Source organism: Pelodiscus sinensis, chromosome 31 (assembly GCF_052426305.1).
Source record: "Pelodiscus sinensis isolate ZL-2025 chromosome 31, ASM5242630v1, whole genome shotgun sequence".
Classification (NCBI taxonomy): domain Eukaryota; kingdom Metazoa; phylum Chordata; order Testudines; family Trionychidae; genus Pelodiscus; species Pelodiscus sinensis.
In genome coordinates this window covers 10,614,523-10,870,045 of record NC_143082.1, presented here as the reverse complement: position 1 = coordinate 10,870,045, position 255,523 = coordinate 10,614,523, and the positions used below count along the sequence as shown (strand labels likewise).

General features: G+C 45.4%; 4 protein-coding genes across 5 annotated transcripts; 3 read left to right on the top strand and 1 right to left on the bottom strand.

The window, feature by feature from the left end:
• The first annotated feature begins 27,502 nt into the window (after nucleotides 1–27,502).
• TMDD1 (transmembrane and death domain 1) lies at nucleotides 27,503–29,138 on the top strand. Of its 2 annotated transcripts, none has more exons than XM_089774732.1 (2): nucleotides 27,503–27,541; nucleotides 28,167–29,138. In XM_089774732.1, exon 2 carries the CDS (start codon nucleotides 28,181–28,183, stop codon nucleotides 29,066–29,068), a length of 888 nt encoding a protein of 295 aa, XP_089630858.1. In that variant the 5' UTR covers nucleotides 27,503–27,541; nucleotides 28,167–28,180; the 3' UTR covers nucleotides 29,069–29,138. The 2 variants fall into 2 exon arrangements, with proteins under 2 accessions (XP_089630858.1, XP_025044540.3); XM_025188755.3 differs by lacking the exon at nucleotides 27,503–27,541 and adding an exon at nucleotides 27,565–27,620.
• A 17,369-nt stretch (nucleotides 29,139–46,507) lies between these two features.
• Nucleotides 46,508–178,845, bottom strand: SCN8A (sodium voltage-gated channel alpha subunit 8). Its single transcript, XM_089774586.1, has 27 exons — nucleotides 178,713–178,845; nucleotides 148,923–149,252; nucleotides 126,160–126,278; nucleotides 122,181–122,270; nucleotides 121,825–121,953; nucleotides 118,161–118,252; nucleotides 105,751–105,972; nucleotides 104,259–104,322; nucleotides 102,716–102,857; nucleotides 101,739–101,945; nucleotides 100,777–101,064; nucleotides 99,060–99,419; nucleotides 94,678–94,813; nucleotides 90,887–91,125; nucleotides 88,466–88,639; nucleotides 83,291–83,647; nucleotides 77,658–78,128; nucleotides 75,501–75,618; nucleotides 74,250–74,404; nucleotides 72,573–72,746; nucleotides 65,477–65,599; nucleotides 58,915–59,199; nucleotides 58,330–58,383; nucleotides 55,462–55,599; nucleotides 52,907–53,011; nucleotides 51,476–51,746; nucleotides 46,508–49,765 (listed from the first exon to the last, which is right to left on the bottom strand). Exons 2-27 carry the CDS (start codon nucleotides 149,196–149,198, stop codon nucleotides 48,618–48,620), a joined length of 5,937 nt encoding a protein of 1,978 aa, XP_089630712.1. The 5' UTR covers nucleotides 149,199–149,252; nucleotides 178,713–178,845; the 3' UTR covers nucleotides 46,508–48,617.
• A 48,941-nt stretch (nucleotides 178,846–227,786) lies between these two features.
• Nucleotides 227,787–233,819, top strand: LOC102453766 (thiol S-methyltransferase TMT1A-like). The gene is made up of 2 exons (XM_006131157.5): nucleotides 227,787–228,438; nucleotides 232,538–233,819. The coding sequence occupies exons 1-2, from the start codon at nucleotides 227,944–227,946 to the stop codon at nucleotides 232,772–232,774; spliced, it is 732 nt and encodes a 243-aa protein (XP_006131219.3). The 5' UTR covers nucleotides 227,787–227,943; the 3' UTR covers nucleotides 232,775–233,819.
• A 16,141-nt stretch (nucleotides 233,820–249,960) lies between these two features.
• Nucleotides 249,961–252,912, top strand: LOC102453529 (thiol S-methyltransferase TMT1A-like). Its single transcript, XM_006131156.5, has 2 exons — nucleotides 249,961–250,590; nucleotides 251,848–252,912. The coding sequence occupies exons 1-2, from the start codon at nucleotides 250,087–250,089 to the stop codon at nucleotides 252,082–252,084; spliced, it is 741 nt and encodes a 246-aa protein (XP_006131218.1). The 5' UTR covers nucleotides 249,961–250,086; the 3' UTR covers nucleotides 252,085–252,912.
• The last annotated feature ends 2,611 nt before the right edge of the window (nucleotides 252,913–255,523 follow it).

Sequence of the window (255,523 nt, the reverse complement as noted above, 5' to 3'; positions counted from 1 at the left end):
CCGCAGCCAATGGGAGCTGCAGTCGCCGGTGTCTGCAGAGGCACAGGTAAATACAGGGGTGGCAGCCCGTTAGGGGTTAGTTTATTGCCCACCCCAGCTTTAAGCCAAAATAAGAGGCTTGCACCAGTTTAACTAAATCATTTTAAAAAAAGCAAACCAGAAGTGAAACCAGTGCCATGTTGGTCTCAGCGCATTTCTTAACTGCCTGATCCTCCAGGTTGTGTCATTCCCATGCCATGTTGCTGGACATCAGGGCCTTTGTTTGCAGACCCCCACCAAACAGGAGCAGAGAGTAACAGCAGGTGGGAAGAGCTAAATATCTCCTGTGTCTTCCTGACGCTGGTTTTAATGCCGCTGAGACTCACATGTAACGGGGGCTCAGTCTGCTCCAGCAGAGGCTTTTTCCTTCTGTCACTGTCCTTCCGTCTAGCAAAGAGAGCCATTTTCTAGTTAGCTGTGGGGAGAGGCAGGGCAGTGCAGCTGTGACGCCTGGGAATCACACCCCTGGCCTAGTGCCATTGCTGCCAATCCAGAACCAAGAGCCTGATTCCCAACCCCTCTGAAGCCAACAGAAGGGCACGTTAGGATTCTTCTTCGGCAGGGACATTTGCGTCACCTCAGCCCCTGACTGGTTGGCTGAGCTGCATTTATACAGCCTGTGAAAACAAGCCAAGTACTTGGTGTACAAAACGCCTCCTCGGAACTGCCTTGTTCCCTTTTTCAGAACGCGCCAGCCCTGTGGCTCAGGCTTGTCTTGGGCACCGCAGCAATACCTAACAGCAAGAGCAGTGCTGGGCAAAATACGGCCCGCGAGCCGCATCCAGCCTGCCAAGCCACCGGGATCCGGAGCCCCAGGCAGGCTCCCCCACAGCCCCGTGCGCCGGGCAGAAACGCAGCTGCAGGGCTCCGTTTCTGTTTTGAAACTGGAGGGGAGGGGGGAAGTTTTCGGCGCCGCCCCATCCCCAGCACATTCCCATTGGCCGGTTTCTGGCAGAAACCAGCCCGTGGGAGCTGCTTGTTGGAGTGACAGGTAGCTAAGAAGAATCATGCCCCCTCTCCTGGGCTCAGTTATTCATAAAGAACATGGCCAGGCAGGTTGGCTGGCGGGGAAACATTTTAAGCTCTGCAGGCAGGCTGGTTTGGCCACAGCCTGCTTCTGGCACCCCAGCCCTTCCCTGCCCCAACTCTCTGCCCCTCCCACTCAACATACCCAAGCCTTCTGTTCCCCTCTTACATCCATACCCCCCCCAGATCTGGCACCCCAATCTCCTGCCCCAGATCACAATCCCCTCCTACCCTAGGTCACATCCCAAACCCCTGCACCCCAGTCCCCTGCCCTAAGTCACAACCGCCTGCTTCATCCCAACTCCCTCCCAGACTCCAGTCTCTCTCCTGCACCCCAATCCCTTAGCCCAAGCTCCCTTCTGCACCCAACCTCCATCTCAGACCCCTCATCTCCATTAATATCAGGGAAGAGTGCGGCCTCAACCACTTTCCAAAATCTTGGAGTGCTCCCTCCCTCCCCCCGTCAACAATGATTGCCCACCCCTGAGCTAGAGCCAAAAGGCCAGGGGCCACTGAAGGTCTAATGCTGAGATCTGGCTGTTTTGGGCAGGGAAGAGGCACAGAACAGGGTGAGGTGGGTTAGCCAGGGCACTGGGAGCTTCTCTGGCCCTGAATGTTGGTTACTCCCATCCCTGCATGTGCAGGAGGGTGGCGCTAAGGTGGATTTAAGCCACTTCCCTCTATTCAAAGGGCTTTCAGGAGCAAGTGCAGCCTCCGAGATGAGTTACAGCAACCTCTGGTCTGCTCTGATTTACACTGTGTTTCCCATGGCCCCCTTTGGGCCGGGAGAAGCAGAGGCTATCTGCAGTGAAGGCCAATTTCTCCTGCTCTCTTAATTAGATCCTTTTGCTCTACTGCAGGGAGGCATTTGGGAGGAGCTAGGCAGGGGACTGGTTGCTCCCTCCCCGGCTCTGGGTTCATCACCCCCAACCTCTTCTCACACCAAATAATGCCCGTGCGCCAGGTGCCACAAATGGATGCCTCGTCTTTCTTTCTCAAGGCATGTTCTTAACAGATAGTTTTTGGGAGGGAACAGACATCTTGGCTCCAGGATGGCAGCCGTGCCCGCCAAAGGTTCGTCAGTGTCGCAGTCGATAGAAGCGATGTCTTGAGCCAGGAATTCTGACTGCACAGAAAGTGTGCGTGCAGCTTTCCCCCCTTCACCCTACAGAGAACTGGGATTTTGCCCTAGTGCCCTGAATATGCCACATCCCTGCACCAGGCTCTGCCCCATACAGGCTACATCTAGACTGGCATGATTTTCCGCACATGCTTTTAACGGAAAAGTTTTTCCGTTAAAAGCATTTGCGGAAAAGAGTGTCTAGATTGGCACGGGCACTTTTGCGCAAAAGTACTTTTTGCGGAAAAGCATCCCTGCCAATCTAGACGTGGTTTTGCGCAAGAAAGCCCCGATCGGCATTTTCGCCATCGGGGCTTTTTTGTGCAAAACGGTTCTCAGTTGTCTACACTGGCTCTCTTGCGCAAAAGTATTTGCGCAAGAGGGCTTTTTCCCAAACGGGAGAATCATTGTATTTGCACAAGAACACTGACGATCATACATTACATCATCAGTGTTCTTGCGCAAATTCAAGTGGCCAGTGTAGACAGCTGGCAAGTTTTTCCGCATTTGCGGAAAAATTACCAGTCTAGACGCAGCCACAGTGTTGTGAAACCTTCCCATTCTGGCATGGCTGTGGCGCTGCCCCCAAAGGAAGCCTTTTCAAAAGGGGCATCTGCTTTGTAAAGGCTTACTTTGGAGCTCCGCCAGACCCCACGCTCTCTGCCTGCGAGGGACCAGAGCAAGTAGCGGACCAGCAGCTATGTGCTCAGGAAGCCAGTGTTCCTTGGCTTTGGGCAGATTTACCGTAGAACCAAACCAACCCTGCAAAACCACCCAGGGCCCAATTCAAAGCTTCTTGAGTCAGTGGAAAATCCCTGTGCACTGTAATGAGAGGTGGATCGGAGCTTTGAAAGAGGAGAGCAAACGGGGCGGTGGTGGCTCTATTTGTCCTTTTTTGTGCAGCTTTCTGCTGCCTTTTGCTTGTTGCAAGCCTGGCCACTTGATACATGTCCTTGTCTCTGGCAAGGAAGGTGAGCAGCGTTGGACTGAATTGTTCTCACAACTCTCATTCCTTCCTTCCTTTTCCTCCCCCCGGCTTCCTCAGATCGTTACAATTCACTTTCTTGTAGGGTCTTTGGACCCGTTCCTTTTCGAGGCATCTGCTTCCCGGGGATAAGGCTCTAGAGAGCCCTTGGAACTGTTAATAATGTAGAACTGATGCTCCCTCTTTCTCTAACAGCTGCTAACCATTGAGAAAGCCTGAAGTGATTTCATAATTTAGGAGACAAAGTAAATAAGCTCTTCTCTGTTATCTCTGAGGGCATAGTACAGGGATGGGGAACCTAAGGTCTGGGGACCAGATGTGGCCCCTGGCTTGCCTGGATCCAGACCCTGGAGCGGGGAGCCCACTGGTGCTCCTGCCTCTGCTGTGACCCCATAGACAGGAGCACACAGAATCTACTAACTTGCCTCCGCCCCCCAGGTTGCCAGGGGTGTGGTGCACGAGGGGAATGTGGGGAGTGTCTCTCTGCATCTCAGTCGGGGCCACATCAGTGAAGGAGTTTTGTTTTGTTTTTTGTTTTGCTTTTCACTTGTGTTTGGCCCGCGACTGATTTTTCTGTGGATCTCAACCCAAAAAAGGGTTCCCTACCCTGGTTTAGTATAAAGCCCTGGGAGAGACCCAGGGTCACTTTTCAAACAGGGCTCAGCTTGTGCTTTTTTTGCTTTTTCTAAGATTCTTCATTTGGCCTTTCAAAGTCACGGAAAACCAAAGCCAGACAGTGCCCAGAGAGAGCTGTGTCCAGGTACGTCCTGGACAGCACTCTGCTGGAATGTGGCATTGCCACTCAAACCAAGAAATAGGCCCTGAAATAGCTGATCTTGACTCTTCTTGCATTCTGTATTAGCCCCATTTGTCAGGAACCAGACCATATTCCCTGTGGTTGGGAATTCCCCCGGGGCTGTTGCCCTGCCAGACCCTGTCATATATGTTGGCAGTTTGGAAATGATCCTAGACACCATCGATGTCCAGTGGTCAAACAGCTGTTCCAAGAAAAAGAAAAGGGGTAGTGAGACATACATGCAGTCGGCTACAGGATTCAACCCTCTAAAATTTTAATCATTTAATGCTGGTGTCTGGCTCCAGCCATCCTCTTATCCTTGTTCTGATTTTCCATTGAGAATGAAGAACACTTAGAACTGGCTGGCTTGAGAAGAGGGTTTCTGGTTGGTCTGTCTTCCCATAATTAGTAATGCATGCCAATGACTACAGCAAAGTGGGGAGAGGAGTTGACTCACAATGGAACCCTGAAGAGGGAGAAGATTGAACAAGTGCAGGGAGTCTTTAAAGTATTTAATTTATCAAGTTTGATTGATTGTGTAGGACCAGTTTGCAAAACTTGGCCACAAAATTTTGGTGATCCATTAACACACTCAGCCACTCAAAGGCTGTGTCTACATTGGCACCCCTTTCCAGAAAAGGGATGCTAATGTAGACTTTGGAATAGGCAAATCCGCGGGGGATTTAAATATCCCCCGTGGCATTTGCATTAACATGGCTGTCGCTTTTTTCCGGCTTGGGGAAAAGCCGGAGAAAAGCGCCAGTCTAGACGTTATTCTCCGGAAAATAAAGCCTTTTCCGGAGGATTTCTTATTCCTACTTGAATAACGTCTAGAAAGTAGGAACAAGGAAACTTGAAAGTAGGAATAAGAAATCCTCCGGAAAAGGCTTTATTTTCCGGAGAATAACGTCTAGACTGGCGCTTTTCTCCGGCTTTTCCCCAAGCCGGAAAAAAGCGGCAGCCATGTTAATGCAAATGCTGCGGGGGATATTTAAATCCCCCGCGGATTTGCCTATTCCAACGTGCTACATTAGCATCCCTTTTCCGAAAGGGGTGCCAATGTAGACGTAGCCAAATTGACACTCAGCCCCCTAAAACATGTATTTGGGTACCCAATTGCTGATTTGAATGGTTAGGGGACAAACTGGACATCTGGTGTTAAAAGAGGGGTCTGGATAACATCACTGGTAAGGGGAAGATGCACGTGTGAGAGAGATCGGGAGAGCTGGCCTGAATACAGTAGGATAACACAACTCAGGCAATTTTTAAAAGATTTTAAAAAAATGTTTCTGTATTATATGAAATGGGAAGTACTATACAATACATGCTGTTTTGTAAGGTTTGTCTATTAAGAGGCAACAAGGAACCAAGACTTCTGGGCTGTATTGCTTGACTGTGTTGTAACAGGTTGACTGCATGACCTTGGATTAGTTTTGTAACATGCTCTGTGCCTCGGTTTTCCAATCTGTAAAATGGGGGATAACCACACTTGCTGAGATGAGGAATTGCTAAGAATCTCCCAAGAAATAGAAATATCTCTGAGGTGTAGTTAGCAGTACATTCCCAGTCTGGAACTTAAGGAGATCCAGGAAAGTGGTGGCAGGCTTCACAAGCTGGGAGCTGAAGAATCAGAGAGAACTAATGGGTTACCACAAAAAATCCCTTGTTATGTTCAGTATAGTCAAATCCTCTCTCTTTCCTGCTAAATGGAACATCACAGGAGGAGGCTTTGTCCAAATATTGTGATAACGACATGAACTTTTCCGGGTTCACCTGTGTACGTGTGTATCAACACATTCACTTGGCAGTCTCTCGAGCGCCTTGGTAGAAAGCTGGCTCTTGAGGCTATTTTTAAAATGCTTTTAGTATCTTCCTTGCCCTCCCTCTCACCTTTCCTCCAAAAAGTGGTACTGGATTTTTGAAGACTTTTTTTCTGATTATCATATTTGACTTTGTACATCCTCTGTAACCATTTCTACCTCATTTTGCAACATATTGTACATGAAAGTATTTAATTCATGTCTTATTAATGTCTGAAAAGAAATGCTTTTGAACTGTAATGGTCTACCTCAAAAAATACTGTATTTTAAAAAGAAAAGTATTACACAGTATTAAAGAGATTACATGAAAAACAATCTTTGTCTGAAAGAGCATGTGCTTTATTATTAATTAGATCAGCTCTCTCTTGCAAAGTTCTTAGTGGCATATGGTATCCTCAGTGTAAAGGCATGGGATTATGGTCAAGAAAAACTACATCCTGCTATTATGACTGGTCAGGAATTTTTTGACTAGATGTTTCCCATCAAAAAAATGTTGCTTCAGCAAATCTGAATTAATGTATGGAAATTTCGGAGCTGGAAAAACTGCTGAAAAAGTTTGCACATTGTCACTGGCAATGTCCCATTTCAACATTTTAAAAAACAAAACATGAGTTTCCTGATTCAAAATGACTCTTTCTTTTGAAATGTGGGCTAACAACAGTTTTTTAAAAAAGTCAAAAACAAAGTATTTTGAAATTATCAAAATAAAATGTTTCAGTGAACCCCACCCAAAGATGCATACAATAATTTTTCAAACCACCCATATATATATGTGTATGTTTGAAAACAAATTAGATGATTAGTTTTCATTCCAATTTAGTACAGGAATTTTTTTTCAAAATCTCAAGTATTTTCCCCAGGACAGAAAATGGTTTTCTACCCAGTTTTGTTTGTTTATACAACTGCTGCCCACTCCTGGAGGGAATCAGTACTACACGGCTGTGTCTACACTGGCAAGTTATTCCGGAAAATCAGCCGCTTTTCCGGAAAAACTTGCCAGCTGTCTTCACTGGCTGCTTGAATTTCCGGAAAAGCACTGACGATCTAATGTAAAATCATCAGTGCTTTTCCGGAAAAACTATGCTGCTCCCATTCGAGCAAAAGTCTTTTTCCGGAAAACTGTTCTGGAAAAGGGCCAGTGTAGACAGCACAGTAGTGTTTTCCGCAAAAAAGCCCCGATCGCGAAAATGATGATCGGGGCTTTTTTGCGGAAAAGCGCGTCTAGATTGGCCACGGACGCTTTTCTGCAAAAAATGCTTTTGCAGAAAAGCATCCTGACAATCTAGACGCGCTTTTCCGAAAATGCTTTTAACGGAAAACTTTTCCGTTTTAAGCATTTCCGGAAAATCATGCCAGTGTAGACGTAGCCCACATGTCTTTGACACTACTACTTACTAGTGGCTAGAGGTCTACAGAATCCTATTATTGGTGATTTCTGCAGCCAAACTCTAGCTCTATGCTTATTTGAGTGGGAGTCCTTGCAGTTTGGTCCCTAACACTGCACACCTGTGCGTGGTTTAATTGGAGACTATGTAGGCAGAGAGCAGCTGATTGCTGCCAGTAGCACAGCAGCCTACAGAACTTGCACTCCCCAAATATGTGAGGACCACAAGGGAGCAGCTTTGGGGTATTGGACCAGACCCCTGGAAGTCCTGCACACCTGCTTTTGTGGAGTAGCAGTAAGGAGCACTGTAAAGTGCATAGTTCCTCAGACCTCTTTGACAGGGCGGCTTGAGGAACCTCTGCTCAGCTCCTGTCTCTCCCCTCCTTAAGCCGCCCTCCCCCCGCCACCCGTCAGAGCAGAACTTTGTCCTCTGTGAATGTCAAGGTGCATGATGGGTCTGTCTTAGGAGATGACGGGGTCTCTGGAGACAGAGCTGGTAAGTACACATATGGATTCCTCGCTGGTCCTTCAGGGTCCCCCATGGGCCATGGCATTCTCCCACCCTGGTTTCCTCACTGAGGGGAAAGGTGCTGGGGCAGGAACTGAGGAAGTAGCTGTCCCCGTCCGGGGAGCTATAGAACAAGCTATAGCATTGTTAGCCCCAGGATGCTACAGTATCTGGGAAGAGAGCTTTCCAAGGGATAGAGACCCTCTCTCCGCCCCTGGCTCTGAGGAGCTGAATGCTGGCAGCTGGGTGCCTGGCTGAGCCCACGGGAGGCCTGTAGATTAGCTACAACTAATCAGGAAAGAGATCTTGGAGTCATCATGGATAGTTCTCTGAAGTCACCCCCGCAGTGTGCAGCGGCAGTCAAAAAAGCAAACACGATGTTAGGAATCATTAAAAAAGGGATAGAGAATAAGGCGGAGAAAATCTTATTGCCCTTATATAAATCCATGGTATGCCCACATCTTGAGTATTGCATACAGATGTGGTCTCCTCATCTCAAAGAAGATATATTGGCATTAGAAAAGGTTCAGAGAAGGGCAACTAAAATGATGAGGGGTTTGGTCCCATATGAGGAGAGATTAAAGAGACTGGGACTTTTCAGCTTGGAAAAGAGGAGACTAAGGGGGGATATGATAGTGGTATATAAAATCATGAGTGGGGTGGAGAAAGTGAACAAGGAAAAGTTATTTACTTGTTTCCATAATATTAGAAGTAGGGGTCACCAAATGAAACTAATGGGCAGCAGGTTTAAAACAAATAAAAGGAAGTTCTTCACACAGCACATAGTCAATCTGTGGAACTCCTTGCCTGAGGAAGTTGTGAAGGCTAGGACTATAACAGGGTTTAAAAGAGAACTAGATAAATTCATAGAGGTTAAGTCCATAAATGGCTATTAGCCAGGCTGGGTAAAGAATGGTGTCCCTGGCCTCTGTTTGTCAGAGGGTGGAGATGGATGGCAGGAGAGAGATCGCTTGATCATTACCTGTTCGATTCACTCCCTCTGGGACACTTGGCATTGGTCACTGTCAGCAGACAGGTTACTGGGCTGGATGGACCTTTGGTCTGACCCAGTATGGCCATTCTTATGTTCTTATGTCCCCTCATCAGAAGGGACTCGCTGTTGTTTGTTTTTCCCTTCCCGGGCCTTGCTCTTTGATGGTGCCCTAAGTGCAGGGTGACCCGGGGACATGGAGGCAGAGGCCTCTTGTCAGTTCCATGGCGACAGGCACAGAATAAAGGTGGCAGCAGGCCACATCCCCAGCCATTGGGTGCTTTGACCACCTGCCTCTGAGGCTGCTGCCTGCCCACTCTTGCAGCAGGTCAGTGTGGCTGGAGTTGGCCTGGCTCTGTGGTTGCCATGACACCGGGGCTCGGCCTTTGCTGCAGTCAGAGACCAGTCTCCTCACACCTGCCTTTCTGATTGCAGCGGGACCAGGGCGTGCTGGGCCACGTGCAGCTGAGAAATGGGCACTCTCTGTGCAGGGGTCATATCTGGGGCTGCGTTCCCCGTAAGCTGTGCAGATTCCAGTGTCACCCCAGCTAATTAGCAGAGCCCCCACAGCTAGGTTTTGTGTTTCTACTGGTGGTGCACGCTCACACATGCAGGGCCAGACTAAGGGGTAGGCGAGCCAAGCAGGTGCACAGGGTGCCAACTGATGGGGGGTGCCTGATGGCAGCTGTAAGGGACACGTGACGCCCCTTATAGCTGCCATCAGGTGCCATGCGCCCAGCTCCTGGCGGGCTACAGTGGCCTCCCAAGGTGGGGGCCGCGTTAACCCCCCAGTGCTCTTTCCCCCGCAGCCGCGGGGCCCTGCACGGCCAGGTGCAGCCCCCCTGGGCGGCCCTGGGCTGCATGCCAGCGGCAGTGGCTGGGCAGCGTATGCACCATGCGCCCCGAGGCGGGGCCACGGGCCCAGGAGGGCAGGCTCGTGCAGGCGCCATGCGCCCAGGGGCAGGCCCATGAACCCTGGGGATGGGCCTGCACGTGCGCTGTGCCCCCAGGCGGCGCCGCCCGTGCAGGGCCTGTGGTGCCAAAAATGGCTCGGGCCAGCCCTGCACACATGCCTTTGTGCACATTATAAATTATTCCACGCATGAATGGAAAAGATTAGAGGGAACATTGCTCGGGATGCTGGGTGAGGCTCCCTCCATTCATGATGAGGAAAGGCAGGGGAGGGGGTACTTACTCTGAAGAGGTGAAACATCTACAAGGAAAGTCTTTTGGGTGCAGGGGGCAACAATGGAGGGAGACCTATTTTAACAAGGGAGGAGCTTCTGAGTGTGATATAAATACTTAGGCAGGTGGGAGGGGGGAGTCTAACCACCTGGCCTAGCGGATGGTGTTGGTAGGGAGATTGGGAGGGGTTCTTCCCCCATCAGGATGGAGATGGGATGTGGGGGACAATTCAGACATGGAGGAAAGGACAAAAAAGTGTCCAATGAAAAGACAAGATGATAGTAACATGAAATATCATCCAGAAGTCACTCCCTCTGATGGAATAAAGTGGCCCTTAGCCCCGCATGGGTTGGGATTTAATCTAAGCACCATACAAATGTGCCCAGAATTACACACTGTTGGGTTGCTGTGTGGGAACTTCTGTGTAGTCGGTATTCCTTTTCACAGTGCCATCTGAAGATGGATTTATTTTTTTAAAGGTATCATAATTCCCATTTTGAGGCTGAAACTAGAGCGTCCCACCAGAAGTTTGACTTCTTGAAGCTTTATATCACTTTAAAATGCTCTTTTGGTAGCTGGTATCAATTTTCTTGTCTATGGAATTCTGTTCCTGTTGTTTTGTTTGGTTGGTTTTTTAAGATGAACTGTGTTCTCAAAATAACTCACAGCTTAACCTAACAAATTAAGCCATATGAACGTCCAAGTAAAATATGCTAATTTAGTACATATATATTAGAGTGCATCTGTGTGTCTGTCGGCGAGTCCGTTCGTCCAAGAACTCCTCCTACACAGTAAGAGCTAGGGCCACCAAATTTGGTAGGCAGCTTCCTTGTCTCCTAACTTAAAGCAATTCAGGGTTTGGTTGAGCCAGGACAACTGGAAGCCCCGGGAAAAAGAGGGTCTGTTATTTCGAGGGGTAGGATATGAGAGTGGCCGCGGGGAGCCCTCAAGGGAGAGCTATCCTGCAGAGTGTCCACTGGAGGCAGCCGCACCACCACGGGAGTGGCCAGCAGGCTCCGCCATCTTGCCTGCTGACACACTGGTAAGGAGCCCCCCCCCTGCCCCAGACCCTTTCCCCCTTCCTGGTCCTTGGCCACAGCGCTGGAGAGGGGGAGAGAAAAAGGCCCCTGATGGCTGGGGGAGAGAGGGAGTTGGGAGAGGGGAGAACAGGCCCCTGGTGGCTAGTGTGTGTGTGGAAAGAACATGCCCCTTGGGGTTTGGGGGCAGGGGGGTTTGGGGGGAGGGGACCTGGCCCTGCTTGCATGGACTCACCACACATGGACTCATGGACTCACCACACTTAAGACCCTAGGCTTGTCTGTCGTGGGGCAGCAGAGAAAACAATTCAAGTCACAACCTGCACCCCGACAGCATAGCCAGCTCTGACAGACACCTCCCAGAGGAAGAGAAAATCCTACCACTGCCATCAGGGCCAGCAGCCCTCTACTGAGACCCATCCCTAGCCTAGTCCTAAGGGGGCATTTAGAAGGTGCGCCTGAGGGCAGTATAGATCATAGAAAACCAGAGCTGGAAGGGACCTCAAGAGGTCATCAAGTCCAGTCCCCTGCCCTCATGGCAGGACCAAGCACCATCTAGATCAGTCCCTTACAGATGTTTGTCTAACCTGCTCTTAAAAATCTCCAGTAATGGAGGTTCCACAACCTCCCTCAGCAATTCCAGTGCTCAACCACCTTGACAGAGTTTTTCCTAATGTCCAACCTAAACCTCAGGTCCAGAGGCCAGGTCTAACGCTACTGATTTGTATGCTCTCCCAGCAGCGTTTGAGGTGTAGACCCTTATAAAGCGTTGCAGCTAAATACAAGTTTGAGCAGGTAACTTACTGGAAGTGGTTCGCGCCTGTGCCAAGAGGCCATGCGTGGTGACGGGGGCCTTTACCACTTCTGGAATCATAGGACAAAAAGGATGGTTAGTGGGTTACAGATTGTTAACATGCCATAAATCTAGTGTCTTTATTATGACCATGTTATTTATAGTGTGTAGCAAAGTGACGAATTTAACCTCTCAGATTCCTCTTTTCAAAGTGTTGCGCAAGGTTCCTCTTCTTTGAAGGACACTGGATTTATTGGGTATTATGACAGTCTGTAAGCCACTAACCCTCCTTTTCGTCCTGTGCTTATGGGGCACTTCACTTTGAACTCATTCTATTTGTGCTGAGCAATCTGGTCAAGCTTGTATTTAGCTGTGTCTACTCTGAGGCCAAGCCTACATTGTAGGCCTTTATCTGTATAACGACATCACTCAGGGTGTGAAATCCACCCCCGTGCGTAACAATCGAACCCCCCATGTAAAAAGCTTCACTTTTGGGGGACATGGATTAATGATGCCGATAGGAGAAGCTTGCCCATCAGGGTAGTTGCGTCGTCACTAAAGCATTAAGCTACACTGCTGCACATGAAGACAAGCCCTGTGTACCTTTCCTAGACCTGAAGAAGAGCTCTGTGTGGCTCAGAAGCTTCTCTGTCTCACTATCTGAAGTTTATTGAATCCTAGGACTGGAAGAGATCTCAGGAGGTTATTGAGTCCAACCCCCTGCCCAAAACAGGACCAACCCCAACTAAACCATCCCAGCCAGGGCTTTGTCAAACCGGAACTTAAAAACCTCTAGGGATGGAGATTCCACCCCCTCCCTAGGGAACCCTTCTAATGAAATAGGTTTTTCAAATAACCAACCTAGACCTCCCCCACTGCAACTTGAGACCACTGCTCCTCATTCTGCCATCTGTCACCACTGAGAACAGCCTCTCTCCATCCCCTTTGGAACCTCCCTTCAGGTAGCTGAAGGCTGCTATCAAATCCCCCCCTCACTCTTCTCTTCCGCAGACCAAACAAGCCCAAATCCCTCAGCCTCTCCTCGTAGGTCATGTGCTCCAGCCCCCTGGTCCAGTAAAAGAGAAAACCTCAGCCACCCTCCTAGTATCCTGGGACCAACATAGAATCATAGAATCATAGAATAATAGGACTGGAAGGGACCTTGAGAGGTCATCGAGTCCAGCCCCCCACCCTCAAGGCAGGACCAAGCTCCGTCTACACCATCCCTGACAGATGTCTATCTAACCTGTTATTAAATATCTCCAGAGAGGGAGATTCCACCACCTCCCTTGGTAATTTATTCCAATATTTGACCACCCTGACAGTTAGGAATTTTTTCCTAATGTCCAATCTAAACCTCCCCTGCTGCACTTTAAGCCCATTACTCCTTGTCCTGTCCTCAGAAACCAAGAGGAACAAATTTTCTCCTTCCTCCTTGTGACACCCTTTTAGATATTTGAAAACCGCTATCATGTCCCCCCTTAATCTTCTTTTTTCCAAACTAAACAAGCCCAGTTCATGAAGCCTGGCTTCATAGGTCATGTTCTCTAGGCCTTTAATCATTCTTGTTGCTCTTCTCTGTACCCTTTCCAATTTCTCCACATCTTTCTTGAAATGTGGCGCCCAGAACTGGACACAGTACTCCAGCTGAGGCCTAACTAGAGCTGAGTAGAGTGGCAGAATGACTTCACGAGTTTTGCTTACAACACACCTGTTGATACAACCTAGAATCATATTTGCTTTTTTTGCAACAGCATCACACTGTTGACTCAACATGACTACACCAGTACTGGATTAAGACCTTTACCCAACTGTGGTAGCAGGTGGGTGTCTTCTCTGGATGAGTGATAGGCAAAGGAGCTCATTCATCTGCCCCATCCCGCTTCTAGGACAAAAACGTGGCAATTGAGATGCCAGTTTATGTAATTGTCTCTGTCTCTTAGAGAAACGTTATCATCTTATACACAGCATGCAGAACTGCCCCGTGCAAAAACATACTGGTGTCTTCCTTGTCCTCTTCTTTAGTTGCGTATTTTTACAGGGATTCTCCTGATGTAAAGCATGTGGGATTCAGCCCAGGTACCGTGTGTTCCTCAGCATGGTGGCCAGGCTGACACAGAGCGCACTTGTGTCTGCTCTCAACCAGTAAAAAATAACTTGCCTCCCCTGAAGGATTATCCATGAACTAAGTGCTAAGGACAGTAGTAAATTCCTCAGTCATCTGAATGTAATAGGCAAGTTGCACAATTCAGTCATGCTTGATAAATAGTGCATAAAGGGTTAATAAATGCCCCCAAGTCTTCCCTCCTGGCCCTTGACTGCAGCACCATATGGGGAGGGGTCCAGCCAGCATCCCTGCTGCCCTGGGGGACAGGGTTTGTCACACACACACACACACACCCAAAGTAGCTGGGACTGGGCACCACAGCCCTGACCTTCCAACTCCTCCCCCAAGAGGTGCAGGGCCAGGCAGCTGCTGGAGGAGTCGTGGGGTCTGGCAGCTGCAGCACCATCTTTGCTGCTGCGATGTGCCTGGAGAACCCCTCTAAGTCCCCCAGCTCCTCCTCTGTGACCCCTGGCTTGTGTCCCTCACACCCTCCTTTGACTTCTGCCCTTCCATCCTGTGCCCTAAGTCCTCCCAAACCTACCTCCTGTCCTGAATCCTGCACCCCCCACAACACCAGTCCCCAGCCCCGAATGACCTGAGCAATGCCAGATAAGTCTTCTAATCTACTATCTATATGAGTGTTTGTCTGTGTGTGTGTGTGTGTGTGTTTGTTCAAGAATTCCTCCTAATCACTGCGGCTGTGTCTATACTGGGCCACTTATTCCGGAAAAGCAGTTGCTTTTCCGGAATAAGCTGCGAGCTGTCTACACTGGCCGCTTGCTTTTCCAGAAAAGCAATGACGATCTACTGTAAAATTGTCAGTGTTTTTCCAGAAAAACTATGCTGCTCCCGTTCGGGCAAAAGTCCTTTTCCAGAAAAACTGTTCCGGAAAAGGGCCAGTGTAGACAGCACAGTAGTCTTTTCCACAAAAAAGCCCCGATCGCGAAAATGACTATCGGGGCTTTTTTCTGGAAAAGCGCGTCTACATTGGCCACGGACGCTTTTCCGGAAAAAGTGTTTTTCCGGAAAAGCATCCTGCCAATGTAGACGCGCTTTTTCCAGAAATACTTATAACGGAAAACTGTTCCGTTTTAAGCATTTCCAAAAAAGGGTGCCAGTGTAGACATAGCCTGCGAGCTAGGACAACCAAATTGGCTGTGTCTAGACTGGCAAGTTTTTCCACAAAATCATCTGCTTTTGCAGAAAAACTTGCCAGCTGTCTACACTGGCCGCTTGAATTTCCGCAAAAGCACTGACGATCTCATGTAAGAGTGTCAGTGCTTTTGCGGAAATACTATGCTGCTCCCGTTCGGTCAAAAATCTTTTTCCGAAAAACTTTTGCGCAAAAGGGCCAGTGTAGACAGCAGAGATTTGTTTTCCGCAAAAAAGCCCCGATTGCGAAAATGGCGATCGGGACTTTTTTGCGGAAAAGCATGTCTAGATTGGCCACGGACGCTTTTCCGCAAAAAGTGCTTTTGCGGAAAAGCATCCGTGCCAATCTAGATGCGCTTTTCTGCAAAAAGTGCTTTTAATGGAAAACTTTTCCGTTAAAAGCATTTCTGGAAAATCATGCCAGTGTAGACGTAGCCAATTCAGTATACAGCTTCCTCTTATCATAACTTAAAACACGGAAAGAGTTTGGTTGTGCCAGGACAATGGGATGTGCCTGGAATGGGATTGCTTCTCATCAAACCAAGCAGAAAAGAGACAGTGTCACCAAAGCAAGTACAGTCCTCCTCACAATTGACGTAACTGAGCGAATGCTGAAAGAGACTAAACCAAGATGAGTCAGAAACATGGGAGGAACCTGGAGGAGGATTGCTTCTCAATACACTTTGGGCTGTGTCTACACTGGCATCCCTTCCGGAAAAGGGATGCTAATGTAGCACTTTGGAATAGGCAAATCCGCGGGGGATTTAAATATCCCCCGTGGTATTTGCATTAACATGGCTGCCGCTTTTTTCCGGCTTGGAGATAAGCCGGAGAAAAGCACCAGTCTAGACGTGAGTCTCTGGAAAATAAAGCCTTTTCCAGAGGATCTCTTATTGAAAGTAGGAATAAGAGATCCTCCGGAAAAGGCTTTATTTTCTGGAGAATCACGTCTAGACTGGCGCTTTCCTCCAGCTTATCTCCAAGCCGGAAAAAAGCGGCAGCCATGTTAATGCAAATACCGCGGGGGATATTTAAATCCCCCGCGGATTTGCCTATTCCAAAGTGCTACATTAGCATCCCTTTTCTGGAAGGGATGCCTGTGTAGACACAGCCCTGAGGCTGTGTCTAGACTGGCCAGTTTTTCCAGAAAATCAGCCGTTTTTCTGGAAAAACTTGCCAGCTGTCTACACTGGCCGCGTGAATTTCCGCAAAAGCACTGACTTCCTTCTATAAGAAATCAGTGCTTCTTTCGGAAATACTATTCTGCTCCCGTTCAGGCAAAAGTCCCTTTTGTGCAAAGCTTTTGCACAAAAGGGCCAGTGTAGACAGCTCAGATTTGTTTTCCGCAAAAAAGCCCCGATCGCGAAAATGGCAATCGGGGCTTTTTTGTGTAAAGGCGGGTCTAGATTGGCACGGACGCTTTTCCGCAAAAAGTGCTTTTGTGGAAAAGCATCTATGCCAATCTAGATGCTCTGTTCCGAAAATGCTTTTAACGGAAAACTTTTCTGTTAAAAGCATTTCCGGAAAATCATGCCAATCTAGACGCATCCCTTAGAGAAAAGAGATCAAATGGAGAACTCTGGAGGAGTGCTCTGTTTTGGCACAGATAAATCAATGCTTAAGGTTTGAAAACTAGAAGACAATATTATTGGAAACCTCATTGACTATAGCCCTTTTTTGTTAAAACCTAGAATCTGATAAGAGTGTATAGGGATGAAGAAAAAATATACTTGATGGAATTCCCATTTTAAAAAATTACTAAGAAATCTGAACTGAAAATTAACTTCATAAAAATAACACTGTTTTTGAAAAGTACAATCATTTCAATAGAGTATGTACAATTTCCTTTTATTCCTTCTCACCTGCCCCCACCAAAAAAACCCCACCCCACTTAATTGAGTTATGGACCTGAGCAATGTCAGGTAAATCTACTAGTAATTCATAAATTATGTGGGAACAAGGTGGCAGAGCTAACAAATTCAGCAGAAACTAGGAAGTTCGATATCTCCCTCCTACAGAGGAGGATTTTGGTGCAGAGTTTCCCAGGAAATCTCATCTGCTTTCAGTGTGAATGTTAGTATATGTATTTCCAGACCCAAATGTAATTGTTGAAGCACCAAGATCTAATTCAACCTCAACCATCTTGGTTCGGGGACTGAGACAGACACATAGTGTGAGTCGCTTCCCTATCCCTTCCCCCGTGTTGTTAATCCCTTGACTGCAATCGGAAATGCAGGGGGTAAGTGTTGGATTTCAGGGGCCTCTCTGCTCAGCTGCGATCAGAGATTGTTTGTTTTCATTCCACAGCTAAGCTATGAAGCTAAGCTTCATTCCATGGAGAAGAAGGGTTTCCATACAGAACCCAAGTCCCTCCCAGGCTGTGATAGGGCCCAGCAGGATAACAGGAAAGTGAGTTCCTTTCACGCAGACAGGAAATCCTCGGTCTACCAGGCAAACTCCTCAGAAAAAGTGCCTCCAGGCCTGATTCTGAGAGGTGCTGAGCAGCTGCACCTCCCCAAACTGGGACCTTAAAAAAGGCCCCGCCAGCAGTTAGTGGGGGCTGTATTTTAGGTTAAAATCACTCTACATTTGTCCATACATGAGTGGAATAAATTTTTATGTACCCCAAAGCATGTGTGAATATGCACCCCCAATAGAAACAAAAAACCTAGTCATGGGCTCTCTGCTACTTAGCTGAGCAGCACTTGAATCTTTCCTGAGCAGCCGCACAAGCACCCAGCTTACAGGGAACGGTGGTTAAAATCCTTCTGGGGGACACAGGTTGAACAAATGTCTGATTAATTAGAAGAGAACTTTGCCCTTCTGAGCTATGTCCATAACGGCATCTCGCTGAGCCAGGCTTCCCGTCTCTCTCTCTCACCTTCAGACGCAGCTGTGGCTGCAGTTCATACTACAGCTTGAACCTCTCTTGTCCGGAACTCTCTGGTCTGGCAACATCTGAGGTCCGGCAGGACCCCAGATGTTGCTAGACCAGAGAGCCCCAGCCCCAGAGGTTGAGAGCAGCTGGGAGCAGAGCCGGTCTGATCAGGGGGTCGAGAGCCCCAGGGAGGCTGCTGCCCCATGTGGGATGGGGTCTGGGGAGCTCCAAGAGCAGCTGTGGCCTGGCGCAGGTCTGGGCAGAAGGGGCAGGGAGCCCCAAGAGTAGCTGCTGCCTTGCATGGAAACAGGCAGCCGGGGTCAGGGAGCTCAAGGAGCAGCTGCTGCCCTGCATGGGGCTAGGGGCAGGGAGCAGAGGCCCACGATCAGGCTGAGGGCAGCAGAGCCAGGCAGGTGAGCTGGAAGACGTCAGGCCTCCATGTTCTCCTGGTCCAGCAAATTCCTTTGTTCGGGACCATTCAGTTCCCGAGGGTGCCGGACCAGGGAGGTTCAACCTGTACTAGGTTTTAACATGTCTCATAGATCGAAGACCAGTCATTTGGCACAAAGTAGCACAAGAGCCTCAGCGTGGTTTTGCTTTCTGTGTATTCCTGATTCCCAGAGCAAGCATAGGGCAGATCTGTTGGGACGATGTATTTTTGGCTCATTGTGAGCATGTGCACATGAGAATATTAAATATTATCATGCCAAACAAGTCGCACTCTTGAACGTTACGTTGTAGGATTCTGCGGTACTTTCAACTCTGGAAGATCGACAGCAGCAGCTTCGAACTTCTCTGTATTGTAGACAAACCCTTAGGGTATGTCAACATTGCATTCCTCCTTCAAGAGCGGAATGCAAATGCAGACAAACGAAATAGCAAATGAAGCATGGATTTGAATTTCCCACACTTCATTTGCATAATGTTGGCCGGCCGCTTTTCTGAAATAGCGTATTTCGAGAAAAAAAATGGGGTTATTTCAAAAAGAAACCTTTCCTTTGAAATAACCCTTACTCCTTAAAAAATGAGGAGTAAGGGTATGTCTACATTTGAACTAGGGTGGCTAATGTAGGCATTCGAACTTGCAAACGAAGCCCGGGATTTAAATATCCTGGGCTTCATTTGCATGTTCCCGGGCAGGCACCATTTTTAAATGCCCGTAGTTCGAACTACCTGCCACGGCTACACACGGCACAGACTAGGTAGTTCGAATTAAAGCTCCTAATCGTATTCCTCCTGCAAGGAGGTTTAGCGGTAGTTCAAATTAGGAGCTTTAATTCGAACTAGGGTGGCAGTGTAGACATACCCTAAGGGTTATTTCGAATGGTTTCTTTTTGAAATAATCCCTTTTTTTTTCTTGAAATACACTATTTCAGAAAAGCGACCGGCTGCCATTATGCAAATGAAGCGTGGGAAATTCAAATCCGTGCTTCGTTTGCAATTTCATTTATTTGTATTTGCATTCCTCTCTCGAAGGAGGAATGCAATGTCGACATACCCTTTGAGACTAACACATTTATTAGGTCATGAGCTTTCATGGGTTAAAACTCGCTTCATCAGATGAAGTTTTACCCATGACCTAAAAAAATCTGTTAGCCTCTAAGGTGCCACAGAACTCCTTGTTGTTTTTAAAGTTCCAGGCTTAACACAGTGACCCCTCTGTGAACGTACTGTGTGAGTCAACAGGTCCTTAGTTTAAAAATTGCTTTAAAATCTTTCATGAGTGTGTTGCTGAAGATCATGAAATCATAACTCTAAAAAAATCACACACACACCCAAGCTGCCATAAGGCATAGAGGCCCCAGTATAATAAGACTGGGATAGAGAGTACGCTTATTAAGTTTGCAGATGATACCAAACTGGGTGGGGTTGCGACTTCTTTGGAGGATAGGGACATAATTCAAAATGACCGTAGCAAGTTAGAGAAATGGTCAGAGGTAAACAGGATGAGGTTTAATAAAGAGAAATGCAAAGTGCTCCACTTAGGAAGGAACAATCAGTTCCATACATACAAGATGGGAAGCGACTGTCTAGGAAGGAGCATGGCGGAAAGGGATGTAGGGGTCATAGTGGACCACAAGTTGAATATGAGTCAACAGTGTGATGCTGTTGCAAAAAAAGCAAATATGATTCTAGGTTGTATCAACAGGTGTGTTGTAAGCAAAACTCGTGAAGTCATTCTGCCGCTCTACTCTGCACTAGTTAGGCCTCAGCTGGAGTACTGTGTCCAGTTCTGGGCACCACATTTCAAGAAAGATGTGGAGAAATTGGAAAGGGTACAGAGAAGAGCGACAAGAATGATTAAAGGTTTAGAGAACATGACCTATGAAGCCAGGCTTCATGAACTGGGCTTGTTTAGTTTGGAAAAAAGAAGATTAAGGGGGGACATGATAGCGGTTTTCAAATATCTAAAAGGGTGTCACAAGGAGGAAGGAGAAAATTTGTTCCTCTTGGTTTCTGAGGACAGGACAAGGAGTAATGGGCTTAAAGTGCAGCAGGGGAGGTTTAGATTGGACATTAGGAAAAAATTCCTAACTGTCAGGGTGGTCAAATATTGGAATAAATTACCAAGGGAGGTGGTGGAATCTCCCTCTCTGGAGATATTTAATAACAGGTTAGATAGACATCTGTCAGGGATGGTGTAGACAGAGCTTGGTCCTGCCTTGAGGGCGGGGGGCTGGACTCGATGACCTCTCGAGGTCCCTTCCAGTCCTATTATTCTATGATTCTATGATTCTAAGACTGCCTAGGGCCCCATCAGTCCTAAGGACGGCCCTGGCTGTAGCTTCTCTGTTGGATCATTCGATATTGACAGTCCTTAATGTGATCACATGTGTTTATTGACTTTTGCTGAAATCAATATCAAAATACTGACCGGAGAAGTAAATACTAATCAAGATGTAGCTGATGCTAATGTCAGAGCCAGCAGAAGTTCTACCTGAGAAACAAAGGCCAAGCCGGGACTCATGTGAGTAATGGTTTGAAAGTCATGTTGATCACACATCTTCTGCCTGGCCTGAATCCAGGGCTGTCCTTAAGATTTGTGGTGCCTATGCAGCCTGAGCACCCTCCATTGCCTGTGGGGGTGTGGTACCCACTCCACGGGGTGAAGTTGTGCTCAGGGATGTGGGGGCAGGAGTTGTGGGGTGGGGGCAGGGGAGCAGGCAGACTGAGTGGCACAGCCGGCTGGAGCTGCAGGCTGGCAGGTGGAGTGGAGGTGGGTGGGGGTGTGGAAGATTGGGGTGGGGAAACCAGGGGCTGGGGATTGGGACTGAAAGGGCTGGGAGGTGGAGTAGGGGGCGAGGGCGCCAGGGGATTAGGGCTAATGGGACTGAAAGGTGGAGCAGGAGGTGGGGGACCCTGGAAATTCGGGCTGGGAGGCAGAGTGGGGGCCAGGGGATTGGATCCAATGGGGCTGGGAGACGGAACAGTGAGTCTGGGGGATTGGGGCCAATGAGGCTGGAGCTGCACATCGCCCATGGTGGCCCCAGGCAAAGGCCACATAGGGCACTACTAAATACAACTAGTGCCCCAGAGTTGGTAGTGTGCTACACAGCTGCTTATGCTGCGTCTGCCCAAGAACAGCCCTGCCTGAATGGCTTTATTTTATGTGTTGAGTCTTAACCAAACATTTGGCTCTGAAACGTTTTTCGACTCAGTAAAGTTTGACGCTAGGTCTGAGCTTTACCTCCTGGGGACTCATGCCCAGTTTCTAATCATTAGAGGAGTGAAGTTCTGGAACGGCCTTCCAAGGGAAGTAGTGGGGGCAAAAGATCTATCTGGTTTCAAGATTAAACTAGATGGGTTTATGAAGGGGATGGTTTGTTGAGATAACAGGATCTTGGTAACTAAGTGACCATTCATTATCAGTGGGAAATAGGTCAATGGAGGGATGATAGGAGTTACTATAGAGAACTTTCTGGGTGTCTGGCTGATGAGTCTTGCCCACATGCTCAGGGTTTAGCTGATCGCCATATTTGGGGTCGGGAAGGAATTTTCCTCCAGGGTAGATTGGCAGAGGCCCTGGAGGTTTTTCGCCTTCCTCTGTAGCATGGGGTACAGATCACAGCTAGAGGATTCTCTGCATCTTGGGGTCTTCGAAGTATTTGAAGGCTTCAATATCTGAGATATAGGTGAGAGGATTATTCTAGGAGGGGTGGGTGAGATTTTGTGGCCTGCACTGTGCAGGGGGTCAGACTAGATGATCATAATGGTCCCTTCTGACCTTAAAGTCTATGAGTCTATGAGTCTATGAGTTACTTTCCCCAGGGCCTCCCCATTTCCTGTTCGGAGTCACGCTGAGGTACTGCTCTCAAATAGTTTGATTCATGTGATGTCTCTTCATTCCATGGGCCCAGGTTCAGTCTCTAGGGCTTGGTGGGAACGTTGAAGTCAAACCAACCCAACGAGGCCTGGCTTTGTGAGGAACTGGCAGGTTCTTTGGCATTGCCGTCAGATGGCCTGTTCTGGGGCCCTAAAGGGGATGTGGAGAAATGTCCCGTGTAGGGCAGTAGCCTCATCCTGGATCTAAGCTATTGATGAAGTAGCATCACACATGAGAACGTGCAGAGATATGTTGCTGCATCTGGACCAGGAGGCGCTAAGACAGCAGTGGGAGTTCATCCCACCACAGCAACCCTGACACTAAAGAGCACCCCTAGAGCAGGGGGCTTGTACACTAGACACCGAGCAGACCCTACAAGAAGTTGCTACAGCAGGAGGGGACATGGTGAGGTTATGCTTGTGTCCTGACTGGCCTGCAGTAAAGCAATGGCTCTTAGGCTATGTCTACACTACAGAGTGGGTGCATCTAGACTGGCAAGATTTTGCACAAAAGCGCCCGCTGTCTACACTGGCCACTTGAATTTGCGCAAGAGCCCTGACGTTCTAATATGAGAATTCAGTGCTTCTTGAGCAAATACTTTGACACTCCCACTCAGGGATAAGCCCTCTTGCGCAAGAATACTTGCGCAAGAGGGCCAGTGTAGACAGGCACCTTAATTTTTTGCGCAAGAAAGCCCGATGGCTAAAATGGCCATAGACGCTTTCTTGCACAAAAGCGCGTCCATACTGGGCACGGACGCTTTTGCACAAAAGCACTTTTTGCGCAAAAGCATCCGTGCCAATCTAGACACTCTTTTGCGGAAATACTTTTAACGGAAAAACGTTTCCGATAAAAGTATTTCCACAAAATCATGCCAGTCTAGACGCAGCCAGTTTTTCGGTATCCCGGAAAAACTCTGCCACATCCAGGGAAAGCATCCGCTTTTTCAGATCAGTTTCTGAAAAAGTGGGTGCATTCTTTTGGAAGCCCTGTATTCCTCATTTTATGAAGAATAAGGGCTCTTCCAAAAGAGGAGGTTTTTTCCCACATTTGGCCCAGTGTAGATGGGCCAAATGTAGGAAAAGCCTCTTCCAAAAAAAGAATCAGAAAAAGGTACACAAATTGCGGTTCGTAATTTGTGTACCTTTTTCCACAAAAGAACGGCAGTGTAGACACAGCTTTAGAGAGCTGCCTTCTCCCCTTTGGCAGAAGTGTGAGTTCCTCGTACTATGACGGAAAGAAGAATATATTACCACCTTTCTGGAAGGTGGAATGTAGCTGGTCAGCTGTCTCTCAAAAATCGCTTCTCTAGGCACTAAGATTGAGGGTTTCGCTATTTCTTTGTGTAACCCACACACCTATAGGGCTATGTCTACACTCGCATCTTCTTGGGTCAGAAGTATGCAAATTAGACTAAGTGTGGAATATTGCCAAGCTTCATTTGCATACCTAATGAACCTCCGTTTTTGCAGAAGAGGCTCTTGTGCCAGAAGGAGCTGTCTACACTGCCCCTTCTTGCGCAAGACAAACCCTCTTGCGCAATGCTGTATGCCAATTATTTTCAGGAACAACGGCATTGCGCAAGAGGGTTTGTCTTGCGCAAGAAGGGGCAGTGTAGACAGCTCCTTCTGGCACAAGCGGCTCTTCTGCAGAAATGGCGGTTCATTAGGTATGCAAATGAGGCTCGGCGATACTCCACACTTAGCCTCATTTGCATACTTCTGATGCAAGAAGCCGTTAGTGTAGACATAGCCCTAGTGTGGTTCATTGTCCCATGTAATGGCACTTAGACCACTCACAGCCAGAGGTAAGAACAAAGAAGCTCTACAGGCCAGATTTCATGCTAGCTGGCTTCATAGCTTAACCTTTAGTAGCTCCTATACTAAGCTCCAGAGGTCCCAGGTTCAAATCCATCCCATGGTGATTGTCTATTAGCTGAGTTATGATCATGGAAACCTTTTGCTAGGGTAGCATACTCCTTGTAGTAAACTAGTAACTTGTTTGTCATCTTGTTTTGCCCACTGCATTCTAAAAGTCAGCCAAAGACTTATAGAGACATCCTGCCACAGCTAGAGCTTGGTGCACAGGGTTTGCTAGCTGAGCATCAGCAAAATGGTTTGTCCCCTTGAAGCCGCAGTTAAATAAGGCAGCCTCATTTCTGCTGCTAACCTATTTACCAATGAAAAGCCCCCTACTTACTTCACAGGTGGGGATCAGAGAACCCACGTGTCCCGGCTCCCAGACTCTGTGCTCTGACAACTACATCATATTTCTGGCCTCTGAAATCTGTCAGGATTGTCTCGACTTTCTCCATGAGTGAAATGGGGGTTTGAAGGATAATCTGAGCCCCAGATTACTTTGACCTCTAGAGTTTCCCTCCCTACTTGTGTGTATGAGGTTCAGGGGTGGAGATACAGGGCTGCAGCCCGGGACTAATCCACAGACGGAGTGACTTCACTTTCACCTTCTGAAAACACGGGGAGTGCTGTGCTGGGGTCAGGGGAGGTCTAAATCATCCCTGGTTTTGCAGAGCGCACAGAGAGCAATGTTAATGTGGAAGGGAGAAATTTTCTTTTCTGGAGCTACGTTGCCACCTTGTGGCATAAATGCGGTGACTTTGAGGCTACAGATAATTAAGCTACACACACACGTGCTACACTTAGCAGCAGCTTTTCTCCCACTGTGGCAGATCTTCCCTTTGTTCCATGCCAAGGAACACGCGTGTGCACACACTTCTACTTTGGAAGTGTGAGAGCAGTGATTAGGGATGGAGGATCCCTGGGAGGAAGAGAGAAGCCCAGAGCTGTCTCTGGAGGCCTTGCATGGGATTGGGTGCCAGAGGGAAGAACTCTCAACCTGCCACGGCCTTATCCCCCACTAATGATCAGGACTAGCAGGATGTGCAGAGCTACTGTGCTGAAGAGGCAGACAGACCAGAGGCAACTGGACACAAAGCAGAGCGCATCGCCCAGCTGGGAGACCTACAAGTGGGTAGGAGGCACCACGAATGGGTGGCCCTAGCTGGGGACAGACCTGTGGACTTGTGCTGCAGTCTGGTTTTGCTTTGCTTGAGACCCTGAAGACATTGAATAAAGGTCCCCCACAGAAGAGGGGGTTGATCTGTGTACGTAGCAGGTTGCTTGTTGCAGGGACACAGGTCTTGCATGCCAGAAGCCATGGGAAGCGTTTTCAGGCACCCCCCGCTCCAAGTTTGTTGGTGTCCCGGACTCTCTGCAGACTATAGCTGAACTGTCTGAATCGGGGGTTTAGAGACATGCCATGAACTGCCACGTCTCCAGCTGGGTCACTGGCTCCAGTTGCAGGATGCTGAAGGTCTTGGAATGGAAGGCAGCAGGGCCCAGAGGCATAGAGGTTTAAACTGGGAGGGGGTTGATACGGGAATAGTGCCTTGGGGTAAGGGGGATAAAGAGAAGAATGGAAGGGGCTCAGCTAGAAATGGGACTGCCGTGTCACTCAAAACCAGCAAATAGCCCTGCAGCACCTTAGAGGCTAATGAAACATGTTACTGGTATCGTGAGCTTTCATGGGCACAACCCACTTCTTCGGATGAACGGAGTAATTTCAACAACTTCCACCCCACCATCAACCTCAGCCTGGGCCAGTCCACGTGAGAGATCCGCTTTCTTGACACTGAAGTACAATTACACGACGGCCACATTTCCACTGCCTTACACGGAAACCTACCGACCGTTACACTTACCTACATGCCTCTCCTTTCCAACCCAGACACATTTCTCAACTGTTTACAGCCAGGCCCGAAGAGGCAACCGGATTTGCTCCAGTCCCACAGAGATGAACACCTACAGGATCTCTATCGGGCATTCCTAAAACTTAAATACCCACCTGGAGAAGTGAAAAACAGATCGACAGAGCCACGCGGGTACCTGGGCAGCAGCTTCTTCAAGATAGGCCCAACAAAGGAAACAATAGAACACCACTGGTCACCACCTACAGCCTCCAATCCATCCTTAACAATCTACAACCTGTCCTCTCACTCTCACTGGCTTTGGGGGACAAGCCAATCCTCAGCTACAGACAACCCCCTAACCTCAAACAAATTATTTCCAGCAACCATGCAGCACACCTCCATCATACTCATCCAGGAACCCACCCCTGCAATTAACCCTGGTGCCAACTCTGTCCATACATCAACACAAGTGACATCATCACAGGACCTAACCACGTCAGCCACCATATCAGAGGCTCATACAACTGCACATCCACCAGTGTGCTCTGTGCCAGCAAGTGCCAGCAATGCCCCTCTGCCATGTAACATTGGCCAGACTGGACAGTCTGCCACAAAGGATGAATGGACACAAATCAGATATTCGAAATGGTAACACACAGAAACCTGTTGGGTAACATTTCAATTTTCCGGGACACTCACTGATAGAGCTAAGTGTCTGTATTATTTCTAAGCAATTTCAAAAGTCCCCTGGAGAAAGAAACCACAGAACTGCATTTCATTTACAGGTTTGACACCTTGAATAGAGGTTTAAACAAAGACCTGACCTGGATAGGCTGCTACTTTCCACACCCTAATGACATAAAATGCTAAGCACTGGGTACTTAGAATACTTATAGCCCACTCAATTAGCCTAATGGATGCTCTAGCTGACATTTTTGTTCTCTTCGCTTTCCCTCTCCATCCTCTCTCTTTCTCTGCTAGGGTATGTCTACACTAGGCCCCTAGTTCGAACTAGGGAGGCTAATGTAGGCATTCGAAGTTGCAAATGAAGCCCGGGATTTAAATATTCTGGGCTTCATTTGCATCTTCCCGCGCGCCGGCATTTTTAAATATCCCGTAGACTGAACTCCGTGCCCGAGACTACACGTGGCATGGAGTAGGTAGTTCGAATTAGGATCTCTAACTCGAACTACTGGTACACCTCATTCCACGAGGAGTAATGGTAGTTCGAATTAAAAATCCTAATTCGAACTACCTACTCCGTGCTGCGTGTAGCCACGGGCACGGAGTTCGGACTAAGGGACATTTAAAAACGGTGGCGCCCGGGAAGATGCAAATGAAGACTGGGATATTTAAATCCTGGGCTTCATTTACAACTTCGAATGCCTACATTAGCCTCCCTAGTTCGAACTAGGGGGCTAGTGTAGACATACCTCTATTTATTTGCAACCTGGACCCAGAGTGCCAAAAGTGTGCAGCTGACGTGGCGCTCCATGGCTGATCTCCGCTGCCACCCCCGATGAAGACCTGTTGGATGATGAGCTGTTGAAATCCAGCCCCTCTATCTTCTCCCCCACCCTGCTGGGGGAATGAGTCAGAACAGCCAACCCTGTGACATCAGGCGTTACACTCCAGGTTCTAAATTCCACGCAGAGCCACGTTCCCAGCTGAGTAGGGAGCTGATCTGGTAACTACTTATACTAATAACACTCCCCCTCTTTTGTCCCCCCCCTCATGCTGTAACACATCTGGATACCAAGGCCTGGGTAGGTTACTGCTGGCTGGGTGCTCTCTTTGGGTATGTCTACACTAGCCCCCTAGTTTGAACTAGGGAGGCTAATGTAGGCATTCGAAGTTGCAAATGAAGCCTGGGATTTAAATATCCCGGGCTTTATTTGCATCTTCCCGTCCGGTCGCCATTTTGAAATTTCATTAATCCGGACTAGCTGCCCGTGGCTACAAACGGCAGGGACCCAGTAGTTCGAACTAAAGCCCCTAATTCAAACTACCTGTTAAACCTCCTTGCTCAGCTGCCGCCTAACCTTGTTGACATCTAGGTTTCCAGTGCTGGGCGTACTTGAGTGGTCATGGGGGCAGAGAGAGAGAGTGACACCTGGATGAGAAGAGTTCAAACCCTCACTCCACATCCACATTGGGTGATGAGTGTGCTAGTGACTGGGCCACACTGCCCCATTTTGGGGGGACTGATCTATTTTACGCACATACAGTTTGCTGTTGGGAGGCTGAGTCGGTCTCCTTGGTGGGTCTAGCCCAAGAAGTCTTTATCCTGTACTGGTATTCTCTCTGCTCAGGGCTCTGGTCTGTGATGTTTGAGACAGTCGGAATTGGAATCCTTTTGCTGGGGACCTGTGGTTCCTGTGAGGATACGGCGGCTGATGACGTAGGTGTGCACATGATGGGTCGCATATCAGAGCTCCTTTCCCCGGAGGAATGTCATGACTTCTATGTTCAGATCACCGGCCCAGAGGAAAACGTGGAGGAGGAGCTGGAGCGGCTCTCCGAGGCTAAGAACCCAATCCGCTCTCGCCACCGGCGAGACATCATCAGCACAGAGCAATGCAAAGAGGTCCTGACCCAGTGGCTCGAGGCAGAAGGAGATACAGTGTACTGGGACCGTCTTTCCCGAGCTCTCCGACACATCGGGCGCCCGGACATCTCCCAGGAGCTGGGCAAGAACTTGAACCAGGACAAGAACCTTGAGCTACAGAGGAACGTGGAAGAGTATCACAAAGTGGTGGCACATCTGACCTCCTCACTGCTGCTGGAAGAGGATGAGAAATATGGAGAGACAAACCAGCACAGCAGAGAGCGGCGGGCGGATGGGAAATCCCCCAGGGGGAGTGGGTTGATGCAGGAAGACTGGGATGACATGGACCTCATCATTGAAAGGAAACCACTCCCTCCGTACAACAGGAGCCTCTTCGAGTGGGTCAGCCCAGTGGCTTCCGGCTTCATTGGAGGGTTTTTAGCTTCTTTTGTCCTCATGGCTCTTGCTATTTACTCCTGTTTCTGGACCCTCAACCAAGGCTCTATGGAGATTTCCCATTGTTACCCAGGGTCCCAGCCTGAGCCTACGGCTCACAAATCCTTGTTTGAGTATGACCTTAACTATGGCTTGATCTTAGATGAAGACTTCACGGACAGTCTGGATGGGGATTCTTCCGATGACACCAGCTGTGAAGGAGAGCCTTAATTTGCATGTGAAACTTTTCCATCCACAGTTCCATGAGGCACAGCCAATAAAATGCTCCTTGTTTATGGAATCGAGCCAGGAGGGTGGGTTGATAGATATGTAAAAGTGTGCAATGGATAGAGATTGCAAAAGCTTTAGACTTCAAAGCATGCTTCCCCTTTTGTCTTTTAAGACCTTCCAAAGTCTTAAATCTTCTGTAGAGCATGAACCAGCTTCTGGCTAACTACTGGGGAGGGCTGGACAGAAATTTCCCTGGGAAAGAGGGAAGGATCTTACACATTTGCCCCTGTAGCATTTCTTGCACCTTCTGAAGCATCTGGTAGTGGCTGCAGGAGGAGATGGGTCACCAGTCAAGATGGACCGCTGGTCTCTGAGGCTATGTCTACACCACAGAGGTTTTTTTCAGATAAACAGCGGTTTTTCCGGAAAAACTTCACACATGTCCACACTGCAATTGTATTCTTTCAAAAGAAAACTGAAAGAAGAGAGGGGTTTTCCGATATTGGTAAACTTCTTTCTACAAGGAAGAAGCAGGGTGTGTCTAGACTACAGGGTTTTGTCGACAAAAGTGGACTTTTGTCGACAAAACTATACCTGCGTCTACACTACCGCCGAGTTCTGTCGACATAATATTGACAGAACTCGGCAGTTTTGTCAATGGCGGTGAATCTCATTCTGCGAGGAATAACACTTTTTGTCGACAGAGTTCTATTGACAGAAGGCTCTATTGCATCTACACTGTCCTTTACATCTACACTCTCATGTCAACAAAGCGGCTTGCTTTGTCGACAGAACTGGATGTAGTCTCGACGCTCTTTGTCGACAGAAGCTTTGTCAACAGTACCCTTTCAGAAAAAGGCGTGTGTGGATGGGGAAGAGGAAGTTCTTTCTAAAGAAGAGGAAAGAGGAAAAAGCACAGGTGCCCTGGTGGCCACTCCATCCATAGTAATCACAGCTTACATGCAAGATAGCATCCATTCACTGTCTTTCGAAAAAGCAGATCCCTTTTTTGATGCACTTCAGCAGTGTGGACGCTCTCTTTCGGAAGACGTTTTTTCAGAAGATCTCTTCCGGAAAAGCTTCTTCCGAAAGAAGCCCGCAGTCTAGACGTAGCCTTAGTCTGGTCATTTTTTCTGTTTGCAGATCCCTTAGGGTACGTCTAGACTACATGCCTCTGGTGACAGAGGCATGTAGATTAGACTACCCGACATAGGAAAATGAAGCAGCGATTTAAAGTGATCCAGGGAGGTCGACAAATGCCTTTGATGTCGACCGCGGAGCATCCAGACTACCGCGCTGAGCCAACCAACAGCTGATCGGCTCAGCGCGGCAGCCATTTAAATTTAAATGAAGCAGCGATTATTTAAATCGCCGCTTCATTTTCCTATGCCAGGTAGTCTAATCTACATGCCTCTGTCGCCAGAGGCATGTAGTCTGGACGTACCCTTACTGATGTTACTGTACATTCCACCACTTGTCACAAGATGTCACTGTGCACTACAGAATAGGTCTGTGAACTCCACAGAGCCAACAGCCCAGCCTCACTCAGGGTGGGGCCAGCTTGCCGCAGCAGTAGCCCACTCCCACACCATCACTTACTGGCCTCCTTTGCTATCTTCAGTCCCAAAGCTCTGTCTCTTCTCACGACAGGCAGACCAGGAAGGGCTGTCACTTCCCTGCCCCAAAGGCTGCCTTGAAACGTGCTGTGGCTCTTTCAGACAGGAAAGAAAGTAACCGGGCTCTGCTGCCCATGGAGGGACAAAGGACAGACCATGCAGCTGGAGGAATGGGAAGATGCAGAGGTCAGCTTCAAAAAGGAGAAGAAAAAGGGAAGTTACTCACCCTGTGCAGTAATGATGGGTCTTTGAGATGTGTCCCCCCCTGGGTGCTCCACTGTTGGTGATGGGTCGTCCCGGAGCCGCAGATCAGAGTTTTACAGAGCAGTTGTCAGCTGTAGAATATTCAGTCCTTTGGGTACGATGTCCATCTTTTTGCACTTGGATAGAAAGATGGGCTGTGTCTAGACTGGCCAGTTTTTCCGGAAAATCAGACGCTTTTCCAGAAAAACTTGCCAGTTGTCTACACTGGCCGCTTGAATTTCCGCAAAAGCACTGACAATCTCATGTAAGATTGTCAGTGTTCTTGCGGAAATACTATGCTGCTCCCATTTGGGCAAAAGTTTTGCGCAAAAGGGCCAGTGTAGACAGCTGAGATTTGTTTTCCACAAAAAAGCCCCGATCGCGAAAAATGGAGATCGGGACTTTTTTGCGGAAAAGTGAGTCTAGATTGGCACGGACGCTTTTTCACAAAAAGTGCTTTTGCAGAAAAGTGTCCGTGCCAATCTAGACGCTCTGTTCCGAAAATGCTTTTAACGGAAAACTTTTCTATTAAAAGCATTTCTGGAAAATCATGCCAGTCTAGACGTAGCCATGATGTCTGTCTGGATCTGTGCAAGTTTTTTCATATGGTTGATGGATTTCCATTCCAAACGGCTAAATGTAATGCCTTGCATGTCAGCTGAGCCATGTAGGCACCTTGTGGCGTTCACCTTAGCACCTCACATGGTGGCCCAACCCTCCCTCAGTTCCTCATTTACACCCGAGTAGCTAGGTACTCCGAAGTAGAAGGGAGGAGGGTTGGTCATGGAGCACCCTCCCCCTGCCCCTCACCCCGGGACACACATCTCAAAGAACGGTCTTCATGGCACTAACTTCCTTCTCTTCTTCGAGTGATGTCTCCGGGGGTGCTCCACTGTTGGTGACTACAGAGCAGTGACTGATCTGGATGGTGGGTTTCAGCATCACCACTTGGCGGTTGAGGACATGACCGCTGTGGCCAATGCAGTATCAGACAATGAATGAGGTATGTTGGGTGTTTGGCAACAGTCTGTTCGGATGACCAGGGTGCTACCAGGCAAATGTCTCTGAAGGCAACATTACGAAGAAATGCCGTGGATGTCACAATAGCACAGGTGGAATATGCTCTTGGAGGCACTGGCAGAGTCTTATTCTGCAAAGAGTAACAGCACACTGTACATGAGGACAGCCAGTTGGGAACGCGTTGAGCAGAGATGGGCCTACTCTTTGAACACTGCAATGGAAATGAATAGAGACGCTGAGACTTGTGGAAAGCCCAAGTCACGTCTAAGAAAAAGGTGGGAGCCCATCAAACATCCAATGTTGAACATCCATCCCCAGAGGTGTTTCAGTCCTGGCTTGACTGAGCCCTGGCTGGGATGATTTAGTCGGGATTGGTCCTGCTTTGGGCAGAGGCTTGGACTTGATGGCCTCCTGAGGTCTCTTCCAACCCTAGGATTCTAGGATTCTATGAGATGATCCATAAGCTCCGCCAGTTTGGCTTAGCTGTCGAAATCATGATTGGCTAGTAAGGCTGAGTAGTTTGCGATCCTCAGCTGGAGCGTGGCGGAAGAGTAAATTTTCCAACCAACTGTGGAAGCTTAGCCACAAGGGAATTCAGTTGTGGGGGGTGAGAACAAACAGAAAGGCCATATCCCAAGCCGGGATGAAGTACTATTTGTCAGCCCTTTTGTTGGCTGGGGGAATGGAGGCAGGGCTTTTCCATACCTTGTCCGAGGCCTCATTATAACCTCGTCAATTATCAAATGGTAAGGATCTTGCCAGGGAAACTCTCGTTTTCGCTGCTCCATTTGATAATGGGGAGTCAGCCCTCTTCTTGGGTGTTTTGGAGGATTCGGACTGAGCTTGAGACAGTTGCTGGGACTCAAATGGCTGCATTGCCTTGTCAAATAAAATCATTCAGAGCCGCAAATTCCTGGCTCTCCTTGCTCTGGCCCTTAGGCAGCAGCAGTGATCACACTTCTGAGGGACATGCGTGTCCCCCAGACAGTGGATGCAGGAGGAGTGGCCACCCAAAACCAGTTGCATTTCTTAAACCCTGGGGAGCCTGGCGCGGCATTTTCGTGGGCACTTTCCAAAGTTCTGCTTGTTGGTTTATTCAAGATCTTTTCTCCCCCTTTCTTCTCCTCTTCTTTCCTCTCTTTTTTGGGGCAAGAGACGAGCTCCGTCTGCGACCGAGGGCGGTTAGCGAGGAACCGAGGGAGGGTCGGGCTTGTAAACGCCATGAGGCGCCTACTGCGTGTGCGCAGCCCAACTGACGACTGCTAAGTAAACCTCCGATCTGCAGCTCCGGGATGACCGACAGCGGTGCCCCCACAGGAAAATTGCTCGAAGAAGAAAAACGAGTTTCCTGCAGGACTGGCCTTTTGCCCAGCCTGGGACGGGAAGGCCTGGGGAGCTCTCCGGTAATGTTGGATGTGGACATTTGCCCAGCGCGTAAGAACAGCCGCACTGGATGAGATCAATGGTCTGTCTAGACCAGGAGTCTCTCTTCCAACAGCAGCTAACACCCGATGCTTCTGCGGGCATGAGTAGAACAGAGCAATTAGCAAGCGATCCGTCCCCGCTGGTCCACTCCTCGCATTGGGCAGTTAGCGATTCAGGGGCAGCCAGCACCCAGGGACGGACCTGACCCCTGTGACCTGAACTAGTTCTTTTTTGGAGCCTGTTGCAGTGTTGGCTTTGACAACACAGCGTGACAACACTGCGTTCCACTGGAATTGTGCTGCATTTCTCTGCCACGGCCTCCTACCCTGTGATACACATTGACACTCGTGCAAAAGTCCCATGAAACTGACTAGCTGCAATTCCATCCTGATCTCAGTGCCCCTCTCTGGTCAGGCCTGGCCAACTCTGGCCTTAGGGCACCCAGCTGGTGCCTAACCACCATCTAAGCCAGGCCTGGCTGCTCCCAGCATGAGCCAAGGATCTGTCCGGGAGAACGTCCCTCTACCTCTTGCGCTAGCAGTCTGGTATATCCAAGTTGTCTCCACAGTGGCTGGGGAGAGAGGAGATTTACCCTCAGGAATTTGGTACCCAAATCAGCGGGTTTATGCAAATGAAGCGTTTTGCTGGAGTTGGTTTGCCAGGCAGGGCTTCAGGGACAGCGCAGTCCAGGCAGCTCTCAACAGTTGGTGGTCGAGGCTGCGCCTTTTTCCTGTTCTGCCGGACCCAGCCCGTCTCTTGGCTGGCTTTTTTTCCTCTCCTCCAGAGTCTTCCTTCTTCGGGCTCTGCGAGCGTCGCTGAATTCCGGCTTTCTGGCTCTGTGTCCTGCTGTGGCATTAACCATGAGCTAGGAGACAAGCAAGGGCTGAAACCGTCGCTGCCCTATTCCCAGCAGTGTGTCTTGGATACTTCCAGAGCCCCGGCCCAACTGCAGACGGCTCGTTGCATTTGCAGTCCCTTAGCTGCCCTCATGAGCAGCACACGCCCTTACTCAGTCACACACCTACAGAGCGAACTAATGTCCCAGTGCCCCTGACCTCGTGTCCCCCAGGGTAGGGGAGTGTGGTAGGACACGTGGCCGGAGCATTTGGGACTCCAGTTGCTCTGTGCTAGGGATGACCCAGAGGATGCTCTGGAAAAGGAATCTAAGTCAGAGTCCCACCCCGGGCCTGCTGCTTGAACGGATGCTTGGGGCCAAACGGGACCAGATAGGATTTGCGAGATAACAAGTCGCCTTTACTAACCCCTCCCCCCATCACATGCCCCCTGGGCTAGGGCTCCTGATAAGACCTTCGTGTTTGTCAAGTGTTTTGAGAGCCTCAGCTCCAGACGAGCTAAAATGCCCCCCGCAGTTGTCCAGCTCCTGGGGCTCTCATCTAGGCGCCTTTCCACGGTGACCTCGCTCTACCCCTCCCCTTCCAGTCTCCTGGCCCTTCCAGCTCTCGGTCCACGTTGTTATAGACCAGCCAGAGACACAGGAGCAATGGCGGCTGCAGGAAACGCCCTGCGGCTCAGGGAGCAGGCTGTCTCTCCGGGCACACGCTCACTGGGCCCTGGCAGCATAGTGGATGGAGCCAGATTCTAGGTTGCCCTCCATCTTGTGCACCCATCCTGCCCGGCGAAACACTTCCAGCTCGGAGTGGACGCCTTCGAGTCCTACCTCACAGGGGTGTCAATGACAGCACTAGGTGCAAGGCGGAGATTCAAACCCCTGGGAGCCAGAGGGGACCAGCTCTCTGCACAGCGCTGGAGATCTGTCCGCAGGCTGGTTTATCACGCAGCTGAGGGCAAATGGCTTCCACTCATCTGAGTTCAAACCCGAATAAGAAACACAGAAAGCATCAGGTCATTAAGCAGCCAATCAGGGAGAGATTCGGTCCCACCCGCCTACCCCCACTTCCAATGCTTCTTTTGGAAGTGGAGTGTAAACTCCTGGACACAGGATGCTGGCCAGAGATGATCTGATTCGGGGTGGCAGGTTAGGCCATGAGGAAGGACAGGTACAGCAGGCTGCAGGTTTGGCCTAGCAGGGGAAGCAGTTTAACATGATTAAATTGCAGCAAGGGAGGTTTAGGTTGGACATTAGGAAAAACTTCCTGCCTGTCAATGTGGTTAAACACTGGAATAAATGGCCTTGGGAGGTGGTGGAATCTCCATCACTGGAGATATTTAAGAGGAGAATAGAGAGGCATCCCTCAGGGATGATCTAGACCAGGGGTGGGCAATAATTTTTGCCCAGGAACCACTTCAAAATTTTTTGAAGTAGCCCCAGGCCAGGGCCTAAACAGGAAGGAGTGGGGCTACCACACCCCCAGACCATGATTGTTCTGGGGGGAGTGGAGAAGCCCCTTTGCTCCCCCTTCCCACTAGGCACCCAAGTCCTGGAAGAGGCTTGGCACTCTCCCCCACCCCCAGGCCAATCAGGGCCTAGGGAGCGCAGGAAGCCTCCTCCCAGGAGCACGTGGCACTTTGAAGTGCCTTGGGCTCCTCTCAGGGCTGGGGCAGGGCGAAGGAAGGTTCACGCAGCCCCCCCCCCCCCCACCCAGAGGCCCTGATTGGCCTGGGGATGGGGGAGCACGCAAAGCCTCCTCTGCTCTCCCTCCCACCCTGAGAGCAGCGCACGGCGCCTCAAAGCACCATGTGCTCCTGGCAGGGCAGGAGGAGGCTTCGTGCGCTTCCCCCACCCCCAGGCCCTAACTGACCTGGGGGAGGGGGAGCAGCAGATCCACCCGCTTGGCAGGTCGCATCTGACCCACAGAGACCCTTTTGCCGACCGCTGATTTAGACAGTGCTTGGTCCTGCCATGAGGCCAGGGGCTGGACTCGATGATCTCTCAAGGTTCCTTCCTGTTCTAGGATTCTATGAATTCAGAGGCTGCCAGGCACATTTACTCACCAGGCAGATTTGAGCGCCCCGTAACTTTTCTGTGGCCAATGGAGCTAGCAGCGCTACCCAGCTGTGTCGCCTTTGGGAGAAAGCGCGTCTGGCCATCTGGCCTATAGTGACCACATTTGAAAGGCTGGGCCTGATTCTGGGGTGCTAACCCATGAGTGTTCCACTCCCGTGGACTGCCCCTCTCCAGAGAGTGATAACTTTGAATTGAAACCCACAGTCTGTCAATGGCTTGTTCCCTTCCTGACTGTGAAATGAACCCAGGCCTATTAGCTGCCTGCCATGGAGGGTGTTACTGCTGTCTGCACAGGTGTGGAGCTCCTCCGGCTACACACTCCTAGAACAAAGAGCGTGTTTTACTCACCCACTTCCCCACCCACGGGCCCTCTGCTGCTCTCTGCCCTGAAATGCCCCAAACCCCACCCTTTAGATTTACTAGCTGGTCCAGGGCTCACTCAGAGGCGTCTCTGGGTGCTTGATTCATTGCTGCTTCCCAGAACGCTGACCTCATCGGTGGTGTTCCCAGAGCGGTAATGATGCTGGACCTTAGTGCTGATTCATCGCCTCGCCGAAGCCGGCAGCTGCAGCAAGAGCCCAACTTGGACATCCAGGAAGCCAGAGCTTGTTCACTTTAGGCGCCCCCCCCCCCCCCCACCTGGTTAGCCAGGCACTGGGCAGAGCGATCATTTGGGACTAGCGCTGTCCTGTAGCAAATCCCTTTGGGCGCTAGTCTGCTCAGGGTGAGGGGGTTGGCGCTTCTCCATGCACACGCGGATTTTGGGGACCTGTACGTTTTGGAGATGGGGTGCAGGTGGGGGGAGGGCATGAGCCCCACAAAAATCAAGTTTGGTATCCAGATCTGACAGCTCACTGAGGCTGGTTCAACAACGTAGCCAAGGTTACCTGTAGGGGGTGCTGCTGTGCTCACACGCCACCGGGTAAGCACTCCCCCATCCCCTGGGAAAGAGTTTGGATACCCTGAAGAGAGGGGGACCTGGCTGCTGCACTCATGGAGGTGCTACAGATCCTGGCCACTTACGGGGGGTTAGGGAACAACTTTCCAAGGGACGCCAATGTCGATGGGGTTATCCTAAGCCTTGTGATGCCCTTTCTTCCTGCCTGTCTCCCGGGCTTCCACAGGAGATGCTGGGGGAAGAGGGGAGAGGAGGTGTGGGAGAGATTTTGTTTGTTTGTTTTAAGAAGCTTCTAGCCCTGAGAGTTGTGTTGAGAAGCTGGGAAATGGGCCAGGCCAGAAACCTGCAGGGAATGAAAATACAAAGGGGCCCAGCCCACACACACGTGTGTGTGTGTGTGTGTGTGTGTGTGTGTGTGTGTGTGTGTGTGTGTGAGAGAGAGAGAGGTGTGTGTGTGTGTGTGTGTGTGAGAGAGAGGTGTGTGTGTGTGTGTGTGTGTGTGTGTGTATGTGAGAGAGAGAGAGAGAGAGAGAGAGAGAGAGGTGTGTGTGTGTGTGTGTGTGTGTGTGTGTGTGTGAGAGAGAGAGAGCAAGAGAGAGGTGTGTGCGTGTGAGAGAGAGAGAGGCGTGTGTGTGTGTGAGAGAGAGAGTGTGTTTTGGCTGCTTGAGCTTAGCAATTCCAATTCCCAAGCAAGCCAGTGAGGTTGGCAGCTTAAAGAGCTTTTACTGCAAGCTCCTTCCACTGCCTTCAGAACTGGGGGGGAGGTTGGCCAGTGACTCCAGCCCAGCTCTTTCTGCTCCACTTCTGGAGCCTTCTTTAAGCCTCACGTCGGCGCCCTGTTTGCTGAAGACACGTGAGGATCCAGCAAGTACTTGGCCTGCTGTGATCCTGCTACACAAGCCCCCTCCCCTCCCGCCCACAGGCCTTCCCTTGCTCCATAGGGAGTTCTCTCGCTCAGCCCTGGAGGTGCAGGAACAGCGTGAGCAGACTGAACGGGGGGGCGGTTTTCCAATATTTCCTCTCCCGCAATCAGGCAACCCATGTTCTAAAAACGTGACTCGACAGAAAATGCTTTTTGCAGCCCCAGCGAAAGCCTTGGCTCGCTCAGGCAAAGCTGTTCTTACCGATGTGCTCCCGGCGGGGCTGACTCAAGCACTTATGCTGCATTAATGCATCTGCAGAGGAGTTTTTCCTTTGCTGCCAGATCCCAAATTGTACTTTAAGCTGTCACCTCCGCTCCCGGTACAAGAAACAGAGCAAACCTGGCCGCACGTGTCCTGAGTTCCTGGCTGCAGCCTGTGGGGCGGGCAAAACTTGGAGCCGACACTTCATGCGCTGCATTTTACTGGGGATGTGGTTTCCCCTCCCCCCAGCTCCCCTGCATCATTCATGCTGCGACTAACAGGCCTGAAAGACAGATACAAAAGCTGCTGTGGAGGTGTCCTACCCATCAAGTGCAGCAGGCCCAGACAGGCGCCTTCCTCCCCTGACACCAAGACAGCCGTGATGGCAGCTGGAGGACCTGCGGGGACCTTGGGGATGCCGCTTCAGTGTGGCCCATTTCCTGCCAACCTCCCGCCGCTGGTGCCTGGGAGGCTGTCGCAGACCCAGGCCGGCAGCTTTGTCCGCTAGCTGGAGGAGAAGGTAGCTGGGCTCTGCTTGGCATGTGAGGTGTATGCAGCAGATCATAGAGTCATAGAATCCAAGGGCTGGAAGAGACCTCAGGAGTCATCGACTCCAGCTCGCTGCCCAAAGCAGGACCAACCCCAACTCCATCATCCCAGCCAGGGCTTGGTCAAGCTGGGACTTACACACCTCTAGGGATGGAGATTCCACCCCCTCCCTAGGGAACCCAGCCCAGTGTTTCACCACCCTCTTAGGGAAAGGTTTTTTCCTAATATCCAACCTAGACCTCCCGCTCTGCAACTTGAGACCATTGCTCCTCATACTGTCACCTGTCACCACTGTGAACAGCCTGAAGGCTGATACCAAATCCCCCTTCACTTTTCTCTTCTGCAGACTAAACAAGCCCAAATCCCTCCGTCTCTCCTCATAGGTCATGTGCTCCAGCTCCCTGATCATTTTGGTTGTCTTCCGCTGGACCCTCTCCAATGCATCCACATCCTTTCTCTAGTGGGGGGAGGAGGGGAGAGAACTGGACAGAATACTCCAGATGTGGCCTCACCAGTGCCAAATAAAGGGGAATAATCGCTTCTCTAGATCTGCTGGCAATGCTCCTCCTAATGCACCTTAATATGCCATTAGCCTTCTTGGCTACAAGGGCGCCCTGTTGACTCTCATCCATCTTCTCATCCACTGGAATCCCCAGGTCCTTTCTGCTGAACGGCTGCTTAGCCAGTCAGTCCCCAGCCTGTAACTATGCTTGGGATTCTTCCGTCCCAAGTGCAGGACTCTGCCCTTGTCCTCGTTGAATCCTCATCAGATTTCTTTTGGCCCAAAAGAAAACGATCGCTCTGGAAGGAGACAACGTGGGAGCACGCAGGTCAGATGAGAGGGCCTGGAACAAGCAGCCTCCCGCTGGCTACTTTCCGGTTTTAAAAAGCAGCCCCCCCACCCCCATGCAGAGTGACACTCCAGCACCAGGGGGTTACATATCCACTGCAGTCTCCCTGGCTCCCAAGCCCAGGACTTGTGGGCTGAGGGGGTACTCAGAGGGGACGCCAGCTGTGTCACACACACTTGCCAAAACTCCAGGGCCAACGCCCGTCTCTGTGTACTGGGCCAAGGCGGTGAGCTGCTCCCTGGGTGGTGCAGGCCCAGCACACCCAAGCCGGGGGCTCATTTTCACCCTTCCCCCAGGACACGGTGCTCGCGGCGGCCGCCCCTTTTTTTGAGGCGTTTCCCTTCAGTGACGGAATGTGCCGGTCGCGTGGCCAGTCACGGCTGGCCCCTCTGAGGAGGAGCTCCCGTAGCAGGGTGACACGGAGCCGCCTGGGCCGCACATGAGTCCCAGGCAGCACGTCTCTCTGGCAGAGGCCCCCATGTAGCTGGGATGAGATGCTCCGTCACCTGTTGAACCACTGGGGAGGGGGGCGCTATTCCGTGGGTTAAACCCCTCCCTGGAGAACTGGGGCCCAGTGACACCAGCGCACTCACAGAGACTTTCCTCGGCCATTCAGCTCAAAGGCGCTGGCGCTGCCCCCTCCTAGGATGGCCCCCTGCCCTCGCTTGGCCAGCCGAGTGGCTCTGCCAGCCTTTCATAAGCTCCCTGCTGCCAGGCCTCAGCAGTGCACTGCTAACGGAAGGCCTGTGACTTGGAACGGGTGTGTCTGACCCCCCCCCCCCCCACGCCAGAGCAGGGGGAGGTAGGGCTGCAGAACTTTTCCTGCCTGCTGGATTAAAGAGAGGGCAAAACTACATCCAAAACCTCTTGCTGCCTCTTTCCCACATCCCAGGCCCCACTAAGGCACACGCGGGTGCCGTGTATGGAACCCACGTGTGGCCGCTGGCCTCATCCCCGCTAGAGTCACACACCTGCCTCAGACACCCGCATCACCAGTGACAAGGCAGGGAAAAAGGAGCGTGGGAAGTAAGGATGTTAAGTATCAAGTCATTCACCAATCGAATAGCTGATGCATTTTTGCATCGACTATTCGATTAGTCGATAGGGCGCCACTGCCCCTTTGAGACGCCGTAGCAGCGTTTCAAAGGGTCAGCACTGCACGGAGCCTGGGATCAGCTGGGGACTCCCCAGTTGACCGCAGGCTCCATGCGGCACGGCCGCTTTGAAACGTCACCGCAGCGTTTCAAAGGGGCACAGCCTCACAGTTGATCCCAAGCTCTGTACGGCACTGCCACTTCGAAGTACCCTCCCCCCTGCTGTCTCTATCTGATAGAGGCAGCAAGGGGTGGAAGCAACTAGTGAACTATCCTGTCGCCTACCCAGTCAGTATATAGAGTGGCCTAGTGGATACAGCATTTGCCTGGGGAGGACAGGATGGTGGATTCAAGTTCTGCGAACCTGCACTAGGAAAGCAAGATAAGGGACATCCTGGTGGTGTGGTGGGATAGGGCATTTGCCTGGGCAGCACAGGGTGGTGGGCTGGAGTCCTGCTCTGCCCACTGTGAGAGTGACCAGATGGCCAACACAGGCTAGATAAGGGCATTGCTTGTTGACTAGACCTTAATATCCCTAGTGGGAAGAGTGTGGGTGTGGAAGGAGGGACCCTTCCTTCTGGACTGATTTCAATCACGTCGTGGTTTGCTAGCACCTCAGCCATTTGGCATGAACGTCAATTCCATCCCTACAGATAGCAAGAGAGAGGTCATCTTGAGTCCCTTCAGGAGCCAGCTGGCCTTGCTTCAGCCCCGTGGGGACAGCTTGGACAAAGAGACACATGCGTCCGGCTCTGCCCGGCTCAGCCGGCTGGGTTTCTGGCTGTTTGGCTGAGGCCTGCATTCTCCATATCCCCTAGAAACTGGTTCTGGGTTGGGCCCTTGCTCTCTTCCCTCCTTACCATTCTGGGGGGCTTGTTACTTCCGGTTTGGCCCCTAAACGGGATGTGCCTTTGGAGCTCCCCATGCTGCGTAATTAGACTTCCCCCCACTGGGCTTTATGCTCAAAGCTACACAACCCCAGTGTGCTTCCATGACAGACAGAGCCCTTGCCAAGGGAGCCGCCGGCAGCTCCGGTCACCTCTGAAGACAGTCTCTCCTTGTCCGTGCACCAAGGTGGCTCCTTCTGGCAGCGCTGCCGTCACTTTCTGCACCCCACAGCGCCAAGAGACTCGGACTGTGTTGGTTGTTGCATGGTTCATGCTGCTGCAGCACTGGTGTTTATTAAAAGGCTCCCCTCAGGCAAAAGTCCTGGGCTTTGCAGCAGCCTGAGGCTCCGTTTTGCTGCATGCCAAACTGCTGTTCTTCACCAGGTTACCAGCTCATCCTTTGTTTGGCTTTTCCTTTCATCAGCACAGGTCAGACTGTAGCGTGTGGGTCACAGACACTTGAGACATAAGCGACTACACGAGTAGCCAACTTTTCTTCATGGGGGGGGGATAACTCTGGTAGGTTCAAAGCAAAACAATTACTTTTAAATCCCAAACTAACCCCAGCCCATTGGCTAATGGCTGCAAGGATCGCGCTGACGAGGCTTCGTTACAAAGGAGGTCAGAGAAGGGGAAACAGAGGCACAGAAGGGGGGGAAGTGACAGACCCATGATCCCACAGTCGCTCAGCAGGCGAGCCAGGCACGGAATCGATCGCAGCCACATCCAGCCGCCAGCTCCTTCTTGTAGCCCCTCAGTGCCCATGTATTTAAATGAAGCGCACGTAGCCAGCTGGAACCTCCTGTGGGGTTTGACTTCAGTGCAAGCGGGGATGGGAGAGGGGTGTTTGGGCACCTCAGGAAAATGGCCAGGGCAGCACAGCAAGCGCCTCCTCCTGCAACTCATGTGAAAGGACGTCCATGTTTTCCCATAGGCTGCAGCAGAGAGCACCATGCCAACTCCAGGTTTCTCTAGGGGGCTGGTTAAGCCGAGGCAGGCCTGTGGCTGCTGAAGAATGACAGAGTGACAGGTCATGCAAGAGAAGAGGTTAAAACAAGATGGACATACCTTTTTATTGCAAATTCCAAAGTAAAAAGATGTACAGTACAAAGGAAATCAAATTCAGACTCTCGCACTTCCAGCCCACTGTGTTTTCACATTCTTTCACCGCCCCTGTCCCCCAAACCCCAAATATTTTCTCCTCCTTTCTTCATTGAAAACAGAACAAGGAACAAAATCTAGGGAGAGTGAAAGGGGAAGCATGGGGTGGGGGGGAAATCAACACAGTACAAGTCACGTAAGCAAAGTGAAAAGGAAGAAAAATCTTTGCCCTGATTGTTGTTCAGAAGTTGGGTTCACTGGAGCAGTGCAGTTTAAAAATGACTCATTTAGCAGCATTTATGGTACCATCTCATTTCCCCCTTAGTTCATGATTCTACTGTGCACATCTAAATAGCACTTGCAGCTGTGAATCTCAAAGCACTTTACAAACATTAACTAATTGAGCCTCACAACACCCCTGTGAGGTAGGTAATTATACACCCATTTGACAGATGGGCACAACTGAGGCACAGAGAGGTTTAAGTGATTTGTCCAAGGTCACACAACATGTCAGCGGTAGAGCTGGAAATAGAACCCAGGAGTCCTGATTCCCAGTCTCCTGCTCTAGCCACTGGACAACACTCCTCACCTCACCTATGCAGAATACACCCTCCATACGCACGCACACATACACACACGCACACCTCTCTAGAAAAATCACAACATGCAACAAACTTGCAAAGGGCAAATTTGGAAGCTTTTTCTCCTCCTATAGCTTTTTTTGGTGATTTGTTTGGCATTCGTTTTTGAAAGTGACTCTCAAATCCAGCTGCTGTACAGTACAGCCAGGATCTGCGCACGTTTCCCGCCAGGTTCATATGGTGCATCAAACCTTGCTTGGAGTACCCTCAGCTAGGCAAGTACCAGGCTTTCTTGACAAGAGACTGACTGGTGTTAGGGAATTAGCGTTCTGGGTATATGGGTTGGTTTGGCTTGGTTGTTCTTTGCAGTAGGGAGGGAGAACTATTTTAAACCAACCCCTCTTCTAGGGAGAACTATTTTAAACCAACCTCTAGGTGATTTGACTTGCAACTATGTTGACTCAAAACCTGGCCTCCAGCAAGATGTCACTAGCACATGAAGCTGATATGCTACATCACCATTTAGTTGGAAAGAAAAAAAAAAGTGTACAAAGGGGATCTGAACAAGGAGGTAACAGTGAATGAGTGCTCCTGCACTCCATTCAAAATATTCCTGCGCGCCATTCAGAATTTTCCCGTGCTCCATTCAGCTTCCTCACATGCCCCCAACCTGGCTTACCCTTACTAGAGTTTCTCCTTTAACTCAAGTGACAGGGGCATCTAGGGTCTCTCCCTTCTGCTGCTGCAGCAGCCATCCTGCATGCCCCCTGCTTTGTTCGCTGGGGATGTCAAGTATTTTGTACTATTAGTTTGGCTTGTGCCTTTTCAAAAGTGAATTTAGTGCTAACGGAAGGATTGGATTGAGAGTGCTGCAGACGACAGCTCCCTGCACATCCACAGGGCAGACAGTGCGTGAAAGCAGCAGAACAAGCTGTCCCTACAGCTAGGCGCAAGAGAGAACTACAGGCAGCATAGCCTTGGCATAGAACCCTTGGCTTCTGTTGAGCTGACCAATGAATGAGGCTGATAGTAGGTTTTGTGATGCATTCATTAAGAGACTAATCAATTGCCACCAGTTGGCCTCACAAAGGCCACCAACCTGCTCAGCGGCTACCAACATGCTGCAGTCACTGTTCCCAATCAAAGCCGTAACCTCTGATGAAAATACCAATGGGGCTGCGGATTGGCACTAAGAGCTGTACAGCCCTGTTTGCTAGATACCAGCAAAGAGCCACGAAAGGCCACAAGTGTCTGACTGTGAACACTAAAAACAAGGGGGGGAGGAACCACTTCCACGAGCTTCCCCTGCCACACAAGTTCAGTCCTACTTGTACCTCTTTTATTCACTTAAAAAAAAAGAGAGAGAGAGATCCCCGCAAAAATGAAGGTGAGCCTGGGGGAACCACTCATATAAGTGGGAGGCTAGGACACTCTTACCTTGTACAGTTAAAACGGGTAATGTGTATTTCTTTTGTCTTTTGCCTCGTACGATTGTGATTTTTAATCCTGTTTGTGTTAGGGCAGGGTGAGCCACCATTTAGTCGCCAATACGCAGATCTTCGGTATTGGTCTGGTACATTTGTTACAGCAGAAACCCACATTTGTTACAGCAGAAAACTAAATAATGCAAAAGCCTGGGAGTAGTGTCTGTTTCGCCAGCTCATGGCTTTATTTTTTTCTTATTCTTCCACATGAGTGGCTGTATTTTTTTTAAAAGTGAAAATAGACCAGAAAAGTGAGTAAAGCATATTGAACTGATCTTTCTTTTTGCCTCTTTTCCCTCTCCCCTGCCCTTTTAAGAAAAGGGTAATACATGAACCAAAACACCAGGAAGGATTTTACATATGCTGGGGGATAAAGCGGAAGGAAGCCACTTGTTACAGCCTAACTCTTCCGGCAATGCATTTTAATCCAAAAGCAGCCTATTGCTTTATTCGCATAACCTTGAATCTGGAATAAAAATTCCTCATCAAGGATCTTCTTACAACCCTGCCCCACACAAACCCTTACACACACACACCATGTCTGCATTTCTATGCAATGAGATGGTGTATGAAGCTATCCAGACTGCTTTATTTGAGACAAAAACTTCCTTTCCAGCCTCAACCTCACGGTATGAAGGTTCCCAAAGATGCAGACCAATTCTCTCAGCACCAGCGAACTGTGGCTGAGGGAGCTATTTGCTACACAAAAGGAAATGTTTAAAAACAAAACAAAAAAATTAAGTTTTCATTTAAGCAAGAGGATGGACTCTGCTATCCGTGATTAGTTCAGGAAACTGTTGGTTTTATTTTTCAGAAAGACTGATGGCCTTTTTGATCCAATGAGACTGATAGCTTAAGAGTTAAAAAGTGAAAGGGAGAAAGATCGCAGGGAAGTCTTACTTAAAATGACTCCAGTAGCTAAATGAAATTGCCAGCATCAGCGTCAGCAGTAAATGTACCACCCTTTCGGTACAGACTGATAGCCCAACTTAAGAACAATTATGTAGTTTAGCCAAATCTTGCATAGAAATGGTCAGAGAACTTATTGCACATTAGAATAACAAAAACATATTTTGTCATTGTAAAGATAATTTGCGCTAAAGCTTTTTTGAAATCTACTTGTGGGTATAGTGTTGTTTTGGGGGGTAGGGAATGTACATTGGCTGACAACATCTAAAAATCTAAGGAAAATATTTTAAAAATTAAAAATAAACATGGACAATGGCATAAGCCAGAAGCCGTTCTATTTAATTTTTGTATTTACAAAAAGGCATGCCGATAAAATAAACTGATATATTACAGTATTTATAATATTCTCTTAAAAAGTTCAATCACACTTTTCAGCTTTTTTTGTGCTGTTTACAATGTAGCCTGTACATATGTATGTAGTTTTCATCTTAATTATACATCATAGCCTAGTAGTAAGTGGGGTAAATCTAACAGGGTTGAAATGGTCCTTCATTGTGTTCACCAGTACAGAAGAACTCCTCCACTGACATCATAAGGGCTAGACTATGCATTTATACAGTCCAACTTGGCATAGATGGCTGTTGAATTGCTTTTTTAAAATTACACTTGTCATCTGGGTTGTGAGATTATATAATCCAAACTTCCTCCTGTCATCTAACAGTTCTGCTGTCTTATTTTTGCCCTTTTAAAGATACATTTTATTTGGTCTACATTCAGTCATCCTGTTTCTCTTCATTTTACACTACAGATTCAGTGCACTGATATCATAACCCCCGCCCCCTTTCAAAATGTAAAGTGTCAGCAACATGATTACCAGTACACAAGCTGCAGCTGGAAAACAGTCTTGTTTTAGTGCATTGCTACCTCTTCCCCTTGGCAAGATCTATTCCCCAAGGCTGCTTTGAAGAAAATATCACCTGGAGCGGTGATGACAGCTGGCTTATTGATTGAGGAGGACACATACAGAATATTAAATGGTCTCATTTCCTTATGAAGAAACACTAATGTTTGAGCTTTCTTGGTGACATTGCCACAGAATGATTTACCACTCCGTGATGAGAATAACTGAGAAGTAGCTCCATGTCTACCCAAATCTGCAGGACCTTTTAGTTACCACTGTACACCAACATGTGAAATGGAAAGAAAGTGAAGGCACATGACATCAGACACCTGGCCTTCAGCATTCAGCACCGTGCCCCATGTCACATTGCTCTTGTGTTGTCCACTGTAATGTGTTCCACTTTGTTTAAAAACCTCGTGGCTACAGAAGCATGGAAAACCATGCAGCATCAAAGTGCAAGCTGCAAAAAGTAGCAATGTTGGAAGAAGGTAAAGAAGCCTCCAGCGTTTCACAAATCCTACTGGGTTCCAGCCCTTGTTATCACCCCAAGACCGCAACAACTCTGGTGAAAATGGGACACAACTAAACTCTGTGAGTTACATGTCCACCATTTGCGATTGCTTTATACAAGTTCCCAAAATTGCACCTGCAGAGACAATATGCTACTTGCTACATAGCACTGTTATCTCTACACTAAAAAGTGTCTGCTGCAGAATGATTGCTGAATAATAATAAATATTACAGCATACAAATGAACTTTTATTGACTGGTATTTTTTAAGCTCTAGATTTTGGTTTTGCAGTGCCATTCTTGATTTTTATATTATTCTCCACTCAGATGGGATCTGGAGCAACATTTAGGTTTTTCTTTCTGTATGACTCATTTGTTTAAATGCACAAAAGATGGCTGGATGGAAAGGACAGGTTGTGAGACATACACACGCACACATACACGCTCGCACACACAGATTTAATCTGCTTGTTTTGTTTTTGTTTTTCCTACTGGAGGGTGTATGAAAGAGATTGTTATGAATTCGTAAATACCGGTGAAGGGCATGATTATATTTAAGGTTAGCCTCCAAATACGGTGTGTAGTAGTCAGTGGAGTGCCTCGAACGTATGGCTTAACCAACTGTCGTGGAAGAGTATTGAGTGTCTTGTGGTTTAATGATTCTTCATGCATGATTCCTGGTCACCGCATGCCATCATGCAAATCATTTCTATGCATTGAACAAGCACGATTTTTTTTGACTCAGCCTGAGCAAATTTCCAGGCTGAAGATACCTGATTACCCCATCTCCCAAACCAAGTAAAGCCCATGTAGAAAGTAGTATGCAGATAATAAATATCAAATAAACTATGATAATCAAATGGCATGGGCTAAATGGGTGGCTTTTTGTTTCTTTCTTTTTTTGTGTCTGTTCCATTTTTGTTTTGCTGTTTTTTTTTCTTTTTTGCTGCTTAACTAAATGCAGGAATGCAAATTAGTTTTGCATGAACAAACAAACCCCTTTAACATTGTGACTTCTGGGTTTTCTTTTGATAATCAACAAAATGAGAAAATAAAATCAATTTTGGCTGCTTTGGAAGATATATTAATCCACGCAGCAGGTTTTTTTTCGTTTTTGTTTTTAGTGTGTGTGTGTGTTTATTTACTTTGTCCCAAGTTGCATTGATTGATGTGGAACATGCAGTAGCCACCTGCCCAAACAATAGAAAATCCCTTTTTTTTCTTTTTAAATGTTCATTTAGAAGGGTCCTTTAAACAAGTAGTGCATCACTGCTTTTAGATGCAACTTTGTCACACAGTAAGCAGACTATGTTTGGTATAAGATCTTCAGGTGTCTCCTTAGCTGTTCCGTACTGATACATTTTGTAAAGTTTGTAAACAATCTTTCTGCTTTCAAATTTTTTAAAATTTGTACAATATTTGTGTTTGTCTCAACACTTGGATTCCTTTAAATCTTTTTGTCTTTTTGCTCGCTCTCGTCTTCTTTCCTCCACCCGCAGCTGTTTCTCCTTTTCAGGTTTAGTTACACTGTCATAGGATGGGAGGGATGCGGTGGATGGGGTGCCTTCTTTTTTCTCCCGGTTTGTTCCTCCGTTTTCAAGCTTAGTAGAGGCAGACTTCCGGCAAATAAAGCCCCGTTTTGCTAGGCGAACCCTGTAAGCCCTCTGGATAACCACTGCCGAGACGTCTTCTTGCTTGCGCCGGAGCGTGGTTGTGATGGGCTCGTAAGACACTTTGGAAGGGTTGGATGCCACAAACCTTTCCTCCATCTGCTGCCTCAGGATGTCCAGCTCCCCACTGTCCCCCAGCACACGTTTGGTGAAGGCAAACAGGATGTCCAGGCAGTGAATCCTGTCCCCGCTTACCATTGGCAAGTCCATGGCAATGAGTTCGATAGTGTTAGGCTTAGGAACACGGAGTGGGTGCTCCAAAGCATCTGCAAAGTCTGCCAGCTTGCAGTACTCAATGAACTGTGTGGCATCAGGGTCAAACTTCTCCCAGATCTCATAGAAGGTTTCAAAGTCGTCCTCACTCAACGGGTCAGCACTCTCCTCCGTGGCCACACTGAAGTTCTCCAGAATGATGGCGATGTACATGTTGACCACGATCAGGAAGGAGATGATGATGTAGCTGACAAAGAAAAAGATCCCCACAGAGGGATTACCACAATCTCCCTTGAAGCTGCTCCCGGGGTGCTCCTTATCTAGGTCACAATCCGGCGGCCGGTTCAGGATAGGCAACAGCAAGCCATCCCAGCCTGCCGAGGTGGTGATCTGGAACAAACAGATCATGCTGTTGCCGAAGGTCTCAAAGTTGAACATATCATCGATGCCGGCCTCGTGCTTTACGTAGGCGAAGTTTGACATGCCAAAGATGGAGAAGATAAACATGACCAGGAACAGCAAGAGGCCAATGTTGAACAAGGCAGGCAAGGACATCATTAAGGCAAAAAGCAAGGTGCGGATCCCCTTGGCCCCTTTGATCAGTCGCAGGATGCGGCCAATACGGGCCAGTCGGATGACTCGGAAGAGAGTGGGTGACACAAAATACTTCTCAATGATATCAGCCAGGAACATTCCTAAAGAAGAGGGCAGGGGAAAACGTTATTGATAATGGAAACACCTGCAATCACCGCTGTTTACCAGAAGCAAGCCAGGGAACGCTGGCAGTGCTAGGATAGAAAAACTGGCTCAAACTTCCACGGGGGACCTCTTGTTCGGCGTGCCTCAATTTCTGGGGGCCCCAATTTAGGCAGCTAAGGGCTGAAACTGGCAGCCCTTCTTGGGATTTTAAGGTTCCAAGCCAGGAAGGCATTTGGACTTACATCTCCTTGATCTTAAGGGGCAAGAATTATTAAACTAAATGAAAGAGGTCTGGAGAAGGGGAACCAAGTAGAGTCCACATTGTATTAGCCTGTGGGCCCACATTCCCTTGCAATTTATGAGGCTCCTGGCTTTAGTATTTAAGCTGTCCTTGAAATCAATGGAATGGTGTCAGAAACAAAAGTGTCAGAAACAAAAGCTGACCCTGATTTGGGGCTGCAGGACATTCTCTACGCTTCGAGCCAGCTTATTCCAAAAATAGGGGGGGCTTTCTAACAGGTTGAACACCCATTGTCAAGTGACTCTGGAATAAATGTATGCATCTGCCACTAAAGAAACACAAATCTAAGAACAAAAAGCCCAGTTTCAGCCATTAATTCCAATCCAAACTGGAATCCAGAAGCTGTAAATCCCTCATTAACCGAGGACAAAAACCAAAGAATACTTTGCCGAGAGCAGCGTTTCTTAAGGTATGTTCTGTGGCATACCAGTGTTCCGCGAGGCAGTTGGAGGTGTGCCGCCGCAGAACAGAGTTCAAAATGGCCGCCTTTAAAACGGCAATGCCTGCTCTCCTGATAAAAGGGCAAACTGCTTGGTTTTTTTTTTTGCTTAACAACTTCTTTTCCCGTCCTATTTTGTTTGTTTGTTTTGCTCAACAACTTTTCCCTGGGGGCTTCTTTTATGGTCAACAACTTTTCTCCCCTTTTTTGTTTTTTTGCTCAACAAAAAAATCTTTGGTAGTCCCCATAAAAAAAAAGATTGTTTAGTGTTCCTCGGTCTTAAACAGTTTAAGAAACACTGGCCTAGAGGTTTCTTAAACTGTTTAAGACCGAGGAACACTAAACAATCTTTTTTTTTATGGGGACTACCAAAGATTTTTTTGTTGAGCAAAAAAACAAAAAAGGGGAGAAAAGTTGTTGACCATAAAAAAGCCCCCAGGGAAAAGTTGTTGAGCAAAACAAACAAACAAAAAAGGACGGGAAAAGAAGTTGTTAAGCAAAAAAAAACCAAGCAGTTTGCCCTTTTATCAGGAAAGCAGGCCATTGCCCTTTTAAAGACGGCCATTTTGAACTCTGTTCTGCAGTGGCACACCTCCAACTGCCTCGCGGAACACTGGTATGCCACAGAACATACCTTAAGAAACGCTGCTCTCGTTAATGAATGAAGCCTCCAGGGAAGCAGGTTATTTTCCTGTTGGAGATGTGGAAAAGTATCTTACGCAGTAAGTGAGCGGCAGGGCAGAGAAACACCAGAATCTTGACTCCCAATCTTTTGCTTTAACCACTAGATCACGCTCTCCTCCTAGAGCTGGAAATCTTGACTCCTGTGTCTCTCTCTAACTACTGGGCCGCATTCCATGTCACCCCATCGTGCAGACATCTACTTCGAGTGATGGCGGCCTTGACCAACGTGCTTGTCAGGGGAGCCACGGCACCCCACATGCTCCCACGGGCCACTCCACTTACCGATGATGGACAGAATCACGACCACGAAGTCAAAAATGTTCCATCCGATGGTGAAATAATAGTGCCGCAAGGCAAACATCTTCAGCACGCACTCACAGGTGAAGACAATGACGAACACCAGGTTGATCCACCAGAGTATGTCCGACATCTTATCACTCTGTGTGTCCGTCTCCACCATCATGGTTACCATGTTGAAGCAGATGAGCATCATGATGATGATATCAAACGCTTGCTGAGTGACAAAGTCAAAGACGGCTCCCTGGATGCTGTTCTGCATTACAGGAGAGAAGCCACGGATGGGGGGGAGGGGGAAAAACACACAAAGTAAAGTTTTAGCATCCACTGATGCTTGTTTAGCAAACAAGCCTACCAGATTGGGGTGGGGAACTTACAGCCCTGGGGCCAGATGGGGCCCCTGGCTTGCCTAGATCTAGCCCCTAAGGCTCAGGGCTCTCCTTCTATAGCACTGGGGAGCTCGCACTGGCGCTCCAACCCTCAACACCCTACCGCAGGCCTGGAGCACACAACATTTACTAGCCTGGACCCCCATAGGCTCAGGGGTGTGAAAAGAATGTGGGGAGTGTCTTCCTCCTCTGTCAAGGGCCACATCAGAGTTAGATAAAGGGACAACATTTGCCACTGGTCCACCAAACCCAATATCCCTCTTTTGGGGTGTTCTACCCACTATTTTAGTGCCTACAGACTGGAGAGAAAACACTGACTTTGCAACGTGCAATCAGTTACACCCCCAAAGCAGGAAATGTAATTACCAGTCCTACAGGCTGCCAAATCTTATCACCAGCACATCCATGCTCTGTGAGAGCTTGAAGGCCAGTGCTATTAATCCCCATTTAGAGATGGAGAGCAAAGGCACAGAGAGATGAATGTAGTAAAAGGAGCAATTGGATGTAGGACTCCTGTATCTCAGGATAACATTGTAACCACTGTACCATCCTTCCTCTCCTTCTCAGAGGCTAAACCTCTCAGGACTGGCTCCAGCTGGCAAATCAAGTAAGATACACAATGGCTTTCTCGGACTATTACACCTGGGCTGTGTCTAGACTGCATCCCTTTTCCGTAAAAATAAGGGATAAGGGATCTTTCGGAAAAGGCTTTATTTTCCGAAAGATCCGTGTCTAGACTGGCGCTTTTTTCCAGCAAAGCTCTGAGCCGGAAAAAAGCGGCAGCCATTTTTATGCAAATGAAGCGGGGGGGATTTAAATCCCCGCTTCATTTGCAATTGCGATGTGTCTAATTTGCATCCCTTTTATGGAAAAGGGATGCGGTCTAGACACAGCCCTGCAGTGTAACCAGTCAGTGTGGAGTCTAGAATGAACCCTGAAAGCAAAAGGTGCTGGTGTAGAGGGCTGAGCCCTGTTGAAAATCAGCCCCACCTCTGTTCCTTTCACTCCAATTAAATCACAAACTCACCAGAGGCCGGGGAATAGGTTTCTGAGGTTTCTTTGAGCCCAGTTTTTTCATGGCATTGTAGTACTTCTTTTGCTCTTCTGTCATGAAGATATCCTGACCTCCAAAGTAAAACGGGAGAAAAAAGAAAGCTGGTTATAATCAATCCATGCACATTCAGGGAAAGGGATCACAGTACAGGCTCAGCTGCCAGGCTATGTGCCAGGGGGAAACTGGGGGTACGTATTTTTAGATAGAAAAAATTTGTAGCAGAACAAATTTGTAGCAGAACCCAAAATTATTGAGGTTGTGCTGCAAGTTACCCTGCTTGCAGATCATCTGCAAACACAGATTGGTGGCTGCTTCAACTGTGGAACTTCCTCACTTCAGGCTTGGAGCAAAAGAAGAAAGAGGCAGGGAAGCCTTCTGGCATGTCCCAGCTGTATTCTCTAAGGCTACGTCTACACAGCTTCCCTCTTCCGCAAAAGCCTATGCAAATGAACCGCAGATTAGCATATCGTCGTGCTTCATTTGCATACGTAATTAGGAGCCGTTTTTGTGCAAGAGATGTTCTTCCTGAAAAAATGAAGAAGAACAGCTCTTATGCAAAAACCTCTTGTGCAAGATGGATAGAAAGATGGGCCCAGCGGGTAGTGATCAACGGCTCGATGTCAGGATGGCAGTCGGTTTCTAGCGGAGTGCCCCAAGGTTCGGTTCTAGGACCGATTTTGATCAATATCTTTATTAATGACCTGGATGAGGGGATGGATTGCACCCTCAGCAAGTTTGCAGATGACACTAAGCTAGGGGGAGAGGTAGATATGCTTGAGGGCAGAGATAGGGTCCAGAAGGACATAGAATATATTTTGTTCTGTTTTGTTCAACACTGGTGAGACCTAATCTGGAGAGCTGTGCCCAGTTTGGGGCACTGCATTTGAAGAAAGGCTGAAAAAATGGGATGTTCAAATGTTGTTATAAAGAGGACAGTTTACCAATTTCGAAATAAGCCCTCTGCTATTTCGAATTAATTTCGAAATAAGGGAATGGCTGTGTAGACACTAGGGGTATGTCTACATTGCCACCCTAGTTGGAACTAGGGTGGCTAATGTAGGCATTCGAACTTGCAAATGAAGCCCGGGATTTAAATATCCCAGGCTTTATTTGCATGTTCCAGGGCGCCGCCATTTTTAAATGCCCCGTAGTTCGAACTCCCTGCCCGCAGCTACACACGGCATGGACTAGGTAATTCGAATTAGGAGCTTTAACTAGAGTGGCAGTGTATACATACCCTAGGAAAGTTGTTTCGAAATGACTGCTGTTATTTCAAAATAACTTTGCTATGTAGACATACCTTTTGTGATCGATCCACTATAACCCACCACATCCTTTCCTGCAGCACTGTTGCCTAGCCAGTTATTTTCCATTCTGTATTTGTGCATTTGATTTTTCTCTCCTAAGTGTAGTACTTTGCACTTGGTTGGAACAGAAGGGCTGAAATAAAGACATGGTGGGTACATCTACATTTGCATCCCTAGTTCGGACAAGGGATGCAAATGTAGGTGACCGAAATTGCTAATGAAGCGGAGATTTAAATATCCCACGCTTCATTAGCAAGATCTCGCCCGGCACGCTAGTCTGAATCACAGCTGATTCGAACCAGGAAGTGCGCTCCGGGACACGGTAGTTCGAACCAAAGCCCTTGGTTCGAACTAACGTTACTCCTCGTTTTTTGGTTCAAATCAGCTGTGATTCCGACTAGCGCGCCGGGTGAGATCTTGCTAATGAAGCCTGGGATATTTAAATCCTCGCTTCATTAGCAATTTTGGTCGCCTAGATTTGCATCCCTAGTCCCAACTAGGGAGCAAATGTAGACGTACCCGATGAGAACAAATAACCATGGATAAGAAGCAAGGTGTGTTTAGGGGGCCAGTACAACTTTTCTGAACCTCACTAAAGTCTGGCCAAAAATTAAACTGCTTCTTTTTTACTGCAACGTCTTTTGTCCCGTCTTCTATAAACAGGGATTGAGAGCAAGTCGATAAGGGTTATTAAAAGTCACAAACAGGCTACAATACTAAGTTCTGAGACAGAGGTGGAGACCCTTTCTTGGGTCGGGAGCCACTGACCCACAGAAAAATCTGTCAGGGGCTGCCCACAAGTGAAAAGCAAAAAGAAGAAAAACCCCTTACTGACATGGCCCCTGACTGAGAAGCAGAAAAACTCTCCCCACATTCCCCTCGCACACCAGAGCCTACGGAGGCCCGGGTTGGTAGATTTTGTATGCTCCAACCCTGCAGTGGGGCGACGGCAGGGAGAGGGCCTGGCACCAGCGTGTGCTCCCCAATGCTGGGGGAGGAGACCTAAGCCTTAGGGGCCAGATCCAGGTAAGCCAGGGGTCACATCAGGCTCCTGGGCCTTAGGTTCCCCACCCCTGTTTCTAGAATTGAAGTACAACACCGGAAACACTGAGTGAAGTTCTAGGGTTGAATTATGCAGGAGTATCCTGGCCTTAAAATCCATGATTTATCCTGCCAACAGACCAAACCTGCCTCTTTAACCAATAAAAAAAGTGGACCTATCTTTTTCTTTTGTTGATTGAAGTTATCAATGATGACACCAATAAACAAGTTCAGGGTGAAAAAGGAGCCAAAGATGATGAAGATTACAAAGTAGATATACATATAGATGTTGTCCTCGTACTTGGGTTGCTCTTCTTGCTGAATGAGGGGATGGGGAGAGAAACAGACATTGCAAAGACAGTATAAAGTATTGGTACAAAGAGCTGCTGTCTTACTTCAAGTGCCTGTGTTAGCCTTGGAAGGTGGCATGTGGCTCTTCTGGGACTTTTCTACCTTTCTCTTTTTTTCCATGTTAATTTTGTGCTGGTAAAAGGTCCCTGCCTGGCAGCATGTGCTCCCTGCAGAGCTCCTATCAGCACCGCTCAAGGACCTACAGTCAAATCTTTGCCCTTCTGGTTGCAACAAGCTGCCAACTTGAATAGTGAGAAGCAGGAACCAGACCCAGTCCCACCCAAAATCTTTTTCACATAGGGGCCATCAAATAGCAATCAGAGAGGATGAGTTTACAATCACAACCAATCTGGGCCAGATTTAAGCTGGTAACCTAGAGGAGAAAGTATCTGTAAATCTTTTACCAAGCTAGCACCTTCACCACACAGGTTATATAACTGTAGTCCTGGAGTCCTCTTTTTTCCATATTTCTCCCTAGGGCTTTGGAGCAACCAAGAAAATGCCATCAGAGAACCCATCCATGGTTATGCACCGAAGCAAGTATCTCCTGAGACAGGACTCTGAGGGAAGGGCTAGTCACAGCTCTGAGTCAGTTACGCATTTCACTAGGGAGCCTCAGTATCTTTCTTGATTTACGGAGCTTCTAGAGACCCAGGAAAGAATGCTGGCCAAGTGGAGAACATTTCAATGTTAATACACAAACTTCTTCGATGAACCTAATTACCAACCTTCAAACCATTAGCAAAGCTAAAAAGCCTAATTTTTGGAAGTGTGGTAGATTCACAGTTCCCGTCAACTTCAACTAGAGTTTGACGAGCTCAGCCCTTCTGTAAAATCAGGCCCACAAAATATACAGTGATTTGCAAATCAGAGAGGGACTGTAAAGTCAGTGTGGGAACTGATCTCTTGCATTTAAAAATAGTAAGCACTTCCAATAAGGAAACAGTGAAAACAAAAACTTTTTAACTATTCTTCTTTCCCACCCACATTCATTCTGTTTGCTTTCTTGTCTTTCATCCAGCATGGAACAGTGACCTCACTGTCGTCATTTTTTCCTTGTTCTTTTTAAAGTCAGTTTCATTTTCTGGCTCTATGGACAACACATTTGGGAGTTCCCTCGCTGACTGAAACAAAAGGTTTTTACTTGAAACTAAGAAAAAATGAATGTTGGTGTTTACTGTGGCACCGTGCAAGTACATCCTGGGTGCCACGCAGCTGGGCTGTGTCTAGACTGGCCAGTTTTTCTGGAAAATCAGCCGCTTTTCCGGAAAAACTTGCCAGCTGTCTACACTGGCTGCTTGAATTTCCGCAAAAGCACTGACTTCCTACTGTAATAAATCAGTGCTTCTTGCGGAAATACTATGCTGCTCCCGTTCAGGCAAAAGTTCCTTTTGTGCAAAGCTTTTGTGCAAAAGGGCCAGTGTAGACAGATTTGTTTTCCACAAAAAATCCCCAATTGCAAAAATGGCGATCAGGGCTTTTTTGCAGAAAAGCACGTCTAGATTGGCACGGACGCTTTTCCGCAAAAAGTGCTTTTGCGGAAAAGCGTCTGTGCCAATCTAGACGCTCTGTTCCGAAAATGCTTTTAACGGAAAACTTATCCGTTAAAAGCATTTCCGGAAAATCATGCCAATCTAGACGCAGCCCTGGAGTATACCTGTAAGCCTGGGCTGGGTAGAAGTGCATTGCAACTCTACAGCTAATATTCCTGCCATGGGATGGAATAGGGCCAAGGTGTGGCCAAAGGATCTGTGGAGGGGCAGCTTTATGCCCTTCCTTCCCAAGGTGCTCCCCCACTCTGTGGCCAATAATGAAATAAACATTCCCTTGCCCTCCTTCTCTGCTGGCATTCTCCTGCCGTGATTGTGCTCTTTAGGTTCTGCATTACAGAGGTTCTCAACCTTTTTCTGTCTGAGTTCGCCCAAACATGCTATAAAAATCCATGGCCTACCTGAGCCACAAAAACTGGTTTTCTACATATAAAAGCCAGGCTCAGTCCCGAGCCCCTCGCCACAGGAGGCCCCATGACACTAAGGTGCCCATCAGCTTCAGCTCAGGGTGGCAAGACTTGGGGTCTCAAACTTCAGCACATGGTGTAGTGCTTTGATTTCTGCCCTGGGCCCCCACAAGTCTAATGCTGGCCCTGCTTGATGGACCCCTCCTGAAACCTGCTCCAGGCCCCCTAGGGAGCCCCAGACCTCTGGTTGAGAATCACTGCGGTGCAACATTCATTAATGAACACCAATGCTGTGACTGCAGGAAATGCAACCTAGTGATCACAACAGCAAATAGGGTGTATCTAGACTACTTGGCTCCATCAACGGAGCCATGTAGATTAGGCAGGGCGGCAAAGGGAAACGAAGTGGCAATTTAAATAATTGCCGCTTCATTTAAATCAAAATGGCCGCCACGCTGTGCCGATCAGCTGATTGTCTGCACAGCGCGGCAGTCTAGACAAGGATCTGCCGACCCCGGAACCGTTCATCAGCAGGTCCTTTATGCCTCGTGAAACGAGGCTTACAGGATCTGCCGACGAAGGGTGCTGGGGTCAGCAGATTCCTGTCTAGACTGCCGCGCTGTGCAGACAATCAGCTGATCAGCACAGCGCGGCGGCCATTTTGATTTAAACAATACTAAACACAACTTAAGAATAAGAGTGGGAGTTCGGAGGAGGGGTGGGCAGGGATCATATTTTACCTTTCTGGAATCTACTGCTGCATACATGATGTCCATCCAGCCCTTGAAAGTAGCCTAGTGAAGAAAAGCACACGTTCTTTTAGAGGCAAGTAATTTGAAATAAGTCACATAGCTTAGCTGTGTGGTACACAATCGCATGAGGAGAAGTCACTGTCTTGCTTCCTCTTCATCATTTATCTGTGGCAGGTCTGGTTTTATAGGTCTCATTCCCATGAAGCGGAGAGCTTCAGAAACTTTTTTCAAGACGTTTTATTGCTGCCTCATTAAATTCAGGCTTGGGTGGGATCCTAAAAATTGCATTAAGTGGTGCAATTTTTTTTTTAAATAGACTGGATAGAGCTCTCTGGGAATACAGGGCCAGAGCACCCCAGCCAGGGCCAGAGCACCCCAGCCAGGGCCAGAGCACCCCAGCCAGGGCCAAATGTGCAGGTTATGCCAAAGCAAGGCTCAATGGCCGGACCCCATACAAACGGAAATCAACTGGAGTGTTGCATTAGGAGCACAAGAGGAAAGAGCCCAGTGACTGAGAGGGTGAGAAGGCCTAACATCTACTGTGGGTTGGGAGGTGGGGAAGGCAAAACTTACAATTTGGAGAAGAGCCAGGTATCCTGCCCCAACATTGTCAAAGTTAATTTTCACATTCTTCCATCGGATCTCAGTGGAGTTGGGCGGCATCAACGCTTCACAATCGGTCCTGTTGTTCACTATCTCTATTTCAAAGCGTTCCTCGGAGGTCTCGTTAAAGCAGTAATGGTATTTCCCAGCAAACAGGTTAACCCCCATAATGCTGAAAATCAGCCAGAAGATAAGGCAGACCAACAACACATTCATAATGGAAGGGATAGCGCCAACCAGGGCGTTGACAACCACCTGCGTTGGAAGGGTGGGAGAAGGTTTTAGTATAAAACAGAAGACAGTAGGCAGCAAGCATCAATACAGCTGTTTTTCGGGGGGAATAGGAGGCGAGGCCACTGACAGGTCTGTGGCTTTTAGTTTAGACTAGAGTTTGCAGTGAACTTATTTCAAGTGGCTAAAAATTCTGTTTAGAAGCCCACTGGATACTGGGTTAGATGGACCATTGGTCTGACCCAGTGTGGCCGTTCTTACGTTCATCTATTGAGATCCTGTTTATTTTAAAAACAGGGCAAGTTCTTTTCGGATCTGCTGATTTTGGCTTTGGTTTGCCTGCGGGTTTGTGTTTGTGTATGCATGAGTCCCAGAATTACTTACAAATAAATTTTGGTTGCCAAAGGGAAAAAACAATGTTACTGAGTGAGGCTGGGCTCAAACTCTCTTCACGATAACCAATAGGTGTTTGCCTGACTAACTGTTCAAAGCCAGTTCCAAGGAGAACACTGCTTGTGGATTTAGAGGAATTTATCAGCCAGTGGCCTTTATGGCCATTCCCCACTTTAAAACAAGGCTGTGGTCACTTACGGGCCCGCTTCTTGCTCCCGCTGAGGTCAGTGGGGAATCTTGAGCCACTGACTTCAATGGGAGCAGGATCGAGCCCTAAAATTGCTCTCTTACGACTACGCCATGAGTCTGTGTCAACATCAAAATCATATTTGTGACTAAGCAAGGCCGACCATGTTGTCTCAGGCAAATAGCTGAGCATGCAGGATTGCAGGCTCAAGAAGAAAGAAAAGCCATATTCCCTTCTCCACGCAGCAGCAAAGAAGACAGGAAATGGTGAGCTATTTGGTCATAGCTCATCTCTCATTTGAGTCTTTCACGAATTTGGAGTGGTGTTTCCCTAAGCCCTCTCCTGACCGACACACAGCAGAATCCAAGCTCTCGTGCTTTTAACATAGGCTGGCCAGTGGGCTATTAAATATTTCATCAAAATTCTCCTATTTTGGGTTCCTTTAGTAAATTAAAATTTTAAACTGTTTCACCCCTGATGTCTGGTGTCAAAAGAGGAACACTAATCCAAGCCCTAGCTAAACACACTGGTTTCAGGCATTCTGTAAGTCAGGGTATAAGCAATAAACATATGGTAATTAATAACAATGTGGACTCGTAGCACTTTTTAGGCATGCCTCAAGGTACTTTACATAGAGTCAGGAAGGCAACTGGTGTGGGAATCGCCACATGACTCTGTGCTGCCTAAGGCATTTTCATTATCATCGATGTAGTGACGGTGGTCTAAGCGCAGAACTGGAAAGCTGAAGATCTTCTTCTGTTCCTGATTCTGTCACCAACTGGCTGGCATGACCTCTTGTAAGTCATTTTGCCTCTTTGGGCCTCTGTTTCCCCATGCACAACAGGTGTCGGAATCAAGAACAGAACCCAAGTCTCAGCTCTTCCGTAAGCTGCTAGATCACAGCTGTTTCCCGAAAAGAAATCACTGTTAATGAAAATGCCCTCAATAGCCATTCTCTACACTGGCCCCTCCCTTCTCCCCAAAATAAGATATATTAAGGCAGTAATTTGCCGTCCTGGAACGCTCTTCTTAGAACTTAGGGGAATTAAGATAATGAGTGATCCCAGTTTCTTGTACTAGTCACTTCATGTAAAATGTTAGAGTGTGTGCTTAACTCCCTAGTGAGACATGTCTAAATCAGTCTCTCAACCTGACTGCTTCCTGCATAATTTCATGTTTAAACATTTCATGTAACAAAATAATTAGTAGTGATGTAGTTGTGTTTTACGTTGACTTAAGTGACGCCACTCTGCAACCCAATGAGTTTTCCCTATAAATGCCCACTAAAATTATACTGGTCCTGAAAAAAGATGGACTGAAACCAGAATCTTGGATATGTATCCCAGAAATTAAGACCCAACCCCAAACTTTGTGGCTTGGCCCCATTACTATCCGGGTATGTCCACACTACCCTCCTAGTTCGAACTAGGAGGGTAATGTAGGCATACCGTGGAACGAGGTGTACCGGTAGTTCGGAATAGGAAGCCTAGTTCGAACTACCTAGTTCGAGCCCCGTGTAGCCGCGCTGCACGGGGTTCAAACCAGCGGGGATTTAAAAATGGCGGCTCCCCGCTTATGCAAATGAAGCCCTGGAAATTCAAATCCCGGGCTTCATTTGCAAGTGCGGTATGCCTACATTACCCCGCTAGTTCGAACTAGCGGGGTAGTGTAGACATACCCTCCCTGAATAACTAAATCTAAATCTAGAGATAATTTAAATTTAACATAATACTTGATCAAGATTCCAATTTGGCTGTTAGTTGCTCTATCAAGCTGGCAGTGTGGCAGTAAAAGTGTTAAATACACATGTACTTCTACTGAATGAAGTTTTCCATACAATGATTAATAGGGTTTTAGTTTGAGTCTAAACATTTTTATGCCAGTAAAAATCCACAGACTTACAGTGTTATGAGATCAGCATCAGGCCCTCTAAATATATGCTAAATACACAGCACCTTTCCTTCCAGTTCCCTTCCCTCCCTTTATTTCACTTCATTCCTACGTGCACTGACCATAGTGATCACACAACTGAATTTTAAAATTATTAAGATATTATCAAGCTGTTCTATCCCCAACGAGTTGTAGAGTAGGTATGCTGACTGGACAAATGTTCTTTCTTCCTGTAATCATTTACCTGAATAAATGGAATCAACTCCTAATCAAGTTCAAGACAGTGCAAGTTATAACCATAACCAACTTTCAAAAAATCTGAGAGAGGGAACATGGCTTTTGTGTGCAGACTGTGCATTGGCAATTGACAAGAGTGCATGCATGTTTCATAGCATTACTGTCATATTTCCTGAATAATTTAAGAGCAGAGCAAGCTCTGTAAAATGCAGATTACTATGGAGTAGAGAAAAGCAAAGAACTACTTGCAAAGACATTTCAAATTACTGTCCTTGGGGTTGAAGGGATTGTTTTGGTCCTATAAGGGGGGGATCAACACTTGTCTCAAAGTCAGAACAAAACAGAATGGAGAAGGTTACAAAGAAGCACAGTTACAGTTAATCCCCTTGCATCAATTTTGCTGAAGTGAAACTGTTTCCCAGCTTTGAGTGCACGTGAATCTCTTGATTCCACACCAGGTACAATTCAAAATCTCCCAGTGGGGGGAACGGAAGGGGCTGAGACTCAACAGCATGATTTACATTTATTTTTTAAAATGTCATTTATTAGGTAGGGACTTCATGACCATTTTTTCGTCTCTGATTATACTAGTCTGAGTGACCGTGTTATATCAGTATATACACACACCACTTTTTAGCATTAAACTTTATCAACACATATGGGCCCTAATGACAAAATAAGTATTAACACTTTGCTGATGTTGCAGTAGGGGGGCAAACTGGTTCTATGTGGATGAAATTCATTCTGGTGCAGAAGAACCCTTCATACCTGCTTTTAGCTGGGGAGTTGGACTCGATGGCTGCCCGGGGTCTCTTCCAACTCTAGGATTCTATGATGCCACATAAACTCCACATTTGTCCATTGTGGAAGATGTGTACACAAAAGTGGGGGGGTACCGTTGGCTATAGAAGCAGCTGTGGAGGGGGTGCTCTAGACCCCTAATTTGGCCAGACTCCATATGCACAAAGTCTGATGAGTCTGGCATTTTGCTGCTGGAACAAATGGCCCCCTTTGTTATTGTGCTATGTAATCTGTAAACCCACTGTTTAGCATTAAACTAAAAGCTATACCTGGGGTGGGGGAAGAGAGGGGAACCCACCAAAGCAGATTAATAGAATACCAGAGAGGAATCAACCCTGTTTGGTTAGCAGATAGTGAGGGCAGGGGACTGGACTCGATGACCTCTTGAGGTCCTGTCCAGTTCTATGAGTCTATGATTCTATGATAGTTCATACAAGTCATCTTCGCTCCACCTGGACTGTAAGTTTTAATCATGTAACCAGGCTTTTTGACAAGAATCTCTTCCAGGTCTTTAAGTTACAGGCTATCCTGCTAGAAATACTAAATCTGTAGCTTTGGGGATATTGATATTTCATTAATACTTTTTACTCTATTCTGACCCAAATTATGTTAACAGTATCAATTGTAGACAAAGCTAGGGTGAAATTTTGGTCCAACTGAAGTCAATGGGAGTTTTGTCATTAATGTCAATGGGCCAGGATTTTAGTGGGGAAAGTCCTTTTTCCAACAGTGTCAGTTCAGGCAAATGTCCCACGAGCATCTAAAGATTAAGATAAAAACACCCATGGTCAATACCTGAAATCTGTTTTAGCAGGTGAAGGTTATTCCCAGTAATAATGCTTCATATTTATAACCCTGTGCACTTGTATTGCGCCTTACATCTAAGGAACTCAAAGGACTTTACAACAGTAATTAAACTTCTCAGCTCTCTGGTGAAGTATTCTTAACCTCTCTATGCCCAGTACTAAGGGGCTAAGTGACTTGCCCAAGGTCACTCACAAATAAGAGGCATAATCACAGCTCTCAATATCAAGTTCCAGAAACAAGACATTGCTGCCCCCTTCATGCTCTTAGGATAAAATGAGATCCTACACAGAATGCTGGCACATGGCTTATGCACACCAAGCCCTGACATTTGAGAGTAAGTGGAATATAAGCAGACGGGGGTGAATTTAACCACTGAGTTTTCTTAGCACTGGGAAGAGGGACTCTTCAGAATTCCACTTTTGCTATTTAAAAGACTTTAAATCATAGATTTCATCCCATTCTAAGGAACCTGAAACTCTCAGAGTGGTTCTGAAGGTAGATGAGCGGAGGGGGGCTGTACTGTGACTGTGCTATTGATGTAATTTGCAGAAAACGATTTTTATCTGAATGGCCTCATCACGATCATTTCTGCTTAGTTAAGGTCTCATTTTCTACACAACTCTGATATGGTCACATTTTGTAGCTGACTTGAGGCTAAGTGTATGTAGCCCACAGCGACTGTACCATCACTATCCTCAGGACAGACTACTGCTTCCACTGGATTTTCTTTATAGATGTTGTCGTTTATGTTGTGCCCTAGAGATCTATTTAAGAACAACAGGTCATTCTAGGCTGTAGGCTATTGTTTTGCTCTAAATTACACCTATGCAAATCCAGAGTAATTCCACTGACTCTAATGGAGTTACTCCAGAGATGCCCTGGAGCAAAATTAGAGATTAGTGTGAGCTCCCCCACTGTTGTATTCCATTTCTTCTATGGTATCTTTCAATGTAAGTGTGCGTTTTCTTGATCTGTAGTGCAACAGACCTAAATTATTATTGTTCACACCAGCAAGTGAAAACCCATTGGTCCAGCATACCCTTTACCTACAGAAAGATTTCCCCCACCCCTCCTTTTTTGTACATGATTATTCTAATACAAAAGGAGGGGGAAACAGCAAAATATAAAATCAGTGGTAGAGTAACAAGACACTGTCATCATTTCAAATGGAATCCCCATGACATTGGTGCCATCTAGCAATTTCAGGAAAGCTTAAGTTCAATGCTTTGCTTGTGCTTGGTTGCTAATATCACAGTGACAGGACTGGGAACCGGAAAAGCATGGTAAAAGGGAGGGAGTGAAAAGGATAGCTTCACTATCAGACAAGGCGTCCAGTCATCACTGGACTGGACTGAGAACAACAAGGTGCAACAAGAGGAATTAAACCAAAAGCTTTTTTGAAACAGCTGTGCTCTCCTCCCATTTCCTTCCTGCGGGGATCAAAGGCCTGAGTTATCCAAGAAGGAGAGCCAGCCTTTTACCAACTTGCATACAATTTTTTTTAAACAACAAAAAAAACAAACTTTAAATTCTCCCTGGATTAAATCCCACCAGCTCCCACTGTGGCCAACACCTCGGGGGACAGAGAGGGAGGAAGACTTTTGAGGTGGTTCAAATTCTGCTTCTTTGCACCTGGTGATTCTCCCTAGATAAAAAAAAGTTACAGCTGAGAAGCCGCCTCGAATGCTAGAGGTAAAAGCCAGGCCAAATGAGAACAGCCAAGTGTTGAACATGTTCTACGAATGGCATGTGGTGTGGGCCAATAATTAATGTAATGAGGCAGCTAAATGCAACTCCCTTCTTTAGAAAGGGAGCGTGCAGCAGAGGGCAGGGTGAGGGGACGTACACAAAGATGTGTGATCAAGTTAGCAGCTGCATCATGATTCTGTTTGGAATTATCTTCCCACCAGTTTGATCAGTTCTAGCATGCTTAAAAAAACCCGCTCCACAGGCATGCAGAAGGATCAGCTGCTAATGGCATCTTACCCTCATCCCCTCAAATCGGGACAACGCTCTTAAAGGCCTCAAAGCTCTTAGTGTCCTAAGGGACTTTATGGCACCTAGTTCCGAGTAGCCCAGGGCATTAGCTATAAGGCTGACTAAAGAGACCTACACAGAAAACAAAAAGAAAAAGGAAAAAAAAAAAGAAAAATGTTCCAAACTGTTAGAATGAATCCCCTAGCACTGGCAATCCCAGCCCAGACTGCAGGTCTGGGCCCCCCATAGATAAATACCGAAGACATGACACCAGCTGCCTACTTCACTTGACTGAAACAACCTGGAAGGAAATAATGCAGTTGAGAGAGGCATAAGAAAAAAACAAAAGGGAAAAAATAAGTGAGAGAGAGGCAGAGACACACAGACGGAAACAGGGTCTGTTGGAAGGAGGAGCCCAAACGGATTACAAGAACCTTACCCTCGCCCTTTTATTGTCTGCAGGGTCCCAGCAGCTCCCATTAAAATAAGCCAGACAAATTTTAAAGGTACCTATGAAAAAGAATACAGATAAATACACACACCGCACAAACTGCCTTGCTCAGTTTATTCAAATAGCAGTCCCCTCACTCATTCCTGATGGTGGTGCTCTTTCTAGGACAGTGGCTGTAGATGGACACAGTATGGATTTATTATTTTATGTCAAAAGCATATGTCTATTTTTAGGGATGGGTTGGTACCATAACATTCTGAACATCCTGGGCTTTAAAGCACTCGATTTCAAATCTGTATCATTTTTAAATCTCAGATGCTTTTGGTTCTGCTGACACATAGCACTTCTCTAACACATACATACAACGACTCACAAAGGATCCAGAGTTTAATTATCACTGAGCACAACCTGCTTTGAAGGAGGGTTACTAGAATTACCCCTTTTACAAACAGGGGAAACTGAGGCAGAGAAGGGCAACATGACTTGCTCAGAGTCACGCAGTGGGTCTATGATAGAGCTGTGGATAGAATGTAGATGTCCAAAATCCACAGTACTCTGCCTTAATCCTGAAGCCTTCCTTTTTTGTTAAAGATTATGGTTTAGAATATAATTTAAGATCCATTACGATGAGCTACATGTTCTGATGTGAATTTGAAAGGACCTTCAACCCGAGAAAGCACCATGTACACTTAGGCTGTGTCTAGACTGGCCAGTTTTTCTGGAAAATCAGCCGCTTTTCCGGAAAAACTTGCCAGCTGTCTACAAAGGCCGCGTGAATTTCCGCAAAAGCACTGACTTCCTACCGTAAGAAATCAGTGCTTCTTGCGGAAATACTATGCTGCTCCCGTTCAGGCAAAAGTCTCTTTTGTGCAAAGCTTTTGTGCAAAAGGCCAGTGAAGACAGCTCAGATTTGTTTTCCGCAAAAAAGCTCCGATCGCGAAAATGGCGATCGAGGCTTTTTTGCGGAAAAGCGCGTCTAGATTGGCACGGATGCTTTTTCGCAAAAAGTGCTTTTGCGGAAAAGTGTCCGTGCCAATCTAGACACTCTGTTCCGGAAAATCATGCCAATCTAGACGCAGCCTTAATGTCTCTACATGTATGATCCAATTTCCACCGAAGTCACTGGAAAGACTGCTGTTGACAACATGTGGATTGGGTCCTGTATAAATAACAACTCTCCTTCAGTGTCAACACATTCATCTGCCTCCCATGCAAGCACTTGTGATATAAAAATCAACCGTTGTCACACTACAGAGGCACATAAGGGCAAGGATCTAAACCACTTAAAATGTCAGTTGCAACTGATCACAATGTATCATGAAATAACTGAGCCTCTACACAGTGATTTTCCATTTCAATTATTAGCTAATTTAGCTCTGTTCTTAACAGCAACATTTTATGGTCCTTTAAAACATGGGGAAACTGAGGCACCTAGAGGGAAATTAACTTCAAGAATGATGCTAGGTCTCTCTAGAAAGGAACCAAATTGAGGCCCAGATTTTGAATGCGCCAGTATTCAGGGATGTTTTGGTCTGGGCTGTTGATTCTAGTCTGAGTATGTCTATATGGGGGAAAAAAAACCACAGCAGTGACTCAGAGAGGTGGGAGAGGCTCTCAATTCAGGTGTAAAAATAGCAGGATAAATGTTCAGGCTCAGCTGGACTTTGAAACCCTGTGAGAGGGGAGGGTCTCAGAATCCAAGCTCCAGCCCGAGCTCTGCAGCACAAGCCCCTCCAGCCTGTGTCAGTTAACCTGGTCTAGGAGACATGCTGCCGTGGGGGAGAAGCGTCGGGATTTGCTACGTAGCTATATCCTTAGATGGGTCGTATTTGTGACAGCTGTCTTCTTGCTTGAAATGCTGTGGCTTGAAGCAGGGCCCATCAGAGCTGCAAGCACGAGTGAACGGTCAGACTGGGGGTGGTAAAAGACTTACATTGTGGATCGTGGATAGAAAGGGACACACAATACACTGACCTATGTGTTACATAGTCAGGCTACGTTTACACTGGCATGATTTTCCGAAAATGCTTTTAACGGAAAAGTTTTCCGTTAAAAGCATTTTCGGAAAAATCGCATCTAGATTAGCAGGATGCTTTTCCGCAAAAGCACTTCTTGCGGAAAAGTGTCCGTGGCCAATCTAGACGTGGTTTTCCGCAAAAAAAAACCCCGATCGCCATTTTTGCGATCGGGGTTTTTTTGCGGAAAACAGTACTGTGCTGTCTACACTGGCCCTTTTGCGCAAAAGTCTTTCAGAAAAAGACTTTTGCCCGAACAGGAGCAGCATAGTATTTTCGGAAAAGCACTGATGATTTTACATGAGATCGTCAGTGCTTTTTCAGAAATTCAAGTGGCCAGTGTAGACAGCTGGCAAGTTTTTCCGCTAAATCACATGATTTTGCAGAAAAACTTGCCAGTCTAAACACAGCCTCACTGTCTATCACAGCTTTCCCAAATGGTAACTCTGGCCAGCAGGAGAAACATATTTTCCCTTTCTCTCACTGTAATCATGCCTATTTGAGCTTGAGGGGTCGGGTACGGGGAGATGGACACCAATGGCTAAGGGATTTAGAAGTGAAGGAATCTCAGACTAAAACAAGAAACTAATCACTAAGCCCAGGATTTAGCAATCTCAGTCACTGACCACTTTTTTTGTTTTTGCCTGAGAGAAGCATCAGGATTTTTCCTCTCTCAAAAAAAGCAGGGGCAGTTTAATGCTTCAAATGCGCCCTCAAATGAGAGCATGTTGTGTGGACGTGGTTGAACCGAGCCTTGGGAGGAGCAGCCTGCGGCGTGTAAGAGGGTAGGGAGGAAGTGAGATTGCTGGCATTTGTGGGATGAAGATTCGATCTCATTTTACTGCTTATGCACAGTGCTCCCACTTCTGTCTTCAGAGTTCACTGTACCCAGATGGCTCACAGCAGTGGGCAGAAGGGGACATATTTAAGCGTTTGTCCGTGTGCCCTTTGTTACTCTGATAAGATGTGCCATGGAAGCTTTACTAGCCTCACAGTGGCCTTCATGGACCACAATCAATCTACTCTAGGGATGTAATAGTGGAGTCGATTAACTGATAAGCAAAAGTGTATAGGTTAATGCTATAGACTACACGCATTTCCCACCTCCACCCAGCCAATAAAATGTTTAGCAGGCTGCCCAGCAGCCTGACTTAGTCCTGGCTTGCAATGGGTCCAAGAGCTACCTCTGCTGCAGCTCTGCATTTAAAGTGTATTAGGAACTGGGCAGGCAGGCAGCTTAGTCCTGACTCTTGCCGGATCTGGGAGCTCAAACTTCCCCTGGACAGGGGCTACTGCCACCCTGCACTGCAGCCTCTGTATCAGAGGCAGCAGTGTGGGGCAGCAGGCAGCCAGTCCGCGAGGGGAGCTGGTTTTAAACTGGCTCCCCTCGTGAACCAGCTCCGCCTGGCACCTGACGCTGATACAGAGGCAGCAATGCAGAGTGGCAGGGGGCTCCTCAGGAGTGGGCCCGGAGCACATTGGCTCCTGGCCCCACTCCTGGGTACTGCAGCATAGTGGAGTAACCAATAAGAACTCATGAGGTTAATCGACTATTCAATTAACCGATATTTAACATCCCTACTCTGGACTGGACGGATGTTGTTGAATGCCTGGTTCCAGAAAGTGCAGGTATTTCAGACACAAGCCTGAGGCTGCTGCCTTAGCCTCTGCTTCCAACCTATATTAGGAAGAACTTCCTTGCAAGAGGGAAAACATGGGGATTCTTCACCTACCTCCAAGAAATGCCTCACACAGGAGCTTTAGTTTATACCAGACAAGCAGAAGGGAGATAGCTTTAAGTTCTTATTTCAAGAACAAGTCCTTCTAACCCTTCTCCCCCAGTGCAGCACAGCAGTGTCAGGCCTCGGCTAGAGCTCCAGGCAACCTGGTCTGTGAATAAGCAGGAATCAGCTATAAGCCTTCACGAAAACTGACTCATTTGTGCTGAGCGAGACCTTGCTCTGTAGGTAAATCATCACAGGCTGTAGCAAGAAGGAAGAAGGAACGAGGCTGGAGCAGAGCAGAAAAAAATCTACAAGCCCCGTTTCCTCCCCCAAAACAAGTGAGGAGTTTCAGACCCAAAGTTTAGATTATGGGTTGGGGGGGGGGGGGGGGGGGGGCTGGACGCAGAATCATTGCTAATGCACTCACAATGCAGAGGTAATTCAAGCATTTCGAGTACAAAACAACCAAGACTTCCTCAAGCCCCTTACACTTAAATCAGTGCCTTGGTTCCTGCTGTGAACAAGACAAAAAATAGTGAAACTTACAAAACGACATTTCAACCTTCACTGGCGTGTTTCAGTATTATATTCTCAAGTCACTGGAAACATCAACAGAATGTTTAGAGGGCATTGGGACATGCCAAAAGTAATCCCGCTGGAGTGAAAAGCAAAAGCCTTAATTATTATTACCACCCAGAAAAAGACTCTTTCTTCACATGTACACGCAGCATGCTTTAGGAATCAGAGGAGGAGGGTTATTTATCAATGCTAACAAACCTGAAAAATAACATTCAAGAGTATTGTTAAACACTTATTCCCCCTTAGTTATTGTTCCCATAATGAGTTTCAGCTCAAACCCAAGTTCTGCCATTTGAGATACTTTAAAAGTCTTATAGAGTCAGGATGGGATGTTTAATGACAATTCTGTTGACCATGTTAAGCCCCAGTACCTTGTTTTAACACTGATAGATTCAAATTCACTCGTCAGATTTTTACACACAAAGGTGTCATTTCTCCAACTACTATACCAGGTGATGCCCAAAATCTTCAGTAAAACTCTTTGCATTCAGAAGTGCCCTGATATGTATCACTTGCTGCTCTTGTTCTCTATGTATGGTAGAAATTTAATATCTTGACTCTAGCGATGATCAGATGCTGTGAAAAAATGTGAACAAACCTACACTGCATCTGCCAATTGTGCAATACCGTACTTCCTTCTTGACCCCAGCTGGAATTAGCTCATGCCATGAAGCATGAGGCCGGACAGTAACCTTTACAATTTTTCTACGAGCTAACTCAACTGCAGGCCTTTCCTTATTAAAGGATATCTAATCAATTTCATCTTGCCCAACCGTCTTCCTCAGCCCAGTTTGGGAGGAGTTGAGGCTCTGGTCTTGGCATTTTCTTTTTAGTTTTATGCCTCACTACACAGTAATACAAGACAGAGTTACAGCTTCAGTAGACTTTACAAATCAGAAGAGTTACTTTTAGGATCTGCGTTTAGAAGAGGGGCATCCAAGTGAGCAGAGAGCAAATAGCAAATTAGAATATTAATTTTTGTACAGTAAATATCAGGCAATTTGATCTCACTCTGGCTCTATATTAGCAGTGCCCCAAATCACCAGGGACAATTCTGCCCTCTGCTCAGATATTTCTAAAGTTCCCATAGCCATTGTACCGCAGAAATATATTGAATTCAGAATTTTCCAACGAGAGACTCAGGAAGGCTTTTTCTCAAGCGTAATAGTCTATCTTTCATGTGGCTGACTGCAGCAGGTCTGCTTGGCCATTTGCTAGGACTCTGCCCCACAGGTGGATGTTTTGAATGCACATGTGCACTATTCAGAAGCACCTGAGGGACACGGGAGCCTAAAACTCTCATATTCAGAAATGACTCTGGCACTTCGGAACCTGAGACTCATGGGTGCTTTTGGAAATGTCACCCAGAATGTTTTAAATATTTTTGTTCTTTCTATTCAGCAACGATCTAGCTAATATTTCCCCTCTTCTCCTCATTTCACCCTTTCAGTGTATTCCTCCAGCCAGCTCTTTCTATGCCAGTTGGCCCCCGTTGAAGGTCTAACCCCTTCAATCGTCTTACGTCTGTCTTATTCCAAGTTGCTATTGTGATCCATATCTCCAGATGTGAGGATCAGCCATTTTCTTCTGGGTGTTGGATTCTCTTCAGCAAAGAGGAATAAAGACAAACTTGATCTTGCCTAATCAGCTTTTTCTTCACTCAAATTGGAGACACCTGGGGTTCTAAAAAGATTGGAACAGACCCTTTGGCCTGAGTACCCAATGTCCACAGTGCTTATGGTTGTCGCCGGGTGGCAACACTGAAAGGTTCCACCTGCTGGACTCTCTCCCGTTGGCATTTCATATAAACTAGATGGAGAGAGAAGATGTTGCTTCAGCTGGCTTGGAGCCAGGGAAAGGTATATTCATTCATAGCACAAATTCTTTACACTCCCCTGAACACTTTCTATAACTTCCCCCATGATAGATTAATGCTAACACAGCAAAAGCCAGGAGATGGAAACCCCTCGTTGGTACACATCTGTTTAAGACCTGCGGTGCAGAAATTCCTCAGCTGCATATAACAATTTGCTGCAGCTTTGCTTGCATGCTTCTGTCCCTTCTCCAGTTTTAGAGAGCTACGAACACATGAGAGAGAGGAAGGTGCTGATTGGTGAGGCTGTTAGTGGGCAGAAGGTGCGGGAGGCGGAGCTAATAGGGCCTGCTGACCCATTACTGTGGCTCTTTGGCAAGGTACATTGGTAAATTCTGGCTCCACCTCAGGTTGGTCACCCTGTCGACCCTTTTCATGAGCACAGCATGACCCCCCCCCCCACACCCTACTTCCCAGGCAAACTTATTTCCCCAGCCAGAGATCAGAAGCAGAAAATACATACAGCCACAATGAGGAAATCCAGCCAGCACCAGGCGTTGGTGAAGAACTTGACAAATCCATAGGCGCACCATTTCAGCAACATCTCCAGTATGAAAATGTAGGTGAAGACCTTGTCTGCGTACTCCAGAACGGTCCGGATGGTCTTTCTCTGTTCTATGTAAATATCCTCAAAGGCCTGAGAATTAAATAGGTGCCCTTTGTCATTACATAAGACTTTGCCATTGAATATGCAGCAAACTAGCAGCTTTTTAAAACTAGGGTAAGCTGCACCAGGGCAAGTCATTTGTACACTAACGCAGCATGTTGCACTGTTGCAAAGAAGTCCAGTTTAGACAAGCCCATGGAGCCAGATTTTCAAAGGGTCTCATTTCCTATTAAGTGCCAAAGGGTGTGTCTAGGCTACAAGGTTTTGTCGACAAAAGTGGCCTTATACCTGCGTCTACACTACCGCCGAGTTCTGTCGACATAACGTCGACAGAACTCGGCAGTTTTGTCGATGGTGGTAAACCTCATTCTACGAGGAATAACGCCTTTTGTCGACAGAGTTCTGTCGACAGAAGGCGTTATTGCATCTACACTGTCCTTTGTGTCTACACTCTCATGTCGACAAAGCGGCTTGCTTTGTCGACAGAACTGGATGTAGTCTCGACGCTCTTTGTTGACAGAAGCCTGTAGTCTAGACGTACCCAAAGTGAGCAACAGTTTTTCAAAAGTGCTCAGTACCCATTGTCTTCTACAGCAATGCTTACAGACAGATTTTCAAAACAGTTTAGCTCTCAACATGCATCCACTGGTTGAACCTTTCTAGTTCAGCACTCTCTGGTCCGGCAGCATCCATACTCTGGCATGAGTTTAGTTAGCTGGATGTCCACTTATCATGGGTGCGGCCAAGTTTCCTGCAGCCTCATAAAATTTGTTTACAGCCACCAGTCCTGGTTCTCAGTGTCCTCTGCTGTTAGTTAGCTCGAATTTACCTCCAAATGTCTTCTAAGAGCCCAGCAAGCAGTGGAAGTGTTGGTAGTGCTGCTGGATAATATTGACCTCCTGTGATCCAGCAAATTTTCTGGTTTGGCACTGGTCAGGTCCCAAAGGTGCCGAACTAGAGAGGTTCAACCTGTGGTGAGCTGAGCTCATGTGAACATTTTTCCATGTATTTGGATGCCTAAATGGGAGCTGAGCTCTTTAAAAGAAAAAGAAAAGAAAAAAAAATCAGACTACAGTTGTGGGTGCAGAGATCTTTTGGATCTTCTAGCCAAAGGTACTAATGAGACGCTAGAGAAGCCTCAGACTTCCGTTGAACTAGAATTTGCAGCATCACTGTACTGCATTTCTTCCTTCCCCATATAGGGGAATTCACTGAACACTCCAGAAGCTTATTCTCAAAGATCTGGGAAAAATTAGAACTCAAAACTGGAACTGAGATTGCAGGGCTCCTAGTTTTGTGTCTTAATTTTACTTAGATTGGAAAACCGTCAGGGCAAGAACCATCTCTTACTAGGTGTTGGTAGAGCACCTAGCACAAAGGGGGCCCATTGCAATACAAATCAATACCCATCCTTCATTACCCAACAAGAAATGGCTTTTCCCCACCAAATACCCAGAAATATCTCTCAGTACAGTAGGAGATGAGCCCCAGTACAATGTCATTTGGCTTTGCAGACTTCCAGAACCAACTTACCAGGGCTCCACTGCTCAGAAGGATCATGAAGATGATGAAAGTCTCAAACCAGTTGTGCTCCACAATCAGGAAACAGGTCTTCCTCAAGATCCACCAGGATTTGCCCAGCCCATCTTCAATACTGACCTGACAGCACTTAAAGCGCTGCACACAACCTGCATGGGGGGTAGCGTGGAAAGGAGAGGTTGTCAGAAGAATTGTATTGGGGTGGGAGATGGGGCACTGTGAGAACAGACGGGTGGCTGCATAAATAAGACCTTGCTCCTCTAGTCTTAAAGGGGTGGCATTTCAATTCAAAGAAAAATGTACCCGTCCAATCAGTCCACCTATCTTCCAGGTCCTCATGCTGATCCCCGCCACGGTGGTATCTCCACGCCCAGCTCTCCATCAGGTTCTGAGCAGTCAGTCTAAAATAATGATGCTCAGCAAACTGAAATGATGCTCAGTGAGCAGAACGCAGCCGAGCGAGAACTCACTGATGGATCACCTCACGCCATGTAAAACACCTTTGCCCTGGGGATTATCTAATACATCAGTGGCCACGTAGGACTTTACAGTGGCTTTGTCATGCACACTGTAGCCACCAGTATCTTCCTAGCAGCAACAGCAGAAATAAAACCCAAGTTCTCCTGCTTCAAAACCCCTGGTGCCACTCACTTTCACTGAAGGAGAAACCTGCCTTAGCTGTTAACAGCCGAGACCATTGCAACAACAGCTGATCCCCAAAGGCCTACATCCTGCAAATCCTTAGTGGGACTATAATTTATTCATGTCTGCAGAACTGAGGGTCTTTAAAAATCCCTAGATCTGATCTGGCCATACTTAAACCCCAAGGCCAGGGGTGGGCAAATACTAGCCCGGGGGCTGGATCCAGTCTGCCAGGGTTAGTTCCTGGTGCCCTGTTTCTCCCCCCTCCCCGCCCCCATTGCTATATTTACCTGGATGGGTGCAGGTACCGATGATCGCAGCTCCCATTGGCCATGGATCACCGCTCCCAGCCAATGGGAGCTGCGGGAAGCGGTGTCTCAGTCCACGCTGCTTCCCACCGCTCCCATTGGCCAGCTGCGGATCACCGTTCCCAACAGGAGCAGTAAATTGCCAGTGCCTGTGGCAGACAAATATAGCATGGACGGCTAACCCTGGCAAACCACCACCGTGTGATTGCCCACCCCTGCCCTAGGCTAAGCTTACACCAGCTACGGGTCCCTAAGTCAACTCAGAGGCCCATCTCTCTATCTGGGATGAACTCACCTTCTGTGAAGCATGCATCTGGGTCCAGATATTCTTCTGGTGCCTCCACAGGGACTTCCTCCACTTCTGGCTTGATGTCAATGGTGCTGCCCTCAGAGGAGCTGGTATCATCCAGTTTCTTGAACACAAAAAGAACCCCAACCCCCACGTCAGCCAGGTAAAACTAAAGATGAAATGTCACGACCACTCTCTATGGGATATAGCTACTTAGCGGAGGAAACTGAATTTCCTGGCTGTTGGCAGGATGGTCTGCGATACTAACGGTGAACCAGGCATTCTGATTAGGATATTTAGTCATTGTTTTTTTAAGTAAAAAATCTTAAGGATTGGAGAGCAGCTAGGGAACTGAACCTGAACTTCTGCAGTTTTTTGTGGGGGTGGCAATCACATTTCAGACCCTTCTTTCCCCCTTCAAATGGGTATTATTACAGTCATATTACAGTGACTTAGTGCACCTATAGTGCCTTAACACACAACAGTTATAGCAATGATAACTACAACTGTGTGATAACACCCATCCTAGGGCCACAAACCACTTTACTGAAGATAACTATTGAATCCTTAACCACCAAACCCTGTGAACTGATGGTAGTCTCCTAGTTTAATGACAGGGAAACTGAAGTCGAGAGGCACTGTGCCTTGCCTAAAAATCACACAAGGCAATCCATGACACAGTTCAGAGTATAACTCAGATACCTTAACACTGTGTGCTATACCTCAGCCAGAAAGCTAACTTTCCCCTGTAGCCCAAACCTTTCCTACTGATTCATGGCAGCTGTTGTTCCCAACGTGAAAGTGACACTGCACTTGATCTTAGCCACAAGGCCAAGAGAAACACATCACTGATGGGATAATAAGAACCTGTTGATAATGGCTGGGCATTTGAATCTAAGTGCTATCCCTATTTTAAAGCGACAGAGAGTGCAATAGAGAGATTAGATTGTAAACTCCTTTAAGCAGGAACTGTCTCCTTCTCTGCCCAACTTAATTGATCTTTTATAGATTCCTGTATTATAAAGAATTATGCCCCTAGCCCAGGGTTACTCAAAGTCCACGGCCCATTTGTTTACGGCCTGCTGTGCGGTTTGGGTTTATGTGGGGTCAACACATGGGTGGGAGCCAAAACAAAAAAGTAGGCAATATAATGGTCTTCTGTTGATATGTGTTTTAGTAGTTACATTCCTGGACTGTCATTGCTCATTAAAAGTGCTGTCATATGGGTAGAAATTGGGTAAGTATTGCATTTTAATTAATATCAACAGAACTGACTTAAATGGAGCCTGTGTGTTGTGTAGTCTTGCCTTAATCTTTGCAGTCATGCCTGTCAGTGTGAAAGAAACTAACTGCATATATATTTGCACGTATATGCAACCACACTTAAGTTGCAGCCCTTGGCATGTACTGGGAATATCACTGTGGCCCCCGGGGCTTCCAAAGTTGAGTAGCCCTGCCCTGCCCTAGCCCGAGACCACATTGGAACAATGTGTGGAAGAGCTGTCGGTCAGTATTTACTTGTTGCCACATGTCTTAAACTTGGGTTGTGAGTTCCCTGGGTCAGGAACTGACTTCTGTTTTGTGTTTCGGTGAGGATTAGCAGATTAGGGTCCCGCTCCATGACTGAAGCCCGTAGGCATTATCACAGTACACATTAACAACAAAAGCAGGGAACAGAATTCAGATTCCCCAGCTTCAAAATTCTGCACCATGGGTATGTCTAGACTACATGGCTCTGTCGACAGAGCCATGTAGATGAGTTTACTAGACACAGGAAAATGAAGCAGCGATTTAAATAATCGCCGCTTCATTTACATCAGAATGACCGCTGCACGGTGCCGATCAGCTGTTCGGCGCACAGCAGGGCAGTCTGGACACGCCACGGTCGACAAGGGAAGCCTTTGTTGACAGCTCTGGTAAACCTCATTCACAAGTGCAGCGGCCATTTTGATGTAAATGAAGTGGCGATTATTTAAATCACCACTTCGTTTTCCTATATCTAGTAAACTCATCTACATGGCTCTGTCGACGGAGGCATGTAGTCTAGACATACCACATGAGACCTGCCATCACCTCCTTAGCAATGCTATTCTCTCCACAGGAGTCACCCATAGTGGTGAAACGGACGTGTGCTTCAAGCGAACACGGACCATCCCACCCTACCTCCTTGCTGCCATTGGGATCCGTGTCGCTGCTGAAGTCTTCTGTGTTGAGGTTTTCAAAGTCGGATTCGCCCACAGCAATGGGCACCCGGACGGTGAGGTTGGGGTTGTTGATGAAGGACATGTGGTCTTCATCGATGATGTATTTCTCCACACTGCTCCCAATTCCACTGGTGGTGCCATTGCCATTCTTCTGATAATCAATGTCTCTGTTAATATCGGCCCCTGTGTGGTTAGCCATGTAGTTCACCTTCTTTTCATACAGCTCGTCCAGGGGCTTGATCTCATCCGCCTCCCTCTGCTTGAAATGCGCCTGCATGAACTCACGTCCTTTCACCTTGACCCAAGCAATCCCCTTCTTCATGCGGATGACGGCTATCTGCAGGTTGTTCATCTCCCCGTCATCGTCTGTCGCTGCCAGGTTGTCGGCACTGAAAGAGCTCAGCAGCAAAGCCAAGAACAGGTTCAGCACCTGCAGGAGAAGAGGTCACATTTGGCAGAGGGATGACGGGCTGCAGTGAAGCTGCATATGAGCATTTAGCTACCTGAGTCCCACTGACATGAATGGGACCTGTAGAACAAAACCTGCGAGCGCTGCACTGAAAATCAGTTTTGTTCCTGATGTTTCTATTGACAAATTCAGAACTTAAACATTAGGGCCCCAATCCCGTAATGAGCTCCCTGCAGGACAGCCCTCGGCAGCACCCCACCCTCTTGCAATCAGTGAGTCTTGATGCACAGGCCAGGTAGCCCGCATGCTGCTCATTGCAGGCCTGGGATTCAAGGTACCAAAGTTAGGGATGGGCCTAATCTGCCAGGTTCCAAGAGATTTAGATCAGGGGTGAGCAAAAGGGCTTCTGCGGGCCAGATCCGGTCCACCAAGTGGGTTGATCCGACCCACGGAGGCCCTGCTGCTCCCCCGCCCCTAGGCCAATAAGGAGCATGTAGCACTTTGAAGTGCCATGCACTCCTAGCAGTGCGGAAGGAGACTTCACGTGCTCCCCTGCTCCCGAGCCCAAATTGGCCTGGGGATGGGAGGAGCGCACAAAGTTTCCTCTGCCCTGCCCCCACCCTGCTTTGCACGCTTCCCCGCCCCCCAAGCCAATCAGAGTTTGGGGGCGGGAGAGCACACAAAGTTTCTTTGAAGTGCCCTGCACGCCTCACAGGGCAGGGGCAGGGCGGAGGAAACTTTGCGCATTTCTCCCGCCCCCAGGCCAATCAGGGCCTAGAGGCAGGGAAGCTGCACGAAGCTTCCTCCACGCTGTCCCCGCCCTACAAGGCGAGTGCGGCACTTAGAAAAGTGCCGCGTGCTCCTAGCAGAGCGGAGGAAACTTTGTGTGCTCCTCTGCCCCCAAGCTCTGATTGTCCTGGGAGTGGGAGAACGTCCAAAGCCTCCTCCTTCCCTGCCAGGGGCGTGGGTGCTTAGTGGGAAGGGGGGGCAAAGGGTCTCCCCCACCCTCAGACCAATTATGGTCTGTGGGTGAGGAAGCCCAGAACCATCCTGGCCCCGCCCCTTCCAGTTTAGGCCCTGCCCCTTTTGCGGCAACCCAGGGCCACTTCAAAAATGTTTCAGGTGGCCACTGGCCAAAAATTATTGCGCACCCCTGATTTAGATCTTAAAAACACAGGACACTAGACCTGGAAGGGACCTCGAAAGATCACCAAGTCCAGTCCCCTGCCCTCATGACAGGACCAAGCACTGTCTAGATCACCCCTAATAGATGTCTGTCCAACCTGCTCCAGTGATGGAGATTCCACAACCTCCCTAGGCAATTTATTCCAGTGTTAAACCACCCTGGAGTTTTTCCTAGGATACGTCTAGACTACAGGCTTTTGTCGACAGAAGTTTTGTCAACAGATACTGTCGACAAAGCTTCTGTTGACAAAGAGCATCTAGACTACATCCAGTTCTGTCGACAAAGCAAGCCGCTTTGTCGACATGAGAGTGTAGACGCAAAGGACAGCGTAGATGCAATAACGCCTTCTGTCAACAGAACTCTGTCGACAAAAGGTGTTATTCCTCGTACAATGAGGTTTATAGCCGTCGACAAAACAGCTGAGTTCTGTCGACATTATGTGGCAGTGTAGACACAGTTATAGTTTTGTCGACAAAAGTCCACTTTTGTCGACAAAACCCTGTAGTCTAGACACACCCCTAATGTCCAACCTAACCCTCCCTCACTGCAATTTAAGTCCATTGCTTCTTGTCCTACCCTCAGAGGCTAAGGAAAACGAATTTTCTCCCTCCTCCTTGTAACACTCTTTCAGATACTTGAAAACTGTTATCATGTCCCCTTTCAGTCTTCTCTTTTCTAAACTAAACAAGCCCAATTCTTTCAGTCTTCCCTCATAGGTCATATTTTCTAGATATTTAATTATTTTTGTTGCTCTTCTCTGGACCTCCTCCAATTTGTCCACATCTTTCTTGAAATGCAGTGCCCAACTGAGGCCTAATCAGCACAGAGTAGAGAGGAAGAATGACTTCTTGTGTCTTGCTCACAACACTCCTGTTAATGCATCCCAGGATCATGTTTGCTTTTTTTGCAACAGTATCCCACTGGTGACTCATATTTAGCTTGTGGTCCACTATGATCCCTAGATCCCTTTCTGCAACTCCTTCCTAGAGAGTTGTTTCCCATTCTGTGTGTGTGAAACTGATCGTTCCTTCCTATTTACCGCAGACCATTTTTCTAGTTTGTCCAGATCATTTTGAATTATGACCCTATCCTCCAAAGCACTTGCAGCTTGGTATTATCTGCAAACTTAATAAGCGTACTCTCTATGCCATCATCTAAATCATTGATGAAGATATTGAACAGAATTGGCCCCAAAGCAGACGCCTGTGGAACGCCACTTGTTATGCCCTTCCAGCATGACTGTGAATCAGTAATAACTACTCTCTGAGAATGGCTATCCAGATAACTATGCACCCACATTATAGTAGCCCCATCTAGGTTGCATTTCCCTAGTTTATCGATAAGACGGTCATGTGAGACCATATCAAATGCCTTACTAAAGTCTAGGTATACCATGTCCACCACTTCTCCTTTACTCACAAGGCTTGTTATCCTACCAAAGAAAGCAAAGCAAAGAAGACGACTTTTCTGTCAAGTTCCCTTTCCTGGCACAAGGCTTTGCAGAGAAACTCCACAAGGAGTCCCCTGGTGGCTGCTTTAAAACATGATGAGTGTGTCCATTGGTCTGTCCTTTGTCTTTCACCCTGCCACATACACTTTTTCATCAAATTTAAGGCAAAAAGGGATCACCATGCTCCTTTAGCCTCCCCCACAACTGGCTGTGCAGTTTCACCCACTGATCTTCATCCAGACTACATTTTTATGACTGAGCAAGGGTACCATTTTTAGAAAGAAACTTCCCAATCTTGATGTAGAGACTTTAAAAAGTAACTTTGGGGTCCTTCGCTTGCTTTTCCCTACTTCTCCTCTATTACTTTGTTTTAACGTAAAAACTGGGTTTTCTTCTGAAATTCCATTAGCCCATCGCACCATGTGTGGATCAATATCTTTCGATTACTCTATACCACTGGCTTTTATAACAAAGTAGCTGGATGCTTTTGTGGAGGCATCCAATTAGGTCCCAATTCTGTAAAGCATCTAACAATTGAACTGTCTTATCAAAGGCAATAGGATTATTCACATGCTGAAGATTAAGCAAATGCACAAGTGCTTTGCTGGACAGGCACACAAAAGCTGTAAAATAGTACTTTAAAGTCACAGTGCCATCACCAAGCATTAAAACATTAAAACATGGGAGCTTTCAAGATGAACTGACATTTGAGAGCTTCAGGGGGTAGCCGAATTAGTCTGTTAGAGTACGTCTACACTAACCCCCTGGATCGATCTAGGGAGGCTAATGAGAGTGCTTGGAATTGCAAATCAAGCGTGTGATTTAAATATCCCACGCTTGCTTTGCATGTTCCCAGCCGGTCGCCATTTTAGAAATTGACTAGCCCGAAGTAACTACCCGCGTCTACACCGATTTAAAGCCCTAACTCGAATTAGCTGGTATTCCTCCTTCAATGAGGTTTACCAGCTAATTCGATTTAGGGGCTTTAAATTGGAATCCCGTTTCACTGCCGCGTATAGACGCTGGCAGTTACTTTGGGCTAGTCAATCTCTAAAATGGTGACCGGCTGGAAGCATGCAAATCAAGCACGGGATATTTAAATCCCACGCTTGATTTGCAATTCTGGTCACCCTCATTAGCCTCCCTAGATCGATCTAGGGGGCTAGTGAAGACGTACCCTTACAGGAAAAAAAACAGCAAGCAAATGGTCTGGTAGCACTTTATAGACTAACAAAACATGTAGATAGTATCATGAGCTTTCATGGGCACAGCCCACTTCTTCAGATGACTGGAGTTATGATTAGAGGATAAGGAAACTCGAAATAAACAGGAAAAGGGAAGGGGAGGGGATAATAACAATGGTCTGTCGCCTACCCCTCTACCTCTATGCATAAAGTATCAGGAGAAAGGGTGTTAAACCTGAGTACATAAAGATCAAAGTCAGTGGATGGATAAGGCAGGAAGGATACCATTCAGCAAGTAGTGAGCACCTTCATTGATAAAGGTTCCACCACCCCATATCTTGATTAAGTCCATAATTAATTGAATGGAATTTGCATATGTATTGTAATTCCAAGCTTTCCCTATGGATTTGGCTTAAGAAACTGGCCTGTGACAAGACCGCCACCTTCAGGTTGAGAGCTAATCTATCATTTTACCTACTTCATTCATTGGGAGTTTAGGAAGTAATTCTGTATACAACCTCATGTGTTAAACATAGGGATGTGGTGCAAACTTAAAAATGATTTGAAATCTTGTTTTGGATTATTTAAAAATAGAGCCAGGGTCAGGAGGATTAGGGGGCGGGGAGGGCTGTTTGAAACTTTATGCAATCGGGTTTGCACTCTTGTACGTGAAAATTTGCATTTTTGAATGATTTCTGTGAGACTGATTTTTATCTAAAATTTAACATTTTTCTTTTTCCATAAAGCAGGGCCATTTTCTCCACAGGCTCTCAAAGCACTTTAGGAACATTAATTAAACCTCACAGCAGCTCTATGGGGACAGACATGCACATATTATACCAGTTTTACAAATGGGTAAATTGAGGACCAAACTCTACTCCCACTTACATTGGCTTAAATCCCGACTAATCTAGAGCTAGAGCAAAAAAACTGGGAGCAGACTTTGGGAGCCGAGAAGTTAAGTCCATCTTTCAAAAAGTGGGCTTTAAGGATTCAATCATGAAAACAATTATGCACATGCTTAACCCTGCAGGGTCAGGGCTTAACTTTGGGTGTCCAACTTTAGGAACCTACTGCCGGATTTTCAGAAGTTGTAAGTACCCCCAAGTTTCAACATGAAGTCAATGAGAGCTGCAGTTGCTCAAGAGTTCTGAACATGAGCTGCAAGGGTCTCTAAAGATGGACACCAGAAAAATGAGCATCCAGAATTAGCGGCCTGAGTGGTTGGTACCCAACGCTATAGAAAATCCATGGCAGAGCCTGGAATGGAACACGCGTCCCTCTCACAGTCCTGTGGTCTCCCCACTACCTCCCCCCCCCCCCACAAGCAATCAATACAATAATAAGCAAATCAGTTACTAACCACTAAATTCCCGATGACCATGACCATCATGAAGACAATCAAGCACATGGTCTGTCCTGCCACTTCCATACAGTCCCACATGGTCTCAATCCACTCCCCACATAGCACGCGGAAGACAATAAGGAAGGAGTGGAAAAAATCGTGCATGTGCCAGCGGGGCAGCACACACTCCTGGTTGATCTTGCAGACACACTCCTTGTAACTCTTGCCGAAGAGCTGCATGCCCACCACAGCGAAGATGAACACGATGATGGCCAGCACCAAGGTCAGGTTTCCCAAGGCACCCACTGAGTTGCCAATGATTTTTATCAGCATGTTCAGAGTGGGCCAAGACTTCGCCAGCTTGAAGACTCTCAGCTACATAAAACAGCCAAAAACAAAGAGAGACACAAGCAGCACTTAGTCCATCTCCTCTTAAAACAAAGAGAAAAATCTGCAAAGAAACCATTATGGAGACAAGTCCTAGATTCTAAGGGGTGCAGAGCTCAGACCTCTCCCACTGAAGTCAACAGGAGTGGGAGATACCTAGCACCCCTCTGAATTCATCCTTGCAGGTTTTGCATTCAACTCCCCTCCTGCTCCCACATTCATTTCATGTTTGAAAAGAAAAAAAATCAAGTTTCCGTCTTGCTTTACAAGCGCTGGATGAAATGAACCACTTGTAATCGTGTGCCCCACATGGGAATAAATTATACACATGCCTTTTAGTCTTCCCTCTGGAGAAGAATGGTCTGGCTTCCCAGGGTGCGCAGCACTCATAATTGAGGCCAGATTTCCAGAGAACTCATCTTCCAATTAGGCTCCTGAATAATTGGCCAAAAGCTGAACTTGAGTGTCACAATGGAAGCTGCTGAGCACTGAATTCTTTGAAAAATATGGTCCCTTTTGGGCAAGCCAAGCACCATGCTAGCCCGCAGACAGCCCTTTCCCACATTTGCCCCAACCCTCAAAAGTTCTGAGTGTCCCTAACTCTAGATTAAGCTGCTGCAGGCTACTGGTTCTCAACAGTTCTGAAAATCAGGCCGTTCGGCTTGTAGTCCTTGGGACAATTGAAAACTGCCTCCGAACAGAGTACATGGCCCAGAGCGGAATGGACTTTTGATTTTGCTTTATTGCACACTCAAGTGGACCCTCCCAAAGCAATACTTCCCCTCCGAACATGCAACTGAGGTCTGGAGGGGCTGGGGGGAGGAAGAGGACGGGATAAATCTAAGAAATCTGCATCAAAAGAAAAGGAAGATGCAGCAAAGGACAATTCACAATTACCAGCCACCATTCTTCTCCTCACTACCTGGGGAGTTCCCCTCCCCACCCCATCGCTTTGATAGGAGGACCATGCACAGACATTGTGCAGAACTGGGCCCTGATCCAGCACTCACAATAGAAGAGCCCAATCTCACTCCCAGTGAAGCCAATTAGCAACATTCCCATGGATTTAATTGCAAGCAGCATGAGGCCCTAGCTCAGGAGAGCTGCACAACCCTTATGGCCAGACCCAGTAAGATGACAACTCTCAGGGTGTGTCTAAACGACATGGCTCCATCGATGGAGCCATGTAGATTAGGCTGATCGGCAAAGGGAAATGAAGCCGTGATTTAAATAATCGCGGCTTCATTTAAATTTACATGGCTGCCGCGCTGAGCCGACAAACAGCTGATCAGCTGTTTGTTGGCTCAGCGCGCTAGTCTGGATGCTCCGGCACCGACCTAAAAGCCCTTTATCGACCTCCCCGTTATGCCTCGTAGGATGAGGTTTACCGGGGAGGTCGATAAAAGGCTTTCATGTCGACAGGGGAGCGTCCAGACTAGCGCGCTGAGCCGACAAACAGCTGATTAGCTGTTTATCGGCTCAGCACGGCAGCCATGTAAATTTAAATGAAGCCGCAATTATTTAAATCGCGGCTTCATTTCCCTTTGCCAAACAAACAAATCTACATGGCTCCGTCGACGGAGCCATGTAGTTTAGACGTACCCTCACAGACTTCAGTTGGGCCTGCAGGTGCTCAGCACCTCACGCCTGTTTCAGTGTCTTACCCCACAAACTCTTCAGGGCAGTGCCTAGGGTTGCCAGATGGTTTCAGAAAAAAAAAAAAAAAAAACCCAGAAAAAAAAGACCAAGAGTTGTTAAGCAAAAAAACCCAAAAACCAAACACCCCCTCCCTCCATGTGTGGCCCCGTTAAGAAATGCGTGGTGAGGCTTTTTGGCCGCCTGCCATCTTGCCTCTGTGCGCAGGGTCAGACAGCTCCCCTGCAGAACTCAGTAAGCACTAGGGTTGCTAGGCTGCCTGCGTACTGAGCCGGACATCCTGGGATTTTTGCATCCTGGCCAGGAAAAAAATCAGAAAGTACTGGACATTTTAGATTTTCTGATTTTTTTTACTGGACAGGTGAAAATACCAAACTGTCCGGTTCAATACTGGACACCTGCCAACCATAGCAGTGCCTGCTTCCCCCATTCTGGATGAATAATACTGAATGTATTTCCAGCCACAAACAGTACAACGGTGCCAAAGTTCAGTTTAAACGTGGAAACACGTATCAGTAGAATGACACCCATTGTAACTTCAGAAACAAATGTTGTAGGGGAGGGAAATACACATCCCATACACAAAAGGAGGACTTTCAGTTAAATTAACAGTATCTTGTTTACATTGCAAAGTACAGCCTGTTCCACTCCCTATTATTACTTTGCTTAGTGCATGTCTTGGTCAACATCTGGTGTGGATTTGCACTCAGGCTGGCAAATAGGCAAAACAATAACAGAGACTAACCTACAAAATGTCAACAATTATTTTTAACGTGTGCATTAATTTAATTGTTAATGAAGCAACGAATTTCTGCTCAGATATCTACAGACACATTTCAGGCAAGATTATAAAATGTAAAGAAAACATTTTCTAAGCTGTTACATGGCACAAAGTAGCCCAAATCCTAAAAAATAGTATAAATTAAAACTGAAAACCAGAACCTATTACCAATATAAGCTAAAGCTTTTATAACATAAATGTCTCTCTTTGCAGAGCTCAGCCTCTGATATTATTGTTGTTATTTTTACTGGGAATCCATATTGTCTTTGGTGTTCCAAAAGGATGTTTTAGCCATTTTGATAGTGGTTCATTTAGCAAGTGAAAAAAGTTTTTAGCTTTCTGTTATAGCAAACAGTGCAATAAATCAGCACTAAGAATTTGCTTGATTTGACATTTTAAAGAAACTTTATATTTGGATTTTAGTCAGGGAAAAACCCCAGATTTTAAAGTGCTTGTTTTAGAGTGGAGCGGAATTTACCCATGAACATTCACTAATCTGTTTTTAAAATTGGGGTTACTTAGTGTACCCGGCGGTTCTACATGTGTGTGATCCCTACCTGTAAATAGTAGGCATATACATGGATATGCATGCACACATGCACCTGAGACTGGAAATGCTAGCAAGCAACGTCCAGTGCTCTGAACATGCACAGCACATCTCCGAGTGCTCCTTACCAAGAGTATAAGAAGCAGGGTGGGCAAATGTTATTGTAACTGCAAATCGAACAGGATCCAAAGCAGAGGAGGGAAAATAATGGAAAACAGATAGGGACCAGACATCACGTACAACCTCCAGTTACGTAAGTAACCTCCATGTCTTCAAATGCTGGTCCCTAGGGGTATATCTACACTGTAAAACTATTTCGAAATAACTAGCACTATCCCGAAATAACTTGGTCTACGTCTATGCAGCAGGCAGTCATTTCGAAATAGTGTCAAAACACTGTCAAGCTGGAGGACTTCTTACTCTGTCTCCCGGAACCCTCACTGTCAGAGGAGTAAGGGAATTCAGAAGAAGAGTGCTCTGTTTTGAAATCGGTGCTGCATAGACGCTCCCTATTTCGAAATAAACTATTTAGAAATAAGCTAAGCAATTGACGTAGCCCAATTTGCATAGCTTATTTCGAGTAAACCCTGCAGTATAGACGTACCCTAAGTGTTTCCCACATGGGAGTGACTGACAAGCAACACTCAGACGGGGGAGAGAGGGAGGTGCATGTGTGCCAGGAACCCAGCAGCCAAGTAGCAAAGATGCTCGCAGTACCATAAATTCCACTGCTGCATCTACAGTAGAGCCCAACGCTTTTGTGCAATGTCTGGCAAACATGTGGATGGAGCTCCCAGTGGTTGCTTGACATGTGTCTTGAATTGGGCTCTCCTGCAGGGATGCTGCTGAGGAGTCCTATGTCTTTGTGGAATTACCGGTGACAGTGCTAGGAGGGTTGTGTGTTAACCTGTAGCCCTTGATGCTCCTGAAACCACTTAAGGATTCTTTGAGAGCACAGAGCTTGACCTAGCAATCTTTTTTGCTTTGCAAATAAAAAGTCCAGGTGTCTTTCTGATAGGTTTGGTTCTTTGCAGGCCGAATGCCGGGCGTGTCTGATATGGAGGCAGCGAAGTCTCGTCTCTGTGGCAGGAGTGTGGGGATTTGGGGAAAAGACAGGGAAGTTGAATTCTTTGGTTGATGTGGAATTCAGAAACAACCTTGGTGAGAAATTCATGACATCAGCAAAGAGATACCTTTCCCTTGGGAAAATCTAGCCCAGGAGGCCATCTGGATGGAGCCACTACAAATGCAATTTTCACAGAAAGGCATGGAACGTATCGCCAAAGGTTCAAAAGGCAGTCTGGTAAGTGTCAACAGGATGAGTTACAAGTCCCTTTGAGATGTCCCCAGCCAGCGAAAGCAAGCTATGCTGACTAACCACGCTAACAGGCTAAGCAGGATAAAAACTACCTATAATTATTTGTTGCTCCTGTAGACAACTGAGGACCCAGGATTAGAGCTTAGGTCCAGCAGTGGTAAGAAGGAACAGGATCGGTGTTGGCCCAAATTGCCTTATACGCTTGGTCGGGAGTTTGAGGAGATCTACTGAGCACATGCAGGTCCACTGGACACTGCTGATTTGCATTTCCAGACTCGGGCACAAGGGGAACATGCATATCCGCGTGTGGAGTATACATAAGGAGCAGCACTCAAAGAAAAACATTTAAGGGAAACAATAACCCACATCCCCACTCCATCCCCCCACACACACACCCCAAAACAGAACCAAGGGCTATTTTTAACCAGAATAACTTATATAAAAGGTTTTCTAGTAGCTGCAAGACAGGAAACGTCAAAAAGAAATGGGAGAAATATGGAATACCAATCGGAAAGATCGCAGCACTGAAAGCCCTTCCACGTCTGCTAGACCCAGTTCCATTAAACTGAGGGAGACAATAAATCCGTCAAAAATGTTCCAACCTTCTTGGAAATAATAGTAGGGGTCCATGGCTATGAGCTTCAGGAACATTTCTGCTGTGAAAATTCCAGTGAAAACCTGGAGCGGAGAGGAGACAAAAAGAGAGCACACACCCACACAGAGATACACAAACACACACACACACACACATTTTCTCCTTAGTTGGGTTTCCGATGACCAATATGCATCTTAACGATAGGCTAACAGTGAGGTAAGAATGGAGACTCTGCAGCACTCTTTGTACCAATTCCAATACACATGCTGTGTAACATCACGGGCTTGCGTACAAATAGTTTATTCCCTTCGCTCATGGAGCTGCCCCGGTGCAACCCTTACTGGCTCCCCTAGTAACTATCCTCATATTAAAAGCTTACAGATTTTCAGAAGTGATCGAAACTTTAGGGTCTCCAGCGATGGCCCAGGCTGGTCCCACCCCAGGTAAGTCCATATGAGCTTTGCCATTGCTTTCAGCAGTCACAGGATCATGCCATGAAGCAGGAGCAGCTATACCCTCAGTTGGTGTAAAGCAGCATAGCTCTGCTGAATTCAGTTACATTCACAAGGCCCCATCTGCGCTGAGCCTCTGCAGCTCTCATGGGCTTCAATCAGAACAGAAGGTGCACAGCACCCCGGAAAGTCCCCTTTGAAAATATCAACCTGAAGTATTTGGGGCTGAGCATGACAGAAACCAAGCAGCCACAAATCTTATTGACTTTCACATGCGTTACAGAAGGAGCTCTGCCCCTCCTAAGGATCTGTCCCCTTTTACTATGCAGGGAAGAGTCAGAGGACCCCTGTGCAAAACCCAAGTAAAGGGTCTTTTGGGCAGGACTCCGTACTCCTCCCTCCAAAGAGCAGACAGATCCCCTTGCGCTATGGTTGCTACAGCTATGGAGACTTCTGCAGAGCATGTGCTCCCCATCTGTTTTGGGTGCTGGTCAGCAATGTTCCCTCTAATTTTTTTCATGTGTGTGTGGAGTAATGTTGTTATACTCCCTGAGGCATGTGCGGATGTGCACCACCAGTAGAAACAGCTGTGGGTGCTCTGCTATTTGACTGTTCGTTGCATGGCCTGTGAGCATCTGAATTGCTCCATGTGGAGCCCTTTGTGCCCACTAGATAATAACAGAATTAGTCATTAGCCCTGTGCTCTGACCCCTGGCCTACAGCATTACTGGATCTCCCCTGCTCTCCCATCTTCTCCTGAAATGTCCTCCTCCTTATCTTACTGGTATGGGCACTGCCTGGAAGGTCACTTAACCTGGATATCACATGACCCACCAGGTGGGCAGTGCATGTTACAGCTGCAACTCTACTCATATTTTCTGCACAGAGGACACATCAACCCCAAGGGATTGTGGTCCTCAGGGAAGCAGCAGAGAAAGTAAAGGCAGTAACAACTCATTAGTCATGGCCCCGTCTCTGCTACCTGCAGGTGAATTACAGTTTTAAGCCATTCCTTGGGCAGCAAGGCTGGCTAATTATTAGCCACCAGCTTGGCTGCCCACAATAGGGCTGTAGAGAGAGAAACTAACAGAAGACAGAACTAACACAAAGAGGGGAAGATGGCATTGTGGAGTAAATGAGCGATTTCAAATACCATCTAACAGCACCCCCTCCTCCCAACACCGCAAACAGGAAATGTCCGTTTCTTTCTGAAACCACACACAAGTGCACATTGCTTAAAAAAAAAGGTGGTTGGTGGTGGTGTGCTCTCTGGTCCAAGAAGTAGATCTCAAAACACTCTATGAAGGAGGGCAACAATCATTAGCCCCGTTTTATAGATGGGGAAACTGAGGCACTGAGCACTAACTTCCCCAAATCTCAGTAAGCCAATGGCAGAGCTGAGAATAAGACCCATGTCTCCTGAGTCCCAGAAGACGGCTCTCTCTTCTAGGCAGAAAACAGCCTCCTTCTGATGAGCTGAAGTGTGTTCATCGTGCCAAAGGGACATCTTACCTCTCCCCTTCTGGGCCTCACACCAGCTGGAAGGGCAGAGCTCCAGTGGCAGCAGCTCTCACTGTCGAGTTCCCCTGAACTCTATCTCCAGCTCATCTAGTGCTTTGAAGGCCCTATCCTACATCCACTGAAACCAGTGTGAAAGACTTAGTGGGCACTGGGTCAGGCCCTCATCTGCGTCTGCATTGTGGGGGTCTTGCCACTAATTCCAGGCAGTGCCCACAGGTCTGGGGATTAACTGACAGCTAGTTCATTTACCCTTACTATCATTTACTATTTGTATTGCTGTAAAAGTGAATCTGCTGGGCACCATTAACACAAGCCCTCTGCATCCCCATACAACACAGTTCCCCAAAGCACTCTTACCAGATTTCCTACGGACAGAGCATCTTGAAATTCAGGGGTCATGGGATGGTGTTCCATCGCCATGAACAAAGTGTTCAGCACAATGCAGATGGTAATGGCCAGGTCGACAAACGGGTCCATGACAATCATGTTCACTATTTCCTTCAGTCTGATCCAGTAGGGGTGGCACTCCCAGATCAGAAAGGTGTTGGCAAATTTGTACCAACAGGGGGGGCACTTCCTCTGGGACTCTTCCAACTCTGCAGTTACAACACAAAAGAGCAGAGTCAAGGTCTTGTCCTCCTAGATCCGTCTTAATCGGTTAACACGGCTCCAGTATCAGCTCACTGCTTCCCGTGGCTGTGCTGAATCCACCTTGTGTCTCTGTTTATACCATGCTTTAGGCTCTTTAGCTACGTCTAGACGGCTTTCTTCTGCGGAAAGAAGATATGCAAATTTGGAGCTAATTTGCATATCTTTTTCCAATCGCGTTATTGGAAGAGGTTTTGTCAGAAAAGAAAGCAGGTTAGACGTGGTTCTTTCAAAAAAAAAAAGGTGTGCAGGATTCTCTCAAAAAAAGGGGTTTTTAAAAAGAAACACACATCTAAACTGCTTTCTTTTTTGACAAAACCTCTTCTGATAATGCGATTGGAAGATATGCAAATTAGCTCCAAATTTGCACATCATCTTTCTGCAGAAAAAAGCAATTTAGACATAGCCTTCGGTGCAGAGAGTCCCTTTGCTGTAGGTTTATACAGTGCTCAGAACTACGGGGCTGGATCTCAAGGTGATCCCATAATACAAATTACAATAATAATAATGGACCCTGTCAACCTCTGGGTTTAGGATGTGATTCAACAGCCACTGCGGTTGACGGGACGCCATCTACAGGACTTTACACACTGGACTCTCACACCTTGCTCATACTCAAATCTGCACCAATTTAGCAGCAACACAATGGTGTGGACCAGTGTTCCCTCTAAGCTGCATGGCAGGACAGCATCGCATATGATTAATTAACCCCACCCAATCAGTGAGCCCTGCAGCTGAGTGGGAACACTGGTGTGAACTGACTTAGTTCAATTTAAAACCAAGCTTAAATCAGTGTTGCTTAATGCAGTAAAGAATCAATTTGAGATAAATGGATACAAGCCTGGTTTAAATCAAATGAAGAGCCTCTGTTGAGTGTTTTGAACCAGTTTTTAAACCAATTTAAATTTTAGTGACACTCTGAACACAGCCAAGGCCCAGCTAAGGTGGTACATTACACAATGTGCCAAATGGATTTAATCAGCCAGCAGCTGATTAAAATAAATGTTGTGCATTTGGAGAAAGCCAACGTGAACATATTACCCAGGTTTTAAGTGGGTTTATTTATTTAAGGTTTTTTTTAGATTTCGCCTGGAAACTTAAGTTGCTCTTTGTCCAGGCTTTGGCCTCCCGTTATGCTATTCAAACTCTATACAACTGTCCAAGGTGGTGGTTGTATTTTTGATTGGGAAGGGAAGGGTGCTTTGGTGGTTTTCTCCCACTGCAACTCATCTTTTGATTGCTAGGAATACGGTTGCCTTGGTTTTCTGAAAGTTTAAAAAAAAAGGACCACAGCCTTGGAGTTGTGGGAGTTTGTGCAGGAGGGAAACTGCACAGAAATATTGCTCTATTTTCAACGGATATATTTTTCATAGCTATTATTACAGGATCCTGTAAGAATCAGAGAATTCCCCCCTCCCCTACAAGCCTGTCATTCTCAAACTCTTATGGGATCTTGCATAATATATTTGGAAATCAGAGTCATTTGCTCATCTCGATCTACTGTTTATTTCAGCATTTGTATAACATGGAGATCACTTTCTCTTGGCAGCTGTCATAGTTAAGATCTCAATGTAGTTCAACTCTCTCTATTCTTGGGCCTCAGGCAAAGGCAACTCCTCCATTCCCCATATGTGCACACACCTACACATTCAGAGTTTCCCTTCTGCACATTATTACAAGAACCAGAACATTCTCATGAGTGTTTGAAGAGATGCAGATTTAGGTACAAAGAAAATGCACAAGTACGAACTTCTCCAGTGGTTAATTTGTAACGAAAGCCATGCAAGCCATGGAACAAATTAAGCACTATACTTCTCTAAAGAGGGAATGAATCACCATTAAGTTACACATCAGTTCTCTGGTGCTTTCATAACAGGTCACCAGAAAAATCCATTTGCCTCCCTCTGCTCTGACCACCAACCTCTCTGGCTGTTGTGGCTAAACACAGCACAAAACCCACCTTTTCCATAAGAAACAAGACTATGTAGCACTTTAAAGACTAACAAGATGGTTTATTAGGTGATGAGCTTTTGTGGGCCAGACTCACGTCCTCAGATCAAATTGTGGAAGAAAATAGGCATGACCATATATACCAAAGGGATACAATCAAAAAAAATGAACACCTATAAAAAGGACAAATCAAATTTCAGAACAGAGGGAGGATCGGGGGGGAGGGGGGAGAGGTAAATGTCTGTGAGCTAATGATATTAGAGGTGATAATTGGGGAAGCTATCTTTGTAATAGGTAAGATAATTAGTATCTTTGTTAAGACCCTGGCATAAAGTGTCAAATTTAAGCATGAATGATAGTTCAGAGGTTTCTCTTTGAAGTCTTGTGTTAAAATGTCTTTGAAGCAGGATGCAGGTAACCAAGTCGTTGAGACAATGCCCTTTCTAGTTGAAATGGCAACAAACTGTTTTTTCTTTGTGATACTGTCTGATATCCGTTTTGTGTGCATTGATTCTTTGGCGAAGTGTCTGAGACGTTTGTCCAATGTACATAGCAGACAGACACTGTCGGCACATGATGACATAAATTATATTTCTGGATGAGCAGGAATATGTGTTCTTGATCTTATAACTGAATTGGTTAGGTCCAATAATGGTGTCAGCAGAGTAAATATGTGGACAAAGCTGGCAACAGGGTTTGTTGCAAGGAAAAGTTCCAGGGTTGGTATTAGTGGGGTTTGTCCTGTGGTTGTTGGTAAGAATCATCCCGAGGTTAGGTGGTTGTTTGTAGGAGACTATGGGTCTGTCTCCCAGAGCCTCTCGGAGTGTAGTATCCTGTTCTAGTATAGGTTGTAGTTTATTAATAATGTGTTGGACAGGTTTAAGTTGGAGGATATAGGTGACGACAAGTGGTGTTCTATTGTTGGTTTTCTTGTTAGTCTTTAAAGTGCTACATAGTCCTGTTTTTTGTTTCAGCTAGACTAGACTAACATGGCTACATCTCTATCACCTTTTCCATGGCTGCCTACAGTTATGTTGGCCAGATCCCCTCTTTTAATGTCTTTCCACCAACCTTTTTACTGAGACACACATTGCTGCATGGTAATAGCTATGCATTGTTCTAAAGGGCAATGAATATAGCCAGGCAAATGCTCAGAGTTTTCTAGCTCACAGTTTGGGTTTTTTTTTTTTACAGAACCAGGAGGAATTTGTGGTTCTGAGGATAGAAGCCAGGCAGAACTCCAGTTCCACATATCTCCCCTCCAAAATACTGAGGTTTCAATTGAGAGGAGGTTTGAAATGCGTCAAGGGAGGAAAGAACCTCTCCCCCTCCCCTCAGTTGTCACACTAATGCAGCAACACACACACTGCTACACAAATCAAACTGGACGCAGAAACAACAGGTATCAAACCCACCACCTTCAACTCCATAAACGTCAGCCAAAGAGAATCTCCTAGTTATCAGCAATAAAGGTATTTTAGTTTCTCCAAGGCAGCCACAAGGGGGCACTAAACATACACATATACATATACAAGTGACATTGTACACACCTTCTACAAGGGTATTAGTTATAACAGTCATTATACTGTTGGTTCGATCCTTTCTTCCATAGGATGCATTCAGTTGATCCATTGAGACCAAGAGAGACCCGGTAGGTTTCTTTTTAATTTCCACCTCAGTAGTACCCTGCAAAATTCACATGTCTAATTAGAACAAACTCTTGACCTGCCTGCAATTTTGTGTACAGTCGCATCAGATAGGTAGCAATGCATCCAAGGAAGAAAACAAGACAGGACTGACATCAGTATGAAGAAGAAGAAAAAACTTATTCAAGAGCCTGGTCCTTTTACCTTACTTAATACCATGGCTAGTTCTAAAGAAGAGTTTTAAAAATGTGGCATAGTCCTTCGCACTACAGAAGTCCAATTTTAATCAATGGGAGGAAGGAGAGGCTTCTAGCTCATGTACCGACTGCAACACAAGGAATCTTAGTTCAGTTCCCACTTCTGCCACAGTCTCCCAATGTGACTAAGCTAATCAGTTAAAAATAGACCTTCCTTTCTTCGTCCCTTTGCCTGCCCCATCTATTTAGATTGTAAACTCTTTGGGGCAGAGACTGTATTATAATGAGTTTGTGCAGCACCTGGCAAAATGTGTCTCTTATCTTGATTAATCTAGTCACCTGCTCCAATCACTCAACTATTATACTTTCCACACGCTGTCCCTTAGAGCTAGAATTGAGAACCAGTTGTCCTAGCTTTCTAATTCCATAGAAATCTCTAAAGCAGACAATCCTCAAGAAGACAACCAGAGAGAAGTGCAGCCAGTGTACTTAGGGGGCAATGGACATTAGTTTCTCCTGTATTCATTTTGTCCATATGTGTTAATGTTTGCCCAGGGTACATATTATTTCACTCCCTTACTTCCATAAACCATGACCCAACCCAAAATGAAGACTTTGCTTCTGCATGTGCACAAGCAACTTGCAGCCTTAGGGTGCATCTACACAGCAAAGTTATTTCGGAATAATGGCCGTTATTCCGAAATAACTATGCGAGCGTCTACACAGCCATTCCATTATTTTGAAACAATTTTGAAATAACGGACGGCTTATTCCAATTTCTGCAAACCTCCTTCCATGAAGAATAATGCCTATTCCGAAATAGCTTTTTCAAAATAAGGCGTGTGTAGACGCTCCATTTCTGTTATTTCAAAATAGCCCCTCAACAGGGCCATTCTAAATTATTCCTCCTGGGGCTCTAAATCGAGATAGCACGTCTACGTTAGAGAAACCTGCCTCAGGCTAATTTTGAGGCTTCCCTGCAGCGTAGACGTGCTATTTCAAAATAAGCTATTTCGGAATAACTATTCCGGAACAGCTTATTCTGAAATAACTGTGCAGTGTAGATGTAGCCTTAGAAAAAACTATGGACTCTCAATATTAAAGAGTATTTGCTCAGACTTTTCTGTGAGTTTCTCAAGGTACAAAGCAGCATAAACCGCACATTTCCACTAGTGCAACAGAAAGCACAGCTTCTCTTTTGTCTACTGTAACATCTAATGAAAGCCAGAGAACAATGGGTCATTTTTACTTTAAAAACTTAAACAATGAAAAGTCCGGCAGCACTTACTAACAAAAAATGTAGGTGGTATCAAGAGCTTTCATGGTACCATCTGCGTTTTTTGTTAGTCTCTAAGGTGCTGCGGGACTTTTCCTTGTTTAAGTTTTTTCAGTTACAGACTAACACGGCTATCCCTCTGAGTCATTTTCACTGGAGCAACCAAAAAGCGGGGGAAGAAGCATCCGTAATAAAGGCACTGACCTGTGTTCAAATTCATTTTGCAGTCATATGGCTGCATCTTTCGAACACAAGGACAAGGTGCTCACAGATCAGGCGACTGTGCACAACACAGCCTCATCTGAGCCACTCAAATTTACAGCTCCGGGGATCAAGGATTTGGGATTAATAAACGCAGGATTAATTCAGTACCTGTATTTGAAAATTTGGGGTCATGACAAATGGTCAAGGCTCACCAATCTCCTGGAGAACAGGAGAGAGCACCTCATAATCCAGCCCATTGAGAACAATGCGAGCTGCTGGAAATTAAAGACAGAATATAGTGCAAGGGCCCAACACATTCAACTCCCATCAAATCAACAGATAAAGTCTGGATTTTGTTATACAAGACAGATGCAATCCTTTTTTAGGGTTTGCTCCAGGAAAGGACTAATCTGACCCAATGAGAACAAATCTAATCCCAGAGATCTTTCTGTGCCACCAGTGGTTTATTGCTTTGACCTCAATAGGGGAGATGGCCATCAGTTGCGTGTGAAACGAACACGTGTGCCTCAAACAGCCTTTTGTCTACCTTTCTTAAGGAAATGAAATACTTACTCTATCAGTGACTAACGTATCCTGAATAACCCATGTAATTCTTCAGCGGTCATGATGGCTAATTGGTATTTGCATTGTTTAACTACAGGTATAGCCAGTTATCAAAAAGAACTGCCAAGTAACCAATGCATCCAGTATCACACAATACAGTAGTGTCTCTTCACGCGTCTTTTCATGCATGCATCATGCTAATTACAGTTGCTAATATTTTCATGCTGTGTTAGAACAAAATATTCAAACTACACACTATATTAACATGCTAACTGGGGAAGAAGGTAGTAACTAAAGTTTAACATAACTAAAGAAGGGTCAATAAAGTCTCAAGGACGAATCAAGGATTAGAGGGTATTTAGGCTGCAAAAATTAAAACAATTTAAAAAACTGCTTGGAATTTGCAAAAACAGCTGGATTTTCCCCAAAAGCTAATGTTTTAAACAGCTCACAAATGATCTTGCAACGTTTTCTTCTTATCCAAGGCCAAACAATCCTTTCTGACTAGCACAGAATAGTACAGCCTCTGTCCTGCTTTCTAGACTCCTTTTTCTGACATATTATAAATTAATTTTTTGACTCAGGTCCATTCAACACTTTTGTTTTAAAAGGTCACTGTCAAGAGAAAAATCAGGTATTAAAAATTGTACAAAGAAAAATTGTTTTCCTCCATTGTGTTAAAAATTTCCCCTGTGGAAAAGTCCTTTAGAATTTGAGGGAGATTAAACCAAAATGATTCCACAGATATGACTCTAAACCACATACAGAATTGGGTTAACTGAGCCAAACTAATACACAAAAGTGCACATGACTGCACAGATGCACTTGCATAAATCAGATTTCAGGATAGGGGCCGGATATTATGTTCTAGGGCATGATAGGGTGGTTTTAAAATTCTATCACAAAGTAGTTCCTGTTAAATTCTATAGGATTTCACAGCAAAGTCTGAGATTATTACAATGGAAGGATTTTAAAAATTAAATTGTTTACTTTCCACCCATCTAAAAGATGGTTTCATTGTCTGCATTTCATTCAACTTGGGCAGTGAAACTAGACCGATCAGAGTCTCCCTCTGTTTATAGTCAGTTTCACCTCCTGGTTGTCATGCACCAATGCCATGCTGGGAAAGTTAAAATCTAAAATGAAACTGTTTTCATTGAAATTACTTTCTTAATTTCATTGAAACATGTCTTTCTTGCTAGGTTTTAGAATATATGTTACAAAAAAAAAGAACAATACCTATATTGTGGATCTACATTTCTTGACAGTGTTCCATTTTAAGCCTGGTATTTCACTTGGATTCCCCTTCACATAGGTCTGGTCTTCCCCAAAACTGCCACTCCCAATGCCTGACTTGGTTCTTTGTTTGAAAATGCTCTCATATATCTCTCCTTTCTTCACTTCCAATACCCCAATTCTGCAAACTGATCCATGCAGGAGGGTAGCTCCCCAAAGCTGCTCCACTTATACCCCCAAAGGAGTTCTAAGAACTTCTATGGATAAGAGTTTGTTCCACCTAGACCTGCCCAGAGGATCAAATTCTCTCCCTGGTTAGATTTGTTTTTTCAAATTATTCCTCCACAAAGGATTTTTCTGTAAAATTTGGTGGAATTTTAAAAATTTCTCCTCCTTTATAGTTCCCTTTAAATTCCTAGGTAACATTCCTTAGCTGCAGGGAAACTTTCCAGCAAACATTGCTCTATGTCCCCTCCCGCACCCCCTAAGCATTGCCATGACAAATAGCGATGTATTATATAAAATCTCAATTCCAAGCCTTTTTTCTGCCCCCAGAAAGCAAGGAGAAGGATGTGGGTCAGTAGGTTACTTCAAGAAGAAAGGAAGGGGGTAACAAACATGGCAGTCTTTGAATCCAATACAGACTATATAGTCTGTGGTTAGACAAACCAATTTTCATTCCATCAGGGTGTCCATGTGGCTTGGAGAGCAGCATACAGGAAAGCAGAAAGGGGCAGACCGCCATGCCTAGACTATCTACTCATTGACTTCCTTACACTGTCATCGGTAGCTGCCTTATCTATTTTCACCTCAGGCAGAAGGCGTCCCACGGGCCTATGAGATGCTGGGCCACCAATGAGGGACACCACGCCATTACAATCCACTGTGCTGTTCCTTTTCACATTCCGGCGGATGCTGGGGAAGATCCGGGAGGACCGGCTGCCCTGGCTGTAGCCACTATAGCCGCTGTAGCTGCTCCTCCGATCCCGGCCACGGATGGGGATGAAAAGAGAGTCTCGCCTGCCTTCACTCTCCTCCACCGTGCTGTGCTCGTCGTCAGCAAACTCGTTCTCTGAGCCGGGGTCACGGAAGCGCCCTCTGAAGCTGAAGATGCTGCTCTTGCTGTTGTGCCGGGAGAGGAAGGGGGAGCCTGGGATGCTGAGAAGGGACTGGGAGGGAGAAGAGAAATAGCTGTGAAGGTGTGACTGGCACAGAGAAAAGGCCACTCCCATCCCTGGATCTGGGAACATCCATTCACACTGAAAAGTCGCTGCAAGAGTCGGATTGGTACAAATGGGCCCTCTACTGTTCCTAAAGGGTCATTACCTACATTTCATACGCCACATCCCTTACACTGCAAGCCCCTTGGGCAGAGACGGTCTTTTTGCTCTAGTCCAGGGGTCTGCAACCTGCGGCTCTCGAGCCAAATATGGCTCAGCATGGAACCAAATACGGCTCTTTTGTCATTCCCAAAGTTCAAGCCACTTTTTAAAAAATTTTAAATTCAAAATTTTCAAAACACGTCATTCCTCATGCAGCCCAAATGTCTGCAGGAAGCTGGATTTGACCACCTATGACGTTAGCATCAAAGCAATGTGCGAAAAGATGCAGCAGCAGAAGTCCCAATAAATAAAGTCTGAGAATACAATGTTTCATTCATGCTATTATTAATCATCATGTCAATTATCAATAATATTAAGTTGTACATTTTCGGGCCTTTATTATATGACTCTCGGTTATAGAATCATAGAATCATAGAGCTGGAAGAGACCTCAGGAGGTCAAGTCCAGCCCCCTGCCCAAGGCAGGACCAATCCCAATTAATCCCAACAAGCGGTTGACCGCTTGTTCTGAATGTTGATGTCGTTTGGCTCTGTGGTTTGAAAAGATTGCCGACCCCGGCTCTAGTCTGAACAGTGGTCAGCATGAGGGGACCTTGACCCTGATCCAGGCCGATAGGTGCTGGTGCAATACAAATGCCAGTAACAATGGCAGTCAGATCCTTGGGAGCCAGCTCAGCAGAGAGGCCAAAGAATAAACAGGCCACGCAGACTGCACCCCTCTGAAGGGGGCTGCTGAAACCACGGCAGAGCCACATTCATGGCTAGCAGACATCCCCAGCCAATGCCTTTGTGCTAGGCACTATCCAAAGAACGTTTTAGGAAAAGTGACAGAACTCAAGCATGGTGGGTACATGTTTCAAAGGCACCTAAGTGACCTGGGACCCTGAGTTTCATTTTTAAATGAGACCTGGCACTTGTGCCCAGGAACCTTATTCAAAATCACCTATGGAACTGCCCTGACGTCAGAGTTACTCCTGATTTCCACTAGGCTCACAGGGACACTGGTGCCCTTTGGACTTGCTGGGAAGCATGCACAGCAGGGTTGGGCCCTAAGTTTCCTCCTGACCCAGTATCAACGGAAAGGAATGGAAAAGAGTCGCTTGGATTGCCAGCGGCGCCGGAGGAGGCCCCAAGACAGCAAATTATGACAGGAAATGTGACTTAATAACGAAAAGGAACATTACCTGGTTCATGATGGAAAATTTCCTTCCCAGCCTGTTGTCTGGCAGCCTGAAAGCCTTTCTCCTCATGCCATCCTCTGATTCAGACTTGAACACCTTCTCATTGTCACCCTTCTCCTCTCCTTCCAACAGCTCCTTCTGCTTCCGTTTCTTCCTCCTGTTCCGGCGCTCTTTGTCGCTCTTGGAACTGAGTTTGGAAATCTCTGAAGAACTCTGAGACACCCTCCCCCTGCCATCCTCCTCCACAGCATCTTCTGAGACCGTCCCTGCCGAAGTGACCATGGCAGCAGCCTGAGGGGAAAGGGAAGGGAAAATGACAGACATCTCTCACAGGCAGAAGCAGTGGAGTGGAATGGTTATAGCACGGGACCTGAGCCAGGAATCCTCCTCTCTCTTTCCTGCTCTGGGAGGTGGTGTTGTCTAATGCTTAGTGCAGAGGCTCAGGAGATCAGATTCCTAAATTCTGATTGCTCCTTAAAAATGGAGATTTTGTGCAAGCGGTTAGAACACAGGACTGGGATCTGGGACTTGTGCATTCTGCTGCACACCCCCCAGGGCTCAAGTAACTTCACCTCTTTGTCCCTCCATTTAGTCCTCTCTCGAAGGGGGAGAAATACTTATTTGCCTTGCATGGGTGTTGCACAATTTAGCTAGAACTGAGAACTACTCTGGTGAAGGATGCTTTACCAGTACAATGAAAATAACAGGATGAATCTGTGGCTTTCTAAGAACGTCATGGTTACCACTGTGCTACACATCAGAACTGTCACAGAGACAGCAGCAGTAGAAACCAGGTCTTCTTGCTATAAAAATGCAGGCCCCTGCCATGTTAGCTAAAGGAGCAATGACATACCCCCCAGATCATTGCTGTATTTTTATAATTATAACTTTGTTCTGCCATGAATGGTCCAGAAAAAATTTTTTTAGTAACCACCAAAAAAGTATTCATCAAACCAGTAACTAACCTGTGCTTCTTCCTGCTGCCTTTTCAGTTGTTCCAACATGGCCTTGAATTCTGCTTCCTTTTGCTCTGCTTCCTCCAGTGTGGCCTGGTTCTGTTCTTCATAAGCCATGGCTACCACAGCCAAGATCAGATTGACGAGATAGAATGACCCCACAAAGATAACCAGGACAAAGAATATCATGTACGTTTTCCCTGCTGCTCGCAATGTCTGAAAAACAGAGCGATTTCTATATCACTTTGATACAAAGGAGAGTGGCTGTTCAGGTCCGTACGGTAGACAATGACATTTCTCTTGAAGTGGATAGTTCTAAAGAAAAATACATTGGTGCCATACATACAAAGTGTTACCTAATTTCTTAGCAGGATCCATTGCAAATCATTAGGACACACAGCACACCCAACAACCTTTGGCCTAAGTAGTGAAATGACTCTTCTCCTTCCTTTAAGAACAAGCCTGATGCTATGTCAGGCAGGAATCAAGGTTGGAAATCTAACCGAAGGATGGAAGTTTTAAAGGATTCCGAAATACAGTATGAAACTCTATGCTGAGTACAGAGATTCTTTCAAAATAATGCTGGCTCAGCATGATGCCAACCTGCTACAGAAGTCTGAATTGTTCTTAGACAACACGGATACACTTTGCCCTTCAAAGCACCTGCATGCCCTGCATTATGCTACAAGAGTGTGTCAGCAAAGCCGAGGTGCGCAGCATATGCGCAACATACAGTGTGACCGTTTTGCAGCATTCACGGCTGAATCGTAGTTACAAGATTTAGCAAAGCAAAACTGAAAAGAGTCAAGAATGCAAGAGCCATTCCCCCCCTCCCCTCCTTTAAAACAACTCCTCCCAGGTCACACAGGCATACACTTGTAGGTGCTCCCTCAGACCCTTCAAAATTCCACATCCTCCCCCAAATCTGTATGAAATTACAGGCACCAAAACTGAGGAAGCAAAAGAGAAGCAATGGATTTACTTACTAACTGATACAAGTTTTCCCAAAAATCCTGAGTCATAAGGCGAAATAAGGCTAGGAAAGCCCAGCTGAAAGTGTCAAAGCTTGTGTAGCCATAGTTCGGATTCCTTCCTGCTTTCATGCATGTGTAACCCTCTGGACATTGGCTGCGGAAGAGATGAAAGCAGTTTCAGGGTATCCATACTGTAACAGCCATAAGGACAGATTAACGGGAGGTCTGTTGCCAAAGGCTATGATGAGTTTCACAGTTGCAAGGTGCGACATTTTTGTGTATGTTTTATTTTCATGTGGACAAAATGGTCGGGCAAAAACCAGGGCAGCTGACAACCTTGGAGACAGAAGGCCTTGTCCACAGAACAAGGATGGCATAGCATGCGGCAGTACAAAGTTATTCATACTGCCTGACCAAACCTGAGCTAGAGGGACTAGATTCTGGGGCAAGAGCCTACCACAAGCTTCATATCCACTGGTAAGCTGAACAAAAGTCCCCTTGAGCCAATGGGAGTTTTTCCTCTGTTCTTCAAGGGGCTTTGGATCAGCTCTCAATCCTTGGCATTGCTGCAGGCCAGCCAGTTCCAACTGTGGTGATGGTAGGTGATGCAGCATGGTCCCACCATTGGGATCTGGACTAAGACCCACCCACTAATTTCATTTTGACCCACAAAGAGAAGGTAAGAACATTTACTACTGACCAAGCCTGAATTGGAACCAGAAAGTTCTAGATCTCACTCCTAGCCAATCCAAGCCTTTCAGGGATCCTGATTTATCAAACTAATTAAACAGACCTGACATTAACATTCAAAGAGCCCATAAATTCATTTTCTTGTTCTATTGCTTTGTACCAAACAAGTTTTCTATTGTGATCGAAATTAATCAGCAACCATGAGTTTTCGACTACACAGATTTCACTTACAAATGCCATTGGAAATAACATGATCTGTATTTACAGCATGCATTACATAGATTTTAAATCGGTTATGCTTCAGCTAATTAAATGGGAACACTAACGATAAGGGACAGAGTTTTCAAAGAGCTATGGGCAGCGTGGCACCCGGGACCGGATTTCAAGTGTCCAAGGCCATATCATTAGAAGTCGTTCAGCACCCAAAGCCCTAAATTATATTGGAGAACAAATCTCATGGAAAGGCAATGAGAACAGTGCTTTTAATTTCCCAAATCTCTTTTGAAAATCTCATTGTAGTACGGCTAAGATCCATTTGCTACTGGAGACGGTAGCCTGACATGTTCCATACGCACCAATTGCTTAGTGTTAAGGGGTGCAAAACAAACCCCAAATAATGAATCTGTCTTTGTAAAGCATCGATTATATTTTTGTTTACGTATGGCACTGCAGACCAGCAAGTCAGCATGAACACCCAGTGTCAGGCAGAGCAGAAAGTCAGTGATCAATGGGGAGCATTCAATGAAAGACAGGGGATCAGGTTCCATGGAACCATCTCTAAGCTTCCATGGAACCACCACTAAAGTTCTATGAAAGCCCTTGAAGATGACAGATACTTTTTACTTTAATAAAATCCAACACTCACCCTGCATCTGAGCTGTTACCACAGAGCAAAGGATCAAGGGCCCCAGGGATTGTGTAAAAGTTTGCTGGAAAAAAAATTGAAAAAAATATGTATGCACTACAACATACTTAACAGACTCCACCACTACAGAAGACATAACAATGCAGTCATCCAGGTTCTTCCTGAAACTTAATACAGATGATTGAGCTCAAATACAAATGAATCGCTAACACGCGGGAGCAAGTTAATTCAAAAGTGGGGTGGCAAGAGAAGCTGCTGGATCCTGATCCTCTCTACCATGCACGTTGGGCGGTCACGTACACTTTTGTAAACCCAACACACATGGTAGCATGCTCGCCTGTTTCACACAAGTACAAAAGTTGAGACAAGGCAGCAAAAAAACCAGGCCCCTACTGACTTAAGTGGCTGAGTAGGAACCAAGTGAAAACCAAATAAAGGGTCTTAGGAATTAGCTCAATGCTTTCATCTGCAGAGCTTACAGTATCCTCAGGTACTTCCTAGCTGTTGTTTCCTTTCACTATGTTTCTACCTTCTTTTTATTCCGGCACAAATTTTTGCTCTTCTTAATGTTTGGGGAGTAGGCTGTTCTTTGCACCAGTTCCAGTCTCGACTTGGCATTTGGGCACAAACACAAGCATTTAGGATTCATTGACCTCATTTTTATAAAAGCTGAGCCATCTGGATGAAGAATTTATACCAGGTAATACAGGTAGCCAGTTATACACCATAAATAGAGAATAATCAAATACCCCAAAGGTTGAAATTAATTTGCATGAACTGTTAGAACAACTGCAAATAACAAATAAGGAGGAAAGGAAAACAAGCCTCATTCTCCGACTAATCTATTTGTTCAACATGCTCCATCTATAAGGTCTCTTTGCATATCCCCTCCAGCACTCCAACCCCTTGCCCAGCATGATAGAAGTGATTGAGGATGTGGGAGAGCAAGCAACAGAGAGAGCGGAGATGGACTGAGCGGAGGAGGGGGGCTAGGGGCAGGGTCTTAGAGCAAAGGCGGGACATGGGTGGGGCCACAGGGAAGGGGGAGGGGAAAGGTTTGGATTTGCATAATTAAGACAGTTGGCAACCCTACAGGGCAGGCACATAGAAACCCTGCCTCAGCTGGAACATGGCGCCCAGCCAATACAGGCGCAGCACCGTTCATATGTCAGGCATATTGTGAGCACAGTTGTGTGTGTGTTGGGGCCCACCGACTGTGCTGCCTGGAATTGCCATCAGTGAGCGTGACAAGGACAGGTTTGTACTGGTCAGGGAAGTGGACAAAACTAAGATTTTCCAGAGTGAATTTAGATGCCCAACTCACGACTCCTTAAAGAGACCCAATTTCTAGCAAGTGCTGAGAAACCAGGGCCTTTACGGTGCCTGAAGCTGGGCACCCAAAATCTAGAGTCAGTTTGAAAACCTTGCAGATAACATTTAGTCATGCAAAAAGGAAACAGACTTTAGGGAGCATTGCTATAAAAATACCTACAGATATTGTTGATGTATTCTCCCCAGTCAAACCCCCTGGTGCCATTCTCGAGGAAGCTCTCATTGAGGTTAATTGGCCATATTACACACTTGTTTCTCAAATTGCCCATAAACAGCTGCAGGCCGATTAAAGCAAAGACACTGAGGCAAAACACTGTCAAAATCATTACATCTGACAGTTTCTTCACAGACTGAATCAGGGCACCCACAATGGTCTTCAAGCCTGCAGAGAGAAAACAGGACTACAATCATGTCCATATAATTATCATGCAGACAATGCATTGCACATTACATCTGTAACACAGCGGCTAAAGGTCACTGCTTAAGGGCAGCCAGGTCCATATGAAACTGAAGCTGTGCTGGAGCAATGGATCTATTCAGATTTTGTTAATTACAGCAAGGAGGGGGAGGGTGGCTGGCAGAGCTGAGACGAATCCCTGGTGTAATGATGTAACTTCACTGACTTCAGTGAAAAAACAGGAATAAATCTGACTCAGGGTCATAAGGCAAATTAAAATATTAAAAGGTCCCCATTCAAAATCTCTGTTTTCTAGTGAAAGAACATATTGAGGAGCCTCTGGGATGAATGTTAGGGACTGTCTGCACACAGACATTAAATCGGTGTGAAACCTAATTTGGTTAAACTGATGCAAACCCCTATGTAGACAGTCTTACCTGCGTTTAACCCAGGCTCAAATGGTGAAAGCTACACAGAGATAAGCCAGGTTTAAAAGGTATCAGACTGTCCATGCGCACAACTGCAATTGTTTAAATTAGTTTACACACACACACACACACACACACACACACACACACACACACACACACACACACACACCCCTCTTTAGATAAACCTGTGCAACTTTCCATTTTGGACTGGCCTTTTTCTATATGGCATAAGAAAATTCCACTGAAAAGTGTTACAATTTTCTCCAGTTTAAACTGCCTCTTTGGGACTCTATAAACTCAGACTCAAAGCTGCACAGACAGTTGATGTATATGGTTTAACACTAACGACAGTACACGTCTTAGGCAAGAAATAAACATTCTAAGAAGGGAACCTCCAAGCTCAGCCTGATCTGCACAGGTACCATCCTTCAACTCAATGGACAATATGCATGTGCAAGAAAGGCAGGATAACACCTTCAAATCTGACCTAGATGAAACGTGTGCGGAACATAGAACTCAACAGGAATTTGGAGTGCAGAAGAAAAACAGGGGTAAACATCCTACAACAAACATCTCCAACATCCAGCAGGATTGCCCTGCATTTACAGCATGAACAAAGTAAATGACTGTCAAGAGCTTTGCTACACATGGGCTTCAGACAATTCTTAAGGGTGATCAGAACTGAGTCTAAAAATAATCTTAGGAAGCGCCTTTCCTTCGCAGCTCCCAACTCAATCTTGTTCCAGTTACACAGGCCAAAGGGGTATCACTCCCCACCCCCCCCCCCAAAAAACAATTGCCAGGCCTCACAAACTCAAGCCAACCTCATCCTGCTGACTAGGGGTACTTTTACACTGCACTCTTATTTCAAGATAACTAGCGTTATTTCGAAATAATAATGTAAGTGTCTACACAGCCATTCCGTTATTTCGAAAACATTTCGAAATAACACACGGTTTATTCCGATCCCTTTAAACCTCATTCCATGAGGAACAACAACTATTCTAAAATAGCTATTTCGAAATAAGGTGTGTGAAGACGCTCCCTTGCTGCTATTTCGAAATAGCCCCTCGTTAGGGCCATGCTAAGTTACTCCTTCCCAGTGCCTCCTGGGGCTCTAAACCGAGATAGCACTTCTACATTAGGGGAGCCTGCCTCAGATTAATTTAGAGGCTTCCCTGCAGTGTAGACGTGCTATTTCAAAATAAGCTATTTCGGAATAACTATTCTGGAATAGTTTATTTTGAAATAGGCGTGCAGTGTAGATGTACCCTTACTGAAAGAGAAGCAATATTTTCATTATGACAAAACCTTAACTGTCGCGTGTAGCCCCGGGCAGTTAGTTCGGACTAAGGGGATTTTGAAATGGCGCCCGGACGGGAAGATACAAATAAAGCCCGGGATATTTAAATCCCGGGCTTCATTTGCAACTTCGAATGCCTACATTAGCCTCCCTAGTTCGAACTAGGGGGCTAGTGTAGACATACCCTCAGTTTCAGCTAGAAATTCTTGCTTGGCCCTCCGCTCCCTTTTTCACACTATGAGCAGTACTGGTAGTATTCACAGATGCTGTTCAAAGTTAAGTTACTCCCCTTGTCTCTTCTGTCTCACTTCTTTGACACAGGCAAATCCGACCTTTTCAGGCCTTGTGAAATTCTAGCAACTAATTTTTTGGTCTTTGACAAGCAAAAGACCAAAAAAGCATTGGGCAAGTAGGTTGTGTGTCCAGGCTGGTGAGCTTTCCCATAAGAATTCAGCAAGGATGTCCCAATACCCTTTCCAGAGCAAGCAATGAGATGTGTCACAAAATATTTGCCATACCAGGTGGATTGAGTCTAGTGTCCCACCACTAGCCGCGGCCTTGATGCCACGGTATTCCATAGGAAAGTTATCTAGGCTCCTAGTGCTGTTGGTCACTCCTGAATAATCTCCTAATTTCATCCTCCAAAATATTTTTCCATCTCAAAAATGTAGTTCACACTCTGCCCAGAGAAATGGATTGTATGCAGCTTCTGAAAAGAAATCCCTACCTAACCTTTTAGAGATCTGGTAAGACAGAGTAAGACTGGCATCCTTCCTTTTAACATATTTAATAAAGTGCTTTTTCCATCAGCCACAACAATAATTTACCCTTTTAATTCATATTCAAAAAAGAGGCATTTAATTCATCATTAAATGTTGTGCTTTATGAATCTCTTACTCCCTTAAGCTTCTGCTAGCTGCGAGTACTTCTGAGAGACTATTATTCCCAGGCCAAGCATGGAGTTCCATCTCTTGCCTCACAAACCTCACCACATCCATCAGTGCATCTGTGTGATTTTAACGGATCTCAACTTCCCTTTCGTCACTGCTTTAGCTACCTCCCCAAAGGGCTTCACTCTAAAAACTCCAAAAATGTTAGCCTGGTAAAACCCAAGCACTCATCCAAGGCTTGAGATGCTACCTCAGACCACCACCAGCCTCTGTGACAACCTCTTGGGCAAGCAGGTTCTCCTATGATTGTTTATTGGCTGCAGTTCTGAAGAGGAGACTGTGTGCTATAGTCCCAGTGGTAGATATTTCAGCTAGGATTGGATTAAACCCAGAGCTCTGGCTCAAATCACCACACCAGCCTTCTGCAGTCAGCTGTCAAACTCGCCTAGGTTACCAGCGGCTTTATCCAAAGCCCATAGAAGTCAATTAAAAGACTCCCACTGATTCTAATGAACTGTGCATCTTGGCCGATATTGGAACTGTTCTCTGCCTTGAGATGACAAGCATTTCTTTATTTCCATGCCTTCTTTATTTCAATACATCTTATTGTATGATCTGTGTGTTGCCAGATGCTGACACCTAAAGTACATGGTTAAATTGGTCTTTGGTGTGATGGTTCTTGAGACCACATTGTAAGTCTGGAGTGATTCATTCCCACAGTGAGGTCAAAAGGAACTGAAGTTCATCCACATCTTCAACCAAGTGGTCAACACTGTAAATGACAGGTGTGGCCAAGCACAGGGGTAAAGTTGTTGCAGTCTCTGTTAAATGAAGTCTCTGTTTTAAATCCCACTCCTATGCTATACAGGACTATGTAGCACTTTAAAGACTAACAAGATGGTTTATTAGATGATGAGCTTTCGTGGGCCAGACCCACTTCCTCAGCCCACGAAAGCTCATCATCTAATAAACCATCTTGTTAGTCTTTAAAGTGCTACATAGTCCTGTATTTTGTTTCAGCTACACCAGACTAACACGGCTACATTTCTATCACTCCTATGCTATGTTTACACTACACTGTTCTAAGCAATTTAAATATCTTTTTCCACTTCTTCTCCACTTTTTCCACTTCTTTTCCACTTCTTTGGTACCACATTATCAAAATGATTAGGGGGCTGGAGCACATGACCTATGAGGAGAGGCTGAGGGATTGGGGCTTGTTTAGTCTGCAGAAGAGAAGAGTGAGGAGGGATTTGATAGCAGCCTGAAACTTCCTGAAGGGAGGTTCCAAAGAGGATGGAGAGAGGCTGTTCTCAGTAGTGACAGATGGCAGAACAAAGAGCAATGGTCTCAAGTTACAGTGGGGGAGGTCTAGGTTGGATATTAGGAACAACTATTTCACTAGGAGAGCGGTGAAGCACTGGAATCGGTTACTTAGGGAGGTGGTGGAATCTCCATCCCTAGAGGTTTTTAAGTCTCGGCTTGACAAAGCCCTGTCTGGGTTGATTTAGTTGGGGTTGGTCCTGCTTTGGGCAGGGGGCTGGACTCAATGACCTCCTGAGGTCTCTTCCAGCCCTATGATTCTATGATTCTTTTTTCGGAAGAGGCTTTTCCGACATTTTACCTGTCTACACTGGGCCAAACGTCAGAAAAAAAACCCTTTTTCAGAACATCCCTTCTTCCTATAAAATGAGGTTTACAGGGATGCCAAAAAAGTGTCCGCTCTCCCCAAAAAAATCGGTATCCGAGAAAAACTTTGTAGTATAGACATAGCCCTGGTGTTATGACTGCTTTACTGGGTGAAATTCTATGGCCTGTATTATGCATGAAGTCAGACCAGCTTATCATAATGCTCCCTTCATGGCCTTAACATCTAAGTAAATGGCACTGATTTTCAAAACAATAACATTTAGTCTTCTGCACCTGCCCCGAAAAGCAGCAATCAGCAAAACCTGTGAAGCAAGATTAGATGTGCAGATTTTTATTTTTAAATTTCTGGGCAAAGTGAAGCCAAATTACACGGCAACCTCATTGGATCTCAGAGACTCACACTAGGTCAGTAATTGGACAGGAGACCTCTACAGAAAAATCAGATTGCTAAGGGAGTTCTTGCCATCTGCATCTTTACATAACTGATGCCTGGGGTTGATGTAGCCTTTTGGATACCATGTAAAACCAAGGCCTCCCACCACTTTCGGTTGCTATAGATCACGTGGCATTTTTATCATTCAATGGCAATTTGACAACCCTCTTCTGTGGAATAGGATTGGTGAGTTTCACTGGTGAGCATCAGAATTGGTATCCTTCCTAGATGCCACAGCAGGGAGACTAAAGACTCAATGCGTTGTAAAGAACTGGCTCTCCAGTACAGAGATTATGCACACTGGTCCAAAAACTTATGAGAAAACTAGCACAGACCATGCTGCTCCTGTTCTATGGTCCCAGTGCTTCAGTTACCAGAACTAACTTGTTCCAGACCCCAGCTGGAAAGTCACATGAAAAATTTAAGCTGTAATTCCTCTTAGTCCAAAAATGATTGTTTATTGCCTCTAGCAGGGAACAGCCTCACAAACGGCAGCTTACTCCTCTAAGGTCCTTATCCCTCTAAACAACAAGGATGTTTCCATCTCAGCTCCAGATCAACTTGCCTCAAATGGTCTCAGACCATTAAATGCCAAGGGGGCCAGAGCTGAGTCATGGAATTGTCTCCTTCTTCCAGGACTTTTTTAGACCACAAAAATGTAGAGGGCCCTTCTGCAGATCTAAGCATTAAATAATGCAACAAGGCTGAAAGATTTATGAAGCCAGGTACATTTGTGTCCACATTCAGGGAAAGCAAGATGCAGTCACTTCTGTGCATGGTACATTCCAGGGCAGAAAATACTCTAGAGAGAAAATTGTCCAGTGACAAAAGTACTTCTTTGGCATTTATTTGTTTTCCAATTGTCTTTCTTTTGGATGTGTTGTCAGGACCATCTGCTGAGTGCCCAGACCCTAGGGCACTGTAGTTTACTGTATCTCAGAGTTATGGATCAGTTATTGTGTGTGTCACTAGAAGTGGCATCTATAGAATCTTAGAATCATAGAACGATAGAGCTGGAAGAGACTTCAGAAGGTCATCAAGTCCAGCCTATTGGCCCAGGTGAGAGTGGCGCCCCAATGCGGTAGGAGCTGTGTCTACTCCCCTACCCTGGAGAGTTTACAGTCTAAGTGGACAAGACAACTGAAGACGGATATGTTCAACTAACAGCTGGGAAATGAGGCACAAGGAGATTAAGCAACTTGCCTAGGGCTACACAAGGAGTCTGTGGCAGAGTGGAGAACTGAATGCAGATTTTCTGAATCGCAGCCAAGTGCTGCAACTGCAAGCTTAGCCTTCCTGATCAACTGGCTGGAATGAGCGTGAGCTCTCGGCACCATCCAGCACACATCTGTACCCTACAGCTGCACTTGGTTCTACACTGCATGCAACTATGTTTATTTTACCACTTCATGACACTCATTTGACTCAGACACCACAAACAGGCTGAGCTTTGTCCACACAGCAGCCCTTTCCTCCAGTTTGTGCATCTATCTTCACCATTCATGCCACCTGCTGTCATCATGGTACATGTCACAGCAAGGCAGGAAAATCTGGGCAGTTATCCCTTAGGCTGTGTCTATACTGCAAGCCTCTTCCACAAGGAGGAAATGCAAATGAGAGCCCGACCTATGCAAATGAGTGCTCTATTTGCATTTCCTCCTTGTGGAAGAGGCTTGCATATAGACGCAGCCTTAGTGTTTCAGTAGGGGAAACAGCATCAGTAGTACATAGTGTTAGGAGCCAGACCAGCTAACCTGGTTACCCCCACAAGTTTATGGCATTCTGTTAATATTGCAGAAAAAAATGATGAGAATCCAAAATTAAAGCAGACTGAAGGGGGAACTCTAACCACACCCTTTCATATCCCTTTGTTAAAAAACATTTTTGATCTTTCATCAAAACCAACAGAGTTTTGAGTTTTTTTGGATATAAAAATCTGTTGGCCAAAAACTGGAAAAGCTTTGAGGGTTTTTCTGCAATGCCCTCCAAAAAAAGTTTGATTAATTTTTCTTTGCAGGGACCCAAAAAAAAACCCCTCAAACCCAAAACCATTTTCCCAACTACTTGCACTGGCTAAAAACTTGGAAGTTTTGTACTAGGATGATTTTATCTTGAGACAGAAATGAACTTGAATTTCTGTTGGTTTCTGAGCGCAGGATCGATTTCCGAACCCTTCTCTGTCTTGGAATTAAAAACAAGCAAACAAGTTTACAAGAGAAAGTCATGTAACTCATGCATTTTCACGAACTATCAGCTCCATTGACACCTAACATCCTCTCAAAGCCTTTTGACTATTTCAGTTATGTAAGTGCCAGGATGGAGCCTTATCCATGTTTGCAAAGCTCATTCTGTTGGTGTCTTTCTGAAAGCTGAATTCACAAAGGAAAGCAAATGGTAAAAACATTGACCAAAACACATTTGAGCCATCCATAATTTATCACACATCAAACAATGTGACGCAAGTTGAATTACATAAGCAGGACCCAAGCTCAGGCTGGGATATTACATCATGCAATAGAACTGCAAAGCTTAGAAGACCAGATTTACTTTCTGATTTTCAAGCTTTGTGACATTCAAGAAGGCTTCTCAGATTTATTCTTGCAATTATAAGACACATTGTAAAAAGTTTAGCTCTACTTTGCACTTTGTCACAATTCATGCCGTGCCTTAAATTTTGAATGGACTCTGCAACTAAAGAACAGTCTGACCCAGTGGTAATTCATCTGTACGGAAATGCTAAATTGAAGGCATTTCATTAGCAAAGGCCGGGTTATTTAGAACATGCCACTTATCCCTTTGACTTAAGCACTATGAGTAACTAAACAAAAATCTAGGCTTGAATATAAATAATCAGACCAAAAATGCAAGAGAGTGAAGTCATCTTTAGCAAACCTGAGCCTGATTCTCATTTATTCTAAGGCCTCCTTATATCACTGTATCAGTATAAAAGCATCTTACCCACTCTAAGAACCCTCTACATTGCCAGGCTGATGTAAAGTGACCTTTAGTATAGCAGGCAAATGAAACTGTAAAATAAAACAAAAAAGGGAAGTTCCACGTAGGAATAGTTTTTTAAAAAAATCCTGAGCTTTAAATCAATGCCTAAATTCTTGTCAGTTTCCAGGTAGCTTTATTCCTGCTCATTTCTCCCGACAAAACTGGAAATGTTTACATTCTGTTCCTTTCTGCCCTCTAAGTTGTTGCTTGCTGATATTGAGAGCATCTAGGGTCCCACTCTGTGCCCTGGTGTAAAAAACTGCATGAGGTGCCACAGAGAACTGGGCTCTTAAAAACATTAATAATTGTATCACTGAAAGATTTGGCCACTTGTGGACATGGAATATCATTCTGGGTATGTCTAGGCTGCAAGCTTCTTTCGGAAGAAGCTTTTCCAGAAGAGATCTTCCAGAAAAACTTTTTTCGAAAGAGTGTCCACACTGCAAAAGCACAACGAAAAAGCGATGTGCATTTTCAAAAGAGAGCGTCCACATTGATTGGATGCTATCTTGCATTTCAGTTGTGATTACTGTGGACGGAGTGGCCACCAGGGCACTTGTGCTTTTTCCTGGAGGCCTCTTCTTTCGAAAAAAACACTCTTTTCCGCATCCACACACGCCTTTTTCAGAAAAAGCTTTTTCAGAAAAAGGCTTCTTCCTCGCAGAAAAAGAGGTTTACTGCTGTCAGAAAAATCATTCCATTCTTTCAACTTTCTGTCAAAAGAATGCAATAGCAGTGTGGACGTAAGTGTAGTTTTTCCAGAAAAACAATCGTTTTTCCGGAAAAAACTGCAGTGTAGACATATCCTCTGATTCCTCACTGTAACTTTGCTATACCAATTCAGAATGAAAAGGAATGACGCTGTTCAGCTGCCAGTGGGTTGCAATCATCTCAGAAACTATGATTTCAAGACAATTCAGGCTTAGCTTTCATTTAGCAACAGAGAGAACCTGCTTTTCACATAATTTGTCAGGTCAAATAATGTGACTCTTGCTCTACACAACAGAGCGCAGAGCAAATTCCATGCATAGACTAGAACTGAGCTGGGGAAGAAGAGAGGAATGTCTATACAGGCAGTCCCCGGGTTACGTACAAGATAGGGACTGTAGGTTTGTTCTTAAGTTGAATTTGTATGTAAGTCGGAACTGGTACATATTGTAGGGGAAACTCTAGTCAAACATTTCTCCAGAGCTCAGTTTTATTCTCCCACACCTCACTTCCCTCAGTCCTTTATTCTCAAGCTGCGGTGTCTGCTGAGAAAAGCCACTCCGCGTCTCCCTGGTCTGCTGAGGGGGGCGCTAGCTTCGCGTCTCCCTGGTCTGCTGGGGGGAAGCAGCTAGTGCAGGGTTGCCTCACCCCGTTTGTAAGTAGGGATCCGATGTAAGTCGGATCCATGTAACCCGGGGACTGCCTGTATACCCTGTTACTGAGTCACGAAGCCATGCAGTGTCTCCACCCTTCATGGAATTTTATCCACCAGCATGGCTCCAGTCCTGCACACTTTTCAGTTATCTCTGATCTAAACCCCCACTGTTCATGTGAAGAGGCCAATTCTAATTATTTACGAAAAGTTTATTTAACATCTGTCATCATGATAAAATAGTTCTTTCTTTAGGTCAGTGTGACACTGGAATTCCCATCCCAATGCATGCACTGAAAAATAAAGAGAAAACATTTAGATTTTAACCTAGTCACATATATGGCCTTGAGAAAAGTATATTTCTACCCAGTGCTTTTTTTGTTTAAAAAAAAAAAAAAAGAAAAGAAAAAGAAAAAGAAAGTGCCGGTACTACGGTTTGATGAGCAAAAAAAAAAAACAGCCCCAAAACAATGGGGAGAAATTTGTTAAGCAAAAAAAGGCCTCTATCGGGCACTGTGCAGGAGGAAAGTGACACAATGTGGCTGTGTCTAGACTACATGCCTCTGTCTGGCATGTAGATTAGACAGATCAGCAAAGGCAAATGAAGCCGCGATTTAAATGATCGCGGCTTCATTTACATTTACATGGCTGCCGCGCTGAGCCGACAAACAGCTGATCAGCTGTTTGTCGGCTCGCCGCTAGTCTGGACGTTCCCCCTGTCGACATCAAAGCCCTTTGTCGGCAGCCCCATTATTCCTCGTGGGATGAGGTTTACTGATCAGCTGTTTGTCGGCTCAGCGCGGCAGCCATGTAAATGTAAATGAAGCCGCGATCATTTAAATCGCGGCTTCATTTGCCTTTGCTGATCTGTCTAATCTACATGCCAGACAGAGGCATGTAGTCTAGACACAGCCACATTTACATCGCGGCTTCATTTACCTTTGCTGAACAAACAAATCTACATGCCTCTGCCGACAGAGGCATGTAGTGTAGACGTACCCTGTGAGTGCTCCCCCAGGGCCAGCCAAAAAAAAGGTACCGGTGCATACCAGGAAAAAAAAAAGCACTGCTTCTACCCTATGTGTATGGTAAGCCATCAAGTAATACTCTAGCTCTCTGCCGCACAACTAGCACTTACCCTAATGACTACTGACCAGTAGGTTAATTACATAAATTCCCAATTATTGGTAGGGATGGGACTAGGAGGAAGGAGTTTTGTTTGTCAAAGACTTTACAGGGCCTGAGTATTGCACAATTAGAGGAGATTCTGATCCAGGTTTAAGTCAGTGACCAAAGCTCTGCCCATTTCCAATTCTAGCCTTAGAAGTCAATGCACAAGCTCTATCACTTTGCGGTTATGCTGAATTTAACAACGGGGGCAAGGTGGGATGGAACTCGGACCCTCCTTGGGGTCAATGGCACTAACACACTAACATGCCAGTTGGTTACACTGTAATGTGTCAATTTCACACTCCTATACTGATGATCGTGAAGCACATCCTAAAGCAACTTCAACATGCTCTTTCTTGTACCAAGGCAGTTTAAGAACAGTAGTGCATTCACAGTATCACAACTGCTCTCCAAGCAGTGCATCATCAATGATAATCAAATAGCTCTTCATCCTTAGGTGTGTGTTTTAAGTAGCCGTGCTTCCAACCATCCGACAAGGCTAAGAGTATTCATTCTAATTAAGGAGCAATTCTCTGTCATTCAGTGCAATAAAAGCAGGTGGTATTTAAGAGCATCATGCAGCAGGTAGGGCTTAGAAATATGGTAGGCTTGGCAGTCTGGAGGGAGGAAAAGGACACCTGCCTCCTAGAACAAAAGTTTTTTTTGTAAACGTACATATACATGGAGAAAATAGCAGGATATTGCTGAACACCATTTACTTCACTAGTAAAGATGGTGCTATTGCTCATTACATAGCAGAGCTATGTTATGGAAACATGGAAAAAGAGGCAGCCCTGGACTTGACATCAACTAAAAACACACAATCGGACTTCATAATTTCACATCACTTCTCCCCTGAACTCTGGAACAGACCAACTCATGCTCCAAGGCAATCTGTATTTTCAGTGCACTGAAAGCCTTCAGAAATATTTCCTCAGTACGCCATTGTCACAAAAACACCATAAAAACTCTCAGCACTTCCCATCTCCAAAAGACTATCAACTCGTTAAACCTAACAGTTGTAAGGCAAGTGAGCAAATCTCCAGATTTTCCAGATCAGAAGACAAAACAAAAGAGGTTAAAACCAAAACTCTCCAAAGTGGCTTTTGATTTTGGGTCCCCGACTTCAGATGTGCTGAGTGCCCAAACCTCTAACAGTAAGCCCCTGAAAGATGTGGTTGCTCCGCACCCTTGAAAATCAGGCTTTATTCATGTGTCTAAAGTTGGGTGTCCAAAATTCAAAAATAAAGGCCACACAAATAAGTGAGCATAATCCAAGAGCTCCCACTGCCTCATCACATGCTTCGTCCACTAGGCCAGACAGCCGCAGTGAAGAAAGTTCCCAAAGGCGCCATTTCAGGAGGGCAGGGGAGTTTCTATTGCTTTAAAAACCAGATTGGACAAAAGTACTAGACGTAGTATTGCCAAAGGAAGTCCTTCATTGGTTGCGGGGGGTAGTAAATGGGTTGGGTGGCCCAACAGACCTTTTGGATAAGGGCTAAAATATAGTATGCCCTGAAACAGCAGGGCTCATAACCCTCCCAGAATGACTAGTTCTTTAAGTAAAAATATCCCCCTTACTTAAACTCCGACAGTTCCTGAAGTGAACCGAATAACTCCTGGAGCAAGACACTACTCAGCCTGTGTAAGGGTGGCAGTAGCTGGTCCTTTAGTTGTTTTGAATTATATTTCAGATTTTTCTTAGAGAGGCTAGATAGATATTAATAGTCACGGACATAACAGGATGGTAAAAGTATCAGAATTCATCCAACAGGTCTTAGATTATTTTTTAAAATCACTGTCAATTCATACAGACTGCAAAGCCCATCAAAAATGGCCATAGGCCATTTTTGAAAGGTAAGTGGTGGGAGAAGGAGGTAGAAAAGAGAAAGAGAGAGACATACACAAGATCAGCCTTAATGCTTAAAAGATTTCTCACCTGGAATAACAGAGATAGTTTTCAAAGCTCGGAGAACTCTGAAAGTTCTCAATGCTGAGACATTCCCAAGGTCCACAAACTCTGTGACATATCTGTAATGAGGGAGGTCACACACAAAAAACACAGTGACAAAACACACACCAAAAAACAACAACTACAGACAAAGCAATACATCACTCACAGGGGCCTGTACCCAACAGCTAACACCAACCGGAGGCCGCCTTACCTGGAATTACAGAAATAGTTTTCAAAGCTCTCAGAACCCTGAAAGTGCGCAGAGCTGAAACATTGCCTAGGTTTACAAACTCTGTTATATACCTGCAGAATTAAACCAGAGTTAATGGCACCATTGGGGTCACCTTCCCTTTAATATAATTGTTTGCAGGAACAGACTAATTTAAAATGCTTTAGAACTGGCACTGAGAGAGACACAGAGGGACACAAAGCCACAACCTGTATAAATTGTCTCAAGAACATAGGCAAACTAGCGCAGCTGCATGTTTCATTCTTTGAGCTTTGCCCAATTTGGAGTCTGATGTTTGGATACTCTAGGGACTTAGGCAAAGCAATTTAAAGACACTTTCATTGGAAAAGGAACAGGTGATTTTGGAGAGACTGTTTGCTCAATTCAATGGGTCAGGTTGTCTGTCACAGCTACTTCACTTTCCTCCCAGTTTTAAACCATCAGCCACCAATCCTTGCAGTTATACAGCATATAAGTGCCTCGCAGATGTTAATTCAGGAAACTTTGCCACTTCTGAGGCACACATAAGTATTATCCCCATTTTACAGACTTGGGGCACAGAGAGGTTAAATGAGTGAACCCAAGATCATAGATGATTCAGTATCAAAGCCAGGAGCAGAACCCAAAAGTCCTGGCTCCCAGACTCCCTACAGTAACCCCTAAACAAACAGCCTCCAAAAATAATTCTGCTGTTTTGGGGGAGTCTGGCATTTCTTAGCTTTCCAGGTGCTACAGGTCAAATTCATTGGTGTGCAGAGAAACTAGCTACCCATCACCTAAGCCTTGTAACTAGGATTTAAATGATCCACAGGCCTTTGGGACAAATTCTCCTCATATGGCAGCAGTACAACCCCACTGATGGTAAGGTGACTGTATGGCTATACCATGAGTGTGTTCGCAACAGTACTGATGCTTTTGAGAGCCTGACAGTTTTTTGGATGTTGGTACTGCATTGCTTGTTAACTTACAAACCAACTGACCAATAAAGGCTATTTAATGGGATTTGCAAAAGGAGCCTGGAGGAGTTAGGTTCCCAACTCACAATGAATTGCACCTAACCCCTTTAGGTGCCTATGAAAACCTCAGGTATTGACTAGTTGAATTTAAAGTCTCATTTGCAGTTCTTGGACAATGCATCTTTTAATCAACGATACATAGAAAGAACAGCTAGGGAAAGGGCTGGCACCCCAAAGAAACAAACGCTCTAAGCCATTGCATGCAGGTAATAGCAGGGCCTGATATTGCAGAAAAGCTGAGCACCCCCAACTCCTTCAAAATGCAAGTCCCTTGGACTCTTGAAAACACACCCCACGCCTTCATCAATCATCCCTTAGATTTCAGTAGCCAATGTTGGACCTGAGAGCCCGGAACATGGGACAGGTGTAAAATGAGTCAAAGCGAATATGGAAGGTAAAAAATTATTCCTTTCCCAGGCATTGCTCAGATTGCCAATGTTGTATTTCCAGTGACAACAGCTAGGGTCAGACGAGTGACCAGGCCAAGAGGTGAAACACGTTTTTATATTGTACAGGGCACCCAAAGTTGAGAATCCATCCATCTCTAATTAGGGAAATGAATTCAGTGGTCTACATGCGGTAAGACACCTGGGCACTTAGGGTGTGTCTAGACTACAGGGTTTTGTCGACAAAAGTGGACTTTTGTCGACAAAACTAAACCTGCGTCTACACTACCGCTGAGTTCTGTCGACATAACGTCGACAGAACTCAGCAGTTTTGTCGATGCTGGTAAACCTAATTTTACGAGGAATAACGCCTTTTGTCGACAGAGTTCTGTCAACATAAGGCATTATTGCATCTAAACTGTCCTTTGCGTCCACACTGTTATGTCAACAAAGCAGCTTGCTTTGTCGACAGAACTGAATGTAGTCTAGACGCACTTTGTCGACAGAAGCTTTGTCGACAGTATCTGTTGACAAAACTTCTGTCGACAAAACCCTGTAGTCTAGACGTACCCTTAGACTTGGAAGATAAGTTGACTCAGCAAAAGGGGAACAGACTAAGCTAGACAAAACAAAATACTGGAGAGCAGCCTTCCTTGTTGGTGATTCTGTATCTTTCACTGCAAAAAGTTAATACCTGTTCATTAACCCACAAGTATCAAAAACGCAGCCCAAGAAATCTCAACATGCAAACCAAAGCTGCGGAGGGAATCAGGGGTGGAGCCAGGGTTTAGGAATTCCTAGTTCCCACCCCCATGGTCAGTTCTCTATGGCTACGTCTAGAGTGCATCCCTCTGTCGACAGAGGGATGCAAATCAAGCACGTCGAAATTGCTAATGAAGCAGGGATTTAAATATCCCATGCTTCATTAGCATAAACACTTTTTTTTCCTAAACGGAGCTTTTTCGAAAAAAAAACCCCAAACCCCGGCAGTCTAGACACAGATCTGTCGACAATAAAGCCTTTTTCGACGCATCCTGTATTCCTCAAAAAAATGAGGTTTACAGGATCTATCGAAAAAGGCTTTATTGTCAACAGATCCGCATCTAGACTGCCATTTTTTTTTTCGAAAAAACTGTTTCAGAAAAAAAGCAGCTGCCATGTTTATGCTAATGAAGTGCAGGATATTTAAATCCCTGCTTCATTAGCAATTTTGATGTGCCTAATCTACATCTGTCAACAGAGAGGTGTAGTCTAGACACACCCTATGAAAGGTCAACTTTCTGGCACAGGGATAAAACTAGAACAATGGACACTAATTACAAAACCCAACCTCACCATAGGTCAGTGGCCCCCAGACTGTAGGGTGCTCCCACCTTAGAGGGAGCAGTGGAACATCTGCAGCAGTGTGAGGCAGGGACCAGGCCAGCACCCAGGGGATGCAAGGTGGAAGCACCATCCAGCCCTGCACTGACCCCAGCTCTGCTCCAACCCCCGCTGCAGCTCCACTCCACCCCAGCTCCACACTCATTCCTTTTCCTCTCACAGGCCAGCTCCACCGCTAGCTTTATTCCCAGTCCTGCCCCCAGCTCTGTCTTCAGCCCATGCATCTCTGCTGAGGAACCATTGACCGTGCAGTCTGAGGTGGGATGTGAACAGGTTCCATTACTGGTCAGGGAGCTGGGGTGTGACACAAAAAGTTTGGGCTCTACTGCCACTGGTGCATATTCAGAAAGCTGTGATTTACCCAAAAAACATTTAAGTCAAAGCTGTTGTTAGCAGATGCACCTCCACAAATTTCAGTGGAGTTGCATTTAGCTCTGTCTTTATCTCAAGACTGCATTGAGAATTAAAGCAAAAGTCTAGACTTGGAAGAAATCTTAACGTGGTCCCCACTTTGAGATTTCTTCAGCTTTACCTTTTCCCTTATGCACCTGCCTCAAACTAACATTCAACCCCCTCTCACATTTTATGTACGTACATAGAACTGCTAATAGGAATAACCTGAAAATGCAACTTACGCCATCATGATGACACTGAAATCTAGCCAGTTCCATGGATCCCGAAGGAAAGTAAAACCATCTATGCAGAAACCTCTCGCAATAATTTTCACAAGTGATTCAAACGTATAAATACCAGTGAATGTGTACCTGTTAAAAGGGAGGTCAAAAACAGAAGTCTGATAAGAACAATGAAAAAAAATTCAAATGGATTAGCCTTAACAAATCAAAAAGTCACAAAACCCGTTTTACTCCCACTAACTTAACTGGAAGTAAGAGCAGGTTTACTGAAGAAACAAAACAAAATTCTGCAAGAATTTAAGGAAAAAATGTCAGAAGTATTTAAAAAGAGAATGATATTAAAAAATACTACTTACTCCACATTCTTCGACCATTCAGGTGGGTTACTAAAAGTCATGAATACACAGTTGGTCAAAATAGTGGCCATAATGATCATGCTAAATACTGTAGGGTGAAGTCAAGGAAGAAAGGAACATTGTCTGTTTACTTCAGTATGAAAACATCTTTGTAAAATTCATTGCATCAGAGAGACAATTCTAATGAGAATAATTTCCAGACAGTGATCTAGTCGGCTCTTGGCCTATCTAGCCAATAGTAAGACAAATTCAGTGGTCATAGGAGATGCAGAACAGAGACATTTTTTCTTATTTTTTTCCATTTAACTAGCTCATTGGTTTCTCTACAATGCTGTGATCTGTTGGACACTGTGGGACTGATTGTCCATAGCATTCTGATTTGGTAGTAATTTGTATCCACTTAACACTTGTGCAAACACCTGCATGAGAAACAGAGCAGCAGTGAACTGAGAAATATCACTCTCCAAAGAGCATTGCACACACACACACACACACACACTCAAGGAGCTGAGAATGTTCATATGAGTTAATATTTGTGGCAGGCTAACATAGCTCTGTTCTGCCTCCAGGCACTGATCCGAGGAAGTTGCATATATGTGTCATGTTCATGTTCTGCAACCAAACAAGAAAAGCAAAAATATGTCTCTCATCTTTCTAACATCAGACACATTTTAGATACCACTTAGAACTAATCATGAAGGATGTAACATTGTAATGTGTGTGTAATCAGCAGAGACCATCACGATCATCGAGACCAGGAGTGAGCAAATACCAGCTCCACAATGCCATATTTACCTGTGCCTCCACAGGTAGGGGGATAGCAAGCCAGTGGGAGCTGTGATCATCTGTCCCTACAGAGGCACAGGTAAATATAATGGCAGCGGCCCACCAGGGTTTAACCCAGGTCAACCACAGTCGTTTTATTGCCCACCTCAATCTAGACTGACCTCCTGCTCCTGTAAATAAAACCGAATCCCTACCTCATACTTCATAACAATTTAAATTCATCCTCTAAGTGAATCATCCCCCAAGACAATCCATCTACATTCAGGAATAGCAAAGCAATGTGCTGGTAAAAGTAGTAAGTGAGCAGCACTGTATTAAAATACTTGTTAGAAACCTGGCTAGGATTTCATTTTGGGGGTTTTCCAACTGCATGAAACATGGGGTGCATTTGATAAGATATGCATTACTGCAAAGTGAATCCTACAGGACAGGTAGAGTCTAGTATCTTAAGGAACCTTTTTCTCTTTCTCCCTTCCCCCTCTCCCGCATCCTGATTTTGTGTATTCAGCTGAAGGAGGCAAGTATGCCCATCAGCCGCATGAGTCCCCTGATAGGACTGCTCACTCTTGCAGGGGCACTCAACTGCATGGGCGAAACATGAACAAGTCTCAAATACATCAGTCAAAAACTGAAAGGTGCTTTTGTCAAAGGCAGCACATGGTTTTCATAGTTTTTCTCCCACAAGAAATGGGAAAAAATCCCTATTGCTCTTAAACTAAAAGACCATGAGATGTCCCCTTTCAAACTCTATCCTGTATAATATGATTTAGACAACTTGCAACACTGCCAAAGTAACACGAACTCCTAATACACACAAGGTGGGATTTTCGGAAATGGGTCGGCATTAACTTAATTCTGCTTCAAAGTCAACAGAAAAATATCCATTGTCTTCAAGAGGGACAGAATTACCCCTCGATTTCAAATGTTGATGCACTTTTGAGAATCCCATGTTGTAACAATTTTAACAAGACCGTTCTAAGATTAACAGCCTTTGGACAGAACCTAAAAATAACCACAAGAATTCCATTTGCAATGTCAGCATGTCAAGGCCTTGTATTTTCTAAGGATTCCCTTATACTTCATTTCTTCTTAAAAGTAAAGGGTTACCTGAGGCTGGATGCATGTGTTATATTCAAGGGAACTGAATTAAAGACGAAACACTGGTTATCACTTCAGTACAAATTTCATCCAAGTGAAACATGACATCTGCCTATTTTCTCTATACAGGCAGTCCCCGGGTTACATGGATCCGACTTACATCGGATCCCTACTTAAAAACGGGGTGAGGCAACCCCGCACTAGCTGCTTCCCCCCAGCAGACCAGGGAGATGCGAAGCTAGCGCCTCCCCTCCCCCCCAGCAGACTAGGGAGACATATATCGGCTTTTCTCAGCAGACACCTCAGCTTGAGAATAAAGGACTGAGGGAAGTGAGGTGTGGGAGACTAAAACTGAGCTCTGGAGAAATGTTTGGCTAGAGTTTCCCCTACAATATGTACCAGTTCCGACTTACATACAAATTCAACTTAAGAACAAACCTACAGTCCCTATCTTGTACGTAACCCGGGGACTGCCTGTATATGCTTCCAAACCACCAGTCCTCTCTCTCTCACACACACAAACACACACTCCTTAACATATTTTAGACACAAACCTTAAATCTGATCATTTCTTTTGTAAATGTTTATATTTATTTTATATTTATATGTAAATGCATTTTTTGTATTTTAAAAATGCTGTTGCCACCAAAAGGAAATGTGTAAGTAAACAGACAGCCTCTTCCTAATAGTCTGATCCTTGTTTGGATTCAGGGTCACATACGTAGGGTTTGAAGACCAAAATAAGCATGTCTTACTCTTTACTTTTAAGAGTGTTTCAGGAGCAATATAGCTGCAGCAGATAGAACTAGATTCTATTGTGTCTCTGACATCAACAGCATTGTTAACTAAGGATATGTCTACATTACATAGTTTTTTTCAGAAAAACGGCTGTTTTTCCCAAAAAAGTCAGTTACATCCACACTGCAATCGCGTTCTTCTGAAAGAAAATTGAAAGAACAGAGGGGGTTTTCTCTTTCGGAAAAATGTGCGTGTGAGCGGGGAAGAGTGATTTCTTTCGAAAGAAGAAGAAAGAGGAAAAAACATAGGTGCCCTGGTCCATCCATAATAATCACAGCTTACATGCGAAATAGTGTCCATTCAGTGTGGACACTATCTTTCGAACAAGCTTTTGCAGTGTGGGTGCTCTCTTTCAGAAGACTTTTTTTTGGAAGATCTCTTTTGGAAAACCTTCTTCTGAAAAAATCCTGCAGTCTAGACATAGCCTAAGAGCCTGACCCAAAGCCATTTGGAAGTGTCTTCATCAGCTTCAGTTAGAATTAGGCCAGGCTTCAGAACTACCTGCAAAATCTTTGTTTCAAAATGATCAGATGCAGACCCCTCAATTGCACCTTAGCCCATCTATGGGAGAAAGGTTTACCAGAATCAATACATAACCTAGCAAAAATCCAGTTCAATTCCCAGATCAAGTTGCTAGCCCTAGCAGCTGGAAAAGACACATCACTTCATTTGCAAACCAAGCCGATCTGATATGGACGCTTTTGAGAGATCACAGACCTGGGACTCTACAAGATCTATTTTACAAACCCTTTGCAGAGTAGAAAACTAGGAATTGCCAGACTGGATAGACACACCTCATTCAGTATCTTCTCTCTTGACTCTTACAACAAAAGCATCAGATGCATCAGAGAAAGTGGATCATTATGGAATAAACTTGCATATTGAGGGAGGTTTGAGAGACACCAACAGACTTAGAGAGGACTAGGGACATAATTGTAAGTAAAGCACAGTTGGCTGCATATTTGGCTCAATCTGTTGAATGGTTTCACCAGCTAGATAAACTTTTACTCCTCTTCTTGTGAAGCACAGCCATAGACAATTACTGTTCCCAGATTTACTGGTCCTTGGGTCCTGTGAGAACGGATGTATTGCAGTCCTTTGTAAATTACATGTTACTGGATGTGTCATGCCTATAGGAACTACAATTACTTATTCATAAATGAAATAATTACTACTGTATACACCGGGAGCCCAATCCATTGGGATCCCTTCACTCACGTGAGTGTTGGATCATTGATTTTTGCAAGCAGTAAAACAGCAGCAGCGCAGAAGTCAATTATTAATTTAAAAAGGATATGAGTGTATCAAAATTTTAATAGCTATTCTCCTAAGCAGATTAAAAGGACTTAAAATGTACAAGGCAGGTGTGGCACTAAATCGGAAGAGTGTTTTCCCTCTGTTTAGTACTACAAAGGTCTGCAGGGAAAGAGAAAGAGAAAAAGAGTTACTGTGTGAAAAACTGAAGTATGAAACATACGTACCAGAAAAAACAGTACAACTTTCAAGACAAGAATTTAAAAGTCACTTAAGAATTACATTTCCTGGTGTTTTAAGAAGATTCTCACTCATGGTGGAATGTGCATTCCATAGTATCATTCTTATTGGTATTACTATACAATCTGAAGGCCAAAGATCAGAGCCCTGTCCAAACAGAAGCTTAGCAGAATCTAATCAGCCAAGTCAGAGTAGAAGAAAGGAAATATTACTCTCCCCACCTTATGAAGGGGGGTAACCATGACCCAGAGAGGTTAAGTGACTTGCCCAAGGTCATGCAGGAAGTCAGTGACAGGGCCTGCAGCTGAACCCAGAGCTGAAGCGGTAGGTCAGCACTTTAACCTAAGTTCATCCTTCATTTCAAATACAGCAGACACGGGGTTTCTCAGATCTGTCACTCCCTCCCAGCTCTGCTAATTACATTGCCACCCTGCATCAGTTTGTGGCAAGAGCACGTTTCATCACCTGCAAAGGAGGAGGAAAAAAGTCACATAAGCAGAAAAAAAAATCCTGAAGCCAAGCCTGGCAGAACTGAGCACAGCCAGGTGACCAGCTGCTCCCCAAGAGCTCTGAGCATACTGCATAATGCCGCACACACCTGAGCCATGCCCATGTATATCCATTGCCTCCCCCTTCGTTAGATTTATTTGGAAGTGCCAAGCAGGGCTTCTCTCCTTGAGTTTACAAAAGCGGTGTAATAAACTGAGTAAATACCCACTGGTTCATTCTACTCAACCTCATCTCCCAAAACACAAAGCCACCATTTTATTACCCTACCAGAGTCTCTGAGACCTCCTTCATTAGGCAAATCCTGCATAGAATGAGAGAATCCTAGGGTAGGAAGAGACCTCAGGAGGTCATTGAGTCCAGCCCCCTGCTACAACTGGAGAGAAAGAGAGAACCTACAAAACCTCCTCTGTCAAACCAATCTTTCCCTCCCTCCTATGCTCCTGCCAGAGAATGTACATGGCCTCCCTCACCAGACATTCCCCTTCCCCCCATTCAGGAGGCTCTCCTTGTCAGACTCTCTCCTCCCTCTCTTACACATGTGGCCTCCTGCATCCCAGAGTCCCACCTGGAGTTGAGAACCCCTTATTCTCTGCATTCTGCTTCCTTGAAAAGTAAGGAACAAAGCTCAACAACTGGTCTGAAAGTTACTGAACCAGGCCCACCCAAGTAGAACAGGAATAGACAATAAGGCCGTGTCCAGACTCAGGGGTTCTTTCGAAAAAACTTCCCCTGCGTCCAGACTCAAGCCGCGTTCTTTCGAAATTAATTCGAAAGAACGCGGCTTTTCTTTCGACGGCTGTACACCTAATTTTACGAGGAAGAACGCCTTCTTTCGAAAGTTCCTCTTTCGAAAGAAGGCGTTCTTCAATGTAAATAGGGCTTCCTCGAAAGAGAGCATCCAGACTCGCTGGGTGCTCTCTTTCGAAAAAGCGGCTTGCTCTTTCGAAAGATCCGCCTGCAGTCTAGACGCGATCTTTCGAAAGAGGCTCTTTCAAAAGATGCTTTCGAAAGAGCCTCTTTCGAAAGAAGCCTGCAGTCTAGACATAGCCTAAGAGGTCCACATGCTAATGGGGTTCACCAGGTGGACCCTCCCGCACTTTATGTATCTGTGCATCTGCAGGTATGGCCACTTGCAGCTCCCATTGGTTGCAGATAGCCATTCCCAGCCAATGGGAGCTGCAGGAAGTGGTGTCCTGGTTTGTGCCCCTTCCCACAACTGCCATTGGCTGGGAGCAGCAATCCGCAGCCAATGGAAGCTACAAGAGGCAATGCCTGCAGACACAAGTAAATAAAGTGCCAGCAGCCCACTAGGGGATAATTCTGGTGAACCACCTCCGTCTTATTGCCCATCCCTGACATAAAGCATGCTCCTCCCCTGTAATGAGGAAAAACACCTCATGTAAACTATTTAAGGTGCACTACCCATCAGTCCTGTGCATGGGGTGAGAACATTCAGGAGTTCCACTGCTTGTCCCTTCTGTCACAACAAGGGCCAGAGCAAGAATAGCATGTTATAAGGCAGCAGCGTGACTGCAGCCAGCATCAAGTAAGAATGTTTCAGGACTCAGGTATCCTTGTTTTACTCAATTCACAATGGGCCACTCAAAAAAGTCTGTAGCACACACATCTAGGAAGGAACCAGCTCCACAGCTAAAAGGCTTACAGAAGGAGCAGGATATAGAAAAGGGGGAATTTCCAACTAAATAAATGAGGGGGGTCCCATATGAGAGTTATGCTAAACCAGGGGTGGGGAACCTTTTTTGGGTCGGGAGCCACTGGCCCACAGAAAAATCAGTCGAGGCCCACACACAAAATATGGCACCTGCCTGAGAAGCACAAAGATACTCCTCACATTCCCCTCACACACCAGAGCCTAGGGGGGCCTCGCCTCGTAGGTTCTGTGTGCTCCAGCCCTGGTGGGGCAGCCAGGGATGGGGATGGAGCAACAGCACAGGCTCCCCAATGCGGAGGGGTTAGGGGGAACCATCAGCCTCGGGGGTTGAATCCAGGCAAGCTGGGGGCCACATCCGGCCCCCAGGCCTGAGGTACCCCCCCCCCATGTTCAAACAGATAAACCACAACTGGCCCCCTTGGCGATACCTCAGCAGAGAAGCCTGCCTCAGACTAATTTTGAGGCTTCCCTGTAGTGTAGACGTACTCTTTCAAAATAAACTATTTCAGAAAAAATAATCCAAAATAGCTTATTTCGAAATAAGCGTGCTGTGTAGACGTATCCTCAGAGAGGTAACAGCTAAGCCTGGTGGTTTTAGTTCAAGTAAGCAGTCCAGGATAAGAGATAGCGGTACCTCCTGGGTGTCAAACTGTTTGAGTGCACACCAGAGAGAGAACCTTTTCCATTTTTCGAGGTAGGCAGCCCTTGTTGTAGATTGTCTACTGCTGAGAAGAACATGTTTTTCTGCTTCTGAACAGTTCTCGCCTCATTTTGGAAGCACTGAGACAAAATTTCTGGGGATGTAGATGCAAGATTCTGCTGCTGTTTTGCAACAAGAGATCAGGATGTTGTGGACGTGGGTGGGGAAGAGACAATGCAAGGCAAGAGAGGTAAGGGAACCAAGTCTATCTGGGCCATGTCAAAGTGATGAGAATAACATGTGCATTGTCTGTGCAAATTTACTGGATCACTCAGGGAATGCACAAACTAGTGCTGAGCTCCATGGGATTAGGAAGGCATCCCTGAGAGATCCCGCAGCTTGTTCTCCTCCCGCCCCCGCCTCCCAGAACAGAAGAGAGGGATTGTGTGGTTCTTGTGAGATGCAAAGAGGTCTATTTGTGGCTGACCCCATTTGTGGAAAGTGACAGTCAAGACACTAGGATGTAGCTCTCACTCTTGGTCAACTGAGGAGTAGCGACTGAGTGCATCTGCTATGGTGTTGTATATTCATGCTGTAAGGGTCACATTGTGATGGATGCACCAGTTCCATAGCTTCCATACTTAAGGATTGGGGTCAGACACCACCCTGCCTGTTGCTGTGAAACCTACATGTCATACTGTTGAGTTTGTGTATGATTTTGTTGCGTACATGGGGGCAGAAATGCTTACACACCTTTTGTGCTGCTCTGATGTGAAGTCATGTCTCTGTAAGTGTCCATCTGCCCTGTGCTGTATGTTGTCCGGTGAGTGCCCGAGCCCAAAAGTGAAGTATCAATGGTGATGTGTACCAGCTGGGTCTTCTGATGGAAAGGGATTCCAGACAGGATATTTGATGGGATTGTTCACCACTGTAGGGAGGATAGCACGTTGCTCAGTACTGTGACCTGTCTGCTTAGAGAGCATATCAGAGGAGTAGCCATGTTAGTCTGAATCTGCAAAAGCGACAAGAAGTCCTGTGGCACCTTATAGACTATTCATGGGCTTGTGCTCCAATAAATCCGTTAGTCTATAAGGTGCCATAGGGCTCCTTATCGCTTTTGCTTAGAGAGAGTGTCTTGTGGGTATGTATACCGTTGTGAGTCGTCTCCGTAGACATTGCATGTGGAGTCTGGCATATTTGATGATATAAGTGGTTGCTGCCATATGTCCCATGACTTGAAGGCAGGTCAATATCAAAGTATGGGGGCTGAAGGTTACAATATATATAAGGATATGTCTACACTACCCTCCTAGTTCGAACTAGGAGGGTAATGTAGGCATACCGCACTTGCAAATGAAGCCTGGGATTTGAATTTCCCGGGCTTCATTTGCATAAGCGGGAGCCACCATTTTTAAATCCCCGCTGGTTCGAACCCCGTGCAGCGCAGCTACACGGGGCACAAACTAGGTAGTTCAAACTAGGCTTCCTAGTTCGAACTAGGAAGCCTAGTTCGAACTACCTAGTTCGTGCCCTGTGTAGCCGCACTGCATGGGGTTCGAACCAGCGGGGTTTTAAAAATGGCGGCTCCCCACTTATGCAAATGAAGCCCGGGAAATTCAAATCCCGGGCTTCATTTGCAAGTGCGGTATGCCTACATTACCCCGCTAGTTTGAACTAGCGGGGTAGTGTAGACATACCCTAAGTTTGATTAGGGTGAAGTTATTATTCCCCTTTATTCGGCATTGGTGAGGCCACATCTGGAGTATTGCATTCAGTTCTGGGCCCCCCCACTATAGAAAGGATGTGGACACATTGGAGAGGGTCCAGAAGAGAGCTACCAAAATGATTAAGAGGCTGGAGCACATGATCTATGAGGAGATGCTGAGGGATCTGGGCTTATTTAGTCTGCAGATGAGAAGAGTGAGGGGGGATTTGATAGCAGCCTTCAACTTCCTGAAGGGAGGTTCCAAAGAGGATGGAGAGAGGCTGTTGTCAGTAGTGACAGATGGCAGAACAAGAAGCAATGGTCTCAAGTTACAGTGGGGGAGGTCTAGGTTGGATATTAGGAAAAATTATTTCCCTAGGAGGGTGGTGAAGCACTGGAATGGGTTCCCTAAAGAGGTGGTGGAATCTCCATCCATAGAGATTTTTAAATCCCAGCTTGACAAAGCCCTGGATAAAATGAGGGTATGTCTACACTACCCCGCTAGTTCGAACTAGCGGGGTAATGTATGCATACCGCACTTGCTAATGAAGCCCGGGATTTGAATTTCCCGGGCTTCATTAGCATAAGCGGGGAGCCGCCATTTTTAAATCCCCGCTGCTTCGAACCCCGTGTAGCGCGGCTACACGGGGCTCGAACTAGGTAGTTCGGACTAGGGTGCCTATTCCGAACTACCGGTACACCTCGTTTCACGAGGAGTACCGGTAGTTCGGAATAGGACCCTAGTCCGAACTACCTAGTTCGAGCCCCGTGTAGCCGCGCTACACGGGGTTCGAAGCAGCGGGGATTTAAAAATGGCGGCTCCCCGCTTATGCTAATGAAGCCCGGGAAATTCAAATCCCGGGCTTCATTAGCAAGTGCGGTATGCATACATTACCCCGCTAGTTCGAACTAGCGGGGTAGTGTAGACATACCCTGATTGAGTTGGGGTTGGTCCAGCTTTGGGCAGGGGGCTGGACTCGATGACCTCCTATGGTCTCTTCCAGCCTTAGGATTCTATGAAAGCCATCCAACTTCTATATGTGGACCAGGTCTTAGAGCTTTAGGATTATCTCTCACTACAGTCGACAGCAAGATTATTATTGGCTTCAGCAGGAGTTGGGTAAGGCCATTGTGTGTGAACAGTTTTACTCTCACATGCTGGCACAAAGACTCTCCCCCCAAAGACAACAGAAACTCTCCCTTCTAAACAGCCTCATTCACACCTATACTGGGAATCCATCCTCCTCTTAAGCTGTGTGGGCAAGTGACATTTATGATGCATTGATCTGTCCAGATGTTGGAGAATTTCTTCTCCATTTTCCTGGAGCAGGTTAGGCAGTAGCTCAAGCTATTAACAATTTATATGGGTAAAGGCCTAGGGGAATTGTATACCCAAATCCTGGAGGAAGTAGGACAGGGGAAAGCCATAAGGGTAAGGTTTATACAGAAAACTAGAAAGCTCCAGTAATTAACAACAAAGAAGGGAGGATCTTGCCAACTTCAGAAGAGAAGCTGCTAGTCTGACTTCAGTTATGGGGGAAGAGATATTGGAAGCACTGATTGAGAACAAGATTACAACACATTCAGAAATGTATAATTAAGTGAGGAACAGTCCACAGGGACTCGCCAAGCAGAGATCACACGCCACATCCTTGCTAATATTCTTTTAAGATGTGATTGCCTTGGTAGATAAGTGGAAACGGGGAGGGGAGGGAGAGAGGGGAAAAAAACAAATGGATCATGATTTGGAGTTCAGTAAGTCATATAAGGCCACAATGTGAGTGATTGATTCACAAAGTCAGATTGCAGAAAGTAAGGTGCAGGATTGAAGGCAGACAGAATGACTGAAACATATGAGCCACAGACTGAAGGGGGTGGAGGGCATTAAGGATGAATGCAAACGGATACAACTCCACATAGAGAGAGAAAAAGTAAGGTCTAAAATGGATCAGTATGGCTAACGTAGGAATTGCCATGTCAGATCAGATCAATAACCCATCTAAATCCAGTAAATCTCTGGCAGTGACTGATACTAAATGCTAAACTTACCTTACATGCACACTCATATGACTGAGGGGGATTATTTCAAAACCGTTTAAATTTGCTTTTCTTACTTAATAAATCTGGGTGGCAGCAAATGAAGAATAGGGAAAAAATAAAAGCACTTTGGCTTAGCATTCTTGGTTAATAGCTGTGCTATTCACCGTACCAGTAGTGAGTTGTACACTCTAGTGCAAGTCAAATATAATCTAGAAATTATAGCTAAAAGAAAGAACAGAACAAATCAGGAGAGGAAAGAAGAAGGAAATTTTCCCATGCAATTGTTAACCATGCTACACATGAGGACAAATAAAACAGGGTTGTACCATTCAACTCAAGCCAAAAACTGGATTTATGTCCCCCTACATCACTTTCCAGGCTGTTCTTCCAGCACCAGTTGAGACTATCTTGTCTTTGCCACAAGAAGGGATAGTTTGTTTCATGTAAACATCCCCAGGATTCTTGGATTAAGCAGATTTCTCCTCCACACAAGCCATATGGCCCTTTGGCCTCAGACCAGCCCGTAATGCACCCAATGAAGTACAGCCATAGTCCCTTATCATAGAATCATAGAGCTGGAAGAGACCTCAGGAGTCCTCATCAAGTCCATCTCCCTGCCCAAGGCAGGACCAATCCCAAGGATCCTCGATGCCATATTAAGCAGATGAACATTTTTAACCACTGGCAATGAGCCCAAGCTACAGATTTTGGATGCTCAGATCCACAGTGGCTTTGCTCTGTCTTCTCTCTTCAGCGTGTTTGTTGTCAGTCATGATTTGCATGTACACAGCATTTTATCAGGGCACAAGCTAACCCATCACATGAAAAAGCGGACAATCCAACCCAAAGAATGTAAAATATCTCTATGGGCTGCTGATCACCATCAAACCATCACTATGAGAATCACGTGTATACAACTGGAGAGGTGTGTCTAGAACACCAGTCCTTCAATAGCAAAACTCTCTGGCCGCTGCCATCCCGGAGAAAGAAATAGAACAACCTGTATGCATTGAAGAGTTTAGACTCTTATGCGCCACATCCTCCTACATGTACCATAAGAAATCTTTCCTGATGCTTGACAGATTAAATGCTTCAGAACCCATGCATTAGAATGAAACTTACCCCTACAGGGGTCAGCACAAGGCCTATAAACTGCCTAAGACCCCCCTAAATAAAGGTCAGGGCCTTAAGTTCTGACACACTTCTTGCTGAGGAAAACTACCTTATAGGAATGGTAAAGCAGGGAATGGTAAACACATGTCCATTCCAATGTAGGGGTGCATGTGCACACATGCATGCAAGCCAGAAGATTTTTGCATAGCAGAAGTTGCCAAGTCAGCCTATGCACCCACTGGAGTGGTGCCAATATGATACTCAATATACAGCCTTGCTGACATGCCAACACCCCAGTTCCTTCTTGCCAGCTACTCTGACAGAGGAGTAGGAAGGTGGGTAGGAATTGGAATGGACATGAACAGCACATCTCGAAGAACAACTTACGAAAGGTGAGTAACGGTTGTCTCTTCTTCCAGTGCTTGTTCATGTGCATTCCAATCACAAGCTAAGCTTTAGCCAGTGGGGTTGCAGCCACGAGCTGATTGGAGTACAGCCCTGCCAAAGGCCGTGCCATCTCTTGCATGCTGGGTAATGTCGTAATGTGCAGAGAACATGTGGATGGAAGACCAAGTCGCTGTTCAACATATCTCACGAATTGGGACATGAACTAGTAAAGCTGTGGAAGAGGCATGAGTTCCTGTAGAATGTGAAGTGATTGCTGGTGGAGAAATCTGAGCCAGGCTACAACACTCACGGATGAAGGAGGATATCCAGGAGGAAATCTGTTGAGAGGAGACAGACTGGCCTTCCATCCTATCAGCAACAGCTACAAATAACTGGATCCATTTTCTAAACGATCTGGTTCTTCAAAAAGCCAACACCCCACATACATCCAGTCTCTGCTCTCGAGTCCTGAAAGGTGGCTTGGGGATAAAATATTGGGAGGAATATGTCCTGGTTGATGTGGTATTGGGACACCACCTTTGGAAGAAAAACAGGCCGAGGTCTCAACTGCACCTTGTCCTTAAAGAAAACAGTGCACGGAGGGTCCAAGGTCAGGGCCCTAAGTTCTGACACACTTGCTACCAAGGAAAGCTACTTTATAGGAACAATAAAGCAGGGAACACGTGGCTAGTGACTCAAAGGGAGGACCTTTGAGTCTCGAGAGGACTAGGTTAAGATCCCATGGAGAATCATAGAGTCCTAGAACTGGAAGGGATCTCAAGAGATCATCGAGTCCAGTCCTCTGCCCTCACAGCAGGACCAAGCACCATCTAGATCATCTCTGATAGACATCTGTTATATTTAAGAGTTAGACAGACATCTATCTGCTCTTAAATATCTCCAGTAATTCTATAACATCTGTAGGCAATTTATTTCAGTGTTTAACCACCCTGATAAGCAGGAAATTTTTCCTAATGCCCAACCTAAACCTCCCTTGCTGAAATTTAAGCCTTGTTCTATCATCAGTGGTTAAGGAGAACAATCTTTCTCCCTCTTCCTTGTAACACTGTTGAATCATTTTTGTTTCACTTGCCTGGACCCTCTCCAACTTCCCACATCTTTTTTGAAATGTGGTGCTTGTTGAGTATGATCATCTTCCATGGGAGTTGTGGACTCTCAGGTGACTGATGAACCCCAAGTTCTACGACAGTGAGGACAGACGTTTCCAAGTACAACAGGAGGCAGTTGACCATGATTAGAAGCCAGTCTCCCTTTCCTCTTGGGCCTCTTCTCTTCTTCAGCTTGTCAGCAGACAAATTCAAAATGCAGGGAACCATCGCATAGGACTTGTCTCCAGTTTGAGCAATCCTGGGCAAGTGTCTCCCAAGTGTCAACGTCAAAACTGGACTTACGTTATCCTTTAGCAAGTCCTTAAAACACTTCCGTTGTCCTCCAACGTTATGGTATCATTCTTTCAGCTGAGAAAACAGAACCTGTTTCAGGAGGTGATGGTCCAGCATCCAAAAAATGTGACCAGTTCAGTGAAGTTGCTGACGGATGATCATTGTCCTGATACTGGTGATTCTTGCCTCTTCCGGAACACGGATGTTAGTGTGCCTGTCTTCCCATTTGATCTTCAAGATCTTGCGGAGGCAGCATTAGTGATACCTCTCAAGGACTTTCAAGTGATGTCTGTGGGTTGTCCAGGTTTCAGACCCATACAACAGTGTTGGGAGAATGACAGCTTGATAGACAAGAAGTTTGGTGTCTGTTCGAATGTTGTGATCTTCAAAAACCCTGTGCCAGATACGAGCAAAGCCATGCTGGCTCAGCTCAGACAATGTTGGATTTTTACATCAATTATCTGTCTTGGACGAAAGACAACTTCCAAGGTAGAGGAAATGATCAACATTCTCCAGTGCAGGGCAAAAATCTTCCAGCTTCCATGCATACACACCTACACTGGAATGCACATAAAAAAGCAGTCAAAAAACTTCCTCCTCAGTATTTAAGCCATCCTTTGACCCAGCCATTAGCCTCACAAGAGCACAACACAAGAGAATCCAGATGGGCCCTCTACCAAAAGAACTGTTGTTTCCCAGCAAGAATTTCTCTTAAGGAATTTGCCATTTCACTGGTGCAACAACATATTTTAACTCCTTTGGCTAAATTAGACCATAGAGCGGTAAACTAGTTGAAAGGGAAATCAAAACTGGATTGCGGTTTGGTCCCTCAGGAAAAATATCCGTAAGTACAACAGCTAATGAATGTGCATCTCCCAGCAAAAGGCCCTTTAAAAGTACTTTGGATGACTCTTTACAAATCGCAGCATCAAGTATTAATAAATGGCTTCTCCTGGCATATCAGAGTTCTGAAAGGCCATTTTTCTCATTTCTAAGTAGCAGAAGGCGGAAGGGAGGACTCAGGTTGGGGATTCAACTCCTCCCCTCTGCTAAGAACCTGCCCTCGACACCACAAACAACTTTCAAAGAGAGTTTTACACCATTCTTTTTCTTCTCTTTTCTTGCTATACCAGCTAGGGCCAGGAGACCCAGCAAAAAAATTCACAGTGAGCAGAGAGTCAATGGGGCAGGAATTACAATCTAGAGGCAGCATTCCAGCCTACATGACTACTGATAGTAATTCTATCCATTGCCATACCTGCCTACTTTGCAAAGGACCAGCCCATTCAGCTACAATCTGATGGACTTGTCATTCTTCTATCCGGGCCTTTGATGTTCTACATTCCCCTAACCTCTTCAACAAGATCCAGTGGATTTCACTGCATAATCAAGTGTTGGGACTGGGTTCTCCTCAGCACAGGGTTTCTAACATCACATTTAACTCTTAACCACACAGATCTTTTTTAAGCAATGGAAAGGGCTCCGATTAGACGGTTGATAAAGGCATTTCAGCACCTGGACAGATTGACTGATAAATAATAGTGGTTTTTTGTTTGTGGCTCTCCAAAGCACTTGAAAGATATGGCTAAATTTTATAACCTTGATGGGAAACCGAGGGTACGTCTAGACTACCGCGTTTTGTCGACGGAAGTTTTGTCGACAGATACTGTCGACAAAACTTCCGTCGACAAAGAGCGTCCAGACACATTGAGTTCTGTCGACAAAGCAAGCTGCTTTGTCGACAGAACTCCGTAGTCTGGACGCAATGTTACAGGCAATAACACCTTCTGTCGACAGAGTTCTGTCGACAGAAGGTGTTATGCCTCGTAAAATGAGGTATACCAGCGTCGACAAAACTGCTGAGTTCTGTCGACGTTATGTCGACAGAACTCAGCAGTAGTGTAGACGCTGGTATAGTTTTGTCGACAAAAGTCCACTTTTGTCGACAAAACTAGGTAGTCTAGACACACCCCAAGTCACAGAGACAAGGAGACTCACCTAAGCACTGCAAGGCAGTACAACTGTCCTCTGTCCAGGTTTTCACACGATGGTTCCCAATCTGCGAAGATGCTCAGCACAATCTGCCAGCTGCCCAGTTTTTGTGACTCAGGGTTAGTGGCTAATCATCCTGCTGCACACCCCAGTTTTTTGTGCCTCAAAATGTGGCAACTTTATGAGTCAAGGCCAGAACTCAGATTTTTTTTCAGATAGCACCATAGCCAGGCATTCTGCTTTACAACTGGTGATTCCAGAACCAAGCAGTTTGGGCGCGTCTACACGGCACCTAAAATTCGAAAAAAGAGACACAATTTGCACTATGCAAATTGCGTAGCTTATTTCGAGTCTATTTAGAAATAGCTTATTTTGTCCACACAGCGCCAAATTCTGAAATAAAGCATTATTTCGAGCTATCCATTACTCATCAGAGAATGAGGTTTTCAGGGATGGCGAAATAGTGCATCCTCTATATTTTGAAATAGCAGACGCGTTCAAAAGACGCGGAGTAGCTATTTCGGGATACGTATCCCGAAATAACTTTGCTGTGTAGACGTACCCCTAATGATCTGCATTAATATAAAAAAGAAGCCTGTTTCATCATTAGCTTGCACCATGGGCACTCATTTATAGCAATATAAAATGCTATCTAATTAGAATCACTTCATATTGATGAAAAAACACTGCACAAGATACACAGCAAGAGAGTCCAGGGCCTCAGCTTTCTCAGCTCCCCACCTTCTCTTTATCCAGGAAACCACACTGGATCAGCCCGTGCTCTTGCCCCAAAGGGCGCTGGAACCCAGCAGGACTGATTTGGAATTAGCTTAGCACTTTACCTAAACTCCCTTTGGCTACGTCTATACTGCTTCCTTTTTGCTCAAGAGCCATTCTTCCTCATTTTTTCAGGAAGAACAGCTCTTGTGTAAGGGGGGGGGGCTTTGCGCAAAAAGGAGCCATCTACACAGCTCCTTTTATTGCAAAAGCCTCTTGTGCAAAACCAGCCCCTAATTAATGATGCAAATGAAGCACAGCAATATGCTTATCCATGCTTCATTTGCATAGTTTTGCGCAAGAAGGAAGCAGTATAGATATAGCCTGTGTGACTTTAATTTTGGGGGAACTGCAAGGTCTGGATCTTTCCACACACTTCATACTTGCTGTGTACTCCATCCTAAAGCAAGTTCCAACTCATATTCCCAGGAGATTCTCACTGATGTGTCAGATGAAGCTTCTACCAGGCAATGTCTACACTACAGAGTTTTTTTTCGGAAAAATGGCCATTTAAAAAAAAAAAAACTTGAATTATGTCCACACTGCAATTGCGTTCTTTCAAAAGAAAATTGAAAGAACAGAGGAGGTTTTCCGACATTGGTAAACATCCTTCTATGAGAAAGAAGCCTTTTTCCTTCGGAAAAAGGCGTGTGTGAACGGGGAAGTTCTTTCGAAAGAAGAGGAAAGAGGAAAAAGCACAGGCGCCTTGGTGGCCACTCCGTCCATAGTAATCACAATTTACATGCAAGATAGACGTTATCTTTCGAAAAAGCAGATCGCTTTTTCAATGCGCTTCGGCAGTGTGGACACTCTCTTTCGGAAGAAGTTTTTTTTGGAAGATCTCTTTGGAAAAGCTTCTTCCAAAAGAAGCCTGCAGTCTAGACATAGCCCCACTCTGGGTATAACAAGGATTCCAGCAAAGCAGCTTTTTAAGATTCCCTTTACATCCACTCATGCACAGACCCTATTACTGACTCCAAATCTCTCATCTTCTGACAACGGGAAGGACTCATCATGTGGTGACAGTCACTTCAGTTCCAAAACACTCGCCTTCACTACTTAAGCTTAGGGAAATCTCCTTTTGTTAGTAACAGCAGCAGGTCCTGGTCTTCCTACTTGTCCTCCCTATCACACATATGCTCCTCTAATTCTTGCTAGGATAGGTAGCCATGTAACTCGATTTCCACGCTCAGTCAATAAACATCCCAACCCAATGGAGAAATCTGGCTGTAAATGTGCATTTTCTTTTCAAGAGGATTGATCTTGGAGTCATTGTGGATAGTTCTCTGAAAACACCCACTCAACATGCAGCAGCAGTCAAAAAAGCAAATAGAATGTTAGGAATCATTAAAAAACGGATAAAGAATAAGACAGAGAATATCTTATTGCTTCTATATAAAACCATGGTACGCCCTCATTTTGAATACTGTATACAGATGTGGTCGCCTCATCTCAAAAAAAGATATATTGGCATTGAGAAAGGTTCAGAAAAGGGCAACTAAAATGATTAGGGGTTTGGAATGGATCCCATATGAAGAGAGATTAAAAAGACTTGGACTTTTCAGCTTAGAAAAGGGGACAGTAAGGGGGTATATGATAGAGGTTTATAAAACCATGACTGGTGTGGAAAAAGTGAATAAGGAAAAGTTATTTACTTATTCCCACAATATAAGAACAAGGGATCACCAAATGCAATTAATAGGCAGAAGATTTAAAACAAACAAAAGGAAGTTTTTCTTCCCTCAGCGCACAGTCAACCTGTGAATCTCCTTGCCAGAGGATGTTGTGAAGACTAGGACTTTAACAGGCTTAAAAAACAGCTAGATAGATTCATGGAGGTTAGGTCTATCAATGAGTATTAGCCAGAATGGGTAGGAATGGTGTCCCTAACCTCTGTCTGGAAATGGATAACAGGAGAGGGATCACATGCGGATTACCTCTGGGGCATCTGGTATTGGCCACTGTCGGCAGACAGGATACTGGGCTAGATAGATCTTTTGTCTGACCCAGTATAACCGTCCTTATGATCCAGCAAGAGTTGTTTTTTGTTTGCTAACCTGGGAATGGGTATTTTTCTGCGGGAGGCAAGTGAGATTTAGTCTATTTTTTGTGCTTTCTACAAAACCCGGATTAAACAATGGAAAAAAACCACAAGGGGGGCGGGGCAGTGGCATGGAGTTCACTCCTCACTGCTGGCCTGCCTCTTTGTAGCTCACCTGAGGGTTAGCTCAGTTTCTAGGTGCTATTGCAATAGCAGGGATATAATTGCTACATGAACAACCATGTCTCACGAACAGCTAGACAAAAGGCATATATGACCTCGTGTCCCATCAAGCCCACTCCTAAAGCAGGCTGGAAAGAAGCAACCAGCCTAGATTAATTGGGCACCCTCTCCCACCCTCTGCTGTGATTAGAGAAGATTATGAGACGATGCAAAAACTAGTCCAGGACCTGGATTCTTCTTCCCAAATGATAGTGCATCAGAGGGTTGCTCAGTGGAAACACATTAAACATGTCAGCCCTGGGAAGGCATGTTTCTTTGTGTAAGCGGGGGAATGGTCCCGCTATTGTGGGGAACTTTCCTGGCTTCTATACACCCCGGTGAAATGAACCAGCGAAAGGATCTGAGTCCCCGCTCCCACTTCCTTTACCCCACGGCTCCCTGATCCTGAGGGCTCCCCCTCCACTCTCCTGAGTAGCAGAGCCCTTGAAACCCCAACAAGGCTGGGCCCAGGTTTCCTGGGGCTTAATCCCTGACCTTGTAGTCACTAGGGGCAGGAGTTAGGGTGTCCCCACTCCGAGGTGCTCTCTTTACACTGCAGGCCTTCTTGGCCCAGTGATCACTTCATAAGGTTCAAAGCAAATACAATTTATTAAACAACAACGGATTAAAGAGAAAAGAATAAGAAAAAAAATGAGAATGGTTAAATGAGAACACACAGCTCTGCTCTGTAACACAGGGACATCAAAACAGCAGCCTGCAGAGTATAAGGACAGTCCACAGTCTCTTTCTTAGAGGCCCTGGATATGCTGCAGGGGGGGCTACAGGCTGGACACGCTAGCTCTGGTAGTGACCACACAGCCTCAAGCTCAAAGTGGCCAGACCCCTCTCCCAGTCCAGAGCCTTTCCCCACACTTTGCTGGTCCCAGGTGTTCACCACATCCAGCTGCAGGCTGTGCTGCTTGGCCAGTTCCAGCTCCTTGTGTTGCTTCTCTGTTCCTTTTTGCTCTCTGAGCCCTGCCAGTTTGCTGCTCAACACAGGGTCTGCATTCCTTGTGCTCTGTATGCCTGTCTCTGCTGCTGCAAAAACTGCCCCTCAGCACAGCTTGCACTCCTCTTAGCAGTGTCTCAGCTCTCTGTTCCTTTTGCAGGACTCCTTCATACAGCTTGCACTGCTCTTTTCAGCTCTCTGTCTTTGCAGGACCTCTTCTGCACACAGCTTGTTTGCTCAGAGAGAGAGAGAGCCAGAACAATCCCAGCTCACAGGGAGGACGGGGCCTGGCCTCTCCCCTTCCTCACTGGCCTGTCCAACCTGTCAATCAGGCTGAGCTGGAGTGTTGGCTGCTTTCCATTGTCTCTGGGGTCTGTCAGTCTCATGAACTCTTCCCCTTCAGATACTGCGAGCTGGCAAACCAAAAACTCCCACAGAGTTTTAGTAAGGGGTAACAGTCCCCTTACATTTGGAAACTCAAGAGACCAACCCAAACCTTGTGTTCCATCCATCTCTCCACCCTGAATGTTTCACTGCATCTCCCCCAAGGCATGGAGGGCCCAGGTGCAGCACCTCAGATCTTGTCTGAAATCACAAGCATGAGGAGAAACTGTAGGAATTCAAAGAGCTAATAGGAGCAGGATCTTTGAACCATAAGGTGCGGGTGCACAGGTCTCCCTGACTCATCTCACATATCCCTTCTCTGCCTCCCAATTTCATGCACTCGCTCATGGTGACATTTTGGGCAGGACAGCTTCATTCCAACAGGGCACGTGACTTGATGCAGATGCAATTCACTTTAGTGGCCCAAGCACGCTAGCAATACTCTTAGGCGTACATGTGCAAGTCGGTGACTTGGTTGATACATTCAGTTTTGCCACCCAGACTCCTGTGGCTGGGCTTCACAGTTGCTGAGCACCCATAACACCCACTGACGTCAGTCTACATAGATTCATACATGATCCCTCCCCCCCCCCCCCCCAACTTGGCAGTATCAAAGAATTTAAAAACAGAAAGGACATTACCAGCGTGTGTATTTTTTTCCCTTCATTCCCAGCCAGTGGCCTATATGGTCCATAGTCCCTCAGATTCAAGCCACAATCATCACTCGCGATTTAAAAAAAACAAACATGGGATGTGCAAATACTAAGGTGGATAAAAACCAATGATTTTTTTAAAATTAAAAAAAATCAGATTTTTTTAAATTTAAATCAGGTTTTTTGAGTTTGTAAAAATCAGTAAAATACTAAATTTCTCATTTAAAAATAACTGTTTCGATGCAATCTTACCACAAATATGCTGCACCCACTCAGTCTAATAAAAATAAATTCATGGCTCCATCCCCATCCCACCTTTTCCCACCCCTGCCCCACCTCTTCCCACCCAGTTCCGCCCACTTCCCCACTCCTTTCTCTGGCTCCCAATGCCACCTGCCATGGAACAGCTGATCATGCTGGGCAGGAGGTGCTGGGAGGGAAGGGGAGAAGTCGATCTGTTGGGAGGAAGGAAGGCAGCTGGCTGACCGTGGGCAGAAGTGATAAAGTCAGCCAAGAAATGGAAAAAACGCATTTGCAAATTCTGATTCACCAGTTTGATCATATCACTGCCTTTTTTAAACTTGTTTTCTCTTAAATTACTTTGTTGTTAATCCTTGTGACTGTTTGGAAATATGATGTCACTTGCCTGAATCCCTGTATACACACACAAACAAAAGCCTTCTGCTTCAAATGTTTAAAATGCCCAGTCAGAAAATAGAAACTTCATATTCCCCTTCCCCGCCTTGACCGCTCACACTTCTCAGTTCATGGAGAGTCACGGACACTACAATTTGATCAGACAAAATCTTAATTGGTTTTTGCATGAATGGGAAAAAGGACTAATTGGTTCAAGAAATTGTAGTTATGAATAAATAATTTACCAAGTTCTAGCAAGGACCACGACACCTATTTTACCGTGGGAAAACTGGGGCACAGAAAAGGGAAGTGATTTGCCCAAGGAATGCTACTCACAGATTGAGAAATAGAACCTAAGAGTTCTGACACCCTTGCCTTGATCCAGCCACTAGGTAACAGTGCCTCACTTATCACTATTAGCCAACTGGTTAATAAGAAAACTTAAACAACAAATAGCCTTGCAGCACCTTAGAGACTAACAAAAAATGAGAAGATAAGATTCTCAGTTGAATGCTGAGTGTAACCAAGATTACCTCTGGCTACAGCTGTTCCTAACACAATGGGAAAGCAACCATCTGCTGTAGTGCCTAACAATGCCATGTACCTAGCATTAAAAGAAAAAAAAATCCATGTTCCAAAACTGTTTGGCAAATGCTAGGAAGTGAAGAGAATGTAATCTGGGCAAACTTCCCACTATTCAAACAAATCTGCAATTTCTGATGATTCAGAGAGGGCCTTTTTTTAAATGGACTTTAAAAAAAATGTTTTTGGGAAGCTCTAGCTAGAGACTTTGGCTATTTGAAGGAATGATGACACACATCTAAATCTCATACATGCTAAATTGGATGCAAAGCAAAAGAGCCAATAAATAGGCTATTCTAGTATCGATGGGAAGAGAGAGAGGTTTTTCGTACAGAGCAACGAGCATGAGGTCTGCTGGACTGTAAAAGTTTATCAGTGACCTTCCCCTCCAACATCTGCAGTTGGTCCCATTGCAAGGAGAGGTTCACATTCTCTGCATGGCACATATGCCGAGTTTGTAGAGCATCTCCAGTTTTAAATGCCAAAATATTATTCCAAATCTGCCTTTTCTGATAAAAAAATGAACATTTCCCACCTTAAAATATGTTTTTTGTGTGGTGACCATCTGGGATTCCTTCCTCTGGGGAAGTACTTGGGTAGCTTGCAAGGATTTCCCAAAGCTCTGAAGGATGGAAATCCACGTCATGCTTTCACTCACTATGCATGCATCCCTCTCACTGGGAGCCCTAGATGCAACTCCGTTGGCCTGCACCTTGTGCAGTCGGTCACTCCAGTGAAAAGTGGGTACAAAATGCTCCCATTCTTCAGGGGTTTTGTAGCATTTTTACCCACTTTGCCCAGATTGAACAACTGCACTAGGCCCAGGGAAGAATGAATGGAGACCCGTAAGCTACATTCTTCCGCATCAAAACCATGTGACAGAAGCCTCTCTTCACTCCACCATGTGGGAGAAAAACCTGGCTGATATATTTTCTTTCCTACCACAGGATGAGGTTACAGCACTGTGTAATTAAAATATAAAAATCCAATCAGTTAGCTGGAAATATTTCCCGAGAGTGATGCACACGCATACACACCTGGCCAGCACAGAACCCTCAAGAAGATTTCGTAAGGGCTGTTTCTACACTCGCAAATTTAGTGCCCGACTCAGCACCACTGCAGCTACAATGGTGCTAAAACTGATACAAGCACTAGCATGGCAAGGACCTAGATAGTCCCAGTACCATATTTTGCTCTGCACTGGTGCTTATATTGTTAATAGCAATTGAGGCACGGAAACCTGCTAATGTAGATGCAAAGAGAATTATCAGCTGTCTCAAACTTTTAAGGGCCAAATCCAGTTGACCACACTCTCATGAGTAGCATGCTCATGCTCACAGGACCACTCGCACGAGTCAGGTGAGAAAGATCTGACATGAAGAAAAAGTCAAAAAATAGTCCATAATAAGTTAATGATTTTACATGACAGTCAACTGATCACCTCAAACTCATGTAAAGTCACTGACCAATATTTGTGTCTAGCAGTCGTGATACAAACAGTCAAACCTCCATCTTGCCAGGTGAAACCTGCATCTTTCTAGTAGATTTCCCCAGTTTGTCCAAACTCTGACCTCCATGAAAGAAAGTCACAGAAATCAGAGACAGAAAAGATATTTGGTATTATGTTATCTAGACCACGATGCAAGCCAATGGCCAGACTCCCCTTCTCTTGCACAGGACTGTTCATTGCTGCAAGAGTGCTGGAACAATTTATACAGTAACATGCTGAGAGCCACTGAACCCAGCGGCGGATTTAGGGCAGGGCGAGCGGGGCGGCTGCCCTGGGCCCCACGCTTCCTGAGGCCCCGCGCATGTACCGTGTCAAAGGAGAGGCCCTGCGAAATTTCGCTGCCCAGGACCCCGCGGCACTCTCATCCGCCCCTGACTGAACCAAACATCAAACCCTGTATATTATGGAAACAACTTCAGGACGGGGGTGTAGAAGCACCCCGAGTTACAGCACCTATGTATTGCTGTACATTTACTAATCAACTACTTCTCTCTGGAGACTTTTCTATTTCCTAATACAGGCAGTCCCCGACTTACGCGGATCCGACTTATGTCGGATCCACACTTACGAACGGAGCTTTCTCGCCCCGGAAGTCGGGGCGAGAAACCCCCGTTCGTAAGCTGCTCCGGTGCCCCTGGTCTGCTGGAGACCGCTCCAGCAGACCAGGGGCACCGGGCGGGTTCCCGCGCCTCTGAGGCTTTGCCAGAGCAAAGCCTCAGAAGCGCGGGAACCCCCGCTGCTGCCGCATGAGACCCGGTGCCTGTGGTCTGCTGGAGACGGTCCCCAGCAGACCACAGGCACCGGGTCTCATGCGGCAGCAGCGGGGGTTCCCGCGCTTCTGAGGCTTTGCTCTGGCAAAGCCTCAGAGGCGCGGGGAACCGCCGCTGCTGCCGCTCCAGTCTGGGTGCCTGTGGTCTGCTGGGGACGGTCCCCAGCAGACCACAGGCACCCTGACTGAAGCCGCAGCCGCGGGGGGGTCCCGCGCCTCTGAGGCTTTGCCAGAGCAAAGCCTCAGAGGCGCGGGGAACCGCCACTGCTGCCGCTTCAGTCAAAGCGGCAGCAGCGGCGGTTCCCCGCGCCTCTGAGGCTTTGCTCTGGCAAAGCCTCAGAGGCGCGGGACCCCCCCGCGGCTGCGGCTTCAGTCAGGGTGCCTGTGGTCTGCTGGGGACCGTCCCCAGCAGACCACAGGCACCCAGACTGGAGCGGCAGCAGCGGCGGTTCCCCGCGCCTCTGAGGCTTTGCTCTGGCAAAGCCTCAGAGGCGCGGGGCCCCCCCGCGGCTGCGGCTTCAGTCCGGGTGCCTGTGGTCTGCTGGGGGCCGTCCCCAGCAGACCACAGGCACCCAGACTGAAGCCGCAGCCGTGGCGGGGTCCCTCGCCTCTGAGGCTTTGCCAGAGCAAAGCCTCAGAGGCGCGGCACCCCGCTGCCGCTGCGGCTCTGCTCCCCGTGTCCCTGGTCTGCTGGGGCGGGGGGGGGCGCAGCTAGTGTGCCCCCCCCCCCCCGCAGACCAGGCTTTTGTTTTGGACTCTGGGGCAGAGCAGCTGGGGCGCTGCCGATTGGTCCTGCAGCGCCCGTGGGCACTACTGGACCAACCCGGCAGCACCCCAGCTGCTATGCCCCAGGTCCTGATTCAGCTGCTGCTGGTCAGTTTCAGCAGCGGCTGAATCAGGACGTCTGGGGCAGAGCAGATGGGGTGCTGCTGGGTTGGTCCAGTAGCACCCCAGCTGCTCTGCCCCAGGCGTCCCCAAGTCAGCTTCTGCTGAAACTGACCAGCGCTGACTACAGGAAGCCCGAGGCAGAGTTGCTCTGCCCCGGGCTTCCTGGAATCAGCTGCTGATCAGTTTCAGCAGCAGCTGACTTGGGGACGCCTGGGGTTCTTAAGTTGATTCTCTATGTAAGTCAGAACTGGCGGTCAGTTTCAGCAGTGTCTGAATCTGGACGCCAGTTCCGACTTACATACAGATTCAACTTAAGAACAAACCTACAGTCCCTATCTTGTACGTAACCCGGGGACTGCCTGTAGACATGACCATCTGGAAACACCTCCTGATTTATAGCCCTAGTTTTTGCCATTTTCTCTTTCATCCCTATGACAAATACTTTTTTTTAAATCAACCTAAAGAATTCCTCTACTTGAGTGTTGCAATTCTGTCCCACTATTCCTTCAGCTCAAAGGCTGATCGATGTATGTATGTATCCCATACAAATAACTATGGCTATGTCTAGATTGCAGCGGAAAATTTTTCAAAAGAGTTGACACGCTCTTTCGCCATCCCTGTAAACCTCGTTTTACGAGGAAGAAGGGATGTGTCGAAAGAGCAGGTTTTTCTGAAATTTGGCACCATGGAGATGCACGAAATCTCAGAAAAGCCTCTTTCGACAGAAAAGCAGAAAACGGTTCGCAATTTGCATATCTTTTTCCGACTTACCTTTGCAGTCTAGACTTAGCCTATATCTATCCCCAAGGGAAAAAGTTTCTTTTACCACCACTTGCAGATCCACCTTTAACTGAGCCAACACAAGTTTCTGCATGAATTCTGCTGTCCCTTGTTAGGGTAGCAGATCCTAGCGGATTTACTGCAATAACAACTCACATTGTTTTGATACCTGTAAGGTATCAACATCACCCCAAGTGGGAGTTGTCAGGGCCACCTGAGAAGCAGACTAGTCACCAAATATTACATCCATAGGTTGGAAGGGCCATTAGGAACAATTAGTCTGACTTCCTGCATCACACAGACCACAGAGTTTCATCTAGTAATTTGGTGATAGAAATGTAGCCATGTTAGTCTGGCGTAGCTGAATCAAAAAACATAGTCCTGTTTTTTGTTTCATCTAGTAATTTGTGCATCAAGGCTATGTCATGTAACTGATCTAAAGCATATCTTTTAGAGAAAACAAGATACTTGACTTAAAGACCTAAAGTCATGGAAAGTCCACCAGATCCCTAGATAATTTGTTCCAATAGTTAATTACCCTCAGTGTTAAAAAGAGGCACTTTATCTCTAGCCTGAATTCATCAAGCTTCATTGGATCTCATTCTGCTCTGTCTGCTAGATTAAAGAGTCCTCTGCCAGAAACATCCCCATGTAAATACAGACTGTGATCAAGTCACCTCTTATCCTCCTTCTCCTTGATAAGATGGATAACCGTTCTGAAGCCTCATGAAGGACAAAAGTGATGTTGGTTAAACACAAAGCAAAAACAGTATGTTTAAAAAACCACCAGCCTGGCACAAAGATTCCTTTCCCTCCCACCCCATTACCAAGAACACAAAGTGGCTGCCATCACCCAAACCTGCAATTCCCTAAGAAAAAGGTGGTTTTATTATCATCTCTCCTGCAGACTCACTTTCTGGGTCAAATAATAAGGGTCAAAGTCCTCCAGTGGTACAGCAACCAGGCCTTTCGGGATGTCCCCATAGATGAAAGGCAAATTTTTCCCCGCCTCCAGGTCACTGTTTGGTTTTGGTTTGTTGTCATCGTCGTCATCCCGATGGCTGCTGTCTTGCTTTGGACGCTTCTTCTTCTTCTCCTCTGCAATGCGCTTCTCAATGTTAGCCAGAGATTCTGGGGTGAAAGGTTTAAAACTATCAGGGCCTGGTGGTGCGAGCAGCTGTGCTGCCATCTTTTCATCCTGCAGCAGCTTCTTTAGTTATGTTGCACCCAGGACAGGTCAACTCTGCATGGGATAAAACAGCACAGACAAAATCAATAGTAAGACACTGCCCTGGATATGGACATGTACATTTCCCGGGGAAGCAATGGTGATTCATTTTGGCACAGTGGGACATAAAAGGCCAATGCCCTCCAATGCAAATGAAAGCTGCAAGTAGGAGCAAATCAGGTCAGGTACTCTGTCTCAGCCTCCCTGCATTTCAGATCCCTCATTCCCAAGAACACTGGGCAGGAAACGGTAGTGAGAAACTTTACAGGTTTTCAGATGGGTGGCTTCAAGCACATTCCTCATCATATTAACAAGGCACTTAGCTAAGCGCACCTCTCTCCACCTTCATTCATGAGTCTAAAGCCAGAGTAAATTGGGTCTAACTTTCCAAAAGTTCAACTTTCTGGGGGCTCAATTCTTTTGTAAGCCTGGCCCTTGGGCCCAATGTGATACCACTGAAATTAATTAAAAGTCTCCCAATTGATTTCAGTGGGCATTGGATTAGGCCCATAGGGAACACTCAGAAATACTCATTATCACAGGATGAGTTCTCCTACACTCCTCATTACGTCTCATTGTGTGTTTATTTTTGCAACACTCCATACCTCTGCTGTGCAAGATCAAATCTTATAAACCCTTTAAAGGTGCATATTAAATTAACGGTCTTTTGGGGAAAATATTGCCATATATTTCCCCCCCCCCTTCCAAATTAACGGTTTTTAACTTTTAAGAAAAGGTCTTTACAAAATTTAATAATAATTTGTTTTAAAAAACAACATGCAGATATTTAGACAAAAAAACATCCCCACGGCACCATTTTCAGCCCAAACATCACAGCTTTGTGCCAGTGCATGAGAACAAGAAAAGTTTAAAGAAGCAGATTAAAGTGCAGCAGCAAAATTGACTAAGGCCCACCAAATCCTCAAGCTGCTATGGTGGGGAGCAAATCCTTTGCACCCACACAGAGCTCCAGTAGATCAGCTCACATCAGTTTGTAGGATCAGGGTCTAATCCAAAACATCCAAACAAATAAGCACCGACAATTTTTAAACAAGTGTTTAGAATGACTACTGAAATTAATTTGAGAAGTAACTACAAAATATACCACGAGGGCATTAGTGAAGTTTACCAGATGGGTTTGCCTGGAGATACAATTCTGTATTCAGTAGACCTCAGCACTGTCCCCGCAAAGAGAGTGTCTATAAGATTTAAAAGCAAAAAAAGGGGGGGAAGCTAGAAAATCAATTTGCCTGGATCCAACACTCCAGGAAAACCTCTGAAGTTTTACACCTTTCACCAATCCTTTGGCTGAGACTGAGCATTAAGATTATGTTGCAATTCTGAGATAAGAGAAGGGTGTCTCTGATTCCAGCTTTTCACACTTAGGAAGAGAAAGGCATAGGAATTCTAGAAACCTTGCACTGATGCAACAGTACTGCAGCATTGCAGGCTAAAATACAACAGAGCAAAGACACTGGTGCTTAAGAGAGGACTACTGGAGAGGCATAGGGTTTCTAGAGAAAAGATAAAATTGCCACGGAATGTTGGACACAGATGTTTACATATGAAAGTAGTGCACACTATGGTCGGCACATTTAAAGACAATGGATTGCCCTGATAAGACAGAGTGCTTGTTCCCCAAAGATGCGTGTACACAGAGTTTTACAATAGACATTTAATGCCAGGGACCTCTGAATAAAGAATGACTTTCATGTTACTTGAAACCAATGATCGCACTAGGGCCGAATCATTATGATTCAGCTATTCCAGCATGAAGTCAGTCACAGACAGCCTGCGTAGTCCTCTGCTTTCAAGATGTACCTGGAATAACTTCACCCTGGCAAGATTCCCTCAAGTCCGATGAGGTCATCAAGATGGTGGAACATGCTTATTCAGAAAGGGCAGAATGGAAGCATTTTGTGTCCAGCCCTGATCAATGCCCACTCTCACAACACCCCCTCAAGGGTGTCTGCCAGGGAAAGTGAGTTCATGGGGGTAGGTGATGCAGAGGGAGAAGGGGAATGGTATACTCAGATAAAGTCCTTTTCAGGGTGTAACATAATCCTGGCTGGTGAGACGTGGCTGCAGGTAGCCCTCATCCTTCCCTGCCAGGAACATATGCCACAAAGTCCATGTGCTCTCCCAGCAGCTGAAAGCAGGTAAATAAGCCAGGCGAGGAAAGGGAATCCTTAACCTCAAACTGTCCTTTCTCTCACGCTGCCCTGCACAGCCTCACAATATTGGTACTCTGCTATTTAACTCCTTTTCCTACTTTGATTGCACTAGTATTTACAAAACTTTACAAAACCAAACCAACCTAGAATGTGCACAACCAATTATGGGTGATTTTACCAATTAGTTACAGCTGGTGGTAACATGACTTACCCAGAAAATTGCAACGTCAGTTTCTCTGTCAGCTCTGCATTTTTACCTCAAAATATAATTGTATTTGTATGACCGAAATTGCCAGGTCTTGAGTTATTTGGAGTATACTTTAAAGCCTCAGTTCCTGAAGTCCTGTGATTAAATGAGAATCTCAACTTTCACTTAAAAAAAGAGTTTGTTTCTAGCCCTCTGCTTGTGGAAGAAGCTTGAAAATGTGGATTGAGAAGGCTCAACAAATACTAGGCAAATAAAGAACTCATGTATGTATGTCACATTATGTCTTAATTTTGAAAATGTCATGTGGTCAATCACAGAATCATAGAATCCCAAAGCTGGAAAAGACATCGGGAGGTCATCAGGTCCAGCCCTCTGCCCAAAGCAGAACCATCCCAACAAAATCATCCCAGCCATGGCTTTGTCAAGCCAATCTCATGCTTCTAATAGTCTGGGAAAATCAAGCCAACTGAAAAGTGAGAGGCCAGATATGTGCCTTCGTATGTTCTTAATAATAATAATAATAATAATGGAGATTGCCTATCTCCTAGAACTGGAAGGGACCTTGAAAGGTCATCTAGTCCAGTCCCCTGCCTTCACAACAGGACCAAGTACCACCCCTGATTAATTTTTGCCCCAAATCCCTAAATGGCCTCCACAAGGATTGAACTCACAACCCTGGGTTTAGCAGGCCAATGCTCAATTTATCAGGGATGATCTTAAAACCTCCATTAGTCTCCCAAGTCATCCGGCCTCCCACCATGTTCAGCATCACCTGCTTCGACACCCTGCTGGCAAACAATGGGAACAAAATTAGCTTGGCTGAAGTGAAGTGATCATCAATATTGTGATTATTTTCTTTTTCTGCAATGGGCTTTAGTGTATGGATCTACAATGAAATTATGTGGGGTATGTGTGTGTACCTGCTAATGAACTCAACTGGAAGCACTCAAATAGAATGTGTGTCATATAATCTATACAGCCAGTAGCTAATGGAGATTCTTTTTTTAGTTCACATGGCAGAAGTATGTGTTTTGGAGCAGAGGGCGAGGGAGGGGTGGAATCAGAGTGATATCCTTGTCATTGCTGTGAATTTTAACATAGCAGTGCAGCAGAGCAAGAAGCATGAATTTGTGCTCACGTATTTGTTACAGTATCTGCGTAGGATCTTTCTTCTGACTACCATCTTTAAAAACAACAAAATAATCTTTATTGCTCATTTATTTGGGGCAAACAGAATTACACCGATTACCACAAGTATTTTAATGGCGGTATGAATTGCATAAAGCCTGAGTTTTGTTAATTCCTCAGCAAGGCTATTTTCAAGATCTATGAAACTGCACTTGCGAAAAAAACTAACATAAATTCTTCAATTTCTTTTCACCGCCACATAGAACAAAAGAGATCTACTGGATGTATTTACTAGAAGTCTGGAGGAATTGGGAAACTGGAAATCAAATTCTTAATGACCCTGAAGTAATTAGTATATTACAATCGAAATCATTAGGGGACCAAACAGCTCATGCTACTGTGACAGAGAAGAAACAGACTTCACCTACGTGCTTCCAACTAGAGCTAGGAAAGTTGAAAACTTCGATTCAGATACAGAAATTGACACAAATTTCAGATTTGATTACTAGTATTCTAGAAGTGCTTGCAGCCCATAACACAATGAGCTAGACCCTGATCCCACAGAGAGAAAGTCTCTTTCCCAAAGCCTTTACAATCTAAGTAGACAAGATTCAATGTTCGGGTTTAACCCAATAGAAAATTAAGCTGAAGTCCTAACTTTGGGCTCAGCTATACACACTTTTTGTACTGGCATATTGATTTAGCAACAGACATCGTTTAATTCAAAATGATCGGGACAAACTAGAGATATGGTCTGAGGTAAATAGGATGAAGTTTAATAAGGACAAATGCAAAGTAAACCACTGAGGAAGGAACAATCAGTTTCACTCATAGGCTACATCTACACTGCTTCTTTTTGTGCAAAGACCCCTTGCACAAAAAGAAACGACAGAAAATATGCTAATGAGATTGTGACTTATGCTAATGAGTCCCGCAAAAACTCGCAGTGTAGATGTAGCCATACAGAATGGGAAGTGACTGTCTAGGAAGTAGTAATGCAGTAAGGGATCTAGAGGTCATAGTGGACCACAAGCTAAACATGAGACAACAGTGTGACACTGTTGCAAAAAAACAGGAGGTCCAGAGAAGAGCAACAAAAATGATTAAAGGTCTAGAAAACATGACCTATGAGGGAAGACTGAAAGAACTGGGCTTGTTAATTTAGAAAAGAGAAGACTGAAAGGGGACATGATAACAGTTTTCAAGTATCTGAAAGAGTGTTACAAGGAGAAGGGAGAAAAATTGTTCTCCTTGACCTCTGAGGATAGGACAAGAAGCAATGGGCTTAAATAGCAGCAAGGGAGGTTTAGATTGAACATTAGGAAAAACTTCCTGTCAGGGTGGTTAAATACTGGAATAAGTTGCCTAGGGAGGTTGTAGAATCTCCATCACTGGAGATATTCAAGAGCAGGTTAGATAGACAACTATCAGGGATGATCTAGACGGTGCTTGGCCCTGCCGAGAGGGCAGGAGACTGGACTTGATGATCTCTTGAAGTCCCTTCCAATTCTAGTATTCTATGATTCCATGAAATGGTCTGACTCATATACAAAACTGTTTCCATGCTAAGGGCTACATCACTCTTAATCCCACTCTTAACAAATATTTGGATGGGTATAATAATGTGTATAGACCAGGCATTAAATATTTACATAGCTCCAGTATCCTAGCATCTCATCATCTTTACTGAACATACCCCCCACAGCATCCTAATTGTACACGTTGGCTACTAAGACACAGAGGTTAGGTCCACTCAGCAGCTGACAGGGAGAGGGGGTTCAGTGTTAGTAAATAGATTTGGGCTAGCTCTGCTCAGACTGGTGCACCACGAATAGCAATGAGGCCACACAGCAAGGGCAGCCGTACAGGTGCCCAGGAGGCTGGGTGGGACTATAGATGGGTAGCTAGTCCAAGCCACCACCCTTACCACTATGGCCATACGGCTCTTTTTAATGCACTAGCTAACGCCGAGCTAGCAAACAGCAGGTCTTACCTAAATGCACAGGAATGCCCCCTCCCACCTTCTGTGCACACGTACCCAGAGAAACTAACTGACTTGCCCAAAAAACGAGAAGTCCTGTGGCACCTTATAGACTAACAGATTTATTGGAGTATATGCTTTCGTGGGCAAAAAAATGCATATCCATCGTCAGATACATGCCCAGAGAGTCTGCAGCAGAGCATGGAAGTGAATCCAGCTCTCTCAAGTCCCAAGTTAGACCCCTAATTATTAGACCATCGTTCCTCTCCTAGTCTGGATCCAAATTCCCCCACAGGTCAGTGAGAGAGGAAGACAGCAAAAGTGATACCATCTTGTGCTCTGCTCCAGGCCTAATTCTCTCTAGAAGGTATGTCTACATTGCATTCCTCTTTTGAGAGGAATGCAGATGCAGCCGCGCAAAATTGCAAATGAAGCATGGATATGAATTTCCCTCGCTTCATTTGCATAATCGCATCCGGCCGCTTTTTCAAAATACCCTATTTCAAGATAAAAAACGCTGTGTAGACGCAGTTATTTCGAGAAAAAACCCTTCTTTCAAAATAACCCTTACTCCTTAAATGAGGTTTATTTAAATGGTTATTTCGAAAGAAGGGTTTGTTTTTGAAATAAAAAATGCTGTGTACACGTGGTTCTCAAAATAGGGTATTTCAAAAAAGAGGCTGGACACAATTATGCAAATGAAGTGCGGGAAATTCAAATCCATGCTTCATTTGCAATTTCGCTCGGCTGCATCCGCATTCCTCTCTCAAAAGAGGAATGCAGTGTAGACATACCCAGATCTCTCGGATCACACTGTACCCTGCCTAACATGCAACCCAACCTGTAGTCAACACAAAGCAAGTTCAGATATGAAGAAGGGATGGCCAGAGCCTTTACAATACAGCTGTTTGCTCGTGTTTATAATCAAGCATCAAGTTGTCCCAGGCTGTGTGTTCTGTGCAAATGTTCTGTCTTGTTTTGAAATCAAGAACTCCCACTTGTCCCAGCTAACTAGGTTAAAACCCCTTAAATCCAGAACATCATCACTGTTGAACTATTTCAACTGGAGAGAGAAGAAGGAAGGCTTTGTGGTGAAGTACTGGACCAAGACTCAGGATATACTGATTCTGTTCTCCAAATATATAGAGGAAACACTCCCTTATATTACATATAGGCTGTGTCTACACTGGCATGAATTTCCGGAAATGCTTAAAACAGAATAGTTTTCGTTATAAGTATTTCCGGAAAAGGAGTGTCTACATTGGCAGGCTGCTTTTCCGGAAAAGCCCTTTTTCCGGAAAAGCGTCCATGGCCAATGTAGACGCGCTTTTCCGGAAAAGAGCCCCGAGCGTCATTTTCGCGATCGGGGCTTTTTTCCGGAAAAGACTACTGGGCTGTCTACACTGGCCCTTTTCCGGAACAGTGTTCCAGAATAAGGACTTATGCCCGAGTGGGAGCAGCATAGTTTTTCCGGAATAGCGGCTGATTTTGTACAGTAGAGCATCGTTGCTTTTCCGGAAATTCAAGGGCCAGTGTAGACAGCTCGCAGCTTATTCCGGAAAAGCGGCTGATTTTCCGGAATAAGTGGCCCAATGTAGACACAGCCATAGAATTTTCTTTAAATTGTGAGAGGTGCAGGAACTTGTGTACCCAAGTGCATTTAGATGGTATAGTGAAAAGTACTCCACTCAACTAGCAGAGCAAACAGAAGGGTAGACTGGTGCTGCAGAAGTAGCAATGGTGCCTTCTTTTACCAGGCTGTCCCTTCTGTTCTACAATTACCACCAGTAGAGATAAAGAGAGTGCAAGGTCTACAGGATTTGCTCATTGCCTGACCTCCCCCTCCCCCCCTTAGGAATCTGATTACACTAGAAATATTCCTTTTTTGGAAACAATTCAGAGCCACCTACAATTTTCATATAGGCCATGAGATAGCAAGGCCTTTCAGGCACTGTCTGCCTGGTCTACCTCCAAACCAATTTCATTACATTACAAACACCCTGGACCCTTCTATCCTTCCCACTGGGTTTACTTGTATTCTATAATTCCCTTCCCCCATCATCTAGATACTCATGCTAATTATAATGTATCTTGCACTTTTTGTAGGAGATGGGGCATTGAGACTGGTGACCAGCATGGATCATTGCCTCCCTAAATTCTCCTGCCTACAGTGCTGTTCAGAGAAGGATACGGACAAAATAAATGCACCCTGCCCAGTCCAAATCTAATAAAGAGGCGGTGGTGCAAAGCCACTACTTTATCCTCCCAAAACTGAGCTCCACCGAGATGGCTACGACATTCTGGAATAGCTTGGCAGGTGGTGTACTGCAACCAGAGCTTATTATGGGAAGCTCACCTCTCTCATTGTTATCATGGTTTGTTGTTGTGGCCATTTGTCTGTTGTATCCACTCCATAGATCAACTTATATCTGAAAGGCAAGCTATCTGGGGCAAGTAGTTATGTGTATGTACAGCACCTAGCTCAAGTGGGGCCCCTGGACGCCACCACACCACAAATAAATAGTTCTGCATTTACAATCTGGCCTAGGATCTTGACTTTCTATGAGTTTCAATGAAAAATCTCTTCAGCATCAAATGCAGCTTACAAATACAGAGAGTTTCTCATACAGGAGGATGTTAAGTGCATTTCAGGAAGGCAGAACATTACCAGCTGATAATCCCTCTACAACCCAACTTAGACTACATCCCCCTCTACTTACTTCATCCTAGTCATGACTGTGACCCCTAGTCATTCCTATACAGGCAGTCCCCGGGTTACGTACAAGATAGGGACTGTAGGTTTGTTCTTAAGTTGAATTTGTATGTAAGTCGGAACTGGTACATATTGTAGGGGAAACTTTAGTCAAACATTTCTCCAGAGCTCAGTTTTATTCTCCCACACCTCACTTCCCTCAGTCCTTTATTCTCAAGCTGAGGTGTCTGCTGAGAAAAGCCGCTCTGCGTCTCCCTGGTCTGCTGGGGGGAAGCAGCTAGTGCGGGGTTGCCTCACTCTGTAAGTAGGGATCCGATGTAAGTCGGATCCATGTAACCCGGGGACTGCCTGTACGCTGAAACCAGTACTTGTATATATAAACAGAGATCTCCTTGGGCCCTGAAACCATCTTCCCATGAGGAAGTTAACTGAACATATTTCTGAAACCTGTCTCAGTTTTCAGCAGCCGATGCAAAAACCTGATGTTTAAATATTCTGCCTCATGTTATTTCAAAGATCACCACACTCAGGGTGCGTCTACACAGCACCCTAAACTCAGAATAAGATATGCAATTTGCACTATGCAAATTGTGCATCTTATTTCTAATCTATTTTGAAATAGCTGATTTTGAAATGTGGCGTGTCTACACAGTGATAAATTTCAAAATAACTCACTATTTTGAGCCATCCCTTATCCCTCGTGCAACAAGGTTTACCAGGATGGTGAAATAGCGTGCCCATTATTTTGAAAAATATTTTGAAATAACAGGCAGCTTGTGTAGATGCAGGGTAGCTATTTCAGGATACCAGAGGTATCCCAAAATAGCCATGCAGTGTAGACATACCCTCAGGGAATGACTTTTCATTGCTCTGCACCTTAGGCAGTCATCCGCACCAGTGCAAGGTAGGTATAAAAACCTACCACTTTAATTTAGTAGTGTTTCACACCCACTTTCCACTGCTGTGTCTGCAAAAGGTGCAGGGTGAAGAAAAAACATGCATCTATTTTTAAAGGAGAAAGAGATTTGTGGGAGTCTCCTTAAATGGAGCCCACAGAAGAAGCTCAAAATTGTATTAAATCACAAACAAACGTAGCAGGTCTTCCAGTATATCTTCCTGCCAGCACAGGATTAGTTCCCATGGTACAGTTTGAACCTCTCTGGTCTGGGACTCTCTGATCTGGCAACATCTGTGTTCTGGCAACATCCATGTTGCTGGATCAGAGAACCCTGGACCAGAGAGCCCCAGAAGCTACCAGCTGGAAGCCCGGCCAGCTCCACCGGGGGCCGGGGGCAGAGCCTGGCTGGTAGCCACTGGGGGCCAAGAGCAAAGCAACAGCCAGAAGGGGAGCCAGCCAGGACGCCAGCTCTCCTGAGAGAGACCTGACCTCCCCTGGTGTGGCTAACTCCCCTATCTGAGACCCATCATGTCCTGAGGGTGCCGGACCAGGGAGGTCCAACCTTTACCAACTTGGCCAAGACTACTTTCAAGCAGTGGTATTCCCATTGCTTCCCTTAGAAGAATTTTCCTCCAGAATAACAGATCTAATTAACAGGGATTTTTTCCTTGATATTCAAATTACTATTTTCCTTTTCTTAATGTCACCCCTTTATTCTGAGTGACAACCCTCGTTGCAACATGTTACACAATCCTCCTCCCCACACTATGCAAGTATTTGTACACTCCCAGTACATCCCTCAGCTCTTTAGTCATACTGGGTATGTCTAGACTGCATCCCTCTGTCGGCAGAGGGATGCAGATTTGGCAGGTCGACATTGCAAATGAGGCAGGGATTTAAATATCCCGTGCCTAATTTGCATAAAAATGGCCACCGGATTTTGCCGACTCAGCACTTTGTCGGCAAAAAGTGCAGTCCAGAGGGGGATCTGTCGAGAAAGAAAGCCTTTTTCGACAGATCCTGTAAACCTCCTTGCAGGAGGCATAAGGGATCTGTCGAAAAAGGCTTTCTTTCTCGACAGATCCCCCTCTAGACTGCAGCTTTTTGCCAACAAAGTGCTGCGTCGGCAAAACGCGGTGGCCATTTTTATGCAAATTAGGCACGGGATATTTAAATTCCTGCCTCATTTGCAATGTCGACCTGCCTAATCTGCATCCCTCTGCCGACAGAGGGATGCAGTCTAGACATACCCACTAAGTCTAGATAATTATGTAGCTTGGCATCTAAGCCCTTCACAGATGAGCCAATTCTTCAAGTGTAAATCATCACACCTCCATTGATTTCAATAGTTATGGAAGAAGCATGCTCTTGCACTTAGGGACAAGGACCCAAGTCATGGACTTCCTACTCTGGGCAAGTCACTTACTACCTCTATAAAAGATAACAATACTTCCCTTATTCCACTCCTTCTCTTAAGTATTAGGATTAGGCTCTTCAGGGCAAGGGCAGTCTTGCCTACATGTATATACAGTGCCCAGCAAAAGGAGACTTCAATCTCAGTTGGGAGACTATCATAATATAATAATAATTATACAATAATCCTAAAAAAATATGGAATCTGAGTTTCACTACAGTTCTACCAAACTATCAATACAGATTTTGCTGTGCATTTACTAATGATGCTATTATTAAGGATGCAGGGGGGAAGCAGGAGACAGTGACTTTCTTTTGCGGAGGGGTAGTTGTTTCTTTAAAAATAGAACATCTGGGAAAATTTATTTCCCCATTTAAAAAAAGGGGGGGGGAATGACGTATATGTGCTTTTATTTGTTCAAAAAGTCACGTCTATCCTTCTTGCCTGGAAGATTATTTGGGAGACTGGAGATCCAGAAAGTTTATAGCATAAGCAACAACAAGCACCTGAACGCAGCAATGATTTTTGTTTAGACTGTTTAAAACTCGGGAAGGAAGGAGAAGCAAGGAGAAGGAAGGTTGCTGTTTTTCTTTTTTGTGTAAATAGCTATTTAGCTTAAATGCATGAAAAACAAAATTACTAAAAGGAAGGAGATTAATGAGAAGTATTTTTCTGCTTCCTCCCCAGTTCATATTGAGCATCTGACTGCACTTTGTAGTTTCACTGTGCAAATAGCAATCAATGCTCAGTAGATGATCAGTTGCACTGCCTAGCTCACATACTAGAATTGGTGACATGACTCCTGTGCAATGTGGTTGTTGGGGAACGGAGCTGAGGGCTCTGCCCAGGGCCCACTTTTCAAGAAGATGCAGCAGCTGTGAATATGCAGGAAACTAGTCAGTTTTTAAAAGATTCATGTTTGCAGCAACCTGCCTTGCCCAGAATCAACAGAGCTGAGAACAGCAGAACCCAGACTTCCGGACTCCCATCTCCAACCCTAGCCAATAGTCAGAGGTGACTTTCATTTATCCCCAGTCCCAAGTGGGAAGTAGAGATTCATTCAGATTAAGCAGTGAAACAGTTTTTCAAGGCTGACAGGAAGGATGCCAGTGATTAAAACACTGACTTGAAGACCATTCCATGTTCTGTTGCAGACATTCTGTGCGACTGAGCCTCTCTGTGCCGCGGTCCTTGTACAACAGGGACAACAGCTCTGCCCAACTTTACCAGAAGCACTGTGAGAATAGACACTTTGAAGAAGGCCCTATATGCAACAGATAGAAGTGGAAGGGGAGAAAGAGCAGCCTTCCAGTGCTCTGTTATTATGCCAGATAAATAGTGACTGCCAGATCCTCATAATTCCCTTAATACTAGGGCAAGAGCCATGCAGGCTAGGGATGCACTTGGTTTAAATTGGCTGAGTAGCACTATCTTTATGAGACCACCATTTTCATCCCTTCCACTGTTTATAGTCAGAAGCAGCAGGGGGGTGGAGGCAGGAGCTGGTGCCATTTCAGATTTTGGTAGGTGGGGGATGACTTGTGCAGGTGCTGATGGGGGAGGCAGACTGAGAACAGCAGCTTCAGCAGCGTTACTGAGCATGCTCAGTACACGTACAGCTAAAAACGGGGGAGACCGATTCCATTCGCCTTCCCCTCATACACATATCACCTCTTTTTAGGGCTACTAAGGCACTGGAAAACTCTAGCGTTTTTTGGCAGATAACTTCACAATTAGCTGACAGGAGCACTGTATCTAATTCCTATATAAAAGAAAGAGAATTTAAATAACTATTAGACTCACTCAGCTCTAATATTAACCTTGACATCTTGTGGCAAATAACTTAAGGGACACCAATAAGCCCTAACATTTTAACGTATATTCTTACTAACTGCCAAGAGAGAGAGAGACCGTCAGCACTCCTGAGCTTCACCTCAACTCTGGAAGTAGAGGGGGGTCTAGAGGGTTATAGCAGGGGGAAGATACATTTGGGCTCTATAGAAGATCAGACTGGCCCTCCTGGGTCAGTTTAATGGTCCATCCAGTCCAGTAACCTGTCTTCCAACAGTGGCCAGTGCTTCAGAAGGCATGAACAGAAGAGGCATTCTTCAAATAATCCATCCCCTGTTGCCCATTGCCAGCTTCTGGCAAACAGAAGCTAGGAACACCATTCCTGTCCATTCTGTCTAGTAGCCATTGATGGATCTAGCCTACTTGAACTTACTTTGTTCTTTTTGGAACCCTATTATAGTTTGGGCCTTTCCACCATTTCCTGGCAAAGAGCTCCACAGGTTGACTGTGAAAAAACAATTTGTTTTAAACCTGGGTGAGTTTCTTATGTTATGTTATTGAAGGAGTAAGTAACATTTGCTTATTCTATTTTTTCCAAATTGTTCATGGTTTTCTAGACCTCTTAACATATCTCCCCATCCTTTAGTCCAGTGGCAGGGAACCTGTTTTGCATCACGGGCCGCTTACCCACAGAAAAATCAATCAGAGGCCGCACACAAGTGAGAAGCACTCCCCCCCCCAAAAAAACCTCACTGATGTGGCCCCCACATGGCCTTCACCTACCAGAGCCTAGGTGGGCCTAGGCTAGATTTTATGTGCTCCAGCCCCACAAGAAGGGTAGTAAACGGGAGGATTGGAGCACCAGTGTGGGCTCCCCAATGCTAAGAGGGAGCCCCAAGCCTCAGGGTCTGGATCTAGGCAAGCTGGGGGCTGCATCTGGCCCCCAGGCCTTAGGTTCCCCACCCCTGCTTTAGTCATTTCTTTTCCAAGCTAAAAAGTCCCAGTCTTGTTAATCTCTCCTCATATGGAAGCTGTTCCTTACCGCCTCATCATTTCTGTTCCCCTTTCTGTAACTTTTCCAAATCCAATCGATCTTTTTTAGATGAGGTGACCAAATCTGCAAATAGTATTCAAGATGTGGGCGCACCATGACTATGTAGAGGCAATATGATATTTTCCTGTCTTATTAGCTAATGATTCCCAATACAGGCAGTCCCCGAGTTAAGCGGATCCGACTTACGTCGGATCCTCAGTTACGAACGGGGCCCTCCCTCTCCCTGGTCTCCAGCAGACCAGGGAGAGGAAGCAAAGCGGCGGAACACGCGGGCAGCGGACAGCCCAGACGCGAAGCAGAGCAAAGCCGCGGAGCACGCGGGCAGCTGACAGCCCAGACGCGTCTGGGCTGTCCGCTGACCGCGTGTTCCGCCACTTTGCTCCCCGTCCTCCTGGTCTGCAGACCAGGGGGACGGGGAGCAAAGCAGAGCAAAGCCGCGGAGCACGCGGGCAGCTGACAGCCCAGACGCGTCTGGGCTGTCTGCTGCCCGCGTGATCCGCGGCTTTGCTCCCCATCCCCCTGGTCTGCAGACCAGGGGGACGGGGAGCAAAGCAGAGCAAAGCCGCGGAGCCCAAGGGCAGCAGGACAGCCACGGTGCGTCTGGGCTGTCCCGCTGCCCCCGTGCTCCGCGGCTTTGCTCCGGACGCCTGTGGTACAGCAGCTGGGGCGCTGCCGGTTGGTCCCGTAGCGCCGCTCTGGGCGCTACTGGACCAACCCGGCAGCACCCCAGCTGCTCTGCCCCAGGCGTCCTGATTCAGCCACTGCTGGTCAGTTTCAGCAGCGGCTGAATCAGGACGCCTGGGGCAGAGCAGCTTGGGTGCTGCTGGGTTGGTCCAGTAGCGCCGAGGAGCGGCGGCGCTACTGGACCAACCCAGCAGCACCCCAGCTGCTCTGCCCCAGGCGTCCCCAAGTCAGCCGCTGCTGAAACTGACCAGTGGCTGACTACAGGAAGCCCCTGCCCCGGGCTTCCTGGAATCACTCGCTGATCAGTTTCAGCAGCAGCTGACTTGGGGATGCCTGGGGTTCTTAAGTTGAATCTGTATGTAAGTCAGAACTGGCGTCCAGATTCAGCCGCTGTTGAAACTGATCAGTTTCAGCAGCGGCTGAATCTGGACACCAGTTCCGACTTACATACAGATTCAACTTAAGAACAAACCTACAGTCCCTATCTTGTACATAACCCGGGGACTGCCTGTATTCTGTACGTTTTCTAGTTTTTAGACTGCCATGGCACATTGAGCAGATGTTTTCAGGGAACTATCCACAATGATTCTAAGATCTCTTTCTTGAGTGGTAATAGCTAATTTAGACCCCATCATTTTTATATGTATAGTTGGGATTATATTTTTCCATGTGCATTACACTGCGTTTATCAACACTGAATTCCATCTGCTCTTGTGTTGCCCAATCACCTAGTTTTGTGAGATTCCTTTGTAGTCAGTTTTGGACTTAACTATTTTGAGTAATTTTGTACTATCTGCAAGTTTGCCACATCACTGTTTACCCCTTTTTCAGAAATATTTATATATTTAACAGTACAGGTCCAAATTTAAATCCCAGCAACACAACACTCATTGCTACTCTTTTCCTCCCATATCTTTTAAGTACCTGCCAATGTTTTCATTATGATCTAACGATCCTTCAATTACTTGAATGACCAGGCTTTACTTATTCTTAATAACCTGCCTGCCTCTTTTTATAACAAACTCTCTGCACCCAAAAGCAAAGCTGCAAGGAGCTCAAACTCTGTTGCATTTAAAAAATGCCTCTGGAGCCCAAGGAGCTGCCTGACTCCCCCATGCTGCTGGCTCTGATACAGAAGCAACAGTGCAGGAGAAGGAGGAAATGGGAGCAGAGGTGTAGCGAGGGTGTTATGCAGCTGGGGGCAAAGGAAAAATTTGCACACACACACCCACCACCGCTGCATGGTGGGCCCCCAAACCTGGCACATGGCCCTGGAAGGAGAGGGGGGGAATTTGTACTGTGTCTTCCCACGCCCCCTCCAGTTTGGGGCCAGACCCCACACGCACTAACCCACCGGCGGAGATGGAGGAGGTCGGGCTGGGGGTGGAGAGGAGGTGGCAGCAGGTGGAGGGATGACAGGGGGAGCGGAGGGGGACTAAATTGTTGCTGTGCCTGGAATGGAATTGCTTCTCATAAAACAAAAAGGCTATGTCTAGACTGCAGGCTTCTTTCGAAAGAGGCTCTTTCGAAAGCATCTTTCGAAAGAGCCTCTTTCGAAAGATCGCGTCTAGACTGCAGGCGGATCTTTCGAAAGAGAAATCCGCTTTTTCGAAAGAGAGCACCCAGAGAGTCTGGATGCTCTCTTTCGAAGACGGCCTCTTTACATTGAAGAACGCCTTCTTTCGAAAGAGGAACTTTCGAAAGAAGGCGTTCTTCCTCGTGAAATGAGGTTTACCGCCATCGAAAGAAAAGCCGCGTTCTTTCGAAATAATTTCGAAAGAACGCGGCTTGAGTCTGGACGCAGGGGAAGTTTTTTCGGGAAAAGGCTACTTTTCCCGAAAAAACCCCTGAGTCTGGACACGGCCAAAGGGAGGGCTCAGCTGTAATGACCACATGGGGGCAGCAGAGAATACAGGACAAATATACTGTATAACGACAGAGGGACAGCAAGGAGCTAGAGATGGTGACCGAGACAGTAGTTTGCTACATTCTTCACTCTGCTTGGGGGGAAGGGAGGAAGAGACAAACCTGGATCTGTCCCAGCTGGGGACATGCCCTACTCCCTCAGCTGTGCCCACTGAAGATGCAGCAGTTATGGCGGGGGAGGGGGGGCAATAACTTTTAATGGGGGGATCACTCCAAGATTTTGGCAAGTGGTCAAGGGCCACATTTCAACTGAGGGAGTGTGGGGTCTGAGACAGAGGTTGGGTGCAGAAGGGAGCTTGAGGTAAAGGACTGGGGTGCGTAAGGGGGTGTGGAGTCTGAGACGGAGTGTGGGTGATAGAGGGGGTTGTGATCTGGGGCAGAGGCTTGGAGTGCAGGATCCAGGTGGAGGTATGGGTGCAGGACAGGATTCTGGCCTAGGGGATGCTCTAGGAGGAAGTGCAGAGTCTGGGAGGGAGTTGTGACCTGGAGAAGGGAGTGCAGAGGGTTTGGGTGGTGAACTGGGGCAGGGAAACGGGGTGCAGGGTCATGGAGGGATGTGAGTGCCAGAGAGGACTCTGGCCTGGGGGAAGGGTGAGAGAGGGGATGTAGTACCCGGGAGGGAGTTGTAACCTGGGAGAAAGGGGTACAGAGGGTTTGGGTGGTGACCTGGGACAGGTAGTTGCGGGGGGGTCAAAGAGGCAGGCTGTGGCTGGGAGGCACTTACCTAGGCAGCTCCCGGCCAGCAACCCTGCAGGAACCTGAGCTGCAGTCACAAGCTGCTCCACATGGTTGTGCTCCAGGTAGGGTGGGAGGACGGAGGGAGGAGGCTTCATTGGCTGCTCCTGCCTCCAGCAAAATTTGTCAGCTCCCATTGGCTGGAAATTGGCCAATGGGAGCTGAGAGGTTTTGCTGGGGGGCAGGACGAGCACAAAGCCTTCCTCCTCGCTCCCCAGCATCCAGAGCATAGAGCAGCCACATTTAAAGCATCTGCTGCTGCACTGTGCTTAAGGGTCCCAGAGAGGCAGTCACAAGCTGGACCAAGTGGCTTAGTGGGTCGGATCCAGCCCACTAGACACCTCTTGCCCACCCCTAGCTTATGAAGAGGCACATCTCACTCAGCTTCAAGCCGTTACAGTGATAGAGCGCTGGGGTAGACCTCTCTCCCCGAGGCAACAAGCAATGATTTCAATAAAGCACATATATTTTCATTTTATTTTCCAAAATACAAAAATTGAGTTAAGAATCATAGAACTGGAAGAGACCTCAGGAGGTCATCAAGTCCAGCCCCCTGCCCAAGGCAGGACCAACCCCAACAAGGACCCGAGCAATGCCATGTAACTCTTTTGGTTAACTATAATTGTTTATTCATACATAAAGGTATATTCTTTTAACTTGTACAAAATTTCCCTATAGCAAAAAGGGGTTTTTGCGCCAAAAGGAAACGTCTACACTGCTTGTTTTTGCGCAAAAGCCCCTAGCACAAAAACAGATGGGCAGAAAATATGCAAATGAGATTGTGACTTATGCTAATGAGTCCCTCATTAGCATATTTTCTGCTGGAAGAAATCCCAGTGAAGACGTAGCATGCGGGGGTATCTTTTTCCTTGGGACCTTCATTGTGTCTATAGGGAAAGAGCAGATTGCAAAAAAGATCAGAACCCAAAAGTTCCCTTGCAGGCACTTAAATAAATGGTCATATTTTCAATAGATGTCAGCTCCCAGCAGCCACCATTATTTTCAATGGTGGGGGGGTGTTGAGTGAAATGCGGGATGTTTTATTGGTCTCAATGGGAGTGGTGGAAAGCGAAGAACTTTTGAAAATCTGGCCAAACTGTCTTTTAACCTCTCCCCAAAATGGTCAGCAAAGGTCTTACAAGGTAGACACAATTCTTCCTTCTTTAGCTTTTATTTTCGGTTGTTGATTTCATACTTTTTAAAGGTACCCGACTGATGGCACAGGAGTACCAATTCTCCCCACAGCAGGATACAAGTATCTCCCACTGAAATGAGAAGAATGACATTCTGTTTCTCCAAAGAAGGACAACAAAAGCTGCAGTAGTTCAGATTACCTCATGCAGCCCTGCCAAGCACCTCAGCTTTGTGCCGCAGGAAGCACCTTTACACATGGAGGGGGAAGTTAGTCCTGATGGCCTCTCTTCTGAGACTTCCAAAAGGGAACAGTTAGGCTGTGTCTACACTGGGCCACTTATTCCGGAAAAGCAGCCGCTTCTCCGGAATAAGCTGCGAGCTGTCTACACTGGCCCCTTGAATTTCCGGAAAAGCACTGACGATTTACTGTAAGAAATCAGCTGCTTTTCCGGAAAAACTATGCTGCTCCCGCTCAGGCAAAAGTCCTTTTTCCGGAAAACTGTTCCGGAAAAGGGCCAGTGTAGACAGCACAGCAGTGTTTTCCGCAAAAAAGCCCTGATCGCGAAAATGACGATCGGGGCTTTTTTCCGGAAAAGTGCGTCTACATTGGCCACGGATGCTTTTCCGGAAAAAGGGCTTTTCCAGAAAAGCATCCTGCCAATGTAGACGCTCTTTTTCTGGAAATACTTATAACGGAAAACTGTTCCGTTTTAAGCATTTCCGGAAAAAGGTGCCAGTGTAGAGACAGCCTTAATGTGCCAATTTTCCTCCTGCAGCTTTTCTCACTAGAGATCACAAGTTCATTTCAACACGCCAGTGCCAAAAATGAAATTTCTGCAAGCTGCATGGAATCTTATTAAAGACACCATAATAGAGGCTCAACTTAACTGTAAACCCTAAATTCAAAACTTAGTAAGAGAACCAGAAGTGCCATATTCTCTAATCCACAAAACAGAAACAGAGTCAGAGGCAAAAAGGCTTGTTTAAAAAGTGGAAGTTAAATCCTACTGAAGAAAATAGAAAGAAGGAAAAACTGTAAAAAAGTGTAAAAATATAATTAGAAAGGCCAAAAACGAATCTGAAGAACAGGTAGCCAAAAACTCAAAAAGTAATACCAAAATATTTTTAAGTATAGTAGAAGCAGGAAGCCTGGTAAATAACCAGTGGAGCAATTAGATCAGTGGTCCCCAACACGGTGCCCGCAGGCGCCATGGCGCCCGCAGGGCCATTTGTGTGCGCCCGCCAAGTGCTCGGGGCTGGCCTGGCCCCGGGCACATGCGCTGTGCCGGAGCCGGCCCGGGCGCATGGTAAGCGCCGGCCCCGGGAGCGCCGCGAATTGGCCGCTTGCGCCCCGGGCGCGCGGCGCTTGCAGGGGGGGGCGCCGGCCCCGGGCGCGTGGCGCTTGCAGGGGGAGGGCGCCGGCCCCGGGCGCACGGCGCTTGCAGGGGAGGGCGCCGGCCCCGGGCGCACGGCGCTTGCAGGGGAAGGGCGCCGGCCCCGGGCGCGCGGCGCTTGCAGGGGAAGGGCGCCGGCCCTGGGCGCGCGGCGCTTGCAGGGGGAGGGCGCCGGCCCCGGGCGCGTGGTGCTTGAGGGAGGGCACCGGCCCCGGGCGCGCGGCATTTGGATGGGGCGCCGGCCCCCGGTGCGCGGCGCTTGGGAGGAGCGCCGGCCCCGGGAGCGCGGCGCTTGCGGGGGGCCCCGCCCACGAGTACGCGGCTATAGGGGGGCCGCCACCGGGCGTGCATGTGTCCCCGCCCTCTGGCGCCCGGCAGGCGAACGGCCACGCCCCCTGGCTCCCGGCAGCCTGTAAAGGTTGGGGACCACTGAACTAGATGATTGAGATCCTACAGGAGCACTCAAGGACAATAAGGTCATTGAGGAAAAACTAAATGAATTCATTGCATCTGTCTTCACAGCTGAAGACATGAGGGGAATTCCCAAACCTGAGCCATTGTTAAGTGACAAATATGAGAAACTGTCCCAGATTGAGGTGTCATCAGAGGAGGTTTCTGAACAAATTGATAAACAGTAATAAGTCACCAGGACTAAATGGTATTCACCCAAGAGTTCTGAAGGAACTCAAATATAAAATTGCAGTACTATTAACTGTAATTTACAATTTATTTAAATCAGCTGCTGTATCAAGTGACTGAGGATAGCGAATGTGATGCCAATTTTTAAAAAGGGCTCCAGTAGTGATCCTGGGAACTACAGACAAATAAAACTGATTTCAGTAACAGGCAAATGGGTTGAAATTACAGGAAAGATTAAAACTGTCAGACACCATATATGAAAGAACTCAAATGGGAAATTTCAGAAGTATTAACTGTGGTTTGTAACTTATCCTTTAAATCAGCTTCCGTACCTGATTGGAAAATAGCTAACATGACACCAATATTTTAAAAGGGCTCCAGAGGTCATCCTGACAATTACAGGCCAGTAAGTCTAATGTCAGTACCGGGCAAATTCGTTTAAACTATTGTAAAGAATAAAATTGTCAGACACATAAATGAACATAATTTGGTAGGGGAAAGTCAACATGGTTTTTGTAAAGGGAAATCATGCCTTACTAATCTGCTAGAGTTCTTTGAGGAGGTCAAGAAACATGTGGACTAGGGGGATCCAGGGGATATAATATACTTAGATATCCAGAAAACCTTTGACAAGGTCCCTCACCAAAGGCTCTTAAGTAAAGTAAGTTGTCATAGGATAAGAGGGAAGGTCCTTTCATGGATTGATAACTGGTTAAAAAACAGGAAACAAAGGGTAGGAATAAATGGTAAGTTTTCAGAGTGGAGAGAGCTAACTAGTGGGGTTCCCCAAGGGTCTGTCCTGGGACCAAACCTATTCAACTTATTTATAAATGATCTAGAGAAAGGGGTAAACAGTGAGGTGGCAAAATTTGCAGATGATACCAAACTGCACAAGATAGTTAAGACCAAAGCAGACTGTGAAGAGTTTCAAAAAGATTTTACCAAACTAAGTGAGTGAGCAACAAAATGGCAAATGAAATTTAATGTGGATAAATGTAAAGTAAGGCACATTGGAAAACATAATCCCAATTATACATACAATACGATGGGGACTAATTTAACTACAATTAGTCAAGAGAGAGATCTTGGAGCCATTGTGGATAGTTCTCTGATAATACCCACTCAACATGCAGCGGCAGTCAAAAAAGCAAATAGAATGTTAGGAATCATTTAAAAAGGGATAGAGAATAAAACAGAAAATATCATATTGCCTCTATATAAAACCACGGCATGCCCACATCTTGAATACTATGTACAGATGTGGTCGCCTCATCTAAAAAAACATATATTGGCTTTGGAAAAGGTTCAGAAAAGGGCAAGAAAGATGATTAGGGGTTTGGAAGGGGTCCTATATGAAGAAAGATTATAAAGACTTGGACTTTTCATCTTAGAAAAGAGGAGACTAAGGGGGGATATGATAGAGGTCTATAAAGTCATGACTGGTGTAGAAAATGTGAATAAGGAAAGGTTTACTTATTCCCACAATATAAGAACTAGGGGTCACCAAATAAAAATTAATAGGCAGCAGGTTTAAAACAAACAAAAGGAAGTTTTTCTTCATTCCGTGCACAGTCAACCTGTGGAACTCCCTGCCAGAGGATGTGGTGAAGGCTAGGACTTTAACAGGGTTCAAAAAAAGAGCTAGACAGATCATGGAGGTTAGGTCAATCAATGGCTATTAGCCAGGATGGGTAGCAATGGTGTCCCTACCCTCTGTTTCTTTGGAGGTGGGTGACAGGGGAGGGATCACATGACATGAGGATTACCTGTTGTGTTCCCTCCCTCTGGGGCATCTGGTATTGGCCACTGTCATCAGACAGGATACTGGGATGGATGGATCTTTGGTCTGACCCAGCATGGTCATTCTCATGAACACAGTTTTTTGAGGGGAAAGTCAATGTGTTTTTTGTAAACGGAAATCATAACTTACCAATCTACTAGAATAATTTGAGGGGGTCAACAAACATGTGGAAAAGCAAGATCCACTGGATATAATGGTCTTAGATTTTCGGAAAGACTTTGACAAGGTGCCACACCAAATGCTCTTAAACAATGTACGCTGTCATGGGATAAGTGAGATAAGGGAGCCATGAATTTTGGATTGGTAACTGGTTAAAAGATAGGAATAAACTGTCAGTTTTCAAAATAGAGAAAAGTAAATAATGGTGTCCCCCAGGAGATTGCATTGGGACCAGCCCTATTCAACATTATCATAAATAATCTGAAGAAAAAGGGTAAACAGTGACGTGGAAAAATCTGCAGCTGATACCTGAATATAGATAGTTGAATGCCTGAGCAACAAAAATCACAGATGAAATTCAATGTTGATAAATGCACAGTTGGAAAACATAATCGCAACTACACATATAAAATAATGGGGACTAAATTAGTTGTTGTTGGGGTCATTGTGAATAGTTCTTTCAAAACATCCACTCAATGTACAGGAGCAGTCAAAAAAGCTAACAGAATGTTGGTAATCATTAAGAAAGAGATACATGATAAGACAGAAATATCATATTGGCTCAGTATAAATCCACAGTATGCTCACATCTTGAATACTGCATGCAAATATCGTCACTCTATTTAAATAAATAAATAAATAAATAAATAAATAAATAGTAACTGGAAAAGGTTCAGAAAAGGTCAACAAAAATTATTAGGGGTATGGAATGGTTGCCATAGGAAGAGAGATTAATAATACTGGGACTTTTCAACTTAGAAAAGAGACAATTACGAGAGGATATGATAGAAATCTAATCAAGACTGCTATGGAGAAAGTAAATAAGGAAGTGCTATTTTCTCCTCATAACACAAGAACTGGGGGTCACCATATGCAATTAATAGGCAGTAGGTTTAACCAAACAAAATGAAATAGTTCTTCATACAATGCACAGTCAACTTGTGAAACTCCTTGCAACAGGATGTTATGAAGACCAAGACTGAAACAGGGTTTAAAAAAGAACTACAGTATACTTCCGATAATCCGGAACCTTTGGGACCTAGGTGGTGCCGGATTATCGGATATGCCAAACTATCAAGAGGTATTATAAGATGGTTATATATATATATATATATATATATATATATATATATGCAGTATGTATTGTATATAAAGTGTTTTAACCCTTTTTATTGTAGCACAAGCACTGTCCAGCATCACACAATCCCAGTGTCAGACTGACTCAGTCCCGTCCGGTTTCACTCGGTTCAGCTGCTGCCCCAATGCCGTGTGACTCGTTCTTTGCCAAAGCTCACTCACTAGGGTTCCCAAATTGGGGGGCATGAAGAAATTCCAGGGAGGTGCAAGGCGACCCAACCCCAACCCTCTCCCCCGTGTCAATCCCTCCCCCTCCTAAGTTTTGCTGCTATTTTTGTTTATCAGCCCCAGTCAATTCCTTTCTTTTGCTCAACAAGTTTTGCTGCTATTTTGGGGGGGGGGGATGAGGGTTTCTCAAAAATCAGAAAGGGGGCATGATGCTGAAAAGTTTGGGAACCACTACACTAGGCTCTTGCCATTTTGATGCCGGCCTATCGGGAGTGCCATACAATTGGATGCCAGACTATTGGAGTTTTACTGTATATACATTCATTCAGGGTAGGTCCATCAATGGCTGTTAGTCAGGATGGGCAGGGACAGGGTCCTTATCCTCTATTTACCAGAAGTCGGGAATGGGCAACAGGAGAGGGATCACCCAGGTATGACCATTCTTATGTTCCCAACTGGATGTTTTCTGTAACCATCTGCATGCAACTTCCCACTTGCAAAGAACCTTACTTTCATTTTAAATGCTTTTGTTCTGATTTTACCTTATATTCTTTAACCCAGATAATTTATTTGACCAAATCAATGGGTTCATTGATTCCAGTGTATTTGCTTATTTCAATGACCATTGCAACCACCTCAGTAGAAAGGTAATCAATAATGAATGGGAATCACAGTCAGCATGGACAATGTTTGCCGTAGGATCGACATACAGCCTTGAATCTTAAGCTACTGAAGCCATAGAAAGCATCAGTTTATATTCACAGAAAAGTCACATCAGTTTATGTTTACAGAGCACATAAGAAGTCCAACAACTCAATTTTAAACAAAGCAACAAAGAATATGGAGGAGGGATTTTATATTTTCAGAATTTTGATCTATTCATGACACTCTGCATAAACTACTTTTTACTAGGGATGGCAGCGTGTAGTGGGTTATATGATTAACCAATAAGTCTGGGCCTATCAGTTCATCGGAATGACTACATGCAATCCCCCCTCTTCATGCCTGTGTATCAGAGGCAGCAAGGGAGGAGGAGGTGGGAGCGGATCCCCTAGAGAGCCAGCTTTTAAGCCGGCTCCCGACCTGTGCTGAGCTGCTTGCACAGAGGTAACAGCGAGGGGTGGAGAGGCAGGCAGGAGCTGGTACATGCAGGAAGCAGCTTTCAAGCAGGCTCCCTGCAGGAATAAGCTCCTGCAGAGACGCCTCCCCCCTGCGCTGCTGCCTCTTTATCAGAGGCAGCAGGCAGAGAAGGCGGGAGCTGGTGCTGGCAGGGAGACAACTTAAAAGTTGGCTCCCCTTTGGCTCCTGTTTTCCCTCTTTCCCCCTTCCCCCCACACACATGTAAATGTCTAACTGTTAAAATTTCCAATGGTTACAGATTTACACAAATAAACAATAGTTAACATCTCTACTTTCTACTATATATTTTTGTTAGTCTGTAAGGCTACGTCTAGACTACAAGCCTCTTTTCAAAAGCTCCTTTCGAAAGAGATCATCTAGACAGCAACCAGTATTTTCAAAAAAGAGAGCCACTTTTTCGAAAGAGAGCACCCAGGCAGTTTGGATGCTTTCTTTCGAAAAAGCACTGTTTGCATTCAATAACGTATTCCTCGTAAAATGAGGTTTTCCATGGTCAAAAAACCAGCCACGTTTTACAATTCAATTTTGAAAGAATGTGGCAGCAGTCTAGATGCAAGTGAAGTTTTTTCAAAAAAAGGCCACTTTTTTCAAAAAAAACCCTGTAGTCTAGACACACCCTAAGGTGACACAGGACTTCTCATTACTTTTTACTTGACTATTTTTAATTTTAACTGAAAATGAAATGAGGATGCATATTTCTAATTTCTAACCACACCCAATCACTCTTCTTTCAACTGCTTATCAGGCAATGGGTTTCTTTTTTGGGAAGTCCCCACATGGTTACCCCAGCACTTCTAAGCAACATTGGCTCAATCCTGTAGGAAAACTACTATAACATCTGTGCCATCATCTGGTTATTGTCCACATATAAAAGTTTAGACAAAAGATCAAGTTACTACTGATGGGAATGCTCCTTTCACAGAATATTAACCAGATTATCGGTGTTGCAATTTACAAACAAAGGTTGAGAGTGCAAATCATACAAAATAAATAACAGTCCTATCAGAACACTCTTTTTGACTGAAATTATTGAGATCTGAGGTGCCTGGCATTTTACCTATTGTAGTTACACATAATATGATCTTCTAAAGACTTGTACAAATGTTGTCATGCTGTTTATTACATTAGTACCCCGGTGCTGTAAGTCAACATTATTAAAATTACCCCTCCAAGAAGCATTAAGATGATTTTAAGCAGCTTTCTGCTATTCCGTATGCTAGAAAGGAACAAATTCTAGCAAGTCAAGTGTAAAAGTATGATTAGACGGGTCAAATAAGAATTTGAAGAGCAACTAGCAAAAAATGCAAAAACAGCTTTTTTTAAGTATATCAGAAGTATACCCTGCCAAATAATCAGTGGTATAGACAATCGAGGTGTTAAAGTAGCAGTCAAGGAAGACAAGGTCATTGTACAGAAGTTAAAATCTTTGCATTGGTCTTCACTGCAGAGGATGTGTGGCAGATTCTCACATCTGAGCCATCCTTTTAGAAGAGACAAATCTAAGCAACTGTTCTAGACTTAGATGTTAGTAGAGCAAATTGATAAGGTAAACAGTAATAAGTCATCGAACCCAGACGGCTTTCACACAAGAGTTCTGAAAGAACTCAAATGTGAAATTGCAGAACTACTAACTGTGGAATGTAACCATATGCTTAAATCTACCTTTGTACCATTGACTGGAGGGCACTTAATATAGTGTCATTTTTTAAAAAAAGGCTCCAGAGGCAATCCTGGCAATTATAGATCAGTAAGCCTAACTTCAGTGCCAGGCAAATTGGTAGAAACTACAGCAAAGAAAAGAATGGTCATATATATAGGTGAGCTTTTGTAAATGGAAATTGCATCTCACTAGTCTATCGGGATTTCTTTCAGGGTGTCACACAGACAAATAAGGGTGATCCAGTGGATATAATATATTTGGACCTTCAAAAAGACTTTGAGAAAGACTCATCAAATCCTCATAAGCAAAGTAAGGACTTATGGGACAAGAAGGCAGATCCTGTCATGGATTAATAATTTATCAAAAGACAGGAAACAGAAGTTAGGAATAAATGGTCATTTTTCACAGTGGAAAGAGGCAGATAAGGCCTGAACATCCATATAACCCAGAGATTCAACATATGTATAAAAGATCTTGGAAAAGGGATATATCAGGAGGTGGAAAAGTATGCAAAGGATTCAAAATTACTCAAGATAGGTAAATCTAAAACTGACTATTAGAAAAGGATCTCATAAAACTGGATGACTGGGCAAATGAAGTTCAATGTTGATAAATGCAAAGTAATGCACACTGAAAAAATAATTACAACTACCCCATAGAAAAGATGGGGTCTATAACAGAGAGCTTGGAGTAATAATGGATAGTTCTTTGAAAATACCTGCTTTATATGCAGCAGCAGCAGTCAAAAATGGTTTTTTTTTAAAGTCATAGTTAGGAACCACTGGGAAAGGGATGCCACTGTATTAAACCCTGATATGCCCACATCTTGAATACTATGCAAGGTTCTGGTTACCCCAACTTGAAAAAGATGTATTAGAACTGAGAAAAGTACAGAAAAGGGCAATAAAAATTATTAGAGGAATGAAGCAACCTAGGGGGATTTTAAAAAGACTGGGACTGTTCATCTTTAAAAAAAGAAACAATTAAGGAGAGATATGATAGAGGTCTATGAAATCATGAATAGTGTGGGGAAAAAATAAATACGGAAATATTATTTACCTTTTCCCATAAAACGTGAACCAGAAGCCACCCCATGAAATTAATAGCCAAACAAACATAAAGAAGAACTTCTTCACACAATGAACTCATTGCCAGGGGATGTAGTGAGACCACAGATATAACTGGTTTCAAAAAAATGAGCAGATAGGTTCATGGAGGAAATGCCCATCAATGGCAATTAGCCAAAATAATCCAGGACACAACCTAACCTTCAGGAAGACCCTATGTCTTTGACTGACAGCAGCTGGCAATGGAAGACAGGAATGGATCACTCCATCATTGCCAGTTCTGTTCATTCCCACTGAAGCATCTGGAGACAGGATACTGGCCTAGACAGATCATTGGCCTGACCCAGTATGGCCCTTCTTACATTCTAGATAAGACCTCCTGGTAGAATCACATCACTATGGGCAGTTTCTACCAGCCTCAGAGAAGGAGAAAAACCTAAAGCAGTATGAATTCGTGATCATTAACTAGGCCCAAGTACAAACCCAGATTATACAAATACACTGTTAGACAGTCACTAACCCTTTACCGTTCCCAGGGAACTGTCCATTTCAGCACCACACACCTGACGCCCACAACAAACAAGGGACCACCTCGCCCCAGCCCATGTGGCAAGAGGGAAGGGAAATATGCTTTAAGGCTATTTTATACATAATAACCATTCATTAGCAAAGGGGAAATCAAACCCCCACAACAGCCACCAAGGAAGTAAAATAAGGCTGCAATCATCATCTGTTGCTTAGCATCACGCACACCCAAGTTCAACAACATGTCCTAGACCTTGGAGCAAAATGCAGGACAATGTAGCACTTTAATTCGTTTTCACACGAGCTTGCATCCCACAGCACAGGAAACACACACATGTAACACCGCCTTCCCCCACCCCAGCACACTCCCGGTACTGATATCCGAATGATCAAGTCTTAAGAGGGCTGTGGGGAAGACACAGACAACGTGTAATACTTTCTGCCCTTCCCCTCCCCCAAAATATCCTACCGGTAGCTGGGCATAGGGACCTGGCTCCTCCTTCCTCCAACCAAATCCTTTTCCCCGAGGAAAGTGCAGGGCGTGTGGGTCACGCGTTCCCAGCTGCAGTGTTACCCGAAGCAGGGTAGGAGTCAGCGGCCGGGGGAAATAGGCCCCCGGTCCCCCAATAAGGACCCCCCCCCACGAACTGCTCCTTGGCAGTGCGATACCTGGGGGTTGCAGCGCCCGCCCTGCGTCTGGAGGGGCAGTGGGGTCGAAACCTCCCACGCCCGGAGCCTCTCCCCCAAACCCCTGGAGGGAGCGCTCCAGAGAGGTGCAGCACCGGGCCCCAACTCCCTGTTTTACCCCCAAGCCTCCGCCACTCGCCTGGAGCTGCAGCTTCCCGCTTGCCCACCCCCACCGCGGCCGGTGTCATTTGGATGGGGGGGGTGACGCCCTGTCTTTACAAACATGCACCAAACAACCCCCCCCCTCCCCGGCTTGAAAGCCCCGCGCCCCCTCCTCAGGAAGCTCCGCGCACTAGAGGGCCCCAAGACAGGAGCTGGGACACCAAGACCCCTCTCGGGTCCAAACCGCCAGCCCCCCCCCTCCTCCTCCTCCGCGTCTCCCCCTGCTCCACTTGGCCCCCCGGCCGGAGGGGGGGCTCAGGCGGCTGGAGTGTGGGGGGAGCGCTAAAGGGGTAGCCCAGCCCCGCAGCCAGGGGGTTGGGAAGAGCCCAGACGTGAGCGGGGGGTCCGGGCTGGGGGCGGGCTAGGGACAGGCCCCCCCCCCAAATTAGGGGGACAGGCGCCGAGAAGGGGCCTAGATGAAGCCCAGGCCGCTGGCAGGACTGAGGGTGGGCGGACTGGGTGGGGGAATGCACCAGCTCGCCGGCTGCTGGAGCGGGGGCTGTCGCAGCTGCAGGAGAGGCGCCCCGGCCAGGGGCTGGCTGACAGGCCGCCCTCGCCCTCCCCCAGGGCGGACAGGTAGCCAGGCTGCAGCGGGCACTGGGGAACCGAGGCCCCGCTTCTCCCAGCTGGGGGAGGGAAAGGAGCTAGCCCGCAGCCCTAGGCGCCCCGGTGGCGGCTAGGATGCCAGGCTGCTGCAAGTAGGGAATGGAACCGCCGCCGGCCAGAAGCCCTAGCTCACCAGTGCAAGGGGGTGCAGGGAACTACCCCCACCTGGGGGGAAGGGGAAGCCCCACGAGCAGCTGGCAAGCGGCCCTGTGCGCCCCAAAGCAGCCGAGAGGTTGCTGCTGCTGGGCCAGACCGATTTGGGGCAGGCGGGGTACCCTGGCACCCCGGGTGGGGAGGCAGGAGAGGAACTGGCCCACATGCACGCAAGGAGCTGTCGGTGCTTGGAAATCGCTCTGCGGCAAAACCCCCGCCTGGAGGGAGGGGGGGAAGGGGGTGCACAAAAAAAAAAGCAAATGGGGGCAGGGGTTTGGAAGCCCCTCCGCGCAACCTGCGCGCCTCGCAAGGGTCCCGGGCGGGGGCTGCAACTTACTGTGGCTGCTGAACTAGCGTGACTCCCGCAAGGCGTTGCTGGACTGCAGAGGTGGGGAAGCTGCAGGAGAAACTGCGGTTGTCGCCATCTTAGTGCGCTGCCTCCCTTGCCTTCCCCCCAGTGCAGCGTGCAGTTCCCTTGCATAATTGATGACTCTCAGCAGAATGGTTAGGGAGCGTGTCAAAAATCTCTGCACTCGCCTCTATCCCCACCCCCTCTCCCCTTATCTGCCCAGGCAGGGACCATGTCTCCATCCAGCGGCTCAGAACTGGGAGGGGAGGGAGGACTCGGGATTCCAAGGGATGGGGAGGGTAAGGGGAACCCTCTCTTCTCCAAGGAAAATCCCCCACCAAGTAGGGGTTCCCTGCTCTGATGGTGGGATGGTTCCCTGGATGTGCATAGCACTGGGTCCTTGGGTAGCTGGTGGATCACTTAAGCAGAGGGAGATAAATTCCTTGGTAGATGTAGGGGCCCAGAGGGAATCTATCTAGAGAGGAATAGGGGACAGTGAAGCCAAGGGTCAGGGAGGGCCCTGGTGGGAAGAGAGTGTCTCACAGGGCATGTCCACACAGCAGAGCAAAACTCCAAGTAAGCTAAGCAACTTCAGCTACAGCGACTTCAATTGCATAGCTAAGTCGAAATAGCTTAATTCAGCTTTTGGCCCTGTCTCCACAGCAGGAAGTCAAATAAAGAGTGTTCTTCCTTCCACTCTCCTTACTCCTGTTCAATGAGGGTTACAGGAGTCGGAGTAAGAAGTCCTCCAGCTCGGCGTGATTTTGAAATAATGGCTCGCAGTGTGGACATGCTCTGTTATTTCAGAATGTCAGTTATTCCAAAATAACACTTCTGTAGAGACGTACCCGCAGAGTCCACAGAATGGAAACAAGTGTGAGGGCCCCAGCTCTGAAACAAGCTGTAACAATAATGCGTCTGCTCTTTCTCCTGGTCACCAGCCCTTAAGTTCAGTTCCCCCGAGGTCCAAATACACTCGTTGACTGGGAACATACCATAGCACCCTCAGCCAGGCTAGGACAGCTCTGGGCAGAATTAAATCATTTTGGTTTCACAAAGGAGTCTGCTTTCAACTCACTGGCATTCATTCATACCAATGAACCAAGGTTGAGCTTCAAGTGTAGAACTTACCACTGAGAGTCAGCCAAGTGGTAGGCGTTGACCAAAGAGAACCAATAATTCTGTCATATCACCTTATGGTATCAAAGTGCTATCCAAATAATGTGCTAATTAACCATCGCAAATCCAACCAACCTCTAAGGTAGGCATTATTATCCCCATTTTAGTGACATGAAGTGATATGCCAAGTCCGCCGAGGGCAAAAGTGGCAAAGGTGGGAACTGAGCTCAATAATTCCTATATAATATCCTAGAATTCCATCTTGGTCCACATCATTGGGCAAACCTTTGCTTTCAGATAGAATGGTGTAAATTGGGACTAACATCACTCAAGCCACTAGATTGGTTTCCAATCTACTACTGTGTCACGGAGCAGAATTTGGCCCAATGACTCCACAAAACATAGAAGAGACATCCCTGCAAGCAGTTTAGTCTGAATCAGATGCAGACCCAGCAAAGACCACATGGAGAGTAACATTGGATTGGAGAATAATGTATATGTAGTGATTTAGCTTGTCTGTAACTCACTGAACTAAGCTACATTGATATATGCCAGTTGTAACCCAATTTAAGTGTGTTTGCACCACTTCAACTAAATCAGTTTAAAAATTGTGCACTTTTAAAAAGTCCAGCTTGTGCATGCAGAAACAAAGACTTAGTCCACATCAGCAAGAGTCTATAAATTGGCCTTAAGTTCTCCAAGTGCAAGGCCTGGTCTACACAGTTTTTGTATTAATATAACTATTTTGGTTTGAGCTGTGATTTTTTTTATTTTAATTTTTTTTTTACTGACATAGGGCTTGTCTTCATTATACAGTGGATCTACACTGCAGCGATTGATCCATTGGCAGTCGATTTATTGTGTCTGCATAGATGCGATAAATTGACCTCTAAGCCTGTTGACTCCTGTACTCCATCCACCAGGATGAGAAAAGTAGTCCGAGTTGACAGGAGAGCATCAGCCGCGGACCTTACCACATGGAAGTACTGCATTAAGTACACTGAATAGTGTAGCAGAAATTGTGTATCTTAAATCGATGGGGGAGGCTTGTGTCGATTAGGTGTTACATATACCAATGCAGCTCCCTAGTGTGGGTACAATCATAGAGGTACAAAGACACCTTATGTTGCTAGAGCTTATTCTCAAACCCCCACAGAAACAGCTACACTGGTATAAAAGCATCTATATATGGAGACAACCACAGCCTCTTTATTCCAGAATAGTTAAAGTGATACAAATTGTGTGTATAGACAAGTCCTTACACCTCATCTCTGGATTTGATCCAAAAAGTTTTGGAGTTGAAAGGTATTAGGGAAAATACAAATAAATCTCCAGTATCTATTTGGAAACAGTGAGATTGCAGAAACTTTGACCAAAGCCCTGATCCTCTAATTGGACCCAGGTGGGCAGACCCCTGAAACTGCATACAATCCCAACACCTGCCTGAAAGTTTCTTGAACTTTTGCCAAAATGTAAATTTCCATAGCAAAAACAGACAAGTTTCACCTGATTTCAAGTTTAATTATGACACATCCTCTATTTTAAGCATCTGATAAGTCCCATTGACATCAACAGTGCTTAATGGATAACATTTTCATAGTGCCAGCATGACTTAGGAGTCTAGCTAGTCCCTCAATCGTGGATAGATATCTAAGTCATGTAGGTGTTTTCCAAAATTTTACCCCGTGTGTTACATTATATGAGTCTACAACCAGTTTTGCATCTTCAGTAAGGCAACAAGTGCAGGCCAATTTAAAGTGCCCAAAAGAAATCACTAATTTAGGTGCCCAATTTTAGACATGCTAGAACCATCTATGGAAGTGGCAGATGTCCAACATCAGACATTAAGGGTGTCCTTAACATCTGAAAAAAACGGACTCCTTTTAAAGGTGACTCATGGTGGGCACCCAAAGTCAGTAGCCACTTCTGAAGTATTTTTAGACACTCAAGAGATGGTCCATCTCCCTAAACCCAAACTTTTGGAAGCATTTTTTTTATATCCATGCACAATCTGGCTTCTCTCTGGTGTGAATGAAGAGCCTGAACCTGAGAGTTGCTGAACACCTACAATTCCTAGTAGAGTTCAGGAGTGTTAGCAATGTTTAGCACTTCTGGGCTCTAATTATCACTCATTGGCTCTGTGGCAGGGTAAACTTGGTCTGGCTGTGTCTCCTGGTAAGAAGATCCAGGAGTAAAAATGAGTCAGAGAGTAATCTATACAATTACAATGGCAATCTATACAATATTTTTGAAATAGCTACAATCCCTGGAACAATGGACTCTGCATAAGAATGGGCATATTGGATCAGATCAATGGTCCATCTTGTCTCCTGACAGTGGCTCGTCCCAGATGGTTCAGAGGGAATGAACAGAACAGGGTGTGACGGCGCGTTGGGGGTCCCCCGTCTCCTGCACCCCGAAATGGCACAAACAGACTCCACCAGCCAGTGGAATTGAGGATGGTTTATTGCTCCTCCAGGATACAGCACAGCACAGATGTAATCTGGTTACAGGAACTGGGGCTAAGAGGCCTCAGTGCCCCCCCTTGAGATGGGGGAGTCCCAGCCCCCCTCCCCAGCTCCTTCTCCCCTGCTTTCCAGACAGGAACTAACTCTACCTCTCCCAGCCCTGCCCCCAGCCAGGGCAGCCTTCCACCTCCCTTTGTTTCTCCCCATGGGGGGTAGGCTGGTTCAACCGGTATGGTACCTTTGCATAATAAGGTTTTCCCTGATGGGTCTTGCTCCAGACAGCAGAGGTCACCACAGCCCAGCAAGTACCCCCACTACGTCACACAGGGCAACTTATCAAGTAATCCATTCCCTGTCATCCAGTTCCAGCTTCTGTCAGTCACAGGGCTAGAGTCACCCGGAGCACGAGGTTGTATCCCTGAACATCTTAGCTAATAGCCATTAGCAGGCCAATCCTCCATGAACGTATCTAATTGTTTTTTAAAACCCAGTTATTTATGTAGCCTTAACTACATCCCCAGCTACCAGTTTCGCAGGCTATGTTGCCTGAAGAAGTACTTCCCGATGTTTGTTTTAAACCTGCTTTCTATTAATTTTATTGGGTGACCCCCTAGTCCATGTGTGTATGAGAAGAGATAAATAACTCTTCTTTATTACTTTTATTCTACTCATGAATTTACAGACCTCTATTATATTTGCCCTTACTTGTTTCATTTTTAAGGTGAACAGCCCCAGTCTTGTTAATCTCCCTTCAGATGGAATTTGCTCCATCCCCCTAAGCATTTTTGTGCCTCCACATACTTTTCCCAGTTCTAATATATCTTTTTAGAATTTTTTTTAACTGCGCATAATTTTAAAAGTGTGGGTGTACACTGGCTTTACATAGTGACATCATATTGTCTGCCTTATTATCCATCCCTTTCCTAGTGGTTCCTATATTTTTTAGCGTGTTTGACTGCTGCTGCACATTGAACAGATGCTTTCAGAGAACTAGCCATGAGGACACTTTTTATTGAGAGGAAACAGCCATTTTAGACCTCATCTTCTTGTATATATAGTTACAATTATGTTTTCCAATGGGCATTACTTTGCATTTATCAACAAGGAATTTCATTTGCCATTTTGTTGCCTAGTTATGTGAGATCCCTTTGTCCCTTTGTAGAGCTTCAAAGTCTGCTTTGGAACTAACTATCTTAAGTAATTTTGAATCCTCTGCAAACGTTGCCGCCTCACTGTCTATCCCTTTTCCCAGATTATATATGTATGTCAGTTGTGGGCAACTTGTGGCCCACAGGACACACGTGGTGCACTGGGACACCACCTTCAGCCCACCGAACCCCTGGCTGCCCCCTTCTCCATGTGCCTCTCCTGCACCTCAGCATTTTCAGAGCACGCAAATCACCTGATTCACGCTCTGTCCCCACTCCTCCCCTTCCCTTCCAGAGATGGAATGCTGTGAATCAGCTGTTTGCAACATTCCACCTCTGGGAAGGAGGGGGAGGAGTGGGAATTAGCAAGAATTAGGCAATTTGCACACTCTTAAAGTGCTGGGAGGGTTGGGGAGGAACAGGTAAGAGAGGCGTGGGGAGCAGGAGGATCAGACAGGGGAGGCCACAGGGCTGCAGATGGAATCCCAGTGGGTTGCAGGCCATTGCAGACCACTGAGGTAAAGGAGGGCCACTCATGCAGCACACCTTCTATTCGTGGTTGTCCTTCCCTGGTGTATATGTTGAACAGAACTGGTCCTAGTAACAATCTTAGCAGAACCCCACTATTTACATCTCTCCACAGTGAAAACTCACAGTTTATTCCCACCCTTTGTTTACTATCATTTAACTAGTTACTGATCCATAGTGGACCATCCCTCCTATCCCCCTACTGCTAACTTTGCCTAAGAACCTTTGGTGAGGCACCTTGTCAAAGGTTTTCTGAAAGTCCAAGTACGCTATGTCCACTGGATCACCCTCATCCATGTTTGTTGAGCCCCTAAAAGAATTGTAATAGATTAGTGAGGCACAATTTTTCTTTAAAAAAGCCATGTTGATGCTTCCCAACATATTGCATTCAGCTATATGTCTGATCATTCTGTCCTTTATTATAGTTTCAACCAATTTGCCTGGTGCTGAAGTTAGGATTACTGGCTGGTAATTGCCAGGATTGCCGCTGGAGCTTTTTTTTTATGACATTATAGTAGGTAGTCACCAGTCAATGATATAAATCATGTAATCATAAAATCCAAGGGTTGGAAGAGACCTCAGGAGGTCATCAAGTCCAACCCCATGCCCAAAGCACGACCAACTAACCAAGCCATCCCAACCAGGGCTTCATCAAGCCAGGGCATAACAACGTCTAAGGATGGAGATTTTACCACCTCCTTAGGTATCCAATTCCAGTACTTCACCACCCTCCCAGTAAAATAGTTTTTCCTAATGTCCAACCTGGATCTCCTACCACTGCAACTTGAGACCACTGCTCCTTGTTCTGCTATCTGTCACTACTGAGAACAGCCTCTCTCACCATCTTCCTTGGAACCTCCCTTCAGGTAGTTAAAAGACTGCTGTTAAATCCCCCCTCACTCTTCTCTTCAGCAAAGGTTGATTTAAGTGTAAGGTTACATCCTTCAGTTAGTGGTTTTGCAATTTCATATTTGAGTTCTTTCAAAACTTTTGTGTGAATACCATCTAGCCCTGGTGATTTATTGTTTACTGTATCAATTTGTTCCAAAACCTCCTCTACTGACATCTCAATCTGCAACAATTCCTCAGATTTGTCATCTAAAAAGATGGCTCAATAGTGGGAATCTCCTTCAAATCCTCTGCGGTGAAGACCAATTCAAAGAATTTGTTTAGCTTCTCTGCAATTGCCTTGCCTTCCTCGTGTAATTCTTTAGCACGTTGATCGTCCACTGGTCCCACTGATTGTTTGGCAGACTTTCTGCTTCTGATTTACTTAAAATACATTTGCTGCTCATTTTTGTGTCTTTTGCTAGCTGCTCTTCAAGTTCTTTGTTGAACTATTTATACTTTTACACTTGACTTGTCAGACTTTGTGTCCTTTGCTATTTTGCTCAGTAGGATTTGACTTGCAATTTTTAAAAGATGTCTGTTTGTCTGTAACCACCTCCATTACTCTGTATTTAGCCACAGTGGCTTTTTTTGTGTCCTATTACTATGTGTTTGAATTTACAAAATACAGATAAAGCTTCTATTATGTTTTTTGAATAGTTTCCGGGCAGTTTTCAGCCATTCCACTCTTGTGACTGTTCCTTATCATTTCTGTTTAACTAGTCCCCTCATTTTAGTTTAGTTTCCCTTTCTGAAGTTAAATGCTACTGTAGTGGGTTTCTTTGGTATTTCCCCCCTAGAACAATATTCAATTTAATTACATTATGGTTGCTGTTTCTGAGCAGTTCATCTTCATTCACCTCTTGGACCAGATCTTACGCACCACTTAGAACTGAATAAAGAATTGCCTCTCCCCTTGTGGGTTGCAGGACTAGCTGTCCCAAGAAGCAGTCATTAATGGTGTCTAGAAATGTTCTCCTTTCATGCAGTCCTAAGGGGATGTGTTCCCAGGCAATATGGGGATAGTTGAATTCCCCGATTATTATTGGATTTTCTGTTTTTATAGACTCTCTAAATCCCTTTAGCACTTCACAGTCACTGTCAACATCCTGGTCAGATGGTCGATCATATATTCTCACTGCTATACACTTATTATTCAAGCATGGAATGTCTGTCCGTAGAAAGTCTATGGTTGTAACTGATTCATTTAAGATTTTTACTCTATTTGACTTTCTTTCATATATAGTGCCATTCCCCATCAGTGCAACCTACTCTGTCATTCCTATATACTTGGCAGCTCATAATATGATGTCCCATTAATTATCATTGTTCACCAAGTGGTGCGACTACACAGCAGGGCTTAACTTGAAATAAGCTACACAAATTGAGCTATGTTAATTGCATAGCTTATTTCGAAATTGGGAGCTTCTACACAACACATATTTCAAAATAGAGCACTCTTCCTCCAATGTCTCTTAGGCTACGCCTAGACTGCACTGTAAAATCAAAAAACCTTTTTTTGATTTAATTTTGAAAGAAGCTATTACGTGCTCTTCCGAGCCATCCCTTATTCCTCATAGAATGCGGTTTACAGGGATGGTGAAAGAGTGCATCCATTATTTCAAATTTTTTTCCAAAATAGCGGATATGTTCCTTGGACGCAGCATTGCTATTTCAGGATACTTCCAGTATCCCTACATAGCAAGGCAGTCTAGACATAGCCTTACTCCTCATACAATGAGGGTTACAGGAGATGGAGTAAGAAGTCCTCCAGCTTCAAAGTATTTTGACATTATTTTGAAATAACTGCCTGGTATCTAGACACAGACTAAGTTATTTTGAAACAATGCTAGTTATTTTGAACTAATGTTGCTGTGTAGACGTACCCCAAGTTTCTGCAATAGCTATTATGTCTATATCCTCATTTAATACTAGGTACTGAATTCACTCATCTTAGTATTTAGCTTCTTGCATTTGTCGACAAATGGGGGCTTCAAATTAACAGCCTGCAGGCCATTTACAAGCCAAAGCATATTTGCAATCCAGCCTGGAAGACCTGGAAGCTTGGGGGGGAGACATGCCCCTCCCCATTCCCCCAAGCCCTGCCCCTTTCCACCACCACCCTGCCCTCTTCCTTCGTTTCACCCCATCCCCTGAAGGATGAGCTTCAGGGATTGCTGGGGGGGCCTGCAGAGGCAGTAGTCAGGTCCATAGATGGCCCACAGGCTGTGAGTTTGAGACCCCTGAACTACAAGCACTTGTACAATTTGCCAATATTTAGCTGGTTTGCCTTTATGTGATGTAATTGAATGAGACCTTTTTCCATTTGACTGTTTCTCTTCAGCTCCTACTAGTACTTTATCGAACTTCTGGATTCTCTTTCTTAGTAGGATAAAGAAGATTCCTTGACTAAATCCTACCCTGCAGCATCTGTCCATCTGAACTCGATGCATCACTGCACCTGCTGACTTTCCTCTATGGTTTTTTTTAATTTTACATATCAGCACAATCGAGTTCCATTTTTGTATAGGGGAAGCCTATTCTTCCTGCACTAGCCAATTAGCCCGTCATAAGACGGGATTTTCAGGTCTCTCCTACACGTTGGTCTTCTCTCCTGAGCCTCCGGTCTCTCGCTCCATGTCTCTCTCTTACTCTCTCTCTCCTCCTCCTACTACCTCCCCTCCCTCCTCTCTCAGCTCTCCTCCGCCTCCTGCCTCTCTCTCTGTCTCTCTCTTTCTCTTCTCCTCCCCCTCCTGCCTCTCACTCGGGGGATCGCGGAGCCCAAATGCAGCGGCCCGGCTGAGCGGTGCAGAATTCAGTCAAGCCCCACTGCGGGAGGCGAAGGAAGGCGGGACGGTGATGTTCATGGCCAGGGGGCAGGGCGTGGAGCTGCTGTCATGCCGCAAGTCACCGCCCTGCCCCCCTTCGCCTTCCGCCGTGGTGCTTGGCTGACTTCTGCACCACTCAGTCGGGCCGCCGTGGGGAAACAGGCAGAGCAAGCGGCCATTTGGGCTCCCCTGCAGCAGCCCAGCTGAGCGGCACAGAAGTCAGCCGAGTGCCCCAGCAGGAGGCGAAGCACATGACTCAGGCAACAGCGCCACCCAAAGGGAACAGCCAGGGAGGCAACAGCGCCACCCAGAGGGAACAGCCAGCATTTCAGCGTTACAGAGTCACAGACATTGAGCTACTATATATATGATAAGCGCCTTCTTTCCCAAAAGGTCCTCAGTATCTAATAAGCTTAAAATACATCCTCTAGCCATCATTGTCTCATCCATACTTTGAGACCCTGCAGTTCTGCCTGTCTAGCTAGCCCTGAACCTTCATACCTCCCAGACACCCTAAGTACAACCATTAGAGAGATTAATCTGGCCAGTGTTCCCTGTAAGCTGTGCACTTCTGTGGCCGCTCAAGAGAGATTCCAATGCTACCCAGCTGACTAGCACAGCACCCACAGTGAGGTTTTTTTGTTTCTATTGGTGGTGCACATTCACACACGTCTCAATGCACATAAAATTATTCTGCACATGGAAGGAAAAGATCAGAGGGAACATTGCTGGGCATCCAAATAGGGACCTCCTAGGCAGAGTGCCAAATTCGTCTTCAATAGCATTAACTTTTCCAGACCCCACTACCCAGCCCACCCTAGTCCCAACACCATCAAACCAACTCAAACACCACCTCCTACCACCCAAACTCTTCATAACTCCCTTTCACTTCCAAGGACATTGTCCAATCAGTTCCCAGCTCAGAACAGACATTCTCCTTCTGAGGCAGTCACTCTCTGACACACGGTAGACACATCCATGGAAGGCAGCTATGTTTTCCAGCCCTTCCTGGCCAGTATGGCTCTCACCCACACAGACATCAAGATAACTGAACAAAACAAACTCTCCCTCTCAGGTGTCCCTAACCAGCCTCTCCACCTCAAGACAAATCCCTTCTCCCCACAATGAGGAACAGATGCTGTTCTTCCCCATAGCAACATAAACACTCCTGGCCCCCTGAACACCCGCACAGATTGCACTGTCTTTTCTCCCCATAACAGTGCTGGTGGTGGTACCAGAAGTGGTGACTCTTCTGGTGTATCTGCACTACAGCTGGAGTGTACCCATTAAGTCAGGTAAACAGAAACACATTTAAATATAGTGTAAAATGGAATTCTGAGGTGCATTGGCTGGCTGCTAGTGAGTGTTTGCTTCAGCTTGCGAGATTGTCTGTAGGTAAGAGCTGACCTGTCTCCTAAGGTCTTTGAGAGTGAGGGATCGTTTTCCAGGTACACACCGCCCCACAGAAATACTTGCCCAGGAACCTACCCTGCAACAAGCCCCGCTGCCAACTTGGTCCACACATCTATAGAAGCGACACCATCACAGGTCCTAACCACATACGCCACACCATCAGGGGCTCATACACCTGCACATCCACTAATATGATGTAAGCCATCAAGTGCCAGCAATGCTTCTTTGCCGTGTATATTGGCCAAACCAGACAGTCTCTTCACCAAAGGATAAATCAGACACAAATCAGACGTTAGAAAAGGTAACACACATAAACCTATAGAGGAACACTTTAACTTCTCCAGACATTCAGTAATGGACTTGAAATCAGCCATCCTTCTACAAAAGACTTTCAAAAACAGAGTACAAAAGGAGATAGCTAAATTGAAGTTCATTTGCAAATTCAATACAATCAATTTAGGATTAGATAAGGATCTTATCTGGTTAATGCATTACAAAGACAATTTCCCCTTTCTTGGTATTCACCTCTACACGTCAACTGTTGTGAATGAGCCACTGCCATCCTGACTTTTGCTGTTCTTATATGTACTCCTACCTCTGTAACTTTCCACTCCAATTCATCTGATAAAGTGGGTTTTGCCCATAGAAGCTTATGCCCTAATAAATTTGTTAGTCTCTAAAGTGCCACAGAACTCCTTGTTGTTTTTGAAGATATCAACTACCCCTCTAAAAATAATGTGGATGCTAGGAAATGGTCTAATCAATTGAGTACAGATGGGCATAGGAGTTGGAACTTGTAATTTGTCAGCTAGGCAATTCTGCAATGTCCACATTGCTATTTTTAGAGGGCTAGTTTGAGTAGAGTGTGTCTGTCCACCCAAGCTGGGAGGCATTCTCTCAGGTGCAGTGTAGACAAACAGAGCTCATGCTTCATGACTGGAAAGTGGGGGCAAAACAGATTGGAGCGCGAAGGGTCCCAGAAACAGCAGTGCACACCCAGCATTTGTTTGTATAAAACATGCACCGTGTGTGCACATTCACACTTTGGACCTGGAGCTCGGTGCTACGCTAACAAAAAGTGAATTGTTTTATTAGGTGTTGGGAGATCTGCAAAGCCAGAAAAGGCAATTAGGTACCCACTACTCATTTAAAGTTAATGGAAATGGGGTGGCTACCCCCATTTGTGCCTGTCAAAATCTCATTATGCCCCATGTGCAGCCTGTGTGCATGTACTAACTAACCTGTGAAGGCCAATGGAATCTCCCCTGGCCTATTTAGAAAGCAGAACTGTGCTTTTCATATTTGGCTGAAAAATCCTCCCAGCTTCTCACCTTTCCCACAAGTCCTGCTCTTCTTATTCTCATATGAAACTTCAGAGAGTAAAATCAGCTGGATTCATTCCTTTATATTAACCCTGGTTTAACTAAATATGCATACATTCCAGGGCAAGTAAGTATTACTCAGTGAGGAGGAAAAGGCAACAAATAATGCAGCAATGGCTGAAGTATTAAATGCCTTTGTCTGTACCAGCAAAATGGCTAGCAATGATTAGATGACCAACATAGGGAACATCAGTGTTCATGGCATAGAACCTGAGGCTAAAAGGAAAAGAACAGGTTATAAATTAAGCTATGTCTACACTAGAGTCTAAAGACTTTACAGCTACACAGTGGTACTAGTGCACCTGTGCTGCAGTAAAATCTCCCAGATAGTCACTCTGGCTATGTCTAGACTGCAAGCCTCTTTCGAAAGAGAGCGTCTAGACTGCACGTTGAACTTTCGAAAAAGCGGCTTGCTTTTTCGAAAGAAAGCATCCAGTGAGTCTGGATGCTCTCTTTCGAAGAAGCCCTATTTACATTGAAGAACGCCTTCTTTCGAAAGAGGAACTTTCGAAAGAAGGCGTTCTTCCTCGTGAAATGAGGTTTACCGCCATCGAAAGAAAAGCCGCGTTCTTTCGATTTAATTTCGAAAGAACGCGGCTTGAGTCTGGACGCAGGGGAAGTTTTTTCGGAAAAAGGCTACTTTTCCCGAAAAAACCCCTGAGTCTGGACACAGCCTCTGTGCCAACCGGAAAGATCTCTCCCATCGATATAATTAATCCACCCCCAATGAGCAGCAGTAGTTTGGTCTGTGGGAAAGCATCACCCACCAATATAGCACTGTACACACTGGCTTTTGTCAGTGTAAAGTGTATCAGTCAGGGATATGGTTTTTTTGCATCCTGTACTGACAAAAATTTTACCAACAAAAGTGCTAATGTATACATAGCCTTATACAAGTTAGGGCCTGATGGAATACATCCCAGAATACTTAAGGAATTTTTTAGGAGATCTCTGAACCATTAGTGATTATCTCTGAGAAATCATGAAGTATGGAAGAGATCCCAAAGGGCAGGAAAAGCACCTATCTACAAAAAGGGGGATAAGGACAGTGCAGGGAATTATAGAGCAGTTAGCTTAACTTCAATACCTGGAAAAATAATGGAGCTAATATTCAAACAATCAACTTGCAAGCATGTAGAAAAGTGATTCCCAATCTTTTTTTATGCTGTGGACCGGCAAACCCTTTCACAAACTTTTGGCGGACAGGTAACATTTTATTTGCATATTCATTATGCAAATAATGTTCAAATATGATATTGAAATGTTGCCAGTCTGCAGACTATCTGTTTGGTTTGACCTGATTTGTTCTTTACAAATCCATGCTGACTGTTACTTATCACCTAATGATCTTCCAGATGTTTGCAGATGGATGCAGCACAGGTGTATTAGTACCACTGTGTAGCTGTAAAGTCTTTAGACTCTAGTGCAGACATAGCTTAATTTAGACTTGTTCTTTTCCTTTTAGCCTCAGGTCCTATGCCATGAACTCTGATGTTCTCTATATTGGTCATCCAATCATTGCTAGCCATTTTGCTGGTACAGACGAAGTGGGTCTTTGCCCACGAAAGCTTATGCTCCAATAAATCTGTTAGTCTATAAAGTGCCACAGGACTCCTCGTCGCTTTTATAGATAGCTGGGTGTGTGATGACCGGGAGAACTGTATGTTGATTTGCCTGCCTGGTGCAAAGGTTGCAAATCTCCTGAGACATCTAGATAGTCTTACGTGTACTGCTGGGGTGGAGCCGGTGGTCATGCTACATGTAGGTACCAATGACATAGGGAAGGGTTGGAGAGAAGTTCTGGAGGCCAAATTTAGGCTGCTAAGAAAGAGATTGAAATCTAGGTCCTCTATGGTAGCGTTCTCTGAAATGCTTCCAGTTCCACGCGTAGGGCCAGGTAGGCAGGCAGCACTTCAGAGTCTTGATGCATGGATGAGACGATGGTGTAGAATATTAGGAACTGGGGAAACTTTTGGGATGAGGGAGCCTATACAGGAAGGATGGACTCTACCTAAATCAAAATGGAACCAGACTGCTGGCACTTAACATTAAAAAGGTCGTAGAGCAGTTTTAAAACTAAGGAATGGGGGGAAAGCTGACAGGTGTGGAGGAGCACATGGATCAGACGGAGACATATATTAGGGGAGGTTCTATTAATAGAGATGGTTTATGTTCTAGTCAGGAGGAGAGGATGGAAGCATGGGAAAGATCAAATGAGACACAATCAAATGAAAAAGAGTAATACATCAGGAAATGGCAGACAGATAAATAGTGACAAATTATTAAAGTGCTTATACTCAAATACTAGAAGTCTAAATAGTAAAATGGGTAAACTAGAGTGCCTACTTTTAAAGGAGGATATTGATATAATAGGCATCACGGAAACTTGGTGGAATGAGGACAATCAATGGGACACAGTCATACCAGGGTACAAAACGTATCGGAAGGACAGAGCAGGTTGTGCTAGTGGGGGAGTGGCACTATAAATGAAAGAAAATGTAGAATCAAATGAAGTAAAAAACTTAAATGATCCAAAATGTTCCACAGAATCTCTATGGATAGTAATTCCGTGCTCCAATAATAAGAATATAGCTGTAGGGATATATTATCTACCATCTGATCAGGACAATGATAATGACTATTAAATGCTAAGGGAGATTAGAGAGGCTATCAAATTTTAAAAACTCAATAATAGTGGGGGATTTCAACTATCCCCATATTGACTGGGTACACATCACCTCAGGACAGGATGCAGAGATAAAATTTCTTGATGCATTAAATTACTGCTTCTTGGAGCAGCTGGTTCTGGAACTCACAAGGGTAGAGGCTATTCTTGATTTAGTCCTAAGTGGAGCACAGGATCTGGTTCAAGAGGTAAATATAACTGGACCACTTGGAAATAGTGACCATAATGTAATAAAATTTAACATCCCTGTGGTGGGAAAAACTCCTCAGCAGCCCAACACTGTGGCACTTAATTTCAGAAAGGGGAACTATACAAAGATGAGGAAGATAGTTAAACAGAAATTAAAAAGTACAGTGACAAAAACAAAATCTCTGCAAGATGCATGGAAACTTTTCAGACACCATAATAGAGGCCAAACTTCAATGTATACCCCAAATTTAAAAATACAATGAGAGAACCAAAAAAGTGCCACCATGGCTTAATAACCAGGTAAAAGAAGCAGTGACAGATAAAAATATATCTTTTAAAAAGTGGAAGTCAAATCTTGGTGAGGAAAATAGAAAGGACCATAAACTTTGTCAAATTAAGTGTCAAAATATAATAAGAAAAGCCAAAAAGGAGTTTGAAGAACAGCTAGCCAAAAACTCAAAAAGTAATAGTAAAATATTTAAGTACATCAGAAGCAGGAAGCCGACTATACAACCAGCGGGGCCCTTGGACGATTGAAATCCTAAAGGAGCCCTCAAAGATTACAAAGTCATAAACAGAAGCTAAATGAATTCTTTGCTTCAGTCTTCACTGCTGAGGATACTGGGGAGATTCCCAAACCTGAGTCATTCTTTTTGGGTGACAAATCTGAGGAATTGTCCCAGATTGAGTAGTCATTAGAAGAGGTTTTGGAACAAATTGATAAACTTAACAGTAACAAGTCACCAGGATCAAATGGCATTAACCCAAGAGTTCTGAAAGAACTCAAATGGGAAATTGCTGAACTATTAACTGTGGTTTGTAACCTATCCTTTAAATCAGCTTCTGTACCTAATGATTGGAAATAGCTAACGTGACACCAATATTTAAAAAGGGCTGTAGAGGTGATCCTGGCAATTACAGACCAGTAAGTCTAATGTCAGTACTGGGCAAATTAGATGAAACTATAGTAAAGAATAAAATTGTCAGACACATGGATAAATATAATTTACTGGGGGAAGTCAACATGGTTTCTGTAAAGGTTTCCCTCATGTAAAGGTTTCATGCCTTACTAATCTTCTATAGTTCTTTGAGGGGTTGAGAAAGGGGGCTTGGAACAAGGGGGATCCAGTGGTTAAAAGACAGGAAACAAAGGGTAGGAATAAATGGTAAGTTTTCAGAGTGGAGAGAGGTAACTAGTGAGGTCCCTCAAGGGTCTGTCCTGGGACCAAACCTATTCACCTTATTTATAAATGATCCAGAGAAAGGGGTAAACAGTGAGGTGGCAAAATTTGCAGATGATACCAAACTGCTCAAGACAGTTAAGACCAAAGTAGACTGTGAAGAGCTTCAAAAAGATCTCACCAAATTAAGTGATTGAGCAAGAAAATGGCAAATGAAATTTAATGTGGATAAATACAAAGTAAGGCACGTTGGAAAACATAATCCCAACTATACATACAATACGATGGGGACTAATTTAACTACAACTACTCGAAAGAGATCTTGGAGCCATTGTAGATAGTTCTCTGAAAATATCCACTCAGTGTGCAGCAGCAGTCAAAAAAGCAAATAGAATGTTAGGAATCATTAAAAAAGGGATAGAGAATAAAACAGAAAAAAATTTATTGCCTCTATATAAATTCATGGTACACCCACATCTTGAATACTGCGTTCAGATGTGGTTGCCTCATCTCAGAAAATATATATTGGCATTAGAAAAGGTTCAGAAAAAGGAAACAAAAATTATTAGGGGTTTGAAACAAGTCCCATATGAAGAGAGATTAAAAAGACTTGGATTTTTCATCTTAGAAAAGAGGAGACTAAGGGGAGATATGATAGAGGTCTATAAAATCATGACTGGTGTGGAAAAAGTGAATAAGGAACAGTTATTTACTTATTCCCCCAATATAAGAACGAGGGTTCACCAAATAAAATTAATAGGCAGAAGGTTTAAAATAACCAAAAGGAAGTTTTTTCATCACTCATCGCACAGTCAACCTGTGGAACTGCTTGCCACAGGATGGGGTGAAGGCTAGAACTTTAACAGGGTTGAAAAAGGAGCTAGATAGATTCGTGGAGGTTAGGTCTATCTATGGCTATTAGCAAGGATGGGTAGGAATGGTGTCCCTAGCCTCTGTTTCTCTGGAAGTGGGAGACGGGAGGGATCACGTGAGGATTATCTGTTGTGATCCCTCCCTCTGGGACATCTGGTACTGGCCACTGTTGGCAGACAGGATACTGGGCTAGATGGACCTTGGTCTGACACAGTATGGCCATTCTTATGTTCCTGGGCTTGAGCACTCACTGGAAAAAACTGGTAGGCTAGGACCAGGAGCGTTGTGGGACCAGGGAAAAGCCAGCAGTCAGGAGCATTATCCTAACATCCCAGAGACATAAGTGGAGACTTGGACCGCTGGCAGAGGAAAGTCCTAGCCAGCTGGTGGAAGAGAGTCCTGGCTGGTGCAGGGGAGCCCCAGCACTGCTACAGAAGGGGAAGGACCAGGAGCCAGCAGCTGGGAGCCTCTCCTGGTCCTGCAAATTCCTTGGTTTCGGACCAGTCAGGTCCCAGGGGTGCCAGACCAGGGAGATGCAGACGTACATATATACAGATATCTCTCTTCTGTAGCACGATCACATAACTAGTAATGATGATGGCAATGAGGATCAGTTGGGGAGGATGTTTTTGTGATATTTTTAGTACTGTTTAACATTTATATTTGGCCACCAGGGTCTGGAGATGTACTAAAATCATTTTATTTTGTTAAAGAAAAGGGTCAATCAATTCACTAATTTCATTTATTATATTATTATTATTTATTAATTAAAGAAACAGGCAACTCAGGAGCGGATAGCGTAAATGGACCTTTTTACTTGGTTTTTTGGACCCCCAACACAACGTTCCAAGTAAGCAATGATTTGGAATCAGTTACACGCCTTTATTTTAGTATGTTAATTTACATGTCTAATACCACTTTCCATAAATTTTATGTCATAATATTAACTCCTATACAATAAATATTAATAGGCACACGATGAATATTATTATACCCTCCCCTGTTTACTTCCCGAATCAGAATGTTACAGCAATTACAAAGGATATGACCCTGAAAGTATTTTTACAGTACAAGTGAGAATAAGTAGGAGACATAACAAAGAAGACACAAACCAATTCTACTAGTCAAATACACAGAGAGGCCTTGGAATTACAATTCATCCACAAATTCAATTCTCAATCAGGATAACGGATGGCTGGGACATTATCAACCTAACATTCAATGAAGGTGCCAACAGCTCTTTGTCTGTGTAGATTCTTGCAGTAGCACCCTTCCTCTCTAATTGCTATCCTATGATCCTTAGCTGCTTCTTTTAACTATCCAATCTTTAAGTGCTTATAGATTACCAGTTCTACCTATTTGGTTTTCCTTTTGATATTTTCATAACCTCTGCTCCTTGTTTCCCGCCCCTTTCCATTTTTTTCCTTCCCCCTCACCCTTCTCTCCTATTTATTTTGGGTCTGCACATCCTAAACTCAAAACTCCAGTCATCTGAAGAAGTGGGCTGTGCCCACGAAAGCTCATGATACCATCTACATGTTTTGTTAGCCTATAAAGTGCTACCAGACCATTTGTTGTTTTTTAAAGAAGACACTGTTCAATGCAACTATCTTTCTAGACTGTAAGAATGAAGGGAAAGTGCATGTTTATACATCAGAAAGGGTAAAACCTGCTTTGGCTGGACCCTTTATCTATCTTTCCAGGCTGCAAGAACAAAGGGGGAAAATCATTTTCAAAGTACAATGCCTGCTCTGGGTGGACCCCTACCACTAATGTATAGCCATCCCAAACCCCCATTAATGTTTATGTATCCCAACACTTCCCCATTTTTTATTAAAATGAAGGGCCCAGGTGACTCCCTTTTTTTCCCCCCCATGCTGGCAAGTAGGAAGTATAAGGCAGCCGCTAATGGTGGGGTGGGTCTTTGAGTATCCTAATGGGCAATGCATCAGCTTCTGGGGTTACAGGTTTGAGCCCTGCCCTCTGCGAGCACCTACCACCTGCTGGATGTGGTGCCAGCTGAGGGTTGGGAATATAAGGTATTTGGGCTAAAGGCTCTGGTTTAATTGCTTGGTACCTTGGTTTATCGGTTATGGTTCAGAGAGGTAAAAAAGGAAGGTTATACATGGAGAGGTTATTGGCTTTATAAGTATGGGTTTTGGGGAGTGGCTAGCGCAGTGAATAGCCTTACACTTGCCATTAGTAGAATTAACAATACAGTTAGTAGGAATAACATTTTAATAGCATGGACCATTTGATTGAGGAGTGAATGAATGAATGTTTGTTAGGCCTGTTTGAAGGTCATAGGCTATATTAGTTTAAGCATAATTTGCAGGCAGTTTAATTGCTAGTTGGAATACATTCATTTTTTGGATGGCACGGGCTTCTAGGATTTGCACTTGATGTTGTTTAGCCTGGAACTCTTTTAACAGGTGTGTTAAAGTGTTTTAATGTATTTAGATTGGCTTAGGTACTGCTTTAGTTTAATTAGTTGGCACTATTAGGTATTTGGTCAGGTTAAGCTGTTGCATGGCTGGTATATAAATTTGATAGATGGAGTTTTTTAGTTGAAGGGAGAAATTACTTACACCAAATTTTACCCTTTTTATGCATTTATTTTATTTTTTACAGCTGGATTATTAAGCCTTGCTGATCTTTTTAAATAATTGTTTTGTTTTGTTTTACCCAGTGCTGAGGGGAGAGTGTCTTAGCACACTGTAGGGTGGTGTTTTTTGTGGCCTTTTTTTGTTTAGGTATTCCCAATCCTGCCTATATTAGCCCCTTTGTGGATAGTATACCTTTGACCCTACTAAAAACCGAGTCTTGGTTTTTTTTAAGCTGGACTTGATATACTGGGTTTTGGACTATTTTTATTTGCACTTACCCCCAAACCTAGAGCGTAGGAAGGTGGCTGAGGTCCAGTCTCCCTTAGTGACACTTTTGACAGCGAGAATACATTGGGCTAGTGTGCATTTTTTTAGGGTTGTGTACCAGGTGGCCCTAAAGGCCTAATATTTTTTTAATTGCTTGGCTACAGGCTTTTTAAAAATAAAAAAAAAAGAATAGTTTTTACAGTAGTTACCAGGTTAGTTATGAGAGACTTGGTGATATTTTTTAGGGTTAAAATGACATTTTTAAATAAAATATTAATGGAGCTATGGACCCATTTTTGCAACACATTTTTTATTTAATAACCTCAGAGCATGTTTTAGGTATTGGAGTTGGATACAGAAACTGGCTTTTTGCAAGGAGTTTTTTTTAGCATAGTTGGCAAAATTTTGGGTACTTTTGCTATTGGGTACTTTTGTTAACTGAATTTTAATGGCTTATCGCAGCATTTTTTTTTTACTTCGTTTAACTAGAAACAGTTAGCAAATGTGTTGCTAAGATACCAGTTAGTGGGGAAAAGGGTGATAGATAATTTGCAAACCCAATCCATTAAGAACCACGTGCCTTTAGGTGAGGGTGGACCACCATGGAGATAGGGGGTGTAACTGACAATTTGGCCTGAGGTGGATGGGTAAGGAGAGGAAGAGGTTTAATTAAAGTGCGTTATTTTTTATTTTAATAGGGAGTGGCATGATATGCTCCCAAAAAGGGGAGTACCATGCCTGTAAAGTTCAGGGGAATCCAGAAGATGGGTGAAATTTTTATTTGATGCCCCTTCTGCAATATTGTTTTTGTAAACATAACTTAAATGCTTATTTTTTTGTTTAATGCACTATTTTTAAATATAATATAATAATGCTCACAATGAGACAAACATAAAACACAATTTGTATTGCAATAATAAATTTATGTTATTTTTAATTTACCAACTTTTTTGATACTTTAAAAGACAAAAAGAACATTTTTTGCCCCTGTGGGGGTTGTATATTATATTTTAAAATACTGTTTTTATTAATATTTTTGCTGGTTTTTTATTTGTTTGCAGTTACTTTAATACTTACCTTATTTTTGTTTTATAAGCAGACCATGTTTTAGTGGCTTTTTTTAAGGGTTTAGGGTTAATTATTTTACTGTTTAATTATTGAGTTAATGAGGTGGTGTACGTTGGGGTTTTTTATATTGCAGACAAGATGTGTTTTTTAACTACTACTTTAGCATGCTTAAAGGTTATTTTTTTAAAAAAAATTTTATGCATTATATATTATTACAGAATTACCTATGAGCATTACATTTATTTTACTATTAAACAGTAACATGAGCGTTACATTTTTTACAAGTGGCTGTTTACTATGCTTTTTATTAGATAATTTATTTTTGAGGCTAGTGTATTTTATGCTTTTTTGAAATTCTTGAATAGGCTTTAATTTATTTTGGGGGTTTGGTGAATTAAAAGGTAGGGGTATTATGCATATTTTTGTTTTCAGATTTTAGCATTGTGCATATAATTTTTTTATTTAAAGTTAATTTGCTTTTTTTTACATTTGATTTGATTTTTTGCTAACTTTTTTTAAAGGTTAACAATATGAGTTAGGTATATTAACCAGGTATATTAACCATGTATAACTTTTTTGTGCTGCAGTTTTAACCCTTTTTTTTTTTTACCAGATAGGCAATTTGCATTTAAACAGATACTTTTTGGCTTGCTTTTGGTTTTACAGTTATTAGCAACTCAGAGACTCTGTTTTAAAAAGGGACATAATTAACTGCCAGAGTTTTGATTACTTTTTAATTTTAAATTTTGCTTTTATAACACTTAGTAATTTGAAAAAGAAAACACAACCTATTGTGGTGGGTTTTGTGGGGGATTTTTAGCCCTAATAATATTTAATTATTTTATTTGGGGTTGGTTTTTTGTTGGGGATTTTTGTTTTTTTTTTTTTTGGTAATATACATTGCATGTTACAGGAAAATGCATTTTTTTACAGTTTAACTTTTATAACATTAGTCATATTAATTTTTACATAAGGTGTAATTATTTTTTGTGCTTACAGAGTTTTTATGTACTGTTATTAACGTGATAATTTGGTTCTTTAGAGCCACCTTAAGACTCAGTGTTTTTAGCACTTCTATTTTTAATTTTTTTTTATTATGGCTTTTATTTGCTATTTTACCAAGAATGAGGGGGGAGTTGATAGCAGCCTTTAGCTACCTGAAGGGAAGTTCCAAAGAGGATGGAGAGAAGCTGTTCTCAATGGTGGCAGATAGCAGAACAAAGAGCAATGGTCTCAAGTTACAGTGGGGGAGGTCTAGGCTGGATATTAAGAAAAATTATTTCCCTAGGAGGATGGTGAAGCACTGGAATGGGTTATCTAAGTAGGTGGTGGATTCTCCATCCCTAGAGGTTTTTAAGTCCTGGCTTGACAAAGCCCTGGCTGGGATGATTGAGTTGGGGTTGGTCCTGCCTTGGGCAGGGGGCTAGACTCAATGACACATATATACACATACACACGCACATGCTCGTGCATACACACACACACACAAACTAGATTGATTTTTTTGCCTGGGTTATTTACAGACATTTATTTGGAAAAGGGCCCATTTTTTTTATTAGAATGGCTGCAAAGAAACTAAGAATTTTTATAACAATTTTCATAGCATATGTCAGCCGACGGTCAGGGCAGTGTGTGTGTGTATGTTTCCGAGAAAAGGTTTAACGTCCGTGTCTTTACTGCTAGGACCGGGGTCCCATCGCAGAGGGTTGCCAGCAGGCCAACAGACGCCCCGAGTTTATAGGAAGAGCTTATTACACCTTAGATTTCAGCTGCTAGAATTCGTAATTCCTTCGCAGCGGGCAGCCTTGGGGAAAGACTGAAAGGTGCCCCAGTGGATTGTGCCACCTGGGTGTGACACAAATCCAAACGCCCAAGCTCTCCCTATATCTGTCCCTTTATGACCGGCTGAAGTTCTTTTAAATTGTGCTTGGTTCTATTACAGCAACTGAAGGAGTCAGGTTAAAACTTAAACAGTTACAGGTTTATTGAGGAAGCTTATAAATCATATGGTTGCAATGGCTATTGTTCTATTTCTTAACTACTAGCAAAATATAGATCTTAAAAATGGTTACAAAGAAGATAAAGATAGAAAAATAGAAATAATGGTACCAAGTAACAGCTTACTCATTCTATGTGTACACTTAAGACAGAGGACCACATCCAGGTACAATTTTTACCCCCTTCTGTGCCTCTCGACTCCAGCATGTCAGGCCAGGGCCGGTTCCTCAATTCCTAAGAAAGACGAAAATACGAGGTGGGCGTCCCCATAGAACCTCGGGAGGTCAAACACCTAACCCGACCAGCAGGTAGAGGGTAGAATGACACTCAAAGTGAGTGTGTGCTGGACCTATCTTATATACCCATGGGGTCACGTATTTCTCTTTCTTGTCTGTCATGCCAAATGGGGCTGGTCTGTCTGCTGTGAGACCAGTTCTTACAAGGGAGTTGTGAACTTAATTTACACTTGTAAGAGAGATAACTAAATTGGAATTACTGGGGATTCTTTTCTCAGTGGGAAATTCCTCTCCCAGGGACTGTGTGTGTGTTCGAATCAACATAGGTGCCAGCCGGTGGCAGTTCTCGCAGCCTCAAGGCCAGCTTATTGCCTTAATCGCTCTCTCCTCATATCTATGTTTTCAGCTTCTCAGGATCAGATGAGCCAGCATAGACTATGCTGATTTTACTGCTCCTTCTCTGTCCTGTATGCTTCAGGAACCTCAGAGAGGCAAATAAGATGGATGAGATGGGGGGGGGGGGGGCAGTCTGTCTGGCTACAGCATATACACAGCATTTAACAACTTAATTTCCCCCAGACTCTGAACAGTTAATTTTACTTACTTTTTTTAATTATTTGCTTAATTTTTTTAAACTGACACTTCCAATAGCTTATGCTATTACCATACCAAGTTACCACCATTCACGGGGATCTGAATTCCCCATGCCTGTACTTTTTCCCTTACTTTTTTTACATTGCTCTCCCCCAGCTAGTTTTTTTAATTCATTTGTTGCATGCCAGCTTGTCAAGTCCTCATCCTTTTTTCTCTTGTTAAATGATCCCCTTCTATGTACACAGGCTTGTTTTACTATCCATTTAGAAAGGAGAGTAGTCTTTTCAACTAGTCCCTACATCTCCTGGTTCTTTTTTTAAAAAATTTCAAATGTCCTATGTTTGAGTACCCATCTTTGAAGAGAGAGGGTGAGGGGAAAAGGAATGTTGCTTTAAGGCATCTGCTTGACCCTTCAGGGCCAGTTTCTCTGACTTAAGGTGTTTAAAAATCATCTATACAGATCTCAGCCATGCTGACTGCCAGCACACTCTCATGGTTAACAGCATACTGCTCCTCAGCAATTTGCTGCAGTTTCTACTTTAGTTCTCAGGTTAGTAAGTTCCTCCCAGAAGCCAGACAGACCCTCACACAGAGCCTGTACCAGCACAGCTGCCTTCTACTCCTAGGAAATTTTGAATGCAAGAGAGAATTCTACCCATTCCGGGATGGCCAGCCAATTCCCCCAAGGGACACTCATAAGGTCCCGCCCATTTCCCCACCAACGTGCTAATAAAATTCCTAACAGCTGTTGCAGTAAAGAGTCCATCAGAATCACCACTGTGATCCATCTAGATGTGAAAAATTTAAAAAACAACGAATAGTCTAGTAGCACTTTAAAGACTAATAAAACATGTAGATGATATCATGAGCTTTGGCCACAATACACAAAGAATAACTTTTAGTATCAACCCCTCAAGACAATCAACACCATTGTTGACCCCAGCAGAGATACCCAAAACTGAACAGATCCGGATGCTAATATTCTCCACCCATCCCACAAACCCCGTGGAAGTGATTCCAATGTCAAATCCAGCCCCTTTGCCTCAAGTATACAGAAGTTGCAGAGATTAGCACCAGATGCTTTAGAGGAAGATGCACGAAACCTCACAATAGGTACTCCTGCAATGAGGAGTAACGGTAGTTCGAATTAGTCGCTTTAATTTGAACTACCTAGCCCGTGCCGCATGTAGCCGCGGGCAGGTAGTTCGAACTACGGGGCATTTAAAAATGGCGGCACTCAGGAACATGCAAATAAAGCCCGGGATATTTAAATCCTGGGCTTCATTTGCAAGTTTGAATTACTATATTAGCCACCCTAGTTCAAACTAGGGTGGCTAGTGTAGACATATATAAGATACCAACATGGCTTTGTCTCTCAGGCTATGTCTAGACTGCAGGCTTTTTTCAGAAGAAGCTTTTCCGGAAAAGATCTTCCAAAAAAACTTCTTCCAAAAGAGAGCGCCTACACAGCAAAAGCACACTGAAAAAGCAATCTGCTTTTTTTCGAAAGATAGCATCCTCACTGAATGGATGCTATCTTGCATTTAAGCTGTGATTACTATGGCCACCAGTGCACCTGTGCTTTTTCCTCCTTCCTCTTCTTTCAAAAGAACTCCCTCTTCCCCGTCCACACACGCCTTTTTCCAAAAGAGCTCTTTCGGAAAAAGGCTTCCTCCTCATAGAAAGAGGTTAACAATGCCGGGAAAACCTCTCTGTTCTTTCCATTTTTTTCGAAAGAACACGATTATAGTGTGGACGTAAGAGAAGTTTTTTCAAAAAACAGCCATTTTTCCAGAAAAAAACTTCTGCAGTGTAGACATATCCTCAGACATGAGAGAGGAAAATGAACATTGACAACTGTATTATAAAAGTAATGAATCAAAGGAGAGCTCCCAGTGTGTGAAAGACACCTCTTGCCAGCAGGAATAACCACTGCCAGCTGGCATGCCCAAGCACCCTCAAGCCTGTCCTTCAAACACCCGCCTGCTTATCACTGAATACCATACGATAACTCACTTGAGTGAAGGTATGTGTGTACATTTGCAGGGTGAGGGCCTTGGCACCCAAATCCCCTTGTGAAGAAGGGCTCCAAGTTCAGGTATTTCCTGGCTAAAAGATCCTGGCTCTATTGAAGACAGTGGCAAAATTCTCAGGAGTTTTCAGCACTGAGCAGGATTTGACCTCCAGTCCTCTGATAGGTCTACGCCTGTTCTCGGTAGCTGGTCATCTTAGTGCTAATTTCTCCATCTTTCATTTGAGGCAAAGCTGAGGAGTGGGGTCGACAGATTTGGGATTTGTGTGCTTCTACTCCCAAAGTTCCCAGTGGGATTTTCATTCAGTCCCTGAACGTCTCTGTGAGTCTCTTTTCAAAGTTATAAAATTGACACAATCCTTCCCTGTTATCTCACAGACCTAAGGTGGCTTAGTATTTACAAGAGACCCAGATCCTTGGAAGAAAGTTATAAAGCATAATCTATGCTGTGATACAAGGACAAGCTCTTTCTCCCTAGGTTTCTAAGAGTTATGGAATGTATTTATCTATGTATAATTCAGTGTGCCTTCATCATAGATTCCACAGCCCAGTTTTAAACTCAGTGTATTATTTATGGACATGCCTTTCCAGTGAAGCCTATTTCCAAGCATGGCCACAGACACACCAAACTGTCATACAGAGAATTGCTTCACCACAGTGAAGTCCATCTCAAGGACATTAGCTTGTGTTAACAGGAGAGGGGTGGGAATTTAGCAGAGAAATACAGTGGTTATCACCAATGGAGCCTTTTTTGTTGTTGTTAACTAGCAAATTATGTACACAATAAAAAGAAAAAAAATCACTGCTGTCCCCCCCCCCTCCCCCCCAGTCTCTTCAAGTTATTGGAATCTTAGATGCTACTTGTAGCAGCATGCCATACCTATTCAGAAAAGTTTGATTATGATTTTTCTCCCACTTTTTTGGTTTGTTTAGCACATAGTTCTTAAGGATGTGGATTATCTCTCACCATTTCTCTGGGCTGCACCTAGCACGCCAGGGCCATGATCTCAGCTGGCACTTCTAGATGCTTCTGCAATACAAATGTTGAAAAGTCTAACTTGCTGAAAATCATTGTAAAGATGTTCTACATGGTAGTGAAATGGAGACAAAAGGCCTTTCTTTCAGGAAGTAATGTCATGTTTGGGACATGTCTCCATCTACAGGCTAGCAGCAACGCCGGAAATTGCAGAACCAATTCAGAAATTGTTTTGTTTTGTTTTTTTTAAGAGTCAGGGGTTCAAAACGAGAGAACTGGATGAGAACACCAAGCAGAGGACCTCAGACCATGCCTACTGCTCTTCAAAGCTGTCTAGAAAGCCAGTAGGCGCCAGCCAGGGAAATTCTGCCTGGATATGTGAACTTAGGGAGGAGTGGAAATAGGCCCCACATTCTCAGAGCACCCCTTCATGCAGCATCCTACCCATGGTGTTGTAGATAGGGGACTGAGCCAGGGCTGGGAGGAGAATGACAAGGAGGTCTCGTGATTTTGTGAGGACACAGATAGAGTGCGCGAAAATTAAGAGGTGCAGGGAAAAGTGCAGCCAAAACCTCAGTAAGGTTCTGGAGGAGCTGGAAGAAGAGGCTGCAACCTGGTGCACTTGAGGTAAGAGTGTACCAGGTTCTCCCTTACACTGCAAAAAGGGCAGGCATCAGGAAAGGGGATGAATCACACCAGGTACACGCCTGTGCTCACAGCTCCATGAAGGAGCTGCCACATGATATCCCCGATGGGCTGTGGGATCAGGGTGGAATACAAATTTGCCCAACACAGGTTCCTCACTCTCCATAGATGTCAAATATTCCCATCACTTGATATCAGGGAAGGACACAAGGGTCAGGAAATGGAGTGTGCAGAGCACAAGCATGTACAGTTGGTCCCTGGACACGGTTCGGAAACAGAACAGGCGTTTCAAAGGGAAAGAAGCCAGGGGGCTCACAGAACATGGGCCTGAGAAAAGGGCTGGAGGGCATACCCTCTTGCAGGACTCTGCCACTTCTTATGTGTCTTGTCTATTTTGGCTGTAAGTTCTTTATGGCTGGGACAGTCTGGTTATGTTCCTGTGCAGAGTGCAGCACAATGGGGCCCTAAGCTTAGACAAGGTTTCTCAGATCCACTGTAATATAAACGAGTTACGTGCAATGATTACTTAGAGCTTCATTCAGAGAGTAAAGATAGAATTTGGATCCATTTGCTACCAAATCACACATTCCTGCCACTCAAGCTTATGAAAAATCACAGTTACCTGACATCAGTATAGGGCCTATGACTCATAGTTGAGCAACTCTGATTCTACCCACTTAACTACCTAATTCATTACAATACTAACCATACAACACCAACTTTTCCTGCTCTATTATAAAAGGACAGACGAATTATGGCCGTATTAGAAAAAAAAAAGCTAGAATTTGTATGGGGGTTGGGTGTTTGCACAGTGGAGATGGTTTTTAAAAAGGGAACATCTTGAAAAGCACAATAAGATCTAAGATGGCAAAGGTGGATTTATGAGACGTTCTTCCCAAAATTGCCAATTCAGCATGGACAAGGGACAGGTGGCAGCAAGATTTATTGAAGTTTTCGAGGAGCTGTTCTGGAGAAGACAGCTGGGCCCAGCAGCGGAGGTGCAGTACAGCTAGTGGCAGCATGCTTTCTCCACCAGGTGCATAGAAAGGAGAACCCTCCTCCTTAACACAGATAGGCAGGTGCCCCAGCTATGCAAGAACTCAATACACTGAACTTCATTCCTTTATGGCTCGCTACATCTTCAGAAGCATCTCTGCTCTTGTGGAATTAGATCAGCTGCCCAGGCTAAGCACAGTTCCACAAGAAAACCTCATCCCATTTCTTTTGTCTAAGAAAGCCAGATTAGATATCTGCAGATCCCAACAGGCAACATTTTCAGGAATCACCTTTATGCTTTCTCCTACCCTAGCTCCCACACTTGAGAGAAGCTTCCCATTTACACGCACTAAGCTAAACAAATCACTTCTTAAAACTCTCCTTCGTCATGATGCCTTCAAAAGCTTGACAAAGGCTAGGCAGCTAGTGTGCTTGCTGGAGTCTACAATGCAGACCAATGTTCTATCTCTTTCCTTTTGCATCCCACATGTCTGTACTTTTCTCCTGGCTTATAGCTAGATTGAAAACTCTTTAGTGCAGAGTACATCTTTTTGTGTTGTGTTCATATAGTGCCTAGGGACTACCTCAATATAATAACAACTTATTGCAACCCTCCTGACCTGCCTTCCTTTCTTGCTCCATGGGTAGGGAGAAGACCTCTGTCTCCAGTGACATCAGCCTGGCACCTTTCATGGATGATGATAAAAAACAACACACAAAAAATCCCTCAACACATGGAGGAAAATCACTGTGATGGATTTATAACCATGTCAGCTGCTGGGCATTTTCTCTCATTCCCTTTTTGAGTTTCTTATTAATCAAGAGGCAGAGTTTTTCCTCTTGCTGAAAGTCTGATGTTCCCATTAGGATTATTGTGAGAGTTATATGCAAGTATCAAGGGAAAAATAAAACCCAAGTATTTGCTAGTGCCTCTTTCTCTGTTAAAACACTTGGCTTCTGTTGATCATTTTGCTGTTAAATCCCAGCCACATTGTAAATCGATTGCCAGTGACACTGGAGGTGTAATCACAAACAAGAGCCGCCACTGCTAGTTATAAAAGCATGAAAAAAATAAACAAGCACAGAAGCAAGTTAGTGGAAGAGAACATAGGCTGTATATACACATAAATAATAGATTAAAGAAAGTGAATTCAGTAAAGCCTGAGGGAGCTTTTATACATTCCAGAATCTAGTTTCCTCAAGAAAAATGAACTATAAATGATCTTCAGAAAATATTAAAATTAGCAATTTTACCGCATGCCTTTCAGATAATGAGGGCTCTCTCCCTGAATATGAAAGCCACAGGGATACCAAGATATATGCAAGTCTTTCAACTCTGGCACAATGGTGTAGCTAGTACAACCATTTACTCAGCTCAGCAACCTGATGGTAAATAACAGTGCTTTAGAAGTACTTAACTATTTAGAGATTACACTGCACTCTGTAACAAAGGTCAAGAACATTTTTAAAGGAAGCCTGCCAAACCTAATCAAATATGCCATAGGTAATAAAATACTTAAGACAGACACATGAAGAAAATATATTAAAAATGCTCTGCAGAGATAGGTCAGTATCATTATCTCCATGTTCTCAGATGGAGAAATTGAGGCAGATTGGGAAACTGACTCACTCAAAATTGTATAGGGAGGAAGTCACAGAGCTGAAATAGAACACAGGATTCCCAGCTCCCATGTCCCACAGTCCTCTTTGATCATCAAATAGTAATAATAAGGTCTAAAGGTTCTGAAACAGAGAGTTGCAATCTCCCACCCTTTACTGGAAGGAGTGGTGGTGGTGGTGGGCGGGGAGATTTGCAAACATGGGGTCACAGTCTGAAGATGCTGAAATCCACTAATATTCCTTATTTGCCTGGAAATGCTGGACTGTTTGCTGAAAAAAAGCTACAAGGACAATGCTTTGACCAGACGTGAGGATTTTTTTTAATATGCTGATACAACAAGCCTCAATGCCAGTACAAAGATGAGAGACTACAGTCAGCTTATTATGTTAAGCTAAATTGACTGTCCATCCCAAAACAGTTCAAAATCATTCCTCAGCTGCACACAATCAAGGGTGATGCCTAAAAAAAGCAGACCATGTTTTGCAGGCCAAAATGACTCTGTGGTTGCTTTCTATGCTACAGATAATCTTGTATTGGGAACTTTGTTTGTATCCAAACATTTATAAACTTTAATTCCTTCATTCACTGTTAAAGGAACATTTCCTTATTACAACCATTCCATTCCGTTTATTTGCAGTGCTCCTATTACCATGGTATCTGAGCATCATGAATACCACTGAGAGCCTAACTCTGGTTGAACTGCTACTGCCATGAATCCAATGATAGAGGCTACATCTTCACTAACATTTTTTAAAAACTGCAAGACAGCTAATAGGCATTAGCTAAATCCTACTGAAGGAAAAGCACAGGTACTTTTCACTATGATGGAGCGAGGCAAAGTCTACACTACACCTCCCAATTTAGAATGACATCGGTTTGTTACATCAAGGTAAAAATTACCTGAGCCTTGTCTCCCCTAGGATTTTATTGTGAGGTAGAAAATATGTTGGCTACTGCTCTCTAAAGCCTCATCTCTTTTTAGCCATGAAGACATAATACAAGGTCTAAGCCTGTTTCTGAAAGGTGTTAAGAGCTCCCTCCCTCCCACCGCAAAGTTAACTCTGCTTATAACCTGAATCCCATCTATATGCAAGGCTATGACTACACTACAACTACGACTACACTGCAAGGTAGCATCCACACCTCAAATGCGCTTTTGTGTAAGAAAATTAAGAGTAAAATGGCAGAACAGAGACCTCTTTCCGCCATAGGTAACCTCCTTTTATGAGGCATAACTCCCTTTTGCACAAGAGTTCTTGTGCAAAAAGGCAATTGTGTACGCTCCAGGGAAAAAGCATAGGTGATGTGCTTTGAGGTGTGGACGTGCTCTTGCACAAGAAGTTTTTGCACAAAAGGCTTCTTGTGCAAGAAGCATGTAGTGTAGATGTAGTAGTGTAGATGTAGCCTGAATGTAACGATATTGTTCCGTGAGTTGGCTAGCCAAATGAGGGCACAGGGTACAACTTGTCATCTGCTAACACAACCACTTTTTGTTGCTTGAATGTTATTTCACAGTGAGGCGACTCGCATTTGAGCAAGGCTAACTTAAGAGGAGTTGACTCAAGTAGATGACTTACACCAGCTTAAGTTTTCACTGAGGAGCTGAGTTTTCCTAGAATATCAGGAAACCTTAACATTCAATTCTCCAATAGGAAATAGCCTCTTCTAAGAATGGCACATGCAGCTTTAGGCAAGACAGGAATCAGTTAAGGAGGAAAAGCAGGTTACATTGGAGTATATAACCAAAGGGCCAATGGAGAGGCAGAATTCTGATGGCAGTATTAGGATAAAAGAGACCACCTTGCATTTCTATGCCAAAGTTTATTAACTTTCTGCATAATTTAACTAACTTGATACGACACAAAAGGATATGAGGATAATAGTAGTGAGCAAAACCAGTCTTGGCCCTAGGAGAGTTCTCCAGCTAGTCTTATTGCTGGTAAGCATTCCTATGCTCCAGGCTGATGACTTTGTTAATACCTGTCCATCTCCCTGGAGCTTATTCAAGATGCTTTCTGTGTATAAGTACACTCTATCATCGAACAAGAAACATCTGACAAAAAAGAGAGCTCTTCAACCCGTAGAAGGAGTTCACAGGCCGTTCCTTTGACCCAGTAATGGCGGATATCAGATACGATGCTGGTGCCAACTTCCAGTTCTCCTCTGCAGTGTCACACACACCCACTTTGATCTCAACTTTTGAGAGGCTTCCTCTCAGGAGCATTGCTGTGAATTAGCATCTCTAATGTCAGTGCTTCGTGGTGCCTTCAAGAAAGAATGTACACTAGGAGGCAAATGCCTGGCAGTCACTGAAATTTGCACTGTGCAGATAGCAGAGAGAGTTGTGACAGAAAGGCTCAGGCCAGGAAGGGTTTTGGAAGAGAAACAAGGAAATGTTTTCACTTGGTGCTCTGTCTGTGAGGATTATGTTTTCCCCACAAGCTAAAAAAGATACTTTATCTAAATCACGACAAATCTTTTTACTCATGTGATGACTAATGTTCCCTTGGAAATGAACTATTTATTACTTGTGAGGAAATAAAGCCGCCATCCAGATGTTCTCAAGCTCTGCAGAAAAGCAGCAGAAAATTTTAGGAAAATTAGGCAGAGGTATCCCGGGAATGCATCTGCTCTTCTGCTTTTTTTTTTTTTTTTTTTTGCTTTTGCAGAAGAGCAGACGTGCTCTTTTGAAGCCCTGTCTTCCTCCTCCCATAAGGAAAAAGGGCTCTTCTAAAAGGGGAGGCTGCTCCGAAATTTGGCCCAGTGTAGATGGGCCAAATTTCAGAAAAGCCTTTTCCAAAAAAAATATCGGAAAAAGTTTTCTGATAGATCATTGTAGTGTAGACATAGCTTTAGGGACTAAGCTTTCAGCTCCTCTGAGGAACTGGGTTTTGCCCATGGAAGCTCATGATACTATATATATTTTTGTTAGTCTCTACACTGCAGGGCTTACCTCAAAATAAGCTACGCAAATTGAGCTACATCAATTACGTATCTTATTTTGAAATAGGGAGCGTCTACACAGCACTTATTTTGAAATAGGGCACTCTTCCTCCAACTTCCCTTATTCCTCATACAATGAGGGTTACAGGAGTCGAAGTAAGAAGTCCTTCAGCTTGACAATATTTTGACACTATTTCGAAATAACTGCCTGCTGTGTGGACGCGGACTAAGTTATGTTGGAATAGCACTAGTTATTTCGAAATAGTGTTGCAGTGTAAATGTACTCTAAGGTGCCACAGGACTCCTCATTGTTTTTAGGAGCTAAGCGTTAATCACCTCACAGCTCAACTGAGAGCAATTGTGTTTTCAAGCTGCTCTCTGTCCCCCAATGACAGCGGTTGGGGGCTGAGAACTTCTGAAATCAAGCTCTCGAAGTTGACTATATAGATTACAGTCTACTTCAGGGTTTTGTACTGGAGCTGTCATTACTATATATCTCCGGGTGGAGAATTGTATTTCCCAATCAAATAAGTGAACATGAAACAAAGTGAGACTAATAGTAATTGTCCCAAGTGTAACCCTTCCGCCAGTAGCAGTTGGCAGCCAGAAGGGCTGGGTTCAGTATGTAAGGAGGTTCTCTCAACAATGTCACCAAACTGGCTTGAGCTTACACCCAGTAAACTTGAACATTCCAGCCTCCCCAACTGGGTGCTTTTGGATACAATTCTTCCCCTCTCACAAGCACTGAGTCAGAGATAGAAACAGTCTGTTTAATAACAGTAATCTAGTATCAACCTATGGAAACACAGATAAATAAAGAAACCCCAGAAGCAAGGTACCATCCCTGGAGTGTGCAGGGCAGAGTCTTTTGCTTAAAGTTCTTTAGTCCAGCCCCCAATACACAGCGGAAATATTTTGGGATACCGAGGTATCCTGAAATAGCTACCCGGCATCTTAGAGACGTACCCATTATATCAAAATATTTTTTGAAATTATGGGTGTGTAATTTCACCATACCTGTAAACCTTGTTGCATGAGGGTTAAGGGATGGCTTGAAATAGCACGTTATTTTGAAATATGGTGCTGTCTAGATTGAGTGAACATAACCACATCCAGGATTTCTTTTCCATTCCAGCCACATGCATTGATTCAGACCCTGCTTACACCAGTTACCCAGTTCTATTAAAGAGAAATAGTAAGAACTGCTTACTCTCATTGTCTGAGTTGTAAGCCTAAGCCATAACATTTTTTGACTTGTATAAATTCTCAACAACAGGATTGTGTCTATGGAAAGTACCTGCTGAGATGACAACCTGATATACCCTTTTAATATTGCTATTTTAAAAAATATACACCTTGCAGAAGTGTCCTCTCCTCAGGATTTTGAATCATTGTCCTCTAGCTGCAACTTTAGGAAATCTAGGTGCTGAGCAGACAAGCCACTGGGACACAGAGTATTACACAAGAGGGCTCATTTATCTTGCTGGGATCAGACACAAGAACTAAATTTGCCATCATGTTATACTGCTAACTTCTGTAGGGCTGCTCTATTGTAACATAAGGGGAGATTTGGCCTCTGAAATTTAGATGCCTCAGTGCAGAAGTATACACCTTCATACTCATTTCGAATATGCAATCACCCAAACCAAAATCCTGAATGGGAAATGCCCAGATGTTGAGGAAGCTTGACATTTAGAAGCTTGGATCTCTCCCTAGCTTAAATTCTTGTGGGCTTTGAAAGAAGGGGAAATTAAGATAGCAAAATATTGATTAAAATGGTCACAACCTACTGCCCAGTAACAATTCCCAAAACAAGAATTTTAAAAATTCCAAAAATCAGCATTTAAACAAGCAAACCCCAATGCTGAACAAATCGCCTCTCTGCTGTTGGACATTGATAGCAATGTCCAGGACAAGGAGTGGTGGGCCTGACACTCACTTTGCATCCAAGCCCACCTAAATCAGGCCCGGAGCTGAGACTCCTGATCCTGCCTGGGGTCTGTCAGCCTGGCCGCATTGCTCTGCTACCAGCGCTGTGTCTCTGGCCCCAGCACTAATCCTGCAGAGGGTGGGCCTCACGCGTCATGGGGAAAAGCTGGGCAGGGCTAGCGCTGGAGCTGGAAACTGGAGCAGCAGTGTGTGGAGTCAGCAGGAGAGTGATGCGGCATGTTGAGCAATAAGAGGAGTTGGGGGGAGGCAGGTCCCCCATTCCTTCTCCCCTCTCTTGCCATATCCCCTACTTCGTGCCCCTCTCCTCAGAGCACCAGAACCTTGCTGTCCCCTCCCCAGGACGCTGGATGCCTTCTGCACAGCTGATCCTTCCTGCCCCCCACAGGCATCTCACTCCCCTGCCCCCCATCATTGCCTGCTCACCTGAAATCTGAGCCCACCTACTTTTCCAGTCCTTGCTATGCCATTGCCAAGGACCCTCAGGGGTTTGGTATTGCAACTGCCCCGCTGCAGGGGGATGCAACGACCGCTGGGAAGCACCAGCCCTGGTCTTCCAATCCTGAGGGAGAAGAGGAATGTGCTGGATATATCACAAGCCGGGGGGTGAGGACTGTAGGTGCTTCGGGTTCTCAAAATCACTAATCATACACTTCGTGTGTGACAGAGAAGGGTTTGTGCATGTGGGCGCCAACAATCTCACCACATACCTGGCTTTAATAGTCACAACCATTACAGGGGCATGAACTATTAGTGCCACGCCTCTGTCCAGTGCTCCTCCTGGCACATGTGCTCCAGCTGTAGCCCCTGCCAGCTACATGGCATGTCATTTGTTGTGTACTGGGGTGTAGCTATCCCGTTGAACTGGGCAGAAGTGCACCGGAGGACGAAAGAAGAAACAGGTCTGACTGATGTATTAAAGAAACATGCTGCTGGTTTTGGAGAGGATCTGGGAAGTATGAGGGGAATCACCGTGAAACTGAACATTAAACCTGGCAGCCAACCAAAATATCTGAAGGCCAGAACTGTGCCAGATGCCATCAGGCCAAAAGTTGAAGCAGACCTGGAGTGCCTAGTCAAAAATGGAGTCCCAATACCAGCTACCCATAGTCCATGGGCAACTCCAATAGTTCCAATATTGAAGAAAGATGGTTCTATTAGGATTTGTGGGAATTTTAAGGTCACTATTAACTCAGTGTTGTATGCAGAGCAATACCCCCTTCCCAGCACTGATGACCTCTTTGCAGGCCTGGCTGGGGGACAAAAATTCAGCAAGATTGATCTGAGTCAAGCATATTTACAGATGCACGTTGATGAGAAGTCCCAAGAACTGTTGACTATTGTGACGCATAAAGGGCTTTAGCGTTACTGTCGCTTACCTTTGGGAATAACTTCTGCCCCAGCTTTGTTCCAGAGGGCTATAGACCAGATCTTGTGTGGCTTGCCAGGAGTCCAGTGCAATCTTGATGACATCCTGGTCACAGGAAGGAATGAGGAGGATCACCTTAAGAACTTAGAGTATGTCTACACTACAAAGTTAATTCAAACTAACAGCCGTTAGTTCGAATTAATTTAATAGGCGCTACACATAGAAACCGCTAGTTCGAACTTAATTCGAACTAGCGGAGCGCTTAATTTGAACTAGGTAAACCTCATTCTATGAGGACTAATGCCTAGTTCGAATTAAGTAGTTCGAATTAAGGGCTGTGTAGCCACTTAATTCGAACTAGTGGGAGGCTAGCCCTTCCCAGCTTGCCCTGGTGGCCACTCTGGGCACCACCAGGGAAACTCGTCTGCCCCCCTCCCGGCCCCGGAGCCCTTAAAGGGGCACGGTCTGGCTACGGTGCCTGTGCCAGCTGCAAGCCTGCCAGTACCCAGCCAGCAGACCCTGCACCTGGCACGGCACGAGCCAGCCACCCGCTGCCACCCAGACCTCCACCTCTTCCCGGGACCAGGCTGGTGGCTCCCAGGAGCCTGCCCGGGGCCGCAAGAGGCAGGCGCCCGCCTGGTCTAGTGTGGACATCGTGGACCTCATTGAGGTTTGGGGGGAAGCCTCCAACGTCCATGACCTCCGCACTAGGCACAGGATAGCTGCCAGCCTGGCCACCCAGGAGCAGGTTTGCATGAAAATCAAGGTGGTCCAGTGAGACCCCGACCCTGAGCCCTGAGCTTAGAACATAAAAACATAAGAATGGCCATACTGGGTCAGACCAAAGGTCCATCTAGCCCAGTAGCCTGTCTGCTGACAGCGGCCAACATTAGGTACCCTGGAGGGGATGGACCGAAGACAATGACCAAGCCATTTGTACCTTCCACAAACAGAGGCCAGGGACACCATTTGTACCCCCTAGCTAATACCACTCCATGGACCCAACCTCCATGAATTTATCTAACTTCTCTTTAAACTCGGGGGGTATGTCTACACTACCCCGCTAGTTTGAACTAGCGGGGTAATGTAGGCATACTGCACTTGCAAATGAAGCCCGGGATTTGAATTTCCCGGGCTTCATTTGCATAAACCGGGCGCCGCCATTTTTAAATCCCGGCTAGTTCGAACCCCGTGCCGCGCAGCTACATGCGGCACGGAGTAGCTAGTTCGGATTAGGCTTCCTAATCCGAACTAGCTGTACTCCTCATTCCACAAGGAGTACAGCTAGTTCGGATTAGGAAGCTTAATCCGAACTAGCTACTCCGTGCCGCATGTGGCCGTGCGGCACAGGGTTCGAACTAGCCGGGATTTAAAAATGGCGCCGGCCGGCTTCATGCAAATGAAGCCCGGGAAATTAAAATCCCGGGCTTCATTTGCAAGTGCGGTATGCCTACATTACCCTCCTAGTTCGAATTAGGAGGGTAGTGTAGACATACCCTGGGGCTATGTCTAGACTGCAAGCCTCTTTCGAAAGAGGCTCTTTCGAAAGATACTTTCAAAAGAGCCTCTTTGGAAAGAGCACGTCTAGACTGCATGCGGAACTTTCGAAAAAGCAAGCCGCTTTTTCGAAAGAAAGCACCCAGTGAGTCTGGATGCTCTCTTTCTAAAAAGCCTGTTTGCTTTCAAGAACGCCTTCTTTCGAAAGAGCACTTTCGAAAGAAGGCGTTCTTCCTCGTGGAATTAGGTTTACCACTGTCGAAAGAAAAGCCGCATTCTTTCAATTTAATTTCGAAAGAATGTGGCTGCAGTCTAGACGCAGGTGAAGTTTTTTTCGAAAAAAGGCTACTTTTTTCGAAAAAACCCCTGAGTCTGGACACAGCCTTAGTTCTAGCCTTCACAGCCTCCTGCAGCAAGGAGTTCCACAGGTTGACTATTTGCTTTGTGAAGAACTTTCTGTTGTTAGTTTGAAGCCTGCTACCCATTCATTTCATTTGGTGTCCTCTAGTCCTTCTATTATGGGAACTAATGAAGAACTTTTCTTTATCCTCTCCACACTACTCATGCTTTTATAGACCTCTATCATATCCCCTCTCAGTCTCCTCTTTTCTAAGCTGAGAAGTCCCAGTCTCTTTAGCCTCTCTTCATATGGGACCTGTTCCAAACCCCTGATCATTTTAGTTGCCCTCCCCTCTCCCACCTCCTTTTCCCAATCTCCCTGAGTTTTGTTCAATAAAGAGAGTTTCTATTTTTGAACACACGTGTCCTTTATTTTGTACATCAGGAAGGGAGGTTAGGGAGGAGTAAGTGGAAGGAGGTGAGGGAGGAATGGGGTACGAGCCCCCGATGGGGAGGACTGGGGTGACTCTGTGGGCTCCTCGGGGTGGAAGCTCTCCTGCAGCCCCCTGATTGACACCACCCCCCGGATGGCAGCCTGCGGCAAGTGCAGCCGGGCTGATGGCCGAGTGCTGTGATGTGCCGAGTGAGGGCATTCAGGGCACTCCAAGCCAGGACTGCTTTGCTGTTTCTCATCGAGTTAGACAAGTGAGCGGGGAACCCCTGAGAACTGTCTGTCCGGGGTGGGGGGTCGGGTCCCTTTAAGCACAGTCCTCGGCTAGCCTGAGACAGAAGCTCCACGCTCTAAGTCCTAATCTGATGCCCTGCCGGCACTGCTTCCGGCCATCCTTAACCTCGGTTCAGGGTCCACTCAATGTGGACATGCTAGTTCGAATTAGCAAAATGCTAATTCGAACTACTTTTTAGGTCTAGATGCACTAGTTCGAATTAGCTTAGTTTGAATTAACTAATTCGAATTAAGTTAGTTCGAACTAGTGCTGTAGTGTAGACATACCCATACACTGTCAGCAGCTACAGTGCCTGAAAGAAAGTTAGTGGCAGAATTGATACCCAAACTGAAAACCAGTTTTTGGTAGCTCATCCTTATTGGAAGAACGTGCTCAGACACATTGTTAAAACCGTAGTTTTTCTTGCCGAACGTGGTCTGCCATTTTGTGGCTCAGATGAGGCTGTTGGATTGAAACGCAATGGCAATTACCTTGGTGTTCAAGAGCTAATTGTGAGGATCACCCATTTCTTAGCTCAGCACATCAGTGAGCATGCAAATCGTGGAAAAGACTATCCATCATATCTATCAAAGACTATTTGTAATGAATTAATTGCACTGCAGGCAAAGTCAACGCTATCAGCATCCATGTCAGAAGTACCCAGATGATCTCCCAATAGATTTTACTAAACAATGTCTTAAATTTGTTGGTTTCACTTCACTCTCAGATATAGAGAGAAAAGATGACAAAAGCTTATCTATTTGGAAGTACCAAGTTATTACTGAATAAGTGTGAACATTTCCCAAATGTTGAAAATGTGTTACAGCTGTTTTTGTCACTCATGATCAATAACTGTAGCAGAGGATGTTCCTTCTCTCTTCTAACAATGGTCAAAAATGTCCTCCAATCCACCGTGACTCAAGAACACCTCAGTGCATTGTCCCTCTTGTGCACTGAGAATGAAATTGTCAGGTCTTCGAATTACAATGACATAATTCATGACTTTGCAACAGCTAAAGATAGGAAAACAAAATTGGTTGGTTGAATAAAATAAATGTGTTAATTTCATGCAAATATGATGACTTCATAATTTATTTTGCAATATGTAATTCATACTTAGGCCCTTCCCTTCCATTAGCCTTAGGCCCTCATAACGTTAATCCGGCCCTCAGCAAGAATGTCCAGTATAAATCCAATTCTTCCCACGAGTGGTACCTTACTCTTTCTTGGCACTTTCTGGTATTAGTCTATCATCTGGAGAGCAAATAATTGGGAGCTAGATGCGGCCTGATCAGAGATGTTTTGAGGAAACATAATTAAGGTACCTCAAAAATCTGCTACACTGAGTCCTGTGTGACCTAACACTAGCATGATTGATTAATTCACTCTCCAGTCCAGCTCAGCTATGATTCCTGACAAAGTCCAATACTGCATATGCCCTTGCCAACTCGGAGGGCAGGCACATAAAATCAGTCTAGGGCTTGTATGGGCTAGAGGTAAGGAAAAACTGCTGTAGTAAAATCACATTGGAAGCAGAACAAAGCTAATGCTGTAATTATTGATCTGGCATAATAACTGGCTGACAATGCATAACCTCTTTAAGGAACACGCAGCTGGGCAGTGCAAGCAAATATGTACAATATCCCTAATAAACATCTCTTCTGACCTCATTGTTATAACTCTCATTTCTTTTTCCCACGCCTTTTGTCCTCTGATGCAGAGTTAAGTCTAAATTAGTTCATAATCCCCTGCAGGCAGAAACGTGTCATTTATACCATATGCCTCTAATACAGCAGGAATAACCAGTGCCCACGTCCATTCAGATTCATATGAACAAAGCTAACATTTGCAGGAACTGAACAGAAAAAGGGACATCAGTACTGGCAAAAGTAAATATATTTTAAACAATAAACATCAAGGGTGTGTGTCTAGACTACAGGGTTTTGTCGACAAAAGTGGACTTTTGTCAACAAAACTACACTACCACCGAGTTCTGTCGACATAACGTAGACAGAACTCGGCAGTTTTCTCAATGGCGGTAAACCTCATTCTACGAGGAATCACTCCTTTTGTCGACAGAGTTCTGTCGACAGAAGGCATTATTGCATCTACACTGTCCTTTGTGTCTACACTGTCATGTCGACAAAGCGGCTTGCTTTGTCGACAGAACTGGATGTAGTCTAGATGCTCTTTGTCGACAGAAGCTTTGTCAGCGGTATTTGTCGACAAAGCCTCTGTCGACAAAAGCCTGTAGTCTAGATGTACCCCACGTGACTTCTCAGTGTTGCACCATTCAGCCACTTACAGTGTTTTTATTTGATTTTTTAAAAATCTCACTATCCATAATGATTTGTGAGCTTCCTACAAGGAAGACCTTATGGTAAATGAACTAGGCTGGGACTCAGGAGATCTTGGGTTCAATTCCTGGCTAAGTCACAGACTGTGCCATAGCTCCACATCTATAAAATTGGGAGAGTTGCTCTTCCTTTCTATCACATATAGAAGCAGACAGGAGCTGCAGACAGGGGAGTTTAAGAAGGACTGCAAGAGATCCTGCCGCTGAACAGGCTACCTAGTGAGAGTGAGAGTACTCGCATTTGGTGTGAGTGAGTTTGCTCGACTGTTTGAATTTTGTTTGTTGAATTCTGATTCTGATTTCAGGTGACTGCAGTTTCAGTTTCAGCTGCTGTGGCAGTTGGGACTAAGTGCCTGGCCTTTTGTTCCCTTGATTGCTCTCTTGATTGCACCTGGTCAGCCTTCCCCTGTGTGACTCATGAGGGGGCAGGCCTGACCAGAGGCAGAGCGACCAGGGGAGCGAAGCGGACTGGAGCTGCAGACAGGAGCGTTTAAGAGGGCGTTTGACAGAGGGAGGCCTATGACGGTCAGCACTGCTTCTGTCTCCTCCACCTGCACCTGTAGCCAGACAGAGCGCCTGAGCATGTATGCTTCTACCCAGATCCTGGTGTGGTTTTGCAGGGACTGTGGCTTGCAATTCCCACTTACTGATATCCAGGCTGGGGAGATCATCCAATGCGAAAGGTGCCTGCTGGTGAAATCTCTCAGACAGCAGGTGGCAGAGCTACAGGAGGAGGTGGCTAGGTTGAGGAGCACCCGAATCCATGAGCAATTCCTGGACCATGTTCATGAGGAGACAGCTGAGGTAGCTGTCCCAGTACACAGGACACACCACTGGTGGAGGAGGAGACGGCTCAGAGTGGACACTGGCAGCTGGTTACTTCTGGCAGCAGGCACTACTCCACCTCTGCTCCTAACCCTCCCGCTTTGGTACTAGGAAACCATTATGCTCCTCTTTATACAGGAGATAAGGAATCACCCCCTACAACAGAGGAGAAGCCTTGTACCCCCAAGGCTGGGAGGTCTACTGCCACCACTGCAAATAGGAAACAGAGTAGTGGTGGTCAAAGACTATCTTCTGAGGGGGATGGAGGCGCCCATGTGTCGCCCTGACATTTCCTCTCATTTGCTGTCTGCCGTTGGCCCGTATCCGAGATGTTATGGAGGCATTGTCGAGGATTATCCGGCCCTCTGACTACTACCCCATGCTACTCATCCATGTGAGCACAAATAATACTGCGAGGTGTGACACTGAGCGGATCAAGAGTGACTACAAGGCTCTCGGAGTACGGGTGAAGGAGTTTGGAGCACAGATGGTATTCTCTTTGATCCTTCTTGTCAAAGATAGGAGACCAGGCAGAGACAGGGGCATCCTGGAGGATGGTGTCGCCTGGCTGCGAGGATGGTGTCGCCAGGAGGGCTTTGGCTTCCTTGACCACGGGATGCTATTCCAGAAAGGGCAGAGATGGCATTCACCTTTCGAGGAGGAGGTAGACCCTATTTGGACACAGACTGGCTAACTTAGTGAGGAGGGCTTTAAACTAGGTTTGACAGGGACAAGTGAGCAAAGCCCATGGGTAAGTGGAGAACATGGAGACCTGGGAGATGGGTCAGAAATGGGAGGGAAATGGCTATAATGGCAGAGAGAAAGGAGGGTCAGGGCAAAACTGGGAGGCAAGGTCAAATCAGTATCTTAGGGTATGTCTACACTACCCCCCTAGTTCGAACTGGGGGGGGGGGGTAATGTAGTCATACGGAGTTGCAAATGAAGCCCGGGATTTGAATTTCCCGGGCTTCATTTGCATAAAGCCGGCCGGCGCCATTTTTAAATGCTGGCTAGGTCGGACCCCGAACTAGGGGGGTAGTGTAGACATACCCCTAGATGCCTAGATACAAATGCGAGAAGTATGGGTAATAATCAGGAAGAACTGGAAGTGCTAATAAATAAATACAATTATGACATTGTTGGCATCACAGAAACTTGGTGGGATAATACACATGATTGGAATGTTTTTATGGAAGGGTACAGCTTGCTCAGGAAGGATAGACAGGGAAAAAAGGGAGGAGGCATTGCCTTTTATATTAAAAAGGAACACACTTGGAGTGAGATGAAGATGGACATAGGAGACAGAAGTGTTGAGAATCTCTGGGTTAGGCTGAAAGGGATTAAAAACAAGTGTGATGTCATGCTAGGAGTCTACTACAGGCCACCTACCCAGATGGAAGAAGTGGATGAGGCTTTTTTTAAACAACTAACAATATCATCCAAAGCCCAAGATTTGGTGATGATGGGGGACTTCAACTATCCAGATATATGTTGGAAAAATAAAACAGCGGGGCACAGACTATCCAATAAGACACTGGAGACAACTTTTTATTTCAGAAGGTTGAAAAAGCTACAAGGGGGAAAGCTGTTCTAGATTTGATCTTAACAAATAGGGAGGAACTGGTTGAGAATTTGAAATTGGAAGGCAGCTTGGGTGAAAGTGATCATGAAATAATAGAGTTCACAATTCTAAGGAAGGGTAGAAGGGAGAACAACAAAATAGAGACAATGGATTTTGGGAAAGCGGATTTTGGTAAGCTCAGAGAGCTGATAGGTAAGGTCCCATGGGAATCAAGACTGAGGGGGAAAACAACTGAGGAGAGTTGGCAGTTTTTCAAAGGGACATTGTTAAGGGCCCAAAGGCAAGCTATTCCGCTGCATAGGAAAGATAGAAAATATGGCAAAAGACCGCCTTGGCTTAACCACAAGATCTTGCATGATCTAAAAATAAAAAAGGAGTCATATAAAAAATGGAAAGTAGGACAAATTACAAAGAATGAATATAGGCAAACAACACAGGAATTCAGGGGCAAGATTAGAAAGGCAAAGGCACAAAACGAGCTCAAACTAGCTACGGGAATAAAGGGAAACAAGAAGACTTTTTATAAATACATTAGAAGCAAGAGGAAGACCAAAGACAGGGTAGGCACACTGGTCAGAGAGGGGGGAGAAACAGTAACAGGAAACTTGGAAATGGCAGAAATGCTTAATGACTTCTTTGTTTCGGTCTTCACCTAGAAGTCTGAAGGAATGCCTAACATAGTGAATGCTAGTGGGAAGGGGGTAGGTTTAGAAGATAAAATAAAAAAAGAACAAGTTAAAAATCATCTAGAAAAGTTGATTTCTGATTAAATGCATCCTAGAATACTCAAGGAGCTGATAGAGGAGGTCTCTGAGCCTCTAGCTATCATCTTTGGAAAATCACGGGAGACAGGAGAGATTCCAGAAGACTGGAAAAGGGCAAATATAGTGCCCATTTGTAAAAATGGAAGTAAGAACAACCCGGGAAACTACATACCAGTTAGTTTAACTTCTGTGCCAGGGAAGATAATGGAGCAAGTAATTAAGGAAATCATCTGTAAACACTTGGAAGGTGGCAAGGTGATAGGGAACAGCCAGCATGGATTTGTAAAGAACAAATCATGTCAAACCAACCTGATAGCTTTCTTTGATACGATAACGAATCTTGTGGATAAGGGAGAAGCAGTGGATGTGATATACCTAGACTTTAGTCAGGCGTTTGATACGGTCTCTCATGATATTCTTATCAATATACCAGGCAAATACAACTTAGATGGAGCTACTATAAGGTGGGTGCATAACTGGCTGGATAACCGTACTCAGAGAATAGTTATTAATGGTTCACAATCCTGCTGGAAAGGTATAACAAGTGGTAAACAGGATGAAATTTAATAAAGACAAACGTAAAGTGCTCCGTTTAGGAAGGAAAACCTGTGGAACTCCTTGCCAGAGGATGTGTGAAGACCAGGACTGTAACAGGGTTCAAAAAATAACTAGATAATTATTGATGGACCTATCCTACATGAATTTATTAGCCAGGATGGGTAGGAACAGTGTCCCTAGACTCTGTTTGTCAGAGGCTCGAAATGGGTGACAGGAGAGGGATCATTGATGAATAACCAGTTCTGTTCACTCCCTTTGGCATTGGACACTGTTGGAAGACAGGATACTGGGCTAGATGGACCTTTAGTCAGACCCATTATGGCCCTTCTTATGTTCCCTTGGATATATGGCATATAGTGAACACTACAGATACACAAAATGTGCTTATAAAGTTGGGGAAATAATCAGCATTGAATTATTATGTGTGTTGTTTTCTCCATTTCCCACTAGGGGGCACATTTGCCTCAGTTTTTATACTAATGTTCCCTCCAGCAATGCAAGCCTCAAGTCTTGTTTGTACAGGACAAGTTTGTTTAATTCCATAGGTATCACAGAGGGTGATCATGACTGCTTGGAATCTCATTCATAGGAGAATGTCAACACATTTCCATCATTTTGAAATTCCTCACTATTAGGATTTGTGAAGGGACGGCTTATAAACAAAACACTATCAACCATCTCTCCTGCACTAACCCTAAAGGGCCGGGAGATTTTGGGGAATATGAGACACAAACAGAACATCTGGGTTTTTTTTCCTCCATTGGGAGAATGGACGTATAAAATTATACAGGAGAATGGAGAGGGCAGACACCACTGTGAATGATTTAGTGTCAGCAAGGCAAGAAAAACTAGTCATGAAACTGATATGGAGGGCTGTGGAAATGGAGAAGTAGGCAAGGAAGAAATGCTGCAACACATAGAGACTTGACCATGAAAACTAAGAAGACTACAATATATTATTTAGCGAGAATGTTACATAGATACTGAAAGCTGTTCATGTCACTGGAATGGATTAAAAAGAAAACTCTCTTGACAGTAAAAGAAAAGGAAGTTTCTCTCCATGAGGTAAAAGGCACTTTTGGGCTGTGTCTAGACTGCAGGGTTTTTTCAAAAAAAGTAGCCTTTTTTCGAAAAAACTTCACCTGCGTCTAGACTACAGCCGCGTTCTTTCGAAATTAAATCGAAAGAACGTGGCTTTTCTTTCGACGGCGGTACTCCTCATTTCACGAGGAAGAACTCCTTTTTTCGAAAGTGCTCTTTCGAAAAAAGGCGTTCTTGAATGCAAACAGGGCTTTTTCGAAAGAGAGCATCCAGACTGCCTGGGTGCTCTCTTTCAAAAAAGCGGCTTGCTTTTTCGAAAGTACTGCTTTGCAGTCTAGACGCTCTTTTTTGAAAGAGGCTTTTTCGAAAGTATCTTTCGAAAAAGCCTCTTTCGAAAGAGGCTTGCAGTCTAGACATAGCCTTGGAGTCCAGCAGCTGAATTGTATGGGTGAAGTGACCAACCTATGGGCCACGTAAATTCCTAACTACATATAACAAGAACAGAGAAAGACATAGGACCAGGAAGAGAAAGTGTAATGGAGCAACAGGATGATACAAAGTGTTCCCCTATCCATAGTCACTTACTGCTGGAAATAGTCAAGCTACAAAAAGTTTCATAGCTAGACAAGTTATATAATCCAGAGCTATTTGACAAGATTATTGTAATCCAACAGATTTCTAATAGCACTTTGAACTCCTGGGTGTAATTCTTGAGTCCTACTAAAAACATACTAAGTGCTGTCATTGTCAAATCAACTCACACAGAAAAATAATAAAAAAATAAACACACATAGTATCACTTGTGGATTAACACTTTCACAAAGCAATTACTCTATATCTGACCCCAAAGCCTCCATCCTCAAAGGAAACCAGCACAACACCCTCAAAAGACATGGTTGGGAGCTGTTATTATCTGTTAGTAAAAATTAACACGTACTCCTTTTTCTTTGTATTTATGATTCATTTATATATTAACTATTCTTTAGAATTGCTATATTAAGAATATGTTGAGTTTTAGAGCCCAGAACACTGATCCTTGTCCAAAAAGTAATCCTATTCAGGAATTTTCTGTGTTAGACTGTATATAATAATCTATGCCAATGCGAGCAGTATCCTGGTCTGTGGTGCGTCCTGCCACTTGCATTGGCTGTGAACAGCAATTCAGAGCTGCGATCCTCCTATACCTGCAGAGGCACAGGTAAACATGGAGGTGGGGGGAGGCCTCCAGGGTCTAACTCTGCAGATCGGATCCGGCCCGTGGGCCAGAATTTGCCCACCCCTGCCTTAGACGCTATAACAAATATTTATATTTGTTAGTCTTTAAGGTGCTACAGGACTACTCATTGTTTTCCACTGGGTTATCCTTAAGAATTTGTTGTCCTTTCAGCTGTAAATAATAATAACTTCACATATCATAGAATCATAGAATCATTAGTATACATTAGGTTAACTGAGATTGCACAGAAATGATTTCAGAACATAGACTTCTTCTGGCAAATAGAGTTCGATTTTGGGTTGGTTTTTGTTTGTTTGGTTGGCTGGTTGTTTGGTTGGTTGATTGGTTGGTGTTTTGTCAAAATCCTCTGTAATAACAATGGTGTGGGAACCCAGATGGGAAATGAAAACTGTTTTGTCCATCCAGTTACAGCAAAGAAGCAACACAGACCCAGTTCTTACAATAAATGATGGTAATGTGTCTATTCTGTATTGTACTAATCCTTGATCATCTTTGCTTCAATAATTCCAATTGAGTCTGTTATTTAATAATCACGAGTCATCATTAACATAGTCATGCAAAATAGTGATAGAAATGTAGCCATGTTAGTCTGGGGTAGCTGAAGCAAAATGCAGGACAATGTAGCACTTTAAAGACTAACAAGATGGTTTATTAAATGATGAGCTTTCGTGGGCCAGACCCACTTCCTCAGATTTGATCTGAGGAAGTGGGTCTGGCCCACGAAAGCTCATCATCTAATAAACCATCTTGTTAGTCTTTAAAGTGCTACATTGTCCTGCATTTTGCTTTAGACATGCTGCAACAGAGCTTAAATTCCTATCTTTGCTAGATACTAAAAAGCATGGATTTATGCATCATTATAACATTCTGTGAGAACCACTTAAGCTTCTCGGCCAGCCTGTTGCACCTCTCCCATGAGAAGTGCTAGCAAGCCACTTCACCATGAATGGTACTTTGACATAAGTATTAATGGATTGATTGACTTATGCTAAATAATCCATTCCACCTTGTATTTACCTGTGACACTCTTTCTGTACATTTTCTATAGCTGAAGAGCCCTAGGTAGCTTTAAAACCTGTCTCTCTCACCTACTGATGTTGGTCCAATAAAACTTTGTCTCTCTAATATCCTGGGACTAAGATGGCTATACTAAAATGCCTATATGCCCTTGGAACAGTCATTTAACCTAACAGTGCCTCCCTCTGTAAATTGAATAAACCTAGGGCTAGAAGGGTTAGCATATTGATAGAATCAAAGGCAATGCATAGGGGGAGGATTGGGAACATGTGAGGTCAGATATTCTTCTCACCACCCCAGATTTCTGCAAGGGTTTTATATATATGAAACATATATTTATATATAAAACACATATATAAAAACATATTTTGAATCCACCCCCTATACAGACGCGATCTGTCTAGAATCATGAAATGGTGGACTGGAAGGGACCACATCCAGCCCCCTGTATCAAGTAGAGAAGGACAACTACCACCCGTGTCTTATATGTGACGCTTTGTTGAATACACACCAACATGCTACCTTTTTTTGTAGCTGCATCACACTTTTGGCTCATATCCAATTTGTGATCCACTGTAACCCCCCAATCCTTTTCAGCAGTATTAAGCTAGTTAGTCTCCATTTTTGGTGTTTCCTTTTGAAGTACTTTGCATGGACTCTCCTTCCCCACTAAGTGGAGGAAGTGGAACTATGTTCTTATGCCACACTGTGTCCGACACAATGCAGGCAGTGTTACAACAATACAGCACCCTCTATACAGGCCGGTCCAGAATGTGCTTGAGGTGTGGAATTGCTGCTTCTTGCTGACAATGGGACAAGTCCTGCAAGGTGGTGTGTGCTCTGGTCCACTCCAATAAAGCACTTAATCGAGTGCTTAGCTTTGAACTTGTAAGTAGCACCATTAGCTTCAATAATACTTCTCCAGTGTTTAAAGTTAATCACATACTTAAATGCTTTGCTTCACCCGGTCACAGCACCCAGGACCTTGAAGGATTGAGCCCAATATTACATTAGCAAACTGATAGATTTCTCTCCCCTATGCGTCTCACTTCAGTTGTGCTTGTAAAATTATGACTAAACAGTGCTCTATCTCTTTAAGACAGAATAAGGAAGGCAGCCAGCTGAAGAAGCCGGACGTAGCCAGTTCAGCCTCAGCCAGTTAGCCAGGAGAGAAAGCGCCGTTTAGGAAACACTCAATAAAGCTGGGACACAGCACTGGGCTTGACGTTCTGTTTACAGCTGAGACTGAGGATTTTTGCATTCTCCTCTCTGCACTGATGGTGCTGATCCCTCTCCTCCAGGGATGCATCCAGCTTCTTACCCTGCCTATATGTCTGCTCTCGTATCTGGGCTTATGGGACCCCCTCTGTAAGAAGATTTTCCCATACTTTATGGCCAGAATCTCCACTGCCTACAATCGCAAGCTCTTTCAACAGAAACAGGACCTGTTCAGCAACCTGATGGAGTTTGCAGGACGTTCAGGGGAGCTCAGATTGCTGGAAATAGGCACAGGCTCAGGTGCCAACTTCCAGTTCTACCCATCTAGATGCCGGGTAACATGCACTGACCCCAACCCCAACTTTGAGAAGTTCCTCCTCAAGAGCATTGCCGAGAGTCCCCACCTCCAGTTTGAAGGGTCCATAGTGGCCTCTGCTGAGGATCTACGCCCAGTAGCTGATGACTCCATGGATGTGGTCGTTTGCACTTTGGTGCTGTGCTCGGTGCACAGCATTGAGCGGGTCCTGAGAGAAGTCCTGCGAGTGTTGAGGCTGGTAAGTATGCATACTATGGGAGATAGTATTTGGTTTTGGGCCAAGCTGTGTCATGCACAGTGACCAAATGAGAGCGTGTCTGGAGCCACTTGCCCCAGAGATGCCTCTCTCCCCCGACTGGCCTAGTGTGCAGGGATAAAACCATTACCCACCTTCTCTCCCCCTCTGGATGCATGAACTGCAGGGACGCAGTGAGGGAGAAGTCCCCATGTTCTCCTATGAGCAGAGACTGAAAATTCCAACATGATGGTCTAGCCACAATCCAACTCTTCATCACCTAAAGCATTTTTTGTATGTGTTTGTTGGGAAGCCAGCAGCAATGTTCCCTTCAATTTTTCCCACCCATGTGCGGAATAAATTGTTGTATGCTCACTGAAGCATATATGACTGTGCACCATCTGTAGAAACAGCAAACCCAGCTGTGGATGGTCTGCTCATCAGCTGGGCAGCAATTGAATCTCTTCTGAGCAGCTGAACAAGTGCACAGCCTACAAGGAACATTGGCCAGTAGTTTTCTGAGTAGAAAGAAGTAAAAGGAAAACAGAAGCAGGCTACCTTTAATTCCTTTGCTGTGTCACACCATTTCAGTGTTTATTACATACACTTATAATAAGACAGCTATCACTGGGATGTCTTGACTTTATGTGGCTAACATTCAAATAAAAGCCAAGACAACATTTTCTCCCTGTTCCTATAAGGAGCAGAAAATGAAGACAGACCTGATTGCCAGGTGTTCAGCCATGATTAAACCAAATTTAAAAATCACAATAATGCAGATAATACAAACAGGCTCATCCACTCCACTCCTGCTGGCAGACAATTCAAATTTTGGTTTACATGCACTAGTGGGAAGTGTTTACATTCAAACAGGTGTTCCCTTAAAATTCTTTTTAAGTTTAGTTCGGCTTAGTTAAAACATCCACATCCAAACATGCTACAAGTTATGCATTCAAATTATTTGATGCCCAAATTACCCGAGTATATCCCTTAATGGATTCCATGTCAAATATTCAGACGCACCTAAGTGGCATCAGAGTCTAATTTCTTTTTCCAAAACTGACTAAGGCACCTCACAGCCTAAATATCCTTATGAGTCAGTGGGTCTTAGGTGCCTAAACAACTAAGAAACTGAAACACCCAAGTTATTTAGGTCCTTCCGAAAAGCTTATCCTTTATTTCCCTCCCACTATCCCTCATTCAGCTTAAGAATCAAGTATAAATGTGCCATCTTTCTAGTCCATGAATCTCAAAACACATAGCTAGAAAATTGCCATTGTTCAAACATAGAAATGAAAGTGCAAGTAACTTTCTCGTTAAAATAAAAGCTATCTCACTCTTACTCAGCAGACCACATAGCAACCAAGACTGGAATTCTACCTGTCTGAGCCTTTGCTATTTTTCCTAATTAAGGTGAAAGGAAATTGAAAATAGACCCTTGCCTTTGTAGTTCTGGCAATTAAATTCTGTTATCAGAGAGTACAATAGTGACAGCTAGAACAGCTGGCAGCCTTGTTACATGAAACCCACTTGTTAGAAAGAAATTGGACAGCTGTTCTGGTGCCCTTCTGTTCCTACTGTAATATTTACTGTGCATCCAATAGCCCAGAATTTCAAGTACTCCTGTACTCGCTACCTCTGTTCAGCAAAGCGTTGTCACCCAAGAGGAATTCTGAAGGCACACCCTCATTTCAAACAGAGATCCTGAGTGTGTGATTTCAGGGACTCTCAAGCAGGCAATGGGGACATCATGGCAACATTGGAATGGACACATCTGTTGAGCGTAGAGTAATGAATGGAGAGTCGATGAGGAGGAGTGAATACCAAGAGATGGATCTCTGGACACTCAGTCACAGATTTAAAAGTGGCCATCCTTCAATTAAAAAAAAAATAAAAAACATACTTCAAAGAGAAACTGCAGAGCTGCAATTAATTTGTAAACTTGACACTATTAATCTGGGTCTGAATAGAGACTGGGAATGGCTGTCTCACTACAAAAACAATTTTCCCTTTCTTGGGATTCACACCTCCTCATCAGGGGCAGCCCGTGACTATAGGCCGACTTGGCTGTCACCTAGGGCACCACCTTCAACGGGGCGCCCAATGATGACGTCACAGGGTGCCCGATGATGACATTACTCCATTGACAGCCGTGCAGGCAGGGGCGCCAATCACGCGTTCTACCTGGGGCACCAGCTGCCGCAGCCCGACTCAGGCCACTCCTGCTCCTCATCAACTGTTGGGAGTGGGCCATACTCACCCTGACTGAATTGACCACCTTAGCACTGGTCCTCCATTTGGTATAGTAACTCCCTTCTTTTTACATGCTAGTATATTTATGCCTGCCTCTGTAATTTCCATTCCATACAGCTGACAAAGGGGGGTTTTACCCACAAAATAAATATATTAATCTCTAATAGTATGCCTACACTGCAACATTATTTCGAAATAGCTAGCGCTATTCTGAAATAACGTCTACACAACAGGCAGTTATTTTGAAATAGTATCAAAATACTGTGAAGCTGGAGGGGGTTACAGGGATGCCGGAATAGCATCCCCATTATTTCAAAAGGTATTTCGAAATAACAGGAACATTTAAAGACATGGAATTGCTATTTCGGGATACTTCCAGTATCCCAAAATAGCTCTACTGTCTAGACACAGCCTAAGATACCACAGAACTCCTCATTTTTGCAGCTGCAGACTAACACAGCTACCCCTCTGACACTTAAGCAGATAGTCATACCTGTAAAGCAGTCTTATTCTAGTGTAAGAGTGCCTTTTTTTACTTAACCAAGTGGTTTTCTACCTGTGGTCCACAGACTATGTCTAAGATTTCTAAAAGGGTTCACAGCTCCATTCAAAATATTTTCGGGTCCACAAATTTTAAAAGTTTAAAAACCACTGGCTTATCTTATACCACTTGGGAACAGGCTCAGGCTCAACTGAAAAAAAGCTACTCGTGAGTGTCCACACAGTGAATCCACAACATTTTGTTTTCTCTTTAGAGCTCAACTACAAGGTGGGGAAAAAACGTATACAGCAATTTTGCCACAAAGGGGGGAAATGTTCAAATTAGAATCCATAACTCCTACATCAGCCTCACCAAAAATGGCCTTGAATGTTCTGAATACGTTTGCTCTCAGCACTAGTTCTGCTACTGATGCGGTGTTTTTAATTACTGAAATAGGCTGCACCAGATCTGCTCTCTAGCAGTGGATTCAATGAATCAGCTGCGCATGTCATAAAACTACTAGTGAAGTGAACATCTGAACCTTGTCTAGTGGCACCTACCTCAATGTGCTATATAAACATCAGTGAATTAACCATCACCACTTGGTAGGTATGTTCAGTGTTCGGATCCTCCCCATTTCATAGATGGAAAAACTGAAATACAGGTAGTTACATGATTTACTCAAGGGAACATAAGGTAGTAGTGGCAGAGCTGGGAACAGAATCCGTGAGTCCTGACCCCCAGTCACAAAATATCCAATGATACGGGGATGTGTATCAACATATCCTTCCTCTTCCACTTGGAACTCAAACCTTACTGTGATTATGTAGCTTCCCCAAATAGTATTTTTAAATCTTATAGGAGTGAAATAAGACAGAATGGAAAGATGGTGGAATGCTGAAACGCCTCCATGGATAATTGATATTGGGTAGCAGTTCCTGAAGACATAATAGTTAGGGTACATCTACACTGCAACACTATTTCGAAATAACTAGTGCTATTCCGAAATAACTTTGTCCACATCTAGACAGCAGGCAGTTATTTCAAAAATACTGTCAAGCTGGAGGACTTTTCACTCTGACTCCATTGTATGAGGAGTAAGAGTGCTCTATTTCAATAAATGCTGTGTAGATGTTTCCCTATTTCAAAATAAGATATGCAATTGACATAGCTCAATTTGCATAGCTTATTTCAAATTAAGTCCTGCAGTATAGACACACCCTTAGAAGAGAGCCTGAACCAAAGATGGCCAAAATATGGGGAGTTTGATCCAAGAGTTGTGTCTCCAAAGTGGAAGGGGAGATTTTGTTGATGACTTTAAAAGCCCTTGCCTTTTCTGAAGCATTTTGGTTGTTTTTTTTCCCCCAGGGTGGTGCTTTATATTTCTTGGAGCATGTGGCTGCAGATCGTTCCAGCTGGGGCTACTTTTGGCAACAGGTCTACAACCCAACCTGGAGATATTTGGGAGACGGGTGCTGCCTGACCAGAGAGACCTGGAAAGAGTTGGAGAAAGCAGGGTTCTCAGAACTGAAGTTGCGGCACATACAAGCTCCCCTGTCCTGGAACCCTACTCGTCCCCATATCATTGGATATGCTGTGAAATAACTAACTCTATGCACTGAAAAACAGGCACTTCAGCACCATGGTTCCTATCTATTCCCATTTATCTCTAGAAAGCAGCCTTGTAATATGTCAACACTACTTATTTAGAAATTAGTTGCACAGCTAAATTGCCTTGATGGGTTGATAAGGGTAACACGAAAAACTTACTGAGCATCCATAGCATATCCTAACTTTGGTGTCAGATTTGTCCATATACCAGTCAGGTGCCTCTCAATCCAGTTTTTAGAGAGCTTTGATCAGCATTTCTCACTGGCTATCCTGCTAGCTTCTGTGGATCCCGTTCTATGCACTGATTATTCCCTGATTGTCATGTAGGGGTGGTGAATTTTACTGACTCTCAGAAAAATCAGTTGGGGGCCGCCTCACTGACATGCCCCCCCAGCTCACTGACATGTCCCCCCAGCTGAGAAGGAGAAAGACACTCCCCACATTCCCCTCGCCCATCAGAGACGAAGGGGGGGCCTAGCCTAGTAGATTTTGTGTGCTCCAGTCCCATGGCAGAGGAGGAGGGGCTGGTGAACCAGTGCAGGCTCCCCAGTGCTGTGGGGAGGGGCAGATCCAGGCAAGCCAGGGTCCACATCTGGCTGCTGGGCCTGAGGTTACCCACCCTGACATATATAGTGCCTTGGCACCTAAGTCAAGCTTGGAACTCGGTCTTGTTTCTGGGGCTTCATGGGCCCCATGTTGCTCAGGATTGCGATGCCAAAGCCCCTTTGAGAATTCAGGCTCGTCAATTTAAATCAGATTTGAAACAACAATCTGCACAACAAAATGCTCCCATTATAGAAGGGTAAATTAGCACTAGTAAAGGCCAACAGAGTAGCCGGGGGGCGTTAAATGGCAGGGAGCTCATATTTACTGAAAGATGATAGAAGGTTAAACCTAAGCACCAGACATATCCGCTCAACTGCACTGAAGGTACTTTTGATACAATTTCTTTTGTTTTATTTGTCTTTTGTAATTGCTACAGAACCAGGCTGTTGCTACAGAGACATAGGCTTCTCAATAAAGTTGAAATATAATTCTGTATTTTGAATATGTCTTCTGCTCTGTTACCACTAGCAGGTAATTCATTTTTGTAAATACTAGGGCCTATAGAGTGGGGCTGTGTCTACACTGGTGCGATCTTGCGCCAAAGCGGCCGCTCTTGCACAAAAACGTGCTTCCTGTCTACACTGGCCGCGTGTTCTTGCGCAAGTAAACTGACATTCTACTGTATGAAATCAGGGCTTCTTGCGCAAGCACTATGATGCTCCCGCTCAGGAATAAGCCCTTTTGCGCAACTGTTCTTGCGCAAGAGGCCAGTGTGGACAGGCAACATGAATTTCTTGCTCAAGAAAGCCCTATGGTTAAAATGGCCATCAGAGCTTTCTTGCGCAAGAGAGCATCTACACTAATAAACCATTATCTAATAAACCATCTTGTTAGTCTTTAAAGTGCTACATAGTCCTGTATTTTGTCTCAGCTACACTGGCATGGATGCTATTGTGCAAAAGCACATGCCAGTGTAGATGCTCTCTTGCACAACCACTTCAATGCAAGCACTCTTGCGCTAAAGAGGTTTTGCGCAAGATCATGCCAGCGTAGACGTAGCCTGGGGGGGTTTTCCCCAGAAACAAGATCATACAATCAAACTTTAACAAATTTCTTCAAATTAAACACATTTGCATCAAAGTTTCAAGTGGAAAAGACAATATCAATACTACGCGCCTTGCAAACAAGTATCTCAGCGCATTTTACGAATACTGAGCCTACAAACTTCAAATAGTACTCATTAAGAAGTTGGCAAGATTAATATTATTCATAGGTGACCAGCGCCCAGGTGAGCCAGTAGAAGTTGCTCAACTGGGGCCATAAGGAATGGGTGACTATTCCAATATTTAGATTTACCAGGTGAACACAGAATAGCCTCTATGATACCTTACTGGTTACCCTGAAGCTAACAAGACAGTTCCCTTAAAGCAACCCATCATTAGGCCACCATCCAGACACCCAAGTCAAATGTGATGAGGATTACCAAAGATCTTATTAATCACATAAGAAAGTTCTACCAATCCCATAGGGTCGGACACACTACTCCTCTGATTAATAAATATTTCCTCCCAAAACATGCCGATAGCTAACTAAACTAATATTTATTAGAAAAGTATCAGTTAAAAGATTGCTCCTACAGAATCAGTCTACAGTGTCCATTTTAAGGGTACCAGGATATTCCAGGATCACAATCTTGGGACTTGAAGCTTTCCCCATTGAGTATCTAAGCAGAGATGAGATAAAAAGAATCAGGTCTAAAAGGGTCTTTATACAGTTTTCCAGTAGCCTATTGACTATTCAGTCTTGGGTAAAACAATAGGCAATCATGGTGACTTCCAAACAGACCTATCTCCAGAGCAGGAAGGCGAAAGCGCAATTGGAATTGCAGCTAGCAAGAATTGTGAAGGGTAACAAGAAAGCTTTCTACAGGCGTGTTAGCAATAAGAGGGTGATCAGAGAGGTCACAGGGCCCTTACTGGATGAGGGAGGTAACCTAGTGACAGATGATGTGGGAAAAGCTGAAGTACTCAATGCTTTCTTTGCCTTTGTCTTCATAGATAAGGTCAGCTCCCAGACTAATGCACTCAGCAACACAATATTGGAAAGAGGTGGACAGCCCTTGGTGAGGAAAGAACAGGTTAGGAACTATTTAGAAAAGCTAAATATACACAAATCCATAGGTCCAGATTTAATGCATCCAAGGGTACTGAGGGTGTTGGCAAATGCTGTTGGCCATTATCTTTGAAAACTCGTGGAGATCGGGAGAGATGACTGGAAAAAGGCAAATATAGTGCCCATCTTTTAAAAAGGGAAGAAGGCCAATCCAGGGAGCTACAGACCAGTTAGCCTTACCTCAGTCCCTGGAAAAATCATGCAGGGGATCATCAAGGAATCCATTTTGAAGCACTTAAAAGAGGGGAAAGTGATCAGGAATAGTCAACATAGATTTACAAAGGACAAGTCATAGAATCATAGAATCATAGAGCTGGAAGAGACCTTAGAAGGCCATCAAGTCCAGCCCCAGATCAATCCCAAGTCAAGTCATGCCTGAACAATCTGATTAGCTTCTATGATGAGGTAATTGGCTCTGTGGATATGAGAAAGTCAATGGATATGATATACCTGGACTTTAGCAAAGTTTTGATATGATCTCCCACAATATTCTTGCCAGCAAGTTAAGGAAGTATGGATTGGATAAATGGACTGTAAGATGGATAGAAAACTGGCTAGTCTGTCAGGCCCAACAGGTAGGGATCAATGACTCTATGTCAGGTTGGCAGTCGGTTTCTAGTGGAGAGCCTCAAGGATTGGTTCTAGGACCAGTTTTGTTCAACATCTTTATTAATGACCTGGATGAGTGGATGGATTGTACCCTCAGCAAGTTTGCAGCTGACACTAAGCTAGGGGGAGAGGTAGATACGCTGGAGGGCAGAGATAGGGTCCAGAGTGACCTTGGCAGATTAGATGATTGGGCCAAAAGAAATCTGATGAGGTTCAACAAGGACAAATGCAGAGTCTTGCACTTGGGATGGAAGAATTCCAAGCATTGTTACAGGCTAGGGACCGACTGGCTAAGTAGCAGTTCTACAGAAAAGGACCTGGGGATTACAGTGGATGAGAAGCTGGATATGAGTGAACAGTGTGCCCTTGTAGCCAAGAAGGCTAATGGCATATTAGGTTGCATTAGGAGGAGCATTGCCAGCAGATCTAGAGAAGTGATTATTCCCCTTCATTCAGCTCTGGTGAGGCCACATCTGGAATATTGTGTCCAGTTCTGGGGCCCCCACTATAGAAAGGATGTGGACACATTGGAGAGGGTCCTGTGAAAGGTGACCAAAATGATTAGGGGGCTGGAGCACATGACCAATGAGGAGAGGCTGAGGAATTTAGGTTTGTTTAGTCTTCAGAAGAGAAGAGTGAGGGGGGATTTGATAGCAGCCTTCAACTTCCTGAAGGAAGGTTCCAAAGAGGATGGAGAAAGGCTGTTCACAATAGTGACGGATGGCAGAACAAGGAGCAATGGTCTCAAGTTACAGTGGGGGAGGTCTAGGTTGGATATTAGGAAAAACTATTTCACTAGGAGGGTGGTGAAGTACTGGAATGGGTTACCTAGGGAGGTGGTGGTATCTCCATCCCTAGTGGTTTTTAAGTCTCAACTTGACAAAGCCATTGTTGGGTTGATTTAGTTGGGATTGGTCCTGCCTTGGGCAGGAGTCTGGACTTGATGACCTCCTGAGGTCTCTTCCAGCTCTATAATTCTATGATCACCGGTAATTAGCTATACTGACAAGCATAAGATAATGGACATCATTCTCAGATGATTTGCTATACACTTCAAAGAGAGATAAATACAGTATAGACAGGAACCATTTGATTATATTGTATATATATAACAACATATAGTCTGGTAGCACTTTATAGACTAACAAAACATGTAGATGGTATCATGAACTTTCGTGGGCACAGCCCACTTCTTCAGATGACCCAAATTTTGATTTTAGGATGTCCAGAACGAAAATAAATAGGGGATAAGGGAGAGGGGGAAGGAAAAAATGGAAAAAGAGGTGGAAAACAAGAAGCAGAGAGTATGTAAATATCAAACGGAAAACCAAACAGGCAAAACTGGTAATCCATAAGCACCTAAAAATTGGATAGTTAAAAGAAGCAGATAAGGATCATAGGATAGTACAATCTACTCTTCCTCTCTCATTGCTAAAATATGATCCTTATCTGCTTCTTTTAATAGTGCCGAATGGGTCCTGTCTTGCAGTCCTATGATCTAAAATCACTAAACCTTTTCTACCAGATCCAAAGCTAAGGTAGACTTCTCTGTACATGTGCATGCTGATAAAACAGGCCATTGATTTTGACAAATAGAGAGGAATTGGTTGAGCATTTGAAAGTGGAAGGCAGCTTAGATAAAAGCAATCATGAACTGGTAGAATTCATGATCCTAATGAATGGTAGAAACACTGCTGATCCTTGACTTGGGCTGTAGCCCAGAGTGACGTGCTGATGGGGGCACATGTGATTCGTCCTACAGGACCTTATCTACAGCCAGCAAGCTGGGTTTAAGGAGGGGATACACTACCCTCTCTCGTTGAGGCATTCACTCTATCAGCTAACTCCTCTGGTGGGACCAGCAGGGGTCGGTGTCCGGAGGCCTGGGGGAGGCTCCCACACTCCTGAGACAGAAGACCATGTGGGAAGTAGGTGTGATAGGCTGTACTAGAAGAGGCTAGGGATGAGTGGTTGAGGTTGATGCAGAAGAGGGAGAATTTAGAGAGAGAGAGAGAGAAAGTATGTGTGTGTGTGTGTGTGTGTATGTGTGTGTGTGTGTATGCGCGCGCACACGCACTGCTTGTCTCTTTGTGTTCCAGCTGGGTAAGGGCTTAGAGCAGCCCTGCTATCGTGTTGTGTGTTAGCATAGAGCAGATCCAGGTCTACCTCCTTTCTCTTCCCCTTCCTCCCTAGAATTTTAACAGGGTTCAAAAAAGAGCTAGCTAGATTCATGGAGGTTAGGTCCATCAATGGCTATTAGCCAGGATGGGTAGGAATGGTGTCCCTAGCCTCTCTTTCTCTGCAAGTGGGAGATAGGGGAGGGATCCCTCCCTCTGGGGCATCTGGTATTGGCCACTGTCAGCTGACAGGATACTGGGCTAGATGGACCTTTGGTCTGACCCAGTATGACCATTCTTATGTTCTTATGTTACGAATCCCACTTGTCCAGGAAAGGGCTTGCAATTTTCCCAGGCACTGCCAGCAAGACTGGAGCCCACATTTATCTCTCCACAGTGAACAGCATGGTAACCTGCTCCCATCCCATCCCTTTCCCTGAAGAGAGATGGCACATTGGAGGGCATGCAGTAGGGTCACATTACTCACACACACCCTACCCCTGCCCAGTTTTCTGTCAGGACTCTCCTGCTGAGCTCTCTCCTGTTTTCTGGAGGCAGCCTGGGGCCAGAGCAGGAGAAGGAAACAAACAGCACCTGCACCAGTAAGCTTCACTCCTTTGGTCCAAAGTCAGGCAGGTGGGTGCAGGAGACTGAGTGTGACTGAGATCAGCTGCCTCCCTTCGCCCCCATCTGAACAAGAGTGGGTGGAGTCCAGTGTTCCCTCTAATCTGGGCTGCAGCACAGCTTCACTGGTGATTAATCAGCCCTGCCCAGTCTGTGAGCTCCATGCACAGAGCCCTGAGCCTCTGACGGGGCAGGGCTGATTAATCACCTGTGAAGCTGTGCTGCCACTCTGGGAACACTGGTGTATATGCCTATCTGCTGTGACCTTCTTTAAACCCATTTACCAGCCATGTGTGGTCCAATGAAAGCTATTACCTCACCCAGCTAGAGTTTTCAGGGCCCTAAGTATCCGCTGGATTCATGGTAAAAAGTTGTCCTCCCCCAAATCTGAAATGACACTTCTCCCAAGCCAGGTGTAGCCAGAGGGCGGTGGGTTGTGGCAAGATGCAGCTCCTGTGTGATAGTGCAAAGCCCACCTTGAGCCACATGCCATGCATGAGGTCCCAAAGCCACTGCAGCAGTGCAGAAGGGTGGCAATACACCACATACTATACCACCCTTACTTCTGCACTGCTGCTGGCAGTGACGTTACCTTCAGAGCTGAGTGCCTGGCCACACTGGTATCAAGTTGCCCAGCAAGTTAATTTGTGCTAGAGCTGAGCTCTGGCATCTCTTTCAATACAAACTAAACACTGGGGAAGGTAGAAGGACTCAGAGATGATGGGGTGAGAGAAGCCCAAGGAGTCACTGGAGGCAAGGATGCCATTTATGAATGTCTGGGGGGCAGTAGTTTGAACTCCCTGGATTTCATACTTGAGATCTGCTTAAAGCTGCACGACCTGGCTCCAGAAGCTGTTCTTAAATGCAACAGAGTTTGAGCTACTTGCAGCTTTGCCTTTGGGGCAGGGAGTTTGTTATAAAAAGAGGAAATCAGGGTGACTAAGAATAACAAAAGGCTGGCATTCCAGAGGATCATTAGATCATCATGAAAACATGATGTGCTTCACTTAAAAGATTGGGTGGGGGGGGGGGGAGAGGAGGGAAGAAAACAGTGCTCCTGTATCTAATTCCCATATAAAAAAGTAGAGTTTTCCAGGACCTTGGTAGCCCCTGAATAGAGATAATGCATGAATGGGGAGGAGGGCAGATGGGGTTGTTTCCCCCCCTCCCCATTGGTGCATGGCTTGTACTGAATATGCTCAGTAACACTGCTGAAGCCTCAGTCTTCAGTTTGCCCCCATCCATGCTTTCATTCTCTCCTCTCCTACCCCCGCACCAAAATCTGAAATGGCACCCCTGGTTGGAGACCAGGAGTGATGGGAGAGCACCAAAATACAAGTTTGCCCAGGGTGCAATTTTCCCTAAGCCCTGCTCTGGGTAGAAAGGAGAACAGAAAACTAAATACAATGGGTTTCAAGAAGGCAGACTTTAGCAAACTCAGGAAGTTGGTAAGTAAGATCTCATGGGAAGCAAGTCTAAGGATAAACAACTGAAGACAGTTAGCAGTTTTTCAAAGACACATTAAGGGCACAAGAGCAATTTGGTAGGAAAGAGAGGAAGTATGGCAAGAGACCACCTTGGCTTAACCAGGAGACATTCAATGATCTAAAAAATGAAGTGTCTGGTTATTTATTTGGGGTAGAAATAACTGTGGAAGGACCAAGGAAAGAACCTGGAAATGGGGAGGGAGGAAGGGGAGGATGAAAACCTTGGAGGGGAGAGGAGAGGCTCAGGGCTGGGGCTGGGAGTGATGCCTGGATCTGATGGTTCCTCTGTGTCATGTGTGGGGACTTCAGCGACCATAGCAGAGGCAGGGAGGCTGGGGCAGAAGCAAGAGGAGGGGCCGGAGCAGGGTCAGGCATGGGAGGAGGGGCAGGGGCTGGTGTGGAAGAAGGGGCAGGACCAGGAACTGGGGCAGGAGCAGGAGCAGCAGCAGCAGCAGCATGAGCTGGCTACGGGTGGGTGAAGAGAGCCTGCATGGCCATGCACATGTTGCATCCCTGCTATAGCAACTCCATCCAGGTCTCTCTCTGCCACTGTGTGTCCTCCCGGACCTTTTGGACCAGCGTCTCATGCAGGACTTGGAGTATGGAGATATGCTCCCACATCAGTTTTTCCTGGGTTCTCTGGCACCTACAGCTCCCCTGCAACGTTCTTGCAAGCAAGTTAAGGGAATGTGGATTGGATAAATGGATGCTAAGATGGATAGAAAGCTGGCTGGAAGGTCTGGCCCAGTGGGTTGATATCAGAATGGCGGCTGGTTTCTAGCCGAGTGCCCCAACGTTTGGTTCTGGGACTGGTTTTGTTCAACATCTTTATTAATGAATGACCTGGATGAGGGGATGGATTGCACCCTCAGCAAGTTTGCGAATGACACTAAGCTAGTGGGGAGAGGTAGACATGCTGGAGGGAAGGGAGAGAGTCCAGAGTGACTTAGACAAGTTGGGCCACAAGAAATCTGATGAGGTTCAACAAGGACAAGTGTAGAGCCCTGCACTTGGGAAGGAAGAATCCCAGGCATTATTACAGGCTGGAGACCAACTGGCTAAGTAGCAGTTCTGTAGAAAAGGACCTGGGGATTACAGTGGATGAGAAGCTGGACATCAGTCAACAGTGTGCCCTTGTAGCCAAGAAGGCTATTGGCATACTCGGTTGCATTAAGAGGAGCATTGCCAGTTGATCCAGAGATGTGATTATTCCTCTTTACTCGGCTCTTGTGAGGCCACATTGTAGCCAGACAGGAAACCCCCTGTAACATCCATTTTTGCTTGCCTGGAGCATACAGGGCACACAGAGCAGAAGGCCCAGGCTGTGTGACCGTGAATGGCTGTAAACAGAGATATGCCAATTGCTGACCAAGAGGCTGCCAAGGAGTGTCCTTGACTTAACCCATATTGATACAAACACACAGCCGTCCGCGGGGGGAGGAATCTCTCGCCCAGTAAAAAAAAATGTCTAGTACTCACAATTTAGTTATCTCTCTTGCAAGTGTAAATTAACTTGAAACTTGCTTGTAAGAACTGGCGCCACAAAACGGACCAGTACAATTCGGCATCTTAGATAAGAAAGAGGATACGGGCCCCCAGAGGTATATAGATGGGTCCAGCAGCACATTTTCTCTGAGTGTCAATCTACCATCTATCTGCTGGTCGGATTAGGTGTTTGATCTCCCAAGGTTCCAGAGGGGACGCCCACCTCGTATTCGTCTTTCCTAGGATTTGAGAGACCGGCCCTGGCCTGACACGCTGGAGTCGAGAGGCACAGAAAGGGGTAAAAATTGTACCTGGATGTGGTCCTTTGTCTTAAGTGTACACATAGACTTAGAGCTCTTTAAAGATTAAGCTGTCACTTGGTACCATTATTTCTATTTTCTATCTTTATTTTCTTTGTAACCATTTTTAAAATCTGTATTTGTTAACAGTTAAGAAAGAGAGCAATAGCCATTGTAACCATATGCTTTTATAAGTCTTTTAATAAACCTGTAACTGTTTAAGCTTTAACCTGACTCCTTCAGTTGCTGTAATAGAACCAAGCACAATTTAAAAGAACTTCAGCCGGTCATAAAGGGACAGGCATAGGAAGAGCTTGGGCGTTTGGATCTGTGTCACTCCCAGGTGACAAGATCCGTTGGGGCACCTTTTCAGCCTTTCCTAGGCTGCCCTCTGCGAAGGAACCCCTGTGTTCTAGCAGCTAAAATCTAAGGTGTAATAAGCTCTTCCTATATAACGGGGCGTCTGTTGGCCTGCTGGCCACCCTCTGCGACGGGACCCCGGTCCTAGCAGTAAAGACACGAACGTTAGACGTTTTCTCGGAAACATACACAAACACACACTGCCCTGACCGTCGGCTGACACACATCTGGAGTATTGTGTCCAGATCTGGGCCCCCAGTTACAGAAAGGTTGTGGACGCATTGGAGAGAGTCCAGCGGAGGGCAACCAAAATGATTATGGGGCTGGAGCATATGACCTATGAGGAGAGGCTGAGGGAGTTAGGTCTATTTAGTCTGCAGAAGCGAAGAGTGAGGGGAGATTTGATAGCAGCCTTCAACTTCCTGAAGGGAGGTTCCAAACAGGCTGGAGAAAGGCTATTCACAGTAGTGATGGATGGCAGAACAAGGAATAATGGTCTCAAGTTGCGGTGGGAGAGGTCCAGGTTGGATATTAGGAAAAACTATTTTACTAGGAGGGTGGTGAAGCACTGGAATGGGTTATCTAGGGAAGTAGTGGAGTCTCCATCCCTAGAGGTGTTTAAGTCCTGGCTTGACAAAGTCCTGGCTGGGTTGATTTAATTTGGATTGGTCCTGCCTTGGGCATGGGGCTGGACTTGATGGCCTTCTAAGGTCTCTTCCAGCCCTGTGATTCTGTTTTTCTTCAGCAAATTATTTCTCCCAGATTTCACTGCCCAGGCTGGATGCTGTGGTATCACTGGTAGAGGGAAAGTTCTGACAGTGTTCACCATTCCCTGGACATGCAGCGAGATCCCTATGTACAGCATGGCCTCCCTGCATGTATTTAAGAGATGTGACAACTAAAGTGTTGTGAAATCAGGGCAATGATCTGATTTTCTATCTGCCAGACATCAAAAGTTGGCTTCTAGCAGCCTGCACATTAATAATTGGATGTTCTCATGGAAGTGAAAAGACTTTGCTTATGTAGCAGTCTTCATACTGAAGGATCCTGTAAGAACCCTTGTTAACAAAATCCATGGTATTTTCAAACAGTCTAAAGTGTCTCCTGGATCATATGATTAGACCATCTAAAAAAACAACCACATGTAAAAAAGGCTTAGATCAACAGGAAGATAAACAGGAAGTTGTTGTAGTTCAGAGTGTGTATTTAAACAGTTGTGAGCTCCAAAATATAATATTCAGGCTACTGGCACATGACAGAAATAGTGGATTTTGGCTCACACTGAAGAAAACTGATGTAAATGCTCTTTAAATCTTCAGTTAGTCTATAAGGTGCCACAGGACTCCTCGTCGCTTTTGCAGATTCAGACTAACACGGCTACCCCTCTGATACTTGGCTCTTTAAATCAATATCTGTATTTACATGTTAAAATTGGTTTCTGCTTAGGAATTACTTTAAAGAGGAAAATGTTGAGACAGAATGACACAGCAAGTAGCAGAAAATACTAAACGCCAGCACTCCTGAACTCTTTCGGCTCTGCACTCATTCACTGCAAGATCTTAAGCCAGCGGTGGACACCTGCAGCCCACTGAGGTTCTATATGTGGCTCTGAGATATTTTGTGTACCATTGTCTAGGTGCAGGGTTGCCAGGTTCCACTGGTTTCAGTACACATTTTTTTTCTTGCCAATATTACTGAGGTGACAGGCATATAAAACAAGGGCATGTGAGGCAAGGTGCTTGCTTATTGCACACAATACTGACTGTAAGATCCTTGTGCTCCTTCTTCAGCCAATCCAAGTGCTACGATTCAGTCAGCACACCCCACAAATTATTGGTACACAAGCACACTTAGCAAAACTACCCTATCCCAGGAGACTGTCTTGGTTACAACAATTTAGTAGCCCAATAAGATGAAGGGTCATATATGCAGCACACCCACTAATCTCAGTTACTCATTGACTCATAGACTCAAAGGTCAGAAGGGACCATTATGATCATCTAGTCTGACCCCCTTCACAGTGCAGGCCACAGAATCTCACCCACCCACCGCTAGAATAATCCTCTCACCTATATCTCACATATTTGTAAGCAGGGGCTGAACTGCTGCTTGCTGTCAGCCAGCTGAAAGGAGGGGTGGGTGTGCCCACTACAGTTGTTTAGCTCTACAAGGTAATTAACTGTTAACTGTTGACATGTAAATACTGCTCAGGAGAGAATCCAAGGTGTGGCTATGTAAATCCCATTCAGCCAGGGCTGATGGAGGGTCAGTGTTGGAATGGAATGTGGAGAATTGTATATAATTTGGGACTGTTGTGGGGGTCACTAATCATGCTACCCCTAAATGTGGGAACTGTCAAACGTGCCACCAGTGCTTGCAGGAGAGACACCACCATCATGGTAAGAGGTCTCGGAAGAACAAGCCTCCCCCCTTCCAGAGTTGAGTGAACAGAGCTGGGGGAAAGGGTTAAAGGACTTGAGTCAGCCTGCTTCACACCTACCAGGTGTGAGCTGTAAGACTGGCCCAGCCTGCACCTTTCCCCCTTTGTTTTAAGGACAGACCTAAAGCAGACTCCCTGAGGAGTCTTTTTGTTTGCTAGTCCAGTGAAAGCTGGATTCATTTGAGAGCTGAAATCACTGGTTTGGCTGAGAGTTGAAATCACTGAGCTGAAATCACTGGTTTGGCTGAGAGCCAGACCTACTGCAGCCAGTAGAGTGGCAGCAGGCGAGGAGCGGCGACTAGCGGCGTGGCGTGGCGTGGCGCGGTGGCAGGCGAAGAGCGGCCATCTGTGGTGTGGTGCGACGGTGGACAAGGAGCGGCCATTAGTGGCGTGGCATGGAGCGGCGGCAGGCGAGGAGCGGCCATTAGCGGCGTGGCATGGAGCGGCGGCAGGCGAGGAGCGGCGACAGGTGCCCAGCGGAGCGTCCAGAGGTGTGGGACGAGACAGCTGGTGAAGCATAGCGGAGTTTTGTATAAGGTGCCCCCTATCTATCTCCCCACCCCCATCTCTACCCAGGTTGGGAGGTGAAACCCTGCGGGTGAACCTTGGGACTCTGGGTGGCACAGAGACTTGTGGGGACAGAGACTTGTGGGGAGTCGGTGGACTTCGGGCGAATCTTGGCCGGGGTGGGGGCTCATGTTTGGGTTATGAACTCTGTTTGTGGTGTTTTCCCCAAGCTAATGCTGTATGAATTCTTCCTCTGTTTCATTAAATGTTCTTTTCCTACACTCAGACTCAGTGCTTGCGAGTGGGGAAGCATTGCCTCTCAGAGGCGCCCAGGGGTGCGTGAATTTCCCAGATCACTGGGTGGGGGCTCGAGCCGGTTCTTTGTGAGATTGACCCCAAGATATTGAACCCAGCCCTGGTTCCTGCCAGGCCTACCCGGCAGAAGGGCTACATATTGAAGCCTTCAAATAGTTTGAAGACCCCAAGATGCAGAGAATCCTCCAGCTGTGATCTGTGCCCCATGCTACAGAGGAAGGCGAAAAACCTCCAGGGCCTCTGCCAATCTACCCTGGAGGAAAATTCCTTCCTGACCCCAAATATGGCGATCAGCTAAACCCTGAGCATGTGGGCAAGACTCACCAGCCAGACACCCAGAAAGTTCTCTATCATCCCTCCATTGACCTATTTCCCACTGATAATGAATGGTCAAGTCCAGTCACTTCACCTCTCTGTACCATCATTATATTCCATCTATATACATCCCTCCTGGGCACTGAAGGAAAAAGGAGCTAGTTAGTAAAGTGCTTTGAAAAAAATGCAACCTACTAAAACCCATTTCTATGCAGGAAAAGGGCATGCTTGATTTTGGGGGCAGCAGCAATATCTTCTATAGTTAAAGATGTTGGGATAGCATCTCCTGAAGAAAATGCAGCCAAGAAATTTTCATTAGAACATCAACATAATACTTGTCTCAAGCTAGAGTCCACTAATGTGGAGTGAGTATGTTTTGGCATAGCTCTGTGGCTGCAGCTTATAAGAAATGCAAGAGTAACAGAACGCCCCAACCACTGATGTGACTATTTCTTCCACACCATTGTTAGCTTGGTCAGGTCCCAACTCTCCTCTTTGCATACAGCAATGCTGCTAATTATGCTCCTACAGCAGTTTTGTGCCCTGCTAATATGTTCACCTTTGTTCCTGAGACTTAAAGACCTCATTTGCAGCAAGAAGATTTTTTCCCACCTGACACGACCTCTGATTAGAAAAAGGAACTCTTGAATAGTCTGCTGGGCTACATCTAGACTGGCATGATTTTCCGCAAATGCTTTTAACGGAAAAGTTTTCCATTAAAAGCATTTGCGGAAAAGAGCGTCTAGATTGGCACGGGGGGGGGGGGGGGGGAAGGATTGGGGTGCTGAGCAAGCTGCAGGTTTGTGGATGTGAGGATGCAGGAGTTTGGATTGGGATGTATGATGGGGCTCAGGACAAAGGGGTTGGGAGTATGATGGGCTCAGGACATAGATTTGCAGTGTGTGGATGGAGCAGAAGTGTTGTGGCATAACTGGAGATGTGGGGGTGCAGGAGTTTGGGGATGTGAGGGGCTCAGGGCAGGGGGTTCAAGTGTATGATAGGCTCAGGGTTGGGGGCTTTGTGGGGGTGCAGGACTATTATGATGCCGTGGCCAGATGGGGACTTGGACCCAATTAGGGGCTTGTTGTCCAGGCTTTGTTTTTAAATAAAATATTATGTCCAAAATGTTTGAGCATTGTCTTTTTTTATGGAAGAGGTGGGAAACCTGTTTTGGGTCAGGAGCCAGTGACCCACAGAAAAATCAGTTGGGGATCACACCAGTGAGATACAAAAAAACCCCTCCAAAAACCCCCAAGCCTCACAGATGTAACCCCAACTGACACACCTCACTCTGCTGGCACACCATCCCCATGGTGATGGGAGGGTAGGTAGGACTGAGGTTCAAGGCCTCAGGCCAGATTAACTCTTCTGGGGTTCCAGGGTTAGTGGATTTTGTCCCACAGCTGTGCACCAGACCCAGCTTCTCAGGAAGCACACTCGCTGTGGTGGAGAGGCAAGGAGCGGCATGTGTGCTTCCTGAGAAACCAGAACTGGCGTGCAGTTGCAGGACTTCCTCCCCATGCTGCAGGAAGCCGGAGTTAGCTCCACTTTCACAGGAGGTTGTAGTGCCAGCATAGGATCCTCATTGGGAATACGGAAAGCAAGGGGGCACTGAGATCACCTCGCAATCAGCTGGCTGTGACCCCGCAATTGACCAGTTGATCATAATCAACTGGTTGGTGACCACAGGATTAATGCTCAACTACACGCATTTCCCCTTCTCCCCTCCACCAGTAAATTTGTAGAGGGCTGGCCAACAGCCTGGCTCAGTCCCCACTCATGCTGGGTCTGGGAAGCTATCCACACTGTGGCTCTGCATTCAAAGTATTTTATGAGACAGCAAGCAGGCAGCCTGGCTCAGCCCCAGCTCATGCTGGATCCCGGGGGCTACCCCTGCTGCAGCTCTGCATTCAAAGGAGCAGAGCATCCTGCATTTTAGGAGCTAGCAGGCGGGTAGGCTGCCTGTCAGACAAGCAGGCAGTAGGTGGTAGCTCCTGGGAGCTGGCGCAAACCAGAACCAAGGCAGGCTGCCTACCCACCAGTTTCTAAAATATCTTTTTTACAGAGCTGTAGCAGAAGTAGCCCCCAGGATCTGGCAGAAGCCGGGTTGTCTGCCTGCCTAGCTCCTAAAATACTTTGAATGCAGAGCTGCAGCTCTTAGGCTGGGAATTGGCAGTGGGACAGAACGGGTGGGAGGGGCTGGATAGAACGGTTAACCATGGCTAACCATTATCCAACAAGCATCACCCGTTCTTGTGATGCTTTGTTCACATCCCTATGGGAAACCCTGGTTTAATTGACGAGGAGTCCTGTGGCACCTTATAGACTAACTGAAGTGTAGGAGCATGCATCTGACGAAGTGGGTCTTTGCCCACGAAAGCTTATGCTCCTACACTTCAGTTAGTCTATAAGGTGCCACAGGACTCCTCGTCGCTTTTGCAGATTCAGACTAACACGGCTACCCCTCTGATACTTGACACCTGGTTTAATTGTCTCCTCTCTGACAAAAATGGAAAAGGGACTTGAATAGGGTTGCCCAGCTCTGGAAAGTTCTTTAACCAATGAGCCAGTCTAACCATATTCTGATGTAGGCGTCCCTCCTGGTGAAGCTGTTCCACTGTGGCAAAATAACAAGAGTAGTTGGGACATGGAACTAGATCCTGGAGGGGTGTGTGCAGGGCCTGGGATTATATCCCCACTTCACCCCTTAACCCAAACCCTTCCCCCACCTCTTCCTGGCTTTTCTTCACCCTCATTCCACCCCTTCTCTCAAGGCCTCTCCCCCAGTGATGTAGAATAAGGGATTGGTGGGACCTTCCCCCCTTACTCACCAGCTGTGGCAAGTGGAGCAACCAAGCCCAGGCCACTCTGCTCCTTTGGCTCCCAGGTGTGTCACTTGGGGGAGGGGATTCGGAGTAAGAAGTAGGACTGCCCTAGCAGTGTATCAAGGGGTAACGGTAGTTCGAATTAGAGATCCTAATTCGAAGTACCTACTCTGTGCCGCGTGTAGCCGCGGTCACGGAGTCCACAGTAAGGGGGATTTTAAAATGGTGGCGCCCGGCAAGATGCAAATGAAGCCCAGGATATTTAAATCCTGGGCTTCATTTGCAACTTTGAATGCCTACATTAGCCACCCTAGTTCGAACTAGGGTGGCAGTGTAGACATACCCCGTTAGCAAGAAGCAGAGCCATGCAACTGGGAGCTGGGGAGAGCACAATGGGCTGACGTCTCCCACCTCTCAAGCCTCATCCCCTGAGTGACATGGCCTGGGACATTAGCAGAGGGCCTGGTGCCAGCAGCAGGAATTGGGTCTGCCCCCACATGCGACAACGGCAGGAAGTGGAGCAACCTGGCCCCAGCCCACTCCCCTTCACTAGGTCCCAGCTGCATCCCACTGCCAATAAGTGTGGGGGAGCAAGCTGCAGTCCTTCCCCAAAATTCCCTCCCCATGAAAGACATGGGTGGGAGCTGAGGAAGGGAAGTAGACCGGGGCTGGCTCACTCCACTTCCCCCAGCTAGTGAGTGTAGAGGTTGGCTCAATCCCTGCAGCTGGCCCCACAATACCCACTAGGACCCTGATGCAATCTGAGCCTTGCATGTCCCTCCCCCCACAAAAGCAGAGGGCCTGGGGTGATTGCCCCAAGCCTTCCTATGGACAGGACGTCTCTGGCATAACACTGAAAATTAGACAGGGCTGCTTTAAGAGAGGTGTGACACTTAACATGAAACTGGTTAAACATTAAGCTTTTTAGGGATTCGCAGTGGCTGCATCAATCAAGTTCCATACTGCAGCTTCCAGCCTGTGGCAGTTGTTCTTACGGAAGCGGCTGGTCTCTTTTTCCTCACATTTCAGCCAGGACATTTGCACTGGATTTTGAAGCTAGCTGTAGAAGCCCACTGGAGACATCTAGCTCAGTACAAAGAGCAGAAAATAATCCCAAGAGCAAACAGAGCCACTTCATAGCCTCACTCTGCATTCTGCCTAAATAAGAAAGCTCTTCTCAAGGCAGAGCCCACTGAGAAGTGAGAATGGCAAAGGCAGGGATTCTGTTTCTCCGGGTTTGCGTGCAGCTGCTTGCTCTGCCCATATACCTGCTATCATTCCTAGGTATATGGGATCCATTCTGCAAGAAGATATTCTTTCCCTTTTTCATAGAGAAGTTAACTGCAAGTTACAACCGGAAGGCATCAAGGCACAAACAAGAGCTGTTCTCCAACTTGCAGGAATTTGCAGGACCTTCAGGGGAACTGACTTTGTTGGAGATTGGGACTGGCACTGGTGCCAACTTCCAATTCTACCCATTTGGCTGCAAAATCACCTGCACTGACACAAACCTCAACTTCCAGCATGGTCTCTCCAAGAGCATGTCCCAGAACCAGCACCTCCAATTTCAACGCTTCCTGGTGGTTCCAGGGGAGGACTTGAATCAAGTGGCAGACAGTTCTATGGATGCAGTGGTTTGCACCCTGGTCCTGTGCTCAGTGCAAAGCATAGAGAGGGTCTTGAAAGAAGTTTTGAGAGTACTCAGGCCCGTGAGTATTTAAGAAAAGATATGTCCTATATTATAATATATTTTACAGCCATTGGACTAGATTCAACAATGATATTCAGTTTTTTGCTTCTGGAAATGCAAAACTGCCACAAACCTTGTTTATTTGCCCAATTAAATTGGATTTATACCCACTTTGCATGCCAAAGAGGTACAAAGTAGTAGGCGCATACTGGTTATTTTGCCCCATTATTCCTAGCCACCTGTGTATTGGGCATTTAAATCCCACTCATTGGGACACATGCAATTTAAGGAAGATTTTTTTCCCCTGCAAAGGACCTTTTCTCTCTCTCTCTTTCTCTCTCTTTTTTTTTTTTTAAGTAAAGGAAGTTCTCAATTCAGCAGAGTGAAAAATCCTGTATCAATTAACACTACCCCCATCCCAAAGTATTTACGTTTTACACAGGAGATATTAAAATATGAGTTATTCCCGTCTACCCCAAATATGGATAAAATAGTAAGTCAGTGAAGCTTAAGGTTTTAGGATGTTATAGGTGAAATAGAGCATTTCTAGACAGCATGATTCCATGGACAGGCAACCTCAGTTCTGCTAGTCAGGAGAGCTAAGTGGCAGAACATGGCATAGCGCCGAATCACTATGTCATCTTGGGCAAATCACTTAAAATACAAAAAGAAGGGTTGATCCCATTGAAATAAGCATTCCTTTAATTCCATTCCTTGTATTTATTTGCTCAACTTTCTGAAAAGCATTCTAGCCTGGTTAAAACTCCCTGGTTCTGATTCTCAACTGCTCCATTCCTGTGCTAGCATTTCAACCTTAATGGTGGGATTTAAGGGACCTAACATTCCCAATTCATTTTAATGGGATTTAAGCATCTCTCTCACTCTCTCAGGCTACTATGAAAACCATGCCCTAGTAGTTTCACTCCGAACAAAAACACTAAGTATTGAATACTGTCAAAGATAAAGAACTAAAGAAATCAGATTTTAAACAAACACATATTTTGTCTTTTTAGAAAGTATTGATATGGATTTTAAACACCTGTGCAAAAATATGTAATTTTCTGTTCATTTTGAAATATACAGGATTAAAAGAGCAATTGGGGAAAAGGATAACTTTGATGATAACTTTGCAGAGAAGCCTCAATTCTAAATGAATAAAATTCCTGAGGGAGAAAAGAAGAGAAAATGAGTTTTAAGAGCAGAGAAAAAAGTTATGCAAATTGCATTATCAGTCCCCTTGTTTCTAAAATATTTCTAAATTGTTTTGTTTCCACAGGGTGGAGCTTTCTATTTCTTAGAACATGTGGCTGCAGATTGTTCAAGCTGGTGCTATTTTTGGCAGGAAGTCTATTATCCAACTTGGAAACTTGTGTTTGCTGGATGCTGCCTGACAAGAGAGACCTGGAAAAGCCTTGAACAGGCCAAGTTTTCAGAAATAAAGTTACGGCACATACAAATGCCATTATACTGGACTCCAGTTCAGTCTCATATAATTGGATATGCTATAAAATAATTTTGTGCTGTGATGTTTGCACTTCTTAATATTTGTATAAATCATCTAATTAATTTACTCACATCTACATGTTTTGTTAGTCTATAAAGTGCTACCAGACCTTTTTTTTTTCCTGTACAGACTAACTCAGCTACCCTGAAGCTTCTGAACATAATTAATGGCCACTCTTAAATAGCAAAAAATCTCAAAGGGATAGCCATGTTAGTCTGTAACTTTAGAAACAAGAAGTAGTTGTGTGGCACCTTCGAGATTAACAAAAACATCCAGGATCATGAGTTTTTGTGGGTAAAACCCACTTCATCAGATGAGCTGGAGTAGAAATAACAGAATTGAAGATAGATAGATAGATAGATAGATAGATAGATAGATAGATAGATAGATAGATAGATAGATAGATAGATAGATAGATAGATAGATAGATAGATAGATAGATAGATAGATAGATAGATAGATAGATAATCAGCAAAAGTAGTACCTGTCAATTGTAGGATATCAAAAGCTATGAATGGGACACATGCAGTCCACTTAATTAGCTTCATTAACACGGGTCCTACAATTGACAGGTACTACTTTTGCTGTTATAGATTGTTATTTCCACTCCAACTCATCTGATGAAGTGGGTTTTACCCACAAACGCTCATGATCCTATGTATTTTTGTTAGTCTCTAAGGCTACGTCTAGACTGCAAGCCTCTTTCGAAAGAGGCTTTTTCAAAAGATACCTGGCTTTTTCGAAAGACAAGGCTGCAAGTGAGTTAGAGATAGGAGTGCAAAATGGGGAACAATCCAAGTATCTACACATCTTTAGAAATAAACATTCTACATACAGGTTGTGTGCAGGTCAATTATTATAATCTGGGACATTAAGTTTCAGTTTGTGTTGAAGTACCACAGAATTCTGCCTAGGCCACGTTTTATAAAACTGTCCCTTCCAGCATGCTGGGCGCACACACACAAAAACTGGAAAACCTTTCTTCTTAGTTTTACCAACAGTGATATTGATGAAAACATGATCTCAGAAAGGCTGTCTCTATTAGCCTTTTTTGACAGTTCTACCTCACTATTGAACTGCCCCATTTATAGCAATAATTGTTATAGATAGGGCACGAGCATTTTCATCAGGTTTTGTCTCATCCAAACCTGCTGAAAGCAAGTCTAAATACAAAGGACAGTGTTTCTCAAAGTGGTCTGTGGATTCACTCTGAGAAACCTGCTAACTGGCAGCTCCAGATCATTTATTTACTGGCTCTGCAGCCACAGGGTCTTGCAGCTCCAGTTTGCCATTTGCAGCCAAGGAAAGCCCGCTGGTCTCTTGCTACATTTAAAATGCAGAGCCACAGCACAGTTAGCTCCTGGAGCTGGACTGAGCGCTACTTGATTAGCTGATTAACTGCAATTTAACATCCCTATCAGACAATCACTAGTCTATTTTCACCACCAAAAAGTAATTGTGAGACAAGAGTGAAAATAAAGCGTTTGGTGGGAATTGCTTTCTATAAAGACACATCTTTATTTCCACCTTCTATCTGGGTAACGCAGCTCCTCTCTCTCCTGCCTTGGCTTTGAACTAGTAGTTTGCTTTTACTCATCATAGGTTGGAAGGTAGGTACTTGACCCAGATAATATATAACCCCAATTCAACTGTAAACAGTTATTGGCTAGACTAGTATGTAATTTTCTATAATATTAACACTTCCTCGCTCTTTTCACAAATTATCAAGCTATCTCATGCCATTCATATTGCTGAGGCTGTAGTCTAATCAATTTAACTATAACTTTGCTACAGCACTAGCATGTTGGAATTTTTTAAGTCTGTGTCTACCATTTTGTAAGATATTTTTACATTACTCATTACACAACCAATCAAATGATTCAGAAATAATATTGTGAATCAACACTGACAAAATTAATGTCTAAAGCAGAGGGGTTCTAAAGGGAATGGCTTAATTTAACCAGTAAGAAAGGAAATACTAATCGAAATTATTAAACAGCGTAAGCGCTTTAACTTTCTTATGTTAGTTTACCAAACTTCATTTTAAACAAAATAAAATATTAATTTATGTACAACACAAAAGGTTTCAATATTGTCTTTATTTATGGTAGGGGTGGGGAAATTTTTTGGCGTCAAAGGCTAAAATCAGAAATATCAGTCAGGAACCACACGTATGAGAAGCAAAAAAAAAAAAAAAGCCACAAAAACACAACAACCCACCTTCTCCAAAAATCCCCAAATCTCACTGATGTTGCCTCCAAATGAAACATCTCCCTCCCCTGGCACTCCAGCCTCATGGGTGGGGGAGGGACAGGGAGGGCTGAGCTTCAGGGCTTCCCATAAGCCAGATGAACTCTTCTGGGATTCTGATTTTGTGGACCCCACTGTGCTCTGTGGTGGGGTCAAAAAAGAGGGGTTCAGTATACGAGACAGGGCTGCAAGTGAGTTATATAGAGATAGGAGTACAAAATCTGGGTGGAAGTTTGGGTCCAAGGGGGGATGAGAGTGCAAGTCTGGGAGGGAAGTAGGGTGCAGGAGCAGTCTGGGAGTAGAGTGTCTGGCTGGGGGGAAGTGGCAAAAGCAAAGGTGGGTGCAGGAATAGAATGGGGATAGAGTGTCTGAGTGAGGGGAGGATGCAGGAGCAGGCTGGGAGTATGGAGCCTCAGCAGAGGTGGGGTTGCAGTGTCTGGGTACAAGGGGAAGGGGGCACTTATCTGCCTTTGCACACCCTTCTGTCCCCAGGCACTGTGTTCAAGGCTCGGCCTCCCACTTCTCCCACTGGCTAGATTCCAGTCAATGGGAACAGTAGGGAAAGCCTTCAAGTAGCATATCCACGTGCTGCTGTTCCCCCAGCTGGGAAAGGGGGAGCAGCAGCACACAGAGCTGCTTGTGACTCTACTTCTTCCCAATGAGCTGAATCTGGCTGGAAGGCTCTGGGCTTCTCTCCTCAGGAGGAAGCCGGCGCTGGTGCTCCCCGCTGTGGGGGGATGGAAAGAAAGGACTGAGCTTGAGCTGCGGCCCACCAGCAAGGCGACCACAACTCACTAGTGATTCACGGCCCCCAGTTTGAGAACCACTGGTCTAAAGGATACAATTTTTCCAAAGGTGAAATCCTGGCCCTAACAACGCCAATGGGGTTTTATTTCCACTGACGTCAATGGGGCCAAGATTTCACCCTATCTGCGCAATACTGACTGGCTATGTCTACACTGGCATCTTCTTGCGCAAGAACTCTTTGGCGGAAGAGTTCTTCTGCAAAAATTCTTCCAGAAGAGAGCGTCTACACTGGCATGTGCTTTTGCGCAAGAGCATCCATGCCAGTGTAGACGCTCTCTTGCGCAAGAAAGCTCTGATGGTCATTTTAACCATAGGCCTTTCTTGTGCAAGAAATTCATGTTGCCTGTCTACACTGACCTTTTGTGCAAGAACAGTTGCACAAGAGGGCTTA

Excerpts from the sequence above, each read along its gene's own strand:
- SCN8A (XM_089774586.1), bottom strand. The coding sequence starts at position 149,198 with ATGGCAGCACAGCTGCTCGCACCACCAGGCCCTGATAGTTTTAAACCT. Across the intron at positions 118,253-121,824 it reads TTCAGTGTCATCATGATGGC|ATATGTCACAGAGTTTGTGG; the intron begins GTAAGTTGCATT and ends CCCTCATTACAG. Across the intron at positions 72,747-74,249 it reads TTCTGAGCAGTGGAGCCCTG|GCCTTTGAGGATATTTACAT; the intron begins GTAAGTTGGTTC and ends TTTAATTCTCAG.
- LOC102453529 (XM_006131156.5), top strand. The coding sequence starts at position 250,087 with ATGGCAAAGGCAGGGATTCTGTTTCTCCGGGTTTGCGTGCAGCTGCTT. Across the intron at positions 250,591-251,847 it reads TTTTGAGAGTACTCAGGCCC|GGTGGAGCTTTCTATTTCTT; the intron begins GTGAGTATTTAA and ends TTGTTTCCACAG.
- LOC102453766 (XM_006131157.5), top strand. The coding sequence starts at position 227,944 with ATGGTGCTGATCCCTCTCCTCCAGGGATGCATCCAGCTTCTTACCCTG. Across the intron at positions 228,439-232,537 it reads TCCTGCGAGTGTTGAGGCTG|GGTGGTGCTTTATATTTCTT; the intron begins GTAAGTATGCAT and ends TTTTTCCCCCAG.
- TMDD1 (XM_089774732.1), top strand. The coding sequence starts at position 28,181 with ATGTTTGAGACAGTCGGAATTGGAATCCTTTTGCTGGGGACCTGTGGT.